The sequence below is a fragment of the Symphalangus syndactylus genome, chromosome 4, assembly GCF_028878055.3.
Source record: "Symphalangus syndactylus isolate Jambi chromosome 4, NHGRI_mSymSyn1-v2.1_pri, whole genome shotgun sequence".
NCBI classification, from domain to species: domain Eukaryota; kingdom Metazoa; phylum Chordata; class Mammalia; order Primates; family Hylobatidae; genus Symphalangus; species Symphalangus syndactylus.
In genome coordinates this window covers 130,079,346-130,367,703 of record NC_072426.2, presented here as the reverse complement: position 1 = coordinate 130,367,703, position 288,358 = coordinate 130,079,346, and the positions used below count along the sequence as shown (strand labels likewise).

Below are 288,358 nucleotides of genomic sequence, written 5' to 3'. Positions count from 1 at the left end.
ATTTTAAGCTGATGCAAATGCAGAAGAATAAGCCAATATACTGATGAACCAAATGAACTTGGAAAAAAAAGTCCCAATTCTCAACAACATTAATCATAATATTTTTCTCAAGAATTCTTGAGACCTCTTTTGTGATTTGTATACTTCTGGTTGTATTAGAAAAAAATTATTGGTGGACAGTCTTTTCTTTACGACAGTTTTCCTCAGTATTGAGATACTGGTGCCTGCCATCTTTTGTCAGAAACACAATGGACTCCAGGTCAATATATATTTTGGGAAAAAATATATTTATTATTCTTCTATTTACATGAAAAAATACAAATGAAGTATTACCCCTGGTGCTTCTACCTGTTTTCTTCACCACGTTTCAATTGAAAGGTTTTGCTCACGTGAAGAAAATATATATTTACATTTTACATGTTAATTTGGTAAGCTTTGAAGTTTCACTTTTAATGCAGGATACACCTCCTTCATTTATTCAAAAGGGATTGATTGAACATCTAAAATCTAGGAACTGTGGAAGATACTGGGAAAAATTTAAAGATATACATATGTCATTTGCGTATTTTTCTAGTAGTTGTTACTGAGTATATACAAGGGGCTAAACCTCAGAAATAGGAACTAGGATGGATATCGAATTATATTAAGTCTTAGTTGCTTCTTGCAATAATTTTTTTTTTTTTTTTTTGAGATCAAGTCTCACTCTGTCACCCAGGCTGGAGTGCAGTGGTGCAATTTCAGTTCACTGCAACCTATGCCTCCTGGGTTCAAGTGATTCTCCTGCCTCAGCCTCCAGAATAGCTGGGATTACAGCATGCCCAGGAATAGACCATGCCCAGCTAATTTTTGTATATTTTGTAGAGACGGGGTTTCACTTTGTTGGCCAGGCTGGTCTCAAACTCCTGACCTCAAGTGATCTGCCCGCCTTGGCCTCCCAAAGTGCTGGGATTACAGGCATGAGCCACGGCGTCCAGCCTGCTTCTTGCAAGAAGAAGAATGTGTGTGAGGAAAAAGGATCCATTAAAGGGGGAGGTTGTGATAAATTACAGATTGCTGTAAATGTGAATTCTTTTCCATTCTTTCCTCTGAGAAGTGAACTTCAATTTAATCTGGACTGTCTTTACTGATTTATATTAATAATAGAGTGCATTAGAAGTAATATTGAGAGGTGACAGCATGCTGGCAGTCCTTACAGCCCTCGCTCGCTCTCGGCGCCTCCTCTGCCTGGGCTCCCACTTTGGTGGCACTTGAGCCATTCAGCCCACTGCTGCACTGTGGGAGCCCCTTTCTGGGCTGGCCAAGGCGGGAGCCGGCTCCCTCAGCTTGCAGGGAGGTGTGGAGGGAGAGGTGCGAGCGGGAACCGGGGCTGCGTGTGGCGCTTGCGGGCCAGCTGGAGTTACGGGTGGGCGTGGGCTTGGCGGGCCCCTCACTTGGAGCAGCCGGCCGGCCCAGGGCAATGAGGGGCTTAGCACCAGGGCCAGTGGCTGCAGAGGGTGTACTGGGTCCCCCAGCAGTGCCAACCCACGGGCACTGCGCTCAATTTCTCACAGGACCTTAGCTGCATTCCCGCCGGGCAGGGCTCGGGACCTGCAGCCCGCCATGCCTGAGCCTCCCACCCCCTCCATGGGCTCCTGTGCGGCCCCAGCCTCCCCGACAAGTGCCACTCCCTGCTCCCTGGCTCCCAGTCCCATCCACCACCCAAGGGCTGAGGAGTGCCAGTGCACGGCACGGGACGAGCAGGCAGCTCCACCTGCAGCCGCGGTGCAGGATCCACTGGGTGAAGCCAGCTGGGCTCCTGAGTCTGGTGGAGATGTGGAGAACCTTTATGTCTAGCTCAGGGATTGTAAATACACCAATCAGCACCCTGTGTCTAGCTCAGGGTCTGTGAATGCACCAATTGACACTCTGTATCTAGCTGCTCTGGTGGGGCCTTGGAGAACCTTTATGTCTAGCTCAGGGATTGTAAATACACCAATCAGCACCCTGTCAAAACAGACCACAAGGCTTTACCAATCAGCAGGATGTGGGTGGGGCCAGATAAGAGAATAAAAGCAGGCTGCCCGAGCTAGCAGTGGCAACCCGCTTAGGTCCCCTTCCACACTGTGGAAGCTTTGTTCTTTTGCTCTTTGCAATAAATCTTGCTACTGCTCACTCTTTGAGTCCACACTGCTTTTACGAGCTGTAACACCGCGAAGGTCTGCAGCTTCACTCCTGAAACCAGCGAGACCACGAGCCCACCGGGAGGAACGAACAACTCCAGACGCGCCGCCTTAAGAACTGTAACACTCACTGCGAAGGTCTGCAGCTTCACTCCAGAAGCCAGCGAGCCCACGAGCCCACGGGGAGGAACGAACAACTCCAGACGTGCCGCCTTAAGAGCTGTAACACTCACTGCGAAGGTCTGCAGCTTCACTCCTGAGCCAGCAAGACCAGGAACCCACCAGAAGGAAGAAACTCCGAACACATCCGAACATCAGAAGGAACAAACTCCAGACGCGCCACCTTAAGAGCTGAAACACTCACCGCGAGGGTCCGCGGCTTCATTCTTGAAGTCGGTGAGACCAACAACCCACCAATTCTGGACACGATACTGTGGGACTTCTAATAAGGCTAGGTCAGCAAATGACGTCCAGCTTCATCCCTGGCTCTCTGGAAATGCTCATTCTTAGGAGCTTTTTCCCTCTAAGAACCCAGTAGACATTCAGTGAGAGGCTGCAGGGCTTGTGGCCTGGTCAAAGGCCCCAACTGAGCCTCTCAGGTAAAAGCCAGCATCAGCCACTGGCCTGCAAATAAGCCATCTTGGATACCCAGACCGGGAGAACTTACAGGTAACCAGAGCCCCAGATGATGTCTGTCTTCAACTATGGTAGAGACCCCAAGTTAGAACCAGGGTATGATATTCTTTAAGTTTTCTAAACAAGCATTTATAAATGTAATTTTATTCCCTCGATATTAACTCACCATCACGAAGTAGGTGCCTGGAGGTCATTTACATTCAGTGTTAATGTACGTTAGAATATAGCACGGTAACGGCTGGGGTTGGTGGCTCACGCCTGTAATCCCAGCACTTTGGGAGGCTGAGGCGGGAGGATCACAAGGTCAGGAGATCGAGACCATCCTGGCTAACATGGTGAAACCCCTTCTCTACTAAAAACACAAAAAATTAGCCAGGCGTGGTGGCAGGTGTCTGTAGTCCTAGCTACTCGGAGGCTGAGGCAGGAAAATGGCGTCAACCTGGGAGGTGGAGCTTGCACTGAGCCGAGATCGCGCCACTGCAGTCCAGCCTGGGCGACAGAGCGAGATTCCATCTCAAAAAAAAAAAAAAAAAAAAAAGACTACAGCATGGTAACAAACAAACTGGGAAATCACAGTGGCTCAACACATCAAGTTTTTATCTCTTGATCACAGTACATATCCGACTTAAGTTGGCAGGTGGCTCCACTTCATTAATTATAAAAGGATCCGAGTTAATAATAGATGCACCACTATCTCATAGCTACACCTCCTGGAACGCAAGTTCTCCTTGTGTGCTGAGGCAGGGGAACTAGAAAACTGGAGAATCACATATGGCATTTCAGTCTCACTCTTTGACTTTCGCTTACACTGACATTTAATTGGCCAGAAGTAGTCAGATAGCTCTCGCATGTAGGGGACCATGCAAATATAGAAGAGCAATGGGAATATTTGGTATTGCTGACTCTTCCACACTCACAGACTTGGATTCCAGTCAGATATTTCATGAAATATCTAACTTACATGCTAATGTTAAGTGTGGACATAGATAAATTCAATGAAAATGTAGAAGCTTGAAAAATAAAAGAAATAAGGGGAACATGACGAAGAATAGAAATAATATTAAGAGGGAGAAGAGTTAAAATAAGAAGTGACATTTATTTCAAATTTATGGTACTCTAGATATGTTCTAAGACCTTAACATGTGTAGGCATGTTCTAAGATCTTATATTACTTCATTTAATCATCACAACTACTTCTAAAGTAATTATTATTATTATCATCTGATATGATTTGGCTGTGTCGCCACCCAAATCTCGTCTTGAACTGTAACTCCCATAATTTCCACGTGTCATCGGGGGGACTGGCTGGGAAGTAATTGGATCATGGGGGCAGGTTTTTCCATGCTGTTCTCATGACAGTGAATTAGTCTCAGGAGATGTGATGGTTTTATAAAGTGCAGTTCCCCTGCACCCCCGCACATGCTCCTTTGCCTGCTGCCACATAAGAGGTGCCTTTGCTCCTTCGCATTCTGCTGTGATTGTGAGGCCTCCCCAGCCATATGAAACTGTGAGTCCATGAAGCGTCTTTTTCTTTAGAAATTACCCAGTCTCAGGTATGTCCTTATAGCTGCATGAGAACACACTAATACATCATCATTTTACTGAAGAGAAAACTGAAATACAGAGAAGTTGAGTAATTAGCTCAAGGTCACAAAACCAGGTGATGGTGGAACTAGGATTTGAACCTAGGCAGTCTCATTCCAGATTTGACTAAAATTTAAAAAAAGAAAAACAGGGCAACACCTGGAGCAGATCATCTTGTTTTCCAAAGAGCATCACAGAGTAGCATCATTATTATATTAAAATGCTTTAGACCAGAATCTAAGCTTTCTAAACTCAGAAATATCAAGGTCTCTCAGGAGTGACTGGAGATGGATATATGATAAGATGCCACTACATTAATTTACAATGAGGCTGTGCCTCCTTTGAAAATGACTAATACAGTAATTTTGAGCACTCAGTTGCTCAGGCTACTTAGCAGCTATTCCATTCATTATAAATTAATAAACAAGTACCTGTTTTTAGAGTTATATTTCCCTTACAGCTTTTCTAATCAAAGAGAATGAATCTCTTGGAGCATATGAAGCCTCATTATAAATCTCCTGAAAAACACCACACTCCAGTGTGAACCTGGGGGCCTTAGACAATGTGTAGACGGGCACAGTCAACATTTGTTTCTGAGAATTTGTCCATACTACCTTGAATGACCAATCTGCCTTTGACTTGACCCATTCTTTATTCATTTATGTTAATATATTCTAACTGATACTTTGGCCTTGGGTGAAGTCCTGAACTTCTACTACTGACTACACTTCTTCTCAGACTTTCTCTCTGTTTAACACTCAGATGGCAACTTCATTTACCTTGTTGCCAAATTCTTAGGGAGAACTTCAATATTGCTTCCATGGACAAATAAGAGAAACTATGCAAAAGTACTCAAGGATATGGTATAAAACTTACAATTATAAAGTTGGGCAGATCATGAATCTAAAAAGCTTTGGTCTAGGCACAGTGCTATTTTTAATATCAGCCCAGTCTCAAATGAAATGTGTATGTTAAGCTTTGAGACATCCAGCTCTTCACCTCCACCACTTGGACTTGTTTTATAAAATCAGCAACAACATACATGACTAATGTCTCAGACCAGGTGAGATTCTCCTAAGTATCAAAGCATCCTCTACACCTCAATATACAATGTTTCTTTCCTTCTTCCTCAATTTAACAAAATATGTTTTATTGTTTCTATCATAAAGAAAGAAAATAGTTAAATAATGAATTTGACTACCTGTGAGTATATTTATCTACTCAGTCACCACTGCTTCAGATAATCTATCTTACAGTCAAATTCTTAGGATGTGAATGAAACACAATGTTTAAAAAGAAACTACAGATTGCTTCTATTCAATTTATATATATTTTTTTTATTATACTTTAGGGTTTTAGGGTACATGTGCACAATGTGCAGGTTTGTTACGTATGTATCCATGTGCCATGTTGATTTCCTGCACCCATTAACTTGTCATTTAGCATTAGGTGTATCTCCTAATGCTGTCCCTCCCCCCTCCCCCCACCCCACAACAGTCCCCGGAGCGTGCTGTTGGTGGGACTGTAAACTAGTTCAACCATTGTGGAAGTCAGTGTGGCGATTCCTCAGGGATCTAGAACTAGAAATACCATTTGACCCAGCCATCCCATTACTGGGTATATACTCAATTTATGTTTTATAGATTTAAGTAATAAAGAAGCATTTAAATTTGTTTTTTTTTTTATTTGTTTTCCCTTTTCAGTGTAGTATCACTCAGGAATAAAAGGCAAGTACATAAAATAAGGGAAAAATATTGGTTCAACTCCTTTTTCCACAAAAATGACCCCACTGATTATAAAAATCCTCCACTATAAAAGATGAAAGGCTATTCTCAATATCAAACACCTCTTTTTTTTCAAACATCTTTTTTTACCCTTAGCAAACTGTTGGAGGGAAGAGTGAAGATCGCTTAGCAATAATACAATCTACCCTTCAATATGTGTAAAGAAAAGCTAGAACGGTTTTATTTGTTAAGATTATCTCTTAGCCTGTTTCATTAATAGATTCTGATACTTCATCTTACAAATATATTGTATTTATTTATTTTTTAGGACTATTGAACATGATATTTGATTAAAATACTGGCACAGACATTAGGCAATAAGCTTCTGTTCTGGCTCTATTTCTAGAAGACTATTATCTTGAAAATTACTCTATTAGTCAAATTTCACTATGGTTACCTGAGGAATAAACATTCTCAAAATCCCAAGAGCTTCTAACAACACATATTTACTTTTCTCTTATATTGTATGCTAGTGGATCTGCTCCAAGGCTATGGGTGAGGTTCACACATGCTCCCTGCAGCTCTTATCATTCCAGCGCCCAAATGTGCAGCACCCCTACCTTCTATTCAATTTATATTTTATAGATTTTGTGATGCTCATGTGATGAGAGGCAAGAACACAGGGAGCTGGTGAGAATTCAATGGTCCATGAAGCCCCATCTCAGACTTGTTGCAATGTCACTTCCATCCATATTCCATTGACAAAAAACAGGTGAGTGGTGAAGGCCAACATCAGTGAGATGGGGAAATAGGGTTTTCCCAAGCAGGGGAAAAGGGGCAGGAGAATGAATACTTGTTGAACAGTAATGCAATCAACCTCCATCTGTCACGTTCTCTTGTTTCCTTTCATATACATAATTGACTCACTATTTCTGCTCAAAAGGAAGGTGATATGGTTTAGGTCAATGTCTGTGCCCAAATCTCACATTGAAGTGTAATCCCCAATGTTGGAGGTGGCGTCTGTTCGGAGGTGATTGGATCACTCAGTCGAGTTCTCAGAAATGGTTTAGCACCATTCCTCTAGCCCTGTTATTATGATAGAGTTCTGTTGAGATCTGATTGTTTTAAAAGTCTGTAGCACCTTCCCCTCCTCTTTCGCTACTGCTCTGGCCATGGATTGCCTTCCCCTTCACCTTCTGGCATAATTGTAAGTTTTCCTGAGGCCTCCCCAGAAGCCAAGGAGACGCCAGCATCATGCTTCCTATACAGCCTGCAGAACCATGAGCCAATTAAACCTCTTTTCTTTATAAATTGTCCAGCCTCAGATATTTCTTTATAGCAGTGTGGGAATGGGCTCACACAGAAGACATTGAAAGTCTCATCTAATCATGGCACCAGGATGTAAGTACATGATCTCATGACAGTCTCTGCGTCAAGTCTAAGTGTGAGTCTGTTTGATTTTGAGACTGATGAAACATAAAGACAAGTTATCTACCCTCACATATACCCTAAATACAATTGTAAGACAGAGCAGGTTAATCACAATAAACACTCCATCTGAAAATAGGAAGAGTGGGAGACGCAGAGCAGTCACTGGCTCATGAAATTCTGAAACCTTGCTGGGCAAATGTTGCAGACATCCTCTGCACTGAAGTTAACACCTGTTTTTGTGATTAGGCCCCAGTTTGTCTTCCTGCCGATGGCTCCTCAGTCTATTTTCTCCATGGCTCTTGGAACCACCTTCTGGGAAGCCCTTTCGCTTTAGTTCTTCGGTCAGATCTTAAGAGGCCATTGGGGTTTCTGACATTTAGGGTGGCTGGGATGCCTTCTCAGCCTGCCTCCTGGCCATGGAATTGGCACACAAGTGTCAGTTTGTGTTTAGTATAGTGATATTCTTTTTTAAAAAAAAATCCAGGCTAGCAGTAGCATTAAGTAATCCAACTTGTTAAGAAAGTTTACCGACTTATGTTCTTTATTCTAGGGCTGTAGTCATACCAAAATTCTTTTTGAGCCAGGTATCTGTCACTAGACTTAATTACAAGTACTTCTTGCTTATCAACGCTCTCAGGGACCAAGTCCTTTGTCACTTTTCGTCAGCCATTTTTTTCCAGCTGAAAGGAATTATTGGAGGCCACAATCTGAAGTTTTAAACAAATGTGTGATTGGCATGCACCTTGATTTGTTTTTGCTCTGAGGTTGTGTCTTGAATAGCAATCAATATTTATGGCTCAAGGGATTTCTCAATTTTATCTTTTACTAACAGAAATGAGAGACTACTTCATTCTCCAGTCCTCCAAGATTGCTTAGACTCTCTATATAACCCTCCATTCTCACAAACATTATAGTTCATATCTGAGCTTGTCCTTTGTGTATTAGCTTTAGAAATAGAGCAAATGGCAACAAACTCCAAACACATTAAGTGCGTGCTTAGTCTCTCATATATTCAAAAGCACTTAAAAGTTTAGCCAAGTATTTCCCGATCACCTACCATAGGTTGTCATTTTTCCAGATTCCTGTAAGTTTCCTTACCACACAAACCAGCCCCAATCTAGTACTGGAACACTCAATTTCTTTGTTGTCATTGTGAAAAACACTTCATTTCTAGGTATTGATATTTCTAGTTGTAAATGAGTCTCCATAACAAAAAGAAAAATAATCTCAAAATCTCAGTGGCTTTTGTTACAATTACTTATGTCTTCTTCATATTGATCATTATTGGCTCTAGCTGTGAGCTGCAGCAGTGCTCGGGCCATGAGTTGAATTGGATTCAGATGTGCTCCACAAGCTAGTAGGACCTGATAATGTCTTTTAAAGTCCAGAATTGTCAACATGCTAGTTCTACCTACATTCTATTGGCCAAAGCAAGCCATATAATAAAGCTCAATACTGATAGGATAGGAAAGTACATTTATCTCAGTAGCAAGAGAAGATGGAATATCTGTTGATGGGTAATACAGTTTACCACAGTTGCTAAACATTTTGGTCTAACTATGATGTCACTCAATGAAAAGAAATGAAGATACAGAAGTATCCATACTATGTGACTAATGATTAGATGCTTTTATGCTTCTACTATTTACATAATATTTGTAATAATAGTTTAAATAACTAATTATTTTGAAATTAAAGCTGAAGCCTATCTACTCCTTTCTCTTCAGAAATTTCTTTATTAAAATACTGTCCCAATTTTCTTACTGCTAGCACATATCCTGAAGTGAGCATACAGTAAGACATTTAGGTCTGTATAACACGAGTTATATGTAACTCAGGATAGCAGTGGGAAGTGATAATAATTTCTTTACCTGCAATATCAAAACATATAAAACTGAATCTATCTCACCTTTGGACAAACTTCAACCTTTTCCACTCCGTATAGTGCTACATTGAAGTATATTTGGCAAATATGTTGCCCTTTAGTACTACTGTAATATTGTCAATCAACTAGGTTTACCTTGGCTTTCCATTTAAGAAATACGTTTTTCTATAACATGAACCAGGTATAAAGTAAAATCTCTTCAACCATCGAACCTGCATTCTTTCTTCCCAGCATCATTAGCGGAAAGTTTAGAATTCTTTTGAGTTACAGAAATTTTTAGCTTTTATCCTTTGGATAATATTTACATACACCAGTCAGACTTAGAGCATCATCCCAAAGCCTACTGATGAAAGGAAGGTGTGAACAAAGGCAGAATGTGCTTCTCTGATGAGGAATTTGGCTTATCCAGTCTCAGCACCTTTGAAAATATCACTCAGCACCTGATAGTCATTTCAGAATGTTAACAGATCTTTGGCAGTCTGCAATAAGCAACTATATCAGTGCCATTAGCCTTATACATGTGTCCTATAATTCAGCCATTCTATGACTATTATGTTATCTGTCTGTCAGATTTCATAACTGTAGGGAGAAGGGTAAAAGATTCAATGCTTCTAAAGGAATTTTATACCAGCTTCTCATGTCAGTTGTCTGTTTGTTCATTTTATAACAAGCTTAAATTCATAAGGAGGGGTATAACTACTTTGAAGACAAAGACGGGGGCCATTGCAAGGGTTGGGACTGTCCCTCATTTCTTCAGGGGCACCATGTCACTTCATTCACTCATCGCAGCAGTTGGACCTGCCCTGGGATGTCAGCCAGAAAATTCTAGAGAGGAAAGATGAAGTATATTGCACAGAATTCTGATTCTTAGGGTTATAATCTTCATCTGAAATCTCCTCTTGGTGCATAAATCAAAGTCAAGTCTAAGATTCAAGGGTGATCTAAGACTCAAATACATCAGTCTCGGATTCTCCAATGTAAACCTCAATTCTCTACTATTTTCTTCCACTTTTCATAAGTAAGAAGGAAGACCTTTGCCTAAAAACAATGACAGAATAGTACCATGAGATAAATATTTAAGAAGGAGCACCACACACCTCAATAATAAAATGGCTAAAATCGAAAGCACTGACAATACCAAGTGCCGATGCAGTGCAATAGGAACTCCCATTCATTGCTATTGGAAATGCAAAATGGTACAGCTGCTTTTGAAATCAGTTTGGGAGTTTCTTCTAAAAGTAAACACACTTCTATGTATGATCTAAAAATTGCACTCTTTGGTATTTATCCAAATGAATTGATAACTATGTCTATACAAAACCCTGCAATGAATATTTATAGCAGCTTTATTTACAAGTGCTAAAACATGGAAGCAACCAAGACGTCCTTCAACATGTGAGTGGATTAATAAATGGTGACACACCCATTTAATGGACTGTTGTTCAACAATAAAAAGAGATGAATTATTAAGCCATGAAAAAGCCTGAAAGAACCTCAGATGCATATTGCTAAATGAAAGAAGCCAATCTGAAAAGGCTGCATAATGCATAAGTCCAACATATTGCATGATAGAAAAGGCAAAACTATGGAGACAGTGGTCACCAGAGCTTCATGGAAAAGGAGGAAGGAGTGGATAAAAAAAGCAGTGAAACTATTCTGCATGATTCTGTAATGATGGAAACTTGTCATTATACAGTTATGACACAACACATTGTACAACACAAAGAGTGAACCCTAATGTACACTGTGGCCTTTAATAAGTAACAATGGATCAAAAATGATTCATTAATTACAACAAATGTACCACACTAGCAGTACCCAACCTTGCTGGCACCAGGGACTGATTTTGTGGAAGACAATCTTTCTATGGACCTGGGGTGGGGTTGGGAGGGAGATGATTTTAGGATAAAACTGTTCCACCTCAGATCATCAGGCATTAGTTAGATTCTCATAAGAAGAAAGTTTACAGAAAGCTTTAAGTTTACTTTCTGCAAACTTAAAACTCAAAAAATTAAAGTCTATTGATGTAAGAAAAAGAATTTAAGACCATAGAGCTGTGAAGCGATTAGGTTACAACAAATGGCATCATGATTTAAAATTAATTCAACTAATTGCAGAAGTTATGCACGAAAATAAATTTCATGACACATTACTTTTTATTTTAAAACAATTCTGGATTTATTCAAGAAAAAAGTTAAAAAAAAGTTGTGTGAAAACTGACACTATATTTGTATTTAAAAGTCTTATATTTAATAATATTTAGTTTGCTGCACCCATTAACTCGTCATTTAGCATTAGGTATATCTCCTAATGCTGTCCCTCCCCCCTCCCCCCACCCCACAACAGTCTCCGGAGTGTGATGTTCACCTTCCTGTGTCCATGAGTTCTCATTGTTCAATTCCCACCTATGAGTGAGAACATGCGGTGTTTGGTTTTTTGTCCTTGCGATAGTTTACTGAGGCACATGGATACATATGTAACAAACCTGCACATTGTGCACATGTACCCTAAAACCTAAAGTATAATAATAAAACACACACACACACACACACACACAAATATATATATAGTTTGTTTTCTAAAGAATATTATCTTAAATATCATATTTTAAAAGCATTTTATAATTTTAAATATTATAGAAAGTAAATATTCTCTTTTAAAATAATTTTTAAGTTGAAGACATCTTTAGTTACCCTTAAACTGCCTTCTGCCATTGGATTAGTTATAGGTGCTAATTATCTCTTGCCTAGAATACTCATTCATTCATTTGTTCTTCATACATTAAGTACTTACGATATGCTAAGCATTGTCCCAGATTTAATGAAGAAAATGTGATAAGAGTTAAATAAAGCAGTACCTCTGACCTCAGGGAGCACACAGACGCTAATGAGACAGAGTGGTAGACTTTAAATCAAAGTAGGCTTAATTCTGTAACAGTCAAAATCTCAGCAACTGAACAATATTGAAGTCAATTTCCAATTTATATCACCTTTTAATGTGGATTGATGTATATGAGGTAGGGGGTGAAATTTGTTGAAGAGAAGCTTGCCTCCATGCGGTGACTCAGAAATTCAGGGTCTTTCTAGCTAGTATCTCCAGCTTCAACATGTGGTCTGTTGAAAAAAAAAAAAAAGTTTGGAGAGAAGGGAAAAAACAAAGGTAAAATGTACAACACTGTACATGGTGTTTTACTTGTAGGTACAAGCCCACTAGCTGTGTACATCACATGGCCCCAACCTAACTAGAAAGGAGGGTGGGAAATAGAATCTTTCTATATTGCCAGAAGGAAATTGAATGGGTTAGTAAAGAACACAGTGTTTTCCTGTCACACAGTCATATAAGAAAATATTTACAATATAATAATATATATTTTATATAAATATAAAAATATTTACAATATAAAATTGTATATAATTCACAATACAATGTATACAATATAATATATAATAATATATAATATTTAAAATATAAAAAGAAAATATTTACAATATAATATAATAATATTTACAATATAACAATATAATACAATATATTGTAAATAAGTTATATTTACAATATAACGTTGGAGGATGTTATAGCTTTCCACCAATTTTAACACATTTTTGCTTAAAAGTTTCTTTTTATTTTCTCGATCTTTGTCTAATATCTTTAAGTTTGCTCTTCTAAACAAATTCATTCTGGCATTTCCTGACATCTAACCTCCGTTTCAAAGTTTAAGGCACATTTTTCAGTTACTGCAGTAATGCCACCACTACAAATGACCTCCAGGTGACAGTGTTAAAGGATATTTGAAAATCCTGAATTGTAATAACACTATGTGGTAAAATACAGCCCAATATCTCGAAATCACTCAAAGACAGAGACCCATAAACAAATTCACACAATACTGACTAAACATGGATGGAAGACATGTCTGTTTGCCTGCCAAATTGGTGCCACCGTGTGACGATAATGCCAACACAGTTTACAATTTCTTCTGCCTCATAGTTTTAAACTTACGTAAACTTGATGAATATTTTAAAATTTTATCAGATTCTCAATATTACCAAGTGTGATATTAATGTTTTTAGTTACTATTTTTGAAATCACATAATAAACTTAGTATAAAATGTGACCAAATTTGTAAACTGGTTTTTCAGTGGCATGATAAGCTACAGAACAATCTGTGATAGATTCTCTGTCTTTAGCCACTTCTACCTCCTTCCCATTTTCTGTGGGTAATCCATAGAGAATTATAAATAAGAAGCACGAATCTCATCATGTTACTTCTTTAAGTAAAATGTTCAATACTTCTTCACCCCACCAACTCGATTACCTATAGGAAAAAGGCCAAACTCTAAAGATTTTAAATATAATTCCATATAACAAACATCTAATGAAAATCTGCCAGATGCCAAGTGTTTGCAAGAAACGGAACTGAAAAACTCTTTACAATCTTTGCAAACCTTATTCTTCCATCCGTTTTTTTTTTTACCACTGTCCATCTTTGGCTCTAAAATACTTAGCGGTGAGTCATTCCCTGACCACAAGATTTTTTTTTATCTCCTTGCCTTTGAGCATGCTGTATCAGCCAGAGTTTAGCGTAGTAAACAGGCACTGCAAGCAGAAAGGCATCTATCACAGGAAATGAAATGCTTATAAGATGATTAGAAGGGCGGGTGCAGAGGGAGTCATGGGACTGCTACTGGACCGATGAGCTCAGAGACAAACTTGATGCTGACAGCTAGAGCCAGGTATGCTGATTCTGTCTCCTGCAATTACTATGACTGCCTTTAGTTGCAATAGACGCTGGAACGTTAAGTCTAGCTACTACTTTAAACCCTAACGTCTCTTTATACTCTAAAATCTCTGTCGCATCATTTGCTAGTTAAAAAGCACCGAATACAAGGTTCCTACTACACAGCCACATTCCAAATCTCACAGCAATGCATCTAATTAGCATAGCCTACTTTGCATCCAGACTTTGGCTACCAGAAAGTGTAGGAAACATAGTTTTTGACCTCTCTGCCACCCATAGTTCCTGAATGCACATGGAAGTAAGAATGAATGCCGAGCCGTATCCAGAACGTAGTTTGTTTCTAAAGCCTTGATTGCTTTCCTTCCCTATACGATACCAACTCCAACATCCAGCTCTAGTATTTCCTTCTGTGTGATGATTTTCCTGGCCTTAAATCAGGATCACAACATTGCTCAATTCCTAGTAGTACTGTTCTCATAGAAGATATTGCATAAAAGGAATATATAGAATGTCTTGGGTTCTGAGTGAATGGTGCCCCCTAAAATTATTCACCATAATAACCCTGCTGTAGGTCAGACTCCTCTCTGCTTCCACAAATGTACTGTGCTGTGATATTTTGTTCTTGTTGACCCCAAAGAAAGACTGTGAACTTTCAGAAAGCAAAGCCTGTATCTTATTCTTATTTATATATTTCTCTTTTCTTTTTGCTATGCCCTAGTGTACAAAAGGCACCTTAAGACGTGTTTGTTAAATGAGTTAGTGAATGAATGTATGTAGAAATGAATGAATGAATCAGCCAAGCCCTTAAAATACTTCTAATTATAGATTTTAAATGTCATTTTTGTTTTGGTATCATGAGAACAAAAAGACGACTTCTGGAAACTTTTGTGTATTTGGAGGAAAAGTTTTGCGAAATTTTAGGTATATAGAAGGTTCTTTTTAATCACTTATTTTAAATGTCTAAGATGATCATTTGGAAAAAAAGCAAAACTACATAATAATTTATATTTGAGAATTACCAGTTGTAAGTCATGTGTATTATACTTAGCATTGTTAAAGCAAACTAAATATGGCCTGAGAAGGACTCCGTACTTCTATATTTGAGTCTTTGTGGACAAACTGTAACCTAGCTTAATAGGTAGACAAGATTGAAAACCTAATTTAGGAGTATGTGCCTGTAACAATAGCTAAGTCGTGGTCAATCCCAGCGGCCATACTTCAACCACTCATAGACTGCTAAGTGTTCAAACAGTGTTCAAATAAGGCAAACGCCAACCTGAAACCAATCCAGCTATTTCTGTACCTCACTGCCAATTTCTGTATGTCACTTTCGTTTTTTTGTCTATAAATTTGTTCTGACCACAAGGCATCCCTGGAGTCTCTGTGAATCTGCTGTGATTCTGGTGGCTGCCTGATTTATGAATCATTCATTGCTCAGTTACACTCCTTTAAATTTAACTGGGCTGCAGTTTTTCTTTTAACGTATGTATGTATGATACTTCATGGTCATGTGCATTTTTTTTCTGTTTAGGATTTAGAATTAAGCTGGGAACAAAGAGTAGTACCTTAGCATGACTGGCAAAAGATATGATCTCTTTAGAGCTTTGTTGTTACTGAAACTCACTGGGACCATACAATGAGAAACGGGTTTCACTGTGGGAATACGCACAGACAAGAGCATAAATTGAAGCTGAAAATCAGTCAGTTCAAGCAGCTCCAAGAATGGCCATCTCCTGTCTCTCTACCTGTTTCTCTCAAGCACATGGCTTCATCACCTCTCTCTTGCTTTCTGTCCATTTGCACTTTTCTCCTCTTGCCAAATTTTAGACTTTATAAAATTATAGAGAAGCTTTATTTTCTGCCTATTTACTCACATTCTTCTTCCTCAAAAGTCTGACTTGCCTAAGATCTTCATGGTTCTGACTAGATTTTCATGGCATCTCTCTCTTAATCCTTTCAGCTGCTGCTATCTGATTCTGGTTCACATTCAAAATCTTGAGAGAAAGACGGTGATTGGCCCAGCTTACCTTTTCACACTAGATTACAGCATAGGAAGTTTTCATATCAGGACTGTGTTCTCAGCCACTACGAGTTGGCTTTTCTTTGAGTTGCTGCTAGAAACATTCTAAAGATTCCATGAATTTTGGCCTATCCCAAACCAATGGGAAGATGATTTCTCGTAACTCCTTATGCAGTCAGGAATTCCTTCCCACAAACCTGTTTACCACAATTATTTGTTCCCAGTTATTTCAGGTGCATAAAAGTGCTTCGTTGCTATGTGGCAGACAGTATCTAGGTCCTTAAGCAATATGTAGTAGAGTCAAAAATTGTGAAAGATTTGAGATTTTATCCTGCTTGCAAGCTATATTAGGTTGCCATAGTTTCATGGATATGCAGAAGACACAGTCCTTCCTGGTCAGAGAAAAGGAAAGTTTATTACTCACAGCAGTAGCCATAGCCTGAGTATCATCATTTTCCTGCCCCAGTTCCATGAGCCTCAGTTGCCACAGGTCAGTGTGACTAGAGCCAGTGGTGCCTGCACACACGGTGGGTGGTGTTATAAGAAAAGATTCTCTGGTTTAAGGCATTCTAATTATTTGTAAGACTGAAAGCACACCTGCACACAACCTTTGCTTGGGAGAGAGACATTATCTTTATTATTATAGTGGACAACAAACAAACCTGCTCTCCATCCCAGTGGGAGATACTATCTCTATTTTTCAAGGACTTTTGCTGTATAAACATCTGTGAAAAGATAATCCAATATAAAAGCCGTCAGAGCCTCTGCTTGTGAGATATTCATGAGAGACCAGGAGAGAATTTTCTTACATCAGAAGCTTACTCCTTCATAGCCAAAGAGGAATGATCATTTATCTTCATAATTTGCGTAACCAAATGACAAGTTTAATTAACTTTTCTTTCTTTCTTTTTTTGTTAATAGCAGGCCTTGCTCTCTTTTTTCTTTTTAAATTGTTAATAAATTATAATCATAGGCTGACTCTCTTGATATCAAATATTATTTTGCTCATCAATAGAAAACATAAATTTGCATCAAAATCTTTATTTGGATAATCTTACAATATTCTTTTGATGAATATCTGCTAAACAATATATTATATGAATTTTTGTTTTTATTCTAGGATTTTGCCAGACTTCCAGCAATTTATTAAAATAAATGATACTAATATTTAATATTGCTTTAGATGGTTTGTAAAAATAAATTTGCATTCCTAATTTTTTCTAGACTTCTTAGCAATTTATTAAAATACATGAGACTAATATTTAATACTCATATAAATGGTTCATAAAATAAATTTGCATTCCTAATTTGTTGCAATGAAATTTACTATTTTTATGCAAAAATGTCTTATTTTATAAAATAGCAATAAGTAAATACTTTTATTGGCATCTACTAACAGTTTGCTGTCTATGTAGCTATTTTTCTGTGATTTGCAGTAATTTATTTTTAAAAAAAAAAGAAAACATTTTTATAGATGGGAGCTCCCTAAAATTAGACTTCTAACTAAAACTATGCATTTTTTCATGTAAAAATGCCTATTTGGAGCAGTAATACAAAAGCTTATATTCTCATTCATGGAATGGAATGAACTAATAAAAATTAATAAATAAAGATCTTTCTACTGGGTATTTTTGAGTTAGAGGATAATATTATTCCACAGGCATCATGGCTACTGAAAAGTCACATATTTTTGGTTTTGGTGGAACACAAAAAAGCAACAAATCTTGCATTAAGGAGTAGAAAAGATCTACGGATCAAATTACCAACTCTTAAAAGAGAAATAAGCTATTCATATTTCTATGGAAATCACAAGGAAAAATTCTATATTAGGATACTCCCAATGCTTGAACAAGTTATTTTCTATTATACAGTGCTTTCCTCATCACCTCAATATGAAAAATTATTTATCAAAAAGATCCAATCTATTAATATTCAGAATAAAAATATATTATTTAAGGAAATATAAATTTTGAAATAAACAAATATGCATCTTTATATTATCTTAGGAAAGTGATATTAGCCAATTTCCTGGTAAAGAAGGAAAGAAAAGTGAAATATATTGAACCCTTATTATAGATACACTAGACCTTTTCATATACATTATCTTAACATAAATACAACCTGTAAAATAAATACTATTATCAGTAGTTTTAAAAACAAGGAAATAATATCTCACTGCACTTCTCATGGCTACTAACATGCCAAAATTCACACTCAGGCCTTGTCTGCCTCCAAAGCTCCTGAATTCACACAGAGTGCTGAGATTTATATTTAGGGAAGAGAAAGACAAAACTAATTCACATAAAGAATATCATAATCCTCCGTGCTTCATTTAATTTGTGATGCATACCCTGTGATGGAGCAGATTAGTAGAGTAGATCTTATCATGAGCACATGATAATTCAGAACTTCTCTGCATTAAGAATGTATTCCTGCTGGGTTTCTCTATCTTCTTGCAAGTAATGTGTAGGTAATACAGGCTCCAGAGTCAAGCTAAATTTGAATACTTGCTGCACTGTTTAACAGCTGTGTGACGCTGGGCACATTAGGAAAACTCTTTATCTCAATTTCCTATTTGTAAAATGGTGGTAATAAGAGTAATTTTTTAATTTTGACAGTTGTTGTTGGAGTGAAATGAGATAATACACGTGAAGCAATTTTAACATGCCTGCACAAAGTAAGCGTACATGCCATCTTGTCATTATTCCACTATTCTCATATACATGCATACATGTGAAACCTGAATGTCACTGGGCCAACCTTGATTGTGCTGTGACATTACTAAACAAACAAATATAAGTATATCAAATTCCAAAAGTTCTAATAATAACATAGATCTTACTGAAGGGGTGGCCACACGCCATATAACAAAGCTTCCTAAAAACAATCTTTCAGCTTCTCTCTTCCCAGATCCTAAGTAGGCCTTTATCACCCAATTAACTTCGAAAGTCCTCACTTCTTAATATTGATACATTGCAGATAAAGTTTCAACATGAGTTTCAGAGGGGACAACCATTCATACCATAGCAAGAAGTCTCTATAATTTGTCACATATACTGCATCCCAGAGGGTGAAACACCTTCCTTGGAGACTATTGCCTGTAAGCTGACACTTCATATACACATTCAAAAAGCCATTCCAGGAGTTTATGAGGCCAGCTGCTTATGGTTGTGTACTATGTGATACAATCAGTGGATTCCATAAAAAATAGGCCTAGTATCAAACTTCCCTTCATTTGTCAGATGATATGTGTTGTGAGATTTACTACCCATGGATCAAGTACTCTGTAAGCCTCTAAATAGTGGTGTTGGTTAAGACTCTGAGGGCAGGAAAGAAAACTCTACCCAAAATAGGTAGCTATTTCCATAAGGATGAATTCTGGCTCTTCAAAGATGATGGGGCCTTCCACCTATGGTGGAAAATCATCTGCATGTTCTACTGGAGAAATGGTGTCATATTGGGGGTTCAGCGTCAGTCTCCATTGTTGGCAAGTTAGATATTCAGAGGCAGCAGTAGGTTAGTTTTGGTAAGTGAGAACCTGTACAGTTGAGCACATGCATATTTTCCATTTCTGCCATGATGCTCACCTTATCTATGAGTCCATTGTGCCAGTTCTTGAATGGCTGATGACAAAGTCTGGTCAAGTCACTTGGCTCACATAATTGTTCAATGCCTTTTCCATGGTGGACGCTTTCTGGTGGGCACAAACGTGTGCTTTTCAAAATATCTTCACATTTCATGCCCATTCCTATATGTCCACCTACATGCCTCTACCACCCATTTCTCTATCGCTGATTTTTTAATACTTTTCTTTCCAGTACTTTTCTGGCCAGGACATTAGCCACTGGTGAAAGTTTTCATGGCTTGTTTCTCTGGGGTACTTCTCTTTCCACAAAAGTGGAGGCCCAGCTTCAACACTCAAAGTGTCACACATTGAGAATATTTTCCACATCCGTGTTTACATATACACTACTCCCCCAAATCTTTTAAATGTCAGAATCACCACAATGGCCAGGACATGTCCCATGTCACCTCTGGTGAAATATTCAGATGTTGGGCCACCAACTTGTGCCAATGATTATCTGTAACCCTCATACCACTTGGGGCAGTATCCTTTATACCAATTAGGCAATGAGTGATCGGTCCACAGACCCTCATCCTTCTTCCTGCTCTCTCAGTCCATGTTCAATACTAACTGCATCAGATTAGTTCCTTCAGAAAGCAGACACCAAGTTGGAATTAGAAGTGCAAGAAATTTATTAAAAGAAACATTGTGAAAAATAAAGAAACGAGGAAGCAGGAGTGGGCAGTGAGAGCCTACAGAGTACTCTGTTGGTCTGACATGTGTGAAAGGAGATTGGCCAGGAGGATTGGGTGGAAAGAACCTCTGACTGCAGTGCTGCTTTGAGAAAATCTTGGCCAGGCCAGTGGGGAAATTACATTGTCTTTTAGAAGAGCTTCACATCACGCAGAAATATCTCAACTCCAGTGCCTCTGCCACATTCAGTCACCGACTGAGGGTATCCCAGGGAAAATGTGGTTTCGGTGTGAACACTGTGATAGATCCCAGGTATCTTAGTACTTTTTATCTAAAAGCCGGAAGAATTAAAGCAGAGATACAATTGCCTTTGTAAAGAAGCAGCAATCTCTTATGTTAATCAGAAGAGGGGGATGTTTAGTCCCTTTTACAGTTGCAGAGTCAACTTTTCTTGTCTGAGCATTGTTTATGTGAGTTAGGAACACCATGGATGGTCTGCCAGCTGAGCCAGTTTTTCACTTTCTCGTGATCTTAACAGTGCATTATATTACCTTTTGTTGTCTTTGTGATCTACTAACAGGCCTTTAGTTACTTAACTTACAGGCAATACAGTCTGTTCACAACTATTTACTGGCATTTGATGCTACGTTCCACCTCTCAATTTGGCTTCTACACACTCTTCTGATCGAATCACCCAGTGGCTCCCTACTCTACACATGTTCTCTTCTTACTGGGCGCCTTACAATTGCCAGACCATGACTTTGTTAATGCTCTTTCCTTGGCCTAAAATAAGTTTTCCCATGTCGTAGCTATTCATGGTCTTATTAATTTCTTGTTGATTTAACATGAAACACTAACATTAGTAAAAAATAATATGCAACTCACATCATGCAACTACAATAAAAGCGTTGACACTTCAATGAATGACCTTGACATTCTGGTGAAAATGAGTCACGGCACAAGAAAATTTGAAATGTCCTGAAATAACACAGTTCACATTTGAAATAAACAAGTTGGAGGTTTCCGTCAATATTATCACAGTCCTAAAAATTTACAACATATTGCCAATAACAAGTTGAAAAACTGAAACATCATTTCTAACCCACCAATAATAAGTAAACTTTGACCCACCATGCTATAGAAAAAAATGAGCAATTTCTCTTTTCTCTGTATAATTATTTCTCTATTCTAGCAGGTGTTATTACAAAATTGAGTCACAGGAAGAGGTGAATTCGGCTATACATCAAATTAATGTAGGAGAAATTTAATAGAAGGATGTATCAGATGGTCAGTTTATTAAAATAGTGTATTTTTTTTCAATTGTATAATGTTTGTGGAATTTGTCACTTTTTAAAAATTTATGTCTCATGTGATTTCTTTTCTCTTTCTATACAAAAATGGAGTTTATTATCCAGTTTCATTTTTGTAATTTTGTGTTCTTTTAAAGAGAATGCCTCCAAATTGTATAAGTCCAGGTCTGCACAAAATCTGAATCTACTTCTGATTTCTGCATACATTAGAATCATCTAGATGCTCTCTACACTAGCAAAAAAACTTTTAAACATATTAATTTGGAGTGCTATTTGTGTTTTAAGGTCAGTATGAAAGTATAGTTCTGGTGGGGATGTAAATTTATAGAAACTTCCCAAAATAGCTGGGCGTGGTGGCTCATGCCTGTAATCCCAGCAATTTGGGAGGCTGAAGCTGGCAGATCACCTGAGGTCGGGAGTTCGAGACCAGCCTGACCAACATGGAGAAATCCCGTCTCTACTAAAAATACAATAATTAGCTGGGCATGATGGTACATGCTTGTAATCCCAGCTACTCAGGAGGCTGAGGCAGGAGAATCGCTTGAACCTGGGAGGTGAAGGTTGAGGTGAGCCGAGATTGCACCATTGCACTCCAGTCTGGGCAACAGGAGCCAAACTCTGTCCCCCCAACAAAATAAATAAATAAATAAATAAATAAATAAATAAATAGTTAAAAAAATAAACTTCCCAAAATAAAATTTCAAAAATTTTAAATTACTCTATGTTTTTCAAAGGAGAACTTTTTAGGCCTTCAAAATATATACCAGATAGTATCTGTGGTCAGTGAGAGCTCTTATACAATTACATCTTGACAAAAGCGAAGACAATTTTGTCCCTTTTGATATATGGCATTGCAATAGAATAGAAAGATAAGAGACTGAAAATCACCATACCTAGTTGCTAGTTTCATTTCTACTATAAATTGGATTTTTATCTTCCTTTGGTCAAGATCTTAATCAGTCTCTTTATCTGAAAAACTAGAGGGTTGGTCAAAGTTTCTTGCTATCTAAATCATAGGATGATTATCATCAATTCACCACAATATATAAAAAAACTACCATTACAAAATACATTCTGCTTTGCACTGTGACACAAACCCAATTAAAAATTTCAAGTATTGTAGTGCCTTAGTGAGTGCTCAGCATTGTGAGTCACTATCAGTGTTTGTCAAGCTCCCACTTAGATGTGTCTCCAAAAATTTTCTATTATATTCAAGGCAACTCCATGTTTAGAGACAAAATGAGAAATAGCTGTAACTGTCCAGGCCAATCAGGCTCTGTATTTCTTGTAACATAGACTCAAATAACAGGAGCTTGAATAAGATATATATATATATTTAAGTAAAACAGATCCAGAGATAAGCAAGTCAGAGTTAGCAATGGAAACTTCATGAAGTCCTTACAGACCTAAGATCCTTTCACTTTCTACTCTGCCTTCTCCAGACCCATGACCCAAAATGGTTGCTGGAGCTTGTCGTAGCTATTCTAGCTTGTATTTTATTTTTTTATATTTTTTAATATTTAAATAACCATTTAAATATGAAATTAAAATAAAATTAAATAAATAAAAATTTTAAATGTTTAATTTTTTTCTATTTATTTTGTATTTGGTATTTTATTTTTATTTTGTATTTTGTATGGTAAGGGAATATGTGTGTTTGTGTATGTGCATGTGTGCGTGTGTGTGTGTTGTGTGTACAATGTGTATGTGTGTTTTTAAAGTCTATTTTCTTTGAATTATATATTTTAAAGTATATTTTCTCTAAGTGTCACGCAACCTTTTTTACTACAGTTTATTGGGTAAAATTTAGTCACTTGGGCTTAACTAGCTACAAGAGAGGATGGGGCATGTCCTCAATTTTTCCTGGACTGCAGTATGTCCATCGAGCAGTAAGGTTGTTAATACTAAGGAAGTAAGGATAGTGCTAGCAGTCTCTGCCACAGCACATTTACTTTACCTTCTAAGAAGTGATTGCAATTTTTACTCTTCATTTCCAAGAATTTGTTTGGGTCCCAGTATTCATCTTCTCTCTTGTTTTTCCTGTTTTCTGCTCCATTGCCTTAACCTGATTTCATTTTCAGGGAGAATGTCTGGTGATTCTTTTGGACATCTGCCTTATTTCTGCTTTGGCTTCTTCCCAAGACTGTCACTCAAATCATAGTCCCAACTTGGCTCAGCCACTTAAGCCAACTGTCACCATTCATGTGACCCACATCCCCATTCCCAAATCCAGCTCAGTTATTTACAACGTGAGCCTCAACCTAACACTCTGGCTCCATTTTTCTCCAGGAGAGATTATCCACTAACAGCCCAAGCTTTTACAATGAAGACAAGAATTCTAGAGGAAAGCCTTTTCTAAATGTTACTAAAAGATAAGTTTTCATTTTCTAGACCAACTGCTCAGTGACTATATTATTTCATTTTTACTTCCTTTATTACCAAAAATGTATTGAATACTTACCAAGCACTGGGCTTTGATTAGCAGAGTGTTCTTTTTCTCTCATATTGACACATTTTTACAAAACACATTCTCAGGACTTAGCAGTAAAATTGGGTTAATGTAGATAACTTTTTTCCTCAACAGAACACTTTGCCACATAAAACAAGAGATCACTGTGCACTTTCACAATGCCCTCCCAGTCTAATATTTCAATATTTCAAGACAGTTATAGCACATTTCCTTATTTATCTCCCTAAATCCTTCAACTCCTAGGCTTCAGTTGTTGGCAGGTATACTTTGGCACTTTCCAGTGGATATTCTTATACACCTTCCAGCAGGAATGGCTTCAAAGAATTAGTCTATTTACTGTTGCTGATTATGCAACACATCATTTTTGACAGCCGTAACACTACTTCCTGGAATTATGAGAGCACATTGTACATAACTGGCAATTGATAGAAAAAGTATAAAAACAATTTATTCAAGGAAACAGTCTATGATAAATTAAAAATAATTTAAACTATTTCTTATGTTAAATACTATCAAAATATATTTCAATAATCTAGAGGATAGAGGGGCAGAGAACATTTTTTCAAAGAGTAAAGTGATGTAATATAGGCTTTTAGTTTCAGTGAGATCAAACTCCTGGCTATAAGGTCAAATTCCTGGCAAATCACCAAACATATGAATTTTAATATGAGTCCTGGGGATCAGAAGGTAAAGAGTGACATTATCTGATGAAAAGGGCTAATTTTATGATCCTAAAAATCTGAAAAGTTAATTCTGAATGTCTTAGTACTCTGTCATCCAATTTTTTTAATTAGACAAAATATGAAAAATGTACTTTTTCTTCCAGAACCTTGAAGACACCTCTCCTTTCCCTCTTTTTCTTTATCATCAAGGTCCTTCAAACAACTATTTATGATTTTTTTCACCCAGTTTGTTATCATTTCTTCATTTCACTTACAATTTTCTGTATAGTATTACCACAAGTATTATTTAGGATAGGATATAATACAGGAATAAATCAATTCCAAAACTCTATTGGATTCACACACACACACACACACACACACACACACACACACACGAAGGAGTGTATTTCTTGCCTACAGAAAGTCAGCTGCAAGGCTCTCCAGGGCAGCTCCCTTCCAAATGAGTCAGAGATCTAGACTGGTTTTATCTTGTGGCTCCAGAATCTCCATATATAGCCACCATAGTCTAAGTGGTTGAAAAAGAATGAGGAGGATCATGCAACAGATTTTCATTGCATCCATCCAGAACTGACACATGGAAGTAATTTCCACTCACAAGCTATTGTCATAACTAATCACATGGCTTTGCCTATTTGAAAGAGGACTGGTAAATATAGTGTTTCACAAATCCACAAAGAAGAGAATTGGCTCTCAGGAAGCTTTAGTAATGTCTACCATAACCCTTCATGGAAACCACCCAGTTTATTTTTAAATAAAACAATATAGTATTTCCTAAAGCCTTATACTTCTTAATTTTATTACCATTTCCTTCTTGGATTTATTATTACTGTTTCAAAATTTGTATACACTCACAACTCCTTTTTAACCCTTAGCCAAGGTTGCAGACATCTTTTTAATAAAATGAAAGCACAACAAAAATTTATCTTAGGCTCTGTGGTCTGCACCTCAAAGATTTTACCTAGATTTTTTTTTCTAGCTCCTAATTCCATACCTACTGGCTGTGACTTTGTGTCTCTGTTTCCCGTGAAGACCGGAAGCTGTCTACCTTCACACTCAGAAGGGGCACAGAGAACAGAAATCACACTTTATTGTCCACATTAACAGGAGTTTGCTATTACACTGTCTCATTAGCATAATTTTACTTTCCCTGGAGACTGTTGCACAGGTAAATGATCTGCCTGTTAATTCCAAGAACTTTCTGAAAGACCTACCAACTTTTTTTTTAATGGAAAATATCAATAATTTGAGCCCCAAGATTCTTTAATTTCCTCTCCTCAAAATCCTCATGTTGCTGTTTCCAGCAGTCTTTGACTGTTATATGTGATGATTATGCGATCCTAATCAAGTCCTTGCATTGGAAGATCCAACTTAAACCAAACTTCTCATTTTCAATAAATTATGACCTCACCTTCTCCTGCGTTGAGATACTGCCAAGGCTCTGTGGAGGTGGTATTCCTCCTTACTGAGTAAGCAATAAACTCAGCTTTGCCTTAGCAATGGACTGAGTTGGTAATATCTGGGAAGCCAGGACACTTTATTTCTTACCTGGTTTCTGCCTTCTTGCTTCACTAATTCAGACCAAAGCTTTGTGTAGAACGTCTTCTTTTTTCATCATTTAAATTTTACTACTGACTCCCTCTTTTATTATTATTATTATCTTTGGCTCTGCATTTAATAGCCAAGAGTTGGTCTACTCCAGCCTTTCCCATTCACAAATCTGGCTCCTCAAAACTTAACCTGAATTTACCGTAACTTTTTTTCTTTTTTTTTTTTTTTTTTTTTTTTGAGACGGAGTCTTGCTCTGTCACCCAGGCTGGAGTGCAGTGGCGCAATCTCGGCTCACTGCAAGCTCCGCCTCCCGGGTTCACGCCATTCTCCTGCCTCAGCCTCTCCGAGTAGCTGGGACTACAGGAGCCCGCCACCACGCCCGGCTAATTTTTTTTGTATTTTTTAGTAGAGACGGGGTTTCACCGTGGTCTCGATCTCCTGACCTCGTGATCCGCCCGCCTCGGCCTCCCAAAGTGCTGGGATTACAAGCGTGAGCCACCGCGCCCGGCCCTTAACTTTTTTTCTAAGAGAACAGAGCAGAACATTTATTAGAAGTCATGAAACCATGTTTTTCCAAGTTACCCATAGTGGATTGAATTAGTGTCTACCAAAAATTGATGTATACCAAGAACCACAGAAGGTGACATTATTTGGAGACAGAGTTTTTGCAGATAGTGAAGGACCAAGAGGAACTCAAACTGGATTACGGTGAGTCTTAAAAATCCAATGACTGGTGTCCTTATAAGAAGTGGATGCATGGAGATACAGAAGAGAAACACAAAGAAGAAGGCCATGTGAAGATAGAGACAGAGATTGATGTGATACTGCACAAACCAAGGGAGCCAAAGATTGCAGGAGTCACCAACAGCTAGGGAGAGGCTAGTAAAGGTTCTTCCCTAGAGCTTTCAGAGGAAGCATGTCCCTGCTGACACCAGGACTTGGGATTTCTGGACTTCAGACCAGTTAGAGAATAAATTTATGTTGTTTTAGGCTACCAGTTATAGTAATTGGTTATAGCAGCCCTAGGAAGCTAATAGAGATTTTTACCTACATTGGAAAAGTTGGAATCATCTTTCATTTTTTTCTCTCCCTTCTCTACTCCTATCCCTTCTTGCTCCATAGCCAAAAGAAAAAAAAATTACTGTCAAGTTACATAAATTCTACTTTCTAGTGGTCTTCTTATCTAAGTCTCTGTGCTTTCCAGTCTAACCTTCATAGCTATGTTAGATTAAATCACAAAATTGTTCTTATTATGTAAATAACATTTTAAAAAAATTTCTAATAGCTCTGTTTTAAGAATTAAATACAAATTCATTAACTTGACTATTAAGACCCTTGAATGACTGAGCAATATTTCCAATTATTCTAATCTAGAATCCATTCTTTCTGTTTGCTTCTCTTTGAGTACTCTGTATCTTGTTATAATTTGTGAAAATTCAATCTTCTCATTAAGTCGTTTCTGATTATTCCAACTTAACATATTAACTCATTTTTAAAAATCCAATAGCTTTTTTGCCTTTAAATGAGGTATACTTTGTCTTTAATATATTTATATGTATCTTCCCCTTGTTCTGTTCAACTAGAATATAATTTATCTACCAAAAACTGTATTTTTTACTTATTTTGTATGTTAAGCATATAGCAGACTTATGAATTAAGTTGGTATTTTTTCAATGAACTTGAATTTGTTAACTAATTTGAAACTGCTAAGTCCAGAGACCATGAAATATTGAAAACTTGAAAGAGAAGATACAATTAGCACACTATTGATCATTTAAGATATGCCACAGAAGGGCAGACTTTCAACACCTACTCTTTTTTACTTAAGACTAACCTCAGTGTTTACTGGCATATTATATTAAACCTTATAATACAAAGAAACATTTTAAAGCTGTATGGCAATTTTACAACTATCAGGTATTGGGTAATATATTTATCATTATCCTGTGAATTTTAAAGACTAGTATCTAGAGCAAGGAAATGTAGGAAAGATACCTGTGCTTCAGTGGAGAACTTTGCATTATCTAGACTCCAGACACTCTCCTGGTTATCTGACTCCTCCCACCATCATGAAAAACCAAAACAAAACAGCAGTTTTGTCTATACCTGTGCCTTCTTTTCAATATTTCTGTTCCATAAATCTCTCTTCTTTAGATTTTTTTTGAAACAGTAAAAATGTCTGCCTGATGTCCTTATTGATTAGATGAAATCTTTAACATGTATTCATTTTTATATCTACATGAGTCATGATTTTACTCTTGTCTTAAAGTTAACTTTTAACAGAAGTGGTTTCCTGTTTCATTCATTCTGGCGTTGTTAGAAATCCTGTCTACCATACATACCATAAGTAGAATGTTGGAAAAACTGGAAAATAATAACAGAAGGGTCACCAAAATAGTAAGAAAACTTTAAAACCTGTCATACATTGAAAAATTGAAAAAAATTTGGGGGAAATTGAGTTTAAAGAAGAACAGTCTAAATGGGAAATGACCATTGTTCTCAAAAAACCTATAGGGCTACCATATGGATAAGTGAGTTTTCTGATTCAATCTTTTATCTGATTTTCAAGAAACTCCAATACTAGACTCTGACACTTCCATGGAAGAGGCAATCACCAGTGACTCCACTCACCCCTAAACCCTAAGGAACACAAACTCCCAAGTACTTGGTCCCTGTGTTCAGAGAGAAGGTCTGAATTTCTGCAGCTTAGCAAACTCAGGAAAAGTGAGCTTTATGACTGCAATTTTTGCTCTGATTTCCAAATAACTCCAATCTTAGACACTGACTATTCCAGAAAGTCAAACCAAACTCAGGTCAAGTTTTATGAGTTTTTAGATGATAAATTTGAAAAATTGTGTGAAATTTATATGTAGGTAAATTTTGACTCAATGTAAATTCAAATTTTTCCAACACTTAGAACTATACAGAAATGGTTTGGTCAGCTTTGTGATATGAGGATTTATTTGTCTCTAAGGGGTATTCAAGTGAAGTTGGAAAAAATCTTATTAAAGTTCTTTTACTATTGATTAAATTATTGCCTGTAGGATTGGACCAGATGCCCTATGGAGAATTTTAACCCAGAGTTACTAATTTCATGATTAAAGTACACCTTGGTTTTTGTATGTGCATTTAAGCTCTGGGAGCACCAACAGCATCCTAAATATACTCTCCTAAAGTTACTGTAACTCACTTATTGTGAAGTACATGTTAAGGTGAGACTTTTCCCATAGTCGAGGAGTTTTGGCTCAGAATACAAAGCTGATGACAAGGCATGTTAAGAACCTTTGAAGTAGTTGATTTAAGATAGTCACTTGTAGAAAATGGGATGCTTTTCAGCTTTCCAGAAACATAAAAATGTATCCCCCTCATCCAACTGGTTATTTGTTAAGCTGCAGAAATTTAGGTATTTCTGAACACAGGACAAAGTACTTAGTAGTTTCTGATCCTCTGGGTTCATATCAGAGTGATTGGTCGAGACATTCATAATTGATTCTTTCCTAGAATAGTCTAGGATTGGAGCTGCTCAAAATTCAGAGCAAAGATTGCAGCTGCCAAGGGAGTGGCCAGGCCTTTAAGAATTCTGTGGGCAAAAGAAGTGTAATGTTTCCCAAAGCCAGAAGCAATAGCTTGGAAAGTAGCCAGGTGTGAGTCATCAGAAAAGAACGCTACACTAACGCCTGCTCCTCTGTGAATACCACTGGGGCAAGAGTTGAGTGACAATTGTAAGGAAAATGTTAGCCAAAAAAATGCATCGCTTGGTTAGGAAACAGTACTGTGTTAGAGAAGGGGGAGGGTGAAGATGGAAATGTGGAATTCTCAAATCCAATATGAGAGAAACTTTTTTTGGGCATTTGCCATGACAGAAGGCCCATATTCCATATTGCAAGAGCACCAGTCCCTTAAGAACTTGTCCTTTCACTCTCATTCCTCCACCCTTTCCTCATCCTAGGGCAGCCAGCTGCAGCATGATGAGAAGAGAAGGGGTTGTGGAGGGACAAGTTGGGGAAACAGTGAGGCAACCTACTCACTCCCAGGCTCAACTGCAGAATTCATGGCTGCATCTGAGCTGGGATGCATTGAGAGACTGGAATTATGACATTTAATTGGAGCAACATTTTAATAACTAAAAATGAGATTGTGCCAGTATCCAAAAGGCACTTGAAGGCTGTGGCCCCTGTCTAATACATTGGTCAGGCACAGGGGATAAGAGCCTAAAACACGGATTTATAGAGCTGAGGTGAGGGAAAAAAAAGTTGTGTTCAGCTGGCACTCCAAGTACAGCTAATTTGATAAACCGGCTCACGCTTGTAATCCCAGCACTTTGGGAGGCCGAGGCGGGCGGATCATGAGGTCAGGAGATCGAGACCACGGTGAAACCCCGTCTCTACTAAAAATACAAAAAAAATTAGCCGGGCGTGGTGGCAGGCGCCTGTAGTCCCACCTACTCGGAGAGGCTGAGGCAGGAGAAGGGCGTGAACCCGGGAGGCGGAGCTTGCAGTGAGCCGAGATTGCACCACTGCACTCCAGCCTGCGCGACAGAGCAAGACTCCGTCTCAAAAAAAAAAAAAAAAAAAAAAAAACCTGCTTTAGTTGTCACAGCAAACTTGCCTGTCCAAACATAAGCTAACCTTTGCTGGTGACTCTTCACAGTAAGATATGGATCTGGTGATAAAATGCCCAATTATAGAATTTTAATTTCATATCATTCAGTGAACAAAGTTCACAGATTTATACTGCTGAGGAAATTCTTCTTTGCATAACTTGGTAAGATATTGAAGTTTTCTTCGTTTTCCGCCTTTGACTTTGAAATAGAAAATGCAATAGTACATTTTGGACATTAGTTATTTAAGAACATTAGTTTAATTCATATGTTGTGTGTCTGGAGAATTTTTTTTCCTCCTCGACTTCACATAGGATATCCCACTCTCTATCCGCTCAGTGTGGACATACAAAGGGGTGGAAGGGAATATTCATATCATAAAAGGGATATTTTTAAAAAAGTTAATTGGAGGTTGATATAGTTTGAATATTCATCCCTGTCGAAACTCATGTTAAATTGTAATCCTCAGTGTTGGAGGTGGGGCCTGGTGGAGGTGTTTGCGTCATGGGGGTCATGGGGATCCCTCATAGCTTGATGCTATTCTCACAATACTAAGTGAGTTCTCACAAGATCTGGTTGTTTAAGTGTGTAGCACCCCCCATCTCACTCTCTCTCTTGCTCCTGCTTTCATCATGTGACATGCCTGCTCCCACTTTGCCTTCCACCATGAGTAAAAGCTCAGTAAGACCTCCCCAAAAACCATGTAGATGCCAGCACCATAATTGTACAGACTGCAGAAGCATGAGCCAATTAAGCCTCTTACATTTATAAATTACCCAGCCTCAGGTACTTATAGCAATGGAAAAATGGCCTAATACAGAAAACTGGTACAGGAGAGTTGCTATAAAGATAACTGAAAATGTGGAAGCAGCTTTGGAACTGGATACAAAACAGAGGTTGGAAGAGTTTAAAAGGCTCAGAAAAAGAGAAAAAGATGAGGGAAAATTTGGAACTTCTTAGAGGCTCGTTAAATGGTTGTGACCAAAATGCTGATAGTGATAAGGACAGTGAAGTCCAGGCTGATAAGGTCTCAAATGGAAATGAGGAAATTATTGGTAACTACAGCAAAAGTAATGCATATTATGCCTTAGCAAAGAGTTTAGCTGCATTCTGTTCATACCCTAAGTATCTGTGGAAGTTTGAACTTCAGAGTAATGATTTAGTGTACCAAACAGAAGAAATTTCTAAGCAGCAAGGTGTTCCAGATATGGCCTGGCTGCCTCTAACAACCTAACTCAGATGTGGGAGCAAAGAAATGACTTAAAGTTGGAATTTATATTCAAAAGGATAGCAGAGTGTAAACATTTGGAAAATTTGCAGCCTGGCCATATGGCAGAGAAAGAAAAAGCTTTTAGGGGGAGAGAAATCCAAGCAGGCTATGTAGCAACCACTTGCTAGAAAGATTTGCATAACTAATAAGGAACCAGGTGCTGTTAGCTAAGACAATGGGGAAAAGGTCTCAAAGGCATTTCAGAGATTTCTGAGGCAGCCCCTCTCATCACCGGCCCTGAGGCCTAGGGGGACTGAATGGTTTTGTGGGCCAGGCCTATGGCCCTGCTGCCTTGCACAGCCTCAGGACACTGCTTCTTGCATCTGGGCTGCTCCAGATCCAGCCTTAGCTCAAAGGCACCCAGGTGCAGCTCAGCCACTGCTCTGGAGGCCACAAGCTATAAGCCTTGGTTGTTTCCATTTGGTGTTAAGCCTGTGAGAGCACAGAGTACCAAAGTGAAGGAGGCTTGGCAGCCTCTGCCTAGTTTTCAGAGGATATATGAGAAACCCTAGGTGCCCACGCAGAAGCCTGCTGTGAGAAGGAGCACTCACAGAAAACCTTTACTAGAGAAGTGTGGAGGGGAAATGTGGGATTGGAGCCCCCACACAGGGTCCCCACTGGAGCAATTCCTAGTGGAGCTATGGGAAAAAGGCCATCACCCTCCAGACCCCTGAATGTTAGAGCCACAAGCGGCTTGCAACTTCAGTGAGGAACAGCCAGAAGGGCAGAGCTGCCCAAGGCCTTGGGAGTGCACCCCTTGCTTCAGTGTGCCCTCAATGTGGGACATGGAATCAGAGGAGATTATTTTGGAGTAAGATTTAATGACTGCCCTATCGTATTTTGAACTTGTGTAGGTCCTGTACCCCCTTTCTTTTAGCCAATTTTTCCCTCTTAGAATGAGAATGTTTACCAAATGCCTGTGCACCCATTGTGTCTTGGGATTTGATTTTATAGATGCATAGATGGAAGGAACTCCTTTGCAAATGAGACTTTGGACTTTGGACCTCAGGCTTTTGATTGAGTTGATGCTCAACTAAGATTTTGGGGGATTGTTGAGAAGGCACATGATTGTATTGTACAATGTAAGGAGGACACAATATTTAGTTGGCCAAGGGCAGAAAGATATAGTTGAATATATGTCCCTGCCAAATCTCTAGTTGAATTGTAATCTCCAGTGTTGGAGGAGGGGCCTGGTGGGAGGTGTTTGGGTCATGGGGGTGGATCCCTCATGGCTTGGTGCTGTCCTCGCAATAGTGAGTGAGTTCTCACAAGATCTGGTTGTTTAAGTTTGTGGTATCTTCCCTGTCCTCCCAGCCAGCCTCTGCCAGCTCTCTTGCTCCTGCTTTCATCATGTAATGAGCCTGTTCCTGCTTCACCTTCCACCATGAGTTAAAGCTCCATGAGGCCGCCCTGGAAGCCGAACAGATGATAGTGTCATGGTGCTAACTTGGCCTTCTCTACCACTCTGAGAGAATGGGGCAGTGGGATCAAGGAAGGGATGGCCAAAGGCCAGGAAAGCTGCTGTGAAGGATTCTGAGGACTGTGGGGATGGGTGGGAAAAAAGATTGAAAAAGGGAGGGTCAGGGAAGGAATTGCTACAAGTTTCACCCCTAGAAGGAAGTCCCCATGTCTGGAAACTGAGGTAGCGACAATATGGAAAGAAATTGGAGCCACACAAAAATCTTTAGCTCCCTTTGTACTCCGTGTGGGACAAAGTATCCCTCTGCTTTCCTTCTTGGCCTGACTCTGATTCTGTCTTCACCCTGCAACTGGAGTATCTTTCTAAAACATTGTCTGAATCAAGTCATTCTTCCTATTTTTCCTTGCCCCTAGGTCAAAGTCTCAACTCTAGACCAGGCTTGCAAACCCTATTTACCTCTCTAGCCTTAGTGTTGACCTCTCCCTTTCCTTAGTCCTTAAGAGTCAGTTAAAATTGCATATCTTTGTTTCAATCCCCTTACTAAGCCATGCTCCTTTTTGCCTTCAGGTCTAAACATACAATATTTTTTTCTGATTAGAATGTTCTCTGTATATGTATATTCTATAAATTCCAGCTATCTCTGCTTAGAAATACTTCTGTCTAGAAAAGCCATCCCTGCTGCCCAATCTGGGTTAAGCTTCCTATCTAATATTATTCAGATGCCTGTACCTTTTCTTTCATAGTACTTGGCACTTTGTGCTAGAGTAGCCTACACACACACCTGCCTCTTCCACCTGAAGCCGGCTCTGTACATTCGGGGAGCTTTTTTTCACTAGTTGATCCTTAGTACCTAGCATTTACCTGCCACCCATTATATACTCAACAAACTGTAGTGAATGGTTGAATATTAGGTTTAGTGGAGAACACTAGATCGTTGAAACAAAAATAAAAAACTGAGGTTCTTACCTCTGATAACAGAAACAAATCCAGTGTTGATTTTCTAATACCTCTTCTACAGTTCTAGATTTGATCTCAATCTCCATTTGATCAAATTAGTACAAGGACCTTTATCTGTGTTTCTGTGGTTTTTATATTTATTTTTTACAGAACTTCTACATTTTATTATAAATATTTAGTTATGAATCTGATCCCTCATTAGACTTTGAACTGTTAAGAAACTAAACATATATTTCTTTATTTTTGTATTGGGTTACCCACATAGTAGGTATTCAATTAAGTACTTGCTCATATTTAAAGAGTACACTTACAAAAACAAAATCGTTTCAGAAAAATAATTCCTCTAGAGGCTAACCTACATCAACACCTTTTTTGCCTTTTTTTATAAAACTCTTAAGTTATAAACCACAGTTCAGCAAAATATTTAAAGTGAGAACTAAATTTTGGTTTGTTAACCTTATTATGTGATATTAACAATAAAACACTGTCTTTTTATGCCTTTATATTGATGAGAAGGGAAAGATGTGAAAAATGAATTATTAACACCTTTAAAATATTAATTCACTCTATTCTAATACTTTTGATCTCTTAATGTATGACTTATAAGAAATAATAATTCCTTAATTAACACCTAAAAGGAAAGCATTTTCAGGTTTTTGTGGGTATATTAGCATATGTTATTATCAAAAAATTAAATAATACTGTTGTTTTTCTTACAATGCCATGCAACTGGTAACAGGGAACATAATGGCTCACTGATACATATTTCTTATTTGAAATGTATTAGATTCTGGATGTACTCACTTGACTGAATGCCATGAGCTTTCAAGAAAACATTTATGAATCCTCTTCCATTCATCTGAGTAGGGCCTAACTTGTTGAAAAATACTTGTTATTTAATCAAAAACTTCTTAGCAATTTTTATATTGGCTTCATGGGACAAAAGGAGTAACAAAACATGAGTGACTTCAATTTGCATAATTGTTACATGTTGTACTTTCAACAATTGCTTTTCTAATAGTTTCAAGATATAACAATAATTTATTGTTTTTTTTTTGCTTGTTTGTTTTGGTTTTGTTTGTTTTATATTTTTTGAGACGTCTTGCTCTGCCACCCAGGCTGGAGTGCAGTGGCATAACTCGGCTCACTGCAATCTCTGCCTCTCAGGTTCAAGCAATTCTCTTGCCTTGGCCTCCCAATCAGCTGGGATTATAGGCATGCAAGCCACCACGCCCGGCTAATTTTTGTATTTTAGTAGAGATGGAGTTTCACCATGTTGGCCAGGCTGGTCTTGAACTCCTGACCTCCCAAAGTGATCCTCCCACCTTGGCCTCCCAAAGTGCTGGTATTACAGGTGTGAGCCATTGTACCCGGCCAATAATTTATGTTTTAATCCATGCTTTCACCACAACTATGTCCACAAATTAATATAGCTAATTTTGTTCTTAACAAACATCTATTCAAAAGTACTTTGTTATACTCAAAAGGGTCTTTTGGATATCAGTCCTTATACCAGTAGGGCTGATATTACTCAAAATATGTTTGGGGACTTCTATATTTTAAAGTATATTTTTCTTGTGTTTTATGATCACATGTATATGCATTTATTCATTTAGCAAATATTTAATGAATATCTGCCATATGCCTGACTTTGGGATACAACTTCTATCTCAAGTACCTGGGGACTGGGGTGGGTGGTAAAGACATGTAAACAGATACTTATACCACAGTGTGGTCAATGAAGTGATGGAGATGTTCACAAACTCTTCTGGGATCACATAGGAAGAGTCATCCAACTCAGCATGGGGATTTCCAGAAAGTTTCCAGAGAGAGAGGCGATGGCTAAGCTATGACACTAGCCAGGGAGGAGAAATATGTACATGGACATTAGCCAGGGAGGAGAAAATTATAAATAAAAGTATGAAGACAAGAAAGTACATGATATATGGCAGGAAACACATGCAGTTTGATATTACTGAACCTAAAGGCAAAGCTGCAATGTGGAGAGATGAAGGAAAAGAGACAGCCAAATAGATTATTAAATCATGCCACATTATTTTGTAGTGATGGAGGGCAGCTGAATAATCTTAAAAAGGGGAATTACATGGTCAAATTTGGACAGAAGAAGTGTGAATTTGAGAAAGATAAGACTAGAAACAGCAAGATCAATTAAGAGGCAGCTAAAATAACTCAGGCAAAGATAATGAAAGTCTTAAAGAGTGCAATATTAGTAGGACCAGAAGGGAGAGAGTGAATTGAAGAAACATTTAAAAGATAAAACTGACAGCATCTGGGCTATGAGAGAGAGAGAGAAGGAACTGAGGGTGAGTTCTTAGACTCTAGCTTGGGTGACTAATCAGCTACAATAATTTATTTTACAAGAGACAGAAAGCTCATTTCAAACTGGCTTTGAAGAAATTCGACTAAAAATCTAGAGGTAATTCTTGCTTTGGACACAAAGGCTCAAGTGCTCTTAGTGTTTCTGCCTCCACCCCCTCCTTGCTTCTTTTGCTTTCCCCTCAAGTGCTCTGCTGCTGCCCTTCCTACCTCACTGCTTCCCCAGGAGCCCTGGGCCTGCTCATGATCCACAAACAAAGATTTACATGTGGCCAGCCATGGGACCTCCAAGAATCTTCTCCAGCACTATAGCCAATATGTAGGGGCTGTACAAGTTGTTAAATATCTCAATAGCCCTCATCTGAAATGGGACTCATGGCATGCCTTCACTTTATATTAGATGTAGGTAATAAAGAGTACTTTTTTATATGAGATGATAAGGCTGATTAGTCATATTTTGTGAGTGGGAATTGGAAAGTATTTTGGACACCATAGTAAGACGCATGTGTGCCAGTACATAAAACCTAAAATTGTTCAGAGGCCTGGCACATGCATGAAGTTTTAGGGGTCCAATTATCTGAGGCACACTATGATGAATTTTCCATTTTGAAAGACAAATTGTCATTATTTATATTTTCCTAGATGCAAGCCTTGAGACAAGGCATAAAATGCAACAAGTTCAATTGGAAAGTGATCCCAAAAAGCACCAGTAGAGAAATAGGAAACGGAATAAAGATATTTTATAAGGAAATTACCATGGTGTGTAAGTGAAAATTTGTCCTGTGGGAATTCTAGTAGCCAGTGATGCTTGATCCACTTGAGGGGCAAGGGAGCTTAAATGTTTATGTGCCAACTCCCACTAGTAATTGGTTAAGAACTGCTCTTGAGGGGAGTCAATTCCCTGGCACTTCTGGGTTGTCACATAGTTCTGATTACCAAGCAAGTCAAAAAATCGCATGTGCTGAAAGTGCGAAGTTAATCCTGGAAAGGTGGGGTTGATGATGGAAGCACCATTCAGATCCACTTGTGCTCCAATAATTTTATTCTGTCCTGTTACTGCTTCCTCAACATGGTGTCTGATAACAATTTCTAATAAAAAGGATTATAGTAGCAGAATTTGTGGAACTGGATGCAGTCTCTGCTGCATCTGTTGGACTCAATGATTCAACTAACATTTATCAACTGCTTCCTTTACTTCCTTCTCTTCTAGTAATCCTCATCCACGGATATTACTTCTAGTGTTCTAGTTTGCTTTCTCAGTGGCATAACACAGACCTCATTCTTGAGGAGTTAGAGCCTCTGGAAACCGTGCCTCTATCAAACAGTAGTTGCTGTAATTGCCCACTTAGTACTATCATGAGCCATGAAAGCACTAACATGCACTGGAGTGCATCTTTGGAGCTCCATAATCCTTCCTCCTCTAAAATGCAGCATCAATCCTATCTCCTCATGCTAATTAGTGTCAATTTCTCCAGCTGGTATAGGAAACTCCTTTCTTTTATTTTGGTTATGTGGGCATAAAGGGTCCAAAGTGACCAGGAGGGAGTCGTACTTTAGCAGAATTCTTAATATTGCCTTTTAATTCCTGCCTCTTATTTAGTAGAACTCTTAATATTGTCTCTTAATTCCTGACCCAACACTCAGGAATCAGGGCCTCTAATACAGAAGAGCCCTTCTACCCTTGATTCTGAAACCATATATTCTAGCTATGACATAGCCCCATATAATGGTCACAGGTTTAAAGTATATATTGCCTTTTGAAGGTTAGACTCTCAACTCTACAAGGTGTCATCATCAAGCCGAAGCCTTAGCTACATCTTTACAAAGCTATTCTGACAGTCTAACAGACCAACAGTTTCCCAATCCTTCCATATATGGCAAGATTAGTGGATTCTATTATCAAATGTCCATTGTCTCACTTATTTTACCTTGAAAGGGGTCTCTTGGACTGGGGTGATGTTTTGTGGGATGAGTCTAATCTAGACACTGTGAGACTTTACTAGAACAACTAGAGAAAATAACCAATAAGGCCCTTGAAGATTTGATCAACACTATCAATCATCTTAGATAATAATTGCAAAGTGTTTATTTTTCTGAAGTTTGAACATTCACTCAGATAGACCATCTTATGAGGATGGTGTTAAATTAATACCAAATCCAGAAAAAGACATTCCTAACAAAGAAAACTACAGACTATACACCCAAAAATCTATTAAAAATTTAGTATTTTCCAACTGAATAAGAAAATATATAAAAAGAATAATATGCTCTGACAAAGTAAGATTTATTCCTGTAATTCAAAGTTGGTTTAACATTTGTAAATATATCATCATCTTAAAGGATAGAAGAGAAAAACCACAGTCAGACATCCACAGCTGAGGATTCCACATCTGTGGATTAAACCAATCATAGATTGAAAATATTTCAAAAAAGAATGTGGTCAGTACTGAGCATATACAGATATTTTTTCTTGTCATTATTTCCTAAACAATACAGTATGATTGTGAGGCCAGGGAAGAAGGATCACTTGAGACTGGGAGCTCAAGACCAGCCTGGGCAACATAGCAAGACCCCATCTCTACAAAAACTAAAACATTAGCCATTCAGGGTGGCACACATCTGTAGTCTCAGCTTATTGGTAGGCTGAGGTGGAAGGATTGCTTGAGCCCAAGAGTTTAAGGCTGCAGTGAGCTATGATTGTATCACTGCATTCCAACATAAATGACACAGCAAGACCCTGTCTTAAACAAAACAAAACAAAAAAAAGTATAACAACTGTTTACATTATATTAGATATTGTAAGTAATCTAGAGATGATAAAACGTATATGTGAGAATGTGCGTAGGTTATATACAAATACTACACCATTTTATATCAGGCACTTGAACATCTGCAGATTTTGGTATCCTTGAGAGATCCTGGAACCAATTCCCCAGGATACTAAGGGATTAATGTATATGATTATCTAAATAGATGTATTTGATAAAATTCAATAAATTCTTAGCAAATTAAGAAGACAATGGACGTTTCTCAAACTGATAGAAGTCACCTAGAAAAAAACCCACAGGCAACATCATATGTTATGGTCAAAGTCTGAATAAATACTCTCTGAGAACGGGATCAAGACAAGAACATATATTCACCTCACTTCTATTCCACATTCTACTAGATGTTCTAGCCACTATAATGTCATAAGAAAATCAAAGGCATAGAGATTGAGAAGAAAGAAATAAAAATTATCTTTTTTACACATGAATATTAATTTCCTAGAGGTTTTATAACCTAGTACCAATAACTGGGTGGCTTAAAACCAAAGAAGGTTTTTTCAGGCTAAAAGTCCAAAATCAAGGTATCCTCAGAACAATGATCCCCCAACATTTCCAGGGAAAGGTCTGGTCTTGTTTCTTCCCAGCTTCTGGTGGTGGCTGTCAGTCTTTGACATTCCTTGGCTCGCAGCTGTATAATTCCAATCCTTACCTCCAGCTTTACATGATGTTCTCTCTGTGTGTCTGCGTCTTCATATGGCCACCTTCTTACAAAGGCATCAGTCATATTGAATCAAGATCCACCCTAATGACCTCTCTTAACTTGATTAAATCTGCAAAGATTCTATTTCCAAATGTGTCAGTTCCTTCTCACACCGCTATGAAGAAATACCTGAGACTGGGTAATTTATAAAGGAAGAAGGTTTAATTGACTCACCGTTCCGCATGAGCATGACGGGGTAGGCCTCATGAAACTTACAATTATGGCAGAAGGGGAAGCAAACATGTCCTTCTTCCCAAGGCAGCAGGAGAGAGAAGTGCAGAGTGAAGCAGGGAGATGCCCCACATGAAATCATGAGATCTTGTGAGAACTCACACACTATCATGAGAACAGCATGAAGGAACTGCCCCGATGATCTAATCACCTCCCACGAAGTCCCTCCCCCAACTTGTGGGGATTACAATTTGGATTACAATTCAAGATGAGATTTGGGTGGGGACACAGAGCCAGACCATCTCACCAAATAAGGTCATATTCACAGGTATGAATGTGTATTAGAACTTGAAGTATCTTTTTGGGTGGCACATTCAATTCATAACAAGACGACATGATTGTGTACATAGAAAATCATAAGGAATCTAAAAAAGATCTATTGGCATTAGCAAGTAAATTTAGCTGGGTAAAAAAGGTCAACATATAATGATATTATTTCAGTTTACTACCTAAACACAATTGAAAAAAAGAAGTTAAAAGATACAATTCAATTCATTACAGCAATCAAAACCAAGAACTATTTCAGGGCAAATTTAACAAATATGTATGAAATCTGCAGACTGAAAAGTGTCAAATATTGCTGAGAGTAACTGAAGACCAAAATAAATGAAGGACATACTGCTCTCATGGATTGGATGATTTTACATTATTATGACATAAATTTTCCCCAAATTTATCTGTAGATTTAAAGTAACCCTAATCAAAACTTCAGCACACTTTTTGGATAGAATTTGATAAACTAATTCAAATTATCTAGGATAATCAAAGCTTTAAAAAAGAAAAAGAACAAACCTTGAGGACTAACACTATTTGATTTCAAGGCTCACTTTAAAGGCATAATAGTTAAAAATAGAGTGGTATTGACAAAAGAATAGACATGCAAATGGTCCCCCACTTATGAGAGTTCAACTTAAAATTTTTCAACTTTATGATGGCACAAAACCATCCTGATTTTGGCATAATATGTAGTATTAAAGTATTACAAGAGATATTCAATACTTTATTATAAAGTAAGCTTTGTGTTAGATTATTTTGCCCAACTGTAGGTTAGTGTAAGTGTTCTGAGCATGTTTAAGGTAGACTAGGCTAAGCTATAATGTTTGGTAGGTTAGGTGCATTAAATGCATTTTCAACTTACTATATTTTCAACTTATCATAGGTTTTTTGGGATATAACCCCATCATCAGTCCAGGGAGGGCTTACAGAGGAAAATAGGTTTAGATCCAGGAAACAAATAATTCAGAAATAGACCTACATATATAGATTCATTTGATTGTCAGTGAAGATGGCAAGGCAATTCAATGGGAAAAGTAGAATCTTTTCAAACATGGCTTCAGAACAAATAGGTATTCATATAGAAAAAAATAATTTTTAAAACTTTGACCATATTTAAATGTTAACTTGAAATGGATCATTAACTTAAACGTAAAAGCTAATCTATAAAACATTCAGAAGAAAACATAGAAGAAAATCTTAACATAAAAACAAAAACTCTGAAATAAAAACACGATAAATAGAACTTCATCAAAATTAAAAACATTTTCATTTTGAAAGATACCATTAAGCAACTAAACAGGCTAACCACAGAATGGAAGAAAATATTCTCAATTAAAATTTCTGTCAAAAACTTATATCTAGAATACTTAGAAAACTCTCACAATTTAATAAGACAATGAAGCCCTAAGAGTCAGGGCTGAACCCAAACTGAAAACTACTGAAAAAAAAAAAAAAAAAAAAAAACTTATTGTGTTAGTTTTCTGTGGCTGGCATAACAAAATAACCCAGAATGTGTGGCTTAAACAACAGAGATTCATTTTCTCAGAGTCTGAAAGGTGAAGCCCGAGGTCAAAGTGTCAGCAGACTTGGTTTCTTCTGCAGTTTCCATCCTTGGCTTGCAGATGGCTTCCTTCTCACAGACTTCCCATGGTCATTCCTCTGTCTGTGTATGTTTCTAGCCTTATCTTCCAGTGTGTCTGTATTAGTGTCTTATAAAGGACACCAGACAGACTGGATTAGGGCACACCCTAAAGACCTTATGTTAACTTAATTACCTTTTGAAGACTTTATCTCCAAATACAGGTATATTCTGAGGTACTGGATTGGGGTTAGGACTTCAATTAATGAATTCTGGGGGACACAATTCGGCCCATAATACTTGTACAGACACTTCAGGAAAGAGTTATAAATAGTTAATAAGAGCATGAAAAACAAAATAGGGCAGAGTGAAACTCATTAGAGAGTCATGGGGCCATGAGCTGAGTGTGTCGTGTCACTCCAGCCCCATGTCCCTTGGGAAGATCAGAGAGTAGGGTCAGAAGCAGCCTTAACAAGGCTCTCCTTGAGTTGCAAGGAGGTGAATTCCCAGAAAACAGAGCTGCTTGAGGTCAGACAGGGCAGGAGATGCTGCAGACCCCACCCCTGGGGAGGAATTCAGGGGAAGTCTCCTAAGTGAGAGCTTGGAACAGATTCAGTGAAATGAGCTCAACAGCTAAGGTTAGGTACCCCACATGGGGTCCTCATAACTGCTGTCCCCCATCCTCTTTAGAAAGAGACAAGAACAAAGAAAAATGAAAAGATGATCAACACCACCAGGCACTAAAGAGATGCAAACTAAAACCACAATAAAACATCACTACACATTCGTATGAATGACTAAAATTAAAAATTTTGAGAATACCAATTGTAGAGCAGCTATAGTTCTCATATACTGCTGATATAATTATAAAATGGTAAATCACTTTGAAAAACTGGCAATTTCTTAAAGTTAAATATACATCTACCAATGAACCTACTAATTCCATTCAAAGCTATTTACCCACTGGAAATGAACATATATGCCCTCATGAAGATTTTTACATAGCAACTTTATTTATAATAGCAAAAAAACTGAAAACTACTAAAATGTTCATTAATAGGTAAAAGAATAAACATGACATAATTACATAATATAAAGATAAAATGAAATGCCTGTTAGTGATGAAAAATAATAAAGTGATACACACAGCAACAATGATGAAACTTAGAATCATTATGCAGAGTGAAAAAAAGCCATAATCAAAAGAATACATATGGTGTGATTCTACTTACATAAAATTCTAGAAAATGCAAACTAATTTATATTGATAAAAAGCAAATCAGTGGTTGCCTGGGCATCGGATAAAAGGAGGTAAAGACTACAAAATGACAAAAAGAAATGTTGGGGTGATAGAAATGTTCTGTGTCATCATTGTATACATCTGACAAAACTCATAAAATTATACACTTAAAATGCATGCATTTAGCTATATATAAATTATAATTCAGGTCTGGTGTGGTGGCTCACGCCTGTAATCCCAACACTCTGGAAGGCCAAGGTGGGCGGATCACCTGAGGTCAGGAGTTCAAGACCAGCCTGGCCAACATAAAGAAACCCCATCTCTACTAAAAATACAAAAATGAGCCAGGTGTGGTGGCACAGACCTGTAATTCCAGCTACTTGGGAGGCTGAGGCAGGAGATTCACTTGAATCCAGGAGGCAGAGGTTGCGGTGAGCTGAGATCACACCATTACATTCCACCCTGGGTGACAAGAGGGAAACTCTTTCTCCAAAAAACAACAAGAAAAAATTTTTTTAAATCTCATTGAATTTTATATATATATATTTTTTTGAGACAGAGTTTCGCTTCTGTTGCCCAGGCTGGAGTGTAATGGCATGATCTCAGCTCACCGCAACCTCCACCGCAACATCCGCCTCCCGGGTTCAGGCGATTCTCCTTCCTCAGCCTTGCGAGTAGCTGGGATTACAGGCCTACGCCACCACACCTGGCTAATTTTTGCATTTTTAGTAGAGATGGGGTTTCACCGTGTTGGCCAGACTGGTCTCGAACTCCTGACCTCATGTGATCCACCAGCTTTGGCCTCCCAAACTGCTGGGATTACAGGCGTGAGCCACCATGCCCAGCCAAGTTTGTTTTTTTTTTTTATGTGTTGTTTTTTGTTTTTTTTGTTTGTTTGTTTTTTGAGACTGAGTCTCACTCTGTCGCCCAGGCTGGAGTGCAGTGGTGTGATCTCGGCTCACTGCAAGCTCCTCCTCCTGGGTTCAGCCATTCTCCTGCCTCAGCCTCCCGAGTAGCTGGGACTACAGGAGCCCGCCACCATGCCTGGATAATTTTTTTTGTATTTTTAGTAGAGACAGGGTTTCACCGTGTTAGCCAGGATGTTCTTGATCTCCTGACCTCGTGATCCACCCTCCTCGGCCTCCAAAAGTGCTAGGATTACAGGCGTGGGCCACCACACCGGGCCTTTTTCTTTTATTTTTAAAACATCTGCAAGTCACTCTTCATTCTCATTTCATTTTACCTCCAATTATTACCTTACCACTAAAACATCTTTTGTCAAAGTCACCAATAATTTCTATGTTTCCAAATCTACTGTATTACTGTTCTATTTTCACTATTCTCTATTAGATACACTCCACATCTCTGGCTACTGAAAATGCACTTTTTTTCTCACCTTTCACTGTCCTGTTTTTATTATTACAACACATTCCTGTATTCATTTTGCCCCGCAGAGTTGGCTTTTCCTGGTCCCTTTTACTTAATCATTCTTCTTGACCCAAGGGCTGCATATTAGATATTCTCGAGGCTATTCCTGGGTCCTTTTCTTTTCTCCATCTACTCTATCTCCCAGAACCTAGCACAATGCCTGATACTCATAGTTGGTACTTATTGAAGAAAAGGAGTAAATAAAATAGTAGAAATGCAAGCTCAGAATATGTCAGTATCAATAAGCTATTGTGATTCATGATGTGAAAAGAAATATCCAAGAAGTTAATAATGACACTTTAATTCAAATAGATGCTACGAAGTAAATTTTTTTATCTGTCTCCTCATTCTAAAAATAATTTTGGTTAGTATACTCAAACCAAATATAACTCTTATTTATTCAAATTCCTGTTTATGATTCCTTTTATGTTACAGATTACAATACACATCAAATAAGTGGCAAAGTTTATGATATGGGACAGATGTGGCTATCTCCAGAGCCTACATACAAAATAATAATTTGAATATTTTTAGAGAAAAACAGAGGATGTGATTTACTATCCATAAAAACTCAGTTTATTTGTCTGTACTGTTGAAATTAGCTATGTTTTCTTTGAGAAGGAAAACAGAAAACATGTGACTTCAAAAAATATTTTTAATAGATATCTAATTCTCAACAATTCTAAAGAAGCTGGACAATAATATTTTAAGTTAATGCATACACGATGATTGCACTTCTTTTAAAATATGCCTAATGGTCACCATAGTAACAGATGCAGAGTCTCCTCTATGTGCCTCCTGGTGTTATCAATGTGAATAACAGCACAGTGTTAGAAAGGCAAACAACAAATTCATAGCAGCACATCATGAGGTCAGTTTTAATAACTGCAGTGTGTTTAATTTACATTTAAATCTAGAAACTATTAATATTTATTATTATTATCATATAATGATACAGAAAATATTTTCTTTTGTATCCAGAAAATATTAATATTAATGCAAATATAATTTGCATATGTATAGAAGAATAGACAGATCCATCAATCAATATCCTTTTACACTACTCTGTGGAGTTCAAACAACATAGTCTTGTTCCTGTAGGACCACCAGCACAGGCCAAAAGAGAAACTGGCCACGTATATAACTCATATTTTTATGAAAGGATAATGACTAAAGACAACATAAAAATCCTAAATTGTTAAACAGTTGAAGAATAATTGGGATAATAGATTTTTCTTAAAAAGGGCATATTTTGACTAGAAAATCTTTCTTCCTTCAGAGCTTCCTTCCATTCTCCTTTCTTCGATTCCACATTCTTTTCCCTGCTCCTATATAAGCTTTTGTTCATTTCCTTGTTTTAAATAATTTTTAATATTTTTAGAGTTATCTATACTCTTCATCTGGCCAGAAATGTCTTCAGGCCCAAGTAACACTGTCTTTAGCAATTATCTTTCTGCAAAAAAAAAAAAAATGAGAGAATGTTTTGGTAGAAAACAAATAATTACATATTGAATTAGAAGATGTTGGAAATGGAAGGCATCTTGAAATCAACCAGGGTGAATTACATGTTTGCAGTGATAGAAACCAAGGACCAGAAAAGTTGTTGTTCTTGTTGTTCTTCTTCTTTGTCTTCTTCTTCTTCTTTTTGTTAAAGTCACATATCTAATTGGGATAGAACTCAGAATTTCTGCTTGTGAGTACTTTCCAGGGTACTGTGGTGTCCATTGTTTTGAACCAACAATTGATATGTTTTGAAACATTTTTTGAACTTTCAAAATTATATTACTAATGAAAACTCACTCCCACTTAAAAAATATGTGCTAGCTTTTCCCTATGAAGCTTTCTGCCTGATCAATTCATGAGGGACATTTAAATGGAGTAGTGTAAAAACTCCATACCATATCAGCTGCAAATGTGTCATTTCTGCATATAAAATGTATCAGATGAAACTTACTAAGGGATAAGAAAAATATCATCATAACCAGTATTTTATATCATGCTACATAGAATAAATGTTTATGAGCTTGAAAAGTCATTAAGTAGTTATATTTTATCTGAGCTCATTAATGTAGTTTTTACTACTGTGCATTGAATTTATTCAGTAGAATAAAATATCAATATATCAAAATAATAAATTATTGCCAGATAGGGAAAAGAAGTGGCATGTTTGGTTCATCCCATAGCAGTTTTTCTATTTTTTTGACATTAACTCAGATCTGAAGTCTAATTTCATAGTAAAAGTAATTTCTAAAAGCACATGAAATGTAAAATAAATTGTCATTTAACTAATTTACTTTAAGTATGAATAGTCATAAAATCGCAACATATCCCATGTGAGCTTGGTGGCTCTTAAAATTTCTTCTGTCCAGGCAGCTATAGGCATCAATTACTTATAGACCACATTCACACACAAATATACATTTTAAACTGTAACATGCAAACTTCAAAAATAATAAAAAAATTACATTTGATGTCATATTTTCAAAACATGAAGAAGATACTTTCATAGAAGTTATTTTCCAAAATGATGACATCTTGGATATGACAGATTGGTTACTAAATAGACAGAGACTTGTGAACCATCTGCTATGTAAGATTTCTCTATCAAAAAGAATTAACTCTATTTAAACCAGTCGGACAATATGAGCATGGGCTGTTTGCCAGTCCTGAGAAATAATCTTGTAATATTGGAATGAATGTTAACACACTATTTATGAAAAGACAAACACAGCATTGCTTCCATTTTGGAAAGTATCTACTTGATCCTCTTTCTCATCCACCCAAAAAGTGGAGTTATATGCATAATTTTCACTTATGTGTGAGCTTAGAGGTTCAGTACAGCTTGACTGCTGTTTTCCATAATTTAGAGCTTCCTTTTACAAGATCCCCAACTTTGACTGACAGCCAAGCAAGAAAATGAACTCCACATGGCTCCAGTCACCCTAATTATGTCAGATGTTGCTGCTCTTCCTTCTATTTTTCTTCCATGAAGATTTAGCGTGGGTATATCTGCATTTTGGTGACTTCATTTTTTTGTTAATTTCACTCAAAAAATAATTAAAGTGCATGTTATACATGGAGCACCACATATACAATATCCGACACTGGAGTGAGGAGGAGGAGGAGAGATGTTTGGCAGATTAAAACAAAAAGAGGAAAGGAAAATTTCTGCTGTCAAAAGATTTTATAATCAATTGCAGGGAGATGTATCAGCAAAACTATAAAATATAACCATAATATTGGCCAGTGAGGTTGAGGATTGGCATACAAAGTTTTTAGAAGGCTAAAAGAGACTTATCCTGGTATTGTGATGGCAAAAAATAGGATGGACTATAGAAAAAGACTTCTTTATTTAGTAAAAATAATTATTTAGTATTATATTGACTTTAAGATACCATTGCTTATAAAATTCCCCATTTAATTAAAATAGCCTTTTGGGAAGAAAAAAAATGGTTGTTAAGTTTCTTCTTACGTTGAATGTAAGCTATCTGAATTTCAGAAATGTTAAAACAGAAAAAAGTTTATCTCCTAATTTAAAAAAATACAATTACATAATCCATTACGTGTTCTGCGTGTTTAAAACACACAGGTCATTGTGTCAAAGGCTTCACACACTTTGTCTCATTTAATTCTTATTATAACTGAAGTAGATTCTGTTATTATCAGTTTGTAGTGATGGTGGGTCTCATGCTGGGAATATGATTGCCGGTATTTGTTTCCTCAGTTTAGGTAAGGGGCTAAGATGTTAGCTTCTATGTCTGACTCCAGTGCTTGGATCTTGGCTGGGAGTCTACACTGCCTCCAAATACTAGTTGAACACCTTCTGTTACATGAGGCAGAGTGATGTAATGGTCAAGTGCATGAACTACACAAGCTAAAAACCCAATTCTGCCACTTACCACTTGCATGGTCATAAATGAAAGGCTTAGCCCTCAGTAGCTCACTTTCCTCCTCTATAAAACTATTATGATTTTATAATATCTATTTCATATGTTTATTGTGAGAATAAAGCAGTGAATATACATGAAGTCCTTAGGACTGTACCTGGCACATGGGGAGACTTAGCAATTATTATTTGATAAGTATAATGTGTTAAGTGCTGGGAAAAAGAAGATGAATAAAAAGCAAAATAGAGTCAGGTGCAGTGGATCACGCCTGTAATCCCAGCTCTTAGGGAGGCCAATGCAGGCAGATCACTTGAAGCCAGAAGTTTGAGACCAGCCTGTCCAACATGGTGAAACCTCATCTCTACTAAAAATAAAAAAGCTAGCCGGGTGTGGTGGCACAGGCCTGTAATCCCAGCTACTCCAGTGGCTGAGGCATTAGAAACACTTGAACCCGGAGGCAGAGGTTCCAGTCAGGGAGCCCAGATCATACCACTGCACTCCAGCTTAGGCAACAGAGTGAGACTCTAAGAAGAAAAAAAAATAGCAAAATAGAATAGACTCATATAATATATTTGGTTAAGCATCATTGTGGAAGGAGCATAAGAAAAGATGCAGAAACTAAGTAGGAACATGTAAGTTGCAGTATGTCAGGAAACTACAAGACACTCACAGAGTGTGAGATTTGGGCACTTAAGGACGAGCAGATCATTGCTAGGAGTATAGATTTTATTCTGCAGGCAAAGGAAGACTGAAAACTTTGGAGTAGGGGATCCTGATCAGGTTTTTGTTTTAACTAGATCAAGCTGATAATCTGATGACAGTTTGGAGAAGCATAAAAGTAGCCTAGGTAGAAAGCAGTTGGGAGGCCTTTGTGCAAGGAATAGATAGATCATGGGAGAAGATAGGGTGTATACTTAACATGGGAAGAAGCAAATGCAGATTGATTGGATGTGCAAAAATAAGCAGGAGAAATGGTGAGGGCAACAATAATGCATTTTTTACTTCCATTGTAACTTCTTGGGCTCAACAGCTTGCTTTAAGGTTCCTGACAAATAGCTATTTTGATAAAGTTCAAGACACTCTCAAGGTTAGTAGTAACAGAACTGCCTCCCCCTTACAATCTCACCTTCAGCAAGAAAATAGCCAGTCATCGCACTAACTTTGATTTTTCCTGTTATTGTCCTTCAGAAACGTATTTGAATACACCTTTCGTGTTTCCTTCATCATAAGTTGTCAGAACCAGCAACACTTTAATAGTGATTTTATGGCAAGGTTTTATTCCTAAAAAAGGGCACCATATAATCATTTTTCCTTCACATGGTTTCAGAAGATTAATTTTTCATTTCTAGACCCACTAAAAATAGTATTCAATCAAGATACAGTATTGCGACATTTTCATTGACAGAACGCCTGTTTCCTGTATGCTTGAGGCATCATTCTTTTGATATCAGACAAAATCACTATGATTTATTTTTTGTGGTTGGCCATAGAATTTTAAGTTACATATTTATGACTAGAATTGTGTGGAGTCATAAAATAAACACCAAATGCTTAATATAAATGTATACTTAATAAGTTTGAAATGTGTTTTTTAAGGCACGGTATATTTATCACTTGCTAGATGACATGAGGCAATGCAAACATGATGCTTCAAAGTGCCAGTTCTAAAACCAGTTATCTGAACTCCAAGTCAGGCTTCAATACTTACGAACTGTGGGACCTTGGGTAAGCCAAAAAACCTCTACGTGGCTCAGTTTTTCATGTTAAAAATGGGAAATTCTATTAGTATCTACTCAGAGTTTTTGTAGTTAATTTATCAATTGTTTAATATGCAGTATAGGATTCCCTTTCTAGAGTAGTTAATTGTGAACATTTCAGTAAAAGGAGTTAAAAATGTGATAGATCCATAAGATATTAAATGAAAGTAGGCAGGCTACTGTATTCCCAGACCAGGCAATAGTTAATTTGTATACCAGACTAAATAGATTCTGAAAAATGAGAAATTTCTTCCCGTTAGCAAGGTTAGGCATTCTGGATGTGGGTGTATACAGTGATAATAATCTTCTGATGGAAATCCAGGTAGGCAGAAAGAAAGAATATTAAGAAGTGCATTGACTTCCTAAAGTACCATTTTTACTGATGCATAGTACATAATAATTTACCTCAATAAAAATGAATAATAGGAGCTATGGCAATTAGCTGTGTCCACATTTTTCTATTTAGTTTTACATGTGTTTTAAAAGCCATTTGTGAAGGAAAGAAATGTAAAGAATTTTTTCCACTCGCTGTCCAGTGGGACAAAAATGGCACATAGGGTCTTTTCATATGGTATACTCCTTCAAATACAAATGGAATGTATCTATGGAATTAGAATTTCAATTGAAGACTTTTGCTTGCCTGAGGGCTTAACAAGTCACTAGTCCGTTCATGCAGCAGTCTTTGTGCTTTGAATAACTCCAACTAATCTAAAATACCTTTGTAAAATTATCAATAGGGATGCAAATTTGCCTCATCATGCCACTTAAAAAACTCTTGGACTGAGTATTTTAAATTAGAAACATGTGGAAGGATGTCTATAGGAATTATATATATAAGAGAGGTCTAGATTCTGACATCTATAGCTAATCACAAATTGATTCTTCAAAGGGAGTAACTGGGAAGACAGTGTATTTCTTCCTAGCCATGATGCTTCAATTCAGTAGCAATCATGAGTTGAAAAAGAGGAATGATAATTCATTCCCTTTGTCCTCAAAGACAAGGAGATAGATTCTTTGAAATAACTGCCTACAGATGGTCTAGGCTTAGGCATTGGCCAGATGACTAATGTTGGCCGGGATAAACAGGATACTCCTGCTAGCCCACGCCTTGGGTGGGCTTCAACCCCAAGGCTGGCTGCCCGAGGCCTTAGTCACTATCATTGCCTCGGGTAACCCATATTCATTTTGACTCAAACATTTTATTTAGGCTGTCCAGTCAGATAGCTGTGTAATGTTGTACTAGTATTCTTGAACACCTCAGGTTAAACATAGGGGAAGACATTCAGTCATTGTGAAGAAAACTTAGAAGAGAAATGTAAGAAAGCTTCAGGTAAGAAGTTTTTGTCCAAAGTCCAGGGCTTAAAGGTGTCAAATTGAAAAGGAGTAAAAGGAGAAGACCTGGAGTTAAATATTAACTCTACCTGTCATTAATATTGTCACTCTGGGAAAAGTAATGCCATTTTTAAGGTTCAGTTTCTCTGCAGTAAAATGGGAAACCTATGACCTTCCTTAAAGGAGAAGTTGGAAGATTAAATGAGAAAATATTAATATATCTTAATGAATCTACAGTTCCTGGGACATAGTAGGTGCTTTTAAAAATAAATTTAAGCAAAAGTAATTCTCCCCTCATTTTAATTTTCCTTGGTTTGCCTTTGTATAACTATAAATCTTTTCGAGTAGCCTGCAAGAGGAAAACATGACTTTTTCCCCTCCTAATTTCTTGTAGGACAATTCAAAGAAGGTTTAGATGATGAGAAAGAAGAGAAACTGGTACAGAGGATGAGGGAAACACAAAGGGAAATTGTGCTGATAAAAACAAATTTTGGGAAAAGAAAATGATCCCTTAAGAGTGTTGCAAGTCTGCTTTAAAAGAAAACAAGCAGGTTTATTACTGCAAAGATGATATGGAAAGCAAATAGTAATAATCAGAAAGGGGGGTCTCTTGATCTATCTTGAACTTCAAAAGCAGTTGAGGATACTTTTAATATTAGATTAGTTAAGCCATATTTTCCTTTCTTCTGGCCAGCCAGCAATACTTTTTGATGTTCACTAATAAGTAGTGGGCTGAGACTATCCACCTCTTTTACAAAGGCTAGTAGCCAAGGAAAGGACTGCATTTGAAACAATGATCTCAAAGTGAAAGGCTCCTTCTCCCATGACCTTTGAAATAACAAGGTCACTATTTGAGAAAGGAGGGTCTGTAACTGTGTCTTGACCTCTTTACTATGATTTGTCACAATGGGGACAACAACTTTCATATCCTACAAATGATTTCAAGAGAGAAAAAAATGACACCTTATTGACTCTAAGATATGGCCAAACATAGTGTTGCTGTCCATGTTTTTAGGGGATACCCCTTGCTCTCCAGATTGTTTCACATTCCACCAGTGTGACTCAATAGAACAGTATGAGTTTGGCCATCTGTTCTTGGCTAACAACAATATTATTTCCTTAGTGTTTACAACTCAGTTATGTACAATAGCTATTTCTTTTTACCTTGACACTCCGCTTAGGACTGCACTTTGCCTCTTTTGAGGCTGTTAGCATGATACCAACCAAATATTGAAAAGTAAAATATGAATACCTGCACCTATTGAAGGCCTGGGGATTTATTTGGTTTCCTTGAATTCCATGATATTCCTGTATACTTGCCCTAGCCGGTGATTTCCAAACTCTTTCCCCTCTTCTTTTTGATTACCATTAGAACTTCTTTTTTCAAACCATGGCAATAACAGATACAATAGTACTGCTCTAGTTGAGCAAGTTTAGAAAGAAGCACCTGTTCATTATCTCTTTTGCCAGCCACGAAGACACCTCTGATATGAGGCTAGGAAACTTGTGCTAGTAATTTATTATCACAGAAACACACTGAAGATGAAAAAGTCTTGCCATCATTATCTATAATAGCTCAGAGAATTTCTAAAGCAGTAGGGGGATCAAGACAGAAGCCAGTGGCAATTCCTCATGTAAGGAAAAGGAAACTGAGGGGCAGAGAGGATTTCTAGATCAAGGTTGTACTGTTTATTAGTGGTAAAGCCAGACTAAGTCCCTGACCTCCCATCTCCTAGTGAAATGATCTTTTGTTGTGGTGGTTCAAAGGTTACTAGGGCTTCTCTTTCTTTGGGGCTGTTTCTGGCTAGTTACTCCCTCTGAGTTCTGAATCAGACAAACACTTCTAAGATTTTGGAAAAATCTATGCATACTAAGCCATGATTTCAATAAGGAAATAGCAGCTTTACTTCAAAGGGAAAGGCCACAGAGAGCCAACTAAAGTCCATTTCCGCAGGCCACACTTCTCTTAACTCTCCATCTTCCAAATCCATTCCCCAGGAAAGTCAGAATCACAAAGTGCATCTTTTTCTAGAGCAGAGCCTTAGCAAAACCCTCTACCCTCAGCCACAGCAGGTAAACCCTTTTCAGATTAGCAGTTGATACACTGGGGAGGTAAAAGCTACCTGATGCTAGAAGAATAAAATGTAATGAAAAGTGTCTCATTTCTTGGTTGGAAAAACAGAATATTGATATATATCTTCGTAACCTGGAGATAGCAAGGTCGTATTTCTCAAGATGAGGTAGTAGGAAAAGTGGAAAGAGAAGAGGATGACTCTAAGACAGACTACTGACTTCATTTATTTATTTATTTATTTTTTTCCTAACAGAGTCTTTATTCCTGCTGGGGTCTGTGGACATTTACTTTGCCTACTAATGATATCCCCAGCCCTGCCTTAAATATATATATATATATATATATATATATATATATATATATATATATAATCGTTGCTTGTCAGCCATTCTCAAAACACAATCAGTATTTAGGTAGAACAAAGCTTTCTGAACTTCAGGAATTCATGCTCAATTATCTGCCACTAAAATGCTGAAAAGTTCTAGGAAAAGTCTTAAAATAACTTCGCACATATGCCTCTGTGTGTGTGTGCATGCACGTGTGTGTGTGTGTGTTAGGATCAAAACAGAAAAATAAAGAGCAGGAAAAAGTAGATATGTTTCTTTTAGTGGCAAAAATATGTCCCCATGGTTCCCGCCCCTTTGAGTGTTAAGTGACTAACTAAAGGAGTAGGTTGCTTTAAAATCTGATTTCACTTAAAAAAATTTAGTAGTGACCCTCCCTCCCCCAAATTATCATTGTTAACCACCAAGTGTACACTTTAATAAGAATTTGTATGTAATACTCTTCATGCATGCAGCAGCAATGGGCACTCCTTCTTAAGGTTTAAGAAAACATGAAAACCACAAAGAATGTTTGAAATTATTTTCTCTTGGTTGGCGGAACAGATGCCTTTCATCAAGGAAAATGCCTTTGGCCAAAACAAAGCCATATTCATTTAAAATATATTGTTTAGTAATTGCACAGACTCTGGATTATATAAAATTTACTTTCAGTGCAAAGATTTCATTTTTCTAGAAAAGGTTAACAAGCAAAATAGAGCAGGAAGACAGGCAGAGGATAATGTGTTAAAAGAATCAACTACGTCAAGGGCAAGAGCAGTTCAAGAAATGACAATGCAAGTACATTGAAAGGAAATTGGCCAATGTGGATGTGATTTTGTGTAGGGGTCATTCAGGAACACCTGTCTGACTTTATTTATAAGGCGATTGTCAAATCAATCTGTAGAATATGGATGAGGTGAAACACAGAGGTAGAGTATTATTCTAGATCATCTGTAACTTTTCAAATACAACTATTGCGCTGAAATTCCAGGGAGAATGTAAGTGACTCCAATAAAGAAACCTGTCAGTCAGTCAAGAGTGTTTATTTATTATCCCCCTGTGCCAAGCACTATTCTAGCCAATATGAAATGATACAAAATAAAGAGTAGTCATCACCCTTCCAATCTCCTGAGAGCAAATGGATTACGTTTGCAGACACACACACACACACACACACACTCTCTATGTGGGTGGTCAGGAAACTCAACTATATGGACATATAACAACTTCATTTAGAGAAATGCCGATTAGAAAACTAAACTTACAAAATTAGAAAAACTGGAGAATAATGAATTTTATGAAAAATAGATTACAATGGATTCATAAGGCATGCCTTTTATTTAAGTCCATTATGTTATTAAAATTGGGAATAACCCTTCACCCTCACAAATTTGCAAAATATTTTTGGAATATATTATGCAAATATGGAGTCACACTGGTGTTGTGGAGCTGCTAACTCGAATAAAATACCATACTTGATAAAAAAACCTTCTATCCACTAAACTGTAAATCCCTTAAAGTCAAAGATTAGGCCTCATTTGCCTTTGGTGTATATTTAGTACTCTGTAGATAGAAGTGGTAAAGGGATAAGAATGAATGAATGAGACAGGTGGGTGAAATTTTCGAGAATGAGACAGATGGGTGAAGTTTTCAAAGGTTTCAAAAAGGGAAAAACAAGAAGACTAGGATATTCCAAGCAGAAAGGTCTGGTTGGTTGGCCCCAGTTGGTGTTCCAGTATAAAAAGAGGGCTTGGCATTTTCATCACCACTGAAGAAGGATCAGCTCCTGGTTTGGTCCAGTAAGAATATGTTCTTGCCCAAATGCCACTCCTTAGTTTCAGGGACATTGCTATTTTGCTTTTCTGTTCCAGCCCAAGTGTTCTTGATGGTCGAATTGTTTGCATTGACTTTTTTTCCACAAGAAGTTGGGTGGTATTGCTGATTTGCCTGCCATGGCACTTGCTTGTTTTCATTTTATTACTCAAAAATAGCTTCATTTTAAAATTCAATTTTCTGACTCTGCTTGCGCCTTTAACACATTCACAATGATTTTCTGCTTCTCCACAAAGAAAGCACGTTGGATCCTGTCACAGACACATTTAGCAGACATGGAACCACCATAAGCCCTGCTTGGCATGTGTGTTTCATTTCAGACTACCTCATAAGAACTTTAGGTCTTAAAGCATCAGCCTCTCTCTCCAAGTCAGCCTGAACACAAGCCACATACAGATTTCGGTTCTTTCTCGACCTTTTTGGTGTAAATGTCAACAATTCTATCACCAGGGGTTCAGGGCAGCTTAGTTTTGTTAGAAGCTGTATTGTAGGAAAGTCCAAGATTGCAGGATCATTCTGAGTCCCTTAGACACCATTCTCAGAAGAGCTTGCTACTAGCTTAATGCTGCCCAACTACTATGTATGCTTCAGGAGGGCAGGGACTTTTGTCTGTTTTCACTGCTACGGCTCCAACCTCTAAACAAAGCCCGACACATAGTAGGCATTCAGTAAATACAGTACTTGTTAAATGAATGTTATTATTTTGGCTGCCTTTACTTTTGCTTTATCTGTCCTGCTTTAGGGAGCTGGAAATTGGAGGAAAACCTTTGAATTCATTTCCCTTCTTTCTGTTCTGAAACTCTGGCCAAGGGTCCTAGCAAAGACCTTAGGGAGTGGGGATCCCTCTTGGAAACTAATGACAAGTCAGGCGACTGGGGGCGGGAGAAGGAGAGCTGCAGGAAGTTCTTTCCCACTTCTTACTTCTGCAGCACCCTTCACCACCCATCGTGCTCTGTATTTGGGGTTAGAGGTGTTCCGTGGAAGGGAAAGCAGGGGCTGCCTTGGCCTCGTTCCTCGCCTGGGCCACCGGGGTCTTGCCCACAGCGAGTCCCGCAGCACCCCCTGTCTGCGCAGCACCTGTTGACAGCCAGTGGGCGGCCAAGCCCGCTCGCGCGGACGCGTCCCAGGGCTTCCCCTCCCAGAGGCGCCGACCCCCGCCCGCCCCATCGGCCGCCTGCGGGATTGCCGCTGAGCCTCCCCCGCTCGCCAGCCGCGCGCTCCGCCCGGGCTCGGCCCACGGCCCCCACCTCCTGTCTGCCGCCCGGCGGGGGGAAGGTAGAGAAGGGGAGGGGACAAGCCGGATCCTCCCGGCCGCCCTGGCCTTCCCTCTTCACCCCGTGCAGAGACGCCGCGCCGAGCCCCGAGGTTAGCGCGGAGCCCGAGGCGTTGGGGGAGGGGACGGGGAACGACCGGAGCCCCGCGGTGACCCCGAGCAGTCGAACTGCCCCAGGCTTTGAGGAGCGGGGGACGAGCCCGAACAAGGTGAACTTTGGTCGCGGAAAACTCAAGCCAGGTGCCGGAATCCGTGCTGCGGCGCTCCGGACCCGGCGCCAACTGCGCTCCGGGCTGGGGAGCGGGAGCCCCGCGGCCTCTCTCCGCCTGCGCCCGGGCCGGCCTCGGCCCCGAGCCCCTCGGCCCCGCTCCGGCGCCCCGGCCCGTGGGACCCGCCGCGGCGCCCTCGCCTTGTTTCTCCCCCCTCCCCCTTCGGGGGTGGGGGGTGGGGCGGGGGAGAGGGGCGCCCGGAGAGCCGCATCTATTGGCAGCTTTGTTATGGATCAGAAACTGCTCGCCGCCGACTTGGCTTCCAGTCTGGCTGCGGGCAACCCTTGAGTTTTCCCCTCTGTCCTGTCCCCCGAACTGACAGGTGCTCCCAGCAACTTGCTGGTGACTTCTCGCCGCTCCCCCGCGTCCCCACCCCCTCATTCCTCCCTCGCCTTCACCCCCACCCCCACCACTTCGCCACAGCTCAGGATTTGTTTAAACCTTGGGAAACTGGTTCAGGTCCAGGTTTTGCTTTGATCCTTTTCAAAAAGTGGAGACACAGAAGAGGGCTCTAGGAAAAAGTTTTGGATGGGATTATGTGGAAACTACCCTGCGATTCTCTGCTGCCAGAGCAGGCTCGGCGCTTCCACCCCAGTGCAGCCTTCCCCTGGCGGTGGTGAAAGAGACTCGGGAGTCGCTGCTTCCAAAGTGCCCGCCGTGAGTGAGCTCTCACCCCAGTCAGCCAAATGAGCCTCTTCGGGCTTCTCCTGCTGACATCTGCCCTGGCCGGCCAGAGACAGGGGACTCAGGCGGAATCCAACCTGAGTAGTAAATTCCAGTTCTCCAGCAACAAGGAACAGAACGGTGAGTCTTTCCCCCAGTCTCCCCCTGCTTGTTTCTCGCTATGTGTGTTAACGTTGGCATTGTGCGTTGGTATGTGATGTATACCAGACTGTGAAGGTATCTTTGGTCTCTCTTTACATGCAAATAGGCGCTCCGTTCATTGGCATGGACTGTTAAAGGTTAAGTGTAGTTTGCAACTTCGGGAGCTGCCACAAAGCTCCAAGAGGGCAACGTGAGTGCCACTGCAGAGTGAGGACATTCTGGGAGCGATTGTGAACGTCATTTCAAATGCACATTGCAGGTTCGCTCATTGCCAGAGTTAGAAGTTCAAGAACTGCTTCTGAAAACGAATCCAAAATGAATGAGCCTTGGCATATTTGACTTTACTCAGATTTGGGGAGGGCGACGGGAGTCGGTCAGGAAATGTATCAGCCGCATTAATTGAAGCACTCTAGGTCGAAGTCATCAATTAATCAATGAGTAGATAGGAAATATAGAGGTCAAGAGGCTGTGTGGTCGTTTTTAGAGGAATTAAAAAGTGTATTTCTCTTGCTCCCTATTTTTTGTTTTTTAAACTTGCCTTTGCACTCTGAAGTCCTTACCTCTCTGGTGGTGTGTTTTTGTATGTGTTGGTGAATGACTGCTATTTTGTGTGTGCTGGAAACGACTTAATCCTGCATAGGAAATGAGAATTACTTTCAGCTTTCAAGTGTACCTGAAATGTTTAGAAAACTCTCAGATGCAAGTTCCCTTGGGCTGGGATTGCACAGAGCTGGAGAAAGGCTCCTTTCATAAAGCCAGGGCAGCTTCAGGGTGTGTAATTTGCTTAGCCTCTGAACCCATATGATTTACATCATTCAATTTCTAAACTCTTTTTCTCTTCATCTACCATTATGAAGTCATTTTTGAGAATACTTTGTAAATAGAAATTTTATACTGCACATGAAACCACAGTGTTCGTGTAGGCTGTCTAAAATTGGAATATTTAACGCCCTGTTTACAAGTGGTGGCTCTTACTGTTATTTGAAAAGGAATATACATGTTTTTACTGCTTTGTATATCATCTATTCAGAATGCAAGGATTCTGTCACTTCATTAACCATGCAAAATGAACACAAGTGGCATACCTACAAAATTAAAATGGGATGTGCTATAGTTTTAAGTCACAGTGATTTTTTTTCCTTTTCATATTGGGGTGTTCCAAGGCTTCAACTTTGAATTTAAACTCTATGAAGTGTTCATGTTTAAGAAAGCACAGAAAGTTTTAGGGTATAAAAATAGATAAAATAAGGATTCTGCGGACTTTCGCAAACGTTATTTGTATTTGCTGTTGCGCAGCAAGACATAGTATCACATTTATCAGCTAATACTAGTGTGGTGCTTCTTACAACTTGCTAATGTGATGCCACATGGCACCTGCAGGCTCCTTGAGCTGCTGATCAAAGGGCAGCCTAAGGATCTATCTCTAATCACAGTAGCTGCAGAGGACTGGGGGAAAGTGATCAAAGGAGCCACAGCACCAGCTGTACCCGTGCAGGAAACAGATCAGACCAACCTTTGTTCTTTCTTATGTAAAATAATTGTCCAGTTCAAAATATTGCTTCTTACTAGACAAGCTCCTCCATAATGACAACAATGAACAATATTCCTGGCTTCCTGGCTTCTGTTTTTTATTGTTCCCGTCCCATATCATTTCTCCTATTGCCTTGTCTTATCAAGCCTCTCTTGGCATCTCCCCGAATCTCTTTGCTAACCTATGCCTCTCTTTGTCCTTTCCTTTTAGTTCTCTCTTGTGTTCCACATGCTCTCATCACTTTGTAAGGGGCCCAGAGCTGTCATGCAGCATGTGGTCATAGGCCACTTTATCCAAGTAAATTCACACCTTCAGGAGAGGTGAGTTCATTAAGCCAGGCCACACACATTCTGTTGCCATCTGAGGCTGGGCTATTTCCATTCCTAAGATGCATAATGCTAAAAATTGCTGCTTGTTTCCTAATCTGTGGGTAGAGGATTGGGCTATATTTTGGGGTTGGTCTATGTTAAGGATGGCAGCAGGAAGTAACTCGAAGTAGAGGAACTACTTGTAGTTTTTAGCCCAAGGAGAAGTGGCACTGGCGAGCACTAGGGGGCAATATAGAGCTGTTTTCTTGCACATGCTCAGGTTGATTTTTATACGTCAAAGTTTCAAGATTTGAGGATAACAGGTGGGTGCTGAAGAAGATTCTCCTGGAATGTAACCAGATTTGTTAGAGCTACTACCATTACCATTACTACTACTACTTCTACTTCTTCTTCTTTTTGACTTTCAAATTTTCCATTACGTGGGTAATCTTTTGCCCACATACTGAATTATGATTGAATTTTGATTGCCCTGTTGCTGTCTCAATTTTGACAGTTGTACAGTCCTGTAAATATGAACCCTCCTTGAGGATATCATGTAGAAGATCCCATTGGCCCAGTTTGTGCATTGCATCGTTTTGTGAAAGGTCTTCTCTAACTCTGAAATGTCCAAATTGATATATTATGACTATAGCAGCTCATTCTTGTCTCCAAGGACCCCTCCTCATGATACTCTCTTTTCTTGAGTATTCTAAAGTCCCTAATGGTGTTTACTCAATCAGGTACCTCGGGCTGCTCAGTTTTAATGTTAACTTGGTGTTTCAAGAGGAGGTAGAATTGGAAATTGATTGCTATAGCCAATGCTGCATACATGGATTTAGACTGGATCATGTGGACATGGTTCAGAATTAGCTTTGAAGGGTTAGTGTCATTTACACTATTGTTAGGTGTCTGGTTTTTGACCTACCATTGGATTGCAATTCTTGCCACTTTTACTGTACAAACAGTTTTATCTTCTAATATTATAAGTCGACTTCATATACTATACTTAATTTTTAACCTTACTTCTCACCCTGTCTCACATATGAAAACAAGAGTCTTCAGGTTTAACTTGAGGAAAGAGATTAAAAGATAACATTGACTTGCTTGGAGGGTGTCTGGCCTGTATACTTGGTATATGACCATGGTGAAAAATACTTGTATTTTGTGCACACTGGTTTTAGATGAGAATGCCTATTGTGGAATGATTAAGTTCTGGGAAGGTGCTTCTGAGTTGTAGCAGAAAGAATCATACATTCAGGAACAAAACAAAACCTAGTTTGTCTGTTGCATACAGCACGAAGAGATGTCAATGACAAAGTTGTTGGTGGAGGAATGCCTCTTCTACGTGTGTTGTTGGTGAGTGATTTTTAGTTTACTCATAGATCAAGAGCATGTGTACCATTTTTTCTCATTTTCTTTAGCCGTTCTGAATTTCAATTTGGAATATGCCTCTATTCACTACGGTTGGTCTTATGAACATCAGTTATTGTATGTGTTCTTTTTCTCAAGGGCTTTTGTGGCATGTGGGGCAATTTACTTTGGTCTGTTGGTCATGCCCTTTTGCCTGTATCTTGTGTTTATGGATTTTCCATCTCTTTTTATCAGTGCCAGCTTTCTCTTCCTACTGTCAATGCACCTGTATCTAACAAAATTTAAATTAAAAATGGAAAATTTAAAAAGGTGCCCAGTCCCCTCACCATCATTTTTTGGTGGCAGCTTTAAATCTCTGTTTTATTGAAAACAGATAACCACAATATTTAGAACAGTGTCCAAGAGTAAATAGGCTCTAACTGCAGACTAAAGGGACTTTCCTGTAAGTTTCCCTGTAAGTTTTATTGCGTGACCTTTGTGACATTTATTTTTGTTGTTTAAAGGCTTTTTTACAAAAAAAAAAAAAAAAAGAAAAAACTTCCTCCCAGTTCTCTGCCGTTCGAAATAGTTGAGGAAGTTGAACAAGTACAGTGCCATTATGTAATGATGAATTGTGTCTTTTCACAGTAGATGATTAAAAAGCTCTATTACGTGGTAATTTTTCTTCCATATCAACTGTAATCATAGATATTGGATGGATGATATACTTTGCTTTTACCACTAAAAAGTGTTTAGAAAGTACAGAGGTTTGTAGGAAGCCTGAGGGATTAATATATCATTTGTTAAATAGTTGTAAATAGAGGATGGGATTGGACACTAAACTTCCCTCAGTGTTGCCATCTCTTCTATGACCTTTAGCTCTGTCTCAGGCACGGAAACCTTAGCTTTGTCTACTCCTATTTCACCCTTCCTGAAACTTATTTCTTAAATATCTTCTGTATATTAGCTTCCACTTCATGTTTTTTTTTCAAGCTTTAGACTGGTAAGATTCTAAGTTTTATCTATAAACTTTTGCACCTTTTGTGGAAACAAAATTCTAATGATAAGGTGATATGTTAAATAAGTAATAAAAAATCAAGACATTCATAACGTTCATAGTAAAAAAAAAAAAAAAAGTTTCCAAGACTGATGAAATTTTCCCCTTAGGTTTCTATTTGTATCAACCAAAATGGTAGAAGTCATAAAGTCCCTTCATTTACTTACTCTGATTTTCATGTTTCTAATTTGGAAGCATTATACATAATCAGAATATATAACTCTGTGTAACTATGTAATCTCTATATAACTCATTTGTTAAGCAATCTCTGTTGCTTCTTGATCTTTTGGCTAAGATCAGTTGTAAACAATCTGTATGGTGTATTATTTTTCACCACCACTGCCTCCAGCTATGATTTTATTTTTCATATCTCCCTTTTTTTTAATCTCCTAAGGAGACATCTAATATTTGATAATCATTTAGTATGCACCAGTGTCAGTTACCATACTGATTACCAAAATGTTGAAATGTTGAAATATTTCCAATGAATTGGGAAGAGACTAGTGCAACTCCTCTAAGACAAATGGACCAACACGTGATGAAGCAGAAATTCCAATGCCTGGTACTGCTTAAGTCCTCTAAGATACTTCTGCAACCCTGCTGGCCTCTGTCCTGATAATCAGTGTTCCTGCCGTACTGATTGTTAAGCATTTTGACACTTTTAGCTGTGGACAATTTAGTTCATATTGGGGTTAAAACTTCTATCTTTTTTCCTCTCTGCTTGGCAGCTCAGGCCTGACCCATGACTTGAAGGACCTGGAGTAAGGAAGGGGTATGGCTTCTTTCAAGCCCCCTTCCTGTAGCTCTTTTGGCTTTAGCTCCTCAAGGGTTATGGCTAGGGCAGAGATGGAAAGGTGGACATGGCACACTCAGCATACAATTGCAACCTCCAGTCATTTGCCCCTGCCTCTCTGGCTAACACTAACCAGCTGCTCTTGCATGGATAACACCTTTCCATCATCTAGATTAAATGATTCACTTCCTCAGAAAGGTTGTTTTTCTGACCACTAAAGCCAAATTAACCACCCCTCACTGTCTTGTCAAGGTTAATTAATTATGTAGTACTTAATACTCCTAATATTCTTGTTGTTTATTAATTAATTAATTTATTATCTACCACCATCCCTCACCCCCACCATAAAATCTAAGTCGTTGAGAGCGTGGACCTTGTTTGAATCACTTCCTGTAGGAACTCCAGCACCTGAGACAGGTATGGCAGAGAGTGTGCCCGATAAGTATCTGTTGAAAGGTTCTGGAGGTAGTTAGTATCTTACTAAAGAAAGACTATGCTATTAACTCCAACAACAGGCCATCTTTTAAGATATCTTTTTGGTCTTGGAGCTTGCACACTACTTGACTTCTTAAATAGGGAGATAGCTTGTTCATGTATTGGCAGTGATGGTTGTGCCAATCAGAGTACCACGCTTTACTGTTGATAAAGATTATGCTACCAAGTGAGCAGGTACCAGGTAAATGGATAGTTTTCCTAGAACTGGTTACTCTTTTAAAAGTGTCGTTGCTGTGCATAGCCTTATATTTTCTGAAGATGGGGACCGTTGTGTGATGCAGACCAAGGACTCTTGAAAATGTTGCATAGATGACAAGCCTCCAAAATCTGTGTACTTTCTATATTTTACCTGTGGCTCAAGGATAACTTGCACAGGCTAGAACTCAGCAACATGTGTGGTATGAGGAATGTTAGAGTTGGAAAGACCCCAGGAGCTTATCCTCACTGATGTGCAGATTGAGGCCTAGAGAGCGGAAGTTGACTTGACTTTGTCAAGGCCACTAGACAGCCACTATTAAATTGCTAATGTGGTGATACATTTTTCCTTATGTGAGAACCAGTTAGGCAAATGGAATCCTAGTTTCAAAATTCAGATACTTTTTATAAAAGCATTTCTTTATTATGTTAGTGGATTGTGTGCTTTTCAGATTGGGAGATGAGGTAGGAATCTGTTGCTTCTGAAATATTTACAGGAATAGTAAGGGAAACAATCTCATAATAATCACATTAGTCAAATGGAACAGTATATATATATATATATAAAATCACTGTATATATACTGTATATATGACTATATATACTATATATAGTATCACTATATATATACTGTTATATATATCACTATATATATACTGTTTTATATATATATATATATAGTGATACTTCCGTTTCTGTAGGCATCTGACAAATTGGCAAATAACTGGAAATACTAACTTTATAACGGTTACCATTATGTTAGAACCCTACTTTAAGCAAGTATATAGCTGAAGGATGTTTATTTTAATATTTTGGTTTATTCAACGATGGTGATGAATAATATGGCTGACATTGGCATGCTTGGTTCCACAAGGAAACTTTTTGATAATAATTTTAACATTTCATTTAACAGTATATCTCAATGATAAAAATACCATAAAAATGAATAAATAAACATGTTTAGTGAATGCTAGAAAGTATAACCTATTATTTTTGAAATATATTCAGTGAGTGACCTTAACTTTTATTTACACTATATTCTATGGGATATTCTATTCAGAAGTTCAAGTTTCTTTTTTTTTTTGGTCAGGACCCTCAGAAAATAAATTCATAGCTATAAACTTGAATGGCTTGCCTAAAATATTATTAATTTACCTTTTTAAACTTTTGGTTTGCAAAGTTCCCAAATCTTAAAACAAAGGGAGCTAAAAATTATAAAGAGGAACTATAATAACTACATTTATAATTAAAGCCAAGTTGTTATAAGTGATATTTTTGGTAGCATTCGCTAATTTTTCCTTTTACCTCATGGGAATGCATTGTAAATTTAGTTTTGTTAATTTTATTTGTCATCAGATTTGTCATTAGAATGCATGTGCCATCTTCAAGTCACTTTTTGTCATCCCCTAGTGACTGAGTAGGCTCCTCCCTGCATGGTTATTTGCCCTGTTTCCACACCAGACTATCTTTGCCGGGCTGGCTTCACTAAATTTGCTCTCTTGCTGTTCTGCTTAATTCCTCTTTTATTTTCAAACCATGATTTTTTTTTTTGTACTTAGCTTTTTCTCTTTTGTATTAGTTTTATTTTGTTTTATTTTTGAGACACAGTTTCACTGTGTCACCCAGGTTGGAGTACGGTGGTGTGATCACAGCTCACTGCAGCCTTAACCTCCCCAGGCTCAGGTGATGTTCCCTTTTCAGCCTCCCAAGTAGCTGGGATTACAGGTGCGTGCCACCACTCCCTACTAATATTTGTATTTACTTTTAGAGATGGGGGGTCTTACTATGTTGCCCAGGCTGGTCTTGAACTCCTAGGCTCAAGAGATCCTTCCACCTCGGCCTCCCAATGTGCTGGGATTACAGAGGTAAGCCACTGTGCCCAGCCGGCTTTTTTTCTTTAGAATAGTAGTTGGGTTGTTTTTTAGTCCACTGAGGTGTGTACTGGGTTGTTGCTGGGGTTTGTTGGGCAGAGGCAAAGTAGAGGTCTGATTCCTTAAGGGAAATGAATATTCTCAAACAGAACAAGGCAGTTTAGTGATAAGTGCAAGGATGTGGATTTACATTTCTATTATATACACTATGTGCTGATAAACCAATAAGAACTGCCAGGATGGACCCGGGAGCAGCAGGATTTAGATGCATTTTAGGGGGTTGGATGGGTCTAAAGGGCTCTGAGTAAGCTTCTAGTTTTGCATTGCTTAATAATGACTCTCCAGGAGTGACTGTTAGGTGCCACATGTGTCCTCAATGTTTGCAGATAGTATGCAGTTTATAAACTCTCCGTGAGGTATTAGGAAAAACACCAGGCCTTCACTGGCTAAGTAGCTTAGCTAAGGTCCCACAGCTGGTAGATGTTTGGACCTTGGTCTGACTCCAAGCCAGGACTCAGAGCCACGTGCCTCTTCCTTCATGAGTTAAATGGTCTAATGTTTTATTAGAACATTGTTTTCATTCAGCAAATATTTATGAGCATCTGCTCTTTGCTGAGCTTTGCCCTAGGTGCCGCATACGCAGAGAAGAAGATGCAGACCTGCCTTTGAGAAACTCGGTTGGAGGATGGCAGATCCTTCCTTTTACTTCATGGTTTATTAGTTTTGTGCTCAAAGTGCTGTGGGAACACAGAGTGCTTTATTTCACTTCAAAAATCCTCTATTGATTTACTAAGTGGTTGGTTTTGTCTGGAAGAGAAGTTGAAGGAGAAAAGTTCCCACAGAGGAGGTGATGTGTTTTGAAGCGGGTCTGAGAGGGGAAAAAGAGGGAAGGATCCTAGGCTGAGGGAGCAGCCTGAAGAAAAGAATAGAGGCATGAAGAGGCATATATCATGGGCAAGAGACAAGAAGCATCGAGAATGTTGAGAGTGAGGAGAGGCTAGAAAAAGTGGAAAGATGTCCTAGACCTATGCATTCAAAGGCCCTGATGCTGTGTGTACTTCCTGCAGGGCTGACAGTTAACAAACAGAACAAAAAGAAAAGTCTTCATGTTTAAGATTCCATCAAAACCCTTTCTATTCAGTTCCTTTCTCAGCAGGCAGGCAGTGGCAGAGTTCTGCTTTGGTGCGTGCAGATGCTGGAATGTTTTTCAGTCATCAGGCATGTTTGGAAGTTGTGAACGGGTTAGAAAGGCAGGCTGCGCAGCCTCAGTTCCACTCTCCTGAGCTGAGCCTGTGTCCACACTACTCTATATTGCCTTCTTTATGTAAACAAAGAGCTATTTTCACACTTCATTCACAAAACGGATGGCATGCAGAATGAGGCTGGGTGAAGGATCCGCAGTTGGGATAAAAGGGAGGCAGCTTCGAGGACACTGAATTAAAGTAATGAAGCTGTTACATCACAGGCAAAGAAAACAGTTTTAACACTTTTAAGATCTCAAGTTTGTGGAAAATTAATTGCTGTGAGGTTACACTTCATTGAGTATCTGCATCATTTTTCCACTGACGTTCATTCGGGTCCCGTGTATATAAATGCTGGAAAGATTTTGTGGTATTTAAAGATTTGAAATGACTGAAGTCTTTTGGTGGATGTACTATCTTGATGCCATGCCATTTTTTGAAGCTATGCTATTTGCATTCTAGGAAATCCTTGTTCATGATTGGATACTATTTTAAGCATTTCAATGTTTGCATGATAGAGATATACTTCTGTGCTTAAATATGCCCAGTTGGCCATTGCACCTGCCCTTTGAGTCACTACAGAGATCAGAAACCATTAACAACAGAAGTTGGACTTACGTGGTACTTATCTCCTGTTGTTTCTGGCAGTTATTTTGCTGCGTATTTATAAGGACATCTGTCTTTTAAGTAGTCATAATTATCTTTTTTTTCTGCTGAGGAATAAATCACAGCTTGTTTCCCATAATGCCATATATATTCATAGTCTAGGGTGATTAGAAATGCAAATTGAGAGTCATTAAAGCTTTATAATTTATTTTGCTATGGTAGCAGATGATATTTAAAATCAATGTGCTAAGAAGAAACATTTGCTTAAAATGTAAGATGTGAACAAATTAGAAGACAGAAGTATTCATTTCTCTTACTGGAAATTTCTTGCTGGGTCTGGGAAAAGGGGGAAACCTGCAGTGTTCATTTCTAATTTACTGTACTTTAAACCTGAGATCTAATGTCAGGCAGGGTGCAAATTGTAAAGAACATAGGAAAAACACAGTAATGATTAGTGTTTTCAGATTGCTCTATGGAAGCATACTAAAGACTCTCTCTTACTAGAGTGTGTTTTGCCTTTGGATTACCCATTAAAAGGATGGATAAAATTTAGGTGAATTTCTTATAGTAGTTGGTGGTTTTGTGAATACTATAAAAACAAGGGAAAAAGTTGGATAATGCTGGTATGAAAAGTATAGATCTGTACATCCACAGCCTGAGATGGGGTGTCCTAGAGGCAGATCTCTGCTGGAAATACGTTAATTTTGTAATTAATAAAAGGCATTGGGGATTCTTTGTTTTCAATAAGCAGTGACATCTGTACAACTGTGCATTTTATTATTGACTTTGCTTTCATTTCTAAACAAAAGTTCACTATTTCTGGAGCTATAAATGAAAAAGAACACGTATATATACACACACACACGTGTGTGTGTGTGTATATATCTGCATCTAAAGTTATAAGAACACTAGTATGCTGTGAGGTCTAGTGTCTTGTATTGTAGAGGCAATACATTTTCATGTAGAGCTCCAGAAATAATGTACTTTTGTTTAGAAATAAAAGTCAGTAACAAAATGCATAGTTGTAGAGATATCCCAAATTTATAGTTTTTTATATATATAACAGTTATGTATATATAAAATGGCTTCAACTGTATCTTTGCATTGTGTTAGTCACTGTGGTCAAAACTGTCTTTTTCAAAAGCAGCAATTTCAAAAGCACGCAATTTCCCAGGTCACAATCTGGCTAGGCTACTGAGAGATGCTGAGTCGAGATACCTAATTGATAAATACTAACCCTTTAAAAAGTGGTTTTTATCTGTGTTTTCTTGAGAATATTAGCAGTCTTGAGGTTTTAAGCCATGATAACGAAGAAAAAATTAGTAATTAAATCATCTCTATTCTTATTTTAAAGAAGTTTTTGCTTCATGGTGGAAAATTTATCTTTAATCTGTACTGATAACTTTTAATAGGCATCGGTTGGGCACCCCATTAAACTAACAGCTTTAAAATGGTTTCCTTTTAAAACTAACATTTACATCCTAGGAAATCAATTAGGGTGTCTGGATTTTACATTTCCCTTGCAATCTTTGTTTGCAGTCATTTCTGAGTGGCCAATCTACCGTAGCAAAAACTCAGAGGTGCAAATCTTCTGGAAGAAGTGTAAATGCCACAAGTTTACTTGGAAAAATGGAAAAGTAGGACTTATTTAATATATCTGCTGAACATTTAAAACTGCATAAAGCACTGGAAATACTTTTGGTGTGTAGGAATGTGTGGTGTTTCAAAACTACAAACATTGTTCTGAAAATTTCCCCGGTAGTGGTGAATTATATGAGACCACGTCCATCTAAGGCAGGCTTGTTTAACTAGCCTGTGGTTCTGGGGCTCATTCAAACACTCTTAAACAAAATAAAGGGAATGGATGTAATAACTTCTTTATGGAAAGGCCATAAAAAGCTACAGGGCCATGTAAACAAATTGGGTCATTTACTAGATGTTTAAGTGATAGATTTGCAGTCCAAATTTAGGGGTGTGTATTATGTTTTATAGGATGGTGACCATGTTCTACCTTGAGAATGAGGTTGCAAGCTTATTTTTTGTTTATTTGTTTGTTTTTGTCTAGTGCGTGGAAATCCATTATTGCTATTTTGTATTGCAGTTGGAAAGCGTACCTACAATTCTGAGCAATTGCATTTATAAAGCTTTTCAACTTTGGAAAATGGCTAGAAACTCATGTGTGAAGATTGAATTGATCTGATTTCTGGTATCATTAGGTTCTTTTCAAGGAAAATAAGATGATTGAAATAGAAATTTTCCTTCTGGGCTCAGACATGTCTAAACTAATTGTAAAATAATTGTTCTGGCTTACAAGAGTAGACTCATAACTACAACTATGTAAAGTAAAAAAATCTAACAACAGTTAGGATTTATAGTTACTGTCACTCTGCCAGTCTTGTAATAAAACTGCTATTATAACCACCTTAGTGTGAGATTTATTTGTCTTACTTGAGAAGTGGGCAATAAGTCCTATCCAAGTTATCTTGCTTTTAGCAGAGCCACTTTATTGCATTAGGATATTAATTTACCTTCTCTGAAATTGGGTATGATGATTGTGCCAAAATGGTTCAGTAAAGGGGAGTTGGGTGGGTGGATGTATAAAAATATGTTGTGCTGCGCATTAATGGTGATGACTAGTGGCAATGGGAACTAGAAATAAACTTGGAAATTGAAGTAAGCACAGGAAACGAAATAATTTTTATGTTGATACCATAACATTTATTCATTGTGTAACTTCTGTCAATCATGGTTGGCTCATTTGGCCTTAAAGGAAGTGATTGTGTAAGAAATCCTTAGTAAAAATCAATGAGCCTTTCTAAGTTTTGAAAACTGATGGCATCATACCACACTGGCAACTTTTAAGTGTTACTGCTGGAAGTTTGGCAGCAGAAATAACTGCTTCAGCTTCACAGGCTTAAAAAACAACGGACAATGGTGGATATTATAGTTTCTGTGTAATGTGTGACTTGCTATTTCCTTTTTTTTTTAAATCAGTAACTTGATGGCCTTAAGTGTATGAATAAACCTAAGACCTGCATTTAAACTGGATATTCTGTGATCTTGAAAACAATTCACACCTTTGTGCCTTAAGTACCTGTCTGAAGCTGAGGCATTGTGGAAAATGCAAAGTGAAATTAGGCTTAGTCTCTGCCTTCAAGTAGTTTATAGTCAAAGGAGAGATAAGACATGCAGTTAGGTATATTAGAGAATAAAAAGCAATAGTATCATGTTCGGTGGGAATTCAGAGAAAGGCAAGATTATTTAGTTGAGCCATTAGAAAAGGCTGAGAAAAGCTGTTAGGGGAGATATATATATTTTGAACAAAGGGGCCAGGAAAGATGAGCATCATTTGCACGTGCAGAATCAAAGGTAGGATAGGATTTTGGCAACTGGAAACCTGGTGAGTAGATATGCGCAGTAAGGAAGTGTGGGAAATTCATGCAGTCTAAAGTGTAGTTTGTTTAGAGGCAGACCTCAGAAGCAGGTTCATTGGGAAGGTCATTGGAAATAGGAGGCACAAAGGGAGGAACATTGATGTATGACCTGGGCTTGAGTAAATAGAAGAGTGATTCTTCATGCTTTATTGTGAACTCCTTTATCGGCCCGCCCATCCCAGCTATGTGGGCAGCCAAATTATGAATTAAATCTGGTTCCTGATGGCACATACAAGACAGAAACAGAACGAAGGTTGCTGAACAGTGAAGAATAAAGTCAGAAGGAAAAGGAAATCTCACAGGAAGAAATCCCCTGAAGAGGAAGCCATGAAGGAAAAAGAGTCAGTGCAGTCACAAGGCAGGGAGTGAAGGATCCCAAGGAAGGAGAGAGAGAAAAATCACAGAAATTGGCCCAGATGATAAAATACAGCAGAGACTGAAAAAAATGAAGACCAATGGGCAGCCTATGATTTTTCCAGGTTGACACAAAGAAAGAATCTTCAGTGTAATAAGTGGTGTAGAAGAATGGATGTGGAGTAAAGTGAGGAAGTGAGACGTCAAGTGTTTGAGAAGGAGATAGTGGTTCCAGGATGGAAGGAAACATGTTTTATTTCTTTGCTTGTTTTGGAGGTTTGGGGGAGAGCCAGAGGAGAGGAAAAGATTAAATGTGTAGCAAGAGATAAGCCTTCTATTTTAGAAAGTTCTCTTACCGTTGATATTGGAACACAGGTGAAATAACTGTAGAGCATTAAGCCACATACCAAATAATCACAATAAGAACTGAGCTTATTTGGTAGGGAAGTAGGTATTAAGTTTTGGAGGAAGTGATCCTTGAGATAATTTTTGACCAAGCAAGGGATTCAGCATTCATAGAACAGCTTCTCACCATTTTTCTTGAAAATCTGTCTTATTGCCACTTTGATGTCCTGGTACCTATCTTGTGGAAACCTCAGTTTCATTGGAGCATCCAATTAACATGTATATTTAGAGGACTTACTATGTCTCATAATCTGGGTTGCTCTTAGCACTCCAAGTCTGAGAAAGCAACTTAATACTAATAGATTTTGTCCTGCTTAAATATTATTCCTTCACAATATTTCAAAATATATAATATAGTATGTTAAGTAAGCATGGAATTATTGTCAAGCTAATAAGTACATATTAACATTGCTATTTTTAGGTAAAATAATTATCTTTACATTTGTAAATTTCTGCATTCTCACTGTCATCCCAAACCAGGTGCTGGTTACCTATGACCTAAACTGTGGCAAAGTGTTCTTATTCTTCCTTCTATGACTCAGGCTTTTCCCATGCCATGTCACCCGCAATCGATCATTCGCAGGAGGTTAATGTCAGATAATCTTCTTATAATAGAGTTCTGGTTGTGTCTACTCTAGTCAAGCTTGGATTGGTGCTTCGTAAACTGTAATATACATACAAATCACCTTATTAAAATTCAGATTCTATTTTAGTAGGTCTCGAGTGGGACCTAAAAGTTTGCATTTTAACCATCTCACAGGTGATGCTAATGCCATTGGACTGAGGACCAAACTTTGAGTAAGGAGAGTCTACATTGTTGTTCTCCATGGCTACTGTGCTGTCACCCCAGTCTTCTAATACAAAAATTACACAAAGCTGACCTCTGCTCACCCCAGAGATCTGTACTTTCCTAACTCCCTGTATTGCTCTGCCAGCTCTTTCAAACAATACATTAATTTAATCCAATACACAAAAGTGCGTGTTGTGATGATTACTGTATCACATCCTGAAAACAGGTAAACAAAATGTCCTTTGTGTGCTTGATGTTCTTAATCAGTGTTGTTTGTATTACACTAGACATATGCTTAGAATGCCCAAGGACCCAGGGATGTTCTACTTTAGGGTCAGGAAGGGCTTCTCATGGGGTTATCATTGAGTAGGGTCTTGAAGGACAAGTAATTCACCAGAAAAGGAAGAGAGAGTTCTAAGCAGAAGGTGCGGACTTGTGAGAGAGCACAAAGCCTATTCAAAAATGAACTGCTTTTGGTGAGAAGTAAGATTGAAAAATTATTCATTAATTTTGAGGGCTGTGTCTGACATACCAAGAGCATGTTTGGTTGCAAACTCATGAGATACTAGGGCGCCACTGAAGGACCTTGGCTGATGGGTAATGATTGTAGCCTTCTGCACCAATTCCTAATAATAAGGGTGTGTCTTTTTGTTTATGCTTGTATTCTTACACCTATAACAGATCATTAAATATTCATAAATTAATCAGGTTTGATTTTTGATTTTTAAATGTATTTTACATTTTTCGTATTATTATTTTATCAGCAAATAGTGTTTTTCCCAGCTTTGAGTATAGCTGACAATGAAAAACTGAATATGTTTACCAAATAAAATGGAATGTTTTGATGTATGTATACATTGCAAAAGGATTACCACAAACCAGCTAATTAATTTATCCGTCACCTCACGTAGTTACCTTTTTTTTTCATGGTGAAAACATTTAAGACCTACTCTCTAAACAAGTTTCAAATGTATAATTGTTTTCTTTCCAAAATAAAGGTACTTCAGGATGATTGTAAAGGACAGAGAAGCTGGAGGCTGGGACAGCAGTTTGAAGGCATTTGCAGCCGTCAGATGCCAGATAGTGGAAAAATAGCCAAGTGAGTTAGTGCCTGGGGTGTGGAATGGAAGGGAACCATCATCTCTCCTTCATGCTGCTTGTTCAAAGCCAACGTGGATTTAAGGCCCTGTCTGACTGGTCCCCTCTCTGCCCCATAAAGCCTTCCCTCTTTCTTTCAGTCTAGTATGTCTCTCTTCTCTAAACTCTCAGAATAGTGCAGAATTGACCACTTTCTACCTTGGATTCTAATTATATATGTGTTTTAATCTCCCATAATTTTCAAGTGTCAGAGAATAAAATGTTGAATAATCTCTAGCCTAGTGCCCCACTGGATGGTAGATCTTTTAAGTGGAGTGAAAACAGCCCACTTAGACCCAACACAGCTTGTTCTGCTGCAGTGTTGGCATCTGGTGTCATAAATCATCATTGATGGGTTCTAAACGAGTCATATGCCTTATTTCACAGCTGGGGGATGCGCCTAACGTCTGGCTTCATTTTAAGGAACTACAAGGGGCTAACTGGAGAGTCTCAATCTTTTTGCTTAGACTGAGTAAAATGAATGCACAAAGAACATGATTGGCAAAATTATAATGATGACTGCTTAGAATGTTATTTCCTCAATAAGAAAAAGAAATGTATCATTTCCAGGAAACTTATTTTTAAACAGGGAACTTTAGGATAAAGTTTTACTGCAATCAATTTATTATAGAGAAGAGCATGACCATCGCAAGTTCATTTTCAGTAACTTTGACGTATTTTTTGTTTTGAATTATTTCCCCTTTTGCTCTTTCTAGTTAACATAAGATGTAACTCATGTACTTTCTTATTTTTAGTTTGTTTTTCTTTTTTGCTTTGAGGTTTTGAGATTGACAGCTGTGATTTATCCCAGAGAAGGCAAAAATCTTGAAAAAGTTAGTCTTTTAAAAAGTCACTCAAAGAATATAGTTTTTTTCCCCTTGGAAATAAAGTTGATTTTCTCAGCTCTGATCCTATGAGATTATGGGCAGAACTAAGTAGTCCTTAGTTCTGGCATGTGGACAAAACAGAAGCAGACCCTGGAGAGAGAGTTCAAAATTCATGGCAGTAAGCACATGTTTGGTATGCCAATATTTACGGTGTCACAACCAAATTGAAACCATAACCCTCTGCTATTTACGTAAGTATGGTGCCCAGACTGAACAAGGTTATGCCTATGTTTCCCAGCAAATTTAAGGCAGTAGAAATGTTCAGTACCCCTAAAGACCAGACTATTTATTTTCATGTTCATTTTGTTTCTCTCTATGAGGCAGAGTGAATTGTCTTAATTTATATTCATATTTGAAGTCAGCCAGAATGAGAAGGAATGGTATTTAGTGGGGATAGAGACTGATTTTGTGCTTTCATATGTAATGTATCCAGGCCGTTGTGTCCTGGTATTCTTAGTTCCTGAGCTGGGGTGAGTTGGAGGTATTGATTATTGATAGTGAACATAGACTGCTTCTTAGATGGGTAAAGCTCAACCTTCGTATCTTATGTCTTATGCTCTTAGAGAACCTGGGTTTCACCACTTTGGTCAAAAACAGACACACATACTGTTGGTAAAAAGTCACGTTTTATGTCTTTTTATAGCAACTTTTAAAGTATTATCATTCTAAAGTATTTATCATCTGGTAAAATTTTAAGAACAATGAAGTTTCAGAACCACTATTGAGAGTACATCTTTTTTTCTTTGCTTTTTTAAGACAAAGATATCTAGTAATTTAAATTATAGTAACAGCGTCATGCACTTGTACAGCAATATAAATGAGAAAGACAATAGAAAAACCAAATAGCATATCACATTTGGTGAATGTGAATGCATTCTTAATGAGCCTTTTTAGAATCCCAGACTCCTTCTGATCCCTTTACCATTAGTTGACTTTAGTCTAGAAAACAACTCGGACAGTAACCAGATTGCTAGTGTCTTTAGTAGGTTGGCTGTTTGATTTGGTTCTTTGAGAGGTGGTCCTATATCTCTGTCAAGCGAAAGTTTTTCAAAACAATTGGTGACTGGAAAATGAGGAATGTTTTGTGCAAGAAGGGAGGCTTTCTCGTTTACAGGATAAAAGACATTTTGGAAGAGTAACTCCCAAGTAAGCAAATGAAGCTTGACTATGTAAATCCTTTTACTTAAGGGATAGAATCCAAGATATTTAAGAAGTCATTTTATTTTTTGAGTTCAGTAATTTAAACATTGTGCTTAGGCTTTTTGTTGGTACTCCAAACATTTTATTAAGATTTCCCTTGGTGTTTTCATAAAAAGACAAAATTGATTATGTTTTATTTGTAAATAATTGTCTTAAACCTAGATGAATGAGAAAACAAACTTTTCTGTACCATATTCTTTCAGACTAGTTATTCAGTGTTTTTTATGCCCAAAATTTGAAAATAATCACAAATTTTTCACTGATCTGTTTATGTCTAATTTTGGTGCTGGAAAAATAAAAACAGATTACTTAGGGTGTTTAAATCCTGTACAGATTAGTAAACAATACCAAGGAAATTTACTTGGTGTTACTAGAAGGTTGAGGAAGATTACTGGCTTTTGCAGTCCATTAGTAGATCAATTTGTTAAATGTTTAGTGCTAGGAATCTCATTTATCAGGAAATATCTTAGGCGTTGGGGAGAATTGGCCTGTGGTATTTACATTCTAGTCTAGTTGCCAAAATTGATTTTCACATTTTGTATGTGACTTAGCTCTTTGTACTGCAGTAGATACCAGGTTAAAGCATAGTTCATATCTTAAAACATTAATAGATTTTGTTTCAATGCTGCCAATAATTTCAGTGAGTAACAAAAAAATACACTTTCATTAAAATGTTCTTAATGATTTCTGTTTGATTTTCTACATAGTGATAAATGTTGTCATTTACCCCAGTGGTTTAATGACAACAAATAAATATTACATTTTGAAGAAACTTGGCAGTATCATCGTATATCAGTGTGTAATAGCTAATCTATAATTTAGGTTAATTCCATCATTAGTTTGTGACTTGAAATTCTTTGTTTCTGACTGTTTCATGACTTCTTTAAGCGCAAAGAGGATATTGGTAGAATCAGATATGTAGCAAAAGCTCTAGAAATACAGTTTTGATTATTTGAAACACTAGTATTTTAAAATCCAGCAAATGCATTCCTTTGCCTAAATGTATTGTGTCTTATGCTATAAAGAGGACATATTTTGTTTCATTTTAGTGTATGTATTAGAACAGTTTATATCCCAAATAAGCTAATATGACTAATGGTTGTCACTGCCCTAATTTTGGGGAAGAAAGTTTGAATCAGAAAAGTATTCTTGGAAGAAGAATATTCTTTTTTTCCTATCTATTTAGGCATTCACTGGAACTTTCTTTACTCTTAAAATTTATGCTTGAAATGGCTCAGAGTTTGTATATGTGGAGCATATTGGAGGCTGATTGTATCTGCGAGTTTAGGAAAGACTTAACTTGATCCCTTGTGCAATGAAGTCTTTCAAAGAAAGCCAGGACTTTTTTTTTTTTTTTTTTTTTTTTTTTTTTTTTTTTTCTATAACGTAGAGTGGATATTCAGGCTCAGATTGTAGCTAAATTAAGAAGGACCTTTCTCTGTCCAGAATGGTATCACAAAATTAAGACTGGCTCTGGAAGAGAGACAGGGGATGCCCTCTTTTCATTGTCATACACCATTTGAATTGTGTTTGATAAATTTTTATCTTGACCTTGAACATGAAACCACTCAGAAATCCTGGTTAATTTCTGCCCCATGCGTCAGTCTCAAAGGGGAGACCTGCCTTTGCCAACAGACCATTCAGTAAGAAACAAAAATATTAAAACTACACAATCACAACTTGTATGGTCAATAATGGTTGCAAAAATTTAAAAAAAAATTGATCCTGGCATATTTATAAGCAATCATATATAAATACAGGAACATGTATATTATGAATTTTCTTTAAACTATTTGCCTACATTGATTATAGAGAGAATGAAACCTCACAATGAAATCTGACTGAATAAATTTAAACACTGTTGTGAGAGCATTGTTTTATTAGGTCACTGGAATGTGAGATACATGAAGCCTGAAATTTTAGTTGTTGTTATTGGAGGTTTATTTATTTTCTCCTAGTGCTTTATCTTCAGGATCTAGAACCTTGCCTGGCAGGCAGTAGGTACTCTAACATTATTTGTTTAGTGAATGAAGAGAAGGGTGTAAGAAGCATCTACCTCTGGAGATAAAAATACAATGAGATGAAAGAGAAGTATATATTTTCCTTTCTCCTTGTTTAGGTTATAAACTGTCATACACATAATGCCTAGATCAGGGTTTGGTAGTTACTCTGAAATTGAAAGATTCAGTAAGTGAATTTTTACATGAATAAAAATGTGAACTGCTGATTTTATTTGTTATATCAATTGTCATTTTACTTTTGCTCTTTTTGCCAATTTCTAGAATTTTTTCCTTATTTATTTCACAAATTTGTAGTCATTTAGCAATTCAACAATTATAAACATTTTGAAGTTTTGTGTATTTGTGGGTATAAATAGATTTTTTTTCCAATTTAACACTGCTTTCAAATTGCTTATTGAACTATAGTGGAGAGGAAAAAAAGAACTTTGCTTCTACCTCTTAGGTTTAGAAGTTAAACTACAAATTAAACTGACAAAAAACAGAGTAAGAGGAGAAAAGACATATTCATTTTATTAATATTTTAAATTTTGTGTGCATAAGGGCTTCAAAGTAAAGATGTGAAAATCTTAAAAAGCAGTTAGACTTGGGATTTTCTATACCATTTTAACAAATGATGATAAATTGTGGAGGAGTGACTAGAAAATGGAAAGAGGATTTGAGCTTCTAGCGCCGATGAAGTTTAGGAAAGTGACTAAAAAGCATGGGGAAACTAATACTATTATCTAATCATAACAGATAATATTATTTTAGTAAGGCTATTTTAGTTAAGTCTGCATATACAGTCTCATTCCAGCACCAGCTCTTTATCTCTGCTAAGGGTCAATTTCCTCATCCTGGAATGGAGGGAAAAGGGGCATTTATGTCATCTTCAAAAAGGAAAATTTGTGTACTACTTTTAGGCAGATAACTGGAGAACGGAGCACTTTTCCCAGATCTGTTTATTCTTACTTGTCTTCAGCTCAAAATAATCCTTATGCCAAAAAGGCATATTTTAGGGTGTCCTACTCGAGACCCCTTCATAATCATTGATTAAAACATATGACTGTTTCTAATAGCATGTATAGCCTGGGAAAAATGTCATAGGTAGTGCTGGTGGTTGTTAGACATGCTGGTGCTTGTGTACCTTTCAGTGAAGCTATTTTTATTTCCTGTTATGCTTACTGCTTGTTTCCCTGAAGGTAAAGCTGTAAGTTACAAATATATGTGATCCAATTCTTAATAGCTTCTGACAGGACTGACCCTATATCATCTCAGATGTGTCCTCAAGGGGATGTAGGGGAAGGGGAAACAGTTCTGTTTTCTCATTTGTGCCGTCCTTGATTTCCATAGAAAGTCAAAAGTCATTCTAGTAATACACACTTAGGAAATGTGAAGTGTTATGACTCATTTTATTTTGGCTTTGCACAGTGTATAAAATTTCTTGGCTAGGAAGAAATTCCTTTTCAAACTACCAGTCCTCCCCAAACAATTCTCCTCCCTTCTGAATAGGTAGTTCTCTCTTTGCACAGACATTCTTCTGGGCTTAGCTGCTGTGTAACCTCCTAACCCTTCATTAATAATTTCCTGAGGCCAGTTTGTTATAAAGAAATATTGCAGCACAGACAGTGTGTGAGCAAGAGAGAGAGAGAGAAAGAGAGAGACACACACACAAACACACACTACTTTTTAATGACCAACTAGAATGGGATTAATGCTCTGAAAGAAATGAAAAAACAAGTACACGAGACTTTTTCCCCATTACTTTGCATGTTAATCAAGATCACCCTCTTAGGCGGAAGGTAATAAATGCTTTTCAGCTTCTCTCCGTTATTCAGAATAAATGGCTCATTTCTATATTGTACACATATTTAAATGCTTTGAGTATTTAAAATAATAATCATGAATCTTTCAAAGAATTCTTAATAGTAGGAGACCATTGGTGAGTAAATTTATCTCTTTTTGGCTCTTAACAAAAGAGGTAGTCTCTCTTTTCTTCAAGAAATCACCAAGGAACTGGATGTGTTCAGAGATGGACATTTGGGCTTCCACTCTCCTGCACTATAATCCTTTCTCACCTTTCTCATATTTCAGCAGCACAGGACCTCGGTGAATTTCACACTGGTCCCTTGGCTAGCCAGTAGAGCAATAAACCTCCCACGAGAAATGCTGTGAATTATACAGAGCTGTCATTACTCAGGGGATACAGGGCAATGATCAAAATGCTGCCTCCACAGAGAAATGCTCACACTTTAATGTTAAGTGAAAAAGCAGGGTGAGAATAAGATTTTAGATATTTTTATATATGTCCCCATAAATATTTCTATGTATGTAGAGGCACTAGAATGAAATACACTAAAATGTTGTAAGTATTTTATCTATAAAGGCTGTAGGGCAGCAGTGGGGGTGTTGATACTTTCCTTTCTAAAATACATAGTATTTTCCAAATTTCCTATAGTAAGCTTATATTACTACTATATTAGAAACAATGCTGGGCTAATTCCTTAAACCTCGTTTAAACAGAGGGTTCAGGGAAGGCAAATACAAATAGCATTTTCTCCTATTCTAACGAAAAGCACCTTAATATGCCAAGACTTTTTTTAGAAGCCTAGGAGGTGGCATTCCTAAAGGTGGCCCTTCAGGCTTAAGATTTAAAATTGGCTCTTAGGGGGACTTTTATCCCAGAGCTCGATGTGGATATAGTCAAAGCAGCCGCAGCAGTCGGCGCAGGAGAGCCATCACAACAATTATCTATGTTGTTTTTGGCAGTTTATAAGAAATGTTGTTTTCACAAGACCTAAGAGTTTTGTCTGGGAAGAAAGAAGATAGCTGCCAACATTTGGCACCATATGGGGTTTTCATCTTTTCCTTTTTTTTTTGTAGCTTAGTGTGTAGTCTGTACATCCCCTCTTAAGCCTTGAAGATCAAGACAATATTGTGGGAGGTTTTTTTTTTTTTTTTTTTTTTTTTTTAGTACACTTGTTGGAAACATCTGGAAAATGCCATTAGGTTGCACACCATGGACTTCATTTATAGATAAGTGTGTGAGATAAAAAAAAGGAAAAAAAAATCCCTGCTTTGCAGCTGCATTCTATGGCACACCATCCACAGTGTGTGTATAGACCATATAGACTTGCTATTCACATTTATTGAGACTAGCAGATTGAGAAACTGTAAGTTAATTTCCCTTTCTAGGCATAGAATATCCATCAACCATACCAGAACCTGCTCTTATTGAAGTCAGGCAGTTTCTGATTTCGTTGCTACTTTGCTTTTACCCTAAGGCTGCACATTCACACTCTCCACAGTATATGGACATCATAGTTATTGTAGAATATTTTGTCCTAGGAAATATTATTTGGTTTTTGGAAGAAACACTGCAGATTGTGCTTATGACACTAAACTGAATCAAAGATTCAGTTTAAAGGATCGAGGGAAAAAGGCTGACAGTGACAATCTCGCTTCTTAGACCTCTTTTTGCTGTTATACCTCAACTAAAGCAGTTATTTTGTGATACTACCTCTCATTAATTTGTCTACACATAAATAAGGAACTAAGCCACAAATAAATAAGGAAACAAAACCACACAGTTTTATTTCCTGTATTTCAGTTTTTCTTGTTGCCCTGTCTTTCATTGTCATCCTTCATTTTGATGTTTACTTAGTTTAATTCCATGTTTCAAATGAAAACTACTGTCTGCAGAGTCTAGAACCCCTGAAAGTGCATTAACTAGGCCGTGTCAGGGGAGAACTTTAAATTAAAAGAGAGATTTGAGTGGGAAAGTAAATGTGGAGTCTTTTGAGTAGGGAAATAAGTGCCAAAGTAACCCTCTGTGTAACCTGCAGCTAGTCCATCCGTAGCAGAGGGTTACAGAACCACAGCTGTTCATACACACAGAGCCTGAATAAGAGATGGCTGGGCAGGGGGCTTGTGTGCGTTCCTGCTTTCACCCCTTTTGGTCTTTTATCTTGTTTACTTCTTAGGAGCTAGAATCCCAGGAAATGAGAGGGCGATCTCTTTGGTCCATTCTGCTGACCTCCCTTCTTTATGTCATTTGAGGTTTGTAATGTTGACTCATTAACACTGCTTTACTAGGCTGGCTGAGCAGAGAGATACCCATTTCTGCTTCCAGCCTTCTTAACACTGAAACAGAGATTTCTCTGCTCCTCCATCTTTTTCACTGAAGTAACATTAAAAATTATTTCAAGCATTCCTAAATAAACTGGATGATGTCTTCTTACTGCTTTTGGTCTGGAAATTTTCAAGGGTAAGAAAGTCTTAACACATATGAAAACATGAACTGGGAGTGACTGAGATACTGTGTTGCCTAGCCCTCTCCTTCTGGTCTAAGTGAGGTCATTTTCTAGGAGGTGAAGTCATTATCTTAGTCATGTATATTGCTGGCAGCAAGACTAGAACACAAGTCCAACTTTCAGTCCCAGGCTCTGTCTGTCTCATCATGACGTGTCTTTCTGTTCCTGTGGTCTCGATGATAAACGGATGAACTCTGGAGAAAAGACAGTAGCTCTTCCTTCAGGGACCTTGGCAAATTTGAGCTCACTATTCCCTCAGGAAAGGGGTTGTTGTTTAAAATCCTATATAATTTCTAATGCCATGCTCATTAAATGAGATAATACCAAGGCAATTTTTCATCACAAAGGTGGAAACCTCACTATAGCATGCTTATTTGTAATTTTTATTGATAAGTGAAATCATCTTGGATGAAATAATATATAGTGTACATTAAAGTGGGTTGGGTGCTTTTCCTAAATTATACTTTTTATATTTCTGTTTACCATATGCTGTGAAACCAAAGCTATTATTTTTGCCTGAATCTGATAACATAGTCCATATTCTAGGTGGTAAAGAAATATTTCAGCATTTACCTTAAAATTCTGGATTTTTAAAAATTGTTTCCTCTCTATCCTCTCTGTCAGATGTGAATAATACTACCAACTAGTACTTTCTGTAGGATTCACAGTTCTTTGTGCATATTCCATAGGCTGTTTTTAATAGGCAGGACATAACCTACTTTCATTCAGTTTTTCATAAATATAACAAATGTTATCTAGTTTACAAGAAGAAATATCAAGGCTAAAGCCTCTGGTTGGCATGATAACTATTGCCAAATCAAATATGGGAAGAGGATAGAATATGAATTCTAATTTCTTAGTTCCAGTTAGTTGATTTGGATCAGATGCTATCAGCTCCTGACAGCAAAGGGCTGAAATCCTTCTGATAATGAGCCTGGTGATTTAGGAGTCAGATTGGGCTCATGAGTGAATATTATAATAGAGGGAGAGAGTCGTACAATGTTGGATGTTTTTCAGAGAGAATTGAAAGTAAACTGCTGAGTCTGTATGGTCATTAAAATTCCCAAGGTGCTTTTTGCAAGATTATGAGTTTTTAGCCAGCATCCTGACCAAATGAGTAATTGCTCTGCCAGTCGCTCCTGCAATTTCGTTTGTACAAGGTCATTGCATCCACTTCCTGAGCTAAACTGTCACATTAAGGGAGAGTAGCCTCTTTGAGAGAGAGTGATCTCTTTAATTAACAAACTCATTTGCCCCCCTGCTTTGGGAAAAGAGACAGTAGTTGCTTAGTATCTATAAATAGGAGCTATATTTTGTCTATGTTTTTTCTTTTTTCTTATAAATCTTTGGTTTTTGGTTTAGACTTCTGTCTAGAAGAAAGCATATTACTGTTGTGAATTTTCCCTTCTAATTATATATATATGTATGTATACGTATATATACACATATATAATTTAAAATATTAAGAGATGTCTATAAAATCTGTTTATTATTCATTTAACAACTATTTAGTTAGCATTTATGACATATGCAGCAAGATACTAGTCACAGATGAAAAAGCAATGAGCAGAATGTACAAAACTTGCAGTCTCCTGGAGTTTACATTTCTATGGAGGGGAGAAAAAAGGACAAATAACATAAATAAGTAAACTATTGGTATGACAGAAAATGGTCAGTGCTGTGTTTTGGGGGTTAGAGAGTGTGGGGATAGGGCATGTTGTTGCAGTTTGAAATAAGTCACCGAGGGCCGACTGAGAAGATGACTTTGAGCACAGATCTTGCAGAGATGGCGGAGAAGGCCTTAACAGACAGGGCCAAGGGGAGAGGCAAAGGCCCTGGGTCAGAATGTGCCTAGCAAGATTGAGGATCAGCAAGGGGGATTGTGTTCTGGAGAGGGGCACGCAGATGAGTGATGAATTTTATACTGAGATGATTATTTCTGCCGAGTGAGAATACACTGTAGGGCAGCAAGGGAGCAATTGCCCTGATGGTGACTTAGGCCAGAGCAAAGTAGGTAAGTGGTCAGGTTTTGGATTTATTCTGAAATGAGTGCTGTTGGCATTTGCTGGCAGACTGGAAATTGGGAGTTGAGATAGATTGTCAGGTGCCAGCCTGAAGGTGTCACCTGTGGGCCTTGACAGGCATTTTTGTCTTCACATGCAGTTTTTGTCTTGAAAGTCTTCAAGCTACTTGTTAATTGCCCTAGCGTGGTAACAGTGGACACATGAATTGATTGTGATGGCAAAAGTATATAAGAGACACACATTGGTGATGGATTTTAGTTTTCATTTTTAATCATGATAAGAAGTCAGTGCATGCGAGTAGATCAATAGAAGAGAAAGAAGCAAACATTGCATTGGTTTGGAAACATATAACTAATGTCTAGTGGAGGACAGGCCCTTTTTTATTTGCAGAGGAAGATGTACCAGAATAAAGAATTCCATTTAATGATAAATATAGCTAAGACATACTCAGTGCTTACCATCTATTAGACATGCATGTAAGCCCTTAACATATATTGATACCTTTAATGATCACAGAAAACATTTGAGTGAAATTACTAGCATTAATCCCAATCTAAGAAGAATTTAAGCCACAAGGCCAAGGTCATGTGGTTTTCAACAAAGGCAGTCTGGCTCCATGGCACATACCCTTAATTGTTACAGTGCCTCTAATAGCCACTTTAATTTGTTAGAACTAAAGCTCTAATTTGGCTAGGTGCTAAGCAGACTTGCTCAATTTACAGTTTCATTTCTTAAATGTAGACAAGTCAATGAGAGTTCTTAAATACCTTGGAGTTTATTCTTACTAACACAACATATTTGTTTTAAGAGAAAGCCTGGACGTTTGGGATGAGGAAAATCCATAGTGGAAGAAAAGGCAGAGTGTGAAAATACGGCTAAGTGAAATTGGGTTTAAATCCTGGTTTATTCACTTTTTAGTTACACGATCTTGACTTCACCACTTAACCCTTCTGAGCACTTAATTCTCTAATTTGTAAAATGTTAACATTAAGAACTACTTCACAGGGACTTCTGGCAACATGCTTGGTCTGCTATAGATTTTAGTTTCTCTGCCCATCTTCTTGGCTAGATAGACTGAAAATGAATGTAGGGGTTTCTGAAAACAAATTGGATCAAGTGAAAAAAAAAAAGGTTTGATACAGGGAGGCCAATAAAACACTCCAATGTAGCTCCACAGGAAAACATCTAAAGCAAGAGTTTTTGTGCACTTATATTGGTGCTTGTCAGAGTTAAAAGTGCATTCGAATCCTCCCGGATCTTGTTAAAATGCAGATTCTACATCAGTAGGCTTGGGGGTTGGGCCTGAGATTCTGCATTTCTAATAATTTGATGTGATGCTGATGCTGCTGGCCTGTGGATGGTACTTTTACTAGCAAGGACATATCAAAATAGATTTATGAAGAGGTACCATGGGAATTTAGAGTGAATAATATCAAGGTTGATACCAGTAAAACAGTTTAAGAGAGCTTCTCAGAGATGAAATTAGCTACATCATAGGTATTAATAATTCCCTGCCTAAGGCTGTATTTGCGTCATTTCTGATCTGTGCTGTTGATACATTGATACACCGGGGGGTTGAGCCAGACTTGAATTTTCTGTTACTCATTGGTAGGGGTTACCCTTAAATAGAAGTGAGTAGAGCATTTAAGCATTATTAGTTACATAGGTTCCTGGGCTATAGGGCAGCAAGCACAGATGTTTTCGAGGGAATTCACTCACTGAAAAGATAATCAGATTAAATGACTAGACTACTAATGCTCATTTTAACCTTGTGATAGGACTTTAAGTCACACATACTCTAGCCAAGAGGGATAATCTGAGATCTGTATGGTATCTGTCTAACACATATTACTAAGCAGAAATCTCAGAATTCCTTAAAGGTTTTCAGAGGAAATTATTCATTGTATTCATAATCATTCATATCCATTTGATTGCTCTCTAATCACAATATTGCAATTATACATAATTATATATTGTAATTATACATGTAGTTACAATATAATTATAATTATACATATATAATTACAATATAATATTATAATTATATAATATTATACATGTATATTATATACATATATTCCTTTAATGTATTGCTAGCAGTATTTTTTTTGTCTGTTTTAGGTCTTGGTGATTTGTGCACTTACTGTTTCTCAGAATTTTTCAAAATTTAGCCTCTAAGTTACTAACAAATGTAAATGGTTAGGGCATGGTTATTGACACAAATACATTCTTCTTTTCCCCTCAATTTTCATACAGCTGTAGTGTTAGTAGTATTTCTAGAGCTGCTACCTGTTAAATTATAGTGATTCTGTGCTTTGTAGATATTTTTTATCATGAAAGAAGATAAGCTAGAAAAATAAAGTACATTCGATGTTGGAAAAATGTTACAGGCTTTTTGAATCCTGTTTGCGCTGAGCTCTTGGACCCTCCTCCCCTGGCCAGCCTTCTGGAGCGCCTGTGAGCACAAAGGAATGGCATGTATTTATACTTGTGTAAATACGATCCTGTATGCTCTCCACTGAGAACATGCAGGCGGCCCTTTTATGGTCAACAAGGGGTTTTCCCTCTCGTCTTTTGGCAGACCACAGGGCTACGTGCTCAAGAGTGTATTTTTGATACCATCCATCAGAATGCTTTCATAATCTGCCTCTGTTTTATAAAATCTTGGAAATGGCTTTGTTATACTTGCCTTTATTCACTAATAGGTCATCCAGGAACTTATGAAGACTTTCATGTAAAATGTCAAAGTTCTTTTACTTTTTTTTTCTAAGCCACCTCTGTTCCTGTTCAATTTTTGATTTATTAACAGGCTCTTCTTGCAAAATAGACCGTGTCAGCTTATTATTTTGATCACATATCTCAGGACTCTCAGAATTGTTGGTATTCCTTCAAGGACTATATGGTATCTTATTTTATTACTTAAGGAACTTCAAATTTTGTCTTTGATGAAGTCTCACGTATTCATATGCCAAAAAGAAATTGTTAACTGGCCCAAAAAGTTGAAAGAAGGATAATGAGTGGGTAGTGTTTGGAAACAGCATTTAGCAAACACATTATTTGGTATTTTCTTTTGCCTTGGCATTTTAAAAATAGCAAATAATAATAACATTGATTACAATAACATTATTTTAAAACTGATGCATTCTAGAAAATGATAAAGCTAATGATAAACCACCTTGTTTCTCTCAGCACAGTATTCCTGTGAAAGCTGTTTGGATGTCCAGCTCTAAAATAAATGTTCTTTCTAAAATTACAGAATAAAGTTTGTTAAGAGGCAATAACCTTTCATGGCTGTTGACCCTCATCCCGTGCAGTTTCTCATTTGTAAGGGAATATTTCATTTTCAGTCATTTTCTATAAATTGCTTAATTGCATGGGAAAAAATGTTAAATAGCATTACTTTTAAACTGTATACATTATTGAAGAACCCCCTCATTATCTTTCACTTACCTCACAGATCTCTATCTATCCCTTCAGGTTTCAGCTCAGTAATCACTGTGTCAGTATGGTATTCATTATTAATTCACAATTTAGTTTACAAATACTTATTGAACACTAACTATGTGCTAAGCCATTGGTCTTCTGGGTCTTAAGACCCAGTGAAGACGGTTGTAGATGCCAAAGAGCTTCTGTTTCCATACACTGTATCTATTGATAGTTACCACATTAGACATTAGAGCCGAGAAAGTTCAAACATATTTATTTGTTGTTCATTTAGAAATGGCAAGGATAAACACATTAACATATTTTATGAAAAAATATTTTCCAAAGTAAAAACAATTAGTGAAGAGTGTGGTATTGTTTTATAGTTTTGAAATCTGCTTATGTCTGGCTTACTTGAAGACAACTGAATTCTCATATCTGTCTCTGCATTCAGTGATATCACACGTTAGGTAGCCCCAGACAAACTTGACTGTACACTTATAAGAAAATGGGAGTGAAAAAGGCAAAAAAAAAAAAAAAAGACACCCCTTATTATTATTATGAAAATACTTTAGATCTTACAGACCCACAAAAGAGTATTCTGGACAGACACCCAGAGATTCCCAGACCACACGTTGAGATCCTTAGATATTGGGTATCGATCAGTGCACAAAAAGGCACAGATCTCTTCCTCTGAGGGCTTCTGTTTATTCTAATAGTACTAGGTAATTTCCCTTTTTAATAGTTTAATTTTCCCATGGCAAGGTGGTCTCCAAAAACTTCAGGGACTTCTTTTTGAGTCTCACTCATTGTTTTACATTTCTGATCTCCATTATTAAACATTTATTGAGTAAATAGATAAAATCAACTGTTCAGAGTGTTGAATATATATTTTATAACCTATATTTAGGGCATTTACTTTACTATTTAATAATATAGACAAGATTCCAAAATTTTAGAAAAGACTGGCTTAACTCTCTGGATTAAGTACTGTAATTTTTGAACTTTTTCAGGATACTTGGAAATACGTAATTACATAGGAAGGAAAGGCCGATCTTGAAATTGGAAAACAATTGATTTGATGTAATAACTAGGTAGAATTCAATATGGTTCTTTGACTTCAAACCAGTAGTTTGATTCTTTAAATATGTATTTTTAGTAATTCACATTGTTGAGCAATTAAAGGCTTTCATATGTGAGTAATCTGTTTGAATTATTGTTGATTGCTTCAGATATTCGGAGGAAATGAGAAAATCGGCTTCTTCTTTGCATGTCATTCTATGTAGAGAACAGTGCTTCTAGAAATTAGTGTTGCAGAGCAACTCCAATTGTTTACCAATTTCAGTGATTTCCTTTCCAGTAAGCTTCTGTTAACTTTATATACTGTAATCCCAAATAGTTATATTTCCATTTTTATGTTGCATTCTGTCAACGTGAGGCTGGGAGCAGTTTTAAAAGTTTTGTATTATCTGGGTAATATTTAAGGCGTAAGGCTTACAGAGGAAGGATCAGAGTTAGGAATCAATTAATACTTCCTAGAAGGGGGTGTTAATTTAATTTCTGCTGAGGACACATTGATGTCAACTTGATTTTGAAAGGCATTTTATGTAACGAGCCATAATTTAAATATAAAACGATAAAACATTTTGTGCATATATTTCATTTGGCTAATAATACAAGTCTGATGTGAATTCCACATTGTCATTTAAGTGAAAAATGTGTTTTCTTATATATACGATTTGTATAGACATTTTCCCTCTTGAAGCCCACTTTTATGAGCCTAATTTTGTTTTTTAGGTTTATGTGAGAAAATCCAGTAAATGAGAATAAGGCCTTGCTGACTATAGGATTTTCTTTCATGTAAGGTTGAAATTGCCTGTTATTTCTTATTTCTATATCTGACTCACCGAGTTACTTTTCTAGTGAATTCACATTGTTCATGATGTCAGTATTACAAGTTTATGCACATATTATTGTATAATACAATGTAAGATAATCAGAAAAAGATATAACTTTAAAGCGGCGATCTAGTAACTACAGTAGAGCTTTAGGGTAGAGCCTGGCATACCATTAAGCCTAAAAAACGATATGTAAATTAAATAGCCAAAGTTCTTTAGTTAATTAATAATACAGGCCCAGCCTTTGTTCATCTTAAGGCTGAGAGAGAAGCCATTATATTGTTTGAGTGCCTTCATGGACAATACTGAATCACAAATTGCAGACCCAAGGAGGGCTGTATTCTGTACTGGTTTTGACCTCTTGTTAATAGGAATTCTGATATTTGATGGGAATGTGGTTTTTACTCCAAGTGAATTTGGTTTTAAAATTTAAAATCATTATACCTATTTTAATACTTAGATTGTTTTTCTAAGGATTGAACAATATGAAATAAATTGTATTTATATTATTAATAGTTTACTTATTTATAATTTTGTTGTGCTATTATATAATAACATGTTCATTAAGAAAGTATTAAATATACAGATCACAGATAACTTTTAGATTTTTCCTTTTGAATAAAGTGCCTAAAATTTACTTGCAAATAACCACTTTTAATATTTTCTTACACAGCTTTTTATAACTTTTTACATATGAATACTTACTCATGTCTTTATTTTTTACAAACATGAAATTTTATATGTAGGTTATTAAACATGCTTTTTAAAATCTGAGTTTTGTCAATTTTTTAAATATAAATATTGACTTGTTATTGCCATGGTTCTTACACTCTTTTAGATCATTCGATATTATAAAGAAATCTATGGAATATTTCCTTCCCTCAAAAAATGTATCTGCAAGAAAATATATAAAGTTTTATAGGTCCCAGGACCATGAATCTCTGATTAAGAGCCATTGATCATGTCATCAGTTCTTAACTGCTTCATGGATTCCAACTTAAGTTACACAACTTAAGTTTTATTTAATCAGCACCTTATGATTGGATTCTAGGATTTTTTTTATTTAGCGCTTAGGATCTGGTCTACAGTGAATACCTTGGTATATACATACCTTTTACATATCTTTATATTTCTTTCATTAGAGTGACTTCCTAGAAGTTGAATGATTGGATCAAAATTATATCTTTTTTTCCTAGTATGTTATATGTGTGTGTGTGTGTGTATTTTCATATAACAAACTAACTTAAAATTGTAAAAATTTGTCCTTTCATAAGAAATCTGTATGTAAAAGTACTATTTCACCTCATTTGGCATAATTCTCCCAATCTTTGCCAACCTGATACTACACAAATTTAATATGTTAATTTAGTAGGTTGTAAATGTATCATATTAATATTAAGCACATTATTAAAATTGAGAAGAATTTTTAGTCCCTGGTTTTGTTTCTCTGTAATTTCTTCATTATTCTCTAAAGAACTTTGTCTTAAGGTAATTTTTTTTTCCACTATGAATCAAGTTGCTACTGAAATACCTTTCAACCAATATTACGGTTGTATTGTATTGTGTAAACACAGGAAATAGTTTAGAGATTTCAGGCACTTTAGAAAATATGTTTCCACCATGTTCAGATAGGTGAATATGTCTTTCTTATTTATTTATTTATTTGGAAAGGTTTTGTTTTGTTGCCCAGGTTAGCGTGCGGTAGCACAATCACAGCTGACTGCAGCGCCAACCTCCTGGGGCTCATGTGATCCTCCCACCTCAATCCTCCTGAGTAGCTGGGACTACAAACTGCCACCATGCCCAGCTGATTTTTTTGTATTGTTTGTAGAGATGAGGTTTCATTATTTTGCCCAGGCTGGTCTTGAACTCCTGGGCTCAAGCCATTTGCCTTCCTCAGCCTCCCAAATTGCTGGGGTTACCGGTGAGCCACTGTGCCTGACCACCTTTCTTATTTTTAATTATTCAAGTAATTTCTTCGAATCTTCACTTAGGGTTTCACTGTGGTGGTCTGCAGAAGAAATACCTCATATTGGGTTTGTCGTGGAAAGATAACAGGATTTTATCCAGCTCTAGACATAATTTTGTGCATTCGAATTATTGAGAAACAAGAATCAATGCTTTAAATGATGATGTTTCCAAGATTGCATCCTTGACCCATTCTCTTAGTGAAGGGGCTGGGTGGAGACCAAACTACACCGGTTTCCGTCAGGAGATCTTTATCGGAGGTATCAAGTGGAGAAGGAAGAGAAGAGAGAGAGGGCAGCTGGTGTGCTGGGTTTTATATCCCTTGGGCCTAGGTGGATTGGGCTAGGGGCAGGCCCAAGGGAAGGTGGGAGATGCTTCTTTCTGATTGGCCCTCCTTTGGCGGGTTCAGACAGTGCCCGGTCAAGGAGGGGAGAAGAACCCGGAACCAGCCCCATCTTAAGGTATGGCGCCATTTTAAGGTACCCCATGTTACCTAACATTCCTCCCTTTTTGTTTTCTTAAATGGGGGAAAATGGGCGTCGTGGTTCATCTGGCTGCTTCCTGCTGAGTGGGGGCGCTGTGGGGAGGGGGCACTGGGAGAACTGTCAGGGTTGTGCATGGGGTACAGTATGAGTATGAGGCCAAGCAGTAGGGTGCTATACATGAAGACTTCGTTAGACGTGAAGTCCATGAATGTTCCTTGTCCTCCAGTGCCATGAGCCAGTTGAGGGGCAGGGATAGGTTGGTGATGAGCCAGCTGTCTGAGCGAAGGGTGTTTAAGAATTGGTAGAATCGGCTTGCTGTAGCCATCTGGGGTACTAGGGGTAGAGTTTGGTCTGCCTGAAGAGAAAAGAAGATGGTAGTTAATTTAGGGTGCGAGGGCAGGCCTACCCCCTCCTCCCCCCAATCCTGGGTATCTGTTGCCGGTCGTTGGCCATTTAAGAGGTCAGCAGGGTGTGAGACTGTCTCTGGAGTCTGCCGTGTCTTCACAAGTCGCTAGGAGCTGGTAGTTTCTGAGGAGAAGCTGGTTAAAGGTTTGGTTAGAGATGGACTCTTTGAGGGAACGGGAAATAGTTATGGTTTGAGTTGGATATGCCCAGGCATTGCTGGGATATATGCCTCCTGTAACTGACTGGCCCCAGACCGGGTCGGCGGGGTTGTCGATATGTATGGCTCGGAAGGAGGCATTGTTTTTAGCTGTATAATATAGGAAGGGGGTGTGTTTGTCGATGTGGGAGCCAGACGGCGAAGTGGAACATGTGGAAGAGAGGGTCCCAGCCGTTTTCTATCATAGTGAGTCTGGGAAGGGGAAGATCCACCGTGGGGCTGATGTAGTTGGTGTGTGTCCTCCTGTGAATGTTGTATGACTCTTTAACTGTGAAGAGATAATAGGGCTGGGAAGAGGGCCCACCGGCGGAGGAAAGTGTAAAGATGTGAGAGGCGGAAAGCCAGAGAAGAGCACTTAGGAGATGCATGAGAGCGGGGCATAAGCAGTTTGGTTCTTCGCGTGGTCTGGGTTGGTAGCTGGTTTCAACCGGTTGAGCGGCAACCGGAAGATGAGGTGGAGGGTAGTGGTATGGGGGGGGTTTGTCGGCCGGATCAAAGTTGGGAGCAGAAGGAGAGGTTGGTAGCTTGAGAGCAGCGATAAGGTGTTGCGGCTTGCAAGGGAGGCAGAGGTTGGGTTTGTCCCGTAGAAGAAAGAAGCCATGAACGTAGGGGATCTCTGCCCATTTTCCTGTTCGCTCACAATAGTTGTAGAGATCCCAGAGAAGGTTGGGATCAAAGGACCCATAAGTGGGCCATCTGTTTTGGTTGTCTAGGGGGTAGGTGGGCCAGTTTTGAGTGCACAATTTAATGAGGCATGTAGGTTTGAGATCAGCAGCCAAACCAAGGGCTGATAAGTTATTTAAAAGGCATTGTAAGGGAGAGTCGGCCGGCAGGGATGCAGAGGCTCCCATTATGAGAAGAGGGGGTTTACGGAAATATATGGCAAAGGGCTGGGCAGGGCGTCTCCTACCAGCTGATGACCATGCTGTGAGTCAGACCTTTCGAGTCGGTTGTCACCGAAACGAAAGGACTGAGGGCCTCTAGGAGGCCGAGGGCCGTGGGCCACCTGGTACCAGGATTTTTGGAGCGAGAAAGGGGAAGGGGCCCAGCCCTGGCGAGTGAGGAGGAAAAGGAGGGAACTCTGCTCCCTGGAGGCCAAGTCTAAAATAGGATTTACGGCAGCCGTGTGGGCGGCGGAGGCGGGAGCCGGTCGACTGGTGTCGGACACCGGAAGGGGAGACTTACCGAGATGAGGCCGGTGTTGGGCGTAGAGGTTTGCGAACAGGAAAATGAGCGAAGACCGGCCGGGGTCTGGACTGAGCCCGAAAGGGATCGGGGTACCCCCAGGGTGGTGGGGAGTCCCGATCCGAGTCACGGCACCAATGAAAGGGGCCGGGCGGAGACCAAACTACACCGGTCACGGTCAAGAGATCTTTATTGGAGGTATCAAGCGGAAAAGGAAGAGAAGAGAGAGAGGGCTGCTGGTGTGCTGGGTTTTACATCCCTTGGGCCTACGTGGATTGGGCTAGGGGCGGGCCCAAGGGAAGGTGGGAGATGCTTCTTTCTGATTGGCCCTCCTTTGGCGTGTTCAGACAGTGCCCGGTCAAGGAGGGGAGAAGAACCCGGAACTGGCCCCATCTTAAGGTATGGTGCCATTTTAAGGTACCCCGTGTTACCTAACACTTAGTGTATCCTTTTCTTCAGAAATGCCTTCTATGACTATGGCTTCAATAACCTTGTATTTATTGATAATTTCAAATCTCTCCTTTCAGCACACACCTCGCTTTTGTCATTCAGACTCATCTGTCTATATGCCTACAGTGCTGTCTATGTGGATGTTCCCTTAGTGCTTCAAGTTTGACATGTTCATAACTGATTTTATTTCTCAACTCTTAAATTTGGTTCTGGTCATGAATTCAATTGCATAGAGCATAATATTTTTCATTGAATTGTTCATATCAGAAACCTGAGTCCCTCTTCTTCATTTCTATTTTCAAATGTTTTCCAAGACCTGTTTTTGCTACTTTGTTGACATATCTTAAGCATTCCTTTCAGTCCCCTCTGCTGCTTAGTTAAAGGCAGTGTGATAGTATTCCCGATTACTGCAGTAATCTCTAATTTGTCATTCTTCTTCCATTCATCTACTCCATCCCATCCATCAACAATGCTGTGAGACATGTCAGTCTTTTAAAATTTCTTCACAGCTCTGCTTTGTGTTTGGATAAAAGTCAAGTTCCTTTGCAAGACTTTTAAATATTTCCTCTTTTTCCAGTTGCCTTTTCCTGATTCTTCTCTAGTGTTTCTTCTATCCTCCACTCCTCATCTACCTCATGATCTAAATACATGGAGAAGAACAGAAAGCTGAGTGCTGGGATTGGTAGGTTCCAGAGAAAGGGTAAAAAACTGTTGTTGTTGTTGTTGTTGCATTTTTTAAGACAAAGTAATCATTTATGAAACCAACTAATTGTATTAGTTCTTCCCTCTCCGTTGGTTAGGAATGAGTTGAGAGGTGGAGGCCAAGGGGGAGAGAGACCTGAAGTGTGGTAGAAATTCTCCCCTGAGAGTTTCCATTTCTCCTAATTCTGATCCATTCTCGAGATACAGTCAAGGTTTGAAGTTTGAATACTCTCTAGGGGAACAAGGTCCACCTCATAGTACCTGAAGAAAGATACTTTTTGAAACTCATTCTATTACAATGTCGGGCGGATACTGATTTCACTAAAAGACAGATCCAACTGTGATAGGAAGTCACAGAGCTAGCAAGTAGCAAGGTGTTTTTAGTATTATCTGACACCAACCAAAGACAGTGGTTATTTATATTTTAATATTAATCTCCAATGACCATAACAGGAAGAGGAAAGATACTGATTTGTAATTACGACTTCACATGTATTTTCATTCTAGCAATTGTCAGGTTTTTTCCTTCCCTGTCTATGACTCCTAGTCAGTATATAGATTTTATAAAATGTGTACTTTACATTTTAATTTCCTTGAGGGCAAGGACCTTGTATAATTTTGTATTCATGCTGTTTAACATAAGATCTAGTATATACAGTGTAGTCTCATTTTTCATGGTATTTATGGTCTGTAAAGCCATTGCAAACACTAAGTTAATGAACAATGAACTGTTGCTGCTATGGCTTTTACAAGATTAGGTTCCTGCGAGTTCCTGATCACAACATATTCGTTAGCTGATCAATACAAACCTTATTTTATGTGTGTTTCTGTATAAAGACATCCTATTTAATACATAGTCATGTGCTGGATAACCATGTTTTGGTCAATGATGGACCACATATATGACAGTGGTCTCATCAGATTTTAATGGAGCTGAAAAATTCCTATTCCCTAGTGAGGTTGTAGCTGTTGTAATGTTGTGTTGCAGTGTATTATTCACGTTTGTGGTGATGCTAGTGGAAACAAAACTCCTGCACTGCCAGCCCTGTAAAAGTGTAGGACATAACATTATGTATAGTGCATAATACTTGATAAAGATAATGAATGACTGTGTTACTGATTTTTGCATTTGCTATACTATTTATTGTTATTTTAGAGTATATTCCTATTACTCATATTTAAAAAGTTAACTGTAAGTCAAACATGGTGGCTCACGCCTGTAATGGCAGCACTTAGGGAGGCCGAGGTGGGTGGATCACGAGGTCAAGAGATTGAGACCATCCTGGCCAACATGGTGAAACCCTGTCTCTACTAAAAATACAAAAATTAGCGGGGCGTGGTGGTGCATGCCTGTAGTCCCAGCCACTCGGGAGGATGAGGAAGGAGAGAATCGCTGGAACCCAGGAAGCAGAGGTTGCAGTGAGCCGAGATCGTGCCACTGCACTCCATCCTGGTGACAGAGTGAGACTCCGTCTGAAAAACAAACAAACAAAACAAAACAAAAAAACGTTAACTCTAAGACAGCCTCAGGTATGTTTTCAGGAGAGATTCCAGAAGAAGGCATTATTATCATAGGAGATGACAGGTCCGTGCCTATTATTGCCCCTGAAAACCTTCCAGGGGGATAAGATATAGCGGTGGAAGACAGTGATATTGATGATCCTGATCCTGCGAAAGCCTTGGCTAATGGGTGTGTTTGTGTCTTCTGTTTTTCATTAACAAAGTTTAAAGGTAAAACAAAATAAAAAAAATTTAAAATTAGAAACAAGCGCATAGAATATGGATATAAAGAAAGAAAATGCTTTCGTGTAGTTGTGCAATGTGTATTTTAAACTAAATGTTATTGTAAAAGAGTCAACTTAAAAAACTTAAAAAGTTTATAAAGTAAAAAGTTACAGTAAGCTAAGGCTAGTATATTATGGAAGAAAGTAAAATATTTAACAAATAAATTTAGTGTAGCCTAAGCATTTAGCCTTTATAAATTCTACAAAAGTGTACAGTAATGTGCTAGGTCTGAAATTCACTCACCACTCACTCACTGACTCACTCAGAGCAACTACCAGTCCTGTAAACTCTGTTCATGGTAGGAACTCTATACAGGTGTACCATTTTAAATCTTTTATATTGTATTTTTGCTGTACCTTTTCTATGTTTAGATATATAATACTTACCATTGTATTACAATTGTCTACAGTTTTCAGTACAGTAACATGCTTGACAGGTTTGTAGCCTGGGAGCAGTAGGCTGTACTACGTAGCCTACGTGTGCAATAGGCCATACCATTTAGGTTTGTTTAAGCATGCTCTATGATGTTAGCACAATGACAAAATTGCCTAAAGACACATTTCTCAGAATATATCCCAGTTGTTAAGTGACTCATGACTGTATATTGGTGATTCATTAACATTAAGCACAAGGCACTATAATTCGTGCCTGAAGGAAGCTTATCTAACACACATATTTTCTCTGTAAAGTCATGCGTTAGTTCATTTTCACACTGCTGTTAATATAAAGAACTACCTGAGACTGGGTAATTTATAAAGGAGAGAGATTTAATTGACTCACAGTTCCACATGGCTGGGGAGGCCTTGGGAAACTTAGAATTATGGCAGAAGACAAAAGGTGAAAGGTGAAGCGGAAGCAAGGCACGTCTTACATGGTGGTAGGAGAGAGAGAGGTGGGGAAAGTGCTACACTTTTAAACCATCAGGTCTTGTGAGAACTCATTCTCTATCACAAGAACAATGTGAGGGAAAATGCTGTTATGATCCAGTCACCTCCCACTAGGTCCCTCCCTTAATATGTGGGGATTACAATGTGAGATAAGATTTGGGTGGGGACACAGAGCCAAACCATATCAAGGCACATCATAGCCTTGTGTCAAGGAATACCAGACAGCACTTCAGCACTATGCTTTGGGAAATTTTAAACAGCAAAATTACCGAATAATAGCAAAAAATTGAGAACAACCTAGCACTAAATTTGCTGCAGAAAGGAGGCTTGTTTACAGTTTGGGAGTTGGAACAAGAAGGCAGAGCATATCTTTGCTCCACCTCAGCTGTGAACAGCATCATCTTGGGTGACTCAAAGTTTTGTGCTGCTCTGTGTCTGTGCGTGTCTGCTAATGACCACAAAAGATGCAGTGTATTGATTTTGGGGTTGCAAATCAATTGTAGCCAGTAGGTGAATTCACCAGTATGGAATCCACAAATAGTAAGGATCTGCTGTAGTAAGTTTGGATATTTTATTAAATATATGAGCAGCATTTCATTTCACTTTATGACAAGAACATACAGCTAATAGCTAGTGATATCTACTGTGGGACCACATTTCATTAGATTTCCTTCATTTAGGTCTTTAAAGAAACCTATGAATTAGCTGACTTTCTTGTACAGGTGAGGCAGCCCAGATTCAGAGAAGGCCTGGGATTTGCCCAAGGTCTGGCAGGTAGGGAGCGGCAGAGACTAGGTTCTCAACGGACAAGCCTGCCTCCACCATGTGATGATTATTAACTTTCATCCCATACTTTTCTTTTATTTCACTCTTTTTGTGTATGTGTGTGTGTTAGAAACTTATTTTTTTAAATTATACTTTAAGTTTTAGGGTACATGTGCACAATGTGCAGGTTAGTTACATATATATACATGTGCCATGTTGGTGTGCTGCACCCATTAACTCGTCATTTAACATTAGGTATATCTCCTAATGCTATCCCTCCCCCCTCCCCCCACCCCACAACAGGCCTCGGAGTGTGATGTTCCCCTTCCTGTGTCCACATGTTCTCATTGTTCAATTCCCACCTATGAGTGAGAACATGCGGTGTTTGGTTTTTTGTCCTTGCGATAGTTTGCTGAGAATGATGGTTTCCAGCTTCATCCATGTCACTACAAAGGACATGAACTCATCATTTTTTATGGCTGCATAGTATTCCATGGTGTATATGTGCCACATTTCCTTAATCCAGTCTATCATTGTTGGACATTTGGGTTGGTTCCAAGTCTTTGCTATTGTGAATAGTGCCGCAATAAGCATATGTGTGCATGTGTCTTTATAGCAGCATGATTTATAATCCTTTGGGTATATACCCAGTAATGGGATTGCTGGGTCAAATGGTATTTCTAGTTCTCCATGCTCATGGGTAGGAAGAATCAATATCGTGAAAATGGCCTTACTTCACTCTTTGAACACAAATAGAGTGTGTTGTTCCTGAGTTTATAGTTCCTTTAACAACATAAATATGCTTGCTTTGATTGCTGAAAGGTAAACTCAAGTGTATTCATTTAGAAAATTAAAAAAAAATCCCTTAAAAGTGTAAATTATAGGAAATGTGAAGATGAATTAGACTCCTGATCAAAACAGAGCACATTAAATGTTCTTAATAATAGATTAAATTAGCATTACATTAGTGAGTAAATATCCATCTCTTACCTCTTTTGTTGATATATTTTCTAAAACTTTGAGCTATTTTTACCTCAAATCATATACTATAAATGTCAGGGTTAGTATTGCAGATGCTCTTTAAATGTTGCTGTAATATATTTCTTATGAGTAATATATAGAACAATTTTCAAAAGAAAGAAGGCTTTAAAATAAAAAAGATAAAAGTACATTCCACTACCTAAGTTTTCTGTTCAACACATGTAGTTTAACAAAAAAAAACTCCTATAAATGTAGTGTTTAAAATCCATGCAAAGATATGTTCCACTGTAAGTATAAACCATAATTCTGAATAAATATCTCCACTTCAGTTTAAGAGGATAGTTAACATAGCAAATGTCTGGGTGGTCCAAAGTTTCATGAAGCTTGAGCATTCTAGGGAGTAGGGGCCAGTAAACTTAGTTTCTAATATTAACAGCCTTGCATTTGTCTATTGTCTTGGCCTTAGTTGTCCCAGCTCTAATAAACAGTTAAGGTGTGATGCTCTTGAAGATTACTGTGGGTTGTTTTTCTTGGATAGTTATGAAAGAGAATCACTGTTGACTCACCTCCCCCACAGGCCAGCTCTGTGATTGTCAAGTGTTCCAAAGCACATGCAATAACCAAAGACGTGAATGCAATCCTGGGTGACTTAAGCCTTCATGGATCTTTGACTATAATTTAAGTTTCCTTCCCAGTAGAAATATAATACTCTTTGTCCTGTAGCTTGGAGGCACTCTTAACAATCTTTTTATTGTCACTGTTATCTTTTCAGAAACTCTACATTAGCCTTCGGAAGGTAAGCCAAAAAAGTTTTAATAACAGGAAATACCTACCATTTTACCCCAATACAAAAGAATTCATGTTTATCGGTTTCAAGTTCTGGAAGGTCAGGATTCTGAGGCTGTCACTCCTTTTGCTTTCACAATTTTTTGTCAGTTTTGTCTATTCAGAATGATTTTACTGCATTCCACACTTGGCTGGCTACCCTCCATCCCCTCAGTCCCTACCTCCAACAATAGGTAGCAGGAAAAAGAAGTTAAAATACAGTTATGGGATTACTGGGCAGGGAAATTAAAACCAATAATAAGATGATAAGGGAAAGCAAGTGAGGCTGAATTTCATGTATAAACCTAGATTTATACGTTTTAAACCTAAATTATTTTCATTTTTATTTATTTTTTTTGAGACAGAGTTTCACTCTGCCACCCAGGCTGGAGTGCAATGGCGTGATCTTGGCTCACTGCAACCTCCAGCCTTCCTGGTTCAAGCGACCCTCCTGCCTCAGCCTCCCAAGTAGCTGGGATTACAGGCGTGCACCACCACTCCCAGCTAATTTTTGTTTTTTTTAGTAGAGATGGGGTTTCACCATGTTGGCCAGGCTGGTCTGGAACTCCTGACCTCAGATTGTCTGCCCACCTCGGCCTCCCAAAGTGCCAGGATTGCAGGCGTGAGCCACTGCGCCTGGCCTAAACCTAGATTCTTAATAATTGTCTTGAGTATAAGGAGTCTCAACTTTATAATGGGATTTCATTTCTGTTTTCAATTACATAGTTGTTGTGGAAATGCCTTACTTAATAAAATGTCTTTTAAGGTAGTGTAAGCAATTCATTCTCCACATTGGTCCCCGCCAAAAAATGTGATATTAGGATTTGCTGGCCTACAGATCCTACAGATTGATTAAGCTCAAAAATCTTATTGCAGTCTTTGGATTTCCTTTCAGTTCCTCAGATTTGATGATGTTTGCCTGATTTTGCACGTGCTCTTCCCACTACCTGAAATTATTTTTACACAGGTCTGCCTGGAAAAATCATATAGCAATAAGGACACTCTATATAGGATTTTGTGAATTAAATCTACTTTTGAACAAAATTATTTCTTAAATGCAGATTTCTTAAAATCTGCATACAAGGTATGCGAGTTACCCAGTATTCACACAATGGCATATAAGGGAAATGAAAATTAAAGTATGCTTTTAAGAAGTTAGAAACATGTTAGTCTAATGACAAATCAATCCAGTTAGTCAACCAGTTCATTTAGCTTAAATCCAGAATTGAATGGCAACCCATTTGGTGTTGTAACATCTGGCATATCACCATGTGTGACCCAAAGATTTTTTTTTAACATTTCTACTTGTGTGGGCCTTTGAGCAGGGCTGCACACTTCTCAGGACACTACAAGTTCTGGCCTGTCAACACAGGCATCTTGAAAGGACCATTTGAAAGTAGGAGAGGTAACTTGTGAAATCAAATATTTAAGAATGTTATCAACTATTTCTAATATCCATAAGTCACTAAAGGATAAATAGGCAGAACATATTTTCCATTCTACTCTGCATAAAGATTGAGTGCTAGCTCCCTCTTTTCTTATTAGCTGACCTGAGTTAACCCTTACGGAACAGTAAATCATTCACTGAAGGAAGAAGAGGGGAAGAGGAAAGATTTTGTCTCTTTGGATAACTCTTTTGTGTTTTGGTATATTCCGGAAGTCTGTAAGAAGAGAGATTTCATGTGCAGATTCCATGGAGCAAAACGAGTTTTGTTTTTTTAAATGGTGAGTAGTTCTGTTATTTTATTGGCCTTTTTTTTTTTTTTGCTATGAATGTCGATTTTATGAACTATGAAAATGGTCATTATAAGATATGCCACTTTTCTCTCTTTTATTTCCTTTCTCTTTTCTTCCCAACTAATATCTCACATAGATAGTTTGGGATATAGAATGCATTTTTTTTCTGTAATTTCTAAGGTTTGAACAGATACTGATAAAATTTCTTTACAAATATGTAGATACTTGAGTATTTGATTAAGACATTGTAGTACTTTTATTATTGTTGAGTCATTTCCCAAAAAGTTGACTGATCTGTATATTGTATCTTTTTGCTGGTTGCCATTTTGCACAAATTTTCTTTTAAAACTATTTCCAAATTGAGGTCTCAGTCTATTTCAGAGTATTTAAATAGCAAGGTTGTTACTGCTTCTTTGACTATTGCTCCCAGCTGACCCTCCTACATTGCCCCTTATGGATTCATGTATAGTGACTGTTTCGAAGTATTCTCTCTATTTGGAAGAATTCGTGCATACTCTTTATCATTTCTTTGACCATTGTGTTTTATTATTTTGCGTGTCTCCCATGTAAGTACAATTGTGTATTGTTAACAGACAGTTCTCTTAAGAACCAACATCATAGAGATAAACAGTCCTTCAGTAACTATAAACTTTATTCTTAGGATAACCAATATGAGAAAAAGTGGAATCTCTTGTAAGCAATGTTTTCCAAAAGTCTATTATGGCTAAATTCTGTTCTTCAGGAGTTGTATACTAAACAGTCTTTAACACCATAAAAGGATGTTTCTCATAGTCTCTTAAAAATGGTAAAAAGAAACTGAAGCAATGGATTTAAATTCAGGGATTTCTGGAGGCAAGTGTAGAGCATGGATTGGGTTGCAATATCTCTTTGCGATCTATGCATCTGCCAATCCCCTCCATTTGCCATTCAGGCCTCAGCCATTCTTCCTAGCAGCAAGTACCCTGGTATTTTACTGTTCAGCCAGCTATTCTGAGGCTGTGTTTCACCTATGCCTTACCCAGCCCAGGTCTTTTTCATTTCTTTTATCCTGATGTGGTAACTAGTAATCCCACAGTTACAGATCCAAGTGCAATGCATGAATTTTCAATCTTTAAGGTTAAAATCAGGTGGAGCTGCAGTTCCAGCTACTTGCAAGGCTGGGGTGGGAGGATCTCTTGAGCCTGGGATTTCAAGACCATCCTGGGCAACATAGCAAGACCCATCTCTTAAAAAAATCATATAGATGGAGAGATGAATGGGTGCTATTAAGTGACCTACTGATATGGTTTAGCTCTGTGTCCCCACCCAAATCTCATCTTGAATTGTGCTCCCATAATTCCTACGTGTTATGGGAGGGACCTGGTGGGAGATAATTTAAATCATGGGGGGCAGTTCCCCCATACTGTTCTCATGGTAGTGAATAAGTCTCATGAAATCTGATGGTTTTATCGGGGTTTCCGCTTTTGCATCTTCCTAATTTTTCTCTTGCCACCACCATGTAAGGATTACTTTTCACCTCCCACCATGATTCTGAGGCCTCCTCAGCCATGTGAAACTATAAGTCCAATTAAACCTCTTTTTCTTCCCAGTCTTGGGTATGTCTTTATCAGCAGCATGAAAATGGACTAATATAGTAAATTGGTACCAGTAGAGTGGGGCACTGCTGAAAAGATACCCAAAAATATGGAAGTGACTTTGGAACTGGGTAACAGGCAGAGATTGGAACAGTATGGAGGGCTCAGAAGAAGGTAGGAAAATATGGCAAAGTTTGGGACTCCCTAGAGACTCACTGAATGGTTTGGCCAAAATGCTGATAGTGATATGGACAATGAAATCCAGGCTGAGGTGGTCTCAGATGGAGATGAGGAACTTGTTGGGAACTGGAGCAAAGGTGACTCTTGTTATGTTTTAGCAGAGACTGAAGCATTTTGCCCCTGCCTTAGAGATTTGTGCAACTTTGAACTTGAGAGAGATGATTCAGGGTATCTTGTGGAAGAAATTTCTAAGCAGCAAAGCATTCAAGAGGTGACTTGGGTGCTGTTAAAAGCATTCAATTTAAAAAGGAAAACAGAGCATTAAAGTTGTGAAAATTTGCAGCCTGACAATGCAGTAGAAAAGAAAAACCCATTTTTTGAGGAGGAATTCAAGCTGACTACAGAAATTTGCATAAGTAACAAGGAGCCCCATGTTAACCTTAAGACAATGTGAAAAATGTCTCCAGGGCATGTCGTAGGTCTTCATGGCAGCCCCTCCCATCACAGACCTGGAAACCTAGGAGGAAAAAATGGTTTCCTGGGCCAGGCCCAGTGTCTCTCTGCTGTGTGCAGCCTAGGGACTTGGTGCCCTGCTCTCCAGCCACTCGGGCCACTGCTAAAAGGGGCCAAGGTTCAGCTTGTCCCATGGTTTCAGAAGGTGCAGTCCCCAAACCTTGCAGCTTCCACATGGTTTTGTGCCTGCAGGTGTGCAGAAGCCAAAAATTGAGGTTTGGGAACCTCCACCTAGATTTCAGAAGATGTATGGAAACATCTGGATATCCAGGCAGAAGTTTGCTGCAGGGGTGGGGCTGTCATGGAGAACCTCTGCTAGGGCAGTGTGGAAGAGAAATGTGGGGTCAGAGCCCCCACACAGAGTCCCTACTGGGACACCACCTAGTGGAGCTGTGAGAAGAGGGCCACTGTCCTCCAGACCCTGGAATGCTAGATCCTCTGACAGCTTGCACCAGGTGCCTGGAAAAGCCACAGACACTCAACGCCAGCCCACAAAGGCAGCCAGGAGGGAGGCTGTACCCTGCAAAGCACAGAGGCGGAGCTGCGCAAGACCAGGGAAACCTACCTTTTGCATCAGTGTGACCTGGATGTGAGACATGGAGTCAAAGGAGATCATTTTGGAGCTTTAAAATTTGACTGCCCTGTGAATTTTGGACATGAATGGGGCTGGTAGCCCCTTTGTTTTGGCCAATTTCCCCCATTTGGGATTTTGTTCCAAATGTTGCTGGAATGCAGCTTTGGGCGTGAAAATAGAAGTGCCTGTCCTCACATAAGTCTGAGGGAAGAAGTCCGAGGGAAGAGGCTAGAGAGTGGAGCCCTTGCCAGGACCCTGCCCTTCTCTACCCAGTACTTCCCTGCTCCCCTCCTGTATCACTTTTATGGTTTTGTCAAGTGAAAATCTCTTTTTTCCTGAGTTTTCTTGGTTCTATCATGGTCAGTCTTTAACCTTTAAGGGTCATTAAGATCCTAAGCTCTTAGGAATGAGAATTCATTTATCCCACAGTTTCCAGCATAATGCAGTAAATTGATTTGATATTAAATAAGCATTCATTGAATGAACAAAAGAATGAATTAGCTGTAGTAGTGATTACTGTCATACAACAAAAGATTATTGACATTAGTCAATAGTGTAGTGTAGTGGATCCCTGTCTCTCTCTCTCTTTTTTTTTTTTTTTTTTTTGAGACAGATCTTACTTTCACCCAGGCTGGAGTGCAGTGGTGTGATCATGGCTCTCTGCTGCCTTGACCTTCCCAGGCTCAGGTGATCCTCTCACCTCAACCTACTGAGTAGCTGGGATTACAGGCAAGTGCTACCACATCTGGCTAATTTTTATATTTTTTTGTAGAGACGGGGTTTCACCCTGTTGCCCAGGCTGGTCTCAAACTACTGGGCTCAGGCATTCTACCCGCCTTGACCTCCCAAAGCATTGGAGTTACAGGCATGAGCCCTCATGCCCAGCCCCCATCTCTCTCTTTTTTTTTTTTTAAATATAATACTGCCTCTAGGACACTACGTCCAATCTCTTGCCTTCAAATACTGTATGTAGATGATCTCCGTGTATCTATATCTAGAGTTCTGATGTTTGTCTCTAATTCCAAACCTGTATAATTATCTATCTGCAGAGATCTCATAGGCATCTTAATTTCAACATGACCAAAACAAACTCTGCATTTTCTTTACTCAAATGTGCTTTTCCCCTATTCTTCTGCCTTCTTAAAGGTACCCGGCAGTACCATGTGCAGAGTTGCTAATGAAGAAAGTCTCAGTGGTTCTGTATCTGCCCTGATTGCATTCCAGTTCATCAACAAGCCAGTGAACTTCCTTCATATTGACTACCACCACCACTACTCCACCACAGTAGCATCTTGAGCATCCTGAATTGTTTGCTTCCACTCATGATTGCCACTATTCATTTGGACCAGAGAGTCTTTAAAAAATGCACGTAAGAGGCTGTCCAGCCTTTCTTACCCTGGTTTCTGAAGCCTTTAGTGATCTGGACTTTACCTGCTTTACTGACAAGATTATATACTAGTTTTTGCCTTTGCTCATACAGTTCTGGCCAACTGACTTTTCCTTCCCGTAAGCACATGGAGCTCCGGCTTGTCTGGCAAGTTTTTCAGTCCATCCTGTTCTGATGATTTCCTCAGTCTGGAATCTTTTATCTCTGATTATTCTTTCAATTTAGATTCCAGCATAAAGTTCTCCTCCTTCCTGACGCCTCATGCAGACCCAGCCTTATGTGCTGCCCTGACTCTTTCACTGTGTGAGGACAGCTTCCAGCACTTGTATTTCTTTGCCTGCATCCTGTCTCTTCCTGGCTTGAGCCTCTTTCCTGCCCAGCAAAAAGAGGGCAGCAAAAAGATTGCCCAGACTTAACTGGGGAATCCTTCTCCCCTTTTAGTTCTGAACTAGTGACCAATAGTATTTGGTGTATAACTATCCCAAAGCTTCCCCACCCCTTAGGTGCATAGCTCAGAAGTATGTCCCAGAATCTTCTCAGTGGGATTTACTGAAGTTGCTCACAGTGGTGGTTGTTCATGATAAGGGACCCTTCACTGGTTACTTCATTTCATTGCCCAATTTTTCCTAACTGACATTTCTTCCACCTCCCTAATAAACTTTTTGCATTTTAATCTTGTTGCAAGATCTACTTCTGGGGGAATAAAAATTAAGACACCTTCTGTGACCACTAAAGGAGCTACCTTGTGTTTTTCACATCACACCATTTTAATTCTCTGCGTGGCTGTTACCACCATCGTTTTCCTTGTTACTTTAGATACAATTTATTTAAAAACATTTTTTTCCCCACTGAATTTTAAGAACTAGGAAAGCAGGGTATTTTTCTTACTTTAGTATGTCCAGTAACTAAAAGAGTGCCTTATATATTACAGGTGTTCAAGAAATGATTGTTGAATAGGTGGGTAAATGATTTTACACAGAATAAAAGGACCTGATTTCAAGAATACAAATTGTAGGTTGAAACTATTCAGCTGCCCACGAATAAACACTTGACTGTGTGCTATTGAAATTTTAACTTTTATATGGAGCGCTTTGCAGAAAGTAAAAATTGTTAGCTGTTCATTTGGCCAACATATTGAGTGGCTTCTCTGTGGATTTTAGGCTAGGCTGCTTGGCTGGGGTGGCATATTAAGCAGGGCTTTAAATGAATAAAGAATAATATTTGAACTGATGTAGCTTGTTAGAGGAGGGGCCATTTCTTCTCAGGAATAGACATCAGCAATTCCCAATGGCAGTCTTTTTTTACTCTTTCCTTCCCCACCACACACAGCTGTCTTCCCATTGGTGGCTCTGTTCCCCCAAACCCCAATATCCCTGTTTACTGCTTTTCTGTCTTCTTTTTGAGCACTATGAGCTGCATAAATGCAAGAATGGATTTTTTTTTTTTGCCATCTCTTTGTCCCCAGTTCCTTACATGTATTAGTAAATGATGAATAGATATTTTCTGACTGACACGATGTTTTGTGTCTTGGAGTGGGAGTTTACATGTTGCATCATCATCCAGTTTCGGGAATTTTATAGGTTATTTTTGTGAGCAACTAGTAGCAAATGTTGGTCACTCTAATGATACTGAATGGAATTTAGAAAAATAATATTTGCTTTTATATTTCATTTTAAAAGATGGCTTGATGAAAATGGCTTATGAGTTTTCTTTGAAACTGCTTCTTTCTTTACAAATTAATTGCCTTCTACAGCATTTCCTTTAGTTTTAGTAATTAGAATTGTTTTGAAGTAATTAGTAACCACATCCAGTCCTAGTTTTCTGTATCTATTCATTGAATACAATTGAATAGTGTGGCTATTTTCTCTTTATTGTTTTTGAGCTAGTTCTCTTAAGCTATTTCTTTTAAGGTTCAAAGGCTGGAGATGTGAACGATGAGAAAGAAGCAGCTATGCTGGGACCGGAGGCAGGTGCGTCTAGGCAGAGGGGATAGGAAGCAGCAAGGCCCTGAGTGAGGACCAGGTCAGCCTGGTGAAGGAGCAGCAAGAAGGCCTGGGTGGCTGTAAGGGGATCCAGTGGGGCAGAGTGGATCAACTGGAGAGGCTAGCAAGGGGCCTGATTCCACAGCACAGCTTTGCAGATCATGAAAAGCAGTTTGGAGTATATGCTGAAAAGACTCTGGAAGATTTTGCAGGGAAATAAAGCAATCTGATTTATTTAAAAAAATATAATCTGGCTTTTGTGTAGAGACTATATAACGTGGGCAAGCATAAAAATCTGGAGTAAAAGGGATCAATTGGGAAGTTACTAAGTAATTTAGGAAGAGAAGGTGATAACTTGTATCAGGGCAGTAGTGGTCAGGGTGAATGGAATTGCTTGGCACTTTTCTTACTGTCAGAGTAACTACGATGTATCCTTTTTCACAGTGTCATCCATTCTTTGTTTTTCTTCTTGTTTGACCCAACTTCCCAGCACTCCTCTGCTTCCTCGATCTCTTCACTGGCTCATGTGGAACACCCCCGACCCCCAACCCAACAGCATCTCATGAAGATTTAAGCTGTGTTCACCACCATCTTCTATAAATATTGCCTCTACCTTCTTGTATTAATTGGCTCACTTCTATTGCAGTTCATTCTCCCACCTCCCTGTAGTCAGAGTCATAAATGCCCAAAGATACTTCCTATCTTCCTGAAAACCATGAGTCTTTTGAGGTCTGTGCCATTTTGTCATACTAGACGGCACTCTGCCCTTGCTCTTGATGTCATTGTAACACTTATCACACCATATGTTAATTGTATGCTACTTTCTAATATTTATAGTATATTAAAACTTGTAAGCTGGAGCTGGGTACATTTTGTCCAGGATTATATTCTCAATGCCTGCTATAGTACTTAGCATATGTTAGCCATTGAATGAATAAATGAATGAATGTTTCCATGTTTGGGCGGAGGAGGTTATAAAACAAAAGATTCTGTCCTTTCCAATTCAGTACACGTGAACAATGTTTAGCTGAATGCATACTTTGTGCAGGAACTGAATTAGGAACCGAATTAGGAACCAGACACACACACACACACACACACACAATGAATCCTTGTGAGATAGGCACAACACTACAGGTCCCTGTCTTCTTTGCTCCTTACAATATATTTATACATATCCCTCATTGTAATGATTTTCATTTTCTGATTTCTCACTAGGCTAAAGCTCCCTGAGTGGTGGGATTGGGCCATGTTCGTCACAATTGTCTCCCTACCTAATATTTGCATAATTAAGCAGTTTATTGCATCGATCACTGCACTGGGACTATAAGGAAATACTAGTGTGTGTGTGTTTGTGTGTGTGTTGTCAGTGTGAGTGAGAAGTGTGGGAATAGCTGCTGAGGAGGGAAGAATATTGACAAGGCAGCTAATATGTGGAGGAAATATCAACCAAGGAAATGCAAATCGGTAGAAACAGTTATCTGTGTTTGTTTAGACATCACTTTTCTTCGTTTATGCAATGGAGGGGATTGACCTAGATGAACTCAAAAGACTCTTCCAGTTCTAACAGACCATGATTTTTGCTCAGAGTGGTAATATTACTCAGCTAAGAGCTTCGTTGTAAAGGTATCATACTGAAAACATATTTCTATGTCTTGGCTTGATCACTCGGGAAAAAAACCCATCCAGCATTTGTCTTTCTTATCAACCCTCTCTCTTCTCTTTCTACTTTCCTTTTTTTTCTTTTGTTTCCTTTCCTTTCTCCTTCTCCTCCTCCTTTTAGTAAACTTACAGTCACCAAATTCTCCGGATGTCTGGAATCGCATTCTCTTAATAACCAAATACATCCCATCTCATTTGTTATGGGAAGTTCAGCACCATTCTCAGTATTTTTGAGGCTGGGGTGTGGGTACTTTTTCTCTGATTATCTGTTGTTCTGAATACATGATGATACCTTGATTAGATTCTGATCACCACCCCTTCTCTTCCTGCCACCCTTAATTCTGTATCGTTGTTTCACGCATGCGGCAGTTCCTTTCTTTTCTACTGGCACAAAGCGTTTATAGATTATAGACCTTCATTGCAGTCTTAGGGATAAGTAAGGAGAAGGCTTAGCACAGCATGGGAAGAAAACAACTTAAAATTGCTTAGGAATCTTAAAATTTTTTGACTGCTCCCTTATAGAGACTGTCTTATTGGTGGTCTTGTTCTTTTGGTCAAGCTTCTAGTCATATTCATAGCATTCGAGAGGTTCATTCTCAGTTACAGTCCATTTTTCATCTCCACTTCTACCTGTCTCCTTTTGTTACTTGATTATGTAGTGAAATTTAACTTTCTATCTGTAACAACTAGACTCCAGCCTACCTTGGCATATTCGAAATTGTTCATTATATTTCCCAAACAAAAGAACCGTCTACCAAACCATGCACTTTTAGAACAAGAGAAAAGTAGAAAAAGGTTGGCAGTTATAGTTTTTATTTAGGCTTGGCCAGAGCAGATTCTTAGGCATAACTATTCCCAACCCACAGGACAAACTGCAGTGTGTGTGTGTGTGTGTGTGTGTGTGTGTGTGTGTGTGTGTGTTTTCTTTTCCTGTTAAGCTTTTCTAAACCAGAATTTGTATATTCTCAAAGTATACTTTCTTAGATCATTTTTTTCATTTTAATTGGGGACATCTGCTATTTCAGTTATTTAAAAAATTATCTTGAAACTAAAGACATTTTATTGAGGCGGTGCAGAGGTTGGGAGAGAGGATCAACTTTGGAGGCAGACTCATCTTTGTTCACATCCTATTTACCATTTGTAGTATTTGGTCTGTAGTGTCAATGGCTTTCATCTGTAGAAATGGTGGTATTAATAGCTACCTCACAGAGTTGTTAAATGGAGAAAATAAGACAATGTTTAGGCAGGGGTCATTTTTCTACGTAATGCATTTCTTAGATGTAATAACAATTCAAAACAACCGGTTGATGTTAGGCTTTGTGTTGGTATGTTTTGTGTTGCTATAAAGGAATACTTGAGACTGAGTAATTTAGAAAGCAAAGGGGTTTATTTGGCTCACAGTTGTACGGCCTGCACAAGCATGGTGCTGGTATCTGCTCAGTTTCTGGTGAGGCCTTCAGGAAGCTGAAAATCATGAATTACAGAGAAAGGAGAAGGGAGAGCAGGCATGTCACATGGGGAGAGGGGAGCAAGATGGAGGGGAGGAGGCGCGAGGCTCATTTTGATCTGACATGAACTCATAGAGTGAGGATTCACTCATTACTGGAGGGAGATCACTAATCCATTCATGAGGGACTGACGCTCATGACCCAAACCCTTCCCACTAGACCACACTTCCAACATTGGGGATCACATTTCAACATGAGATTTAGAGGGGACAAATATACAAACTGTATCAGGCTTGTATGTTAATAATGACAGCTGTGTTCCTAGATAACTGAAATATTTTGAAATTCCAATTATGTTTCATACAGGTAACTGTCCAAATTATTACTGTCTTGTCACTATCCAAATGACTACAGGAAGTCATAGTGGATGTGAGTTACTTCAGGGGCAGGCAGCTTCTCTGTGTCCATATCCGCAGAGATGCTAAGGACATCTAGGTGAGCCATCTCTCTGGTCCTCAGCTTCTTGTATCCTCTGTGCTGGACAAAAACCAGTTAGGCAATTGCTTGAAGGGTATAGAAAATCTGATAAGCAGGTCTGATAAAGAGGATGATGAAGATAAATAAGAAAAAGTGCATGTGAGGAAATTGAACCAGAGTGTCACTTGAGCTGTCTGGTTTCTTTCTCTGGAGTAACTCTCCCTCTTCAGTTGGGAGTATCAGAAGACTGTCATATAAGTTCTTCCTACTGCCCCATTTCTGTATCACCAAATTCTCTACTCAGATTAAGATTATGAATTTCAGAGTCATTTAGGAAAGTTGGGGATCACCTGTATGTAAAGTGCATGCATTTTCCTGTATTCCATTGTCAGTTTTTCTTTTTAAATTTATAAGATTAGTGAGAAATGGATAAATTCCTTGACACATACACCCTCCCAAGACTAAACCAGGAAGAAGTTGAATCTCTGAATAGACCAATAACAGGCTCTGAAATTGTGGCAATAATCAATAGCTTACCAACAAAAAAGAGTCCAGGACTAGATGGATTCACAGCCGAATTCTACCAGAGGTATGAGGAGGAGCTGGTACCATTCCTTCTGAAACTATTCCAATCAATAGAAAAAGAGGGAATCCTCCCTAACTCGTTTTATGAGGCCAGCATCATCCTGATACCAACTGGGCAGAGACACAACCAAAAAAGAGAATTTTAGACCAATATCCTTGATGAACATTGATGCAAAAATCCTCAATAAAATACTGGCAAACTGAATCCAGCAGCACATCAAAAAGCTTATCCATCACGATCAAGTGGGCTTCATCCCTGGGATGCAAGGCTGGTTCAACATATGCAAATCAATACATGTAATCCAGCATATAAACAGAACCAAAGACAAAAACCACATGATTATCTCAATAGATGCAGAAAAGGCCTTTGACAAAATTCAACAGCACTTCATGCTAAAAACTCTCAATAAATTAGGTATTGGTGGGACGTATCTCAAAATAATAAGAGCTATCTATGACAAACCCACAGCCAATATCATACTGAATGGGCAAAAACTGGAAGCATTCCCTTTGAAAACTGGCACCAGACAGGGATGCCTTCTCTCACCACTCCTATTCAACATAGTGTTGGAAGTTCTGGCCAGGGCAATTAGGCAGGAGAAGGAAATAAAGGGTATTCAATTAGGAAAAGAGGAAGTCAAATTGTCCCTGTTTGCAGATGATGTGATTGTTTATCTAGAAAACCCCATTGTCTCAGCCCAAAATCTCCTTAAGCTGATAACTTCAGCAAAGTCTCAGGATACAAAATCAATGTGCAAAAATCACAAGCATTCTTATACACCAATCACAGTCAAACAGAGAGCCAAATCATGAGTGAACTCCCATTCATAATTGCTTCAAAGAGAATAAAATACCTAGGAATCCAGCTTACAAGGGACGTGAAGGACCTCTTGAAGGAGAACTACAAACCACTGCTCAATGAAATAAAAGAGGATACAAACAAATGGAAGAACATTCCATGCTCATGGGTTGGAAGAATCAATATCGTGAAAATGGCCATACTGACCAAGGTAATTTATGGATTCAATGCCATCCCCATCAAGCTACCAATGACTTTCTTCACAGAATTGGAAAAAAACTAAAGTTCATATGGAACCAAAAAAGAGCCCGTGTCGCCAAGTCAGTCCTAAGCCAAAAGAACAAAGCTGGAGGCATCATGCTACCTGACTTCAAACTATACTACAAGGCTACAGTAACCAAAACAGCATGGTACTGGTACTAAAACAGAGATATAGATCAATGGAACAGAACAGAGCCCTCAGAAATAATGCTGCATATCTACAACTATCTGATCTTTGACAAACCTGACAAAAACAAGCAATGGGGAAAGGATTCTCTGTTTAATAAATGATGCTGGGAAAACTGGCTAGCCAGATGTAGAAAGCTGAAACTGGATCCCTTCCTTACACCTTATACAAAAATTAATTCAAGATGGATTAAAGACTTACATGTTAGACCTAAAACCATAAAAACCCTAGAAGAAAATCTAGGCACTACCATTCAGGACATAGGCATGGGCAAGGACTTCATGTCTAAAACACCAAAAGCAATGGCAACAAAAGCCAAAATTGACAAATGGGATCTAATTAAGCTAAAGAGCTTCTGCACAGCACAAGAAACTACCATCAGAGTGAACAGGCAACCTACAAAATGGGAGAAAATTTTCGCAACTTACTCACCTGACAAAGGGCTAATATCCAGAATCTACAATGAACTCAAACAAATTTACAAGAAAAAAACAAACAACACCATCAAAAAGTGGGCGAAGGATATGAACAGACACTTCTCAAAAGAAGACATTTATACAGCCAAAAAACAAATCAAAAAATGCTCATCATCACTGGCCATCAGAGAAATGCAAATCAAAACCACAATGAGATACCATCTCACACCAGTTAGAATGGCGATCATTAAAAAGGAAACAACAGGTGCTGGAGAGGATGTGGAGAAATAGGAACACTTTTACACTGTTGGTGGGACTGTAAACTAGTTCAACCATTGTGGAAGTCAGTGTGGCGATTCCTCAGGGATATAGAACTAGAAACACCATTTGACCCAGCCATCCCATTACTGGGTATATACCCAAAGGACTATAAATCATGCTGCTATAAAGACACATGCACACGTATGTTTATGGTGGCACTATTCACAATAGCAAAGACTTGGAACCAACCCAAATGTCCAACAATGATAGACTGGATTAAGAAAATGTGGCACATATACACCATGGAATACTATGCAGCCATAAAAAATGATGAGTTCATGTCCTTTGTAGGGACATGGATGAAACTGGAAATCATCATTCTCAGTAAACTATTGCAAGGACAAAAAACCAAACACCACATGTTCTCACTCATAGATGGGAATTGAACAATGAGAACACATGGACACAGGAAGGGGAACATCACACTCTGGGGACCTTTTTGGGGTTGGGGGAGTGGGGGAGGGATAGCATTAGGAGATATACCTAATGCTAAATGACGAGTTAATGGGTGCAGCACACCAACATGGCACATGTATACATATGTAACAAACCTGCACATTGTGCACATGTACCCTAAAACTTAAAGTATAATAATAATAAAATTAAAATTAAAAAATAAAAAAGATTAGTGAGAAAACATGATTTTTAAGGCCAGCCTACTTTAAAGATAATGCTTTTCTTCACTTTATCCAGATATCCTATAAATAACTATCAAGTACAATAGGTTACCAACTTGTATTGCTTATATCAGATGGAATATGTATTTTGAAAGAAGTAAACTAAACATTGTTAACATTTTTATCGATCTGAAAAGAGGGCATTTAATATGTTCATGCTTGGTAAGTCGTGTTGTAAAATCACTGACTTTTTGGCGTTAGCTTTATTATAGTACAATATAATTAAATATAATACCAAAAACCATTATGAACTGTACATTTAAAGCAAATTCTTTTTGGGAAATTGGGTGATACCATTTTTGAGAACTTCTTTTACCTTTCAAGGATGTACAGTCTAATAAATTAGTGTAAAATATTGATAAACATTTAAGGAAGCAGTCCCTGACCTTTTTTGGCACCAGGGATCAGTTTCACCGAAGAGAGCTGTCCATCAGACCAGGGGTGGGGAGAATGGTTTTAGGATGAAACTGTTCCACCTCAGATCATCAGGCATTAGCGTCTCATAGGGAGCACACAACCTATGTCCCTCACATATGCAGTTTACAATAGGGTCCGTGTTCCTATGAGAATCTAATGCTGCCACTGATCTTACCGGAGGCGGAGCTCAGGCAGTAATGCTCACTGGCCTGCTGCTCACCTCCTGCTGTGTGGCCTGGTTCCTAACAGGCCAAGGACTGGTAAGGACTGGTACCAGTCTGTAGCCAGTGGTTGGACCCCTGATTTAAGGGACACGGTCTGTAGCTATAACCTTTCTAATTCCCTGTTTCACCTTTATTTCTTCTAAAGAGATTGTAAGCTTTTTCACATCCTATTTGTTGCATATCTTTAGTGTTAAAATAATTGACTTCTTATAGTAAATCTCCCTAGAATAAGTACTTGTTTTTTATGGGAGTATGGAGGAAAATTATATTGAGTGAGAATTTAATTTAAAACTTTTTTGAAATTTGTGAGAAAAGGAATAGTTATTTTTAAAGAGATATATAAGGACAACCAAATTTAAAGAGTGTTCCTGAGACAAAAATATAATGACATGTATTTAAGTATGATTTGAAAATGATGTGGTAGAAGTATTTGATTTAGGCAATGTCAGCTTTGTAAAGTATTAGGTTGGTGCAAAAGTAATTGCACCAACTAATTAGTTTTTGTACCAACCTAAATAGATCAAGATCCAAAACAAAATGCACTTAAGTATGCGTCTAAAATTCAAAAAATCATTTTTCCTCATTAATGTAATTTCATTTGATCTGAAAAAAATTAAAAAGTCTTCTGAATGTTGAAACAGATAAGTGGTTTAGAGTAGGAACCTACTTGAACATCTAATGAAAATAAAAGATTATTATTTATAGTTTGTACAAAGTTGTCCTTTAGCATCCTGGAAGTTTGAAAGCTTAAAAACTTTGCATATTAGCAAATTAGTCTGTTGAGTGTAACTCATGTACATTAGGTAGGTTAAAATTGGATTAAGTTAATTTGTTAAAGATTTTGCGAAATAAATATTTCACTAACCCAGAAGACAATGGATGGTAGACACAATGGCAATCTATAATAGGCCAAATCTAACATATTGATTCTATAATCTGTCCAATAAAATGAGTGCCTCAGTCACTGTTCAGTTCCAAGGATAAGTTCCATGTGGGGATTATTTTTCTTTAACAAGATTTTACTTACTGGTAAGGCTGTTGCTTGTGACAAGGAAAGGCTTTAACACAGTGGGAAATCATACAAATCATAACCAAGACAAATTTCTTTCCTTGAGATGGTGGTAGCTGGATAAAGCCCATCTGCCATATCTCAAAAGTTCATAAAGGCAAAGGAAAATGTCTCATAGAACTATGAATAGTTTTTCTAGGGCTGTGTTTGGGATAGACTTGCCATATGTGATAAAATGTGAAGAGTGACCTTTGGGACGGTTTCTAGTAATATTTTTCCCCAAGGAATCATTCAATCAGTTCCCCAGTGGGTTGAGTGATGAATAGTATTTAAAAATCAACCTTGAAGGCCATCTGTCAAGACTGGTCTCTTATTGGGCCCGTACCATAGGTTGGTTTTAGGGTCATGAAAACTTCCTGGAGTTTTCCTTTTTTTCTTTTAGGTTGGGAGGCTATCTGTTGCACATTGAAGATGCAGTTTTTCATTTAATCAAATTGATCATTAGAGGACTTAAGGGGATATTGAGCTGAGGGCAGCTGGTTCACAGAAGCTGTGGCTTTTGCAGTTTCATCAGCCAAGTAATTTACCTTCTTTAGTATCAGTTTTTGAGTGTCCTGGGATTTTCATTATTGCAAAAGACTTAGAGTTTTGGATAGTTTTTAGTAATTTAGGACATAGTAGCTGTTTTTTATCTTTTGGCCAGTAGCAGTTAGAAAACCTCTTTGTTTCCAGAGTGAACCAAAATAATGTGCCACCCCAAAGGCTCAACAGCTGTAAGTGTAGCTAAGTGCAGTCCTATTAATTGACAGTATAAGTGTTCAGAGAGAGTAGCAAGTTCTGCCTGTTGGGCAGAAGTGGCCTTGGGTAAGGAACCACTTTTAGTGGTTTCAGACCGCGAGACAACAGCATAGAGAGCTTGATATTTCCTTGAGTTATTTTGAAGGTAGGATCCATCAGCAAACCAGACAAGCTTAGCATTTGGAGTGGGGGTTTTCTATAGATCCTGTCTAGGGGCTAGTAAGGTATGTGACATCTTGTCAGAAGGAAGAAATAAGGTCTGGATTTATAGAGTTGTGGAAAGCAATAGTACCTTAGAAGGTCTTGTTAGAAGTGATTCTGCTAGCAGAGAGATGCTGAGTATGAACAGAGTGGAGTAAGACCTTAATAGAACAAGAGACATAAACAACTAATGGATAGCCCATAATTAACTCTTCAATTGCCTTTAAGAAATTTGCAGTGGCTGTGATGGCTTACATACAGGGTGAGAGGCCCTTTTGCAACAGGGTCTAACTGTTTGACTGTAAATATCTTAAAGGCCTCTGATAGTCTCTCTGCCTTGGGGTAGAACCCCTAAGATCTTAGATTTTTGTTCATGAATGAAATAGGAGAAAGGAGGGTTATAATTAGGATACCCTAATTATATGAGCAGTGGGCTCAAGAAGATTCTTCTTAATATTCCCAAAAGAGGAGTAGGCTTCTTTTGGCCATTGTAGAGGTTTGGGGTGGTCAGCTTTTTAGAAAGGAATATAGAGTTAGAGCTATCACAGAGAAACTTGGAATTCATTGTCTACAGTATCCTGCTGATCCCAGGAACCCACAGAGTTTTCTTTTGGTCATGGGGGCAGGAAAAGCCGTTGCTTCTGTTCTTTGGGGATCAAGCAAAAGACTATCCTGAAATTAGCTGTCTTAAACACTTGTGAGAGAGTTGGTAGCTTTTCTTATGAAACTTTGTGATTTTTTTTTTTTTTAAATAAAGCAGAGTTTCACTCTGTTGCCCAGGCTGGAGTGCAGTGGCGTGATCTCCGCTCACTGCAACCTCTGCCGGGATTCTTCTGCCTCAACTTCCTGAGTAGCTGGGATTACAAGCACGTGCCACCACTCCCAGCTAATTTTTGTATTTTTAGTAGAAATGAGTTTTCACAATGTTGGCCAAGCTGGTCTCAAGCTACTGAACTCAGGTGATCAGTCTATTTTGGCCTCCCAAAGTGCTGGGATCACCACACCCTGCGCCGCGCCCCCCCTCACCTTGTTTTCAAGAACTGAAAATAGAGGGACAGAGTTCAGTGGGTTCCTTGAGGATTCCCTCTTTAGCAGTTTTTTCCAATGCTAATTGCATTTCCCCCTTTTGAGACAAAGACACATGAGCTTTGTGGGCTTCCAGAAAATTTCAGCCAATTAAGTGGATGGGAGCCTAAGAAACTAATAGAAACTGATGAGCACCTTAGAGTTCCCCGAGTTAAAAGGCTATGAGGAGAGATTGTAAACTGTCATTGGCTGATTTGAAACCCTAACCCTTTGTATTTTGTTGTTACTCCAAGGAGGAGGAATAGAAACCGTGGTTGAAAGAAGGTTTAGATTTATAAAGTTTTGGGGATTCATTTAATGCTAGTTGCTGCATTTGGTAGTTCATAAGTTTTGCAGTTTGGATCTGAAAATCTAGGACTTTAGCAGCATTTTTTTGGCCTTTTTTTTTGTGTGTGTGTGTGGTTTTGGAGAGTTGTCCCACCACATTCAGTAGGTTGGAGGTTTCCATAGTCACCCAATTTAATTGCTTATTTTTTATTAAGATGCTAATTTACTCCTCTAAACCATTAACAAAGATAGAAATAAACAGAGGGGAAGTTTGATAGTCAGTTTATCCAATCCTGGGTATTGTAAAGAGACTTTCTCCAATCTGTCATAGTATTTATAGACTGGTTCTTAAATACTATCAGGTTCTTAGTGCATTATTGAATCTTTTTCCAGTCTGTAGTTTTGGAAATACTTCAGCAATCTGAGCATGTAATTCTCTGGCTGATTTTGAGCCTTTTAGAAATCTCCATGTTTTGTTTTCATTTCTTCCCCTGGGTCATGTAAAGGATGATGCCAGCTTGCTTTACTTAACCACGTTCGAACTTGGCTTTCGGCTACCAACACATGGATCAACTGGTAAAGATTAGAGTAACCTGGTGGATAGGTTTTAGTAAGGAGGCTGAATTATTTGGTGAATCTAACAGGATCAGTTAAGGGATCAGTGATAACTCTGGCAATAGCCCTGAGTTCTTGTTATAGTCCAGGGAGTATAAGTAACAGAATATTCAGAAACTCTTTCATTCAGTTTACGTTTAATAAGGATTGGATGACTGGGGGAGATTCTCTAAGGGGTTCATCAAACAATGGAAGTTCAGATCCAGAAGGCTATACAGGCAGTAAGCAAGAGGGTGCCCAGTATGGCAGTGGGATGGAAGGGGTAGGGATAGGAGGAGGCAACACAAAACAAGGACAAGCAGATAGAAGCTTGTTTTTAGAAGCTTCTGAGATCTCCCTGCCCACAATTTAGAGAGTTTTTGAGCTAATTTGGCATTGTTATCCCTTAGATTCCTGGAGTATTCACTTAGGCTGTTTAATCTTTCTTTTTAGTCCTTCGGATTGTGTGCAGAGGAAAACACGTTTTGGAAGATCAAAAATCCCCAGTTAATTGGTCATTGTAATTCCAGATTAATTCTAATGATGTTTTTCCATCAAGAAAGAAATTTACAGGATAACCCACCATAATTTTTGTGCATAAAACCCGCAGAGATTCTATAAGGGGATGACTCAGCACCTAATACTCTTAGAAGTAGAAGTCCCCATGAGTTTTCACTGAAAAGGGAAAAATCCCTTTGTCAACAGACAGCAGCAAAGGACACCTGATAAAAGCCTGAACCTCAACCAAGGTGAGAGGTTTTGAGAGAGAGGACTCACCAACAGGGCCTGGGGCTATTAGAGAGGTGATGGAACACGAGGGGTTCTTGCAGGTACCATTCCTAAATCTGCTGTAGCTGTGTAACGCAGAGGAGAGGTGCTTCATATCCCACTTCTGACACCACTTAATGTCAACTAAGAAGAAGCGAAAGTCCAGACTGAAAAGTAGTAAGACAAGGTGTTTATTGGGGTCTTAGGAATTCTAATTCAGGAGACAGATTTGGCGTGAAACCTCAGGAGAGGGAGGGAAATAGGGGCTTTTAAAAGGAAGCTAAAGGTGAATGCACAAGTTGTTTTGAAAGAATTATTTTTGGTAGAAGCGACTGGCTTAGTACATGATTCCATAGTTCATTGGTTGTCACTGTTCCACTTGCATCACTTGCAAAATTCAGCTGTTTTTCAGGATATTGTGGTCATTGCAGTTTGGCCTGGTACAAAGGTTCGGGTCCTATTTTTTTTTTTTTTTTCTTTTTAAAATATTTCTTGCAAGCCTGTAGGTCATGTAGGCAGTCCTTGTTAGAAGGGCTTCCCAACTCCATTGTAGGGCTGTGTACCACCATGGCACCATTTTATATATCACATTTCACAAGATATAGAAAATTTTGTTAGAAATAGCTTGCTATTTAACTGAAGGATGGAGGTCAGGACTGGTACTGGAGAGTTTTTTTATGTATTAGTGATAGTTGATGCCCAGGGTATGTATATCTTTCAGGATGTCATTCACTGTCATTCACTCCTTGAAGAAGAAGAGGTTAAAAAGAGACCAGCTTTTAAGAGCCAAACATTTTGAACCTAAACGTTACATCTGGGTTTTTGCTGTTAGTGGATCATGAGAGACAGCCTGTCAACTGGAAGCTTATGTCCAAAATATAAGAGTGGATGTGGGTTATGTCTTAAAAGACTATAATCATAAAAATGAAGGGAAAGATACCTCTTAAAAGATTTTTTTAACCCCTCCAGCTATTTTGGCAGCATTCCTTTTATTTTATAGTCTACAATTAAAAAAATTCTGGGTAGTCTGTATTGCATCCTACCCTGAAGGACATCCAGAATCTGGTTACTTGCGATGTAGAGAAAAATGTACATATTTATATAATATTTAAAGTATACTTATATATTTCTTGTGTTCCCATTTTCTCCCTTAAGATTATGATGATTCATTTTATTTAAATTGCATTTAAATCTCAAGTAGACATAAGAAACCTACTTAATTCATGGTGGACTTCTAGAATACTGTCAGTTTCAGAACTTAGGAATACTTTTGTGGCTTTGCCCTCCACATACATTTCTCCATGTTATTTTGTTGCCTACCAGAAAGAAAGGAAGGAAAAAAGGAAAGAAAAGAAGGAGGAAGTGGGAGACAGGGAGGCAAGCAGTCAGGGAAGTTTTCTAAGTACATGTGCCTCGAGTACCCTGACCACTTCCACATAATGAAAGGTTAAGGATTAATAAGCATTTGAGCATTTGAGCATGTGATATACTAGGAACTGAGTTCTTAGATATAGTAGATGCAGTATTTGTTGAAAAAGACAAGATTTCTGTCCATGAGTTTACCAGCTTATTTCTAGATGGTCCTCTCAGCCAAATGAAATATATGAGGTGTCTAGCTGCTCTCAATTTTTAATATATTTTTTAAGGTTTCCCTTGTTCAATCTTGATTTCCTATCCAGCCCTCTAAGAAGTGAATACCCTGATTTTGTACTAGAATATTTTTTCCTGACCTCCAGAAAAAAATCATTAAGTTCTAAACTAAATTTGCTCTCGGTTTCTGTTATTCTTTGTCTAAGTCCTAACAAAACTTTCCTTAGTCTTTCAGATTCATACTCTAGTTTCTTTTTTAAATATTGAAACCTTGACCAAAGCCACTTAACTTCTGCCAAAAATTTAGACATTTGTTGTTTAACAATAATTAGTCAGTTCATATGTACATCATAAACATATCTCCACATAGGACATATAACTTTTGCTTACCAGTGCATGTGCATTAATTACATAGACTTATTTTTAATATTTTGTCTGCCTTATCACTCCACTATTTCGATGTCTTTTCAGATTAATTAGCTTTGTTGTGCTTCAGGAATTAATTCTGGAATGAAACAAATGGATTTATGTCTTATCTCCACCACCTACTAGCTCTGTCAGTTGACCAAGTTATTTAACTTCTCTATTCTTCAGAATTTTCATGTATGAAATGAGAATAATAATATGACACTTAGAGGTTTTTTCTCCACTTAAGATTTAATAAATGGAAGCAAATAATATAAATAGCATAAAGTCTAGTATATATAATAAGCCCTGCACAACCTTTAACTATTATTACTGTAATACTAGTATCATTATTTACAACACTCATGATAATACCTCAAAATACAGTATTAATTTTATGACTCTATTTCTTCTCGAAAGAGAAGAGAAATAGTTCAGTGTAGTCAAGGAATAGGGGGAATTTGTTTCTGTTTCACAATAAAAGAAAAAAACTAAGCATATGATATCCTCTATATGAGACTTTTATGTGTGTAATACATATGTATGTTTAAATGGATGTAAGAGATTTTCAAATAAAGCATAGTATTTAAGTGAGATGTAATACATTTAAGCTTCTTTAAAAATGCAGTTCTTCCTTAAATGTCAATTACTAACATGCAAGTTCAATTTTTCTCATGAAACCTTCTCATAAAAATTTAGAAAATATCTAGGGTTAGGCAAACAGTACTTAGATATGATCCCAAAAGCACACCCCGCAAAAGGAATGACTGGTAAATTTGGCTTCATGAAAATAAAACTTTTGCTCTGTAAAACACTGCATTAAGAGGATGAAAGGACGAGCTATGGAATTTAGAAAAAATATTTACAAACTACATATCTGACAAAGGTTTTGTGTATATGATATATAAAGGACTCTCAAAACTCAACTGTAAAAACATGAACAACCTAATTTGAAAATGGATAAAAGACATGAACAGACATTACACAGAAAAGGGATCTACAGATGTCAAATAAGCCTAGGAAAATATGGTGAGCATCGCTTGCCATTAGGTAAATGCAAATTAAAAACCACAATGAGATAGCACCGCACACCTATTAGAATGGCTAGAACAAAGAAAAATGCTGATGATGCCAAATACTGGTGAGGATGTGGAGAAAATGGATCTCCCATATGTCGCTGGTGTATGTAAATGCTACAGCCATCTCAAGAAGTTGGCAATTTTTTTTATGAGTCAATATGCATTTATCATATGATTCAGAAATTACACTTTTGGGCATTTATTTCAGATAAGTGAAAGCTATGTTCTCACAAAATCTATATATGAATTTTCATAGCAGCTTTATTTGTAAAAGCTACAAACTAGAAAACAGCCTAAATGGCTTTCAAGAAGTGGACTGTTAAATAAACTGGTACATTTGTACAGTGGAATACTGCTCAGCAATTAAAAAGAGCAGTTATTGATAAATGCAGCATGGTATTTACTACAGTAATGTAATGATATTGTACTACAGTCATGAAACGTGAACATTCGCAGAAGAGAGTGAAGGGTTTAAGGGACATTGTGCACTATTTTTGCAACTTTGTGAGTCTACAATCATTACAGATTTTTAAAAAGTTAAAAACCACAAAATATAATTGTTTTCTAGGGCTGTGGTAGCAAACTGCCCCAAGCAGGGAGGCTAAAACCAACAAAAAGCAATTCACAGTTCAGAATGCCAGAAATCCGAAATCAAGGTGTCTGCAGGGTGGGTTCCGTCTGCACAGTTTGAGGAAAAATTTGTTCATGACTGTCTCTAAGCTTTTGGAGGCTGTGATAGTATTTGACATTCCTTGGCTTGTAGATCGATCATTCCAATTTCTACCTTTGTTTTCTCATGATTTTCCCCCTGTGACTCTGTTGTCAAATTTCCCTCTCCCTTCTCTTACAAGGGCACCACATACTGGATTTAGGGTACAATGTAAATCCAAGATGCTCTTATCTCAAGATTTAACTTAAGAATCTGAAAAGACATTATTTCCAAATAAGTTCATTTTCACAGGTTCAAGGGGTTAGGACTTGGACGTATATCTTTGAGGGAATACTGTTCAGCCCACTACAATAGTCAAGGACACAGGAAAAGAAAATCAGTGATAATTCTATTGTTCAAAGACAACCCACTGTTAACACTGGAATATATTCGTATGTGGATATTTGTGAAAATACATGTGTGTATACATGAGATCATATTATATCTAATGTTTTATATCTTTCCTATTTACCTTTGTTTCATAAACAGTTTTCCAGGATAATATAGTAGTAGTTCACTGAGTGACATGTACTTATAATTATACAGATGTAAATTACACTCTCCCAAATGTGTTTGTATTTCTGGCTCACTTGTTTGGTTACTTTCTCCTCTGAAGTTTATTTTCTGGCCATAATATTTGCAATGCTAAGAGGGAATTTTGTTTGTCCCAACTTTGGAGAGGTTTAGGTAGATGAACTTGTGGAACGGCTTTTTATAAAAAGCAAATTTCACTTTATTTTAGGAATTTCTCGTCTTAATATTAGCTTTATTGAGATATAATTCACATACCATAAAATTACCCATTTAAAGTATCCAATTATATTGTTTTTAGAATATTCACAGTTGTGCAACTTTAGAATATTTTTCTCTTTTCAAACTCAGAATATTTTCATTATCTCAAAAAGTAATACTCGTTAGCTGTCACCTCCTTATTCTCTCAAATGCTGATATTTTTCCCCCATATGCCTTATTCGCTAAGCAAATACTGATTTACTTTGTAGAAATTACCTATTCTGTACGTTTTACAAACATGAAATTGTATATGTGTGGTCTTTTGTGACTTCTCTTTCCTTTACCATAATGTTTTCCAAGTTCATCATTTGTTGCATGTGTCTGTGTTTTCTTCCTTTTTATGGCTGAATAATATTTTCTTGTATACATATGCCACATTGTGTTCAACCATTCATTTGTTGGACATTGGATTATTTCCAACTTTTTGGTTATTATGAATAATACTCTTGCACTTGTCTGATTGTTACATAAGGCTATTGAACTATAATTTCAAGCACAAGTCCTATTAAGAGATAACTGGCTTGGATGGGAATAATTAAATGTATGGTAGGTTTAGGTAGCCAGAAGTCAACACAGAATTACTGGATGGGAAAGAGGTCATTGAAAGGATTGGGTGTTTGCAGAAGCAGAGGTAAGATATCATCACAGTTCTACTAACATGTTGCCACATAGGTTATTTTGTCCAATGTTGTGATGACAATTTCCTGGTGCCAATTTTGTTCTTTGTATTACTTAGAATAAGAAAAAATGCCATACTTCTGTTTTACTAATTGGCAGCTATTGTCATTTATATAAATATTCTAATTCTAATTTGGCATTTCTAGATTGAAATAAATATTTATTTATTTATTTATTTACACAAATGAGGATAAATAAAGAAGGTAAATTATCTAGTAAATTGCCTTTCACAAAGTATTATATATTGACACCAACTACTCTAGGTAATTAGAATAATGTGATAATGCACCATAAATCTCTTAATATTTTATTATTGATCTATTAATATTTTATTATTGCCTTAAAGCTAAGTTTTGTTTTGTTAAATGAGATATAAAGGAAAGCTGCTGCTTTATTTATTTATTTCTTTTTTTTCGGAACGGAGTCTCACTCTGTCACTCAGGCTGGAGTGCAGTGGCACGATCTCAGCTCACTGCAACCTCCACTTCCTGGGTTCAAGTGATTCTCCTACCTCAGCCTCCCAAGTAACTGTGACTAAGGTGCATGCCGCCGTGCCCAGCTAATTTTTGTATTTTTAGTAGAGACGAGGTTTCACCATATTGGCCAGGCTGGTCTCTAACTCCTGATCTTGTGGTCCTCCTGCCTTGGCCTCCCAAAGTGCTGGGATTACATATATGAGCCACTGTACCCAGCCAGGCTGCTGCTTTTATATAACACTGGAGGAGACGGTAGGAAGGACTGGACATGTTTGGTGACCTGGAGTGTGGGGGCATCTGCTTCAGGACACAGAAACCCTAGCCAGCATGGAGGCTCAATCCAAGAGGTTAGGGCCACTTGAGCCCGGCTTAAGGACCCCCAGTCACAGCCAGGAATGCCTAGCACATGCCTGCTTATAGGTAACCACCACATCCATCTTGAGATGCCCACACCCAGAGGCCTGGCAAGAGCTCCACCCACTGACTGAGATTTGACACACGAGTCTGAAGGTCCCAACTCCCTCGAAGATTCTTTTCAACCATGAGGACTAGTGAGTGGGGGGGCCGTCAATGTCTCTAGACATTGAGGTGAATTAAAAGATGCAAATTCAGACGAAACAGTCTTTATCTCATTCATCTTAAGAGATGAAACCCCTAAACCTTAATGTTCCCTTTCTCCAGGTGTAGATTGCTAAAGCACACTCTATGTATCCTTGGATTTTCTTTTGTTTGCATTTTTGGGATGCATTTTATATTATGTAATCTCACTCATTTGTTAGCAAATGTGTGTTTTATGATTAGAATTAGTTGCTAATGTAAGAAAATCTAGCTAAAAAATCAACATGTATAAAAACAGTGGTTTTATTTTTTACATTACAAAGATGTGAAAGACAGGTGTTACTTAACAAGGCATGCATTTTAAACAACTCTTTAAAAGTCTATCAGTAATCTCTTTTTGGTCCATTTTTATTTTGAAGTCATAGTGGTGGTATATTCTCCTAATCTAAGATACTGGGCTCCAAGTATTTACATGTTCTGAGTAAAATAAATAGATTTAATAAACAGTAGATTGTTATTTGTTTATCAGACAAAAGTACATTTTCTTCCTGCAATAAAGACTTAATTTCTGTTATAAAACATGTTTTGGCTGCATCCACATTAGTTCATCAGTGTATCCATGCAAGGTGAAATGGAAGGGGCAGAGCTGAGATCCCAGCATAAGCCAGCCTTTCTATTACCAGTGAGGCTTTCTTTGGAAGTGAGTGTAAAATTAAAGAATATCGGATATTATTCTAGAAATTAAGGGAAACGTATGATTAACTTTCAACTTTGATTAATTTTTGTTCTGACTCCCTCAGATCAATGACTAGAGTAGCCAGAACCCTAAGTCTGCAAAGAGGAACTGCTTTTGTAAGAGCAATATGAACCAGAAGTGTATTTATGCTGTAATTATATCCCAAAACTTCAAAGGTAAACCTTTGTCCATGCTCAAGATTTTTAGAAGTACATCATAAATCTTTTTTAAAACTGTCCCCCTAAGCTACCTTCCAAGAATTCTTAATTACAATGTAGTGAAAAACCAGGAAGTCAACTCCTGTTACTCATCTGTCTACTCTTAAAGTTATAGTTTTACATCCCATTGTATCACGTTTTACAAGTGATTATAAAAATATAGTAAATCAAAGGGAGAAAGTGATTATTCCTACTTTACGCTACATAAAAGAATAAGCCAAACCACTCCTCACCATGAGCCATAAAGAATTTTAAAAAATGGAATAGAAATTGAATTTACTATATTTAACGATGGATATAATTGAAATGGAAAAAAGGGCGGAGAAAGCTTACATTTGTTGTATTCAAAATTTATGACATTAAGAAACCTGAGCAAGCAGTATTTTTAAGTGACTTGTATTTAATTGTTTGGGTACACCGAACTTATGAAATGTTCTTGTTTTTAAAATATTCTTATTTGTTTTGAAAATTTCTGATAACTTCAGAATTGCTACTATGTAAAATGTGTCTTATATGTCTATAACATATATACAGAAACATGCATATGTATAGATTATAAATGTATGTCTCTGTGTATACTTACACAAGTATCTGATGAAGCATCTTTTAATACTGGGTTTCAAGTGTTGCTTTTGGTCACTGACACTTTACATAACAGGCTTGTAAGCAGAGCTAGGATGTATTTTTGAGGTGATATATCTACAGTATATTAAATGTGATATAGTACATGGCAATTATGTTGCTTTATTGTTTCAGATCTAGAATGTAGGTCTTGGGTGTAGATGTAAGCCCTTGAGTAATGCAGCATAATCTTTCTAATGTAATTAAAATAAAGCTGAGCTCTTCAAACTCTAGATAGACTTACTTTGGTATCTGGGCAAATAATGTTTCTTTGAGAATGAAGCAGTGATTAGATGCAGATATTCTGAATGGTTGACAGGAGAGAGAACTAGAGACATATTTTCTACTCCAGGTTGAACTGCTTGATAGTTTGGAAGATGTTGATCAGAAATGTATTTTAGACAGAATGTGAAGCTTTGAAATCACAGGCTTGGGTATGCATCCTGCCTCTAACACTTCAAACTCTGTGTTATATGGGTTAATTTGATTAATCTCTTTGAGTCATTATTTCAGTTTACACATTGCACATTATGGGCAACTATCTCATCTTTGAGAAAAAATAAACATAAATGATTATAAATTGGCACATAGCATACACAAGTGATATTGTGGTCACTTTGAGGCTTTTATTGAGAATTGAGTAAAGTCATGAATATAAAACATCAAAAACAGTGTCTGTCATGTAATGGACATTCAAAATATGGTGTCATTATTCAGTAGGTACTCTCAGATTGCCAAACTTTTATTTACTAAGAAATTATGATTAATTCATTCAATAGAGCTTGAAGGTTATATTTGAAATTAGTATTTATTTCTCAGTCTAAGCCTATCTCAAGATGATCCAGCTCCAGCGTCTTGATCATTTTTGTATTTCCCTTATGTGCAAGAGGCACAGAATCTGGTTTTATCAATCCCATAGTGTCCAGTGTAATGCTAAGATACAGGAATTTAAGCAAGTGTTCCATCAGCTCAAAAGATAATTTTCTTTTTAAGAGATGATCTCCAGGTAATTTTATTTTTAACATGTGCTTGTATTGAGCAAATATTTATTGGATAAATATTATATGCCAGCATTCAGCAGCAAACAACATATCAATTCTCTGCTCTCGTTGAGCCTTACTTTGCAGTGGGGATAGGCAATCAGTAAACATTTAAGTGTAGATATGTCAGTTGGTAATGAGTGCCAAAAACAAAAATAAAGCAAGAATAAAGGGTTAGTGAACCTAAACGCACCGGTTGGCGGGTACTATTTTACCAGCCTGGGAAGGCTTTGCTGAGGAGGTACATTTGAGCTTCAGGTGAGAGTAGCTAGTTGGAATAACTAATACACATGCACAAATATACACTTAATGGTGAAATTCTCTTAAATATCTTTGTATCTACTAAGATATGTCACACAAAAATCTTAAGAGATTATTCATTCTTATTTGGATCTTGTAAATGAGGGAACTAGTGTTTTGAGCAATAGAGAAATGAAGGCTCTTTTTATTATGTGAAAGATAAATTTCTATGGACAAGAGAAATAAATGCAGGACACTTCCCAGGTGTTATTTTATTTAATGTTCACGATGGTTTTAGAGTGTATTTAGGTATAATTAGCCCTATTTTAGCAATGTTAGAAGCACAGTAAAATTAAGTAATTTGCCTGAAGTCAGTATTAATGACTGACCATAAAAGGCTTTTAATTATGATCTCTTTCCTTTTTCCAGCTTTTATCCGTGACTTTTCAGGTTAAATTAGGGCACCAAGAGATGAAAATCCAAGTCAGTTGATAAGGAACTCCGTTTTCTGTCCAATGAAAGATTCCCTGATATTGCCTTATTTCCCTCATCCCATTTTAATCCCAATTTGATCCAATTTTTCTGTAAATTGTATGCTGTAATATCATTGCAAGAATATGGCACTTAGGCCCACTTTCGTTTACAAAATCAATTATTGTATTTTTTGTAGTTGTTTTAAATTTACAAGTAACCTGGTTTTGGATACTAACAAGCATTCAAAGGCGGGCATCGCTTTGAACATTAAATCACACTAGTGAGATTAAAATCGGCCTTTAATACAGCTCTATCATGATCTTTGGGTCTAGAGTCTCGCTTCCTCTTCTCTTCCTGCAAACTAGAGGTAGTGGTTTGTCTTCCTACACTTTGCTATATTTTAAAATTAAGCTTGAAATTATATCAAGAGATTCCACAGAATTACTCGTTTTACAGAAATGGATTGTTGCCTGGTATTTGGGAAGGCACACTAATTGCACACTTGGATTTATTTTTGTTTCTGATTATTTCATTGGCAGGTATATTGTCTTAAATTGCCACGTTTATCTTATTTTAGTTTCATTAGTCAGAATTCATTCTTTAATTATTGGATCTCTTTTATTCTTAATATCTATTCTGAGCTTGCTATGTGTTATTTTTTAGTTTTAAATTTTAAATCATTCTTTCTTATTTTTATAGGGGAAACCATCCGCTGTGTTATTTGGTACTGTGTAATATTTGTAATACATCTAGATGGGGAGAAGCACTTAATTTTACAGTCTTGGAACATTATAAATCCTTGTGGTCAGCTCTTTCTTCTATCACGTTTGCTTAATTTGGTCTTCTAGTTGTTGTTTCCATGAAGTGCATGTTTTCCCATTAGGACTTAAATGTATACATGTATATTTTATTAATTTGTTCATTTTATTATAAAATGTTATTGTTTAATTTGTTCCATAAATTATTTTCATAATCATATTCTCTGTATTTGTATGTAAGTTTAATATTTCATGTCACTACAAAATTAAGGTTTCTGAAGGTAACTGCCCTTTTCACACTGTAATACATATGTGATCTAGTTTGCACACACACACACACACACACACACACACACACACACACTCTCTCTCTCTCTTTTCTGTCCTTATTGGTTTTGATGTTCTCTTTCTTTGTTATTAGTGTCATGAGGGTGGGATTTATTTGACACAACTTTTATGTTACTCTAAAAACTGAAACTTAGTAGCAGCTCTATCAATTGATTTTCAGGAGCTAGATATTTTATTTATCCAATAAATAATTATCAAGTGCCTGTTTTTTTACTCCACGTAGTTGAAGATCAAGAATTTTACAGGGACCTAAAAAGGAAAGAAATATTGAGTGCTAATGTGCTAATGCTAGGAAAAATATTTCAGGCAGAGCGATCAAATGAACCAAAGCTAAACATCTGTTCCACATGAATATTTAGGTTCCACACGTGGTTGGTTTGGCTGGGGTATAGAATGCAATGGGTTGTTAACCACCGGTTCATCAATAGGAAATTGTATGAGTAAACTGTGGTAAATTTGTACAAAATACTATTCAGTAATGATAAAAATATTTTAATTACTTTTTACACAAAGTAAACATAATATTAATGTTATTAAAAAGTAAATTGCATATGATTCTTATAGTTTCATAGAATTTATGTAATGTGGAAACATGGAAAGCAATAAGGTATATTGTTTATGAATGTACACATGTTACAGTTAGTATAAAAACATGCAATACATGATTAAAACCAGATTCAAGACAAAAGTTACCTCTGAGGAGGTAAGGAGGGATACAGGATTATGAAAGGAAACAGGGTCTTCAACTGTGACTTTATGTTAGTTTCATTTTAAAATTATGAAGCAAATTTGACAGAATATTAAGATTCATTAAATCTGGGTAGTAGATACCAGTGTTTATTAGAATCTTTTCTGAACTTTTCTATTTGTTTGAAATATTTGATGACAAAAATCACAAATATATTTTATAACAAGATATGTAGAAGACAGTGGTTGAAAATAAGCTCAAGAAGTAGTCAGGAGTCAGATTAAAGAAGTATCTTCTGTGTAGCATGCTTGGTTTTTGGATTTCCTGTATGAGCATATTTACTATTTTGCTCTTCGTTACTCATCTTTGTGTTGAGGACTCCAAAATCATTCAGCTCAACCCAACCCATCCTGCTCCTCTGAATGTCAGATTTCTCTAACCTACTTCCCTTATCCTGGCATCACTGTCAATGTGGCATGCTCAAAGCCAGACATGTTATACCTTAATCTACATACCTGGCCAGGCTCCATGGCTCACGCCTATAATCCCAGAACTTTAGGAGGCCGAGGCGTGCAGATCACTTGAGGCAAGGAGTTCGAGACCAGCCTGCCAACATGACAAAACCCTGTCTCTACTGAAAATGGGAAAATTAGCCCAGGGTGGTGGTGCACCCAGCTCCTCAGGAGGCCGAGGCATGAGAATCACCTGACCCCAGGAGGCGGAGGTTGCAGTGAGCCGAGATCGTGCCACTGGCACTCCAGCCTGGACAACAGAGCAGGACTCTGTCTCAGAAAAATAAAAAGTAAAATAATAATAATAATAACAATAATAATAATAATGAAATAGATACCTGGCCATTGCCCTGCTCTCTCTCTCTCACTACCAATATATAATAAATAGGTAAGAGTTGTTCTCCAACTTCTTATTTCATTTCCCATTGCTGTATGTCATGTACTCTGTGACCATCCTTGCCGGCATTACTTGAGCCAGTCATTCTTTCCTGGTCTCCCTCTGTGCCCCTGCTGGTATCCCTGACTTGAACTTACCCTCTTCATATTAATCCTTTACATGCTTTCTAGGGAGCTTCGTTAAAAGCCAATCTGATGTTTACATGTGCTTGCTCCTTGCCGAGAAACTTCTCATGACTCCCCAGTATCTCTAGGAGCATTTGTAGAATTCATGGGTGTCTCAATATCAAAGCCACCCAAGGTCAATTTAAAAGATGTGGATGCCCTCGTATGGATACTGATGTGATGAAATGGAATCTCTGTGGGTGGGTCTCAGATCAGTATTTTTAAGAAACACACCAAAGGATTTATGTGCGGGATACAATTTGAGAACCATTAATCTAGCAGAGAAAATACAAACTCTTTTGCTGGATATGGAAAGCTTACTCTTCACTTTTCAGTTTCATCTTTTGCATTCTCTCTTTTGTAAACTCACTTCCCTGCCCTCTTCTCTTTTTCTTTCCTCCCTCCCTCACTTCCTCCCTCCCTCCCTCCCTCCCTCCCTTACTTTCTCTCTCCCTCCCTCCCTTCCTCCCTCCTTCCCTCCTTTCCTCCCTCCTTCCTTCTTCCTTGCTTCCTTCCTTCCTTCCTTTCATTCCTTTTTGAGACAGGGTCTCTCTCTGTCACTGAGTCTGGAGTGCAGTGGCAGGATCTCCGCTCACTGCAGCCTCAACCTCCCAGGCTCAAGCCATCCTCCCACCTCAGCCTTCTGAGTGTCTGGCATGTGCTACCATGTCCAGCTAATTTTTAAAATATTTTTTGTAGAGACGATGTTTTGCCATGTTGCCCATGCTTGTTTTGAACTCCTGGGCTCAAGCAATCCACCCACCTCAGCCTCCCGAATGCTGGGATTACAGGTTTGAGCCACCCCACCCACTTCCTATCCTCTTCTTTAACTAGTTCATTCTTGTTCATCATTTAAGACTGAATACAGCAGCATTTAATCTCACAGTCTTACCTATTACTTCTCTGACTCCACCCATTATGTCTATTACTCTACCTGTCCTAGTTTTGCTGCCCATTTCTTCATTTAAATGATCATGATTCCCAGGTTAGGAGATTCTTGTTTACACAACATATATCAATATAACTGGCATGTGATAGACCTGTTAAAAAGTTCATTAAATGCATGGCATTGCTCTTTAGAGGACAGGGAACCAACTAAGGATTTTGAGCCTGAATTTTAGGTATGACATTCAGGAATTTTGGGAAAAAGAGAGAATCAAAACTGGAGATGGTGAATTCTAGTAAGAATTTATAAAATTAGATATTTAGGTGATCAAGATTGGAGATTGGGATTAGTTGAAAGCAGAGATGATTGGGTAGATGAGGAGGATGAAACTTTAAGTTTCACATATCTTTGATTCAAGTTTTCTGTTTATTACTTTAATATAGATGAGTAATATTTATTTAGAGATGCAGGTCATGATCTTAGTTTATAAATGAATTTTGGTAAGTCGGATTACCAGAAGAGTAGAAGGTTTCGGAGGGAGAGAGTGCTCAGCTATGCCTGGTTCTGCAGAAAGGTCAAATAAAATAAGGATTGAAAATTATCTTTTGGATTTTGCAATTAGGATGTCAGTAGATGCCATAAGAAAAATAATTTTAATTAATTAATTAATTAATCTTTTTGAGATGGAGTCTCACTCTGTCACCCAGGCTGGGGTGCAGTGGCACAATCTTGGCTCATTGTAACCTCCACCTGCTGGGCTCAAGCAGTCCTCCTGCCTCAGCCTCCCTAGTAGCTGGGATTACAGGTTTGTGCCACCACCCTCAGCTAACTTTTGTGTTTTTAGTAGAGACGAGGTTTCACCATGTTGGCCAGGCTGGTCTCAAACTCCTGACCTCAAGTGACCCATCTGCCTTGGCCTCCCAAAGTGCTGGGATTACAGGCGTGAGCCACCACGCCCAGGCTAATTTTAATTTATTAAATAAAAATTAAAAATAGAAGTCATTGGAGTTAGTAAGTGAATGGTCCATGAAGACATATTCACAATGAGAAGCAACTCTGTGTTTAAGAAGCTTGAAACAAGAACAGCAGGACAGTAAGGCAATATCGTCATCCCTTAGGATCTGTGACTCCCATGGATACCAAAATCCAAGGATGCTCAAGTCCCTGCTATAAAATGGTCTAATATTTTAGTATAACCTACACATATTATCCTGTACACTTTACATGATTACTTGTAATACCTGATACAATCCCACACATCATTTTGTGGATTCAGTATAGTACTGGGTACAAGACAAATTCAAGTTTTGCATTTTGGAACTTTATGGAATTTTTAATTTTTCTGAATATTTTCAATCAGTGGTTGGTTGAATCCACAAATGTGGAACCCATGGATATGGAGGGCCAATTATACTATATTTTACTGGTTTTGTTTTGTTTTAATTACATGGGTAACCTGAACATGTGTAAATGCCAAAGAGATGGAAAACCTGGAAAAAGGAAAGTTCCTTAAGATCCTTGGTACATTTTTGGTATTAAGAAGAATGGGGCTGGGCTCAGTGTCTCATGCCTGTGATCCCAGCACATTGGGAGACCAAGGCAGGTGGATCACTTGAGCTCAGGTGATCAAGACCAGCCTGGACAACATGTGAAACCCCATCTCTACAAAAAATAGGAAAATTAGCCAGGCTTGGTAGTGCACACCTGTAGTCCTAGCTACTTTGGGGGCAGAGGCAGAAGGATTCCTTCAGCCCAAGAGAAGTTGAGGCTGCAGTGGCCTGTGTTCATGCCAGTGCACTCCAGGCTGGATGACAGAGCTAGACCCTGTCTAAAAAAAAAAAAAAAGAGCAAAAGAAAAGAAAAAGGAAAAAAAAAAAAAGAATGGAAGCTTCTATTATCCTGAGCATAATAAGAGGAAATTTAAGTTGAATAACAGGACAAATGCCTCTTCCTCTGGAACAAAAATGACAGAGCAAACACAGTTGCAGCTGCAAATTTTACTTGTGAAGGAGTGAAAGTGAGAGGGCTGGGAGGATAGATCTGGAAGGCTTGTCCATACCAAACTCATTTATTTTATGCTCATTTATAGGCATTTGTCAATACCTATCACTTCAGTAGTTATTAGTTATCACTTCCAATAGTGTCTTTAGCTTGTTTTTTTCCTTAGTCCGTTCGAGGTGCTGTAACAAACTACCATATGAAGGGTGGCTTATACACATCAGATTTCTATTTCTCACGGTTCTGGAGGCTGGGAAGTCCAAGGTGCTGGTAGATTCGGTGTCTGGTGAGGGCCCACTTCTCAGTTCGTAGATGACCATCTTCTTCCTCACATAGTGGAATAGGCGAGTGAGCTCTCTGGGGTTTCTTTTATTAAGACATTAATTGCCTTCATGAGGCCTCCACCTTCATGACCTAATTGTTCCCAAAGGTCTCACCTCCAAATGCCATAATATTGAGGATTAGGTCTCAAGATATATGTGTTGGGAGGACACAACATTCAGTCTATAGACTTCTACCTCTACTACTCCAATTCATCTTCTTACATGCCAAATACATGGTTTTTAAGATTCCACAGAGCTTCATATCATCCATCTCATGCAGACTGACAGCTTTATGGTTTAATGCTCATGATTTTGTTTTGTTGTAAAGCCACTACCATCATTAGTTACTTAAGTTCTTAATTACAATGAAGAGTTAAAGGGGCTCTCTTCAGAATGTAACTTTTTATGTGTTTTATTCATTAGACAGTATCTTCCGTTTGTTGACTGAGTTGCTCATAGGAATCTCTAAAAGTCGAAATAATTTCAACTCATGTTATCAGTAACATGTAAACATAAAAATGCTAATGTCTGTTAATGTAGATATTGATTACAAACTTTCTCAAAGTCTATGTAGGTTTAACATTTAGTTGACTCATTTTCTCCTATTTCAATTCATTTTTAATGTAGAAAAAAATACTTCCTATTTTAATGTGCATATTAAATTATTCTTCTCATAAAGTGAGTGAGATCATTTCTGCCAAAAATGATGCCATCATTTTAACAGATGGTCAGTAGACACATTGTTAGTCTCTTTTTGGATCAATTTCAAATCTTGAGAGAATACTTGCTTCTAAAACAAAAAGGGTCTATGTCCAGATGTGGTACTTGGTGATATTTAGCTTCCATGTTTTCTCATGAAGTGTCATTTAGTGGCCACCTGTGTTTTCATGGGTTCCTGTGCCTGAATGGCAGAATAACTTCCTACCTTCTATCCTCTTTAGTTGCCATAGTAACTTGCTGTTCAAATAACATGGTGGTATCGGCACAGTTTCCTCTGTATTTTCACCTCTTAATGCACTTTTAATGTGTTATGTATGACTTTTCTAAATATGTAACTGAAATTCTGATTGTCTATCTCAAATATTGCATCAACTCTTTAATTAAAATTTGCCCAGTTTAAATTGGGATTACAGGTGTTCTGGGTATGTTGAAAGTCATAGCTATGATACAGGGCTGGAGGAATCCTTGTCAGGTGGCATTTCTCTTTTCAGTCTAACCTTTAAAGCTGTGTCATGACCAGGAGCATGTAAAACTCCTAGATTCCTAGGTTTTTCAGCTGTAAAGTCAAGATACCACACACCTCTCAGGGTTGTTTTGGAGAATAAATGAGAATGGGCTTATGAAAGCATCTAGCAGTCTTCCAGTCATAGGCCAGATACTCATAAACATTGGTGGAGAGTTGTTAATCCTCAAAAACTTCCTCAAAACAATAGTGATTTTTATATCTAACCTTTAGGCATTATAATTATTAATTTATTTTGAATTATCCTAATAAGGATTAAATTATACTTTATATGTTTCTGAATTATGTATTTGGTAAAGAAGTACATTACGTTTGATGTGCTGATCACTTTAATATTTAATTAACCAGAATTCTTTAATCCTGATATCATTTTTATTATTCGTTTTCTTTGTAGTCTGTAATTAAAATGATATCATTTCCAGTCTTACTTAATTTTTGTGGAGATTTAACTAAATTATCTTCTTTTGGTTCAGTCAAATGAAAGTGGCTTAAGTATTTTTTAGCACCGTTAATGTTAAATATGTTAATCATGTTTGCTTTTCCAGTAAATCAACACTCAGCTGCTCTCACTGTAACTTCCCTGTTTTGGTATTTCGTTCTTAACTGTTCACTTATTCTCTCTCTTTCCTGTGTGACCCGTGTCTCATATTTTTGTTTAAAACCACTTATGTATTTTATGTATATGTTATCTACAGGTATACTCACATATACGTAGATTTTTTCATCTCTTTGAGGAATAAAGATAGAATTTATTACTTTCAGCAACTCTGTTGACACCCACTTTTTTTTTTTTTTTTCCGAGACAGAGTCTTGCTCTGTCACCCAGGCTGGTGTGCAGTGGCATGATCTCAGCTCACTGCAACCTCCGCCTCCCAGGTTCAAGCAATTCTCCTGCCTCAGCCTTCTGAATAGCTGGGATTACAGGCACCCACCACAACACCCAGCTAATTTTTGTATTTTCAGTAGAGACGGGGTTTACCATGTTGGCCAGGCTGGTCTTGAACTCCTGACCTAGTGATTTGCCCACCTCAACCTCCCAAAGTGCTGGGATTACAGGCATGAGCCACCGCTCTCGGCCGACACCCACTCTTTTTCTATTGATTTGCTATCCCAACTTTTGTATAGAAGTATTTAAATTTTCGTATATCATATAGAATTTGTGTTTTAACATGATTTTATTTAGAAATAGAAGACCTTGAGAACTAAGTGAACAGTCCATGCTGGTTTGGTCTGTCATTGTCCCTTGTTAATAGTATAGCTCCCATTTACTATCAAAGGGATGTCTGAACAGTAACTTACATGGTCATCCTGTGGGCCCTCCCCTTTAAGATGCATATAGTAGTAGCTTCTGTGAGAGGAACAGGAGAAGTGTGATATGTTATCTGAACTCAAATAATTTCTACTGTCTCACAAACCTGAGAGTAACAAATATAAAATGGACATTTCATAGTTGGATGTAATTATATACTCGTTTGCATGCAGAATTAGTAAAATGCATTTCCAGGGGGGCTGTGAAAATCTTGAGGGTCGTAATAACTAGAGATTCTTCAAAGAATATGGGAATGGATCCAAATCTACAAAAAATTGATAGAACCTAAATCTGAATCAAATGGACTAAAATGAGTAATGAGCCTTTTGTTTGGTTTTTGTTCATTTTGTTGTTACCTTTTTAGAGAAATTCTGTCTTCTGACTTGTTAGTCATAGAGTTCTTTCAATTTCCTATGCAGTGGAATCCCAATTATTCTGCAGCCTCATGCTGTCAATTTTATCTTCTATTTAACATATTTCCTGTTGTGCTATCTGCCTCTGAACTAGAGGATTAATTAGTTTTGAATACATAATTTTTGAGTTTGAAATATTGCTATATATTTTGCTCAGATTAGTTGCTTTATTGCTGAATTTTTTAAATTGTATTATAAACGCCTATTGTATGCATTATAGTAGTGATGGTACTAACCTTGCTGTAGTGGATTATTCATAATGAGCAATACTATGATGTAATGCTGAAATGGTGTATGACATGTTTATGGAGAGAGACTTAAATGCTAAGCTATAGCATGAATCTGGGGGAGAACTGGATAATAAAATTGCACAGTTAGGAAGTTAGAATGATAATCTAGATGATAAAATCCTACATTATGTATTTAGACTATAATTAGGCTATTTGTTTCTCAAAAGGTTTTGAACTGTCCATTAAAAAGTCAAGATTACTCAGATAAAATATAGTTAATCAAAATTCTAAAGGGGGATAGTTAATACACTTAAATTGTTGCTAGTATACTTACAGTGATGAAGTAATAAGTTTAGGCATGGATATATTTTTGGCCATGGAATAATGAATGTGAATAGCTGATCAATTAGTATAACCATTATTTTGAGGCACCTGATACTTATCAATCACCTTGGAAGATGTCAGGGATGAAAGGTGAATGGTACATGGTTGTGAACTACAGGAAACACACAGTCTAAGGAGAGGCTTCAAATTCTAGTTGTGTGAGAGAAGAAAACTAATAAAGAGAAAAAAATTATGTAACCTTTTGGCATTCTTTTTGTGGATGACTTTAACATATAATGTGTGTTTATATATAATATGTCTATAAAATTCATATTTTCTAAGATAAAGTTTTGAATTTCTAAATTATAATTATTTTGATTTCCCCTTCAATTTCTTAGTGTGCATCATTGCTGGTCAATGAAGCATACAGACCAATCTGAGCAGTAATTGTCCTTGCTTAAGCAAGATTTTTTTTTTATGATAATGAATGATTTCAAAAATACATCTAGGCTGGGTGTGGTGTTTCTTGCCTGTAATTTCAGCACTTTGGGAGGCCAAGGTAGGAGGATCACTGGAGGCTGGGAGTTCATGACCATCCTGGTCAACAGAGTAAGACCTCGCCTCTGCAAAATAAAATAAGGTAAAATAAAAAACTTAAAAAATCATGCACCTGTAGTCCCAACTGCTCAAGAAGCTAAGGTGAGATTGCTTGAGCCCAGGAGTTAGAGGCTGCAGTGCGTGATTGCCCACTGCATTCCAGCCTAGGTGACAGAGCAAGACCCTGTCTTAAAAAACAAAAAACAAAAAACAAAAACATCTAGTTAGAGCGTTTTTTACTTGTGTCTATATAGTCTGTCTTACCATAGATCACCTGAATGAAGTTAAAATATGTATTGCTACTGCTTAATGTAATAAAGAGAATAGCTCTTCTTACATTAACGAAACTAGACTCTCTTCATACCTTAACCTTCCTTTTTTTCATTAAAATTCTCTTGGTGACTCACAGAAAATTTAAAAAGAATTATGACAAATACTGTAGTCTGTTTCCAAATAGAGGATATTGCAGTGCCAAATATAAGGGGTAGATCATTGGGAAGGGATTTTATAAGGTCCTGGTTAAGACTTGTCTGGTGATATGTAATAAATCTGTGTGGTAGGGGTGGGTAGTGAGGACCTTGTCAGACATCTGCCAGCTATCTACATAGTTTCACTCCAGTGCACTTAGTAGGAAGGTCAAGTCCTCTAAAATACCAGCAAGTACCCAGATGTTAGAGCCTAGAATCTTGCCTTGGACATTTGATGTAAGAAGTATACCAGCTTTAGTGATAACTACTGAGTGCTTCAACTGCAGCAAATGATACTGTGGTTCAACATGCTTATGCAGTTCAATTTATGTCATCAGCTGTAGAGAAATTATAAATCCAACCAAAATCCTTTGCCTGAATGGTTCTTTTATGGAATTCCTCTAGTAAGGCATGTTTAAGTTTCTATTTATTTTAAATTTATTATATGTTTATAGTTTTGTTTTCTCTAACTTTTCCCACCATAATAATCCTTTGGGATTTTTATATCCTTTTTTTGGATTTCTGTTTCACCATTCATCAAAGAGTAGGACAGCATTCTGTTATGATTGTGTTTCATTTCTATCTGAGAGTTGTGGTAAAAGAAATGGTGGTACCATCAGGAAATGAAAAAAATAATTAAAAATTACAACAACGAAAATAAAAAATAAATCTTAACTAAGAATGTTTCTGGGGAAGAAACCATTAATTCTGCTTTTGATGTGTTGAGTTTTAGTTGCTCTCAGGATTTCCAAGCTGAGTAGAGAAGCATATATCAGTTTTGTTAATTATGCTTTAATTAATGTATAACCTACTGAAGAAAACTGACTGTGATTATTGCAACAATATCTGCCACTATTGGTTCCCAGCATTTACTGGTGCTTTATTTATACTTTTTATTTGTTTTATGAGGTAGGTGTTATTTCCCCTCATTTTATAAAAATTAGGTATTTTAATTGATTCAGATTCTTTTTTTTTTTTTTTTTATTATACTTTAGGGTTTTAGGGTACATGTGCACAATGTGCAGGTTTGTTACATATGTATCCATGTGCCATGTTGATTTCCTGCACCCATTAACTCGTCATTTAGCATTAGGTGTATCTCCTAATGCTGTCCCTCCCCCCTCCCCCCACCCCACAACAGTCCCCGGAGCGTGATGTTCCCCTTCCTGTGTCCATGAGTTCTCATTGTTCAATTCCCACCTATGAGTGAGAACATGCGGTGTTTGGTTTTCTGTCCTTGCGATAGTTTACTGAGAATGATGTTTTCCAGTTTCATCCATGTCCCTACAAAGGACACGAACTCATCATTTTTTATGGCTGCATAGTATTCCATGGTGTATATGTGCCACATTTTCTTAATCCAGTCTATCGTTGTTGGACATTTGGGTTGGTTCCAACTCTTTGCTATTGTGAATAGTGCCGCAATAAACATACGTGTGCATGTGTCTTTATAGCAGCATGATTTATAGTCCTTTGGGTATATACCCAGTAATGGGATGGCTGGGTCAAATGGTATTTCTAGTTCTAGATCCCTGAGGAATCGCCACACTGACTTCCACAATGGTTGAACTAGTTTACAGTCCCACCAACAGTGTAAAAGTGTTCCTATTTCTCCACATCCTCTCCAGCACCTGTTGTTTCCTGATTTTTTAATGATGGCCATTCTAACTGGTGTGAGATGGTATCTCACTGTGGTTTTGATTTGCATTTCTCTGATGGCCAGTGATGAGGAGCATTTCTTCATGTGTTTTTTGGCTGCATAAATGTCTTCTTTTGAGAAGTGTCTGTTCATGTCCTCTGCCCACTTTTTGATGGGGTTGTTTGTTTTTTTCTTGTAAATTTGTTTGAGTTCATTGTAGATTCTGGATATTAGCCCTTTGTCAGATGAGTAGGTTGCAAAAATTTTCTCCCATTGTGTAGGTTGCCTGTTCACTCTGATGATAGTTTCTTTTGCTGTGCAGAAGCTCTTTAGTTTAATGAGATCCCATTTGTCGATTTTGGCTTTTGTTGCCATTGCTTTTGGTGTTTTAGACATGAAGTCCTTGCCCACACCTATGTCCTGAATGGTATTGCCTAGGTTTTCTTGTAGGATTTTAATGGTTTTAGGTCTAACATATAAGTCTTTAATCCATCTTGAATTAATTTTTGTATAAGGTGTAAGGAAGGGATCCAGTTGCAGCTTTCTACATATGGCTAGCCAGTTTTCCCAGCACCATTTATTAAATAGGGAATCTTTTCCCCATTTCTTGTTTTTGTCAGGTTTGTCAAAGATCAGATAGTTGTAGCTATGCGGCATCATTTCTGAGGGCTCTGTTCTGTTCCATTGATCTATGTCTCTGTTGTGGTACCAGTACCATGCTGTTTTGGTTACTGTAGCCTTGTAGTATAGTTTAAAGTCAGGTAGCGTGATGCCTCCAGCTTTGTTCTTTTGGCTTAGGATTGACTTGGCGATGCGGGCTCTTTTTTGGTTCCATATGAACTTTAAAGTAGTTTTTTCCAATTCTGTGAAGAAAGTCATTGGTAGCTTGATGGGGATGGCATTGAATCTATAAATTACCTTGGGCAGTATGGCCATTTTCACGATATTGATTCTTCCAACCCATGAGCATGGAATGTTCTTCCATTTGTTTGTATCCTCTTTTATTTCATTGAGCAGTGGTTTGTAGTTCTCCTTGAAGAGGTCCTTCACATCCCTTGTAAGTTGGATTCCTAGGTATTTTATTCTCTTTGAAGCAATTGTGAATGGGAGTTCACTCATGATTTGGCTCTCTGTTTGTCTGTTATTGGTGTACAAGAATGCTTGTGATTTTTGTACATTAATTTTGTATCCTGAGACTTTGCTGAAGTTGCTAATCAGCTTAAGGAGATTTTGGGCTGAGACAATGGGGTTTTCTAGATATACAATCATGTCATCTGCAAACAGGGACAATTTGACTTCCTCTTTTCCTAATTGAATACCCTTTATTTCCTTCTCCTGCCTGATTGCTCTGGCCAGAACTTCCAGCACTATGTTGAATAGGAGCGGTGAGAGAGGGCATCCCTGTCTTGTGCCAGTTTTCAGAGGGAATGCTTCCAGTTTTTGCCCATTCAGTATGATATAGAAAATCTAGAAGAAATGGATAAATTCCTCGAAAAATACACCCTCCCAAGACTAAACCAGGAAGAAGTTGAATCTCTGAATAGACCAATAACAGGTTCTGAAATTGTGGCAATAATCAATAGCTTACCAACCAAAAAGAGTCCAGGACCTGATGGATTCACAGCTGAATTCTACCAGAGGTACAAGGAGGAACTGGTACCATTCCTTCTGAAACTATTCCAATCGATAGAAAAAGAGGGAATCCTCCCTAACACATTTTACGAAGCCAGCATCGTCCTGATACCAAAACCTGGCAGAGACATAACCAAAAAAGAGAATTTCAGACCAATATCCTTGATGAACATTGATGCAAAAATCCTCAATAAAATACTGGCAAACCGAATCCAGCAGCACATCAAAAAGCTTATCCACCATGATCAAGTGGGCTTCATCCCTGGGATGCAAGGCTGGTTCAACATACGCAAATCAATAAATGTAATCCAGCATATAAACAGAACCAAAGACAAAAACCACATGATTATCTCAATAGATGCAGAAAAGGCCTTTGACAAAATTCAACAACCCTTCATGCTAAAAACTCTCAATAAATTAGGTATTGATGGGACGTATCTCAAAATAATAAGAGCTATCTACAACAAACCCACAGCCAATATCATACTGAATGGGCAAAATTGATTCAGATTCTATAGCTGGTAGAGCTAGCATTTGAACCCAGTCAGGACTATGTTTAGAGCTTACACAAGGCTTCTCCTTAACCTGAAGCATGTGGCTCAGTAAATGCTGGTTTGATACACAACCAGCAAGTATTTCATGTCTAGAATACTCTATTCATTGTTATCATGGCATTTTGAATAAGAGTACTAGTTTGGGTTTATGCTCCAGTTATTCAGTTATAAAACTCTTTAATGTACATTGACACCCATAGAAAGTTTCTTTTTAGGGGGAATGATCACTTTTAATCAAAGCTTTACCTTTGGCATTATGAATGGTGAATTATTCTGCTGTAAAGCCAGCTACCTTTAGTCACTACTATGTCTTAGGACACATATTAAAGCGAGGAGAAAGGTTTATATTGTTCAGCTGAATCTGTACTTAATGTTGTTTATCTGAACACTGTTAAAGTTTGCTGAAAGGTTAATCTGAGGTTATTTCTATTTGTCTTTTCTTACTGGCAGGGTGGAAAACACTATTTCTCAAAGCACTTCATAAGACTTTCAGGATAATGTCCTCAGTGATGCCAAACCTCATTGAAAAGGATTTGAATGTAAACTCCAACAGAGAATCATGCTAGTCTTAAAAATTTTACCCTGTTCTTATAATTAAATTTAGTTTATATTTTTACCAAAAAAACTTCTGTGTGTAGAGTCACATGCTGCAAAACAACATTTTGGTCAACAACGAACTGCATATACATATGAAGATGGTCCCATAGGATAATAACACTGTATTTTTCCTTTATTTTTTCTATGTTTAGATATGTTTAATTACACAAATACTTAACCTTTGTATTACAGTTGCCTACAGTATTCAGTTTAGTAACATGCTGTACAGGTTTGTAGCCAAAAAGCAATAGGCTATACCATAATAGTGCAGGTGTGTAGCAGGCTATTACATAAAGGTTTTATGACCTCTATGATGTTCACACAACAAAATTGCCTAGTGATACATTTACTATAACATATCCCATCCTTAAGGGACACATGAGTGTATATACACATACACACACACATATTACCAAATGGATACATATGGGGTTACCTACAGAAAAATTTAAACTTTGAAATAATACTCTTAGGGAATGTTACCTTTTTAAAAGATATTCTTTAAATTTATATTTGCTATTATGTTGCCTTAGCAATATTCACATGTAACGTTGCACATTTCACTAAGGGATTTTTTATATTAGCATTTTAGTCAGCACATTTGTTGTCTATTTACCCTGTGTTATGAGTTAGGTAAAAAGAGATCTTGTTCCTGCTTTAAAGAGATCTCAGTTTAGTGACAGATAAGTAAACCAACCAAAGAGGTTGCATGTACCCTGGTAGCCTGGGTAGGAAGAAGCCTTCACTCTCAGTAGTTAAGGTGATGATGGGATGGAGGACTGTTCAGGAAAGACTGGTCAGAAAAGCTCAGACTTGTCTAAATCTGGAAGGGTGGGAGGAATCAGTTAGGTGGGAAAGGGCATTCGAAACAGAGAGAGCAGCGCGTGCCAAGTGCTGAAGCAGCATAGCCTGGCTTGAGGAGGTACACAGTAATTTGACTCAGCTGGAATGATGGGTGCAGGAGACGGATCCTCGTTTTCAGACTCACAAGACCTCAAAGCTAAAGAAGGAACATGCTGTTTTTTTGCAGTGGACAAATCCCTGCCATTCTGCTTGCCACTTTCTGGATGAATGCTCAGGCATCTCTTCCTTTCTGATTACATCCCTGGTTGCTTTTCTATGCCACTCCATGGATTACTGCTTCAAGTTTATACCCCCTTCCCATATGATACAGTCACCTCACTTGACACATGTAGGTTCCAGACCAGTGCTCTCCCTTTCTGTAACCTCATGAACTAACAAGGTGTAAATATTTAATACATATTAACCCGGATGATAGCATGTATTAACTCAGAGGAGCTGCTTACTTATAAATAAGTAAAAGAGTTAAAAAATAATCATCAATGAGTCAATCAAATAAGTTGCCACATAGCTTTCCCCCTGATAAACCAACACTTGGACCATTCAACATTTTTTTTATTCACTATGCATGCAGCTTTAGCTATGACTAAATTTTATAAATAAGACTTGCAAGGTTACCATTTAGACGTAACATACGCTAGATTCCATTCATGGAGAAAGCCAGTTGGCTGCTGTTGAAAATTGGGCAACCGACAAGATTAGAAAAAAAACCAAAACCAAAACAATGCCTGTAAGCTTCAGATCTCCTTTTAGTTTTGGAGTTTGCTGTATTAAACTGTTCCATTATACTTTGTAGAATTGTGTGGAGTGGAGTTCTGTTGATCTAAGAGCTTAATACCCATGACAAAAAGGTTCAAGTTTTGTATGTGAACTCCTACTTACAGTATTGTCATCATAGACATGAAGAATGTTAAAAAAAAAAAGGCAGTATGGCAATTAAGAGCACTAGCCTTGAAGGTGACCCAAATTGGAATCCCAGTTTTAATTCTTGGCCAAGTATTTTAACTGTACTAATTCAACGTTTTCTTGCATGTGTCATGGCAATAATTTCTGTTCTTTTTCATTAACCTTGGGAAATTATTAATATGAAGATTATGTGACATCTTATTTTTGTATGTATCCTAGAAAGTATAAAATGTGATATGAATTAAGTTGGTATTAATAGAAAGGTATAATGTTTAGGGAAAATATCAGACCTGAATGTGAGATTTTGTAATCACCACTGGGTATTTGAGTAGAAGAAAACATGAGAAAAAAATAATGACTGTGAATAGTGTTAAGAAATCATGGCTGAGAAGAAGGTAGGCCTCTGTCTGGGCAAGAAAACTAGATTTTTGAAGATAATAGCTTTGAGTGAAAAATGAGAGGTTTGTAATCATCCAGAATAATGGTGTCTGAATTCTTCAGTACTCAGTAGTAGACACACAACGTGTTTGTTGTCTGAGAACTCTGAGGGCAATTCACAAAGAAATTGTTACAAACCATGAATCATTACACAACATTAGAATACCTCAAAAGAGTGAGTAACTCAAAGCTCTTAACAGATCTTGAGGAACTTGAAATAATAGGCATGTTTTTCTTGGGTGAGCAATCTCTCTAATTATATGAGAGTTGTGTGTGCCCTTTCCTCCTCCACCATATTATGAACGTTTAATGTAGAAAATTACTGAAGGTTTACATACCAGTTGGTAAAAAATGCAAAAATTACCAGTAATAAATATACGAGATTGTGTGGGTAGGGGCAGGGACATTGGAGAAAAAATGAAAGACTAAGAAAAAAGTGATGTGAATTTTAGAAAAACACAAAGATTAAGCAAGGTTGAGTGTTTTGAGAGGAAATCAAAGCAACAGGTAAAAGAAACCAGTAACATAGTTAGTTGACTTTTTTAAACTGAGAGATTTCTCAAGAAAGATTTCTTGATAACAGAGTAAGAAAAAAACATCCTGTGATGGGGATGTTCTCTATAGAATATTTTGATCTCCAATTTAATTTTATGTCTGAATTTATAATCAGAAAAGGTCTTGTTTCCTTATGGTTTCATCAAACTAAATTAAATTGTAATTGCTTAGATGGTATAAATATGTGCACAAAGTTGAATTCTTGAACACTGTATAGTGGCCAGTTGGCTAATTGTAACTCTAAATGACATCACAATATGAAGTTTTGTTTTTATTTATATTGTTATCTAAATACCAGGGTGAGTATGATGTTTCTGATAAGTACATAAAGAAAACTTGAACTTATAACTGGAGCAATAGGGCAAGGCTGCATCTTTATTACTTAATTCTCCAGTTGTAAAAACAAGTACTACTGTTGACAACTCAAGATACCTCTCCATGGGTACCTCCAGAATTGTCATAAATTTAAATTTATTGTAATGTTTTAGACCGTTTGAACTATAGTACACAGCCCATTATAACCATGTTTGAATTATATTTATCAATCTTTTTTTTTTTTAAGACAGGGTTTCACTCTGTTGCCCAGGCTGGAGTGCAATGGCAGGATCTCAGCTCACTGCAGACTCAACGTCTTGGGCTCAAGCGATTCTCCCACCTCAGCCTCCCAAGTAGCTGGGACTGCACTCACATGCCACCACTCCTGGCTAGTATTTTTTGTATTTTTTCACAAAAACAGATTTTTGCCATGTTGCTGGTCTCAAACTCTTGTGCTCAAGTGTTCGGCCCACATCAGCCTCCCAAAGTGAGGGGTTATAGGCATGTGGCACTACATCCAGAAGACAATAAAATATTTTTTAAAAATGAATTATTTGTAAGGGAGCTATCTATTAGAAAGCTTTTTGAACTATTGACGGAAAAAGTTTCAATTTTCTGTTTTTTCCTACTAGTTTAATATTGAATAAAAATGTATATATTCTTCTTCTCCTGGTATCAATCAACGTGGACTCCTACATTTTCTTTGCTAATGATTGATTTCTTTTTTGGAATGATGTGATTACTTTTGTGACATGTCACTTAAACAATTACTAAGAAAGAGTTAAAATATGTGACCTCAGGTAGACTCTTAATGTTCATATTTAATGAAAACATACATAACCAGTTCTTACTCCTAAAAAATATGTAAAATTACAAATGAAAATGGCTGGCATGATGACATTAAAATGAGCAGCTTTGTATATTTTCTGCCTTGTTACTAAACAGCAGAGATAAAGGAAGTCTCCTTCTTATCAAGTTAACAATTTAAATAAATAATCTATATCGATAATTATTATAAATTATTTGTTCATCTAAATCAGGTTTTCAGACCTATAGTAAGCTGTGATGCTATAACATCCTGCATGATGTTATTCATTTTTACATCTTAATGAAGTATCATCTTCATTAGAATATTTGAATGTAGAAATGTTTCTTTTTCATTTTTAGAAATAACTTTCTTAATAGTGGCTAATATGGCTTTGTTTTAGGATGTGTATTATGTATGAATACATACAAAAATTCTAATAAAATATCCTAACATCAGTTAGGATACTTCTAGTCACAGGTAATAAAAGACCCAAATCATAGCTTAAATATTGTTTATTGTCTCATATAATAAGATGTCTATGGTTAGCACAGTTTCAGGGTTCATTCAAGGGCTCAGTGGCATCATCAACAGGTTGGTTAAATCTTTTATTTTTTCCTGTCATCCTCAGCCTGTAAACTTTAGACAGTAGGCCTGTTCCAGCATCACCTCCTCACATAGTTGTGTCCAGATATAGAAAAGGGAAGCTTCTCCACAACCATCTCTTTGCAAGTGCAACTTCTCCATTATTGGTCAGAGTCAGATCTTATGATTCTGGTTAGAACAGTCACTAGCCTAGGGGAAATGAGGCAACCATTAATTATATTCAACTGTGATTCAGAGCTAGGGACATGTTCAACCTTCATGAAGGTGATGGTCAGTTTGAGGTGAGAGAATAAAATCAAAATTCTGCTTAAAGAGTATGCTGAGTATAGGATGATAGTTTGGTTGGTAATAAAAGTATGTCTGCCAAATAGCAATTCAAAATGTTTTCTAGAATCTACTAAACAAAACTTTATTTTGTTTTAAGCACACAGTTAAAAATATTAGTCTCAACTAGAAGTACAAGTCTCATGGGTAAAATCTTTTGGGATGAAGTAGCAGTTAACCTTTTGGTCTTTTATGAATACTCCACTTATTGCAAGGGAGTTATAGTGCATTGGCATTTTACTAACAGAAAACCGAAGTCTCTAAAAAATTGCCCTTCCTGCAATGTTATTACACCAATAATTTAGATATTATATATAAGAATTTGCCAGAACTTTCACATTTTATCTTCTAATACCTCCTTCTCTTATTATTCCCCACTGTGTTCCATTTCTGCCCTCTTTCTCAAGTGTTATTTCCTGCTAAGCTTTTGACTTTTTAAATGCAAGATTTTAATAATTTAACAAGCATTTTAGCTGATAATTTTCACTGCAGGAGTTGTGAACTGTAATGCAAGACTAAATATCAGTCTAAGAGCTAGGATACCTAAGAAGAAGTGCCAAAATTATTTTCTTATATTGGAAGTTGTAAATAGGGAGGATAGAGGCCTGAATTTTATTTATTTATTTATTTATTTGGACAAGATCTTGCCCTGTTTCCAGACTAGAGTGCAGTGGCAATTATATCTCCCTGCCACCTCCAAATACTGGGCATAGGGAGTTCTCCCACCTCAGCCTCCTAAGTAGTACAGGCACATACCACCATGCCTGGCTAATTTTTTGTGATTTTTGTAGGGGTGGAGTCTCGCTGTGTTGCCCAGGCTTGCCTTGAACTCCTGGCTCAAGCAGTCCTCTCACCTCAGCCTCCCAAAGGTGTGGGATTATAGATGTGAACCATTTAGCTTGGCCATGACCTAAATCTTGTTACACAAAATGAAATGTCAGCAATTTGACAATAATAAAAGCATACTCTAAATTATTGCTGAAGTTTATATTGTTATAGACACTCATATTTAAATTGTTAGAAATTAAAGGCATCAAGTCATATATGCTGCTTTTAAAGGGTGCACAAATATTCTAAGCCTCCTTTTAAAGAATTATTATAGTCTACAAAATTTTAAAATTTTCATTTTCATTGATCAGTGTATTAAATGTAATGCCAATTATTTATTTTAGGCCATTGATGTAATGCAATGCAGTTACATTGATGGAATTCACTGTTTCTTAGTAAAATGGAAGACACAAGATGAAATAAGCACACATATATCTTCTATTATGGAGTAGAACTGAGGCTAAACTGTGTAGTGTTTGGAGATTACCAAATGCTTAGGTAAAGTGTGTGTCTGTGTGTGTGTATGCACATACATGCACAAGTATATTTTTCTCCCCATATTATATTCCTGCCTAGTTTACAACATTCATTTTGAAATGTCTAACACCAGAAACATTATTATTATGATCTCTCCAAATATGAAAAACAAGTAAAAGAAGCTAAAGAGCAAAAGTGGGGAATTTACCTATATAGTAATTGAGTTTCTATTAAGAGTTTATTTTATGGAATTAGAAATGAGTTTGTGATAGACTGGATGCCATGTTGTATATGTATCTTGTTAAAACTTGTTTGTAAACAGGTTCGAAAACTTGATCCATCATGCAGTAGAGTCACATATTCATTAATCTTTTTGCATGTTCAATGAAATGCATTCTATTGAACTAGTTTCCTATTATGTATATGTGGTATCGGTGTATTTGGATATAGACAAATTGAATTTCACAATGTGTTTTAAACATTTAAATTCTTATTTTTACTTTTGAAAACAATTAGCAAATCAGTATACAAATACTGTAAAATGTGTTCAAAGATAATGTGGACAAATAAAAATATTGAAATTTTTCATTACTTTTACTTCTGTATCTTTTGCATAGGAAGTATGAAAAGGCAGTATCTAGTGGTTGTTTCACTTGTTTGGATCTAGGTACCCAACTGTCTAAGATATTAAACTGTTAGATATATGGCTGGAAACTCCTATCTGTGAGTCAGAGTTTTCTTCAGGCTGGTAAAATGTAACTGTCTTCCATGCTAGGTTCGGCGTGATCTGGAAAAAGGCACATTCTTTATTGCCAGCCCACTGAATTTCTGAATGATGACCTTGAAACCCATACAAAGTCCTTTATGCAAGCCTCGACTGGCTGGATATGGGGTCTATTACTTGTCTCTTTTACCTTGGAATCAGCCCTGAGGGTTGACCTTACACATTTTTATCATTCTAACTGAGAAAGAAGGAAGTCAGGTAAGAAGATAGGAAATGCCCTTCCTAAATAGGCAAAGAAGGCACCAACTCTCTTTGCTGTGTTTGCATTTCCCTAGCTTTCCTGCTCATCTTGTTTAGCTTTCCTTCTTGGAGGCATTCTTTAAGTAGGACCTGAGTTCCTTGAGGATCCAGAGAAGAATAGTTGCTTTTAGTTCTTGTACTAAAAATCAAGAGTGGATTAATTCTAAGTGGCCCATTTTGATAGAGATCCTTAATTTCCTTCTCAAGATTTGTGTGAGCATTGTGACCAGAGACCTTTATCTTGAGGATATACATGGATTCAGGATAGATAGTCTTAACATAAGCGAATGCCAATTGAGAAGTAGCACAGAATCCCTAAATGACCCCCCTTAGGTATAATAATATTGTTAATTAAATTTTCAATCAATTGAAATAACAATTTAGAAAATAATGGTTTAGATAAACTCCTATCCAGGTTTTCTTTAAGGTACAATGAGAGAAAGAGAAAGAGAAAGAAATCTCAGATCATCAAAGATATCCTTAATAAAGTTAAGAAAACACACTAAGACTGCTATAATTCAATAATGTATAGTAGTAAATGGTCACTGGCGGTATTCTAGTTAATTTGTTTTCTTCTGCATATTGTAAATGGGCAGTGTAATTAATCAAAGCAATCAATCAATGCTAACTGAATTTGTATTTTTTAGGTATTTCCAAAACAATCTAACATAAGCCTTGCCTCAAATTTATTATTCTTGGGGTAAAGTAAGTATGAAAGAGAATGCAATGTAGCAGGATGCGATGAGTTGTACACTAAGAGTCTAAAAATCACCTGGGTTCATTTTTAGTTTCAGTACCCAAAACCCAATGACTTTAATCCGATGACTTTAATACAATCTTTCCATTGAGTATAATCAAATATGTTTCATATGTAAACAGAGTTGGACCTAGTGATTTCTAAAAAATTCTTAACTGCAATATTATGAAATAATAGAAAAATATAACGCTGTAGAAAAGCACTCAGTTTGGACTAATATAAAGACAGAATCAGAAAAGTGCTTAGAAATGGTACAACAGCTAAAGCAGGGCTGACTTCAAGTGAGAGTTACTCAGTGGCATTTTCTGTTTTTTTTTTTTTGGAGACGGAATCTCACTTTGTCGCTCAGGCTGGAGTGCAGTGGCGCGATCTTGGCTCACTGCAAGCTCCGCCTCCTGGGTTCACACCATTCTCCTGCCTCAGCCTCCCAAGTAGCTGGGACTACAGGTGTCTGCCACCATGCCCGGCTAATTTTTTGTATTTTTTGTAGAGACAGGGTTTCACCTTGTTACCCAGGATGGTCTCGATCTACTGACCTTATGATCTGCCTGCCTCGGCCTCCCAAAGTGCTGGGATTACAGGCGTGAGCCACCGTGCCTGGCCTGAGTGACATTTTCTAAGTTATATTTTTGAACCTGAAAGATGCAGGTGTCAAATAATACAGTCACAACTCAATTAAACTTGTGCTTAAAATTGTTTTGGAGAAATATATTTCAGAATTTACTGTCACTTACTTTTAGTCAAAAGATTGACATAGAATACGATGTAAGCATTTTTTAAAAAGGCTAACAATCCCTATCAACATGCAGTTGTCTATAATTATAAGTGTTATGGGTGATACATATTAACCTTCTATACCCTGGATGTTTATATATTAAGGACAGTAATCTTAACTATTTCAAAGTATGTTTTTGAAATCTTTCTTAGGTTGTCTTAGAACATTAAATGCAAGTTTAAGAATAATTACCTAAATATTGTACTTTTTCTTCACATAAGGTAGATTCTGTGATGAGCTATATTTTTGTTATTTTTACTTTTTGGCACTAGGGAGAGAATTGTCTTAAGATTTTTAAGTCTTGGAGAAATTTGTTTATCTTAAAATACTTTAGTCAGAGCATTCTTTGATTAGAATTATGAATAACTACACAAAATTTAAAGTTAGATAATGAATGCCAAGCTTAGTGGACTCAATTTTCAACTTAAAGAATTGATTTTCTTAACAATGTATTGTTTTAGTTGCAGAATAATGAAATAGCAGGATACTTAGGACTTGGGAGACTTACTACTATAGATACAGTCATACTTCAAATTTATTGCCTGTTTGCATCCAGAGACAGTAATAAAACAGGTGTTCAATAAAGGGAGTGTATTAGTCCGTTTTCATGCTGCTGTTAAAGACATACCTGAGACTAGAAAGTAAAAAGAGGTTTAATGGACTTACAGTTTCACATGGCTGGGGAGGCCTCACTGTCATGGCAGAAGGCAAGCAGGAGTAAGTCACGTCTTACATGGATGGCAGCAGGCAAAGAGACAGAGAGCTTATGTAAGGAAACTCTTGCTTTTTTTTTTCTTTTCTTGAGACTGAGGTTTACTTTGTCCCTGGCTGGAGTGCAGTGGTGTGATCTTGGCTCACTGTAACCTCTGCCTCCTGGGTTCAAGCGGTTCTCCTTCCTCAGCCTCCCAAGTAGCTGAGATTACAGGCACGTGCCAGCATGCCCCGCTAATTTTGAATTTTTAGTAGAGACAGGGTTTCACCATGTTGGCCAGGCTGGTCTCAGACTCCTGACTCCAGGCAATCCACTGCCTCAGCCTCCCAAAGTAACTCCCATTTTTTAAACCATCAGATCTCTGAGAGTTATTGCTTATCATGAGAACACCACAGGAAAGACCTGCCTCCATGATTCAGTTATCTCCCTCTGGGTCCCTCCCACAACACATGGGAATTATGGGAGCTACAAGATGAGATTTGGGTGGGAACACAGAGCCAAGCCATATCAGGGAGTCACACAGATATTTTGATTTTCCAGTGCAGATAAAAGTTATATTTGCACCACGCTATAGGCTATTCATTATACAGTAGTAGTAGTATATCTAAACAATAATGTACATACCTTAAGTAAAAAAAACCCTTTATTGCAAAAAATCTTCACAATCATCTAAGCTTTTAGCAAGTAGTAACCTTTTTGCTGTTAGAGGGTTTTGCCTCAATGTTAATGGCTGCTGACGATCAAAGTGGTGGTTGCAGAAATTTGGGGCAGCTGTGGCGGTTTCCTAAACTAAGACAACGATGAAGTTTGCTGCATCAATTGCTTCTTCCTTTCACAAAACATTTCTCTGTAGCATGTCATGCCGTTTTACAACATTTCACCTATAGTAAAACTTTTTTCAAAATTGGAATCAACCCTCTCAATACCTGTTGTTGCTTTATCAACTAACTTTATATAATATTCAAATCCTGTTTTGTCATTTTAACAGTATAACAGAACATCTCCATAAGGAGCAGATTCCATCTCAAGAAATCACTTTCTTTGCTCATCCATAAAAACAACTCCTCATCCATTCAGGTTTTATTATAATTTTGCAGCAATTCACTCACATATTCAGGCTCCACTTCTAAATTTCTTTCTCTTGCTGTTTTCACATCTCTTGCTATTTCCACCACATCTTCTTCCACTGCACTGTTGAACCCCTCAGAGTCATCCATGAGAGTGGAAACAACTTCTTTCGAGATCCATCTGAGGAATCACTATCTCTGGACAGCTATACCCTAAATAAATGGATTCCTTAAATAATAAGACTTGAAACTTCAAATTACTTCTTGATTCATGGACTTCAGAATGGTTGTTGTGTTAGCAGGCATGAAAACAGCATTAATATCCTGTACATCTGCATCAGAACTTTTGGGTGACCAGGTGCATTATCAATGAGCAGTAATATTTTGAAAGGAACCTTTTTTTCTTTCTGAGTAATGGGTTTAAAATCTTCAGTAAACCATGCTGTAAAATAGATATACTGTCACCTAGGCTTTGTTGTTCTATTTCTAGAACACAAGCAGAGATTTAACACAATTCTTAAAGGATCTAGTATTTTCAGAAAGGTAAGTGAGCATTGATTTTAACTTCAATTCACCAATGGTATTAGTCCGTAACAAGAGAGTCTGCTTGTCCAGTGAATCTTTGAAGCTGGGCTTTGATTCTTCCTCTCTAGCTATGAAAGTTCTAGATGACACCTTCTTCCAACTGAAGACTGTTTCACCTACGTCGACGATCTGTTGTTTAGTGTAGCCACCTTCATCTGTCAGCTTAGCTTATCTCCTGGATAGCTTGCCACAGCTTCACTTTGTCCTTTTTTGTTATGGAGACAGCTTCTTTTCTTGAACCTCATGAACCAACCTCTGCTGGCTTCCAGCTCTTCTGCAGATTACTCACCTCTCTCATCCTTCATAGAATTGAAAAAAGGGATTTTCTGTGGATTAGATTTTGGCTTAAGAGAATGTTGTGGTTGGTCCGATTTTCTGTCCAGAGCACTAAAACTTTATTTAGCTCAGCAACAGAAAGTTGTATCCTTGAAAGTCAGCCTGGTAATTAATATATGATTACAAAAGTAATTGACAATTTTACTTTGTAGGTTCCTGGGGGCTTTGAAAGAACTATGTTTATTTCAGGAAAGGAACAATAGTATGTTATTATTTGAAATGAAAACAGTAAAAATATGCACTTTCTATTTAGTAGCCAGAAAATGTCCATAAATCCTGTTTTAGGGCACTGGAATTTGGAGTAAATGACCCATTGTTTGTATAAAGATTTAAGCAAAGACTGATCAGCAGCTTTATTCTTTATTATTAATGTCCTGTGCTTGTTGGTAAAACCCAATTGCTTGGGTTTTTGTATCCCTGGAGAATTTATTTTTGTTATCTTTGTCACTGTTAGGCTTCTTACTGAAGAGGGATTCAAGTAAGTGAATAACTTAAGAGAAGCAACAAGAATTGAAATCTATAAAGCTTTGTTTTCTCAGCTTGGCACAATTGCATCTGCCTTTGCAGTCTGGGATTGGGTGATTGATTTTATATCTTGGAAGCTCATTTTTATATGAATGTGAAATGAGTCTTTCAAAATACACTTTGTGAAGATAGCATTAATTAGTTACTGTCATCAACCAACAGGGACAAACCTCTCCTTTTTGTGATTTCTACAGGAGGATTGATTTAACTGTTAAATTTTGTCATGTTTTTCAAAGAGCAATAAAGAATCCCCCAGGAGGAAGAATGAGAAAAGAAGCAGCTCATTTTTGAGGATATGCTATGTACAAAACACCTTATAAGGCAACTGACAGTACCTACCTTTCAGACAAATTATCTGAGTCACAGAGAAGTTACATAAATTAGTCGTGATCACATAGCAAATGGTTGAGAAGATCCCTAAAGTCAAACATGTTTCCATTATTTAGGACCTATAAAGTGTCAAGCATCGTGGTAGTCTTTGGACATAAAAAGTCAACACAGGGCTACTTGGTAGGAGTTACACTTCTAGGTAAAAGTCATTGTTCTCTACTTCTAAAACTCTAGCTCTGTTAGTGTGTTATAGAATGGTATTGGAAATGGAGCTGATAGACTATATAAAGAATCTGTAGCAGAGGACATGGAAGCAGGGAAGTTTTTTTAATGTTAGACCAATGATTTGTATTACATCTGAAATGCTCCAAAATCTGAAACTTTTTGAGTGTCAACATGAAGCTCAAAGGAAATTCTCATTGGAGTATTTTGCATTTTGCATTTTCTGATTATGGATGCTCAACCGGTAAGTATATATAATGCAAATATTACAAAATCTGAAAACATTCAAAATCTAAAATACTTCTGCTCCCATACATTTTGGATAAGGGCCTCTCAGCCTGTATCACTGTCAGTTCTGTACTGGGAAGCCATACCTGTTTTTGAACAAAGGAATTATGTTATTTAGATTGACTTTGTTAATTTTAATTTTTAATAAAAATTTACGATTTTCTGGTGAATTTTATCCCTAGTAAAATTTAGTCTGTGATATTGTGCTTACATTCTACTTTGCTAAACCATTTCCTTATTCCTAAGTACAGAATGCTTGGATCTGATGACTGGACTTCACTGCTCCTTGCTCTCACCCTCCTCAGCAAATTTCAGTTTTACCTCCTCTCCTCTCACAGTTTTAATTCCTAGATCTAAATTACAGATAGCCATCTGTCTACCCTCCACTCATGCACCTATTTACTAATTTCACAAATATTTTTAAGTGCTTTCCCTGTGCCATGCCTTGCGGCATGGTGGTAAGTAAGGCAAACCTAGTCCTATACCTAGGGAACTTACCTTCTAATTGAGGAGGCAAACAAGAAACAGCTAATTAGTCTAACTGGTTTATTATATGTGCTATGAGAGACAAGAATAGCATGTTAGGAGGGCATATTACAAAAGGGGTGAGAATAGGGAATTATCCTAGCAGGGTAGATCAGGGAGATGACATTTGTGCTGAGACCTAAAGAGTGAATAGAGTTAACCAAGCAAAAAAATGTGGGATGCAGGTTGCCGGGGAGAGATTGGGTGTCAGCTGGGGTCACCAAAGGGATGAACTCAGAAGAGGAAGTATATTTTATTTTATTTCCTATCTGAATTTTCTAGCACCATAGTGTCTGCACATGTAGATTTTATTAAATAAAAATGTAAAGTAGTATGTTTTGCTTCACTTCCTGATTGCACATTCCTAGAATATTGGAATTTATACTTTAACTACCACAGTGCCTGGAATAATCCTTTGCATATAATATTTTCTCTACTGGTACTTGATTTAATATATTAACATTTTTTGCTAGATTTGGAATGGAGTCGATAAAGAAGAATTTTTTTTATAAAAATAACTTACATAGTCATTACTTACCCTATTATAATTTCGTGATTGACTTATAATTATTTAGTTATGGTCATTTGAATGTGCTACTTAAAATTTGTCATGAGTAATTTTTAGATTAAAGAAGAGCAGTGTTGAAAATGAAACTACTTGTATACTTAGAAAGGTGATTACAATTGACAGTATTTTATCATACATTTTAAAATAACTAAGAGAGTAAAATTGGATTGTTTGCGTAACACTGAGAAAGGATAAATGTTTCAGGTCATGGAAACCCCATTTTCTCTATTATATATAATAATGTGATTATTAAGCATTGTATGCCTGTATCAAAATATCTCATGTACCTCATAAATATATACACTTATTATGTACCCACAAAATTAAAAATTAAAAAAAGAAAAAACAGAAAGGTGTGTAGAAGCTATATCATTTAGTGGTGTCGAAATTTTTAATTTGAGATGTTTAGATAAATGGACCACTCTTTTTCAGGTTGTATTGTTTTTGACTGTTGAAAAGCAGGATGCAGATAGATTCATTTTATTAATTGTAGAGTTCTTATACTTTTGAAAGAGAGCAAGTTATTGTGCTTTAGAATTGTACTGACTTTTTTTTGTTTTGATGGTGTCTTAACAAATAAAAATAATCTTATTAACAACAAGAAAAATTCCTAGATTTCGTAGCTTTAATAAAGATAACTCTTATCTCACCAGGTAATATGAAAAATAACATACAGTTTTAAGATTCCAGGGTTCTCACCAGAAGCTCTATATTATGAAGAAGAGACTGCTGTTGTAATTTTGTATATAAAGAAGAATCAAGCAGGGAAATTAAGGAGAAATCCAAGTAACCAAGACCTTTAACAGTGTACACAATAACTGAACTTTTTATAGGCTTTCTCAAACTTTTCCATTTTCATACAATATATAAACCCTGCCCCTGTAGTCATGTGTATTTCCCTATGACTTAATTTTCTCATCTGTCAAATGGGGTACTAAATAGTACCTGTTTCAGTGTATTGGAAGATTAAGTAATCTGAAATTTAGAAGATGTCTAATACTCAGTGAGTACACAATTAATATTAGCTATTGTTTGCTCAATGGTGCAAATGATCAAGTAATTTTTTTCAATAAGGAAACACATCTTTTTGAACCTTTCGTAAACAAGTTCTTTAGTTGTTTTTACATAACTAAACAAACACTTATTTGGGTTAATTTGGTTTCTTTAAGGAGAACCTTGAAGAACTTTTCCCCAACATTTTATAATTTAAAATATTGTGAGAAAGTGACTAGAAACAGATACTTTTCCATTAAGTTTATAAAGGACATAGGGAAACTTTATATGCACACTCAGGTCATTGTTTTGTTTGGTTTGTGGTTTTTCAATACAAGAAAATATTTGCTTTTGATTCTTTTTCTGTTCCAACTCATGTTTTCTTCCCCGGGAGCAGCTGTCATTCTTAGGTAGAATCTCCTTTCTTTGTGTTCTCTATTAACTTCTCTTCCATCTCAGAGTAATTGGTTCCTCAGCATTTTATTGATTATATGGAACAGCTTTTGAAATAATGTCTTCAGGTTTCTGTGCGAAATCACTTTTTTTTTTTTTTTTTTTTTTTTTTTTTTGCCCCCACAGGGTTTTGCTCTGTCACCCAGGCTGGAGTGCAGTGGTACAACCTAGGCTCACTGCAGCCTCTGCCTGCTGGGTTCAGATTACAGGCGTGCAGCACCACACCTGACTAATTTTTGTATTTTTATTAGAGACAGGGTTTCACCATGTTGGCCAGGCTGGTCTCAAACTCCTGACCTCAAGTGATCTGCCCGCCTCAGCCTCCCGAAGTGCTGGGATTACAGGCGTGAGCCACCACGCCCGGCCTTAAATCACTTTTGAGGTAGATGTTTTTCTTTCTGATATGTCAGGACAAAATTACCTTTTCTTGTGCTGCAGCATTTTTTTCATAGTCTTCATATATTTATTTTACTCTTTACCTTGCTTGAATGAAGAGACATCTGGTGAGACTAGGTTTTTACTGGCAGGTAAGATGTGTGGACTTTCTTCTAATGGCTCAACTTCCACATGAGTGATGGTCATATTCCCTTTCCATCTCTGTAACTAGAAGGAAAGTTGATAAGCTTAGATTCAGTCCAGTTCTCAGTGACTAGCATCATATGAAATGAAATCAGGGTGTCTTTAATCTCTATTGCCTCTGATGGTTATTGTGTTCCACACGGTGACATCATAGACAGCTACAAATTCCATCATATGCAGTTACCAGGGTCATCCCTAAATACACCCTGTTGATAACAGTTAACTTGCGGGTATACCTCCTGCACTGCATGCTTAACAGCTGCCATCTCTGTTTCTTTCTTCTTTCACTCATCAATTGTTTTTGCTTTTTTTTCCTGTTAATTGCAATATCTGAATGGCCATACACATGAGAGGTTGTGAATAGTACTCTGGCCATTTACAAGTAATGTTTAAAATAGGGAAATAGGCCAGAGCTGGTAGCTTGTGCTTGTAATCCCAGCACTTTGGGAGGCCAGGGTGGGCACATTGCTTGAGTCCAGGAGTTAGAGACACGCCTGGACACCATGGCAAAAACTCTTCTCTACAAAAAATACAAAAATTAGCTGAGCATCATGAGGTGAGCCTGTAGTCCTAGCTACTCAAGAGGCTGAGGGTGGGAGGATGGTTTGAGCCCCATAGGTAGAGGTTGCAGTGAGCTGAGATTGCGCCACTGCACACAAACCTAGGCAACACAGCGAGACCCTGTATTTAAAAAAAATTTTTTTAAAGGGAAAACGTATTTAGTCTTTTATAAATCCAGTGTTTTTGGCTAAGAGGCAATTGAAGGGAAGATGTTAAACATCTTCCTTTTTCTCAGGTGTGTTGGCTTTTTTGTTTCTTGAGCTAAATCATAGGTAGGCTACTGATTCATTTTTTATTTCAATTTCATTGACTTTGTTATTTGTGGAAATTCTTGGCAAAGCGTATAAGGACTGTTTTGCTAGTAATAGGTTTCAGTTATATTTGAGTTTTCATCGTTTTCAGGGACTATCTTAGAAATCACTTAAGCCTCCTTTGAGATGCTTAAGTTGGAGTCCTCAGAACTAGCTATTTAATAAATGGTTAAACTATTTAAATAAATGTTACAGAGCTGATGATCTATAACATTTTTCCTTCTTAATTCTGTGAAAAAGGTAATTTTGTGATGTCTATTAATTTTTTTCCTTTTGTATTATGGTTAAGACAATTTATTAACTATATAATACACAGCTATACTTTATCATGTGTGACATTTTGTGAATATCCCATAAGTTAATGTCATGTATCAGAGATAATGTTCAAAACTGTTTATTTTCTAGAAAATACTTTAGGTCTAGTATTTGACCATGCCACACTGCCATCAGTATTTTAAGTCTCCTGAGAATTACTGCTGCACATGATGATATATGCATACGACACAATAAACACCAGATCATAGTTGTAATTCATGGATGAGGTTGGGCTTTCAGTGTTTTGACCAGGAAAGATTTGATAGTTTCAGACAATTTAGTGAGTAAAGGGAAGATCTTTTGGAGCACTGGGATGTAAGTAGTCTTTGAATTACTTTGCATAGAGGACTGTCATTTACTCAAAGCTGATGTTTTTCATTTCTTTTAAGAGGCAGGACCTGTCAATTAAATTGTTTCAGCAAATGTCATGAATTGCAAAATAAGTCCAAGGAATGTTCTGGCAGGGACCTTGGGATTAAAACAGTGAACACATTAGCCCTGGTACCATGTTCGTGGACCTTTCAGCCATTATTTTACATTTAAGAGATTGCATTACATAGTATCACAACTTTTACCAAACCATATCCTTTTGTGCTATTATTCAGTAAATATTTTTTCTTACATTGGGCAAGGAATTTTTTCTTAAATGAATAGATTTCAAAAAGAAGTTATAGGAAGTGTCTATGGAAACAAAATGTGATTTATGTATACTGAATATTTATTAATGATCAACTGTTAAGATAAAGAACATGCCCTTTTATGTAGTGCTTGAAATCATATTAAGAACTATTAATGGTACAACTACCACACCTTCAGAAACAGTGGTTCAGAATCATTCTGGAACCAAATACCTGGAAGGAGATTGTCTATCACTATCACTTCAGAATTTGGGAGTAAGGGGTGGGCACTGTTCTCAAACTGTTCTTCCTGAAACCTGTCCCTAGTGAGCTCCTAAGGTTGATGAGTAAAAAGGAATTGAAAAACACTAGTCTTGCAAGTGGGGTTTGTAATAAATAATATAAATTTTGTGTTTTTTGTAATCTCATCATACATTTAGCATTATATATGAGCATTCTTCTTCCTTATTTTTTTAGTTTGAGACAGGGTCTTTCTGTGTAGTCCCGGCAGTGGTGCAGTCACAGCATACTGCAGCCTAAAATTTCTGGGCTCAGGAGATCCTCCTGCCTCAGCCTCCTGAGTAGCTGGGACTACAGGTGTACGCCACCACACCTAGATATTTTATTTATTTATAGTAGAAATTAAGTGTCACTATGTTGCCCAGACTGGTCTTGAACTCATGGGCTCAAGTGATTCTCCCACCTTGGCCTCCCAAGGGGTGGGATTATAGGCATGAGCCATCGCACCTGGCTGACAATCCTACAGTGTAAAAACTTTTAACAAGAGACTATGGATACAAATAAATTTTTAATTTCCTAGCAATCCTAAAACAGTTGTGTACTTAAATATTTATTTGCTGAAGGACGTGCATCAGGCATTCAGATGGAATGAGAGGAGTGTGTACTAAGGGTGTGGGGCCCTTGGGCAAGAAGTCAGACTCTGGTACTTTGAAGCCTTGAGTCAGCGTATTCCAATTGGGGTGCATCAAAGCAATACCACCAATAATGTTTGTTAATGTATGTGCTAGAAAAAATACATTCTTAATCAGATTTTTTTTAGATTTGAAGATTTCGTCTTGTTTGCCTGTCTTCTGTGCCATAGCTTCATTGCTTGGATTTCTCAGAAATCCTTATCTTTGCCATATTGTTTGAAATTAGGCTTATGTACACATACACACATACATTTAAGTATATTATATTAGCATATATTAAATGACAAGCACACTAAATGACAGCAGCTGTGACTGTCATGGTTTAATCAGAGTGTGCAAAGCTGTTATTTTTAATCCATCATGGTAAATAAGAGTTTTAGTCATCTTCTATTGTGTATAGAATTTTATTGCTGTTGTTTGTTCTTTATTAACTTTTGTCTTTAAAATTTGCCATTGATTTATTGGGAATCAATAAAACCATAGATTTATTAGGAAAACTTTTTTATCTAGTAAGCAGTAGTACAGAAGTATAAGCATGTCGTCAATACATCTTCAGGTTCACTTTTATCTTTCTGTGTGCAAAACATGACTGGGATTCTAATGTTTGTTTACGAGAATACTTAAATATGATACACTGTCCTGTTACACTTACAAATCATCCATAGACTCAATTTAATCTGGAATAATATTTTTAAAATAGTTTTTAATTAAGCTCAACAATAAAGTACTTATATAATATATTCTAAGCAATATAGTATTCTTAATAAATTATATTCGCAGGTGTGTCTTGACTAATTTGCATTTGAATTAAAATATTTTAGGCACATTTTCTATTTAGTTTATATATAAAAATATGTATGTATTGAGCAAAAATTGTTGAAGGCTTTAAAATAAGCCGAGATTGATAATAGATAAGGTCTTTTACACATGACCCATTTATGCCTGGTGTATTTCTTCACCCATTTTAACTTTTTGATTGTATGTGCATCATTTCTTCAGTCAAATTTGGAAATCAAAATCTCAGAATAATGCATTAATTTTTTGGTTAGACTCCCTGGGTCCTTGTAATTGCTAGTTTTCTCGATCTGTAGTCTTTGCCAGGGGGGAATAATAAATCTAATCTCTTTTAGGCCTGTTTATCTATAAATTATCTAGTTTTGTTCCAGTTCCTGCCGTTCATTTCTGTTTTAGTGCTAATATTTTCAAGGAGTTTCTTGCGCAGTTCCCATTATAAGCTGATTAAAACCCCTGTCTTGGCATCTACTAATAGAAGTTGCAGCTGCTCCTATAAACTGAGCAGTTAATAGGAAGGAATATGAAGGATTATAGTCTTTTCCTTTTCACATTGTTTTTCTTGCACCAGATTCTACACGAAAAGCTCCTGCTTGTGAAGAAGTATTTTGTTTGCCTATAGGATTTTCTCTCTGCGTTAACTTTTAGTATTTTGAACCACTCAGCATTCAGTTTTTTACTCTCTTTTAGACTTTAAGTTTTCCTTTGTGCAACTTCTTTAATGAAACTTTCCAATCGCTTTACAGAGGATAGCTTTTTTTTGATCCTCTAACTATAGCAAGACATAGTATACAAATACATTACACTTTAACTGATTTCAACTTTGGAAAACTGTGTGAACATATATCAGTGAGAAAGTCACTTAGTTACTTTTAGGAAATGGCTGTGTGTTAAAAGGATTTTTAATCTTCTGTGGTGTTTATGCATCAGCTGCTTAGGGTTGAACATTCTTTTGAAGCACTCATCCTGTATTTTGTATTAAATAAATTTGGATTAATAAGCCTTGTGGAAGTGTCTTTGTAATATTAATTTATTTATAAGTGAGGAGGAGAAGATCCATTTAAATACAACAGGGATAATACTTTCTTCAGGAATTATAGAGAAGAGTTAATTCCATAGAAACAGAATAAAGGAAACTCTCTATGAAGTAGAAGATAATAATATATCAGGTCCTCATCTTTTCGTTCAAGACTTAAGACAAAAATGTCTCCTTAAATTCACTTCAGCCTTGTGGTTTTCTAACGTTATGAAATATTGTCTGTTTTGAAACACTTTAAGGTTTATTTTTCTGATGAAATTCCTTTGGAGGCAATACATGGGTAAGAGGTGGAAGGAGAGGGAAAAAAATCCTATTAAGCTAATAAGAGAAAAAAACGTGTTAAAGTATTATAAATATATAGAAAGGATTGAAAAGAAGAAGACATGTTAGAGAGATGAAGTGGGGAAGTAAATGAATCACTTTGGTCAAGTGGATTCCTAATTTATTGCTGGCTACTAACCATGATCTTAGTTTTCTTAATTTTCATTGTGATACATGAAACAGAGAATGGAGAAAGTCTGAACCTTACAGTAATTCATATTTAGAATCTTAGCCATCAATATGGGAAAATACATGTACCGTAAACAAAAGCTGTTTTTTTTTTTTTTTTTTTAAGTTTGGGAGTTAAATGTACAATAATATCTTTTTGACATTATGAAAGTTATATTTTCTTAAATTAGATACAAAAGACTCAGAATTTGACTGTATTAAAATTAAAATGTTTATTTGTGTATGTGGGTGTGACAAGAACCATAACAATGCTTAAGGAATAAAGTCAAATAAGAACCAGTATTATTCTCAATCTTGTTCACTGAAAAGTTTAATTTAAAAAGACATGAATAGGCATATTTGGTGGAATATTTTTATTTCCTCAGCTGATTCTTTAAGAAAGTATGAAATTATCAGTATTCATTTTATAATGGAAAATTTGTTTCAATTTTAGTTCAATATCCAAGTGGTACACAAATGTAGTATTGATTAAATGTAGTATTGATTAAAAATTACAACACTCTTGCATCAAAGGGCTGGAAAACTGAGGTTTTCTTAGAGAAGAGGAGGATTACTATATGAGAAAGCTAAATAATCCATATTGAAGACAATTGCAAAAACAACAGTAGCTATGTGATAAGCATTATTCATATGCTAGGATCTTTTTTTTTTTTTTTTTTCTTTTTTTGAGGTGGAGTCTTGCTCTGTCACCCAGGCTGGAGTGCAGTGGTGCAATCTGGGCTCTCTGCAAGCTCCACCTCCTGGGTTCAAGCCATTCTCCTGCCTCAGCCTCCGGAGTAGCTGGGACTACAGGCACCCGCCACCATGCCTGGGTAATTTTTTGTATTTTTAGTAGAGACAAGGTTTCACCCTGTTAGCCAGGATGGTCTCGAGATCTCCTGACCTTGTGATCTGCCCGCCTCTGCCTCCCAAAGTGCTGGGATTACAGGTGTGAGCCACCGCCCTTGGCCGATCATTTTTATTTAAAACCTAATTATATTAAATTGAAGATCCTTTCATCAACAGAAGTTCAAGTAAAAAAATTATCAGATTTTGAGGCTTACTGGCAGTGAAATAGTGATTCCATTAATTGAAATTAGAAACTAATGTAGAGGAGAAACTAGAGTTCCTAAACTGATCGTGAGTTTGCAGTAGGATATATTGAGTTTGGGACATTTTGGAATGTGATTTTGTGATTTGAAAAAGAGTTCTGAGCTATTGCTATAGATTTAAAGAGCATGTGTTTATGAAAGTACTTGAGAACACCAAGGATTTATGTTTATAGAAAGAAGACTGAGGATAGAAACTTGAAGAAGAACTAACTGCAGGTATAAAAGGATACAGTTCTATAGAATATCTAAGATAGTAAAGGAAGTAAGAAGTGCTGCCAATAACACAATAAAATATAGCCATTAAAAGATCAATTAAGAACTAGCAGGTGGTTCACTGATAGAAAACTGTTATAACAGTTTTCTGTTATAATAGAAAACAGTTGAAAACATCTGTATTGCTTGCTGTTTACGTGGTACTAAAAAATAGTATGCTTTGAATTTTGGGAGAGTTGCTTTTACATATCCTCTTTGGGTTTTCCTAGGATGTTTTTGTTCTTCATAAAGCATCACTAGGTTGATCTCCTACGAGATGTACTGAGCCTTTCTTTGCTGTTTTAAATGTTGGTGACAGATGATCCTTAATGAGTAGTTTTCACACAGGACTCTTTCAGAACAATTTATTTTTCCAGCACTAAAATCTTCTTTGACTTTAAAGTGACCTGTGAAAGATTTAGTTTCTAACTCAACAATTAATTTTGCATTACATAAATATTTCATTTGAAGTTTCAAAATGCTCGCCTTTATTTTTGGTGACAGGTATGATTGTCACTAAAACTTTCAGATTTGTGACATTCATAGGATTTAATATACTGCATTTTTTGTCAAAAATTATTTAATTTCCTTTTATCACATTACGTTTGTCAGTGAATCAAGTGATTTGGTCTTGGCTGGGTGCGGTGGCTCACACTTGTATTCCCAGCACTTTGGGACGCCGAGGTAGGTGGTTCACTTGAGGCCAGCTGGGTGTGGTGGTGCACACCTTTAATCCCAGCTACTGGGGAGGCTGAGGCACAAGAATCGCTTGAACCCAAGAAGTGGAGGTTGCAGTGAGCCAACATTGGGCCCCTGTACTACAGCCCGGGTGACAGAGCAAGACTCTGTCTCAAAAAACAACAACAAAAAAATTGATTGGGTCTTTTTAAATTTGAATCTAACTTCCACATTTTTTCTTTTACACTTACATAAATTCTTAGCACTCCCATCAATTCCTTTGTTTGGGGTTTTATGTTTTCAGTTTTATGAGCTTTGTTTAATATGGAAACAGTATGGGCCGGGCACAGTGGCTCACGCTTGTAATCCCAGCACTTTGGGAGGCCGAGGCGGGCGGATCACGAGGTCTGGGGATCGAGACCACGGTGAAACCCTGTCTCTATTAAAAAAAAAAAAATACAAAAAAATTAGCGGGGCGTGGTGGCGGGCGCCTGTAGTCCCAGCTACTCGGAGAGGCTGAGGCAGGAGCATGGCGTGAACCTGGGAGGCGGAGCTTGCAGTGAGCCGAGATTGCGCCACTGCACTCCAGCCTGGGCGACAGAGCAAGACTCCATCTCAAAAAAAAAAAAAGAAAACAGTATGAAACCTAGTGATTATCACAAGTTTGTGAACAGCAGGAGCAATAAGTCACTTAAAATATGAACCTCATGAGGTTGTGTTGATTATTTTTCAATTCTCTAATCTTTTTCTAGATGACCTGCTGCTCTTCTTAAGGTAGCAGCAGGGTGTGGGAGAATTGATACATAAATACACTTGAATTGACAGATAAGTACACTTGGCTTTGGTGATGATGTTAACATAGCTCTGTGCGCACGCCTTTCACTACCATGACCATCACCCATTACCACCATCTCCTGAAGCAAAAACAAATCTTAAAGATTGTGAATGTGAAGACATTGCATGCTTTTAGAAGTCACTTAGTTTAAGAGAAAGAAGTATCACCTGGCATTATTGCCTAGAGCTCTGTCGTTCACGTAGATTGCACTGGTATGTGTAGGGCAAAGGGCTGGGGCTTCAATGCAGCAGGCTGGCTGCAGGTTGTATGCCCTGTCAATGAGTATTTGTTGATTGTTGACTGCATATTTATATGTAATTATAAAATCTAGATCTACTTAGAATATGATCCATACATGATTTATTAAAAATTTCAGCTTAATATGCATGCTAATGTATTTTATTATTGATTTTAAAATGAAATATTAAAAAATTATAGTTTAACCCCTTTATAAGGATGCCTATTATATTGCACTTTTTTTATAACATACTCCATTGTTGTATTATACTTTTTTATGGAAAGGAGTAAGTGAAAAATATGGCGATCCCGGTTATTAACTGTCTTCTCCATTCCACTTACAACACTCAGTAGCAGGTACAGAAGTGATGTTGATTCCAGAGCATTATATGAGTCTGACTCCAAGGAAGATTAGAGATGCATTCACTGTATACCATTTTACCATACATTTACTGTACTGTGCTCAATAATGGATTACCGGAGAGAACCTATTTACAATACTATTGTCAAGAAAAACTGTTTTAATTAATATTAAGCAAAAAATTAGATTACCTATATAATACTTAAATATAGATAGTGCTGGTTATTTCTTTAAACTTTCTTTAATATCCTTTATGAAATAGAAGGTCCGATGGTATTGGTCAAATGGTACAAAGTTTCAGGATGAAATGAGACTTAATGTACCACATGGGAACAATAGTTACAATAATGTAGTATATGCATGAAATTGGCTAAGAGGATAGATCTTAAACACACACACACACACACACACACACACACACACACACACACACACACGTGTCCCCCACCCACTGCACACGGTAACTGTGTAGAGGTGAGAGATATATTAAAGTAAGTCTGGTGAAAGATTTTAATTATGTCATTTCAACAATTCCTTAGGAACTAAAAAATACAACATATGCAATCCTTGTGTTTGTTACTACTTTTCAGTCTGACCAAATGAGCTTTTTTTCCTGTTAAAAAGAAAAAGAGTAGAGGAAAACTTTTCATGGTGTTTTGTTAAATGAAGCACTATCAATTTAATCAAAAAAGAACGAGGATCAAATTAAATCTATTTTATGCTACCTGACCCACCTACATGGCTCAAGAGAACCACTGCTCATTTTAAAATATATAAACTCCTGCTACAACTCTCCCCAAGGGTACTGTTTACAGTTGCCAGAGAAGGAAGCAGCTTTGTCATCAATCTATGCCTGTGGTTTGGACCTTCCTCCCTGGTGGGGTTCACGATTTTTATTACTTTTTTTTCTCTTTGTTCATAATGTCTTAATCTAGTTAGAAGTTTTCTAATTGGTAGAGTGGTGATGGTAGTGGCTTTTAGAGTATAGCTTTAAGATAATTCACATGAGCAACTAACAGTTTCTAGCTCATTCTAGATGCCCCCAAATTGTTAACAGCTTTTGTCATTTGCCCTTAAAAACTATTAGAGTAAATTCGTCCTTTTAAGGATGTGCAATTGAGTTATCTACTATATTCTTTTCTATATACATTTTCTGATCAAAAGCTTTTTAAATTTCTCCAGAAAAGTTAATATTTTTTAAAATTATGTAATATAAAGAATTCCTAGATTGTTCCAAATTACACATTGGCTATATGTTTTTCCTGACAGTATATCAACTAATTTTATAGAGTTACATTGGAAGTATGTGAAATGATATCCCTGTGTTCATGCTGGACCACTTTGTGTATGTGTTTGTATCTGCGTGTGTGTGTGTGTGTGTGTGTGTATGCACATGTGTATCTTCTAATCCTAAAGTGAAAAATGTATCCGTTGTTTTGCTTCATAATGAAAAAGTTATTTTTGGAGAAAGGGTTCTTAACCTTGATTTCATAGATAAAGTGGTTCATAGATGGCTTCTAGGGGTCTGGTGAATGTTTTGACATTATATTCTATTGTGTGAACGCTGAGAGTGTATATAATTTTAGATTGTACAGATATGTAATTTTCTGATTTGACCATCCATACCTTTCATCAGATTCTCAAAACTTTCTCAAGCCATTGGTTTAAAAGGATCAAACATAACTTTGGTTTTTAAGTAGTTGGTTCAGAAGTTTAACATACTTGAGGAATTTTGAAGGCTAGTTTTATAATTGGAGCAATTATAAAGGAACAGAGGATTATAGACATTATTTAGCAAATCATGTTAAGGTTTGTTTTTGTCTCAAAACTTTCTTCATCATTATATTCTTCTGTCTAGGTCATCGTTACTGTCATGCTCTTTATCATAATGGTGCTACTATATTGTACTGCCATACCACAACACCAGAACATCAGTTCTAAACATTACCTTTCAAACCCCACATCTAGCACAGAAAAAGGCCATCTAAAACAAGGTTTTATCTTGGAATTGTGGTGAGGAGGGGAATTGTGAAGAGAAAATCTCAAATTTGTTAATGATTAGTACACAACGTTTTTCCCAAGTCAAGCCAAGAAAATGGCATTTTTTTTTTAAACAATATTTGACTTTTGACTTCAGAAAGGAAAAAATAATTTCTTCATGTATATGATACTTTTTTGAAGTTGCTAGTTTTATTTCAGAGATCTCATATATCATGGTGAATTAATTCCAAGTATGAATTTAATATAACTCTATTCCATAGAAACAGATTTTATGACACAGTAATCAGTCGCTGGTGTCTTTTTGTAGAATATGGGGGATCTCAGTCAATTCTTAACACAGTGGCCTTCAGTAAGCAATGACAGTTCAGAAACCAACTCTTATGTTACCCTTTTTATCCACCAAATTTTATTTGTAAATATGTTTGCAGGTGAAATATAAACCTTTTTCTTAGGCAGTTTAGCCAGTCAGCAAATATTTATTGAGTGTCTATTATGTGTGAGGCACTGTGCTATGCGTTAGGAGATACAGTAGTTAAAACAAACAAACAAATGAACTAAACCAAAACAAAACAACAACAACAAAAAAACAAGAAACAAACAGAAGCTTTGGCAAAAAAAGTGATTTTATTAAATTATGCACAGATACTTTAAAAACTAAGTAATCAAATAATTAAATGAATATATATGTGAAACTTGAATTCATTGTGAAGGATATGCAATGTTTAATAAAGATTCAGTTTTTCATATTTTTAACCCTAATCAGTAAACACATTTGAAATGATCTCTTGTCTTCTTTAAGTTAATATGAAATTTACCACTTTTTAAGAGTATCAAATTCAGGAAGTGTATTTATAATTTGAAGTAGAATTAATGTTAACCCTACTGATTCAAGCAGTGGAGTGAAGCCAGAATCCAGCAAATCATTAATAATTGGTAAAGTTGTCTCTTACTTCATTGGTAATATTAGAAACACCCCACAAATAACCCACTGAAAAGCAGTAAAACCATTATTAGGATCATGTCAGTTATTAAAGTTATTAGAATTGTTACTGTTTTTGTTGTTTTACCTATTTTAAGATAAAGTACTGTAAATATAACAGCTAGTGGCAAGTTTATGAAAACAAAGAAAAAGTTACACTCAGTGGGCTGAGTTGAATAAAGAGGCAATAGGAAAATATACACTTGTGAATTAATCACACAAACATCCAGGTTGAAATTTTCCCTGGAGTAGTGTAATATAGTGGAAAGAAAATAGTATTTAGACTCAAAAGATTTGTATTGAAGGTTTATGTTGTCAGGAAAAATATAGCGTCCAATTTTTCTGAGGATATTCACAGTTTATGTCTGTTAGTCTGACATAATTAATAACATCACTCTCTTTTATTCTCAAAAATGTATTGTTTAGACAAGATATTATACGATGACCCCTATTTATTGTGACAACTAATTCTGTTTTCATAAGAATTAAGTGTGCATGATACAATTAGTTTTTATTTGTTGTTTTAGCTGGTAAAAACTTATGTATGAGAAGGTTTTTTGTAATCCGAAAATCACTGTAAGAACTATAAAGACACATATAGGCCGGTTGTGGTGGCTCAGGCCTATAATCCAAGTACTTTGGGAGACTGAGGTGGATGGATCATGAGGTCAGGGGTTCAAGACCAGCGTGGCCAAGATGGTGAAACCCCGTCTCTACTAAAACTACAAAAACTGGCCAGGCGCGGTGGCAGGTGCCTGTAATCCCAGCTACTACGGAGGCTGAGGCAGGAGAATTGCTTGAACCTGGGCAGCAGAGGTTGCAGTGAGCAGAGACTGCACTCAGCCTGGGTGACCAAAAAAAAAAAAAAAAAGAGAGAGAGATAAATATGTTTGTATTCATTTGGGCAAAGTCATTAAGGTGACTCTATAAAATAGAGTAGTTTTATTTTTATCGTATCAATCTTAAACAATTAGCATTGGTGTTTTTTGGATTATTTGTGTAATGTCCATTCTCCCAAAGTGTGCTGTGTTGAAATCAACTCACAGACCGTGACAACAAGCAATATTAAAACTTTGACTTTGCCTATGATAAGGATAAGAGATATATTTCATTGAATTAAAATTCAATGGGTTTACTAAACTGAGTGAAAAAATGGAAGAATTATTTTGTAGTTTCATCAGTGTTCAATTTTGAATGTTCTTCAGTTTATTCTCTTTATCATCTTCAAGAGGTACCTCATGCCTTTCTATTAGCTTTGAAAATGAAAATAATTTTATCATTTCTGTAAGTCATTATCAGCAGTCACAGATTTTAATGTTCTTCCCTATTAATTTGATCTTAAGTGTGCAATTCTCAAACACTTCTGTGCGGCTCTATTCGTGAATCCTGTTTTATTTCAGAGGATTTATTTTATTTCTATAAAATGGTTGCACCTTTGCTTTTAAAATTTCTTCCTGGAAAGCTATTGGAGGACTTGTATTAATTTGAAACAAAAGAAAACAAAATCAATTTTTACACTAGCAAATGAGTTTCTAACTTCAAGGTCCCTTTATCAATAGCAAGAAGAAACTTATTCTGCCTTAATCTGAGAAGTCTTTAACTCACCATTGGGAGGACTACAAAACCTTGGCAAACAAGAGTCACCTTACCATATGGAACTTTTAAATATGTAGTTTCTGGGACAAGATGTTAAGGGATAATAATTTCTACTTTACAGGGTTACTAAAAGCATTAAAAGATAATGTATATGAAAGTATCTGGCTAGTAACCTGCAATTTTGAGTAGATACTCAATAGCTATTAGTTGAGTTAATGAGCAAGACCTGGGAAGAATGAAGAGTCACGAGAGTAAATAATGCTCTTTCTTTTATTCCAAATAATGCTCTTTCTTTTATTTTTTTCTATGCCAGCCAAGACCCACTCCCTTAAAGATTAGTACAAATGTCCATGAATAAAAGTTCATTGACTGACTCAGATAGTCATTTTTACAAGCTTATGTGTCTTTCCAATCATTCAAATTTTTTTTAACTTCCAAAATCTGAAATTGAAGATTCTGAACCACCTAGATTAGGATTCGAGGTCACCAAAAGACTCAATTTTACTATCTCCATCTACTGGCAGGGAGGAACTATATCCAAGCATCTGGACTGGCATAGAAAAGAGGAGAAAGAACATTTAAAAGGTAAGCAAAACGTATATTTTTATTTACTCTGAATTTTTAAACTTTTCTTATTAGAAACTCTGTTGTACTTTCATGTAATTAAGGTTGATACAATGAACCATATTAGAGCAAGAGAATTTGTTTAGGTAGTAAAATACTCTTACCTGATTCTTCAACATGAGCAAGTGTGGATGTGAATGCCTTCCTTTCGTAATGGGAGTACTTTCTGTCTTTGCACTTAGTAAGTTTCCATGTAGTCATTCCAATGCCCTCTTAACTGTTTTCACTCATATTCCTAATAATCTTTAAACTGCAAAAATGTCTACATTCTCACTTCTGTATATTCTCTGACATGTTAGAGATAATTTTACCTGGCAAATTATTTTTATTACCATCATTTAGAAAGAGTAGAAGTATGTTTCTCAAAATTGAATTTATTATTCTGTTGTTTCTTATATTTTTTCATTGACTGTTTATAATTATTTTAATTGGGCAGAAAGAACTAAATAAGTTTCTTGTTAATTGACCAGTAATAATTATATCAGTTCTTTTTAAAATTGATATTTTGCTTCTCCCTCAAAAATCTTGAAATTTCCTTGGTTTACTTTTCACTGTGATCAAAAGTTGCAGTATGATAACTGCTATAAAAAATGCTTTGAGGGTTTATGTGGTTGTGCAGTAATAGATCTTTAAGTTTAAATCATATATTTTAAATAGCTTTATATTTTGTCTTACATTATGCATTATGCATATATTTCTTTAAAAAGCCATATCTACACTTGAGAAAAGAAGTAAAAGACATTTGTCAACATAATTAGTATTATTACTATTGCTGCAATTAAATAAGTATAATTTGTTCATTTTTTTCCCGATTAGTTTTCTCCTCCGCACGCCGTGTCAGGTGTTTTTTCATATCTTTGCTTTCTTTCTTTAGATAGTGGAACATTTCTTTTAGAGGGATGGATGGATTTATAAGGAACATAGTGGAGAGTTTTCAACTACAGAATTAGATTTCATGGAAAAGAATTGTCAAGGAAATGGTATTCTAACATGTCTGTTCACTTGCTCGAAGGTCATGAATGCAGCCGGTCCATTTGCTGGGTAGGGGATTACACTCACATAAACAGTGCAAATGCCATAAAGGAGGACACTCAGATCTTCTTGTGGCATCTGACAATGTCCAGTCTGTCCAGTCTGACAGATAACTCTTCAGAGTTGGCCCTGAGATCAGAAGACAAGGAAGTAGGTATTTTTCAATAATTTTGAAGGAACTAGTGATAATGGGGTGTTAGAGAATAATCTCACCTTGCTAACAGAACTTTTGGTGAGCCCCATAAAGTCAGTTCAGTCCCTATTTTGAATAAAAGCATACGTCTTCTCGAATCTATTCCATTCTGTTTCAGCTCCTCTTTTAGTCCCACTGTCCCTTGATCTTCAGATCAATTTGAAAGCTGTTGTCATAAAGCTAGCTGTTGCTGAAGAATTTTGCTAGTTGTTATAGTCAAGCCAATTCTAGAATAAAGGATACTTAAAATCTTCATGTTTAAGCTTTTCACTCTTTTTTTTTATAGGCCAGCTAGATGATAAAAATAATGTGTGCTGAGGTGGAATAACAGCACAATTGGGTATTCTCATTGGTATTAAAAATGTCTTTGCTTTGAGAAATGAAATTTAAGCAACCCGTCTTCCCACAAACTATCCAAGCTTTCTTATTAATTTATGGTTTTAATTTCTTTAAAAACCTAATGTTTATATTTTTCGTATTTTTACATTACTTTAAGATTGACAAAAATGGTTACAGGTTAGGAGCGTGGGATAGGGAGGTAATTTTTCTAGCAGGGCTGAATGGATAGGACATTCATGAGCATATTTTGTTTAAACTTAGTCTGTGAGGGGCAATCATGTCCCAGGATAATTGCCCTTTATTTATACCTGATAGAGTTATGTGGAATTACTGCTGAAACCAAACATCTTGCTACAAATATAACTTCTAAATTTCAAATATCATGTATGTAATTGTAAACACTTTATCACTTATTGACATTATTTAATCACATAAGATAGAAGGACATGATTTGTATAGAAGTGACCTAATTTAGTATTTTTCTTGCCCTCAATTAGCATTCCTAAGAAAATCATAGGTTCATCACGTATACATTATATGCATTCACTTTTGAAGCTAAAATGCTAAATGTAACAGGAAGCAGTAAAGTCTCATTTTCAGCATTAATATATTAATCTGAATATAGTAAGACTAAAATGAATGTTTCTATTTTATTTTTTAAAATTGATTTGTTTTGCTCAATTCAGAGCTTAAAAAGAGAATTTTAAGTATCTTTTAAATATTCATTAAAAGCATAAACTGATGGGCTTATTTGCATTTTTTTCTATGAAATAGTAAATTTGTTTTGGTTATCTTTTTGTTGTTACTTTCGTTGGTAAATTTTAAACGTCTTCCTGTCAAATTGTCAGTACTTTATTTAGATGTTGTATGCTCACAAAGTAGTAGGTAGCTACTTTCCATATTTTAAATTGCTTGTAAATTCTGCTCTGAATGTTGTAAATTATATGTCCAACACAGGTAGAAAATTAACAGGTGCTTAGTCTCCAAAACAGATGAAATTCTTTATTGAAAATATTTTCCTTAAAGTTGTTTGTTTAAAGGATATATAATGTGAATTTGTGGTTAACCACATTAGCCAGTTTTTGCCACAACAGTATTATTAGGTGTAAATGTATTATTCTGCTTCAAATATTTTAGAGTGCCTAATATTTTATGTGAACTTTCTAATCTTAATTCAATAAGAGAGTTGATTACATATTTAAAAAATCAATAGTGAACCTTTAAGGTGAATGCTTCTTTTGTAATATGAATTACTCCTAATTTTTTTTCTTCCACATTCTGGTTTTGGCCTCTTTAATGTACAATTTAACAGAATAAAAAAATTATAGTATTGCCAAACATGTTTCACTAAGTGGGGTGTGCAATTGTGTGTGTATGCAATTATATTCATTACTAATTGGTATATAATAAAGGCTTTGAGGAGATTCTGTGTTTATATACTTGGCCATTTATCCTATTTCATAATAGGTAAGAAGATTATTGCTTATTTTTCTTCCATAATTGAGCCTTCATTTTAAAATGTCATATCCCATTGTATAGAACAAAAATAAGATTTTTTTTTTACCATTACCTTAAGGCAAAAATACCATGTTGTCAAATTATGAACATTTCTGTATCACATGCTTCAGTGCCAGAAAAATTTTATAGATCCTCTCTGCTGAGTCTTTTATGATGCAAATTGGGATATTTTCAAGGGCAGAAATAGTGGCACTCATAATAATAATCGCACCAGGATAACAGACTTAAATAAGGCTATTCCAGATAAACCCAAACATATATTCACCATATAATTATTTTGGCTGTAAGTATAAAAGTTCTAACTCTTATTGGCTTAATAATAAAAGTTGTTTATTTATTCACAACACTGAGAAACATAGAGTTGCGGTGATTTTATTGTGTGATTTGAAATGGGATCTAGCTACATTTTTCAATACTACCGTATATCTGCCCACTTTTATGCATCAACTTTTTCATTAGGCTAGAATCCATTATGATGGCTAAATGGGTGCAGGAGTTCGAAATCTCTCTTCTATACCTAAAATTGTCTTCTCCCCAACTTTTGGGAAAAAGCCATTGTATTTACTCTGATTGGCCTATCTGAGTGATCCACACAGTAAGGGAAATGGGCTTATATTGATTTTCCAGGAATACTTCTGGCTAGGGTCAGTTCAACCTTTATTCAGTGGCTACTTCATAGTGGTGTTGAGGGATGATGAGAAGATGCTCGCTATATTAACATTCCTTCATTGCATATGGAAGCTTTGCTGTGTACTTCCTGAACACAGGCCCCCATTTCTTACCAAAGCTCGTAGACAAGAGGCTAGTGGTTGAGTTTCTGTACTTCTTATTAGATTCATGAGAATTTCAAAGTGTTTTTTAAAGACAGCATCAAGTCAAAGAAATGGTAAAATTTCTACAAAGTTGCTCCTTTTCCTCCTTTAATTAAGCTGTAGAAAGAAATCAGAAATTTGAAATCACTATCTAAAAATCACTGCTTCTTGCTTAATCAATTTGATGTTCGTAAAATCAGAAGGTTTATACAGATGACCAATGATGTGTTATATCTTACATATGTCTTCTTTTTGATGACATCAGGAAACCTAGTATGTGTGGGTAAATTTTCTCTCTCCTTCTATTTGAGTTAAACAAAATATTTGAGTTAAACAGAATATGATGGCCAGTGTTTTTCCATGTACTTATATACTGATTTGTAATTATTTTATACAAATATCATTTCATTTGAACTTTAAATCAACCTGTGATTATCTCCAGTTTATCAAAAAAAAAAAACCCTCAGATATCAAGGGGCTTGCCTAAAATAACAGATTTTATTATCAAATGGATCATATTTTACAGTTTAGATAAAATAATGACTATAACTGTGGCATTCTCAAGGTGTGGTACATTATAAAATGTGTTCTATTTTCAAAATAAGTAGGTACATTAAGAAAATGGCAAATCTCAATAATGCGTACTCTAAGTCCTATCACTTTCTGCTGAAATATGTTTGTAGGTTATTACGGATGAACTTTGAGTAAGACATCAAATGTAAACTAAGGGACTTTATTAGGGTCTATAAATTGTAAATCATATTATCTTTATCTTATACAGCGTGTGGAAGTTCAGGAGTAAAGGATGAATTGTTGAAGTAATATGTAAAATTGTTTTCTGCCACATTTGCTTAATGTCAAGTTTCTTTAGAGTATCAATAGGTATTAGGTGGTGCCATGTGCCAGGAACAGGTTATGGGCTTCAATAAATACAGCTGACCTTCTAGGAATTTTAGTGTGGTAGAAAAGTGAATCCATACATTATGATTAAAATATTCACTCCTAAAGGGAGTGTACACCGGGAATCAATTATTGCCTTCCAAAAGAGGTAACATCTGAAACTGGCTCGTTTACTAGTATAGCTGATCTAGGAATGAAACCAAATTACAACCCTAGAGGTTATCGCATGAAGAGGACAGAGCTTCATTTTTAAGCACCTGTAGAAGTACTTGAAACATAACAGGTTCTTAATATATAATTTTTGGTTATTTCTTAACTTCAGGAATAAAGTGATTAACTGTCTTCTGGGATAAGCTCAAGAGCCACAACTGGACATATTCTAAATAATTGTAGTAGTTCCATGGTTTACTGAATATAGCAATCAGTTTTTTTACTTTTCCTTAGTGAATATTTATTTGTGTAATTGGCAAATAGTTGGAGGTAAGCAACACTAGCTTTGTTGATTGTTTCATTGTGCTATTGTCTTAAAGATATGGGAAATGATGATAAAGCAGAAACTAGAGTCGGTTTTCCCTCTAGCCCATCATTATACTTTTATATTAATAGAATTTAAAATATTAAGCATGCAAATGGAGTAATTCTATATAGTTTGAAATTGATGGAGAGAGATTTGTTTGCTCTGTGGACCTCAAGTATACCTTCTCTCTACAGAATCAAATAAGATTAGGATGAAGTTACTCTGGATTTCCTAGGCAAAAACACAGCTCATAGAGCCAGTGAAACTATCTGTCTGTCTATCTATCTATCTATCTATCTATCTATCATCTATCTATATGTCAATGATATGATTTTCACCAACAGTTGTTAAAAGTGAATTTTGTGGCCGAGGCAGGTGGATCACGAGGTCAGGAGATCGAGACCACGGTGAAACCCCGTCTCTACTAAAAATACAAAAAAATTAGCTGGGTGCGGTGGCGGGCACCTGTAGTCCCAGCTACTCGGGAGGCTGAGGCAGGAGAATGGCGTGAACCCGGGAGGCGGAGCTTGCAGTGAGCCGAGATCCCGCCACTGCACTCCAGCCTGGGCGACAGGAGACTCCGTCTCAAAAAGAAAAAAAAAAAAAAAAGTGAATTTTGTTAGTTGAGAATTAAGGAGATTGAAAGCAGATGCAGAAATAGCTGTATCTGCAAACTAGCAACATTAGGATATAGAAAAATTATCACAGGTGAAAAAAACAGTGAGCATAGCAAAGCACAAATTAAATGGATGAATGTGTGTATTATCAATTTATAGAGTAAGAATGGGAAATACATGCATCTCACTCTAAGAGAAATGCATCTTTACATAGTTTGAAAATAACACATATTCGCAAGCAAACACATCCAAAATGTCACAGGACATCCGTGGGGCCGATCTGTTTACTGGTGACATGCTCCTACAGTTTTGCCTAGGTGAAACAGAGGAGCAGAATCCACAACTGCTAAACTAAACCAAGATTAGAGACCTACTTCTTTTTACCTAATTTTAATCTAACGTTTCTTTTCTGCTAAAATCGATGTAAAACATTAGCATAAAGACATGGATGATTTTTTAGGAGTTGTCTGTTATCCAGAAACTTCCTCGTTAGTGTTAACTTTATTAATAATGTAGCATTTTGAGGGATTATAATTTGAATTGCATTTTATGATTCTCTTACTACCACCTTCTTTCACCCACAATAAATATTTTTTTAAAGGAACCAAGAGTATGTAGTGCATGGTAAACATTATAGAATTGCTTTGATTTTAAGTGCTAAACTGGCTACTTACAGATATATAGTGATTTCATATAACTGAACTGCATATATACACGTATAGTCAACAATTTTACAGTATTTACATCATTAATCTCTCTTCTTTTCCTTTTTAAATTTTTTTATTCATTTTAGTTTCCAGTGCCTCTACCTTAAGAGGGGTTGGGTATGGTAATCTGAAATTGTCTATAATTATAATATTTAAAAGGTAGTATTTATACATATTTTCATTTTTCATGTCAAGCTTATTATCTAAGATGTACAAGATTGATTCTTGTTAAAGTATACAAGTACTCAAGGATCACGTGATAAATATTTTAGTGATTTGACTATAAATGTTTGTTTTATTTTTTTGGTAGTTTGAGTATACTGTCTGTTGGATATAGGAAAAGCAAATGTTCAATAAAATATTCTCAAGTGGGTACTTTTCTCATCCCTAAAATACTAGTAAAGTTATATGTTCAAAAATATGACTGTTAAAACAACAGAAGATAAGCACAGTGTCTTAATTTGGTAAACTTAATGTTTGTTGCTTCTTTTTCTTTCTTCTTCTGATTATAGGCCTAGTTGCTTGGGATTTACATAAAACTTTGACAGTCATCTGCAAATCATAAGTGTTTGGTGGCAAACCTCCTTGCATTTCAAGATGAATTTTTTGGGAGCAGCAATTTAACTTAAAAGAAAATTTACTTTTTTTTTTTTTTTTTTTTACCACAAATAAGGCCCAGATTTTCAGTCTTTAAATTATGTTTAATTATAGTCTAATTGAATAGTGAATTATAAAGGAAAAAAAAGATGTAAACACAAACTTAAGTATATATATTTTAGCCATGCGCTTTATGACTGAAGATATAAAAATAGAATTCAGATCTTTTAATAGCCATGTATCATTCTCAATTATATGCCAAACACTGCTATATTTGTAATGAATGCCTTGGATAAAAGGCATTTGTTTTGAAGCAAAATAGGGTAGATGCTAGGTTTTAATAAATCTGACTGTAAAAAATAGTTCATTGGGAATACTAGTTGCCAAAATGAGGACTATTGATATAAATTACTATAAGTACCTCTGAAATATGTAGATTATCGGAAGAAACTTTGGACAATAGGGAGAAACTCATTTTTGAAAGAAATATTTGCAAATAGTTAATGAATTTAAGTTTCAGGAGTTTATGATTATTACTTTCTTTTTAATGTTTTGCTTTTTTATTTTTGAGGCAAGGTCTTGCTCTGTCACCAAGGCTGGAGTTCAGTGGTGCCATCACAGCTCACTGCAGCCTCAACCTCCTGGGCTTAAGCGATCCTTCCACTTCAGCCTCCCAAGTAGCTGGGACTGAAGGCACATGCCACCATGTCCAGCTAATTTTTGTATTTTTTCTAGAGACAAGGTTTCACCACGTTGCCCAGGCTGGTCTCAAACTCCTGAGCTTAAGGGATCCACCTGCCTCTATCTCCCAAAATGCTGGGATTACAGACAGGAGCCACACTGCCTGGGCCTGGGCCGAGCATTATTTTCTTAATAAAATTTGTCTATGTAGATAATTCATCTAACTTTATAGTTCCTTCTATATTCTTGGAGATGCACTTGTGCTAAATAATATGTGTAGAAAAGGTGTTGATTATTATATATACATTATTACAGCCAATAGCAGTATCAAATATTAGCATCTATTAAGAGGAAACATGTTCTGTAAAGGGTGCTTACTGCTGAGGAAAAATTTAAGCACTGAGAAGATTGGTAGCATTCAGTTATTTAATTATATCTCATAAATAAAATGTTACAATTATTTGGGGTAGTTTCGGATTAAACAGGTTGTTCTTTAACATTAATCATAGTCTAACTAATACACAACCCTTGACATTGTGTCTTTCAGGAAGTTTCCTAGAGCAACATTCTTAAATTGTATTTTATTAATGTGAAATAATGTTAACATATTTTGATTAACATAAATACTAAATGAAAAGTAGCTGCAGTTACTGTAATTAGTGCTGACAATTGTGAGCAAAAAGCAATACCCATAATTCAAACAGCTTTGTGTGTGATAGAAGGTGTATTAGTTTTCTAATATTATGTAAGAAATTTCTACAAATTTAACAGTTTAAAGTATCCTTTATCAACTTCAGTTCTGTCAGTTAGAATTCCAGGCACCACGTGACTGGATTCTTGTTCAAGGTCTTAGAAGGTTCAGATAAAGGTGAGCAGAGGAGTCCAGACTAGACTCCTTTCTGGAGGCTACAGAGAACAGTCTGCTTCCAAGCTGACCAGGGTCCTCAATCTTTTTTTTTTTTTTTTTTTTTTTTTGAGATGGAGTCTCGCTCTGTCACCCAGGCTGGAGTGCAGTGGCCCAATCTCGGCTCACTGCAAGCTCCGCCTCCCGGGTTCACGCCATTCTCCTGCCTCAGCCTCTCTGAGTAGCTGGGGCTACAGGCGCCCGCCACCACGCCCGGCTAATTTTTTTGTATTTTTAGTAGAGACGGGGTTTCACCGTGGTCTCGATCTCCTGACCTCGTGATCCGCCCGCCTCGGCCTCCCAAAGTGCTGGGATTACAAGCGTGAGGCACCGCGCCCGGCGAGTCCTCAATCTTTTAGAACTGAGGTGTTCTTTTCCTTGCTGGCTGTCATCCTTAGACTGTTCTCAGCTTCCAGAGGTTTCCCACATCCATTGGCACATGGCTTCCTGCATTTTCAAAGCCAGAAATAAAGAATCAGCCTCCTGTTGAAGTATCTCTCACATTTTGAAATTTCTCTGGGTTTACAAAGGACCCAGTTTATCTTGTGGACTCACTTGATAAAGTTAGACCCACCCAAATATGATTAACTCAAAGTCAACTAACCTAATCATGGGAGTAATATCCCATTAGATTTCACACACTCAAGGAGAGGATTATGAAAGGATGAGAGACACTTGGAGGTCATTTTAGAATTCTACCTATCATAAAGGAAGTGAGATCACTGGTGCGAAGATAAAAGAAGATACAGACTTTAAGATATTGAGTAGAGAGACAGAGAATAGGTTGGTGGAAAGGGACTTAGGTTTCTGGAAGTGAAATAAATGAAGAGGAGGAAATGGCAGAAAACTATAATACAAAGACAAAAGGAAGAAAGAAGAAAAATGTAGGGTTTAATCTAAAATGTCATCATTTCATAGGACTTAGTAAACTCCCTTACACAGCTTGATGGCACATATCCAAAAGGCAGTGAATACAATGATACTTACCTTATTTTGGAGAGTAATTAAGTATATATAAGACAGTGGATGTTGAGGGGCAAATGAATGAATAATGGTGCTTATAAAGTAATGTTATTCTCTCCATGATCTTACTGCAAATACAGTGTTCAGTGTTGTGCAGCATATCTCCAAATTATGAATACCAATGAGGCATTGCTAAAGACTGTTGTGATATTATGAATATATAAAAGTTGCACTATAAAATTGTCAGATATCCTATCATGCACATCACTTCATATGTTCAATGTCCAGTCTAAGGCTTTTACTTTTTTTAAAATAAAATAGTATTAGAAATTCAATAAGGGATATTTAAAAGTTTTTTTTTGTTTGTTTGTTTTCTCATTGGAAGTTGACATCCTTACACGGATTTTTTTTTTTTTTTTTTTGAGACGGAGTCTCTCTCTGTCGCCCAGGCTGGAGTGCAGTGGCGCGATCTCCGCTCACTGCAAGCTCCGCCTTCGGGGTTCACGCTATTCTCCTGCCTCAGCCTCCCGAGTAGCTGGGCTACAGGTGCCCGCCACTGCGCCCGGATAATTTTTTGTATTTTTAGTAGAGACGGGGTTTCACCGTGGTCTCAATCTCCTGACCTCGTGATCCACGCGCCTGGGCCTCCCAAAGTGCTGGGCTTACAGGCGTGAGCCACCACGACGGCCCTTACATGGATTTTTATGGCCCGGAGCCTATAACTAGCCTAGTTCTTACATTTTTTGGAGTGGTTCAATGACTGCTTATTTTATAACTTCTCAATTGTGGGTTTCATCTCATTATTAACTCTCAACTGGTTGGGTATAGGAATATTTCTTTTCTCAGCAGTGCTAACTTGCCCTTTCCCTCAATTCTGTCCCCAACATTTTAATAAAATGGAAGAGAGATATTATTAACAGTATATTTTAGCATTTCATAAATATGAAAAATATTGCCTAATAAACTTGGAAGCCATTTTGTACTATACTCTGCCCTTGGAGATTTAGAATTCATATTTGTGTATTCATGCATTGAGAAGTCCTGCAACATTTTTTATATTTTAATATTTTCATGTACTGCCAATAGATCCCTATAACAAGAAATTGAGACCATTATTTTGATCTTGCTTTACTTTTCAGAGTCATTTAAGATTTGAGGTTATTTAGTAATTCCAGTTCATGTGAAGCTCTGAACTTGTATTGCATACCTTTTTTGTTTTTCCCAGAAGTTATGGGTCCAAATAATGAGCTGTTACTAAGAATGTTTTGCCAGCTCAGTTCCTAAAGCAATGGTAATAAAAAGAGGTTAGAAGCTATAAATAGTGTGTGGTGTGGTATGCTAATTGACTTTTCAAAGATCAGTGAGAAAAGGTGAAAACAGTCTTTTCTACTAATCCACTTCTGCCTCTTTTATCCTCACATTTCACTTTCTTCAACTATCTTAATACCCTTCTTATTTTGCCATATATAAAATTAATGCAAATCTTTGAATAATTAGTTGACTGTAGCTCTGCAGCTTTTATTTTTAAGTTAGAGAATTGAAATCATTATTTGTATTTTTTAAAATAGAATTATATCTAGTTTATTTTTATTCTAAAATGTCTCATATTTGATAACTTTGCAGAAATTTGAATCTTAACTCAGCTTTATTGTGATTTTAGGACTCCAAAAGAGTTTGTAGTTGACATTTCAGTAATTAAATTCCTTAAAAGAGTAATTTGCTATGTTTTTTCAAGTATAAATATGAAACAGGTTTTTATTCAATAATGATAAAATAATCTTTTTTCTGGATCAGTTCTGGAAAGAGTGGTATTTGGCATGTATCATATAAAACACACTCAGCACTTGTCTGAGGTAAAGTGCGAATAATAAACACTTGCTTTGATACCTATAATTTTTGAAATCTAAATGTATGTCTATGTCTATGTTTTTGCTTTAGGAGTACAAGATCCTCAGCATGAGAGAATTATTGCTGTGTCTACTAATGGAAGTATTCACAGCCCAAGGTTTCCTCATACTTATCCAAGAAATACGGTCTTGGTATGGAGATTAGTAGCAGTAGAGGAAAATGTATGGATACAACTTACCTTTGATGAAAGATTTGGGCTTGAAGACCCAGAAGATGACATATGCAAGTAAGTGATCATACTTGAAATCCCAACAATGTAACAACTGTTGAAGTCTTTCAAATTGCTTAATTTTGATGATCTGATTTTAAATAACATCTCTTGTTTTATTTTTCTGATGATCTAAGAAACTTCCAGCCTTATTGAAGCTATGTTTTATTTGAAGTCTTCATTTAAAATCAGAAGACACATTGTGCATACAAAGTCATTGTTTTCTACCTACTTCTAAAATTATTTAATATAATTTATGGTAAAAAAGCATATATGGAATAAAACCATTTAAAATAAGGAATAGAGAATACAAAGCTGTATAAAGGAATGTAGTTGTGCAAGAAAACCTAAGTTGCGGTTAGTGCTAAAAATCTTATATTTGACCTTCCTCATTGCCAAATCAATAAAATAAATGATAAGCTACTGAAAGAAAAAGCTCTATCCATGGGTACATATTACCTGGATACATACACATGCACAGGACTAAGAAGTTTGAATATTACATCACAAAGAAGAAATATAGTTCAGAAAGCAGCATTAGATATTTAGGCTAACGTTATGCCTTGCCAGGTAGGAATTCGTCATAATTATCCTAGAAGCATTCATGAACCAAAGTCAGCTGGAGTATTTCACCCACGCAAAAGACCACCTACTGTATGTCATACAAATATTACTCTGTAAATCCCATATGAATACACTTGTCAAGGTTGGGTGGTCTTACTTTAGATTTTTCACTTCAATGACATTTGTATAACATGAAAATATTTTACTTGAACTTCTTCACTGGATTTTTTGTTTTCTCTTTGATATACAAGTTAAAAGAGAATTTTCATCTCATGGTATATTACAGATAAATATTTCAGTTCAAATGAAATAAACTTTGTACTTGCTGTCATCACAGTTTTTATCTTTAGCATTTACATAGTTACATATTCTTCACATTTGTTCTTTCTGTGACTGTGCATTTCATGTTGTTTTTTTTCCTTACATGTATAATTTTAGACTTTGAGAACTAGAAGCTACCCTGATTATCTTTAGAGACGACCAGAGGAGTAAAGCAGATGCCCTAGATCTCATTCAGATTTTGTACCTAAACAAATGCTAAACCCATTTTTCCTAACACCTATTTAGGCAGTTTTTCATCATGCTGTACTGCACCTCTTGTCTTTTTTTAATATATAAACATAGTCTTGTCAAAAATTACAAGGGGTGTAAGATTTTGCCCTACTTGCAAAGTAGTAAGTAATCCTATCCCTTTTGTGGATGCTAATGGAAGACAAGAGACTTCTGGGTCAGAGACAAAGCACTTCATTACAAAAGTAGCAGTCACTGGAGTATTATTAGCACTTTCTTGTGCTTTCTCCCAGAGTTCCAATTCCCACAGGTCAACACCAAGAGAGCCATGTGACACCCGCTACCCGTATTCCTTCCTGATTACACCTTCTTCTTGTCACTGCAAATATAATCATTGTCCTAAATTTTGTTACTCATTCTCCTGATTTTCTCTATAATTTTATAAGAAGTACATATTTCTCTATGTGTGATCTTACAAAAATAGTTAATTCCTTGGCTGTTTTGAAATATGTATCAATGGAGTAATACTATGTGCTTTCTTTTATGATTTAACATATGTTTCAGAACAAGCAAAACTAAAAAAAAATTATGCTTTTAAAATTAGTTCATATTGAGGCAGATAGCTTATTAGATCATTTGTTGTCTTTGATGTATAATATTTCATCATAGAAATAATCAACCTTTTTTGTGTCTTCTGCTTTGATGAACGTTTGAATTTTTTCCAGTTCTCCTTGTGCAAAGGAGCAATAAAACTTTGAGACTTTGACAATGGTTTCAGTGTTTTAAGACATTTATATTTTCAGCTTTACTAGGTAGAGTTAAATTGCTTTTTCAAAATTATCAGTTTATACATTTCCCAACAATATACAAAAATTTTTGTTGCACAGCATTCTCACCAACTTCTGATCTGTCTTTTAAAAACCTGTAATATGGGTAAGTGTGAAATTGTACCTTATCATTGGTTTTATTTTTTCTGATTACTAATAAGATTGAGAAATTTTTATATTCATTATCAGCCATTCATATTACCTTTTTATCATGCCTGCTCATGTCTTTTGCTCCTTTTGTATTGATCTGTTTGGCTATTTAAATTTTGCCTTTAATTTTTCTTTATTTACGTAGGCATTATATTGGATAAATATACGGTTACTGTTATTATACCCACCTTAGACATACACAGAGATTATGTAACAAGGGAAAACTCATATAGGTAAGAGACCTGGAGTAGAAACTTTACTCTAAGCTTCAGAGAGCTCATATTCTCTCTTTTTTTTTTGAGATGGAGTTTTGCTCCTGTTGCCCAGGCTGGAGTGCCATGGCACGATCTCTGCTCACTGCAACCTTGCAACCTTCGCCTCCCAGGTTCAAGCGATTCTCCTGCCTCAGCCTCCCGAGTAGCTGGGATTACAAGCAGAGAGATGGGGTTTCTCTGTGTTGGTCAGGCTGGTCTCAAACTCCTGACCTCAGGTGATCTGCCCACCTCGGCCTCCCAAAGTGCTGAGGTTACAGGCATGAGCCACAGCGCCAAGCCCAGAGCTCATATTCTTAACCATTACATGATACTTCTCTAGCTAAACAGGACAGAACAAAGAATCGTCCAACTTAAAATGTCACTACTGGCCAGGGACAGGCTGGCTCATGTCTGTAATCCTAGCACTTTGGAAGATGGAGATGAGTGCATCACCTGTGGTCAGGAGTTCAAGACCCACCTGGACAACATAGCAAGACCTTGTCTCTAAGTTTAAAAATAAAAATAAAATAAAATGTAACCATTCATTATCCACTTGTGAAAATTCTAATTTAAACTATCCAGACCCTTATCTGTAAAATGGGGAAAATATTTATTAACTCACAAGATTGTTGCGAAGATTAAACAGAGGGAGAATGTACATAAAGTGTTTAGCATAGTGCCTAACAATAAGTTACTCAATAAGTGATAGTTTTGTTTTGTTCTATTCTTATTATTGCTATTATTGCAGCAATACATGCAACCTATGGAAGACTTCACCTCTGTGGCAGAGCAGATCACAAAGCTCCTCATGCACAGATCACTTTAAAAAAAATTTTATTTGAAAAATACAGTAGTGTGAATTTATGGGGTACAATGTCATGTTGTGAACACTGTTGGTGGGAATGTAAACTAGTACAGCCATTGTGGAAAATACTGTGAAGGTTCCTCAGAAAATGAAAAATAGAAATACCATATGACCCAGCAATACCACTACTCGGTATATGTCCACTGCAGTCAATATGTTGAAGAGATATCTGCACTTCCTTGTTCATTTCAGCAGTATTCACAGTAACCATGATATTAAAGCAACCTAAGTGTCCATCAACGAATAAATGGATAAAGAAAGTGTAGTATATATAAACATTGGAATACTATACAGCCTTCAGAAAGAAGAAAATTTTTCATTCATGACAACATGAACGGAATAGGACATTATGCAAGGTGCAATAAGCCAGCCACAGAAAGACAAGTACTAAATGATCTCATTTATATGTGGAATCTAAAAAAGTTGCTCTCATAGAAACAGAGATTAGAAAGGTCGTTACCAGAGGCTAAAGGGAGCTGGAATGGATGAGGAAAGAGAAGATGTTGATCAAAGGGTACAAAGTTTTCGTTAGACTGTAGGACTGTAGGAATAAGTTTTAGTAACCTATTGCACTACACTGTGAGCAAAGATCACTAATTTCAACTAAAGAGGCTCCAAAACTAGGCTTTTTGCCCTTCTTATCTGTAGGAATAACTGTCCTGAATTTAATCCATCTGGAACAATGTAAGCATATATATATATATATATATATATATATGTTTGCTATAATTAACACTCACTCCTTTCACTGTAGTAGAAGACAGATTCATCAACAACTAGCAAAAATGTGGAGTATTTAATTTTTGTTTCTGCATTTTGTAACCCATAGGATTAAATGCCTTCATGTATAAAAAGTGCTCACCTACTTGGCTCAGCATTTCTTTCCTATGACTGACCAGTTCCTGAAATATGTGATTACCTATCTTCAGTCAGCTACCACCTATGTGTAGATAATGCACTTTTATGGAAACATCACCTCATACCATTGTACTATTACTGAAATAATGCCAAGATTTAGGCATCTAATACATCTAATGTTAACTGAGAGATGGCTTCCATGACAAAAGACAGTATTCATAGTCCTCTCTCTTCTAAGGACCACTTTCTGTACTCTCCATGAGAGACTTTCTTGTAATTAGTTTTATAAAAACCTCATTAATATTGAGCCCTGCTGGGTGTGATGCCCTGTGGTATGTGGTTGTCTATAGAGCATATTCAGAGTGAGTCACTATTAAATTAGTCATAATTAAGTAACAGTTCATAGACATAATGCCTTAATACATGTGCCAACAACTGAATCACTGCATTATTGAAAGAAATTTGAGAAACTAAATTTAAGAAATAAAATTAACATATTTATATTTAAGTAAAATTTTTACCTCATGGATTATCATTTTGCCATTTCCCCTTCTACTTTGACCACAGTAGAGGTAGGCAGATGCAGGAAAAGGGTAGGCCTTCCTCAAATGCATTCCAACTACTGAGTTTAGGGTATCTAGGAATATAGAGATGGGAATGTCCTCATCAAGGCGTACTTAAAGGGCATAAAAATTTAAGGCCAGGTGCGGTGACTCACGTCTGTAATCCCAGTACTTTGGGAAGCCAAGGTGGGCAGACTGCTTAAGCTCAGAAGTTCAAGAATAGCCTGGGAAAGATGGTGAAACCCCGTTTCTACCAAAAAATACAAAAAAAAAAAAATTCCCAGGCTGGTGATGCCTGCCTGTAGTACCAGCTACTGGGGTGGCTGAGGTGGGAGGATCACTTGAGAATGGGAGGTGAAGGCTGCAGTGAGCCATGACCTCGCCACTGCACTATAGACTTTCTGACAGAGCAACATCCTGTCTCCAAATAATAATAATAATAATAACAAGAAGAAGAAGAAGAAGAAGAAGAAGAAGCAGCAGCAGCAGCAGCAGCAGCAGCTATAAATACATTCTGTCATCTACCCAGTGGCAAGAGTGTTCCAGGTATAAGAAACTCGTAGTTTACTCTCTATCGGAAGAGACTCTATAGGCTGCTCCTTCTTTGGTACACTGTTTTCCTCTCAACCTAATTATGTTCTTTGTATAGCTGAACAGTGTTGCCTAAACATGTCTATAAAAAGTCAGGACCATATTAATATGATTATGCAATTTTCTTTTTTTTTTTTCTTGAAGACAGTCTCACTCTGTCACCTAGACTAGAGTGCAGTAGCACAATCATAGTTCATTGCAACCTTTAACTCCTAACCCCAAGGGATCCTCCTGCCTCAGCCTCCCAAGTAGCTGGGACTACAGGTACACACTACCAGGCCGGGTTAATTTTTCAAGTTTTTTTAGAGAAGGGGTCTTTATTGCCTAGGCTGCTGCTCAAACCCTGGGCTCAAGCAAACCTCCCACATTGGCCTCCCAAACAGCTGGGATTATAGTCATGAGCCACCATATCCAGCTTTGAGTTGGAATTTTTTTTTTTTTTGAGATGGAGTTTCACTCTTTTTGCCCAGGCTGGAGTACAGTAGTGTGATCTCAGCTCACTGCAACCTCTGCCTCCCGGGTTCAAGCGATTCTCCTGCCTCAGCCTCCTGAGTAGCTGGGATGACAGGCACCTGCCACCTCGCCCAACTAATTTTTGTATTTTTAGTAGAGACAGGGTTTCACCCTGTTAGCCAGGTTGGTCTCGAACTCCTGACCTCAGGTGGTCCATCCAGCTTGGCCTCTCAAAGTGTTGGGGTTACAGGAATGAGCCACTGTGCCATTGCAATTTTTGGTGACTATAAAGGAAATTATTTTCTGTTTAAGGTGAAAATGAGTCAAATTTTTATCATTTTACAATTAATCAAGGCATCTTCAAAGCATTTACTATAGGTTAGGTTCTTTCAACTTTCATCTACTCTGTATTATTGCTACATTTGCAAAAGGTGATGGACTTTAGACATGGATTTATAAAAAGCTGAGAGAACCATTTAAGTAGCATGATAATAAAATTTGAAAAGGATTTATTAAAGGCTTATCAAAGCAATATCATGACTTCAAGCCTGATTTTAAAAGAAAATATTTAAACAGCTGACCAGCAGCATAAGCCATTTTAATTCTTCATTTATATATACAAATTTACGTCTTGGTGATGTCTACGAAAATGAAAAACAATGAGTTTGTTTTAGAACAAACCAAAGTGAAATAAAAATATTGTTCCTTTTAGGATATTAGAGAATTTCAGGTACAGTTCCCAAATATGAGCATTTTTGAAGTATTTTAAGCATTTATGCTTAGCGAATATCTATTCTATAATGAAATGGTTTCCTATAAATGCATCTGAAAAAATACTCTCTGAAGCTTAAGAAAAATTCTATTCATCCAAGATAATTCATTATTCAAAATTTGCCTTTAGTAAGAACAGATTGGCTGGGCGCGGTGGCTCACGCCTGAAATCCCAGCACTTTGGGAGGCCGAGGTGGGCGGAACACGAGGTCAGGAGATCGAGACCATCCTGGCTAACATGGTGAAACCTCGTCTCTACTAAAAATACAAAAAATTAGCTGGACGTGGTGGCAGGCGCCTGTAGTCCCAGCTACTCGGGAGGCTGAAGCAGGAGAATCGCTTGAACCTGGGAGGCAGAGGTTGCATGAGCGGAGGTCACACCACTGCACTCCAGCGTGGGTGACAGAGTGAGACTCCATCTCAAAAAAGAAACAAAAAAACAGATTGATAGACTTGTACTTCGACAAATGCAAGCAAATGAGCAGAGCATTTCAATGCGGACTGATGACTGATGATTCTAAGGAAGTAGGTGTTCAATATAAAAATGGCTTAGACTTCAGCTTCCTCTTCAGCAAAATAAAAAACTAAATCCAATGGTCTTCAAGACCATTTTTTAAAATCTTAGTTTTTTTTTCTTGTTTAAGAACAAAATCACATTTAGTCAGATGTGTGCTGTTATGTCAAAAAATATGCAGCTTAGACTACATGCTTATGTAATACCCACATATGTACATACATACACACACATAGCCATTACTACATTTGCCAGAAAATTTTATTATTTTCCAAGGTCAATACAGCACTGTTATCACCAAAGACAATAATTTCCTACAAGTAATATCCAATCCATGGGAACCAACTTATAAACACCAGTATATGATGAGGTCCTCAAAGATTTGCTATTAGAAAATAAGAAAACACACATGTACATATGGGAGCGTTGAGAGGCAAAGCAAATGCACGAAACAGTGGAGTCCTGGACTTTGCAAGGCCTCTCCTCCGAACATGCAGGCCAAAGATCAGGAGAAGCTCTCATCCCATTGAGGCAAATGAAGCTACTTCCACCGGAAATGTTATATAATATAACACCTCTTCCTCACTCTGTCACTTTCACAAAACTCTTCCAAAGTGCTGATGGGTGAGGGAGCACTCTGGCTCTGGAGATCTCTGACTACTGCAGACCACAAGTGCCTTCTAACAGGACAAAATCCTTTTTCTTATACATTTTGCAGCGCAAATCACACTTTAAAAGGTCACCGTTTAGAACACAAAAGCACACTTTGGGATACATCTGACATATGCCCCATCTCACTCTTCTGATATGAATTATGTCCTTTACTTCTTATCAGATATGGTGCCAATCAGAACAGTTTCAAGAAGTAATGACAGATGAGATCCGGCATCAAGACCGTGCTTAATAAGTGGAGGAGGTTTTAATTATCTAATGAAAACTCCATTAGTGTTCCAGATTTCTAGGAAAGAAATTTACCTCTGTTTACTAAGTTACAAGAATGACTCAAAGAGCTATCAGAAATTTTGACTGTTTTTTTGCTTTTTTTCCCTTTTCTTCAGTGACCATTATAAAAATAATGTGTATACATATGTATATATGTAATTATGTATATGTGTGTGTATATATATGCATGTATATATAATTGTATTCTGGAAATATAATTAGCATGTGTGTGCTCTTATGGTATATTTAACATCAGATAGAACAGGTAAAATTCTACTTACGTCACTTTCATTGATATATTACTTCCTAAATAAGCTTGTATCTACTTTAACAATATTCATGACGAATCTATAAAATTAATCTCTTGGAATACTATAAATAACATAAAAATATCCAAAAAAATGCAGACTCCAGAGGCAGTGGAGTGGGTATACACATTTTTTAAAAATCAAGTTTACTTAGCAATTTAAAGAAAATCAATATTCACTAGAGAATGGGATTCTGTGGAAACTAAACTATTTAATGGAAATTTAGTGAAGTACAGACATTAATATTTTCTGAGGCTTCAGATATTGAACAAAAGAAAAATAATTTAACTTCTATTATGAGAAATTTAGAATTTGAGAAATTAGAAATAGAAGTCATCTTATTCCTATCACACGTTGAAAGTAGGAAAACAACTTTCTAACTCTTATGATCTACTAGGATCATCACTCTTATTTCCAATGCCAAGGGGTTTACGGAATATACAGGATTATATTTTTCACAAAAATGGATTGTTGAACGAGCAATTAAGAAAAAAGAAAGACTGCCATTTCTCAAGAGCAAAACAAAATAAATATCTTCATATAAAGGGAAGCCTTTCAGATTGTTAGGTGATTTCATCACTGTAATAAGTCCTGCTAAGGCGATTACTTCATATTTTGTAGCATGAAAAGGGAAATAAGAAATTCTAGGCTGAGTGCCCACTTGGCTAAATCTACCATCCTGGGCAATATCCCTAGGCAGAGATTTTTTGGCCCTAGGTTTATTTTATTTTCTTTTTCTCACTTTAAAATTTTCCTCTTGCTCTCTATTTATTTCTTTCTTTATCCTGTTAAAATTACCCCTTCAAAGTGCTTTAATATCTAGGACTCCTACCATATCCTTTGATAGTCTCTTGTGTCACCAGAAAATTTGGCAGTTTTTAACAGTTTCAAATATATCACTCACTTCATTTCCTCTTTTGCTCCAGATGTTATTTCTTAGATTTTTCTCTCCTTGACAGAAGAGGTAGGATAGCTTTTAAACAAAAGCTATTATTATCTCGTGAGTTATATTCACATATTCAGAATTTTTATCTACCCATTTATTTCACTGAGCCTCAATATCCCTCTCTGCAAACACCAAGGATCAATCATGCACCACTTCTCAATTTTATTAATCTTACAGACAACAAAAATAAAAATTAAGTACAAGAGTTTCAAACCACTTGGTAGTGTGAGAACCTTCCCACTAGCACTACTTCAGTAATTTAATAGAACCAAATAGAAACAGGGCCCATTACTTCATAAATGTATCTGAAAAGCTGTGCTAACTGTTACACATATAAGCAAAACTGAGGTCCAACAATTGGCCATTTGTAGCAATTTACTCACTCCGATTTCAATTACTAAGTTGTTTGTATTTTTATATAAAGTAGAATTAAAATATGAAAAGTACATATTTGAGTGTCTTTAAAATATACAGCAAATACAATTCTAAAAATAAGCTCTTTGAAGACAGGAACTGCATTAAAGAAAAAAAAACTTCATGTTCTCAGACCTTATCAACTGTGTGACACTATGGCACTAGCATTATACCATTCCATTTGGTTGACATGAGAACTCACGCACTTCAAACTACAAAGGAAAATAAAAGATAAAGCACTGTGCATCCTTTCCCTGCCACCACCACGAACTTCAGTTCAGAGATCTGATGAAACACAACTTTCCATTCTCCAAGTGGACCTACGGGCAACTGAGTAATTGTGGGCTACTTAGGGCTTTAGTCATTCTGGTCATTTAGTCACTTGTGGACGTCAACCTGGGCAAGACAGTATATTTCACCAGATGGCAAATATGATCACATTTTTTGGTACAGCAACTCCAGCAATAATAGTCCTGTCATAGGTCAAGAACGTACTTTATATCACCAAGTTATGACTAATGGGTTCCAAGCACATACGGTGGTACATTTCATTGGATATTCTTAAAAACTATCTAATGGTGGCTTTCAAAATATTGAGCATGCAATTCTTTAAAACAAAAGATTCTATGCTCAGTATTGAAAAATGTGATCAATTAGGTTATTTACTACCAATACTATAACCTTCTCCACTTCACTTGGCCCACTTCCACTTCTCCTTCAGATTTCAGCTAAATATTACTCCTCAGAGATGCCTTCTGTGAGTCCTATAGACAGAGACTGCAATATCTTTGCAGCATGGTCCCTTACCACACCCAGGACTATTTAGAATTATATTTTTTGTACGCCTATCCCTTTACTATTCAATGCTTTCCAGAGGCCGGGGCCCATCTAATAATCTTTGTATCCCCAATATTTAGCATGGTATTTCCTCCATACATAGAGAGGACTATATGACTGTTGAGTGAGGGATGGATAGACAGAGGAGTGAATTCGCACATACATAATAGAGTAACATACATATTCATATACAAATATGCACAGAGTAGGCAATCAACTAGTCAAAATTACCCTTGTGCTGTTGAAATATTCCTATATAACCAATATTTCTACTCTTGAACATTTTTTTTCATTTTTTCTCTAATTGTGGTTATTCACATTAAATACAAGTATATCTAATTTTCTAAAAATGTAGCTGGGTGCAGTGGTACATGTCGGTATTCCTAGCTAGTTGGGAGGCTGAGGCAGGAGGATCCCTTGAGCCCAAGAGTTTGAGGCCAGCCTAGACAACATAATGAGATTCTTTTTTTTTTTTTTTTTGAGATGGAGCCTTGCTCTATCGCGCAGGCTGGAGTGCAGTGGCGTGATCTCAACTCACTGCAACCTCCACCTTCTGAGTTAGAGCAATTCTCCTGCCTCAGCCTCTTGAATAGCTGGGACCACAGGGATGAGTCACCATGCCCAGCTAATTTTTGTATTTTTAGTAGAGATGGGGTTTCACCATGTTAGCCAGGCTGGTCTCCAACTCCTGACCAAGTGATCCACCCACTCGGCCTCCCAAAGTGCTAGGATTACAGTTGTGAGCTACCACACCCGGCCGACCCTGTCTCTTGAAAAAAGAAAAAAAAATGCAACCGGCTTTTTAAAAACAAGGACATTAGACTGTATTTCGAGTAACAAATTAGATACAATTTTTCAAACCTTATTATAATGTCAATCATCCTTCATCTTCTCACATGCTCACCATTCCCACTGTGAGCACTTTGATTTGCTATATACATTTGGCACACTAGTTTACACAGGTTATGCAACTTGCTGGGTTTTAATTCCATGGTCTATTTATTACACACACCCCATCCTATAAACTGTTACTTCAAATAGTTTTGTCTTTTTAAATTTTTTTCTATTTTCTCTCTTAATATGGAAATGCCATGATCACTGGTCCTCATTAACTTAATATTAGAAATTATTCCAGTTGTCTCCCATAAGGTATCTACAGCCAATACTCTTTCTTCTCCGCCCTCCATGCGCTATTTCTCCACACCACTTCAAGGCTTATCTTCCTTAAAAACAGGCCTCATTTTATCATGCCACTTTCTTTCTTTTTCTTTTTTTTTTTTTTTTTGTTTTTGTTTTTGTTTTTGTTTTTGTTTTTTTGAGATGGAGTCTTGCTCTTGTTGCCCAGGCTGGAGTGCAATGACATGATCTCGGCTCACCACAACCTCCGCCTCTCGGGTTCAAGCGATTCTCCTGCCTCAGCTTCCTGAGTAGCTGGGATTACAGGCACCCACCACCACGCCTGGCTAATTTTTGTATTTTTAGTAGAGATGGGGTTTTGACATGTTGGCCAGGCTGGCCTCAAACTCCTGACCTCGTGATCCACCCGCCTCTGACTCCCAAAGTGCTGGGATTACAGGCATCAGCCACCAGGCCTGGCCCATGCCACTTTCTTAAAACACAAGTGGTATATAAGCCACATACACCACATACAAAACCATCAACAGCCATTATTTTCTTTAACCAGGATTTTTAGTAGTATATGGTTGACCCCTGAACAACAGGCATTTGAACTGCATGGGTCCAGTATTATGTGGAATTTTTTTCAACCAAACTTGCAAAGTACAGTATTTCAGGAATGCAAAACCCATGTATATAGAGGGCCGACTTTTCCAATATGTCGGTCTGCAGGGCCTGCTGCTGGACTATAGTATATGAGGATTTGGGTGTATGTGGGCGGTCCTGCAACCAATCCTCTGACTGGCTGGCCCCTGGGGGACGACTTATACTTTTCAGTTAAATGTAATCCATTTAATTCTGGCTTACGGGTTGGTATTTTCAGAGTCTGGTTCATATGGATCTGTCATTGAGAAACTGATCACTGTTTAATGTACTGTTCAAATCAGATTTTGAGTCATCCCAGCAAAAGGCCACATTCAAGTGGTGAATTTCTGAAGGCAAATATCAACTTTTGAAGTTTCTTGGCAGCGGGCCTGATGATGGCCTCCAACAAGGCTGTGCATTTCTGTTCAGACTTCTACCTTTTGCAAATATGTTTTATTCTTCACAACACAGCATTTAATTTAATAAGATTTTGTTTCTTTCTTGTTTCACAAGCATAGATATCTCTGGCTAGTTAAAAGGTTTGCTGAGGCAGAGACTGTGTTAATGCTTCTACTGTGTAACTCAGGCTTCTTTAGTAGTGTTCAATAAGCACGTATTAAGTCTGTGACTATAGGAGAGTAAATGTTCACATAATCTAACTGCTGCACAATGAAACGGAGAGAATCAACTTTAACTTTGCACCAATCTTAAAATATTTGAGGACCATAAATGCCTGTTGGCAAACAGTTTTGGGATGGAGTTATGTGCCGTAAACCACATACTTGATTGTCAAAATCGTCAAATAAGAGTAAATTGTTCATGTGATTATACTTACATTACTTAATAATTTACACTCTTTAACAAGGTGTTATTTTTATTTAGTTTTATGATGAACAGGAAAGACAGTAATTTTTTTGCTTTGCCTAGCAAATAATTTAACAGCTAATAGAAAAAGTGATAATTTTATTCTTATATAATAGCATATCTTAGAGCAAAGGTGTGAACACCATCTCTACCATTTACTTGCTCTTTAAACTTAGATAATTTTTATATCCTCTTTCAGCCTGTAAGTAAGCCTCCTTGTAAAATAGGGAATAATGATACCTACTCCTTGAAGGACTGCTGTAAAGATTAGAGTTGTGGATAACCAACCTAGTTCAAGGCTTGGCAAATAGTAGGAATCAACATACGGTAGCATTTATTACACAGCAACTATTTGCTTGGGTTCTCTACCCAGGCTGTTGATAACGAGAGCATCAGAAAATGAATGCAGTGCAAACAGCCTGAAACACTGAGAGGTATCTTTCTCCCTCCCTTCTTTCTTCCTTCCTTACTCTCTACTTCCCTCCTTCATTTCATACCCTCTCTTTTTCTTTCTTTGTATGTTACACAGAAAACTTGGAATAGAATTTTGGACCTTCATTTTTATCTCCTGGGAAAGTCCTCATATTACAGATCTTGAGAGATATAAACAAATATCTGAATTTTGCTAAGTTTTAAGGAGAAGTGTCACAATTTGCAGCATGATATCAAACTATTATAATCACTTTTTTGGACGTTCTTAATCCAGATAAATAGTAGGTAAACTGCTGCAATTTGAGATTTTTTTTCTCAAAATACACTAAGATAACATACAGTGCAGGCCTCATTTCCACTGAGATTAACCCCAATACCTCAGAAAAAACAGTGCCTACCACAATCCCATGAAATAATTTTAGAAGCAATAAATTATGACTGGTTCCATTTACACAAATATTTTGATATCATGAACTAGCTTGCTTATTCAAACTGACAGACTGAGATGGAGAGCTACAGATAGAAAGGTCAAGAAGTAGACGATGTTTTTGAAGTTAGTGCATGGGGTTTCTGGTGAGATTTCTGGTGAGAAAGGAGTAGGGGGTTAAATCAGCTGCCATATGGGGAAACGATCTATGTCTCTCAGCAGACAGAAAGAAAAGCTTACTTAAGATTTGAAAATTTATTCAAACATTTTCAAAGTCCTTGAAACAGCTAAGAGGAATAACTGTTTAGGGGGAAAAAATCTTTGGGCACTGAAGTTTCAAAATGCATTATGGGTAATAGAAAGTCCTTTACTACTTCGTAACTGTCAGTAACATGTTGAATCAAAACAATACTGGGTTCCACTGCAATGAGCAATTTTTCATGGTCTTGAGTCATATAGTTAGTCTGAAAATGGCAAAAAAACACAACTGAACAGCTTGATAGATTTGTAAGCAGTAAAATTTTTGCCATATTATATTTAATTTTTAAAAAGATTCTCAAAGCTCAAAAATATGAAGGAATGGGACTATGTAAAATGTAACATTACTCATTTAGATAAGGTGTGGGATGGAGTCAGAGAGGGCTGCTACGGAAGTGACACAGAAAACCGATTTCTTAAACTGATTACAAATGGAGTTTATCGGCAGTTTAAGCATTTACCATTTAAAACTAATGTCATCACTAATCATCAGAGAAATGCAAATGAAAATCATGAGATAATGAAAATCATCTCACATCGGTCAGACTGGCAATTATTAAAAAGCACAAAATAATAGATGCTGTGGAGAAAAGGGAACTCCTATTCAACATCGCTGGGAATGTCAATTAGTTCAGCCAAGCTGAAAATGAATTTTAATCTAAGGGATCATACATAAGTCAACATTTCAAGAGATCTGAATCATATTATTTAAACTTTAACATTTTAAAAGAAATTTTATAAACATTATATGCTTGGATGAAGGCAAAAAAATGTTAGTGTCTCTGTATATTTGTGGGTAATCCTGGGAACCAGATATTCTAGTGCTGGAAGGGATTTGAATCTTCATCTGGAAGTCAACCCCTTTCTTTTAACCCAATAACCCAATCCCACTATATTTTAATAATCCCATTATATTTTAAAAATCCTATTTTATTTTAAGCATACAATGATAAAATAGGCAAAGTAATTTAACCAGGGCCATATTCCTAGTAGTAAGTGAGAGAACTGAACTGGAATCATCACAGGCCAGTGTTTTTACCAGTCAGTTTAACTCTCTCATGTAAATATGCTACCAGTTTGTCCTACCAAAAAATCTAAGTGATCAGCATGGCACCTGGAGAAAATCTCTTCATTTTCCAAACTGGTAATCCCAATACTTTGTGTACTGAAAAATGCATTCAGGATTTTACCTTGATGCATGAAGAACAATCTTCTCTCCTCAGAGTCTCCTGTGGGATTTTAATTACTGGGAACAGGAACATAAACCTCGGTGTACTGATAACCTAAACATGTTATTCATAAAAATTAATGAAGGTATACAGTATTCTAGGCAAGACCATATTTCTATATCTACATAAAAGGAAGTATGACATAATCTAGTGCTCTGCACTGGAGTTCACAGAGGACAAGTTTACCCCACAGGAGCAGGAACCTCTGGCCTCCTCCTTCATTTCCCACCTTTGCATGAATATTGGTGAATACAAAGAGGTCTCACCAATTGTTCTTAAGCCAGGGGGTGGGTGAAATGAGCATCTGCCATGACCAACATTAAAGTTTCAGTGAATCAGTAGGCAAGTCATAACTACGTAAACCCTGCTTTAGAGCATTGCACTAAATTAAGGTAAGGTTTTCCCCTTGATTTAACTTTAAAAAAGTTACATTTAAATGAGGATCTTTTCATAAATTTTTCTTTACATATTTTAATCTAATAACTTTCTCCTTGATTTCTAAGAAATAGTCTATATACCAACTGAAAACCCTTATTCTTTTTTCTTTCCAAAAGTTTTGGTTAATGATAATACTTGCCTCTGCCTTCAAAGAATCATCCTCCTGAGATTCACAGTTATGCTGCCTTACCTACAGTAAACACTGACTAGGACACAATATTCATATCATTTCTTCTGCTGAAAATGAACGTGTATGTATGACCTACATGAAATTGGGAAGGAAGTCCTTACTTCCATTCTGTACCTTCACATGTGAATCAAATGCAATGAAATCGCTTTACATTTAACTTGGAAGGACTTTGTTAAATGTTAATTTAACCTTTCTTTACTGTATAGGAAAACAATAAATTTTTTTTGTAAAAGATTTTTTTGTAGTCATTGTGACAAAATCCTTAGAGGGGAAATAAAATAACAATGAAAAACAATCAGTCAGTTAGGAGTAAATTTTAAGTCAGAATCTGCCTGTATGATAAAAGCCTGAAGAGGTAGCCTATTTAAAGATTGGCTTCTTTAGGAGTGAGGTTGTTCCATAAAGACAGCTGGAACCTGAACAGAATCTAGTACTCCAAGGGTCAAGAATTAACAAGGTCAGGTGAATTTCAGAAAATGTTATTTGAAATCTCATATAGGAATATGATATTAATATTTCAATACTGGAGGTATATCTAAACAAAACATTGATGAGGTTGAGACAAGAAAGGCCAAAACAGAATTATTACAGTGTATTTTTAAATTTATATAGTTAGAAGAACTTTATTTTTAATAACTAGTGTTCTAGGCTGGGCGTGGTGGCACATGCCTGTAATCCCAGCTACTTGGGAGGCTGAGGCAGGAGAATCCCTTGAACCAGGGAGGCTGCAGTGAGCCGAGATTGTGCCACTGCACGCCAGCCTGGTGACAGAGTGAGACTCTGTCTCAGTAATAATAATAATAATGATAATTAGTGTTCTATTGCCATTGCTTTTTTTTTTTTTCTGGTAAATGCTACAATAAATAACTAGTTAGCTAGCCAGATAGTAAAACGAATATTTCTTTGGTTCTAGAAATTGTCCATATTTAAGCCATTGTGCCAACTGGAAAACTCAAATAAAAGATTGCATCATTACTTCAGTGGTATCAAGGCAATTATGGAAAGTAAGGGCATGACACAAAAAATGGCATTCCAAAATCCCCCAAATCCTCATAGAGCATAAACTCTTCTAATTGATGCAAGAAAGTGATCTTTGTGCAATATCAGACAAGCTGGAGAAAGAAAGCCAGAGAAGAGAGGGAGGTGTTGACAATAGAAGAGGAGAGGATAAGAGGCAGAAAATAGGTAAAGGGTTAGTGAGACAGTGGTTGAGCCAGACAGGAGGTTGGGAGTTACAGGACTCTTTCTTTCTCTATTTGGAATGTTGATTTTGAACATTTCAAAATATAAAACCAAAACATCTCATTAGCGAAGAGCAGAATCCCTTGATCTCAGACTTGGTCAGATCACCACCCTCTATTTTAAGCCCTCTTGGGAATGATTTTTTTTTTTTTTTAAGTTACAAAAGTAATTGCTACAGAGTGCAAAGGACAACAAAGCTATAAATTATGCCACTGGACTAACTACATTCAAAAGAGTTGCTGGAAAGGGCATTGGCAAAATCTTCACTCTAAAGAGAACTTTATTCTGTGTCCAGAAGTGCGCACAGTAAAAACAGTAACTAAATTTGAAAGCTGCCTGTCAATGCTTATCTGTCCTAAACACCAATAGTAGAGATGGTTATTTTTGTACCACCAGCACCTCTTCCTCCTCCTAAAGAAAAAAGAATATTTTGCTTTCAGGGGCCATTTCCCCACCAATCATAGGACAACAGTTGGCTCTCAGGGTGGACATGTAACACAAATCTTGCCAATCAGAGTAACATGTATTCCTAGTTCCTGCTATGGCAATTGGCTCACATATGGATACTTGGTCCAAAGCAGGCCAATCACAATTCTTCCCAGAGCTTTTGCGGAAAAGTTTTTGTCTCTTTCAAAGATCATTTAAGTGCTAAATATCTTGACACTTTCATGACTTTCTCTGCTATCTTATGAGGACAGCCTGATACAGAATGAAGTCAACTAGTAGAAAGCAAATCTATAGAGGCAGAGAAAAATGAACAGAGAAATCAACAGAGGCAGAGAAAAATACCAACAGAGATTTGATGGCATCATTTCAGATACTAAATAAAGTCTATGCCTAAAATCTTCAGCATCATAATCTAAACATTTCCTTTTTTTACTAGTTACAGTCACTTGCTGATATGATTTGGCTGTGTTCCCACCCAAATATCATCCTGAATTTTAGTTCCCATAATCCCCATGTGTTGTGAGAGGGAACAGGTGGAAGGTAATTGAATCACTGGGGCTGTTGGGGTGATCAGACCCAACACAAGGCCATGGGGGCTACGAAGTCCGGGGGAGTCAAAGGAATGAGAAAAGACAAGTTAAGAGATAAAGTGGGACCAGGGGGCCAATGCTAGTATGGAGGCTTTGAAGGCTCTGAGCTCTTGGAGCCCATGCTATTTATTGGTGATCAAACAAAGAAACAGATGGTGAGGATGTGGGGTATCAAGGAAGCGATGTATCAAGCAAATGAGCTAAAGCTGTGATGGTTTAGCATTTTCTTTGAAACATATGGCTACTTGAGATAATGGGAGTGCTAGAAGCAAAGAGCCAACAAGTCTAGACACATTCCAAAGGCCTCAAGAGGTTTTAGACCCTGGACCCCAGACATGTTCCAAGACTCTTTTACATTATGTCAGATATGCAAGCCCTGCCTCAGCTTCTCTCCCAACACTCAGCTTTTCTCCCAACATGGGGCAGTTACCCTCATGCTGTTCTTGTGATAGTGAGTTCTCATAAGATCTGATGGTTTTATAAGGGGCTTTTTCCCCTTTTGCTAGGCACTTCTTCCTGCCCCCATGTGAAGAAGGACATGTTTGCTTCCCCTTCCACCATGATTGTAAGTTTCCTGAGTCCTCCCCAGCCCTGCTGAACTGTGAGTCAATTAAACTTCTTTCCTTTATAAATTACCCAGTCTTGGACAGTTCTTTATAGCCGCATGAGAATGGACTAATACAGTAAATTGGTACTGGGAATAGCGGGGCGCTGCTGTAAAGATACCCAAAAATGTGGAACCAATTTCGGAACTAGGTAACAGGCAGAGACTGGAACCATTTGGAGGGCTCAGAAGAAGACAGGAAAATGTGGGAACATTTGAAACTTCCTCAAGACATGGAGGGCTCAGAAGACAGGAAGATTTGGGAAAGTGTGGAAATTCTTAAAGACTTATTGAACGGCTTTGACCAAAATGTTGATAGTGATATGGACAATGAAGTCGAGGCTGAGGTGGTCTCAGATGGAGATAAGGAACTTGTTGGGAACTGGATTAAAGGTCACTCTTGCTATACTTTAGGAAAGAGACTGGTGGTTTTTTGCTCCTGCCCTAGAGATCTGTGGAACTTTGAACTTGAGAGAGATTATGTAGAGTATCTGGTGGAAGACATTTCTAAGCAGCAAAGCATTCGAGAGGTGACAGAGTATAAGAGTTCAGAAAATTTGCAGCCTGACAATGCAGTAGAAAAGAAAAACCTACTTTCTGAAGAGAAATTCATGCCAGCTACAGCAATTTGCATAAGTAACAAGGAGCCAAATGCTAATCACCAAGACAATGGGAAAAATGTCTCCAGGGAATGTCAGAGACCTTCACTGCAGCCTTCCCATCACAGGTGTGGAGGCCTAGGAGGGAAAAATGGTTTTATGGGTCAGGCCCAGGGTCTCCATGCTGTTTGCAGCCTAGGGACTTAGTGCCCTGAATCCCAGCAGTTCCAGCCATGGCTAAAAGAGGTAAAGGTACAGCTCAGGCTGTTGCTTTTGAGAATGCAAGCCCCAAGCCATGGTAGCTTCTATGTAGTGTTGGTCCTGTGGGTGCACAGAAAACAAGAATTGAGGTTTGGGAATCTCACTTAGACTTTAGAGGATCTATGGAAACACTTGTATCTCCAGGCAGAAGTTTGCTGCAGGGGTGGAGCCCTCATGGAGAACCTTTGCTAGGTCAATGCAGAAGGGAAATGTGGAGTTGAATCCCCCACAGAGAGTCCCCACTGGGGCACTGCCTAGTGGAGCTGTGAGAAGAGGGCCACTGTCCTCCAGACCCCAGAATTGTAGGTCTATTGACAGCTTGCACTGTGCACCTGGAAAAGCAACAGAAACTCAATGTTAGCCTTTGAAAGCAGCTGAGAGTGGGGCTGTACGCTGCAAAGCCACAGAGGCAGAGCTGCCCAAGGTCATGGGGTGCCCAACAAGGCACCCCTTTCATCAGCATGATCAGAAAGTGAGGCGTGGAGTCAAAGTAGTTCATTTCGGAGCTTTACGATTTGACTGCCCCACTGGATTTTGGACTTACATGTTATATTACATGTTACATGCTATAGCCCCTATGTTTAGGCCAATTTCTCCCATTTGGAATGGGTGTATTTAATCAATGCCTGTACCCCCATTGTATCTAGGAAGTAACTAACTTGCTTTTCATTTTACAGGCTCATAGGCAGAAGGGACTTGCCTTGTCTCAGATGAGACTTTGGACTTGGACTTTTGGGTTAATGCTTGAAAGAGTTAAGATTTTGGGGGACTGTGGGAAAGTGATGACTGTTTTGAAATGTGAGGATGTGAGATTTGGGAGGGGGGCCGGGGAGGAATGATATAATTTGGCTGTGTCCCCACCCAAATCACATCTTGAATTATAGTTCCCATAATCCCCACACATCATGGGAGTGACCGGATGGGAGGTAATTGGATCATCGCAGTGGTTGCCCTCATGATGTTCTCATGATAGTGAGTGGGTTCTCACAAGATCTGATGGTTTTATAAGGGGCTTCTCCTTCTTTTGCTCAGCACTTCTCCTTCCTGCCAACATGTGAAGAAGGATGTGTTTGCTTCCCCTTCTGCCATGATTGTAAGTTTCCTGAAGCCTCTCCAGCCCTGTGGAGCTGAGTAAATTAAACCTCTTTCCTTTATAAATTACCCAGTCTCAGGCAGTTGTTTTTTTGTTTGTTTGTTTGTTTTTTGACAGGGTCTAACTCTGTCACCCAGGCTGGAGTGCAGTGGCACAATCTAGGCTCACTGCAACCTCCACCTCCCAGGTGCAAGCAATTCTCCCACTTCAGCCTCCCAAGTAACTGAGATTACAAGCATGTGCCACCATGCCCAGCTCATTTTCTATTTTTGGTAGAGACAAGGTTTTACCAAACTGGCCAAGCTGGTCTCAATCTCCTGACCTCTGGTGATCCACCTTTCTTGGGCTCCCAAAGTGCTAGGATTACAGGCATGAGCCACCACACCTGGCCTCAGGCAGTTCACTATAGCACCATGAGAATGGACTAATACACTAGCTAACTATCTGTGGTCATTTGATAAAAGAGTCTTAAATTAACTCTTCCTTGTTGAATCCCTATATGTTTCAATGTAAGCCTTTACCTATTCAGGAGAGTTATTCTATTATGGCATATCTGTAGCAGAATGGTATGATTATTTCTAGATCTGATGCAATATTGGTCTCTCCTCTTCTCAGGTCCCATGTAAAATTTCCCTGTTCAACACGAAGAAAAAAGAGAAAGGCCATCTCTTCTATAACACAATGGACATTTAACACTCTAAGTTATTCTTTGGTTTGTCTTCAGTATAAATGTTTATAATGTCAGCAATATTGAAATTGGTCATTTTGTTTCTCCCACAGCTTGTGCTCTGGGGCAAAAGATAATATATCTTTCAAATAAAAAGCATTGGGACGATTTAAAGGTTTTCTTTGCACACAAGTGCACAGGCAACCCTATTCCCATTCCTACCCAGAGTGATAACAAAGAAAAAAGTAGTGGTAATAGAGCAACATGCTTTCTATTAATCCATCAAGCAGAAAAAAAGTTAGCCAAGCTCTAAGTCTGAGAAAATATGTACCTCTAAACTTTTGTGTTTGAGAAATAACAAAGTATCTCCAACTAAAAAATAAGAAAATCCCTCCAAGGAGGGATTGCCTTCAATCTCTCCTTTAACATACTCTGCATGCTTCTATCAGCATTCTCTTCATAAAATATAGACCAGTACATGACCCTGTTCTGCAACAAAGCCATTTCTTCTGATAGCCTAAAAAGGGAAGTTCAAATCTCTCAGCTTAGTAGTCAAGGTTATTCACAATTTGATCCTCTCTACCATTACACACCCACCACTTACCACACCTCCAAGGCATCTCAGGCTCCAGAGAAACACATTGTTCTCAAATTATTTTCTCTATCTCCAGTCTAACACTATTTGTAGTTCTTATTTATCTGTAACCCACCTGTTACTTTATTTTCAGTAACTGTTCCTGAGTAGCCATTAGGTACTAGTCAGCTACTGACGTCTTGACTATTCTTCAAGGCCCAGTATACATTACTTTCCCATATATCTCCTCATTATGACTAATCTTTCTATGCTTCAATACTTAGATTACTTCTTATTTAAAGCCACAGCACTGTAGCAGACACTATGTTTGTCTACACAACTACAACGCACCCTCCTCTTCTTCCTTAAAGCTTTGGTGATCTGTTTAGGTCACTGGTATGGTTCGAATGTTTGTGTCCTTGCAAAACTCGTATGTGAAATCCTAACCCCTAAGGTGATGGTATTTGAAGGTAGGGTATTTGGGAGGTGATTAGGTCATGAACGGGATCAGCAGTCTTATAGAAGAGGCCCATGAGAGATCCCTCGCCCATTTAACAATGGGAAGACACAGAGAGAAGACAGTCATCTTTGAACCAGGAAGCTGGTCCTCCATTGCCAGATACACAATCTGCTGGTGCCTTGATCTCGGCCTTCCCAGCATCCAGAACTGTGAGAAATAAAATTCTGTGCTTTATAAGCCACCCAGTTTATGGTTTGTTACAGCAGTCCAAACAGGATGAGACAGTAACCACCATGCATGTGCTCCAGCACAGATGGGCTCCTAAAGCAAGTCTTGGGGATATGTAATGAACACTTTAAGCCAATCTGCTTCCCCTTCCCCTTGCCAGCGGCTGAGGTAGGCATACCACAGAAAGGAACCATAGCATCTTCCACAACACCAGGCAAATGTTCTTAGCTGACCTTAAAGTAGGGTTCCCACAACATATCTTAAAGAGGTACTGAATTTTTTGTTTGTTTGTTTATCCTGTCTTTTTCCTGCCATCGTGAACAAGACTGAAATTGTGAATTACAGTCCAAAACCCAGTTACATATTCTCAGGAGTGGTAGTAACTGTGGTGAGAACCAAAACCAGCTTGGACAATAAGGACCAAAACCACCTACCCTACCCAGTTCACTGTTTACAGTAACTTATCTATTTTATTGTCTTCAGTAGACTCCAGGAGATTCTTGCCAAGGACAATAACTTTACTGTTCATTATAGGAACTTCCCAAAAGAACTGTTAACTCCTTCAACTGAAGCATCAACAGTTTACTACCTAATACTACTGAACTCCTGTCCTAAAAATCCTTGCCTTGCTATTTCTGCTTCTTCTAAACTATTATATCCTGATTCTTGCCCAATCCTAATCAAGTCCCCACATTGAAAAATTCATCTTAGACCAAACTCCAAATTAACAAAATCTGGTTTAGCTTTTCTTCCTCCAATTCACTACTAAACTTGTCAAGGTAAAATTTTCCATCAGCACAGAAAGCAAATAAACTCAGCTCTGTTTTCTCAACATAGGGTCTTGGTGTCTTAGAAGCTAGCATTTAGTTAGTTAAATTGTTCTCAGTTATGTATTTGGCATAGGGCAAACATTGATTGGCTTTAGAAATTTATAAGTTCAGTGTGCACTTCTAAAGTAGTCATTAAAAACAGACATTGATGTACAGTCTAAATTAGTAGAAAAGAAAAATGGAATAAGAAAACAAGCTAAATGAATGCAAGAAAGGAAACTGAAGCAACAGAAAATGAGTACAAAATAAGGAATAGAACAGAATCCAAAATATCCATACAAACAATCAATGTACTAGATTAAATTCCACAGTGAAAATATGAAGATTTCTTTTGAAATTTTTTAATGCTACTCAAGTTCCTTTCTAGAGAGACAACTATAACATACACAGACACACATACTAACATGACTGGACACATACAAACAAGGACATAAGAAAGTTGAAAGTAAAAGAATGGAAAGAATGCCAGACAAAAATAACCAAAATTACTTGATGTTGCTACATTAACATTAGGCATAATATACTTCTTGAGGCTAAAACAAAAGATTAGTAACAATAAAAAATATTACATTTCTGAAATTGTATGCATCAACTAACATAATTTTAAATGATATACAGCTTTCAACTGACCAACAAGGTGAAATTTGCAAATATATGTAACCTCTATTAAAATAATTTAATGCAACTGTCTCAGAAATTGATATATCACAAAGAAAATATCAGAAAAGATACAGATGCTGTGCACAACTGCAAAAATTGATGTAATAGGAATATAAATATAAATACACTACCTGCAAGAACATGCATTTTTTTTTTTTTTTTTTTTTTTTTTTTGAGACGGAGTCTCGCTCTGTCGCCCAGGCTGGAGTGCAGTGGCGCGATCTCGGCTCACTGCAAACTCCGCCTCCTGGGTTCACGCCATTCTCCTGCCTCAGCCTCTCCAAGTAGCTGGGACTACAGGCGAAGAACATGCATTCTTTGAACAAAGAATATTTGAAAAAACTAAATATCTGAAGCAAATGAAGCAATTATTAAATTTCAAACAACCTAATTCTTTATTCAAAACACAATTAACTTAGAAACCTATAACTGCATCTTAAAAACTCATATATGTATTAAAATTTAAAAATTGTTTCTATATAATCTATGCTTTAAAAGAAGAGAACAATAGATACTGTAAAAATTTTGAACTGGGCAGAATATAAAATACCACATTATCAAAATTGGCAGGGCGCATCTACAGAATATCTATAAAGAAATTATTAAGTTTATATGAGCAATTTAAAAATAAAACAATTAAAATAACATTCAACTTCAGAAGTTAGAAAGTACTTCATAACAGAACAAAGGACACAATGAATATAAGAAAATAAATTAAAAAATATATATATATATACAGAGAGAGAAGCTAGCCATGTGGAGAAAGAGTTGTGCTTTGTGGAAAATTATTCATAATTTCTGCTTTGAATAATTCCCTCCTGGCTATCTAATTCCAATTCTATCGGAGCTCAGCACCTTTCATTGCCTTTGAACTATTTTACAACTCAGTAAAGTATAAATGATTTATATCAAATAAAAATAATTATTTTCTATAGACATATAAATAAACTATGTCCAGTGGAAGTTTAATTGACTTCTCTCCCTCACTGTGGAAGAGGCCAATTTTGCCTCCATTTGCACATTTATTTCTATATTCCCAATCTATAATTGTGTCTGTTCTTTGAATTGTTATTAAACTGGTTATAACATCTGATTGACCCCTTTATTAATAAGTTAAATAAAACATTTAATACGTGTTTCACAGAAACTAACTACAGGCATTATATTGGATAAATAATGTTTTACCTTGGTTTGAAATCTTATGCTATTCACAATTTACCAGGTTTTATCTAAGTTGTTGATTTTGTTATATTGTTTCAGTGTTTATGAGTATGATCATATAGTTTTTCTCCTCTTACTATTCTGAAGGGTCATTCTTAGTTTATCTTCATATTCATGAACTAAAGCCATACTCAGTCATAAAGTATTACAGGCATACCTTGGAGATATTGTTGGTTAGGTACCAGATCACTGCAGTAAAGCAAATATCACATAAAATCACGTGAATATTTTGGTTTTTCAGTACTTATAAAACTTAAGTTTACACAATACTGTAGTCTATTAAGTATGCAGTAGCATTATATCAGAAATTTGAGTTGTCATCTTTTTGCTCACATCCTGCCTCAATTTGGTGGCTGCTGACTGATCATGGTGGTGCTTATTGAAGGTTGGAGTGGCTGTGGCAGTTTATTAAAATAAGACAACAATGAACTTTGACATGTTGGTTGATTCTGACTTCCATGAAATATTTCTCTGTAGCATTAAGTGCTATTTGCTAGCCTTTTACCCACAGTAGAACTTCTTTCACAATTGTAGGTCAGTTCTCTCAGACCCTGCTGCTGCTCTATCAACTAAGTTTATGGAATATTCTAAATCCCTTGTTGTCATTTCAACAATGTTCATGGCATCTTCACCAGGAAAAATTTCAACCTTGAGAAACCAATTTGTTTGCCCATCCATAAGAAGCAACTCCTCATTCATTCAGTGTTTATCATGAAATTGCAGCAATTCAGTTACCTCTTCAGGTTCCACTTCCAATTCCAATTCTCTTGCTATTTCCACCACCTGTGCAGTTACTTCCTCCACCAAAGTCTTGAACCTCTCAGATTTATCCATGAAGATTGGAACCTGTTTCTTCCAAACTCCTGTTAATGTTGGTATGTTGACCTCCTCCCATGAATCACGTGTATTGTTAATGGCATCAAGAATGGTGAATCCTTTCCAGAAGATTTTCAATTTACTCTGCCCAGATTCACCAGAGGAATTACTATCCATGGCAGCTATTACCTTGTGAAATATATTTCTTACGTAATAAGACTTAAAAGTCAGAATTACTCCTTGGCCCATGGACTGCAGAATAGATACTGAGTTAGCAGCCATGAAAACATAAATCTCCTTGTACGTAAATCTCCTTATACGTACATCTCCATCAGAGCTGTTGGGTGACCAGGTGCATTGTCAATGAGCAGTAATATTTTGAAAGAATCTCTTTTTCTGAGCAGTAGTACGTTTAAAATATTTAGTAAACCATGCTGTAAACAAATGTGCCATCATCCAGGCTTTGTTCCACTGATACAGCATAGGCAGAGTAGACTTAGCATAATTCTTAAGGGCCCTATCATTTTTGGAATGGTAAGTGAGCATTAGCTTCAATGTAAAGTCACCAGATGCATTAGCCCCTAACAAGGGAGTCAGCCTGTCCTTTGAAACTTTGAAGCCAAGCATTGACTTTTCTTCTCTAGCTATCAAAGTACTAGATGTCATCTTCCAATAGAAGACTGTTTGATCTACACTGAAAATCTGTTTTTTTTAGCATATCCGCCTTTATCAATTATCTTAGTCGATCTTCTGGATAACCTGCTGCAGCTTCTCCATCAGTACTTGCTGCTTCACCTTGCACTTTTATGTTATGAAAATGGCTTCTTTCATTCAACCTCATGAAGCAACTTCTGTTAGCTTCCAACTTTTCTTCTGTAGCTTCCTTACCCTTCTTAACCTTCATAGAATTAAAGAGAGTTAGGATCTTGCTCTGGACTAGGCTTTGGCTTAGGAATGCTGTAGCACATTTTGGTAATTTGCTCAATTATTTCAAACTTTTTCATTATTATGTGGAAAGGTCCTCTCCCTCTCCTTGAGCCTCCTTATTCCCTGAGATACAAGAATATTGGAATAAGGCCAATTAACACCAAAATGGCCTCTGAGAGTTCAAGTGAAAGAGTCACTGTCTCTCACTTTAAATCAAAAGCTAGAAAGAATGGGCCAGGCACGGTGGCTCACGCCTGTAATCCCAGCACTTTGGGAGGCCCAGGTGGGCGGATCACGAGGTCAGGAGATCGAGACCATCCTGGCTAACACAGTGAAATGCCGTCTCTACTAAAAATACAAAAAATTAGCCTGGTAGTCCCAGCTACTCGGGAGGCTGAGGCAGGAGAATGGTGTGAACCCGGGAGGTGGAGCTTGCAGTGAGCCAAGATCGCACCACTGCACTCCAGCCTGGGCGACAGAGCAAGACTCCATCTCAAAAAAAAAAAAAAAAAAAAAAAAATAGAAAGAATGATGCTTAGTGAGGAAGGCATGTTGAAAGCTAAGACAGGCTAAAAGCCTGGCCTCTTGCACCAGTTAGACAAGTTGTGACTGCAAAACCAAAGTTGTTGAAGGAAGTGATGAGCACTACTCCAGTGAAGACACTAAATGATACGGAGGCAAAACAGCTCCATTGCTGAGTTGACACAGAATGTAACCCAGGGACACAAAGAGGACATGCTGTCAGAAAAAAATGGTTCCAATGGACTTGCTTTTGACACAGGGTTGCCGTAAATTTTCAATTGTAAAAGATGCTGTGTCTGTGAAGAGCAAGGAAACATGTTATGCATGTATATCTTTTAATCAAATCATATTTGATTACATTTTACTTAGGAATTTTTGCATTTTATTCTATTTAAGAGTGAAATTAGTCTTAATTTTTAATATCTAGTATTGCCATTTCAAAGAACTTTGATACAAGATTTAGCCTAGAATTTTTTTTTTTTTTTTTTTTTTTTAAGATGGAGTATTGCTCTTGTCTCCCAGGCTGAAGTGCAGTGGCATGATCTTGGCTGACTGCAACCTCCGCCTCCCGGGTTCAAGCAATTCTCCTGCCTCAGCCTCCTGAGTAGCTGGGATTACAGGCACCCGCCACCACGCCAGGCTAATTTTTGTACTTTTAGTAGAGATGGGGTTTCGCCATGTAGGCCAGTCTGGTCTCGAACTCCTAACCTCAGGTGATCCACCCACCTTGGCCTCCCAAAGTGCTGGGATTACAGGCGTGAGCCACAGCACCCAGCCCTAGCCTAGCATTTTAAAATTTAATGGGGAGGATAGCTGCGCTGGTCAAATTAAAAATTGTTTATATAAAATTGGAATGATATGTTCTTTTAGAGTTAAATAGAACTCGCCTATGAAACTCCATGTTACTGCATCTTTTTTCTTAAAAGAGAGAGGGAGACAGGGTCTTTCCATGTTGCCCAAGCTAGTCTTGCACTCCTGACCTCCCAAGTAATCCTTGACAGTCCTTTTCACTTCTTCTAGAGTTATTAGCATCTTAACTTTTTCTACTTTTCCAGTAAATATTGATACTTTACATTTTCTTAATCATCCATTTTATCTAATTTTTCAGGTTTAATTAGCATAAAGTTACATAAAACATACTTATACTTTTAAAATATATTCTTACCTGTGATTATGTCTTCTTCCTCATTGCTAACTTTGTAAATTCTCGATTTGTTCTCTCTCTCTAACCCCTTGTTGAGAATCAGCTTTTTGTTTTAATTCTGAATTTTAACTTTAATTTTGATTATATCTCTTACAGCTTTTGTCTTTATTAATTTTCACCTGATATTTTGTTTTGATTTGCTTAATTTTTCGAGCTTTGTAAGTTGACCTCATGGTTTATATATTTGTAGTTTTTTTTAGTAATAACATAATTTTAAATGATCAGTTTCTCACCACATAACATTTGTAAGCATTTCTCACAAGTAGAACTCTTCACGGTTTCATGATAATTACCCATTCATGTGTTGTGAGTCCTGTGAAGCATGCCTATTGGTTTTACTTACACATTTCCATGTAGGTTTAAAACTCTTCATAAATAATTTAGAGTGGCTGTTAATAAATATTACCAAATTAATTAAAATCAATCTCTATAAAATTTATAGGCCCAAATTACCACGTTGACTACTCAGTTTTATCTGTGTGGCCCTAATATTTCTCCAGTCACTGAAAAAGACTGTTTGGCCAATCTGAATAGAGATACAGAAATTCTCTGCAGTTAGGCCTTAAAATAAAGCAGATATAATTATATAGGCATATTTTAAATATAGTAAGCAGTATGGCTTAGCACTTAAGAGCATGGGCTCTAAGGTTTGACTCCTGAAAGTGAAGCCTTCTCTTTGCAGTTAGTTGCTGGTATGACCTTGGCCAAGTTACTTTGCTTTTCTATATTTTGTAACTAATAGACTGGATGGAGGAAAAGTGTTAATTTTTATGATTGTTGTGAGGATTAAATGAGTTACTATATAAAAAGTACCTAAGAAAAAACACTGCCACATAGGAATCACTTAATAAATGTAATTATTATTATTTTTTAAATTATTTTTATTATAATTTAAAGCATAGATAAACAATTTGCTGTTGAAATGGTAATCTAATACTTCTATTTTTGTGTACCAGTTGCATTCTGCTAAATTAAAGTATAAGCCAATACACACTGTAGAATGTTTGTCATCTTCTTAATTTTATTACCTTTCTCAACAAGCTCAGACTCCAGTTGACATTTGCAGGGCTGGGCCTTTTTAAAATCCACATTCATTTGTTGGCAGGGTTTCTTTCACACTACCGACAGGTTTGATAATTCATGGGGTAGATTTAATTGACAGGGTTTTAGTTAGCATGAACTAGAAACAGCCTGTTTTGCAGGCTTGGTTTATTTTTGCTGAAAGAAGCTGAGTGTCTGACAATTATGTTTACTAATGAATTCATTTCTTTGATATACTCCTTAAAATTCTCAGGAGTAAGAAAGACGTCCTCATGGCCTCACAGTTTTCTAATTCCCACATGAGAACGAAAATTTTGTCTACAACACCAGACTTGTTTGTTAAACATAAAAGAACATAAATCCTCCACAGGTCCCCAAGGGTGTGTGAGAGAAAGGGAGTGATCATTATAAACCACTTAGCCCTGTATGCTCTGTATCATGTTGCCATGAGAAAGTGATGTTTGATTGGCTCATAAAATAGGTTTAGTAAATCCTTTAAATACTGACGTGGCCAGTTGTGCACATTGGAAATTAATACCTGAGAGTGTATTATAAGGATTACCATGTCTCCAGAGCAGTCACCTGGGCATGTGTAGATTTCTGAATTTAAGGATGACTGTGTTTTGTGATTTCACTTTTATGTGTCAATATTGCTTAGTTTTATCATCCCCCTTTCATTTGGCTATGGCCCACAGATACGTTTTTCATCATTGTTTTCTCTCCATTCTCTTCTTGATGTTTGAACTATGTTAGCATATATCAGCCAACCAACCTTTGCTATGAATCCCATATTTTGCAAATGGTGTTGTGTCAGAAAATAAAAAAAATATCAAGTTGTTAAAGCAGATGACTTGGTTTAATGCGTTATTCTTTTTCTATCCTCACTTTGCATTCCCAAACAAGTTGAAAGGAAATATGGAATGAAGTGGCAACAGTGTGTGTGTGTGTGTGTGTGTGTGTGTGTGTAAATAATTATTTCATTAATAACTTTAAATTCCATAGACATCTTAATAGTTATTGTGTATGACCATAAAAATTAATGGTAGAATAATTGAATGAATTTTAGAATTGTATGTTTTTGTATGACACGAGTTCTGAGAAAATCTTGAAATGCCTAATTTACTATGAAACAATTAGTAGCATATGCTAAATTCTACTGTTTTATAGACAAGGAACACAGTACCTTATTAGATGTTTGTTTCATTTAAACTTTATGGAGAACAAAACTATATAGATTTTTCAAAGCACTGCCATAAATATATGCACTAGACTTGCATGAGCATGTAAGAATTAGTTGCCAGCTGTCTCGCTGCAAATCCAGAAATTTTCATAAGGATTATTTTCTAAATGGTATCAAATTCAGTTGGAAATCTTCATGAAATAGGTAATAATATGCTCATCACCCTTCTCCTATTTACAGGACAGTGGATTTTGTATCGACATAAATTAGATAAGGCAAAAGTTAAAATATTTTTGTTTCTTAATAAAGTGTTAACGTTTTAATCTAGATATTTCGGTGTTGTTAAAGCCCTTTTTAAAATACTTTTAAAGAAGTTACAGATCATATAACATATGAGGTAGTTTATTTTTAAACAGAAATAAAAAGAAGATAATATATAGTAAAGTAGCTATTTGAGTTGTTAATTTTAGACTTCCTGAAGAGAATATTCTTTTCTTTTTAGGATGCTTTTTATATTAGAAAGATTGAAATGGTTATTTTGAAAAATGGCCTCAAGAAAATTTTGTACACAATGTGTTCTGCTGAAGCAGTTTGTTGAAATGACTTCATCCTGGCCAAATCCAATGATACTTTTTAGTTTTCACCTGTTTGATCTTTCTTTGGCACTTGGCATTATTGACCACTCCTATTTCAGGTGAAATTCTCTCTTCTCTCTTACCTTAACGTCTGCACCTTCCCTCACAGTGGCTTCCCTCTTATTTCCCTGACTGCTCCTTCTCAGGATGCTTTTGTTAAAGGATCTTTTCTATTGACCCACACTTGAAATGTTACTGTTTCCTCGAATTCCTCGAACATGTGGTGATTACCTGTTTGTGTTACTCCCCTCTATGAAGCCTCCAGCGGCTCTGCCTCTTAAGTGCAAGGGTGGCCAACTCAGATGCCAAAGGGCAAATATAAGTAAATGAAGATAATCTGTATTTTTTTTAAATCATAGAAAGTAGATACAGATTTTTTAAAACTAGAAAGAACATGCCTCATCTAAACCTTTTTTCGTTTAGTCCCAGCCTCAGTTGCTATGAAGGCCAAGTATTCATTCCTTCACTCATCAAATACTGACACAGGGTTTACTATGTGCCTGGGGTGTAGGTGCTCAGGATAAGACAGTAAAGTAAACAGATATCTCCTTTGCTGAAGCTGACACGAATTCTGGAGATGAGCCCTCATGGAGTCACACAAAGCTAATGATATTTATTATTACCAGATCTTCAATTTTTTTAAAACCAAACATCCAGGTTTTCTATGAAATTCCATTTTTTAAAATGTTGACAAATTTTTTAAAGAGACATCGAGCCCATTGGAATGTGCCTACATGTTTTCAACATTGGCCTACCAAATAACAATCCAACGTCTTATTACCGTGCGATACCAAGACCTTCTCACCTGCATCTATTTGTCCACCTTGATCTCCATCTGATTTTTGTTTCCCACCCTCAATTCACGATTGACCATGCTTAGCCCTTTCTTTCTTCTATTACATCTTATGTATTGTACTTCTTGCTAGAATGCATTTTCATCCCCCATCCCTTTCACCCCTCGTCAGTCAATACTCACTGAAAGCCCAAATGTCAAGTCCTTTGTAAGCTGACCTTCATCTCACTGTATAAAATTACTCTCTTTCTTCTACTATTCCACAGTATTTCTTACATCCTCTAATTAGAGCACTTACCAATGTGTTTTATGGACCCAGAACTCAAAAAAAAGCTATAGTTTTGTGTTTGTTTCCTGAGAATCTAGCAGAGCAGTTTGTGCCAAATCAGTGCTTCATAAATCCCTGTCGAATGAGTGGTGGTAACCTGCATCACATAGGCTCACCTCCCAAGCACAGAACAAACAGATCCTGATGAATAGAAGCTTTGTTTCATGTGTAGACAACCTTGATATGAAAATTACCATTTGATAAAAATGATAATTATCAACTTTTCTGCCAGATAAATCTGAAATACCTACTTACGTCTGCTATACCCACCATCCCCGAACCACATACATACACTGCCTAACCCTTCCACATCCCGCACACATATACACTAAAACTCCTGGAATGGTTATACTGGCTGGCTTATGTACATGTAACTTATAACCCTGGACTTCTCATGTGATATAGCGAAATCGTATCTCCTCTTTGTCTTTGTGTTTTCTTATTTACTGCTTTTAAACTTCCAAGGTTATGTTAAAAAGTAGGTGTGCAGAGGTTGGAGGGGTGCAGGGCAGAGATGGGAGACAAACTTTCTTGAGTGGCAACTCTGTGCAAACAATGTTTTAGGTGCTGCACATGTGCTGTCCCATTTTTGCTTTCTTCAAATGTCTCGGAGTTAGGTAGCATTATTCCCAGTTTACCAGTGAGGAAAACGAAGCTGAAGTAGTTTAAGTTCCATGCCTTAAGAGAGTTTTGGATACTTCAGATTTATAAGTATAATTGTGTCATTGTACACTTTGTCTTTTTTCAGTAACTTTTTCTTTCATGTATTTAATGCTACGTAAAATGTAGTATTTTTGGTAGTCTGCTATCTACTGAATTTAAAATTTTGAAAAAAAGCTATCAGTGGTTTACAACCATGTCAGACTTCCTTCTAACAAAAGTTTTGCAATGCCCTGCTTAGTATTCTGAAATGCAATTCATAGAAGGAATTATCTGTTTATATGTGAAATTGTTTTAAAAATGAATATATTGTCTGCATGCTATATAAATCTATTATAATAGCAAAATAATTTATATTAAAATAATATGTTTCAATATATAAATGAACAGTAACAATTACCCTAGAAAAATAAAGGAAAGATGTTAGCATCTTTTAAGTCGACTCATTGCAAATGTGACAGCTGTAAATATAGACTAATATGAATATGTTTGTTTTAGTTGGGATGAAAATGGTATAACCAGTATTCCTGTTAGTGACATGTTTTTCCAAGTGAGTAACTCTTGGTTAAGTTTAAAACAAAACACGGAAAATTCCCTCAATTTACTCTATGGTCAACGTTCTTTAAAATTTATCTTAACTAAAACAGTGCAAAACATATATGCCTTTATACATGAGATGATGTAAGGTTCCAGACTTAGATGAACTGTAGTAGAAGTTGCACCTGCATGAAATGTCCAGTGAAATATTTGAAAGGCACGGAGGACATGGGGCAAATACTCATTTTCAGAACTTTCCAGTGTTGGGCATTCATGGACCTTGCCTGCTACATTTCCCTTCTCACCCCCAATCATTGAGACAACCTAAAATGTTTCCACAGATTTCTGAAACAGTCTGTCATGGGGCAATACTGGTCTCAGTGGGCACCACTGATCCAAACCTTCCAAACCAAAAGTTGACATGTGTTTAAAACAATCATTTATTCCTCTGTTTGAGATACTGTGTATACTGAAATGTAAAATAGAAATATGTGAGAACTGGTTCCTTTCTTCAAGGATTAACAGCCTAAGAAGATGGATCACTTATACACATACATGCTTAGTTAGAAATATTTATCAAAAAGAGAAAGATGACAGTGAGCTGAGAACACCCAGGAAGGTCACAGAAAGGAAGAACAGTACCAAGTGAGGTGCGAAAGATGCATATACAATGAAGTGACTCTAGGAAAGCTTGCATCACAGATGAGGAAAGAGAGCCAAGGCCCCTGGCCAGGATGAAAGAGTTACTCTCAGAAAGTAAAGGGCAGTAATAATAGGAATTAAGAGTGGAGTCACACTGCCATGTCCAAATGAAAACTATATTCAACAATTCATGAATCGAATGTCAGATATGGTTGCTCCTTACAAAATGTTTAAGTTTTAGGATGGTTATTTAGTGAATTTGGAATTCGTAAACAGAAAAACTAAGGACTCCAAAGAGACTTCAACTGGGCCCTCATTTTCAGTTGTGTCTCTTCTTTAGAATTCTTAATTATATGTCCCCGGTTAAATTTTGGATTAACTCATTGCTGTGCTCCATAGAGTCATAGCATCCACAGACATGAAACTTGTAATTGCCAGAATAACAGATTATGAAATGATGTCTCTTTCCCTTTGTCTTTTTGCAGGTATGATTTTGTAGAAGTTGAGGAACCCAGTGATGGAACTATATTAGGGCGCTGGTGTGGTTCTGGTACTGTACCAGGAAAACAGATTTCTAAAGGAAATCAAATTAGGATAAGATTTGTATCTGATGAATATTTTCCTTCTGAACCAGGGTTCTGCATCCACTACAACATTGTCATGCCAGTAAGTACCACTTTCAGATCCCCTTATTTAATTGGATCAGGTCTTTGTTTATTTTTTATTTTTCTCCCCTTACACATGAGAATCAGAAAAAAAAATCAGAAAATGAACCTTGCTGGGATTTCATTTTTATGTAAATAAATTAGGCAAATTAGAAAATATGAAATCTATATTTACCATGTTATATTCATGTATTGTTAAGCAGAAATTTCCCTGTTTGATTGCTCAGGAGTCTATGAAATATTATCTAGAAAACTGATTAAATAAAGGAAATTTAAGTATTGGTTAAGGGTATAGCTAAAAAGAAACAATAAAATGCAAACTGAATTTTGAAAATGATAATTTATTCATTTAGTAATAATAGAATCATTTATCATGTATGATTGAAGTTAAAGGAGAAATCTCTGAAGTATCTTATAAATGTTATAAATTGTGTATGTTATAAATTGTGAATTTTTATCAGTTTTATTGTGTAGATTATTTAAGATATCTCAAACTCTATTCCATTCTGAAATACTTTTTGCCAGTATATATTCTGTACTATTTTCTGTGTTCCTTTCCAAAACTTTTTAAAGTTTAATATAATACTTTAATATTTTTAAATTTAAATTTAATAAAATGTAACAATTCTACCTATAAATGAAAAATGTTAATGATAGACAAAGATGTACATTTTTATTAATAGGTAATAGTTTAATACTGATTATTTGCTTGATTAAAGCCACTAAGAATCTGTTTAGTATACTTTTACAGTATCTTGTTTCACAGAACTTAGTGAGTTTAATCTAGGGTGGCATTGAGGGCTATGGATACACTTTCACAAAGTGAAATATTTCTCAAATATTTAAATATGGAATATATTAATTGTAGTAAAAAACATACTAGCAGGTCTTTGTGAGAGCAAAGGTTTTATTCATCCCAAACATGCTACAAAATAAACTTTAAATTAAGGATATTATTTATATTTTAAATGAACTTCTCTCTATATTATATTAATTTAAATGTGTATAAATAGCAATCTACTGTCCTCCTATAGAATAAAACACAAAAGCTAAAATGTGTAAATATCACTACTGAAGGTTTTTTTTTCTGATTTTATGACTACATAGATTATCTGGTTGTTTAACCCAAGGAGTTATATGGATTAAATCAAATATGTAAAGATAAAAGCATACTATATGTATGTATTACACATATACATAGTAGACATAGTATATGTATGGTATTTATAGCAGCTAGCTGAGTTCTGAGCACATAATAGTCTCTCAATAAATACTTGAATGCTGAGTTGATCATGCAATTCAGTCACCCAGCTTAACTAATAGAAGATTCACTGTATATGTGTGAAAGTTGTCAGATTCATGAGCCTTGTGATGAAGTAAGAACCCAACGGTTGATTGAAAGTGCCATCCATCCTCTTGGCTGAGAAAAGTCCTGTCACCAGGGTTGACCTATTATCAGAGATTTACTGTTATTTACTGTTACCTATTATCAGATTTACCACATCTGGGAGACTTTAGGCCAAATGTATGTCATTGGTTCCATTATTGGAATTAAATTGACCACATTTTTAAATGACTGTTTAATTATTTAACAATGATTGGTAAATTGTCAATATGGACTTCAATGGGCTATTGTCAACTCTCCTGGACTCTATTGAGCCAGGCTTTATGTGGCAACTACATTGACCTATACTGGGCTGTAGATAATGGAGATATGTGGGGAGAAAAGGCATAGGAGTTCTTGTAATTAAACTATGTTTAGGAAAACAATAGACTTTTGGACTGGAAGAAACAGGAGAGCACGAAGGTAGGGTCCTACATTGCCTAATAAGTATAACTTGGTGATTTTCATTTTTAAGATTGCTTTCTGGAGAAATTATATGAATTTTACAATCTCACAGCTTTGTTTTTTCTGTGTTTAAATTTACGTTAACAATTAACCTGCCATTTCTTCAGCTGTCCTTTGTCTTGGTTCCATATATCCATTCATCTCTCTACTTACAGCCACATTCATTCTACTCTTAATAAACTTTCGGCAGAAGGGTGAGATCCGATGAGTTAGAATTTGACAAGCAGTTATGCTGTTAAGCCTTGCAGAATGTTTTGAATTATCATTGTGTACTCCTAAATTACACCCCTCCCTCCATGCACCCCATCCACCCCCCACACTTTACTAACAGGGTGCAATCCATCAATCTTATCTGTGTAACAGATTAATGAAAGCCTAAAGCAAGAAAGTGTGCCTCCTGGACAGCAGACTTAAAAGTTCTTGAGGCATTTGCTCAGGGGCAAGGGTCCCTCCAAGCCCCTGGATCATCTCCGATACTTTTATTTTTCTCTTTTTGCTCTGGATAAGCTTCATATCAGCACACTCAGTTCCCCAGAGGCAATGGTCTCATTGATTACAAACCTACCTCTGCAAAATTCCACTTTAGATTCCACTGGCCACAATGATTTCTTTGTAATAATACAAATATTAACTACTAGTTTATAGTAGACAATTAGCTTTCTGCATTGAGGTTTGTCAGGAGTGCCTAGCACAATGCCATTCACATTGTAGCTGCTCATTAAGATTTCATAGAAATTCAGCCATTTCATCTTAGAGTTGTCTAAAACCCACAGGGAGCTATACTACCTTCCTATTTATTATATGTCACCTTTGTTCCTCTCACACAACAGAGATAATTCATAAACCGGAAAGCAGTAGACTCACAGGAATGACACCAGATATTCTGCTGTCCTAATATATTAGGCTATATTACCAAAGACACATTCTTGCATTAGTTAAAGAATTACCCTGGTTTTCTTTTTAGGGGAGGCAGTGAGGAGTGGGAATTAGTGGGACATCCACTGAAGTTAAAGAATTTAGTGCATACTAATGATTTTATAAACATTAGTATATACAGTTAACATTATCTGCTTTTCATAATCAACCCAATGAATATTTTGCATGCATTAATATACAGAAAAAAATTTAAGTGAGCTTAATCACATTTTTTTCTAGGACAAATTATGGGTAAAGTTTATTTTGAAATTCTTTATATTTCACAGGTAAAGAGATAACCCTGTAGCCTTCTTTGGGAATATAAATGGATATCTGGTTCTGGTCAACATTTAAGACTCCTTGGTTCTGATTACCATGTGTCTTAGAAGCAGAGTTTCAATACATTAGTTAAAATTTTCAGAAACAGTTTTTGCCACACAGGTTGCCATTAAAAATTATGTTCACCCTTGTATGATGATTTACCCACTCTTTTTTTCTTCAGTTTATGAATAATAGAACATATAGTTAAATAAGAGATGACTTGTTCATTTGAATAAAGTGATGCTCTTCTAATATTTAAAGATTTTACATATTTATTATAAATATCAGTACCTTCCTTTATAATGTTATGATTTCCATATCATTTTCTTGATTCACGGGTACCTTACAATAAGACATAAATAAAATTTCTCTCTCCATTTTTTCATTTGGTATTATAAACTAAACCTAGTTTTAGAAATAACTTTAGCATATGGTGTTTACTTGAGGTTATAGCTAGTTATAGCTTTTTAAAACAGTAGTACTAGAATTGCTACATAATTTTAAAATTATAGCATTTCAATGATATTTTAGAGAATTATTTATGGAAATATTATTCTCCAGTCATGCTCCATTAATAACTAGTAAAAAATAAATCCATGCAAATTGATACCAAATGATACATATAGTGTTCAACTATTATGATTGTGCCTAAGGAGTTAATGTCTTTGATTTTTTTCCCTTTCTGCTAAAAGAGAAAAAAAAAAAGACCTGGTAGATTAGCAGTGAGAGATTGTTTGGGAAGAAATGAAGCAAAACTGAAATAAAACAGTGCAAGCTTGTTTCTGTTTGGAGGCCACACACAGTGAGAGCCCAGAACACATTTCAGATCTTTTAGAAAGAAAGGAAAATTTCTTGTTGAATTTCAGAGTAATTTATAATAGATTATATATGTTTTACTCTGTGTACTGTAGCATAAGCACCATTATTTAAAATGTTAAGAAACCTAAAAAGGCTGAAATAATAACTTTTCCTCCAGAATCAAAAGACCTTATTAAAAGTTTTATTTCTCAGTTCTAAAAGTAAAAAGTACTGCATATTTTTTGGTCAGAAAACTGCTTCAATTAAACCATACCTATTTTTAAGTAAAATATGCAAATCTAAATCTGAATTTTTAAAGTTATTTTGGTCTTATATTTAGAACTCTTCTTCTTGAGTACAGTGCTATTTGTTGCTTTTTTAATGTCTATGAGATTTGAGGATTTTCTTATTCTCCCTCCAATTTGGTTAACATTGTGAAAAATGATTACCACTGATTTTTCTTAAATGGTTTTATTGAATATTATATTTTTCAGTCTCTTAGTCTAAGGTTTCTGATCCAAAGTAATGATAATGTTTACAATAATTTGTTTACTTTTTTCCATTTAATGAGTATATCAGTTTAGATTAAGAGAAATAGAAGTTATAGCCACCATACAAGTGGAGTCCATGTATATATTTACCCTCTTTTTCTTTGCCTGATAAGATGGGCAGGGGATGGATGAACTGAAGAGTACTTTAACTCACAACGCTTCAGTGAGCCTCATCTTCCTTTAAGTTGCCTCCTAATTTGTTCTATCACTTCTATGATTTTACATTTTAGAAAACTATGTATAATCAGTGATACTTGTTTGGATATTGAATCTTGTTTATTCTTGTTATTAAATTATATACAAAGATTAAATAATAATATAGAATAGTATATAAGTATTATAGCCACATTATAACCCCCACTGTGTGTTTTTCTTAATGGTGATTTTGTAAATGACTTATCCAGAGTTCAGACGGTGTACTGGCCAGCATGCTCTGCAGAAGGGTGTAGGGTTTCTGTGGGGAGGGGTTAGAAGGACACTTGATGCCTGAGGTGCTATTAAGGAATGCATGACTGATTGCCAAAGTGGTTATTAATTATGCAGGATACGGTGAACAAAGCAGCACAGTGAATATTGAAGTGAGAGGGGGAGAAGAGGAGGGAGGATATATTTTTTCATCCCTTCTGACATATGCCAGTAGGTTATTTCACTGTTAATATCATGTCAAGAAAAGTCTTAACTGAAAGCCAGATTTGCTTTTATGTTCAGGTTAAGAAAAAATCCAACCAACTCTCAAACAAGGCTTCAAATATATTAATTCACTTTCTTTCCTAGGAAAAAAAGGAGCATGCCTGGAATAAAAATACTTAGATCAATGTAATAACACCAATCCTACAGAAAAAACATTAGTGTTAGAATATACTCAAGATTTTTTAAAACGTTAAATTTTCATAACTTATTGCATTGCATTCCCCTATTGTTAAACCAATTCTAATAAGTCGACATTTATTTGAAAACTTACTTAAAAGAGATTTATATTTACTCAAGGAGAATTAAGAGAAAATTTGATTCTTAGAACTTTTTTGTATTTAGAGACTGGAAGAGGTATTTCAAGTACTGTTTATCTGTACTGTAGTCTGAAGCACTTGTTGAATAATTAGATTTTTATTAAAATACACAATATACTTGTATATTTATGCAAGGAGTCTTGAGATTACAGTATTTTATTGCATATAGGAAATTATATAATTGCTATAGAGACTAAACTCTTACTTGGCTAAGAATTGCTTAATATATTTTTCAATTCCACTTCTAGTCCATGGGCACAATGCTCTCTTTCATATGACCATCATGGTGTCTCTGTTTCATTTCTACTGATTCCTTTCGTTCCAATTAATTTCTTGCTGTCTAAGAAAAAATTTCACAGATGCTATGATTTGTAGATAGAAAGAAAAAGGCAATCAGCACTATGTAGGAATGGTAAATGGCAGACAGATTATTCTAAGTCATTTTATAAGAGGGTTGTAAATAAAATCGTAGATTAATTGAAAGCTTGAGGTTTGATTGATTCACATTTTTTTTTTTTTTTTTTGAGACGGAGTCTGGCTGTTTTGCCCAGGCTGGACTGCAGTGGCGCTATCTCGGCTCACTGTAAGCTCTGCCTCCTGGGTTCACGCCATTCTCCTGCCTCAGCCTCCAGAGTAGCTGGGACTATAGGCGCCCTCCACCGCGCCTGGCTAATTTTTTTTTTTTTTATACTTTAAGTTTTAGGGTACATGTGCACAATGTGCAGGTTTGTTACATATGTATCCATGTGCCATGTTGGTGTGCTGCACCCATTAACTCGTCATTTAGCATTAGGTATATCTCCTAATGCTGTCCCTCCCCGCTCCCCCCACCCCACAACAGTCCCCGGAGTGTGATGTTCCCCTTCCTGTGCCCATGTGTTCTCATTGTTCAATTCCCACCTATGAGTGAGAACATGCGGTGTTTGGTTTTTGTCCTTGCGATAGTTTACTGAGAATGATGTTTTCCAGTTTCATCCATGTCCCTACAAAGGACATGAACTCATCATTTTTTATGGCTGCATAGTATTCCATGGTGTATATGTGCCACATTTTCTGAATCCATTCTATCGTTGTTGGACCTTTGGGTTGGTTCCAACTCTTTGCTATTGTGAATAGTGCCGCAATAAACATACGTGTGCATGTGTCTTTATAGCAGCATGATTTATAGTCCTTTGGGTATATACCCAGTAATGGGATGGCTGGGTCAAATGGTATTTCTAGTTCTAGATCCCTGAGGAATCGCCACACTGACTTCCACAATGATTGAACTAGTTTACAGTCCCACCAACAGTGTAAAAGTGTTCCTATTTCTCCACATCCTCTCCAGCACCTGTTGTTTCCTTTTTAATGATCGCCATTCTAACTGGTGTGAGATGGTATCTCATTGTGGTTTTGATTTGCATTTGTATGATGGCCAGTGATGATGAGCATTTTTTCATGTGTTTTTTGGCTGCATAAATGTCTTCTTTTGAGAAGTGTCTGTTCATGTCCTTCGCCCAGTTTTTGATGGGGTTGTTTGTTTTTTTCTTGTAAATTTGTTTGAGTTCATTGTAGATTCTGGATATTAGCCCTTTGTCAGATGAGTAGGTTGCGAAAATTTTCTCCCATTTTGTAGGTTGACTGTTCACTCTGATGGTAGTTTATTTTGCTGTGCTGAAGCTCTTTAGTTTAATTAGATCCCATTTGTCAATTTTGGCTTTTGTTGCCATTGCTTTTGGTGTTTTAGACATGAAGTCCTTGCCCATGCCTATGTCCTGAATGGTATTGCCTAGGTTTTCTTCTAGGGTTTTTATGGTTTTAGGTCTAACATGTAAGTCTTTAATCCATCTTGAATTAATTTTTGTATAAGGTGTAAGGAAGGGATCCAGTTTCAGCTTTCTACATCTGGCTAGCCAGTTTTCCCAGCACCATTTATTAAATAGGGAATCGTTTTCCCATTGCTTGTTTTTTTTTGTCAGGTTTGTCAAAGATCAGATAGTTGTAGATATGCGGCATTATTTCTGAGGGCTCTGTTCTGTTCCATTGATCTATATCTCTGTTTTAGTACCAGTACCATGCTGTTTTGGTTACTGTAGCCTTGTAGTATAGTTTGAAGTCAGGTAGCGTGATGCCTCCAGCTTTGTTCTTTTGGCTTAGGATTGACTTGGTGATGTGGGCTTTTTTTTGGTTCCTTATGAACTTTAAAGTAGTTTTTTCCAATTCTGTGAAGAAAGTCATTGTGCCCGGCTAATTTTTTTTATTTTTAGTAGAGACGGGGTTTCACCGTGGTAGCCAAGATGGTCTCAATCTCCTGACCTCGTGATCCACCCACCTCGGCCTCCCAAAGTGCTGGGATTACAGGTGTGAGCCACCGCGCCCGGCCAGATTGATTCATATTTTATAGCTAAAGCCACAAAGATTTAAAAGCTTGGAGTTAAAATGGCAACCTCACAACTCTTTCCATCTAAACCACCATCAGATTTAGATGGGAAGAGTTGTTTTCTAGAAATAAGTATGGTGCAAGTTAAAATTATAAATTAAATAGTTTTTCTTCAATATTCCTACCCATTCAACACCCTAAATCCCTTAATTGATCAGATATTTGTTGAGAAAATTCAAAGATGTATATAATAGCTCCCTTGGTCTCTAATAACTTATCTCGTTTCAGAGGAAAAAATGCATACCTATAAAAATACAATATGTGAGTGTCATGTTGAGTGGTTTGGAAAGATTTTGAGAAGGAAGATGGGAATGTGGAGAGCAGAGGGATGTCATAACCCTTAGATTAAAGAAAAAAATCAATAAGCAATCAAACAAAAACTCCAGGAGCTATTCAGTATAAACTTTTTCTCAAATGTATTATAAAAATCTCTCAAGCTTATTAAAAATACTTGTTACCAGATTAGTCAGAGATCCTCATTTTCTTGGTCTGGGGTGATGCTCAATTATCTGTGTTTTCATCAGATATGCTTGGTGATTCAGTTGCTCTAAACTATAGTTTGATCAGAATACAATTACTTTTTTTTTTAACTTGCCAACATTAACACAGTTATTTATTTGTTTATTTATTTATTTTTACAATTATTTTTATTTCAAGATTTTGGTGAATTTTTTTATATTCAAACAAATGAATTTTATTTGAATAGATTGGAAACTCTGCACACATTTTTAATACATGTGTTCTCTTTATTTTTCAGGGTTACAAAAACAGTGGGACTTTCCCATAAAATTAGGTAGATATATTTCAGTTTCTAGCACTTGTATTTATTGTACCAACTCTTCCAAGCAGTATATTAAAGACTGTCAATTTTGTCAACGGTCAGTGTCTGCTACCCATGGAACTATGAAAGATTGTCCTCTGCCGCCTTTTCTGTTCAACACTAAACTTGTTTGGTAATTCAAAGATGACATAGTTCCAGCACTGAAGCACAATTCTGGAATAGATATTCATTCATTCTACAATGTTAGACACTTTTAGTAAAATAAGACATTTCCAGTTGTCAGGAAATATTCTTTCATTTTCTGTATACATTTTTTACATTTAATTTTAATTTTGTCAGTTAATTTTGCACCTGTTTCTAAATGGCAAATATTTCTCTTACATTTGTTACAAAAATAGCAGTTCATACCACTTTCCCCTTCCTAAATGATTTTCCTCCCTTTTGTAGTCAGGCACTTCCAATTTTTTGCACTGACTCTTTCGAATTTACCTCTATGACTCTTATTTAACATGCTTTTATATCTACTTCTTCACTCTTTTACAAATTACCTATCGATTTCTCACTGGAAGATGAAGCCATCTTTCACTTTCTGTCACCCTCCTGCTTTTACCACACATACAGATACTTCCCAGCACCCCATCCTCTATTATATCTTGATTATATCAAATCCAAATTCATCGTGTACATTATGGTTGCTCTGTAGTCATTTTTCTCAGCTGAGCCATGAACTATATACCATGACTACATTTCCGTTTCTGTTCTTTTTATGTTTCCCTTAGAATTATTTTTTGGTTTGTTTAGCTTTTATATTCATCACTGATTCATCCTGAAACTGTTCCTCAGATTGTGTAAATCTCCTCTCAGTACAATCAGACACATTTGGTTTTCTAATAATTTCGTCTTCTTCAAGAAATCTTTGCTGCAACCATCTGGCCTGCTCCAATGTAGACTGCTCGCCCTTTAGAATGGCTGCACAACTGTCATCCTTGAAATCTCCTTCTGCCATCATCCTGAGTATTCCTTTTGACGTTTTCTTGCATTAGATCCTCTGTTTGCTGGATCTTTTGTCTTCTTGTGTCTCAGTTTACTTCCTTGTTTGCGAAGAGAGTAAAACTTCCATGAGTATACTGAGAAAATGGAGCATCAGAGATAAAATTTTTGCAGCCTTGCATAACTTAAAATGCTCTAAGTATTAACCCTCAAACTTAAATGAAATACAGATTAAGTCTAGAATTTAAGTTGGCCACTTAAAAGTTGATTGGACATTCTGTGCCTGTGGATGGGCTTGCCCACTATTGTCTTTACTTTATTGTGTGCTGGCTTAATCAGTTTCTTGAAAACACTCTGATTCCTCTCATCTCTTTTCTAAGAGTATAAATACTGGTTACCAATGTTCTGAACTAGGAGCTGAGTTGATTAACATTGAGATATTTGGCATTGTGTATATCTAATATATCTAAGTTTTGTGTATGTAAAATGTATGTGTGTGTGTGTGTGTGTGTGTGTGTGTGTGTGTTTCTACTCTACCTTCTCCATACTCTCAACTCTGCTTGGGTTTTCCACAGAACAAATCTAAACTGTCTTCTGCCAAGAGGAAAGCAGATTTGGGGTATCTGACAGTTTCATTAACAGATTTTCAGTCATTTTTTTATTGTTCCTTTATGTGTATTTGATTGCTTCTTGGCTATGCCCCTGCCAAATTTTGCAAAGCCCACCAATCCAATGATGACACATCCACCTTCTTTTTAGTTTTCAGAATTTTATTGCTGTTGACTCTTTTCTGATTTTCTTTGGCCTTAAGGGTGTAAGCAAAAAAGTATGTGAGACAGATCTCAATCAATTTAGAAGTTTATGCTGCCAAAGTTAAGGATATACCCAGAAGAAAACAACACAGAATCATCAAAAGAGTCTGTGGCATATGCCTTTCTCCAATGATGAATTTGAGGGCTTCAGTATTTAAAGGGGAAAGGTGAGCTAGAGGGGAAAGAGGGAGGATATAGTTACCACACGTTGCAAGAAAAAAGGGGCAGGTAGGAAAATAGACAGTTACGTATTTGTCTCGGGCTCACTAATCTGGCTTTTTGTGTAACATAAGGTGAACATAGAGTAGCTAGCTACCTGTGAAGATATTTAACCTTTTATCTGTCGCTGTCTACTTAGGAACAAAAGGAAAAGCAGTGTCTTGTATGACTAAGGTTTCAGCTTAATTTTTTGCTTTTAGCATAATGAATTGGGGTTCTGAGTTTTTATTTTCCTTTCACAAGGGATTATGCATTTTACAAACACCTTTAGAATTAATAATTTCAGGAGAGAACAGAGCCACAGTTACCATCTTTGCATTCTTTCTTTGTTAGTGGAATTCATATATTGATGTTCATGTTAAAGACTGACTTCATATTTGATTAATAAAATATTCAAAACACTGCACAAGTATATTAAGGACATGGTATGTGCCAAGTGCCATGCTCTACAAATGGCTTCCAAGGAGGAATTCTCCATTTCCCTCTCATGCCAGATAAAATAAACCCTAGTAGGCGACGCTTTGCATGATTATCCTAATACTGTGTTTACTTTTTTAACCCAAGAAAGGCATACGTAGAGGTTGGTACTGTAACCTTCCGGGGGACTCTTTTTGTCAAGTGCCCAGGTAGAGCTGATTTATCAAGATGGGGGAATTGCAATAGAGATAGAGTTTAATGCACATAGACCCAGCTAAACTGGAGGCTGGAACTTTATTATTACTCAAATCAGCCTCCCCAAAATTCAGAGGCTAGGGTTTTTCAAGGATAGTTTGGCAGGCAAGGGAATGGGTGCTGCTGACTGGCTATGGATGCAGTCATAGGGGCATGGAAATCGGTCCTTCTACCCTGACTCTGCTTCTGGGTGGGGGCCACAGGACCTGTTAAGAGTCTGAGTGGAGCTGTTGGTCGTCAGAAATGCAAACGTCTGGAAAGACATCTAAAAGACCAATCTTAAGTTCCACAATAGTGATGCTATCTGCAAGAGTAACTGGGGAAGTTGCAAATATTTTGACCTTGGGAATAATGGCTCATAATCCCTTACTTCTACACCTTAACAAAGTTCAGGCTTCTCTCATTCTCCTAACCTCGTAGTGTTTCATTCATTTTACAGTGACAGTTGAGTTTGGGGAAAGGTGTATTAAAACTTAAGCTATAAACTAAATTTCTCCCAAAATTAGCTTTGTCTAGGAATGACTAAGGGCAGTTTGGAAGTTAAAGGCCATATGAGGGTTGGTTAAATGAGAGCCCTTTCACTGTCATAATCTTCTCACAGTTACAAATTTTGCAAAGGCAGTTTCAATATTGATGAGCTATTTAGCATATCTTGAGTTCTGTTATAACATTAATGTAATGTCTAGTTGCATCCACTAGGATGCCAACCCTGCTTCATTCATAATAACATGGCAAGTGTCACTAAACAACTTACCATATGATCCACACATTTGAGAAAATGCTACTCTCATTAGTATTCTCATAAACAATCAACAATTGTTTGCCTATTTTAGTATGCTATTAATATATTTAAATGCTTTGAACGTTAAAACTAGAGCTTTTAAAATTTTACATATCTCTCTAATTCAGATGATATAATTGTATTTTTATTTATTTAATATTACTTTGAAATCACATGAATCTGATTTTATATATAACTTTCCATTTTTATGTCCTCTGATAATCTTAGAACAAAGCTAAAAGATAAGTATGATCAGTGTTATATACTTCTAAAGATGTTAATTTTGAAAGGCATATATATTTTAAGCTTTTGGAAAGAAAATGTTTAATGGTATCAATTTGAAAATACTTGAGTCAGGCAAAAGAGAATGAACATAGATTAAAATAAGTACGCCTTATGGTGGTTTTTAAAAATACATTATTTAATCCCCATATTGAAATATTACTACCATTTTGTAGATTAAAACTCCCATATATAGAGTGAAGAGAATTCTCTTTAAAGCCAGACTGCCTCTTGACTGGTTTGGAAAATAGGAGAAAGATCATTGAGAAAGAAACAGAAAATTTAAGATCTCTTCCTACCATCTTTGTTTTCCTATTAAAACACCTGTATACTATTCCTGTTGATTATGATGTCATGGATACTTTGGTAACTGAAAAAATGGTGAACTAATTTGAATTTACCAATTTTTTTTTAGTAGTGACAATGGTGATAAATATTGAGGGTTAAACTATAGTGTCTCCACACAGTAATCTTTAAAATTCAAATCCACACATGAAGCTTTTTTAAAAAAAAAGTCACCTGGAGTCTAAGAAAAAGTAAAAATACGAATGCAGTCAATATTTTTCTTATCAGTCATATTTCATCAATATTAGCAAAATTACCCAGTTCCATGATATATCTTAGCAATCTTGTCAGTGCCAAATTTTTCAGAATTGTATTCTTATAGAAACTTGTAAGGCTAAAATTTATGCTAAGAAATAGGAGAATAAAATTGGAAAGCAAGTATTTCTAGTGAATAGGCTGGCTTCTATTAAACACCTACAGAATGTGTCACTCTGGAATGCAAAAGACTCAGAGCATTTTTAGTTTGAAATTATGCAATCTGTGCACAGTATTTGAAATATCATAGGCATTCCTACAGTAAGTTTGGAGGAGAAAACACCAATCTAAGGACTAATACAATTAATACAATTTTTTTTTTTTTGGCTTTTTGCAATGTGACCACATGTAGGCCACCAAAGGCCTCAGAAAACTGAGGGGGGAAATTCCAAGATGTCTTTGTGTCTTGGCCCCAGGGCAAAGGTCCTGTCTCTGCATAGGTGTTACCACTCTAGTTAAGTCAGGTTTTGTGTAAGTGTGAATAAAAGCCATTATGGAAATACCTGGCTGATACCTTTCCTTGTGCTTCTTCACCACAAGTAATTATTCAGGCAAGAGATCAAGGCTGTCATCTCTTGCTTTAAAGGAATACATGAATTATCTTAGGTTCTTCCAAGGCAGGTTGCTTAAGAAAGCTAAAGTTTATACTAAAAACTTTGTTTTATGGAAAAATAATAGGAAAGACATTGAGGTAGCAATTATCTAAGACTCTAACATAAAATCTGACATAGGCATTGGACATAAATGTAGAAGGCTCCAAATCAGCCCAGGCAGCTTCCAATACCTCCTCTGAAATTGGGTTTTTAAATTCGTGTAGCATTGCTAAAGAGGAAGTGCCTTTTTTTCCAGTGGAATAACATTCTGACAGAGTTGAATTTTAAAAGGGCACTTTTCTGCTGGGTACAAGTTAATGAGATAGCATTAAGTGTAATTAGTTTTTTTAGAGAAAGAAATATGCAAGCACTGAAGTGTTAGAGAGACAGAGAAACACTGCATGCCAAAACTTGACTTTCAATACCTGAGTGAGGAGGTATTAAATTATATGACACATCCTTTGGATGAGATTCTTGAGAAGCCATCTCAAGCATTCTGACACTAATATTTTCCTTTCTCTTTGGAATATGATGAGTGATATTTTGTGGTATCCTAATCCTATTACTGATAAAAGTAATATGAAGAACTCTCACTTCTACCCCTGCCTACAGTGTTTTGTTTTGTGTTAAAGTCAGGGGAATTCTAATAGGATTCCCAATTACGTAAAAGAGATTCACTTGCCATTCACTGTTTCCTCTACCTTGCTACAGTCTTTATTTGGCATTAAGAGCATGGCATAATTTCATGTCACTGAGCAATTTGCAGATTTTAACTCTCTGAAAGGTCATAGAGGCTTTTGGTGTGATCTTAGACCTTGCTGTTGTAATGCCCTTTGCATCTGATTTTTACTTCCCTTAAATGAAGTTTAGCCTAAAGCTACCTCTTTAAGGTTTTTGTTGTTGCCTTGTTTTTGTTTTGTTTTGTTTTTGTGATGGAGTCTCGCTCTGTCGCCCAAGCTGGAGTACAGTGTTGCAATCTCAGCTTACTGCAACCTTCGCCTCCTGTGTTCAAGTGATCTCCTGCCTGAGCCTCCTGAGTAGCTGAGATTACAGGTGCCTGCCACCATGCCTGGCTAATTTTTTTGTGTTTTTGGTAGAGACAGGGTTTTACCATGTTGGCCAGGCTGGGCTCGAACTCCTGACCTCAAGTGATCCACCCACCTGGGCCTCCCTAAATGCTGGGATTACTGGCATGAGGCACAGCACCTGGCCTCCTTAAGTATTTTAATGTCGGCCTAAAGGTTTCTTCTTACATAATGAACTGTAACCTAACTGGATGTGTAAACAGACTGTAATCTACTCTTGTAAGGAGTAGCCAAGTCTCAGCCAATCACAGCAACCATACTTCAACCACTCGCAGGTGACCAACTCCAAGCTTGTCCAACCCGTGGCTCGCGGGCCCCATTTGGCCCAGGGTGGCTTTGAATGTGGTCTAACACAAACTCAGAAACTTCCTTAAAACATTATGAGATTTTTGTGTGTGTGATTTTACTTTATTTCATTATTTTAGCTCATCAGCTATCGTTGGTGTTTATTTTGTTTAATGTGTGGCCCAAGAAAGTTCTTCTTCTTCCAGTGTAGGACAGGGAAGCCAAAAGATTTGACATCCCTGGAGCTTTAAACCATGTTCAAATGCAGAGCTGTGACCACTCCAGCTGTTTCTGTACCTCACTTCTGTTTTTTGTGTATCACTTTCCTTTTTCTGTCTTTAAATTCTGTCAGACCGCCTGACAGTGCTGGAGTTGCTCTGAAGCTATTCTGGTTGAAGTGGGGTGTGGGCAAAGGGTGAGCGTGCTCCCCAATTCATAAGTATTTTTTTGCTCAATTAAATCCTGTTAAATTTAATTGTCTGAGTTTTTCTTTTTCTTTCTTTTTTTTGTTTTTTGAGACTGAGTCTCACTCTGTTGCCCAGGCTGGAGTGCAGTGGCGTGATCTCTGCTCACTGTAAGCTCCGCCTCCCAGGTTCATGCCATTCTCCTGCCTCAGCCTCCCAAGTAGCTGAGACTACAGGTGCCCACCAGCACGCCTGGCTAATCTTTTTGTATTTTTAGTAGAGATGGGGTTTCAACATGTTAGCCAAGATGGTCTCAATCTCCTGACCTCGTGATCTGCCCTCGTCGGCCTCCCAAAGTGCTGGGATTACAGGCGTGAGCCACCGCACCTAGCATTTTTCTTTTAATACTTTCTTCTTTATCTTGCAAGGTTGTAGCAAATTGTGACTTCGCTTAAAGTAAGCATTCATTTGACTTAGAGTTATATGTAATTTTCTATAAGTTTATATTAAGTTGATTAAAAAAACCCACAGCCTATCCATAGTAATAATGATAGTATGCACCATTTCTTGAACACTTACTATTATATTGGGTTCCTGCTGTAAGTTATCTCATTTAGTCTTTTCAGTAACTCTATGCTAAATCATCACCATTTTGCCTAAGAGGAAGTACACTCAGGGAATACAGCTTGGCTGAGGTTCAGAGCAAATGGGAAAAATTATAGTGAAATCCATAATTTCAACTACAGCACAATGTCTCCCAACCAATATTCCTCAAAAAGAACTTACTTAAGTTTTATTTTGAGATAATTGTAAATTGACACCTTTTGTAAAAAAAAAAAAAAAAAAAAATACAGTGGGGTCTGTGTACTGTCCACCTAATTTTCCCCAATGATAACATCTTGCATGAATATATAATAGTATATCACAACCCGGAAACAGATATTGATACTTGATACAATTCACCAAACTCAATAGGAAATTATGAATAAATAAAAATATAAAACACTATAGGGGTTGCTAAATAAAAGTATTATATAAAAAGATTTCATTTATAAGTTAAAAAGTGTTTGATTAGTACATAGTTTTAAAAATGGCTCAATCAAGAATAACAAAAAGGAGGGTATAATTTTGTATCACTAAATGGCTTTAGAATATTAACTTAGGTCAGGAGGAAAACGTTTTTTCTGAAGTAGGTGATCTCATAATCTTCATCTAAAACTGCAGTGTGGTGCAGAACCATCATCGCAGCTTAGAGCACAACATCTATCATAGATTAAGGATTACAAAGTCAAAAATAATACCACAAATCACTCCTCTTGATGTGGGATTCAGAGTAAACGTGTGAAACATAAATAGTCACTATAAATAAATCTATGAATGAGGCTTTGCTGCCTCCACGACAGAGATTAATGAAGTTTTAGGATGCTAAGAGCTCAAGATATAATCTATAGCTTTAAACTGATGTCAAGATTCAGAACTGATTGCTTTAAAAGCCCTTCATTTTTCTAGAAAAGATTGATGACTGTAGTGCAGCTAAATCTCTCCCATGCAAAATTTATGTAATTTGGTTCCAACAGGTATCTTATATGGTAGTTTTATGTATTAAATTTAACTATATAATATGTAAAAGTTAAACTGTTTTCAAAGCAATCCACATTAATACATGATATTTTCAAAGTATTTCTTAATTTTAGAATTCATTGGAAGCCCGCTCATGAACGTATCTGGGGTGTGTAGCTGGACCATTAGTTACCTTGAATAGTTCGGGTGGAGAATCATAAAAATTATATACATATTGGTAAACATTTAATTTTAATTTTACCACTCATCATTTAGGGCCTGTACTTTTTTTTTAAGCAGGGATTTGCCAACTGGAGTTTTGTTGTATTTCTTCCAAAAATTATAGCCACAATGCCTCAATTATGACTTTCAGTTTGGTTTTCTTTGAGTTAAGTTGAAAACTTAAAGATACCTTTTAAAGCAATCTAAGTGCAGAAATCCTCCATGATTTTATGAGGTTTTCCTTCCTGTATTTCACAGTTATCTCTCTCATACCTGACTTAACAGCAGTTTTTTATAGTAACTCATTTTATATGGAGTCCTTCCAAGGCATTCATCTAAATTTTCAAAGAAGCAATAACTCATATTTAATTGGGTTACATAATATTTGAATAACTTAGTAATTAAAACAACAGGTGCTACAGATATAAATACTTTTGGGAACAAATACAAGTGTCTGTTGGTAAGTGTAAGATTTAACTGGTGGAAACAGAAACGATGCCAGTAAGCAGTAGTATTCAGTGAGTTGTCAGTGTCAACAGTCAGTGTGCTTCACATGCATAGGAGAAGTGGTTAAACCAGGTTAGCGATGGCAATAGCTGCTGTCCTTTGTCCTTTGTTCGGTTTCCATCTTGATACTGCATGATATGTCATTGGAAAATCATAAATTAAATGCATGTGGTCAATAGAGAGGTGACTGGTAACGTGTCTTGGTATATATGTATCCAAGTAGCTAATAATATGCTTGACAAAATGTTGACATTTAATATATTTTTGTTCTCTTCCATGATTTTTTCCTATAATTAGCTTCACTAGTTTTCAAGCTATTTTTCTATGTAGTTGCAGGCTACTTTGAGTTTGAAGGAGTGAATGTTCTACTAGAATGATACCCTTTAATAGAATTCCAGATGAAGATATATAAATGGATATTTTTATCTTATTAATAAAAAGCAAAAGGTCTTGTAAAAAGTATTACTCACCAAAGTAAAGGAAAAGCAGTTTCCTCTTCTTCCTGTTTTCCTTCCTCCCTCCCTTTTCTTTTTCTTCCTTCTTCTCTTTCCTTCTTATTTTTCTTTCTCTCCTAAAATGCTTCCCGATCTTAAGCTGCTTCTTGGTTTGTGTTACTTTGAAAGCTAATATTTCAAAATTTTGTCTAGATTTCCCTACTCTAATGCTTCTTTAGGAAAGAGGCAAACTTTTTTGTTTTTAAATTCTTCTGTAAGTTAAAACACTCCTTAGTTAAAATCACACAATCTATTTTCTAATATATACCATGCTCTTCCAATATAGAGCATGTCCTGATTTAAGGAGAAAGATGGTTGAATGTGTAAGCTGTAAGCAGCTAAGCTGCTTCGGCTTTCCCAATGTGTCAGCAACCCCAGGGCTGTGAAAAGATCAAGCTGAAGAAACACCGTTTAAAGTTATCTCAGGTTTATTTTCCTTACAAGCTGCCATAATCCACACATAGTGCGCAGTCAAAGGTGCTTGAATAGGACAATGTCTTATGATACAAATTATATCATCCATGTTAACAGTAGTATTTACTCTTCTAAGACCTTGGATGCTACTAAGGTATTAGTAGCTCCTCAGTTACTGACCTTAACCAAGATCCTTTACTGAATCTCACTGCAAGCGTGTTGTGTTCTTTTAACCTTGAGTGCTTCACATTTGGCTTGAATTTCCATCCTACCAGGAATCTACCTATATAAACCTGGGCAATTTTTTTTTTTTACTCCAAAAATGTTAATAACAAAAATTTCTGCCATATATTATTATGAGGATTACTATGAAACGCTTAGCTCAATGTTTAGCATGTAGTAGTCAACAAGTATGTGTTACCTTTATTTTAAGGTCAGGTTTATTGACATGTTCTGATTCCAGGCCACTGCCCCCCGATTGATATTTAAAAAATTTTTTTGCCCAAGACCCCACTATAAGGACAAATTTTAAAGTGTGATCATGTATACACACACATATAACATTTTAAAGTGTTTTATATATATATATATGCACATAATTCATATGTATTATAAAATAGTACTTAACCTTACTATATGAAATTGTTTTTTTTTTTTTCTCAAGAATGCTGGTCACAATGCACTAAATTGATTTCACAACTCCACTAAACGTCACAACATGAGTTTGAAAAGTCTTAGATTGTAAAAGATGTATCATTTGTACATGAAAGAGTATGCTCTTTGGTCATTTTACGTCCCTTTCTGGGAAAAAATTGTATAATAACACTGAAATATGTAAAGATTAATTCTTATAGTCCCCAAAATTGATATTAAAAATAGTTTCCATTATAACCTGCTACATCTAAAATGGATTTTAGAAAATCTGGATTTTAAAGTCTTCCATCAACATCTGACTCCTTTTAAGAATTTGTGCTTGATGATAGCTTTTCAGAATTTTACTGTTTAATGAAGATAGGAACTATTTATTGAATGTCTACTTGTATTCTATGATATTAAAATAGACAGCTTGTTGAAATTATGGCCTGTGATTGAGTTTGCTTCCCCTTTATTTGAAGAACTCATCAATCTTCTAGTACAGGAATTTCAGGTTCAATTAGTAGTTTCTGATTCAACACTCCAGAGTCCATCTGTCCCCTGTAACTGTTTGGTGCCAGTGGCAATACGCGGAGGTGAAGGTGAGGGTTTCCTTCATACCCTCTGGAAATCTTTAAGTTTTCAGGGAAACAAAAGAAGAGGCAAGAGTGATGACTTATGGATGGCTGTCTCATTGTAGTGCTTATAAAATGCAGGTGTGTGAAATTTGTTCTCTGCATTATAATTGGAAATGCAGATTAAAGGTTTTGGAAACCACAGTTATTCATTGTTTAGATAGGTCTGTAGACTTCCTGAACTATGCACACTATGTGGAATTGGCCTTTAGTGGTATTTGCTTTGTGTATGAATGGCATTTCTGCCTGAAGATAATGTATTTTTGGTAGAAATAACTTGTCATTCAATTGAAACATTTTGCTTGTGAGATGCTGGAGTTTCAGAATATTTCTCTGCTCATGTGTGCACACCTGTTTCCCTGCTTTTCTGTTTTCTGATCTTGACATGTTTGTTTTTGTTTTTAAAAATGTGCTCTGTGATTTTTTATGGAATGTGACGTTTACGTTCTAACTCAATTCCAAATTGGCTCAAGTGTCCCACCAATACACTGCTTGTTTAATTCATATTATAAATAAATTATATTGACAGTTGTCTTTTCCTTCATATATTTGGATTGTACCTCTAATGAAACCTGTATTTTTTATACTTTTATCCAAGTTGTATATTATATACATATTAGTATTTATTTAATCACTTTCCTAACCACTCACCCACCCAGCTTCAGTGTGCTACTTTTGAATTTAGAACATTAAGAATTTCAGTTTACTGGTCATATTTGTTTTAAGCAAACAAAGATCCTAGGCCTTTTCCTTGGACCTTGGGATTGAGAGAAATTTTTTACAGATGTTAACCATGGTGAAATTGCTTTTTAAATATCCCTGTTGACTCTTTGAATAATAAACGGAAGGATGTCATTAGGTATATCAAAGTTTCCAGGCTTTCCCGAAATATATTTGAAAGTTCATGGCCAAATGGAGATTAGGCTTTCAGGCCAATCCTAGGCAAGGTGTTAACATTGCTGTTACCACACTCATATGTATTACTCAGTGAAGACATGTTTTTAATATGTTTTAAGACTTGTCTTTGTAATGCTTCTTTGTAAGGTTACCACAACTAATGTATTTTATTACTGTTAGGGCAATTTCACTGTGGTACGTGGGATGCTAAATAATTAAAGCTAAATAGTTAATATGTAGGAAACAAAATAAATACATATAATTTTGTTTTAAAATTTAAATGTGTAAAATCTGTGTTTGCACTGCTTTGTATTTAGCAGATTTTCCCCCAGTTAATGTGTGAATCAGTTCTTTGGAATTCAAGCAAGCTGTTGTTACTATATGCTTGATTAAAAGAAAATTTATTTTTGAGGTTCTCTGAGCTTGGATATTTTAAAGCATGTCAGACTCAACATAATCATTTCTGAGTTTCCAGATTAGTAATAAATACACGATAAGCTGAATATCAACAATAATAACTGTACTCATTTACAGGAATGATGGCAATTCATCCAAATGTCTTGACATCAGAGCCTGTCTTAACCTTTGTATTTTCACTTTATAGCGGGGTACCTAGGACATAGTAAGCACTCTTAAAATTTTAAATGAATGAATGGATGATAGATACATCTTTCATTGGTGTTCTGGTGGCAGAGACAAATGTTCCTGTGACAGCAAGCAGCACAAGGTCATTAAGTAGTACTGGCTGGGAAAATGCCAGGCTTTGCATTGTATTGTGGTAAACCAAATTCCTGAAGCCCAAAGCCAGAGAGCCGCAGCCCTAAGCTCCATATGAATGTTGATCCTAGGAAAAATCCCTGGTGGTTTGCCTGAGGAATCATTGGCACCTTCAAGATGTGAAATTGATGCCAATGTAGGATGTAAAATGCAAAAGCCAGGCAGGAAAAAAGATTCAGATCATATGGAGTAATAAAAAACATCCAACTTCCTACCCTGTGCCAGAGGAACTTAATTTATTGGCTTGCCCTGTTCTCAGTATGGCATCACAATAGCTATACCTAATTTGTATCGTGCCTTTCATGTTACAGAATATTTCACATGCACGAACATGTTTAGTGAATAATTATGATGAAAAAAATCTCAATAAATAATTGGTATAAGTTTTGGAGTTCACATCTTGAGGTTAATATTTTTGTTGAGAAAAATTGGGATGGATAGAATTTGCAATAGATATACATTGTTTGCTGATGACCAATTTAGGGGGAAGATTGTCTTGTATTGTTAATATTTAAATATGTTTATTCTATCCAAATTCATAAAGTTTCAACATTTGAAGAAACCTTTCAGTTGTTTTTGCTTATCTTCCATCTGATTCACAATCTCCTTTCCTCCCAAGCAAAAAGACTTTGTGACTATGGCATAAAATATAAGAATTCATTGTCTCTTAGCTAGTCCATTCCATTTTTATCTAATATTGTTTTTAGAAAGTTCTTTCCTGTATTAAACAAAAATCTTCTTTCAACTTCCTCTCACAGGTCCTTATCTTTCCTTTGAAGTTACTTGCAATAATTTTGTGACCTTCACCATTGCTAATAATGCATGCTTGATTATTATGTTTTAAGATACAATTATGTGCATTATTTTATTTGAGCTGCAAAACAACCCATTAAATTACATAGCTTATGTGTTATTATCTGTCTTACAGATATATACACTAAAATACAGAGAAAATAAATAATTGGCCAGTGATCACACTCATAAAATGATAAATGGTGAATCCAGGGCCTATGCCCAGGTCTTCTGATTTAAAATTCCATGTTCTTGCCATGATACTACATGATACCATATTTCCTCAAAGTATTCTTTCTTTTTTTTTTTGAGACGGAGTCTCGCTCTGTCATCCAGGCTGGAGTACGGTGGCGCGATCTCGGCTCACTGCAAGCTCCACCTCCCGGGTTCACGCTGTTCTCCTGCCTCAGCCTCCTGAGTATCTGGAACTACCGGCACCTGCCACCATGCCTGGCTAACTTTTTTGTATTTTTATTAGAGACAGGGTTTCACCATGTTAGCCAGGATGGTCTCGATCTCCTGACCTCGTGATCCGCCTGCCTCGGCCTCCCGAAGTGCTGGGATTACAGGTGTGAGTCACTGCGCCCGGCCAGTATTCTTTCTAATTTTTAGTGATGTCTCATAAAGTCTTTACTTCTTCAGATTATATATCCTCAGCTTCTTTAGTTTCTCGATTTTGTCAGCCACTTCTCAAGTGACCTGATTTTCAATAAAAGCAGCTAGATGATGTGTGCTAGCTGGTGTGTGTTTGCATGTGTGTGCACACGTGCAGATCTTGAGAAAAGTTCATAGACTTCTGGCTGGTATTTATAAAATATTTTGTAGTTACACCCAGTCTTTGAATGTCCCTGTACACACAGTTATTTTTGTTTAGCTGAGTCTCTCATCTTAAGTAAAATTTTATGTATTTTCATAAACAAATGTGTACATCATGTGCCATCTCAGAGGCAGTTTTCAAGTGAAGAATTATAGGCCTCACTCTTTATTTTCTGTATTAGTATTTTGTCAAACCAGAAAAATTTATTTTTTCTAGGCAACTGTTTAAGAATCATAAGTTTTTCTGTCTGCACTCTGTATTTGATTAGAGGGAAAACCTCACATCTTACCAACTTCATTCATTCTGGCTAGCACAGAAAATAAATGTTTTCAGATTGTAGCAGTGGATTCAATAAAATGAAAGTATTTCCAGTGTTCACTTAGAGACTGCTTTGCCCAGTATATACAGGATTATACCAGGATCTAAATATCAAAGGAAGAGGTTACCCTTGTGTCAACAATTATATAATTCTATACTCAAAACCCAAGCACAAACTAACCACTTCCTAAATTATGAATAGCAGTAGCACAAGCTGAAACCACAGTTGATCAATGCATATAAAACCATAGTTTTCCTAGTACTTGTATATAATTATTTTCATAATATTTTGCACAAAATAATCAGAAGCCAGAAAATATTTCTGCATCATTGAATAAGGAAGACATTTAGAAAGATAAATTCGTTTAAAGTAACCATTTATTAAAAATGGTTTCAAAAACGGCATTATATTTGTTGCATGAGCATTCATATTAACCAACTTAAATAGTCCTCTTTAAAACTGATTTCTCAGAAACTCTACTGCTTACACTGAATGTTTCAAGTCCCTTGAAGCTAATACTTTGAACCAAATACCTTTCTTTGGTTAGAAGATGATTAAAATTCGGATTTGAATTTCACCAGTTTTCCACATTGAATAAGAAGCATCATTGAATTCATTGTGAAGACAGCCAATTGCTCAGTTCAAGTAAGGATTTTTGGCCCTGCTAAGTTTCTGATACTGAAATTTAACTTTTTAATTATTATAAACTTGTACCAACTTGTCTTCAAAAATTTCTAAAATACAGACTCATGAATTTAATATCTCTTAGCCAAGTTCTTAAAGGGCCTTAGTAACAAAAGTTGCTGTTGATCTTGGTAGCTTTTCGGGGTTCTGGAGATTCTCTGTGGACACCCAGGCATTCTTCCTTCAGCTTTCCTGTGTATTTGTCTTTCTTTACTCTCAATGTGTTCTGTGTGTTTTTTTTTTTTCTCCTATCACTGCAGCATTTGCTTAGTTTGACCTCTTATCAGTGAGACTCCTTGTCCGAGATTATTGGCCAGCACACTTGATTTAAGAACGCTGTGGAAATACTCAACCACAGAATTATGCCCCCACACCATGAATGTTGAACATGAATGAAATCCTGTTGTCATTCTCTAGACCTGCTTTAGAGTCATATGTTCTGTAGTGCTGCTGGGCAGACATTCGGCATCTTCTTTGTGTATCTTCTCTACTCCTCTCCTAGACTGTTACCTTACATTTTCCCTCTCCTCAAGCCTCTGGCGTTATTTCTCCCATTCTCACTCTTAGATGGTAATTTTTTTTCTCTGTCACAAGGAGATTACAAGCAATCAGAAAAGGACTTCTGAACACTTTCCTCACGCTACTTACCTGCATGTCTCATTGGCCCTGAGCAACTGACTTTCCTCCTGGTGACCCTAGGCGAACACTGTTTGTCTTCCTTACTCCATCTCGTTCATCTCTTGACCACTCAGGTGTGCCTCCTGCACTCTTCTCTCTCTCTCCTCCTCCTTCTTCTTTTTTCCATTGGCCATTCTATTGGTTCATTACCCTCAGCACGTCAATAAGGCTATTACTTCTCCCATCTTTAAAGAAATATGTGCTTCTCCTGATCCCACATCATCATCCAGCTACCACCCATGTTGTCTCCTCCCTTCTCAGCAACTGCCCAGGAAAGTTATGTTGCGTTCACTGCCCTCTTTTTATTCTCTTCTAACTCATGCTCATCATGTTTTTTGCCTCATCATTTGTCAGAATCGCACTTGGTACTTGCTAAATTCAGTGGAAAATCCTCAGTCCTCCTCTTATCAGACCTATCATCAGTGGTTGACACAACTGATTCTTCACTTCTTTTCACTGAACACTTTGACACTGGTATCCAGATCAGCACACTCTCCCTGTTTTCCACCTGTCTCTCTGGCTACTCCTCAGTCCTCTTCACTGGTTCCTCCTTCTCTCTCTTTGAACTGGAATTATGACAGTGTTTCTAGATTCAATCCCTTTTTTAATAGAGATCACTTTATAACCATGGCACCTCTTCCTAATAACATTCGTTTGACAATCTTGTCCAATCTCATGACTTTTAGTAATATCCATAAACCTCTGGATCTCAAATTTATGTATCTAGCCCATCTAACCTAGAATCTTCTCTTGAATACCCACACACCTCTCAATCTTTCCATTTGGATTATTGAAACTACTTCTAAGTGGCCTCCCTGTTGCTACCATTGCTTTCCTGCACTCTATTTTCAGCACAGAAGTGAGTATGATCCTTTTAAACATAAGGCAGATGATATTACTCCTTTCCTTGAAACTGTCCAATAGCTCCCAACTACGGTTGCCAAAGTGAACAAATGAAAACACAGGATTGCCTAGTTTTATATGTGAATTTCAGCTAAACAATGAATGATTTTATAATTTTGGGGCCATACTTAACACTAAAAGATTATTTATTGTTTATCTGAAATTCAAATGTAACTGGGCATCCTCTGTTTTATCTGGCAGCTCCACTCCCCAGTCACCCAGAGTAAATTGCTAATCCTCACTGTGACCTACAGTGTCCCCTTGTAGTCCTACTATCTCCAACCTTCGGTCCAGCCACAGCGTCCCCTCCTTGCCATTCCTTGGGTTGAATTTACCTAACATACTTCCAAACAGATTATTTGCCCTTCTATTCCATATTCATGGGATAATCTTCCTCACATAGCCCCATGACTTCAAGCCTCAACTCCTTAAGGTTTTGCTTGCATGTCAGCTTCTCACAGAGGTCATGCCTGTCATTCTCATCTTCTTCCTGCTTTACCTTTTTCCTGTAATACACTTTACCATCTAACATTGTATGTGCATTATTTATGTTGTGTATGGTCTGTTTTTCTCCAATAGAATATGTACTACATAAAGGCAGAGATATTTACTTCTTTTGTTCACTGCTTGATCCTCAGCACCTAGAAGAGTGTCTGGCTCGTATTAGTTGCTCAGTATGTATTTATTGCAAATGAATATATATTACATAAATGGTGACAAGATAATCAAGAGCCTATTAGTGTGGTTATGAATGGTCATATTATGTTGATTAGAGTAATGGTGATTAGTTTCACAGTACCGTATCTGAAATCAGCTGAAGCAATGAAGGTTTTAGGGAAATAAAGATGATTTCAGAGCATTGTACACGTAGGGCAAAGTGATACAGAATAGAGGGGCAGGGTAAAGAACAAGGCAAAGAAAAGAATGTAGGAAGATATTTTTCAATTGACCTTGAACTTTGTGGGAAGATATTGATCAACTGACCTAGAACTTTATTAAATTTCACTGTGACTTTGCACCTCCTGAGTATTCTAGCCCTGCCCAATGTAGACATTAGATTCTACATGGAAAAAAAATGCATTATTTTAATAGTACCATAAGTTGATCCTAGTTGATAGAATTTTACCTTTTGTAACTGCATGAATGTTATGCTTTGAAGAGTCGGTCATCTCTCACCTGTACTGACAATGCTGTTCAGTCACCTCTTTACCTGATGCTGGCTGCTCCCTTTCCAGACTGTTGTGCACCCAGTATATTCCTTGCATATCAGATTGAGAACTGATGGATCTACTTTTAGAAGTTTATTAAACTTAGGGCCGGGCACAGTGGCTCACATCTGTAATCCCAGCACTTTGGGAGGCTGAGGCGGGCAGATCACCTGAGGTCAGGAGCTCGAGACTAGCCTGGCCAACATGGTGAAACCCCAGCTTTAAAAAATACAAAATACAAAGTGCAAAAATTAGCCAGGTGTGGTGGCGGACACCTGTAATCACAGCTACTTGGGAGCCTGAGACAGAAGAATCCCTTGAACCCTGGAGGCAGAGGTTGCAGTGAGCCAAGATTGTGCCACTGTAATCCACACTCCAGCCTGAATGACAGAGTGAGACTCCATCTCAAAAAAAAATTCAGAACAATAAGATCTTAGCCTGGGTGTCCTTAGTCTCTGCCTATGCAGAATGTGAATCATTCCGTTTGCTTTACAGTTTACATCACAGTGGCAATCATATCCCTGACCTGTTAGGGATCAAAGTTTCCACATTGTTCTCATGTACACTAAAAATTATTGAGAATAAAATGGACCACTGTACATACATAAAGTGTAATCATTTATTTTACAGTCTTCCAATTATGAACATTTAAGTTTTAATTTTATTTTTAATTTTCTCTATTAATAATGCTACAATGACTATCCTTGGGTTATACTTCTGATTATTTCCTTAAGATAAAAATACTGAACATGGAATTACAGGATCTGAAAAAATGGACATTTTTAAGGCTTGTGGAAAATATTGTTGAATTATCTTTCAGAAGTACTTTGACATTTTACTCTTCTTTACAGTTCATGAGAAAAATATTTTTGCCCTGTCCTGATCTACAATTGACATTAACTCTCCTCTGCCTTCTGATTTCTTTTTTTCATTGGCCTTCTTCTTTTCTAATTGCAAATATACACATATTTCTGTACTTACTATATTAAGCTTTTTTCAATCTTTCTTCTCATAAATCTATTATTCTTTCTTATTTTTTTCTCCCTGCCAAACTTAATGAAAAAGTTCTACTTGCTTTCTCCATTTCACTGCTTTTTCTTTAACGGCGCCCTTTCTTTCTTTCTTACTTCGATGAAACTTCTCTATTCCTAAGGTCACAGAACACCACCTGTGGAATAGCTACAGTGGCCTACTTTTACTCCTCTTTCTTGTTGATCTTTCCATCACTTTGATGTTATTCTCCCTCTCTACTCCTCAAAACTCTCTTCTCCTTGGGAGGAAAAATCACTAAGACCTCCAGGCTCTCTTCCTGACCCTTAGATTGATCTATTTTGAGACACCAGTGCTGGTTGATCCAGTGCCTTGGCCATTGGTCTAAGTATGGGGAAATCCCATTTTCCTATCTTCTATCCTCTTCTCTTTTCATGTGTGCTCTTAGCTCATGGCTTTAACATTTGACATTTGTATATGTTAATGATTATCATTCTCTATTCCAAGTGAATCCTCTATATTTAATGCCACAAAAATGTTTGCAGTTGTCTGCTGGATATATGCGTGTCAATACACCTCCACTTATTATAAATTGACCCAACCTGAACTTTTCCTTCTTTCTTACCAATTCTGCCTATATTAGATAGTTATATCACTGTTAATGCATTCTCTCAAGCTAGAATCATTTAAAATTAAGCATATCTCTTCTCTCCCTGATTCCCCATCCCACCAGCTACCAATTCCTATTGGTTCTACCATGGTCATGTACTTTGCCACCCTTCTTTTCATTTGTTTTCCTCAATGGTGATAATCAATCAGGTCATAAAGCGTACTCTTTTTAGCACTTCATTAATATTCTGTCAGATCCTGAATACTACTGGAGATCAAAATATCCAAAAGACATTAAGATTTGGCCCCACCATGAAAGAACTTCGAGGCAAGTAGGAGGGACATGTACAATAATTTCAATTTGATGTAGAGCTAGACATATGAACAGAATGATACAGGATCACAAAGGTCGACCAGCTTAGAGGTAGTCGTGTATATATAGAGAGAGGTCTCACTAGTGGAAGCCTACTGGAGAAGCTGAGTTTTTATTAGTGAGTAGTGACTAGCCATGTGACCAGGCAATAAAAGCAGTTATTATTAACAAAGGGCAACATCAGGAGCAAAGGTTCAGATGCCAAAGCCTTGTTCATGGCTCCCACCAGAGTCTGCACACCCCCTTCTCCCAACCCAAGGTACCTCCTCACCTAAAACAGAGGTAGAAAGCCAGAAACATTAAACTTGTATGTATCCCACTTTCCTTAACATCTCTTTTGACTCTTGCACTGCTTTGTGATTAAATCCAGATTCTATAGCATGGCACACACAAAGCCTTCCCAATCAGACCCCAATTCATTCCTGCAGCCTCACCTTCCACCGTCTACTCTCCCCCTAATAGCAATGCTTTGTCACAGTCTTCATCTTTTTCTTCAACCAACACCATTTTTTTCCAACTCAGTTTCCTTGTAAATATCTAAAGTGCTTCTCCCTTCTAATCTATATAATAATTACTTTCTAATTCTCTAAGCTCTAGATTAACTTTGATCTCTCCTTTGTATCCCCTCCTTAATTCTCCAGGCAGAATTAATCGCTCTCACAGCACTTGGGTTTTTACTTCCGTTATAGTCATTACCTAAAGGACACAGGTTTTTCCATCAAGAGATACGAACCTCACAATGGCTATATTATTCATATCTTCATTCGTTGTGAGCACATGACAGGAGTATAATACAGTCTACTGAATGATTTAACTTTTTATCTAACCCTGTTTTCAGAGCCATATCTTGCTTGTATCAATAGAAGAAGCCTTCTCAGGTGTGTTTGAGGTGACCGTACCAACTTTTCACAAAAATATTCTGTGTTCTATGTTGCCCCCGGTGATCATTTTGACCTGCCCAGAATTCTGACCATGAGACACAATCTCATTTTAGTGTGGTGACTGACATGTAAAAACATGATCAAAGAACATATAACTGTTTATGCTTTTATTTTTTGAAAGTGTTAAGATCTGTGCATAAGTGCTAAAGATTTTATGGCAGAATAGGGATGTCACAGAGTGATTAAAAAATGTAAAAAAAAATGCCCAAACACTTCATAAAATAATTATCATTTATATTTTTCTCCATTGTTGAAATAGGAATGGCATGCTAACTAGTTACTTTACAGAAGTTTCTTTTAATATAATACCATACACTGTAATTAAGATACCAGTGACACAGTGGGCCTCAGCGTTGAAATCCTGCATTTTGTGTAGGATTTTTTGTTGGTTTCATTTCATATAAAGATTTTATAGGCAAAGAATATGAATTCAGAAAACTGACATAGGAGAAGTGAGCTAAGGATATTATTATGCTTATTTTTAAGTTCTTTAGCACAGAGGTATTCATGGCCATAAAGATTAATTTGCTGATGTGTAATGCCCATTTCTCCCTCCAGAACAGCTACTGAATATAAATCTGTTTTAGAAGAGAAAAAAGTTTGTTTCAGAATTTTCCTTGTAGGGCTGGACAAGCTCTGATTTGCCACATCAGTCTAGAAAGAATGTTGGGTGGAGAAGTCATTGAGTGCTGCCTAATGAGGTCATGCCACTCCATGTAACACAGACCAATATCAATCATGAGCTATATTTTTTAAAATAATTATTTATCTTTGCTAAACTTGGTACAACTTAGATAATTAAATATACAATAAAAATGTGTATGATAATCCCTAAATATGTATAGTGCTGAATTATTTATTAAATTTTTAAAATATGCTATTTTGCTTAATCCTTATAACAGTTTTCCTAGGTAGGCGGAATCATCCCTCCTTTGAATACCTGTTCCTACAGACACACACATAAGTGAGGTGTTCACCATGTAATTTTGACAAACGCCCCATTTTCTATGGCTGGTAGGTATGCCTCCGCTACCCTCAAGAAGAGAGTATTGTTTGCATTGTCAGCAGTAGGAGGGTTAGTGAGTGCCTTCTGACCAGATAAAATGTACCTGGGAGGGATGAATGGCAGGTTGCAGGAGGCATACTGCATTAACCAAGGCTTGTGAAATCTGTGCAAAGCCCTTCCATTGAGTTCCACTGTGAATAATCTATAGAATGTTTAAAATAAAGGCCATTTTTTAAGTTTGAAATTTAAAAGCAGGTATATTTTTCTAGAAAAGTAATTGGTATTTTTACTAATACTCTATGGACCATTTGTTGTAGAATGTGTAAATTTCTCTTATTTAATTCAGACAACAATGGCAAAGGCAAAAACAGGGAGACCAGTTAGAAGACTCTTTCGCATGTTGGCCTGAATTGTAAAGTGGCAGCAATGGAAGCAGGGAAATGGTCAGATTCTAGACATAGTGTGAAGATTGAGCCAAGATAACTTGATGTGGGATATGGAGTGTAGCACAGAAAAAGAGAGGAGCAAAGTAGGACTGCAAATTATGGAACTGGCATTTACTGAGGTGGTAATAATGTGTTGGTAAGAAATAAGAATTTTCTGGTAGTCAGCGTATAAATGATAGGTAATGCTTTGAAACTATAGAAGATCACCAAGGGGAAGAATGTAGACAGAAACTAGAAAAGGTCCAAGCAGAGATCCTTGGGACACTCCAGCATGTAAAAAGAAGGTGGTAAGGAAGAACCAGCACTCAGAGCTAAGGAGAAGCATCTTTTCGGGTAGGAAGAAAATCTGCAGAGCACAGTGTGTGAAAAGCCACTTTCACACACTGATTGGTCAGTTAGACTGAAAAAACAGACCATTGGATTCAGCCATGTGGGGGGGGTCATTGCTGACCTTTGCATACATTCTAATGGCTTCCACTGAATTATCTCATTTTTCCCCTCAAAGCAGTTCACTGGGGGATTTTTCTGTTGCCCTCTCAGTTTCAGCTACTTAACACTCTATACTGTCAAGACATTTTAAAGTAAATAACTCTGTACCCTCGTTTCTTACTCAAAATGAGGCCTTCCACTCAAGGCACATACAAAACTAGAATGAAGTTGAATGTATTATCCAACTGTTTAACTTATTGAACGTATAACTGACAATGTCTACCAATATAGCCACTATTCCTGAGCTAAATTTCCACAAAACATTCTACGATTTCCCTTAATGGTGGTTGAGTGATACATTGAATAAATATTGTACTGTAGGATAAATTTCTATAAGAAAGCATCTTCAGAGATTTTGGGTTTGAGGTATATATTCTTTCATGTTTTGCAGTGAAGGTGTGTTTTTCTTCCAATAGTTCTTAGTTTACGTTTTCTTTCATTGGAAGTTCGTCACTGTTAGGCATTTCTTGAGTATTATAACAAAGCAAATCCACAAGCATTCAATATAAGATTAGGAAAAAAAGTCCTGCGATACTTTGTTGTCAAACACTTGCCACTGATAGACATTATTTTAGCTTTTAAGGCCTGTCACATTATTTATTCAGAGGAATCGTTTTTCAAATTTTAGTAAAAAAAAAAAAAAAACAAAACCTTAATTTTGGCTTCCCACAGCTGTCATTGTGGAAAGCATTCTTAGTACTATGTTATTTAGTCATCCCATGGAATTCTAGTTTTCAACATTGATTATTACTTATAACCCACAGTTTGACCTAGGAAGTGGGAAACTCTGTGTATTGACTGTGACTCACCAGCCAACAATGAGCCTGCTCTGTGGTGGAGTTGACTTCTGTGGAGACCTTCAAATCTAAAGTGCTAGCACTAGGGTGAAATTTTTTGTTTAGCTTGTAGACCACCAGTGCTTTAGGTGAGAAGGTGTTGAGAGTAACAGTGTTTTAGCTTGTAAATCTGGTTAGATAGTAATGGTTCTCCAGTTTCATGATGATGGGAAAAGTGAGTCTATAGCAGTTGTTTCATCCATCAAGTTGGTAAGAAGGTCTACTTAGTACATAAACATTACTTTTATTTAAGACAACACTTTAGGCAAAATTAGCCATCTCTTTTTTCATATATCCATTCTTCTCAGGAAGACTTCTGCTCTCCAGGGTTTTTCTGAAACCATGAAACTCATGGCCTTTGAAGGCCAGTTGCAGGTTTGAGCCTTAAAAAGTATTGCTTTTAAATGCTGGCTCATACACTTTTCATACCGGACTGTTGCTGTGTTGGGTTATATAGATATGTCAAGTTTTATTCAATTGTCATGCTCTTTTAATAAGAACCCCTCAATTTTAAGCCTTGATATGAATATAATTGGCCACCTTCCCTAGGATTTCTCACTTAAATATATAATCTGCATTACCCACACAATATTAAAACATCTGTTCTTGAGTAGGAATGCAAGCATTTGCTTTTCATTGCCAGCTTAAAAATAATTTAAAAACATGACCCAGATAACTTTTTGAATGAATTCGGATAAGAACATAGGGAAAGGCAAAGAAGCGTATTTAAATGAATTGTTTCAGGACATTCTTGTGTCTTTACAGAACCTCCCATGAGTTGTTCCTGGCAGGCATTTGTGTCTGCATGCCCTGTCAGCTGCTTAGGCTCTTTAAAAGTAAGACCTCTGTACAATATATCAGTTTGACATTACATAAATGAGATTGGAGACATCTTTAAGAAGTGATGTTACACAAGGATGGACATTTATTGTCTTCTCTTAAACACCTGATCATTTTATAATATTGTATTGTTTTTAACTCCAACAATAAAACTAAATCTGCATTCCTAACCTTGTTAGGTATGAATAAATTGAAAACTTTCTTATCAGTTCGAAGTGTACCATATGCAGTTGACTAGAAAAGTTGCAACATAAATCTTTGTGGGCCCTAATAGTTTTGCAACAGTTGCTATGCTACTCAAGGTAAACATTTATATGTGTGTATTTGTCCAAGGAAGATTCATTTTAAGTGTGTTTTTAAAATTGCACTGGCCACAAAAATCCTAATAAAATGACAAGCTATGGTTTTTTAGAGGTAAGTAACGACTCATTGTGAAATTATAAGTAGTTCAGATAGTACTATTCCAAACAGGAAGTCAGCTTTTCTTTTTTCTGAAAAAGGGGAAAGATGTTAACAAGTGCAGAAAATATTTAAGGTAGCCATAATAAAATACAAAACAGTAAAACACTGATTTTTGAAAAGAACAATGGAAAAGTCAATAAGAAAACTTAACTTTTGCAGCCAAACTTGCTGTCTTGAGCTTGATCCTATGGCTATGATTTTGTCTGAACTCCTGGGTTGCCAGTTATTTTTCATTAATAAAAATAGAAATATGTTTGTTTTTCAGTAATTCTTACATACTAAGTTCACTTTTTTCTGGTCCACATAGACCAGGATTTGTGTGATATTTGTTTGGTTACTTGTGTGATTCGTAATAGCAGATTGTCATTTTGGCTTTATTTTGGCAAGAGAAAACTCTCTTCTATGATGCAGTATACTTGGCTTCTCACAAAGGCAAGAATTTTCTCTTGTTTTGTTTATAGTGCTCACCTCACAGGTTTTTACTTTTGTTCATTTGTTTTATTTTTTTATTTTATTTTATTTTATTTTTTGAGGCAGAGTCTCACTTTATCACCCAGGCTGGAGTGCCGTGGCCCAATCTCGGCTCATTGCAACCTCCGCCTCCTGGGTTCAAGTGATTCTTGTCCCTCAGCCTCCCAAGTAGCTGGGATTATAAGCGTGGCCAACATGCCCGGCTAATTTTTTTGTATTTTTAGTAGAGATGGGGTTTCACTATGTTGGCCAGGCTGGTCTCGAACTTCTAAACCTCAAGTGATCCACCCGCCTTGGCTTCGGGAAGTGCTGGGATTACAGGTGTGACCCACTGCACCTGTGTGAGCCCTTACAGGTTTTTAAATAAATGCTTGTTGAATGATTGAGTGGACATCGTGTAATATTATCTTTTGTTTGCTCCTATAATAGATAAGTGGAGAAGTTGATGGCATGTATTAGCATTCTAGGGCTGCCTTCACAAAATATCACAGACTTAAACAGTGGTGCCTTAAACAATGGAAACTTGTTTTCTCAAAATTTTGGTTGCTAGAAATTGAGGTCAGGGTGTCAGCAGATTTGGTTTCTTCTGACACCTCTCTCCTTTACTTGTAGATGTTCATTTTCTTCCTGTGTCTTTAGACGGTCTTCCCTGTCTACTATGTCTGTGTTAAAATTTTCTCTTATTGTAAGAACACCAATCATGTTAGATTAGGGTCCACCCTAATTACCTTATTTTACTCATCTCTTTAAAGACCCTGTCTCCAAATACAGGCATTCTGAGATACTGTGAGTCGCACTTTAGTAGAATAGAAATTTTGAGTGAACTCTAATTCAGCCCATGACACAACATGTGTCTATATTCATTTAAACATTTTTGGTATCAGTTTTCTAAGCATGGACCTGTTTCCTTCAGATTTTTAGGACCGTACTGCTTCTATTTATAAGCCAGACATGCCTTTCTAGGATATTTGATGTCTTAAAGAGCAGGGTAAACTTCATGTACTCTCAAAATTTCATTATACATATATATATATATATATATATAGAATTATACCACAGTTGTACCACAGGGCAGTGTTTCCCAAAACTCACTGATCTGCTGAAACAACAAGGAGAGTTAAAAGAAAAAAAAAATAGAGTTCATTCCCATTATAAACTTACTAAGTTATTATATTTTTGAAGCTCTCAAGATAATTTTGCTGAAGCTGTATTGGACCCTCTTGTATCTGATAATTAAGTAGAATTTTTAAATGTAAAAGCTGGCAAGAAACTTGAAGGTCATTGAATTTAGCTACCATCTCTTGTAGTGGAGGAAACTGAGGCACAGATAGATTATGCAATTTAGTCAAACTCTCTTCCCTACATGTAAGTATCTCTGGGATTTAGAGTCCAGTTCCTTGACTCCTGATCATAGTTCTCTCATTATCATGTTGTCATTCAGAGTAACTTTCATCAGAGAATTTTAAAGACCCGATTTTGTATAGGATCCTTATCTCATGAAGCTGACATCTTAGAAATGTACTGTTTGGCAGGACACTTCAACACATAGATTTTAGATGCTTTTCTGCTCTTTGACAACCTGTCCTTACAAAGTAATAGACCTAAAAGGGCCTAGGCTAGGGCCACACAATCACCAAGGTTGTCATTACTGCCCTGCAGGTGATAACACGGAAGCTTTTCTCTGGCTGAATAAGGGTTTTGGTTTAGTTGTCTACATTGCAGAACACCAAGAAACTGCTTCCCATTTGTGTCCATTGCTATCCACTAAATTGTCTTAGCACAACCTATAGCTTAAAAGTACACCATCATATTTTTATGAAGAATAAAAGACATAAACAAGGAACGTGAAAATCCAATTCAAGTCAAGGTATATTTTGCATATTCTAACCAGTTTAACAGCCCAATCGTAAGTGTTTTTAAATATCAAAGGTATTGTTAGAATTTTCTAGATACTAATTATGGGAGAAAATGCTATTAGTCTGTAATGAACAGTGTTACTTTGTTAGAAAAGTAAAGCTTAAAAATTGAAAGACTTTTTTTTTCTGTAACTTCTTTTTGTCATTGCTCCCCCTTTCTCTCTGAGAGTCCCTTTAAACAACTTAGAAAAGCAGAACTTTGAAACTGAACAACTGGGCTCTTCCTTGAACCAGTGGGTGGAGGGACAGTCATGAGAAGGCCCTTAAATAGAAGCACCACTTCCCCTGTTCTGTCCAGGGATTGATTCTTTGAATCCCGGGAACTTATGTTCATTCTTCTTTCCTGTTTTTTGGGTGGGGACCACTGTGTGTGGGGTGTGGTGGGGAAACAGTTGTCTTTCTAAATTTATCAAATTTTAATTTAAATATTTAGAAGCTTAAAGATTTGTAATACCAACTGATCTGTACATACGGTAACAGAAGATGTTTTTCTCCCAACCTTTAACATTTGAAGGGATGGATGTGCAGATTGCAGATACTTCACTGGACCCAAGGTGTGCATCTTTTGTTTGCCCAGTATTACAGGCTTATCTTGTTTTGCCTTCTTTTGTATTAATATTTTGAACTTCATCTCAGCAATATTAATTTCAGTTAGAACTTTGTATTGCTTCAAAAGAAATGCTTTATTCAGAGAGTCTCCAACAGATTGGAAGCAAAATAAGCCATATCATTCTTGGATTACAGTCTAATTGAATTAGCCTACATAACAATTATATTTTATGCTTAAAATATACATCTGCACCCTGACAATTTAATAAATAATGTATACTTTCTGTATTAACTTGCTAGCAACCACTTATTTTATCTGTACAGATTTTGAAACTTTCCATTTGTAATAATACTTATTCTTTGACTATTACTGACCCCTTAATTTTTACTTTATAAAACATTTATATACATATATAGGCTTACATTTTTGAAATATGCGAAAATTTGCATTAACTTTTTACACCGTAAATTTAATCAATAGTAACTTAATTGGCTAAATTAAAATTAAAACCTTTTTTAGATCAATGTTTATATCTGTAATAGAGTTTTCAGTCATAGTTCTGTCAACGCAATTTTGTGTTCCTTGGACAATTACAGAAAACACTGGATAATAAAAACATACTAGATTTAGTTTCTACTCTCAAAGTTTAACAGTCTAATGGGTAGAGCAAAAATATCATAAAATAATTAGAAAATATCTTAGTCCTAATATTTTAGCCAGATCCTTGACATTACTGAAATTGTCTTTAATAGCAACCATTGTACTGTATATATATGTACTTACACATTTCCATGTATCTTTGCGTATCTTTGTTTATCCTGTAACATCATGTCATAAACCTCAAATATACAAAATAAAACTTATTTAAAAAACAAAAAGATGAAAGGAGTAACAGCTGAGTGGAGACTTGGAAAGTACATGTGAGTAATCCAGGCAAGGAAGGAGGCCAGACATTGTCATTCCGCTGTGCTTTTCTCATAATGCACACACAGGCCCTGGAACACTGTAGTTACTCAGTAACCTTTTGTTACAAAAAAAAAAAGGATGAAATCATTGTTGGCCCAAGTCTGCCACGTTCATTTCTGCCGATTATACCCTGTAAGAATGTTCCCCTGTGGGCAGCAGGACACCCACAAAGCCAGGAGCCCCACGAAGGTTGTGCCTGTCCAGAGAAAGGTGCTCCTTTTCCTAGTTTACTGGGCAGCTTCTGCTCTTCAAGCCAAGTGCTCACAGAGCAGCCCACAGAGGGAGTCTCTTTCCAGTTCACCCAATGGAGATAATATGGACAGTGATGACCCTGTTGTGCAAGGTTTCATGGATGAATTGGATTTTTGAAAAGGTCATTGTAATGGTAAAGATTTATGATGTGGATCAATGTGGGGAGAGTGTTTGCATGTCGGGTATGGGGACACATTTAGCATAAGTTAAGTTACAAAGTCTGAGATGATATTATATGTGCAGTAGTCAGTGAAGAGACTAGATTGATTGGAACAAAATATACATGTCTCTGATGAGTAGCGGATTAGAGGGGAAGGTGAGCAGAGGTCAGTTTTTGAGGGCTCTGAATGCTGTGTAAGGAATTTGGATTTTATCCTCCAGATGAGAAATCACATAGGCATTTGTCCAAATTCATCATAGGATCAGTAATATCTTATTTAGTAGATTAACCCAGGATTATGCAGCATAGAACAAAAGGAGAGAGAAATGATTAAAGGTAAGGAGATAAGGTTAGAAGTTGCTATTTATAGTACATGTTTTTAGTATCCAGCCCAGGATGGAAGTAATGAGAATGAAAAGAGCCGATGTGTTAGTGTTTTCCTATTCATGGGCATTTAATTTAGATTGCTTCCAGTCTTTCTAATCATTGAACGTATTTCTATGTGCATAAGTGAAAGAATATTCAGTGCTTATCAGTTACATCAGCTAAAGTGTTGTGCCTACGTACACTAACTTCTGCAGGCAGAGCAGAGGAATTCCAATTTAATCACATCCCCAGTAATCCTTTTTAAAATTCTTGCCAATCTCATCTGTGTGAAAAAGTATCCCTTTTTTGTATGTGAAATAATATCTGTCTTTGGATTTCCCTGATAATGAAGTTTAGCATATTTTCATATGTTTATTGACCATTCAAGCTTCTTGTCTGTAATATGCCCATTTTTATTCCATTGCATTTGTCTTTACTTTTGTATATTCTGGATACTAATCTTACGATAGTCACATAGTTTGTCAGCGTGTTCTCCCAGTGTCCCTCTGATCTCTTAATCTTGTTTTTTAGGCATTTTATATTAAAAATATATTGTCGGCAATTTATTAAGCTGATCTTTTATGATTTAGACATTTTCTATCTTGATTAATAAGTTCTTTAATGTCAGATTTCTAACTGTATTTTCTTCTAGATCTTTTGGGTTAATTATTTCTTATTCAATTTTTAATTTATGTGACACTAATTTGCATAACTACCAGGTAATTTTTCAGATTAAGGAAAATGAAAAGTGGAAAAGAAAAGGAAAATTCGGTAAACTGTATTACAGTTTTCATTCTAAGTTTATAATTGAACCATGAAGATAGTTTTAATTTTTTTATATAACCAAAAGATATCCATATCCCTCACGGTTGGTGGTAATGAAAATTAATGTCTTTCTCGTTGATTTTACAGGAAATCTATCAGAGTTCATCTTCGTGAAGTCTTTGCAGAGTAGTTATTTCTAATTGGATTCAATACAATATTCCTTCACACGTATTTCCAGCCTTAGTCTTTATAATGTCTTGCATATGTCCAGAAGGAATACGTTGTCATTTTTAAAACAGTTAACACAGGATTCATTTTACTTTCAGCAGTTCACAGAAGCTGTGAGTCCTTCAGTGTTACCCCCTTCAGCTTTGCCACTGGACCTGCTTAATAATGCTATAACTGCCTTTAGTACCTTGGAAGACCTTATTCGATATCTTGAACCAGATAGATGGCAGTTGGACTTAGAAGATCTATATAGGCCAACTTGGCAACTTCTTGGCAAGGCTTTTGTTTTTGGAAGAAAATCCAGAGGTAAGCTCCCTCTTCAGATTAGAACCTCATTTAATTTTCTTAACAGCTAATGTTTCAGATTCTTCTGCCACAGCTTCTAAAGGGTAGAGTTTAAAATTCATCAGTGATATATTCAATACATTTTCTTATCATTTGAGCATATTTGTATATTGAATAATTATACAAAAGGAGGAACTTAGTTATAACCCAGTGGGTGTGGAAAATTGAAAGGGGGATACTTCTGAAAATTCCAGTTATATATTATCTTCAAAAATATCATTTTGGTGAAGTCCTTCATTGCATTTTACAAAAATCACTGCTTACTCAAACCTAATACATGGAATATGTTGATTTCGGGACTCAAAAGAAATTATCATAGCTGCAAAACCAGGTTAGGGATAGAAAAAGGGGATGCTCTACAAAAATGTTTGTCTACAGTATCTCCCATGGGTCAGTATTATATGACTTTGCATTTTCTAAACCTAGACACTTCTAAAATCTGTGAAAAATGGCAACGACCCAACATAAAATAGAATTCATAGTTTTCAAGGCAGGATTCATAGCAAGAAAACAAGAACCTAAAAGAACCCACACCATAATAATTTTTAACTATATAAATTTGCTGTTGAAATAATCACTTTTGCCCATATGGGTGTATCTTTCTCTAAGAGTGAAAGTGCTGTTAATTAAACCTAATTCTACATGACCAAGAAATTGGAAATAATCTTAACTGAGTTTTCTATAAAATTACCTAATTTTTTTAGTAACATTGGAATTGGAAAGCATCTGTAGCGGACACAAATGAAAATGTATAGAAATAACTGTTTAATTACAATGCACTCAAAATATCTGTTTTAGTCTGTCAGAAACATTGAAATCTACCGCTTTGGAGAATGCAATGACAGCCTAGAGAATTTATATGAAAGGAACAATGTTCAGTTAATTTGAGCCATTCACAAGGGCAGATTGCACCAGACTTGCTCTTCTAAACCTTGTCAGAAGGAAACCCGATTCCTGCCCTTTCCTGCTCTAAGAGTTGCAGCTTTTTTGGATCATGAGCTTTAATCTCAGCAGGTCATGTTCAGACTTGCCCAGCCCTGGTATTTCACTTGCCAACAGACGTGGTTTCCTTTTGGCAATATTTGAAATCAGTGTTCAAGTGCCTGGGCACTCGAGTCCTGTCCAGATGCTGAAAGCTGTTACATATTTATAAGATTTGATCTTGATGAATAACTTACGACCAACACTTCCCTTCCCTCCCACTTAGGAACAGGAAGATGAAGATCTGCAAGACTAGCTGAAACATCCATGAATAGAGCCCTTGTTAGCAAATTTGAAGTTGATTATCATGTTGATCTGTAAGAAGCAGGGGCAGTGAATCAGGTTCTAAACTGAGATCTAGTTTTTTGACAGCTGATTTCTGGATTTGAGCCTAAAAACCTCCCTTCTAGCCAAGCCTTTATGCCTGAAAATGGACGCCTGGTGCTCAAAGATTTGGCCAGAGGCTAGCTTGCATTCAAAAGCATCGGAAGCTGAACCAGATCTTTCAGATATTCATTTAACACTTTCAAAATTGAAGCCCTTTGTAGTTTTCCAAATTTATTAACTTTTTAAGCATGCAGTAAGTGTGAGAAAAGCAGTGTACATTTTTGGAACTTTACATAAACTAAAATACAGGCGTGGGATAACATCTATATAGACAAAACCAACTCCCCTCCTGAGAGTATCTCTGCAAAGGAACAAGGAGTCAAACTTTTAAAAGCTTCTAATTAGACATTGAAATAGATTTCCCACAGAATAAACATCACAGTGTTACCACATTCATCTTAGAAAGACCACCCTCAGATTACATTACAGTAATAGAGTATCTTTGGACTGAATGTCTTAAAAGAATGAACAACTAACAAAGAAAAATATTACTGTTTTTTGTAGCAAAACTTCTAATATTAATGACATTTGCATTTAAAAATAATGATTTTGGTTGGTGATGTGCTCAAAATCTGCATTCTTTAGAAAAACAAACTAATACCTGTATTTGTTTTCTTAGGAGATAATTTTGAAAAGGAAAAAATCTGAAGACCAACTTTTACAAATATTTGGCAGAGGGAAACTTCTTTAATATTATAGTTAAGCTATTCAAAAAGTATGCTTTGGTACATTATCTTTCTTTTTTCTTTTCCTTTTTCTCTTTATTTTCTTTGCCTTTCCCCCCCCTAAAAGTACTATACAATGTTTCAAGAATATATGACATATGACTTATCTTAACGAAGCTTATATGCGTTTGAAGCCTTAGCAGTAGGCAGCATAAATTTCAAATATGAAATGCCAAATTTAAAATCCTTAGTTATATTTTTAGAAAACTGTGGACTGCATAAATGCTTTACTTTTTTTTCTTTCACTTTCTTCCTCTAGTTCGGGGTTTTCATTCATACCTTGCTACTGCTACAAAAAAAATACTGTATTTTCTAAGTCAAGCTTAACTAGTACTTAAAAAGGGCTTTTGACTTTTGTGTCAAACATGATAAATGAGTAGAAGTTAAGTTAAAAGTGTGTTTAAATTTTCACATTGTAGCAGGTATCACAACTTAGTTCACTTGGGAAATCTGTCTAACCTTTTATTGTGGTTAAGTAAACATTTTAAAGGGAACGTATACAATCTCATTTTCTATTATCATGAAATAGCATATTTAAAACTGCTTGACATAGGTGAATATGCTTTGAGAGCTGAGAGCTTCTTCACTCACATTCTGAAGAAGTATAATTCTTAAATAAGCATTGAAGACTTTGGCAACCAGATTTTGTGTTTGTGCATATTTTAAGTCTTCTTCCTCCTTGCCCAGGCATTAAATACTAGAGAAAAGCTTCAAATAAGCTCATATATAGTTTTAACAACAAAAGAGGAATGTATGCATATACTATTAGATCAGCAAAATGAAACCAGGTAAAATATGTGATACCATTTAGCATAATGAGCTCATTACTTTTATTAGGGATAAGTTGGCCTATTCAGAGCATTTGAAAGAAGGATTTGCTCTTAAATATTTAAAAGCTTTGCTTTCACAGGATCGTTTTCAGATTAAAAAGAAATCTTTCAGTAGCCAAATGAAACAATGACTTTCCCTTGAGTTAGAAAAATAATTTTTTAGCTGAATAAGGTGTTGAAATGGACTCATTGAATTAGGATTTCTTTGGTGCTTTCCTATACTTGACTCAGGTTTTAGTCTATCATATAGTTTACATACATTTATAATTTACAATTATCTATGCATAATTTTATAATACATTTCTTAAAATACTTAAATTATCAAAGACAATTAAGGCAATTTAAGTATTAAAAACACCTGATCACATGTATAACAAATCCAAGAAAATAAGCATTTGATTCTTAATTGCCTTGTCACTTAAAAATTAATAAAAATTAGCTTTTAACTTAAAAAATTGGATTACATCCTGATTATTTCTACTTGAAGCCATCTTTAACCAGAAAATAGCTTTCTTTTTTTTTCATTCATGTCTGTGTTATCCATATTAGTGGAAAGGTATTTAAGTAGGTTTATTATATTTTAGATAATATTTCTAAATTTTTAAAAAACTTTATTAGGAGAAAAAAACCCTGAAGGCGTACATGTTATCTGAAAGTATTCAATGTCATTGGAATTGCTTTATTTGAATATTTCTAGGGAAAAAAATAGGCAGAGATATAAGGCAGAAAATAAATTATATTAGAAGTGTTTATCTTAATAGTAATTACCTACTATTCATGTGATATGTATAAATTCACATTGAACATGGCATGTTATTTTGATATAATTTTCCTGAGGCAGAGTCATTTTGTAGTTAAAAACAATGGTTCCTTGAGGATTTACTGCAACAATCTGATGAAAGAATATTTTGTTTTGTCCTCAAAAGTAGGTATTCTTTCATAGAATAAAGCACAAACAGCATAGTTAACCAACTTGCTAAAGGAGTAGAGGCAGAGGTTATAAATTAGATAAATTAAACATTTCTTCCACCCATTAGCAGGGGAAGGATAATATACCTGAAGGAGTTTAGTTTAGTTAGTCTAAATTTCCAAGATGGGAAATCATTCAATGCATTTGAAGCATTGCCTTCCAACAACTTCTGCTCTTATAAAGTATGTCATTTTTTTTCACTCATGGTCTACACAGCTGTCTTCAAATGTGCATTCTCTTCATGCTTTTTTTATATTTTATGATTGTTATTGCCATAGAGATTATAGAAAGTGCTGTTGACACATTTTAATAAATTGTTCTTCACTAATTGTATGAGCCTAAAATCCTTTTAAGAATTGTATTTGTTTTTTAATCAAACCATTCATCATTTTGCATTTTATTCTTCTCCCCAGTGTTCTCCATGTCTATTTTTTTTTTTTTTAACTAAGGTTAAAACGGGTGGCCCTTTTTGTCTGTATAAAGTTTCCTATTTATAGCTTTCAACTGTTTTGTTGGCTCTGTTCTTAATATTACACAATGGCATCTCTTTACTGGTCACTAAGTCATAATGAAGCTTTGTTTACTATGAACTAGAAGGTCCAATTTGTAGTTGTATATCTCTAAAATCTACTTACAATAAGAGCAGATATTGTTATGGATATTGTTCATGAAATAACGTAAGATTTCTTTATGAAAAGAGCTTAATGAAATACATTCAGGCTCAAAGCATCAGCATCTATTTTTCTTTGCTTTCTTTTATACCATATAGTGGTGGATCTGAACCTTCTAACAGAGGAGGTAAGATTATACAGCTGCACACCTCGTAACTTCTCAGTGTCCATAAGGGAAGAACTAAAGAGAACCGATACCATTTTCTGGCCAGGTTGTCTCCTGGTTAAACGCTGTGGTGGGAACTGTGCCTGTTGTCTCCACAATTGCAATGAATGTCAATGTGTCCCAAGCAAAGTTACTAAAAAATACCACGAGGTAGGTATACAATTTTCTTTTTGGTTTCCTTCGGGTATTTTATGTCTTAGAACAAAACAGTGAATCTGAAATGCATTTATGTTTGGAAAAAAGATGTAGTATTCATGGGGAAAAAAACAAGGTTTACAAATAGTTTATGTTTTTATTTTTTAAAATTAGCACCCTTAATTAAAATTCCAGATATTAGGGATTTAGAAAGCTTATCCTCTGGTAGTATAAGCTGAGTGGTCAGTGAAGTTTTTGCCTCTCATACCCAAAAAAAAGTGTTTTCTGAGGGGAAAAAAGTGAGTAAAGTTTTTCAACTTTTAAACTTTTCAAAATATGAAGGAAAAATATTTCAAAGACTAGCTCAGAGATAAATTATTGTCTACTTTGGAGAAGGAAAAGCTTTGATATTATTTTTCTACTTGGGACAACAGAGACTCCTAAGATGACATATTCATAATTATAATAAACTTTGTATTATTCATGTTGCTTCAAATAACATATTAAACTTTGTACGGTTGTTTTAACCTTTCATCTCTTTATTCTCTGGAATGAAAGAAAATATACTATGACATGTTAGTCATTATTGTTTTTTAGAACCCTAGGAACCTTAGAACTTGTACACTTAATGTTTTTGTTAGTGATGGAGTCTCCCAGTTAAACCCCAACACCTCTCCAAGCAGCATCATACAGCATCATTCTATCAGGAAGCCATCCTTCTTGATGAGTCAACTTGAATTTCTACAAAACATTTACATTAGACCAAGTCAAAATCTGCCCTTCTGACATCATTTCAATATGACTGCCTTTCCTTTCATTTTTTCCATTAAATAAGAATACAGAATAAATATCTACCTAATAAATAAAATGATTTTTCATATGCATCAAGATTTCAGTGAAATCCTTAATGAAGTGAAAGCCTAGCTCTAGAATGGAAACAAGGTCCTTTGTCTTCGCGAATCCAATGCTTTTTTTTCCCACTTTATCAATTGCCAAAACAATATTGGTGAAGGGCAGGAGAATCATGTCATAGGAAGTGTAGTTTATGAAACCATGCATGTTTAGGTTACCTAACAGATGAGGGTTTCACTGAACACTTTGTGCATATGAAAAATCATTTTATTTATTAAGTAGATATTTATTTCATGTTATTTTATTTAGTGGAAAAAAGTAAAGGTCATGAAGTAATTTTTAAATGAAGCCAGAAGGGCAGATTTTTATTAGTGTAATTTAAAGGCTTTGTAAAATTTAAAGTTGACTTTTCAAGAAGCATGGTTTCCTGATACATGTATGGCACCTGATGCTGCTGGAGGAGGAGATGGGATATAATAATTGAAGAAAACTAAAAGACACTGTAGCATGATAATGTTATTAATAAGATTATTACTTTTTGTGTCAATCACTGGATCTCTTTGTGGGAAGACATTTTAGCCAAATAAATATATTTTCTTAATGATTTTTCTAAGTTCCACATAAGAATTTTCGGAAAAGCAAGTCAGGAACTTTATATATATATATAAACTTAAATGTTGTATCTTCATTGAAATGCTGGTGTCCTGCCAGTCCTAGCATGACTAATTCATCCTCAGCGCATCTGTAGGGCTTCAAAGGTACTCTATTAGAGAACTTTTACTATTTCAAAATTACTGTCTTTCTTTGTTTCTATTGAATTGAGAGCTAAGGAAAACAAAAGTCACATTACAGTGTAATGCTTGAGAACACAAACTCCAAAGCTAGACATCCCAGTTTTGAACCTAACATTTGTTTGCTGTGTGATTTTGAGCAAATTGCTTAGCCCTTGTGCCTAAATTCCTCATAAGGTGAGTCTCCAACCCTCATACTCTTTTGTGAGGATTTAGTGGGTTGATATTTACAAAACACTTAGAATTAAGCCTGGCAATTGTCATGCCATTAATATGTATTAGCTGCTCTCTGACTCATCTTTGCTTTTTCACCGTGCCTAGTCTTATTCTTTGGTTATGGTAAATGATCAATAAAGATTTAATGAATTTTGCCCTGAAGCAGGAAAGGTATTCTGGCCAAAAGATCTACAGGATACTCTGACAATAGTAAAATATTTGTTCCTTTTTCTCTGTTCTTACTTGGCTTAATAATTTTCGTCTTGTTTATATTTTTACATATTTAATTTTTTATGAAATAATAGTCTTATGTTCTTACATTATGTCTGTTTTGCACAAACAAACGTAAAACTGTATAGCATTCATTTGCCTGATTCTAGTACTGAATCCCTGTTCCCAGTGCTCTGTGGTTCTCAGAAGTTCAAGGTCATTTTGTTTGAACATGTTGAGCAATGGTCCATGAGCGTTTGTTCCTTGCTGGTTCTGTCTGTGTCTTATCTACTATCTTCCACAATATCTGGCTCAGCTTCTCCCTGGACATTCCTTTTCACGGACTTATCATTTTAATTTCAACCTCTCCATCTAAATTTTCTGAGATGAACGTTAGCCCTGTTTCTTTTCTGGTGGCATAATCTATGTCCTTTTCCTCTTTAATATTGTCTGGGACCTGCTGACCATTTTCCAAGTCCACTTTTCTCTTCCAAAGTCAAAACTTTCAAAACGAATTAAAAAGAAGAACACTAATTGTGTCCTCCACCATTAGAATTTCTTATCCAGGACTCAAGTTTCTAGAACATTGAGAGATTCTTCTGCTATTTGTAAATCTCCATGAGCATCAGCAGACAAAGACAGGAGACTTTGATTCAGCAAATGCATCTTGGCATATGCATGCTAGAGGAAGCAAGGATTGCAGCCTGGCCTGACTGTTAGGACCATGAATGGTGGCCTCTCTAACCTTTACCTTACATAGTAATTTTTTTTTCCTTGCTGAATGGGAAAATGCATACAGGTGGACATAGGAATTGAAGACGTTGGCTATGCCAATATTGCAATTTATCTTACCCACCCACACAACCTCATCCCAGAAACAATTTGTAGCAAGAGTGTGATAAAGAATAGTGCTAGTATCTAAAATGCAGTTAGTCTGACACACTAAATTGTTCAAAAATAATAAATCAGTACTAACATCAAATAATATTCAGCAGCCATTGAGTTAAATTTCACATTAAAGAAATAAAGTCAAAGTAATTTTTATTTTAGAATTGTGAAATAGATGAGAAAACTACTTTAAAAGTTTATAATTTCTAATAGTTATTACAAGACTTTGAAGTTTATCTCTTCAGGAAGAAAGTTACTAAATAAATAGAATGTATGAGTAGTGATATTCTGAGTCTATAAAATTATTATCTATCTCTCTAATAATTCATCTCTGGCCTAGGTACAAATAAAGGCTGTCTCACTTATTCTGTCTAAGCGTCTGTTCACTCATGTGTAAAATAGGGGTAATAATTGTAAATTACTTCATAGAATTCTTGTGAGTTAAAGTATGTAAAAACGTTATTATTGTGCCTGGCACCCAGTAAGCATTCAAAAAATGTTAGCTAATTAACCTCTGATATTATTACCACATACTCCAGTGAGGTATGCATTCTCTGTTTTTCTTTTAAGTCTTTAAATAGAACAGTCATAAGACTTGACTTGTGCCTTTTTGGATTAATGAACATTTTTAGGAATGGTAGCTTTTAGAAGGGGCTTTATGAGGTTATCTATGTCGTATCCAAAAAGTAGAGATGCTAGAAAATTTCATATTATTTTGTGCTCTGGCCTTTGTTCATAATCCAAACAAAATACAATTTCCTAAACTTTGTTGTTTCTATCATAAGAAATAAAATGTAATACACTTAAATAGGTAGCAACATCAAATACTTTAAATAATATTTTATAGAATATACAACTGCATCTTTTTGTCAGTATTGAGGAAATATGTGTAGTATAAGTGTCAATCTTGCTGTATTTTTATTAAAACCTTGACAATCCGAACTGCAAATAACTTTATTTTAATAGAGGCATCATTGTTATTATTGCCAAACCTCTTCTCACTGCACAGTAGGATCCAGCTGCAGGAAGTTTGCTGTGACTGGGGCTGATGTCTATGAAGTACATCTAATCCATCTCATCAAGTTTATAGAGGACTTGAAGTGTAGCCAAGAAAATTAATGAGTGGCATAATTGAGCAGACTCAGCTGTGGAGTGATCATGTTTCTTTCCACAGTATTTCTGCACTTCAGTGTATTGCATCAAATATAAATATTTGTTAAATATGTGAATAAATGAATGAGTGAAAGAAAGCGACAAACAGAAAAACGAATTTTGTATTAGTAGTTCCAAAATACTTAAGGTGAAATTCTAAAATAGTCAGATAAATAAAATAACAATTGCGTGGTGAGTCTTTCCACTTAAGTACTGTTCCTTATTTGGAGACAGAATGCTTCCAAATTGTTGGTGTTAAAATGTCTGTGCTTTCATGAAACGATGATGATGTTTTTTTTTTTTTTTTTTGGTGGGAGAGTGTTTTCATAATGCGTGCTCTAGGAAAAATTAAAATGTGTGTCTTTCTTGGGCCCCAAGATTCTTTTCTAAAACGTTACTTGTTTATAAAAGCAAGTCATAGACATTCGTTGATTTTTAAAGGTGGCTTACTGTTATTCCCTTTCAGGTCCTTCAGTTGAGACCAAAGACTGGTGTCAGGGGATTGCATAAATCACTCACCGACGTGGCCCTGGAGCACCATGAGGAGTGTGACTGTGTGTGCAGAGGGAGCACAGGAGGATAGCCGCATCACCACCAGCAGCTCTTGCCCAGAGCTGTGCAGTGCGGTGGCTGATTCTGTTAGAGAACTTATGCGTTATCTCCATCCTTAATCTCAGTTGTTTGCTTCAAGGACCTTTCATCTTCAGGATTTACAGTGCATTCTGAAAGAGGAGACATCAAAGAGAATTAGGAGTTGTGCAACAGCTCTTTTGAGAGGAGGCCTAAAGGACAGGAGAAAAGGTCTTCAATCGTGGAAAGAAAATTAAATGTTGTATTAAATAGATCACCAGCTAATTTCAGAGTTACCATGTACCTATTCCACTAGCTGGGTTCTGTATTTCAGTTGTTTTGATACGGCTTAGAGTAATGTCAGTACAGGAAAAAAACTGTGCCAGTGAACACCTGATTCTGTTGCCTTGCTTAACTCTAAAAGCTCCATGTCCTGGGCCTAAAATCGTATAAAATCTGGATTTTTTTTTTTTTTTTTTTGCTCATATTCACATATGTAAACCAGAACATTCTATGTACTACAAACCTGGTTTTTAAAAAGGAACTATGTTGCTATGAATTAAACTTGTGTCATGCTGATAGGACAGACTGGATTTTTCATATTTCTTATTAAAATTTCTGCCATTTAGAAGAAAAGAACTACATTCATGGTTTGGAAGAGACAAACCTGAAAAGAAGAGTGGCCTTATCTTCACTTTATCGATAAGTCAGTTTATTTGTTTCATTGTGTACATTTTTATATTCTCCTTTTGACATTATAACTGTTGGCTTTTCTAATCTTGTTAAATATATCTATTTTTACCAAAGGTATTTAATATTTTTTTTATGACAACTTAGATCAACTATTTTTAGCTTGGTAAATTTTTCTAAACAGAATTGTTATAGCCAGAGGAACAAAGATGATATAAAATATTGTTGCTCTGACAAAAATACATGTATTTCATTCTTGTATGGTGCTAGAGTTAGATTAATCTGCATTTTAAAAAACTGAATTGGAATAGAATTGTTAAGTTGCAAAGACTTTTTGAAAATAATTAAATTATCATATCTTCCATTCCTGTTATTGGAGATGAAAATAAAAAGCAACTTATAAAAGTAGATATTCAGATCCAGCCATTACTAACCTATTCCTTTTTTGGGGAAATCTGAGCCTAGCTCAGAAAAACATAAAGCACCTTGAAAAAGACTTAGCAGCTTCCTGACAAAGCGTGCTGTGCTGTGCAGTAGGAACACATCCTATTTATTGTGATGTTACGGTTTTATTATCTTAAACTCTGTTCCATACACTTGTATAAATACATGGATATTTTTATGTACAGAAGTATATCCCTTAACCAGTTCACTTATTGTACTCTGGCAATTTAAAAGAAAATCAGTAAAATATTTTGCTTGTAAAATGCTTAATATCGTGCCTAGGTTATGTGGTGACTATTTGAATTAAAAATGTATTGAATCATCAAATAAAAGAATGTGGCTATTTTGGGGAGAAAATTATGTGTGTGTGTGTGCTCAAGATTTATCTCTTGGACTCTAAGAAAATGAAAGATAAAATTTTGTTATGATTTCATTGTGCAAAAGCCTACGTCAATTCAAAAGACAAAAAAGGGAAGATCCCTGTGAGCCTTCTCTGCCTCTTGTTTCCAATGCCTTTGAGCAGTGGTTTTATTTTTCTTACTGGTCTTAATACAGATTTCTGGTAATTTAAGTTTCACCTGACTTGAAAGTTGTATGGTTTATGAAATGCTTGGTGATAGGTGGTATGGTAGTATGAAATTGGAAAAAAACTTGCAGGTTTCCACTCGTGTCTTCATTGTCACTGGCAACTACTAAATGGGGTGAGCATACATTAATTTGGTGTATGGATTATTTTACATTGCACACTTCAAGATATGGTTCCTCAGTTCCAGACATGGATTCCTATTCAGGGCTGGTATCTTCAGAATCCTTTCCTCAGCCTTTCAACTTGCCAGAGATGTCTAGTGTCCAGGGTCTTCTGTCTTCAGACTACTCTTCAGGCAACCACCCTTTTCCTGTGCTTTGACACCTGCAGTTCTGCCCTGCCTCCAACTATGTGGAAAACAAAGAAACAAAATGAGCCTATATGTTCTGTCTTACTTCCTTACCTTTTCCTAGTTTTGTCTTATCCATATAGAGGCCAACTAGATATATGGAATATGCAAAGTCATAAGTAGTTGGCAATTTACAACTTTCATTAGTATAGTAAAGACTACTAAGTCTTAGTAAATGGCCTGTTTAACTGTGTTTAATCCATTGTTTCCAATCTTTGAACGAAATACATTTTTCCCTTTTTTAATATTTATTTTTTGTTTACTTATAAAATCTTGACAGTCAGAAGAGATCCTAAAGGCAGCAGTCCTCAGTTGCCAGTCGGTGAGTGGTTACCATGTGAGGACTAACCACTACTCATAGATCGTCCTGTGTATTTTACTAAACACACACACACACACACACACACACATAAATAGCACGTGAGACCCTAATTTCTGAGAAGTCCAGTAAGTATTGACTGTATTGACCACACACTGTTTTGTGTATGATATCTGTTTCAAGCCTTTGTCCTTGAACCATGGGCTGTTTTGCCTAGTGATGTTTATTAAAATAAAAGCAAGTCTTAAATGTCATGAGGCAGGTGTTCATGTCTACATTTTTCATTTCTACATCTCATTTCTACATTCCCTCCCTCATCTAATAATTCTCATGTGCACTTGGAAAAGGTGCAAAGACCAAAGTAATGAGAAGCTACACTGTGAGAAACATCCTGGCTATGACTTGGTTACCCTCGGTGCATCCCTGTCTCCAGGTGCATTGATTATGGTTTGGTTACCCTCGTTGCATCCCTGTCTCCAGGTGCACTGATTATGGTTTGGTTACCCTCGTTGCATCCCTGTCTCCAGGTGCACTGACTATGGTTTGGTTACCCTCGGTGTATCCCTGTCTCCAGGTGCACTGACTATGGTTTGGTTACCCTCGGTGTATCCCTGTCTCCAGGTGCACTGACTATGGTTTGGTTACCCTCGGTGCATCCCTGTCTCCAGGTGCATTGACTATGGTTTGGTTACCTTCAGTGTATCCCTGTCTCCAGGTGCATTGACTATGGTTTGGTTACCCTCGGTGTATCCCTGTCTCCAGGTGCATTGACTATGGTTTGGCTACCTTCACTGCATCCCTGTCTCCAGGTGCATTGACTTCTGCTTGTGATTTGGTTTAAGAAAAGGTAGAAAATGCAAATTTTACACTTAATGTAATATCCTTATCTCTAAAAGGATAACGTGATAGCCTCCCTTCTGATATGTCAGACTGTTTCAATTATGTATTATAAACACAGTTAAAAATTATAACATCCTTTACATTCACAAGGAGTAGGAAAACTGAAAATACAGCAGAACTCTTAGTTCAGATGCTGTAACAAAATACTATAGACTGGCAAGCTTTTAAACAACAGAAATTTATTTCTCACCGTTGGATGTTGGAAGTCCACCATCATGGTACCAGTATGATCCGGTTCTGGTGAAGGCTGTCTTCTGAATTGCAGACTGTCATCTCCGTGATGTCCTCACTTTGTGGAAAAGATGGTGAGATAACTCTCTGTGGACCCTTTTGTATGGGCACAATTCTATTCCTTCACAATCCTCCACCCTCATGACCTGATTACCTCTCAAAGATTCCACCTTCTAATACCATCCCATTGGGGGTTAGGGCTTCAAATATGACTTTGCATGGACACAAACATTTAATCCATTGCAATAGATCACTTGCTTTACATACTGTTTTTCCCTACATACCCTATATATAATCTATCAGGAAGTCTCATTGACTTTGACTTTTTAATCTTTCTTTTATTTGTATCTCCCTCTCCATTTCTGTGGCTCCTGCCCTAATACAAACCCTCATCATGTCTCACCGCCTTTATCCTACAACAGCTCTGTTTTTTTTACTCCCTCTCTCCCTGTCTCTGTTCTCCCTCTCCTCTGATCCATCCTTTACTCCACTAATAGAGGGGCCTTTAAGACAAGTCTGATTGTCACTTGGGTGGAAATTTTATGATGCAACTCCACATGATTAAATTTTAATCTTTGTATCGTGGACAGAATCCTTCAAAATGTCATTGTTTACTAATTTCTGCTCATTTTCTACCATTAAACGTAATACAACTGTAGCGAATACTTGTGATTTCCTGAAAATACCACTATCCCCTCAAATTTCTGTGCTGGCCCATGCTGTGTTTTCTTTGGAGCACTGTCGGAGTGCTGTTCCTACACTTACCTATCTCTGTCACTTCTGCTCAAGTCTCAGCTCAACGGCACTTCTCAGTGAAGCTTTCTTTCCCACCTTCGATCCCACTGGCACAATTTCCATTATGCTTCCAGGGATATTCAATTACAAATATTGCCATATCATATTATAATGACTTGCTCCCATTTTGATTTCTCATTAGGCCCCCAGTCTATTTGCACTCCTAGCAAGAATTATCTCATTCTTCTTTCCCTCAATGCCTAGTTAGGAATGTAATCAAATTAGGGGATCAGAAACAATTTACATTGATGAGTAAGTAAATATACAAATAAATCAATGTATGCTTTTCACTGAATATGAAAGAACTCTAGAGGTCCTAAATATCTCTAAACTTCAGCTACCTAATCTATAAAATGAAGTTAGTAGATGGGAACACGGTGATTTTAGTGGTAAACAATCCATTCTACTAGTACTGTTGGGGCATCTACCAAAAGGACTAACCCTAACCCTAAAAGGAGCAAGCCAAAAAGTCTTGCTCCTTTTGGTGCAAGGTGATACAATTACTTTTTGTTTAACAGTGCTTTGAGACTATGTTTGCTTTTCCAGTGAATGACTTTCCTGCGAACCCTATCTCAAGTACCATGACAGATATCTCAGATAACTCTTTTTAAAGTTACAGAGATTAATACATTTATGTATTCTTTGTTCTTAGACACTTGTTCTATAGTATGATTAAATATTGTCAGAATTTAAAACTATATTTAAAATATGAATATATGAAAATATCCATGATTGATGATTTAGAATTTCCTTACAGATAATCCTGACTGATTGAAAGACTCCCAAAACAAACTCTTGGCGAAGTGCAAAGTAACACTACTCGATTTCAAAACTTACTACAAAGCTACAGAAATAGTGTGGTAAAGTTAATAAAGTTAGACACAGAGATCAATGGAATAGAATTGAGAATCCAGAAATAGATCCTTAAATAGATAGTCAATTGATTTTCGACAAGAATTACAAGAAAATTCAATGGTTAAAGAATAGTGTTTTTGACAAATGGTGTGAAGACAACAGCATATGCACATGGAAAGGAATAAATTTGGAAACTTACCTCATGCCATGTGTAAAAATTAATCCAAAATGTAAGAGACCTAATGTAAGAGATAAAACCTTACATTTAGAAGAAAATGTGTGTGTCCTTGGATTAGGCCATGGTTCTCAGGAAACCAAAAGCACAAACTACAAAAAAAAAAAAAAGAAAAAAAAGTGGATGAGCAAGATATCATCAGAATTAAAAATTAAAAGTATTTGTGCTTCAAAGACACCACAACAAAATGAAAGTGTTGTTGAGGATGTGGAGAAATTGGAACTGGTATATTGTTGGTGAGATTATAAAATGTTGCAACAACTTTGGGAAATATGCAGTTGTTACAAATGTTAAACAGAGACTAAATATGACTCAGCAATTTCATTCCTAGGCATATACCCAAGAGAACTGAAAATTCCGCACAGAAATATTCATCACATTTTTCACAATAGCCAAAAAATGGAAATCACCAAAACATCAGTCAACTGATAAATGGATGAACAAAGTATGGTATATCTAAACAATGGATATTATTAGGTAATTAAAAGGAATGAAGTACTTATACACTCTACAGTATGGATCAACGCAGAAAACATTATGCTAGGTGAAAGAAGCCATTCACATTGTATGATTCCATTTATATGAAATATTCAGCATCAACAGATCAATAGACACAGAAACTAGATTAGTGCTGCCAAGGGCTACAGAAAGGGGATAAATGGGGCAAGACTGCTAATGGGCTCAGGTTTTCTCAGAGTAATGAAAATATTCTGAAATTAGATAGTGTTAATAGTTGTAAAAGTGTGAGTATACTAAAAACCAAAGATTTATACACTTTAAAAGGGTGAATTTTTCAATATGTGAATTGTATCTCAATAAGGCTGTCTTCTTTTAAAAAATTATAGTTGTATATAATCTAGTATTTAAGAAATGAAACTTTTTCTCCCCCTCCCCTCAAACAAGGAATAAAGTAAAAGAAAAATTCCCTAAATTCTGTCACCTCAGTGTACATCATTTCAAGCTACTCTCTATGAGTAGAAGAATATAGGTAAAAAAATGGATGATGTGATAGAATCATTGGTCTCAGTTCTGTCTCATATAGTAATATTTGACATCTGTACTTTTACCATGGCCTAATGGTGATGGGAGTATATTTTCCCACTTGTTGAATTTGGTCTTTGTCGTATGTCTTGCTTGAACAAAAGGCGAAAAAAAGTGCCTGTAATGTGTGTTAAGGCTTCAAATGTGCTTGCACAGATGGGTTTGATTTCTTTGACTTCTGCTATCACCAGGGGAAAACATGCAGCAGATTTGAATCCAATCCATGCTGTGGTGTCAAATCCAACTGAGTCCAGACAACCACAGATCCTTCAGTGAGAAATTCATGCTTCTTATTGGAAGCTACTTGTATTAATTCTCACTCTGCTATAAGGAAATAACCTGAGACTGAGTAATTTATAAAGAAAAGAGGTTTAATTGTCTCATAGTTCTGCATGGCTGGGGAGGCCTCAGGAAACTTACAATCATGGCAGAAGGGGAAGCAAACACTTTCTCGTCACGTGGTGGCAGGAGAAAAAAGTGCAGAATGAAGGGGGGAAGAAACCCTTATAAAGCCATCAGATCTCATGAGAACTCACTATCATGAAAACAGCGTGGGGGAACTGCCCCCAAGATCTAATCACCTCCCAGGAGGTCCCTCACCCAACACATGGGGATTATAGTTTGGATTACAATTCAAGATGTAATTTTTGGGTGGTGACACAGCCAAACCATGTCATTAATAAATGTTGAGAGTGTTGTTATGCAGCATTATTTGGCAATGATTGACTAACAGATATTATTTCATTTAACATGGGGTCACATCAGACATGGTATTTTTTAGTGAAACTTGAAACTTATAAACAATTGAAATGAAGCAGGAAAAACATGCATTTTGGAAAATATTTTATCAACGTGAAATATAACTTTCTAAACAATCACTAAATCTGCAAAAATTATTGAAAACATTAAAAGCATGGAATTATTTCCTAAGCACCTGCTTTTATCTCAGTCAGTATGTGTTCATTTGCTATTAAGAAAGAAGAGGAAATAAGCCCTTTGAATAACTTAATTGTACATTTTAAAATAACTAAAAGAGAGTAACTGGATTGTTTGTAACACAAAGGATAAATGCTTTAGTGGATGAATAGCCCATTATCTGTGATGTGATTATTACACATTGTTTGCCTATAAAAAACACCTCATGTATCACGTAAATATATAAACCTACTATGTATCCACGAAAATTAAATATAAAATTTTAAAAAAAACAGCTGCAGAAAATAAGCCCTCTGACATCTTAGCCTACCTCTTTAACAACTGTCTTCACTTTTATTACATTGTTTATTATTTAATAAACATTGAATAATAATATACATTTAATATTAAAAAGTAAAAACATTTAGTAAACATTTAATTTATGTTTATGTCTTAATAAACACTTGTATAATGTGAAGCATTTGGGGAAAATTTCCTGTTTTTTAGGTTATTTCTCTTTCCAAACTTGTTTATTACCTCTGTCTGTGTGTATCTCTCTGTTTTTGTCTCTCTCTTCCTCCTCCCTTCTTCCCCCCCTTCCTTTCTTCTTCCTTTTCTTAACATAAGATATTTGCATAATTCCCATGCCTTTAATTTTTTTTCTGATTATTTACGTGGTTCATAGTTTATATCCTGGTTATTATTTACTCTGATGTGGGAAGAGTGAATTCTTGATTCCATTTTCACTTTTCTAAAACGGATTTGCCAAACTGAGCTATAATTGAATGATTAGGTAGAGTCTACTTAATCTTCTATTTCGTTTGGAAAAAGGAGGTTAAGAACAATTGGAGGAAAGTGCAACCTTTTGATGAAGGAATTCTGCTCAGCTCTGTCACGATATCTTTTGCTGGGCTTAACTCTGGTAGAGGCTTGTATCCATTCCTCATGCAGTGCACTAAGGGAACAGTTGAAACAGGCTTTAGATCTTATTCATCACTCAGCGTGAAGACGTCGAGGCAACACATCTGAGGGCATCAGTCCCAACTTTTCAATATCCATGTTTCACCTGAATCTCCCCCAAAACCATGTTTTCTTCCCCTCTACTTGCAATAGAGAAAGGAGAATCCTACCTCCTCAAACTGCTTCTCTTCAAGCTTGGCTGTATTAGTGAGGATGCTTAGAATTTTATCTCAGGACTATGAGGTTAGAATGAGACTTATCCTAAGTCTCACCATCAGCATAAGCTATTCCTTCTTTCCTAAATGATCATGCTCTAAAATGTACAGCACGAAGTGTGTCTCTTTCATTGAATTCTATTAGTAAATTAACTCTTTGTTGGAATTTTGTTTCTGTGATTCAGCTCCTTTTCACTACTAATATCCTGATGTTAGAAAACATTGTAAGATCACAAATTGTTATAATTTACCAATAATTTTATTTTTGCTTGAATGCTTATTTTTTATTAAGTTATTTTCATTTTATAGTTATACACTAAATGGTATATGACCCTATACAAACATACGAAGTCTATATTTCAATCTTGCTATAGATTCAATTAAAAATGTTATTAACGCTACTTCGTACTAGGAAGGTTATGGATATTCTGCCCGTCGTGGAGAACATTGGGATATCACCCTAATCTCACTTGTGACATAGGCTCTTCTACAGAACTCAGGTAGGAAATACAATAATTTCCTAAGCTAAATTTAAGATATTATCTACAAGTGTTTTTCATCTGTTTAGGAAAAATCAAATTAGTATAAATTTTGTAATGATCTTCAATCCAATTTATAAGTAAATATTTTCCTAAGTTCAACTTTTAACTCTGTTTAAAGATCTCAGTATTACTCCCTTAAATGACAGCTTCAGTATAAGTCTAATTCATGACAGCCCAGTAAATACTATTCAAGTTCATATTAACCAAGGGATTGTAGGGGGCAAAAATCAGTTTTTATATAGTTATTCTAAGAAGTAGCTGCCTGGACTTACCAATAGACAACCAGTTCCAATGACATCCCCAGACAGAGAGATGTATATAAAATATAATTTGTATGAAATAGCCTGGTTTCTAACATAACTAAAATGTCTATATATTTAATAATAATAAGCAATAGATAATTTTTGAGGAGTAACCTTCTTTAAAATCTGAAAAATAAGATGTATTTTGCTGTCTCATATTTAATTTGAACAAGAAGTAAAATTAATGTATCCCAACCTTTAACTTTTTTTATAATAGTACCTATATTAGTGGTTGTCTTCCAAATTTCCAGATTGATAACCTTAATTTCAAATGTGTTCCTAGATCAACAACTAAACCATGTCATATATATTGAAGGAAAAAATCTATTACAAGGAAAGTAGAAATTACATGAATAATTCATTGACATGAGTTTGATTTGCTTTGTTTTCAGTCCTAAAGCAGTAATCTGAAAACTTGATTTTGCCAGCAATTGAAGTATAATAGTGGTGGGGCGGGGAAGAGGAAGAGGACTGAGTCTGCTTCTTCTGGCCTAGCTCATCAAAGAACTAGAGCTCAAGGGACTATTGTACTTTTCCACTGTGATAAGTAAGAAACTGACCTTAAGCACAAAGTATGACATGAAAAGGCTTAAGCTTACCAATTTTACTTTGAGTATCTTTATATATGTTCTGGAAGATACAATAATTCAACCAAGTAATTTTGATTATCATTATATATTTTGATGGCTTATTGTGAATGATTCATTAAATCAAAGTCTTACTGTATTACATAAAGTTTATCTATTTTGACCATATATTTTGTCATCATCGTGAAATAAAAGCACACAAATTGTTGTTAGCAAGACATAAGTCTTATTGCAATCTTAACTGGCATGGTCATAAATCACAGTGATTTGTTTTTTAAACTGTCTTTTATCCAAAGATGCTTAAATACTTCATAATGATTTCTTTTGTGGAAAGTTTTTCATCTTAATTTTTGCAGCTGGTGATTCACTCAGGAAGTAGGAATGTGACATGACTGAATAATTGGTCAACATCACACACAATGCTGTAAAAACATTTGAAGAAAAGTATGAGGTTCATATTTGGTTTCTATTTATGGGAGAAGGCAAGCTATTTTGCACAGACATACATCTGCTTTTAAATTTAGCTATAAGGTTCCCTGAGTAAACAAAGCCCATGTCCTCCTTCTGTAAAAGCAAGCTTCATTTTTAGTTTGGAGCTGTATTGAAGGTGTTTCCCAATATCTACTTAGGAAAACCTCTGTCCTAGGTGCCCAGCCAAACCCTGGGATCAAAACAGGTCATGAAACCCTCTACCCTTTATCCACAGACTATTGCTATTTCCATCAGACATGATAAGGGTTACATAAAGTCATGAATGAGCCACCTTACCACCCGGTAGTTACAGCTGATCGACTTTTGGTTCAAAGACACTTAAATACTTGACAAGGAATGGCTTCAAACTTTCAGCCCAGCTCTTCTCTTCCACAAATTTTATGGGCAGCCTTAGGACATCAGTCATCCCATAGAAGTAAATTCATCACACCATGCTCAAAAAGCAGCCTAAGATTTCACACCTAGTAGCTACTCAATTAATTTTGAATTGATACATGTAAATAAATATCCAAATTACTTTTCTCAGGACTTTAATTTTTTCAGTTGGTCAATGAGATAATTTCCAGTGACTTAATCGTGTGTAACCATAGTTAAACGCCTCCATAGTGTTTTGATGTAATTATAGATGCAAATTCCTGATATTTCTCAGAAACTCTCCTTCCCATGCCCCTCCCCTCAAAAAACTAAATTTCCCTTTTTGTTTGCTTAATGAGTTGACCATCAAATTTGTAGAAATGTACATAATTTCTCCAATTTATGAGTGTAAGCGATAGAGTTAAAATTACCTTTTAGGTCATCATGTCTTCGATGCAGTAACTAGTTTCACAACATAATCTGAGTGCTACATACATTCTGCCTCCAACTCTCCTCTTCATCTGTTAGATCTGTAAGTAGTTGGAGCCAGGTAATCTCAGAGATTTCTTCCAGCACTTAAATTTAAAGCTTTGTTTGAAAACCTTTGCAGAGAGAGAAGACATTATTCACTGGGCTGGGATTCTGTTGGACAAGCCACAAACAACAAATCAGCCTCCCTAGAACTTTCATTTATGAGTCTAGGTCCTAACCTTTTTAACAATTAAGACTATCTACTTCAAATAAAAAAAAAAAACTTCCAAATTCTTCCCACGTTTTATTTTCCACAAGTAAAACTTCCTAGTGCTTGTAACCAGACTTCAGATACTGTGGTTTGGTTATTGTGTTCTGTGTGTTCCCCACTTATCTTAAAATTGGTTTGCAAGTTACAAAGAACACTGAAACTAGAACCTCCTTTGATGTAGACATAGTGATCCTGTTAAAGCAGCTTACACTTACATTAGCTGATCTAGCACTTTGCTACTAAAAGTGGAGTTCACACACTAGCAGCATCAGCAGTACCTGGAGTTTGTTAAGAACTCAGAATTTGGGGCCCTACCACAGACCTGCTGAATTGGAGTCTATATTTTAACAAGTCTCTCAATGATTTCTATCTACTGTAAAGTTTGAGAAGCACTGAATTAGTCGAATGATACAAGTGTTGATGTGCCTTGAGCTTGTGGTCAATGACAACCACCAGTTATTTTGCAAGTTAGAATTCTTGAACCTGATGCTGATGCAACTGACTTTTACAAAAGAAATGCATGACTTTATATCGTAAGGCTGTCAGTGAATATGTGCGAAACTACTCTTTTGAAACTCTCTTTTCTTGTTTCACAGTTTACCCTTATTCTTGCTTCTGTTTCATGACCGTAGCTGTCAGTGCATGACCAGGCTGTCAGTGAATACGTGTGATACTATTCTTTATGGAAACTTTCTTTTCTTGTTACCCAGTGTACCTTTACTCTTGCTTCTCTTTCATGACCTTAACATTGCATTCCATCTCCTATGCTGATTGCCGTCTATGCATTCTTGTTTCTTTATATGCTTTTCCTGACTCCACCCTTGCACTTTCATGACTTCAAGTACCAGGCATAGATTGGTCAATTCATACTGTATACCTCTAGCCCTGCTCTTGTCTCGGAGCTCCAGCTCACTTCAATGGAACCATCCACCTGACGGTTCTCTACTACTTAAAGGGAATTCACACTTATCTATTTCTTTCTCACAGCTGCTTCTACTCTTTGGTTTCTCAATTAGTGATTTATTGGCATCCACCTTACCTCCTAAGGCTAATAACTTAGGGAGCATCCCGAGCGCCCCCCTCTCCATGCCCACTGTGCATCCTGTCAGCTACCTCAATTCCACTATTGTGTTGGCCCTTTCTGTACCCTCTGCTTCAGCTTAGGCCACTACTGTTTTCCAAGCTTTATTATAAATTTCTTTTTTTTTTTTTTTTTGAGACAGAGTCACTCTGTCGCCCAGGCTGGAGTGCTGCAGTGGCACGATATCTGCTCACTGCAACCTCCACCTCTCAGGTTCAAGTGATTCTCATGCTTCAGCCTCCAGAGCAGCTGGGATTGCAGGCATGCACCACCACGCCCAGCTAATTTTTGTATTTTTAGTACAGATAGGGTTTTGCCATGTTGACCAGGCTGGTCTCAACCTCCTTACCTCTGGTGATCTGCCTGCCTCGGCCTCCCAAAGTGCTGGAATTACAAGTGTGAGCCACTGTGCCCCGCCTATTATAAATTTCTTAATTGATATTTCTTCTTGCCAGTGATTACTCTTTCTGCACTACCTCTGCCCCTTCTCCAGCATCTCAGTCTCACAAAAACACAAAACACTATTGCTGCAAAGATGGATTTAAAACACAGATCCCTCCTTTTCTCAAAGACCTCCTATGTCATATCATGCACTAAAGCTCACATGGCTTTATGCTACTCTGGGTCCTGACACTTTACTAACCCTACTCATCAGTTATTTCTTCCACCATGCCTTGTCTCAGCTCAGTATCTTCATAGGTGCTATTTATTCTGCCTTAAATGTCTTTCCCTTTTTCTTTTACTGCAAAAACTATGCTTTTTCTAGATCTACCTCAAATGTTGTGTGTATGCTTCATAGATTGCCTTAAACAACAGTTACCTTGTGCTGTTTTGCAGGGGCTTTGGAGTCAACTCTCAGTCCTGGCAGTACCTACATGATTTTTGGCCATTTACTAATGTCTTTTGATTTATCACACTGCTCATGTATAGAGCAGAGATCAGAGGATCTCTCCTGAGAACTAGATTATGAAAATAAAGTATTAAGTAAAGTGGGTGTTACACACTAGATGTTAGTAATCACTTGTGCCTTATAGGCACCTGCAACCATGGTATTTGATTTCTTCTCTCAGTAGATTGTGAACAACAACCTCAAGGAGGCACAGGTCCTACTCAACTCACAGCGCAGCGTCTTCAGCTTATCCTAGAACAGGCACTCTGAAAATGTTTGCTAAATCAAGATCTTCTTCAAATATGATGTTTTGCCTCAGTGCCCTTTTAGTAATTACAACACACACAAAAAAATTCTCAAACCCTAAGTTCTCAACTGTGCTGTACATGGCACAGTTGTCTACGGCATAATCCAGCAATATTCCTCTTTTGCTTATTATTTTTTTAAACCCAAATACAACTCCTTTTCTGCTTTCTTCAACAGAGAATATTCTTACATTTCCACACTCCTCATTAATTTCATTGTACTCAGTTTTGTCATAGCCATAAAATATGTTTATAATCCTTTACCATTTATCCCACTTTTTTTTTTTTTTTTTTTTTTTCTTGAGATGGAGTCTTGCTCTGTCTCCCGGGCTGGAGTCCAGTGGGGCGATCTCAGCTCACCGCAAGCTCTGCCTTCCGGGTTCACGCCGTTCTCCTGCCTCAGCCTCCCGAGTAGCTGGGACTACAGGCGCCTGCCACCATGCCTGGCTAAGTTTTTGTATTTTTAGTAAAGACGGGGTTTCACTGTGTTAGCTAGGATGGTCTGGATCACCTGACCTCCTGATCCACCTGCCTTGGCCTCCCAAAGTGCGGGGATTACAGGCGTGAGCCACTGTGCCCGGCCTCAACCCACATTTTGTTTATTGAACAAATAAAATTATTCTTTGTATTCCTCTACAAATATTTTAGTCAAAAAACCACTCTTACCTCTGTTTCTTAGACAATCCCTTCACTGAGGTTCTTTCCAGGAGATATTTGTACTTTTCAAAGTATTCTGTTTAATCTCCTGCCATCTTGAGTTGCAAACTAATTCAATCACGTTGCCAACCCACCGGCCAGAGATGTATTTTGACAGGGATTGCCTAAGAAAGTATAGAGGTGAAGGATAAACATAACTTTTGTTTGAAAAAAATACATGCAGAATTTTTCCATTAAGATAAATTACCCCATTCTGCATCTCAATGGGTTGGCTTAGTATTTTCTTCAGGTTTAAAAATTTGTTGTTCATTGATAATTTGTTTTAGGAATGTTACTGTGTTTCAGGGATTCTTCTTTCTAAGAATAATTCTATTGCATCTTTAGATAAAAACAAATTATTTAGCTTTGAATCTCTACAATTGCAATGTAAATCAATGGGAAAGCAGGATTCCATTACAGAATTTTCTCAGGAGTTCAGCATTGCTCTCAAGTAGAATGTTTCCTGTTTCTCAAAGTCTACAGAAATCCATTTATGGGTTTTAGTACCTAGAGCAAGTGCTCTTAGACTGAGGCCAATAGTTATGCTTGAAATTATCTGTGAACTTCAGAACGTGGTAGGTAGCCATTTTGTAAAAACTAGTTTTCTAACACTGTTAAAAGGCTTCTTGATTGAAAAAAGGTTATGAATCAGTGATGTAACAAATCAGAGTTAGAAGACAATGTGGTAATGATTTTTTAAATTCTGAATTTCTGAAAAAGTTATAGGAATAAGCCTGAATTTGTAATAAAAATATATAGAAGACTGGATCTATTGGAAGAGGCCGCACAGCAGGAAGCAGTATGTTTCACTTACAGATGATCTCTTTTATCAACACTGCAGTTGTTAACTTGTATGTTAGTCCCAATGAAAGCAGATCCTGCAAATAAGTGCCTGTGGGAATCGGGCTCGCAGCCTCACTACATTTAAAACGTAAAGTTCAAGGATATTTTCATGCACCAACCTACAGCAAGGTGAATTTCACTTCCTTGCATAGCTACAGGAAGATTCTCACGGATTAAGTTGCCAGATGTGTGTCAGTGATAATTACAAAGAAAGAAAACAGAACCTTCTTTGGTGAAATTATGGGAGAGATGACAGAGAGTGCAACAAAAGCTCAAGCACATTAACCTCCGGTCAATTTTAAACTCACCTCCAACATTGCGACCACCTAATTTTCACATGTTCAGATTTTGAGGCCCTCCCCTCCCCAACCTCCCTGTCCTCTAAGAAAGCAAACCTCACCACGTGCGGAGAGGAAAACCATATGGCTCAGGCAAGATAGTCCCAATTTAGATGGGATAAAATAGGAAAAGAATTCTTGCTGGAACATGCCTCCAACAGGTTTCTAACTTCTCAGTAAGCTGTGTCCCTGATGTGAAATTTTTCCATTTAAAATTTGGCTTCATATTTGTTTCAGAAAATACACATATCCTTCAAACCATTCAAAAATGAAATTTACATGTTATATTTCATTTCTCAACGTATGAAGCAAATGTGACAACAGCAGAAAGATCCCCCCTTGATAAAGCCTATCACTGAATGCAATTTTTTTGTTTTGTTGTTTTGTTTTGTTTTGTGATAGAGTCTTGCTCTGTCGCCCAGGCTGGAATGCAGTGGTGCCATCTCAGCTCACTGCAACCTCTGCCTCCCGGGTTCAAGGGATTGTCATGCCTCAGCCACCTAAGTAGCTGGAATTACAAGCACCCACAACGTCTGGCTAATTTTTGTATTTTTAGTAGAGATGGGGTTTTGCCATATTGGCCAGGCTGATCTTGATCTCCTGACCTCAAGTGAGCTGCCCACACCGGC

At 36.7% G+C, this 288,358-nt stretch overlaps 1 protein-coding gene across 1 annotated transcript; it reads left to right on the top strand.

Annotated features, from left to right (window-relative positions):
- The first annotated feature begins 57,853 nt into the window (after positions 1–57,853).
- Positions 57,854–273,517, top strand: PDGFC (platelet derived growth factor C). Its single transcript, XM_055276227.2, has 6 exons — positions 57,854–58,867; positions 186,995–187,190; positions 222,385–222,565; positions 262,233–262,440; positions 267,142–267,359; positions 271,920–273,517. Exons 1-6 carry the CDS (start codon positions 58,750–58,752, stop codon positions 272,034–272,036), a joined length of 1,038 nt encoding a protein of 345 aa, XP_055132202.1. The 5' UTR covers positions 57,854–58,749; the 3' UTR covers positions 272,037–273,517.
- Positions 273,518–288,358: the final 14,841 nt, after the last annotated feature.

Coding starts and splice junctions, on each gene's coding strand:
- PDGFC (XM_055276227.2), top strand. CDS start 58,750: ATGAGCCTCTTCGGGCTTCTCCTGCTGACATCTGCCCTGGCCGGCCAG. Junction 187,191..222,384: donor CCAGAAGATGACATATGCAA/GTAAGTGATCAT, acceptor GTCTTTTTGCAG/GTATGATTTTGTAGAAGTTG. Junction 222,566..262,232: donor ACTACAACATTGTCATGCCA/GTAAGTACCACT, acceptor TTTTACTTTCAG/CAGTTCACAGAAGCTGTGAG.